We start from the raw sequence: 235,828 nt of genomic DNA, 5'->3' as shown, positions 1-235,828 counted from the left end.
CACACATAAACGAACAATCAAATTCAGTATCAGGGGCGTAGCCTTTGCCGTATCTGCCGCATCAATAGGGCCGGAATACAGGGGCTCTTGTGCCATAGTTTTTGTAATTAGGCTGAGTATCTGCTTAGAGAATTTCTATAAAATTTTGCCATGACTTTTTTTGGATGAAAAGAGCACATTGATATAATAGCTTTTTTAGATGGGACTCCTAACTAATCTTGGTAGAGGAAGGGCTAATCTAAGGTACGCTACGCCACTGGTCAGTAAGTAAATAACTAGCTGACCCGACGAACTTTGTACCGCCTATGTTCATCAGATATACTTACCTAATGTAGGATTTTTAAGGGTGAAATAATTTTTAAAATCGGTCCAGTAGTTTCAAACTTATTAATACTTAGTAGGTAGGTACCTAATACTTTTTAGAATAGCCTCATACATAAACAACAGTGTTTGAATTTATTGATATTGTCTACAATTGATTTTGCATCACATAAGAGCGTTTTCTTTAAAACCATATTAATAAACATTTTACACGTTGGTAACAGTTTAATTTTTTTTTACAAAATTATGTATTTTATACGCACTTGTAAACCAAAAACTTCCAAGTCACTAATTCTCGAACCACTAAACCATGCGTTAATATTTTCAACACAGTAATAATATTTATTTGTAACCTTTCAATAGGTAACCATAAATGTAATACGAGTATACTTCCATTAATTATAAATCTTTCTCCATTCAAAACACGTCACGAAACTCCCCCAAAAATAAATGTCCATTTAATCTAGTAATGAAACCTTCCCCTATATTAAACGCTCGTTTAATCGAAGGAGGTAAGCAATAGCGTTATGAACGCGCCCTCATCCCTCCGCGACCCTCCCTGCAGAATCTAAAATGGAGGCCAGTTCATAACCTCTACAACCTAGACTACGTTTCGCGTCGAGTGAAAATTTATTCCAGAAAATTTTCGCCAACGATGTGCTTAGATTTTCGCGACAAAATCATCGTTGAAACGTTTCTCGTGTTACAAAACGTTTTTCGAAGTGGATAGAGTGTGGTAAAAAGCTATATTTGAACGAATTTGTGAATTATAACCATGGCGAGGGCCCAGTTCAAGCAAACCTACATCCATGGCATCAAAACGGAGCCTTTATGCCCGCAGATTCGCAAGTAGGTGATAGCCTAATGCAAAAAAAGTACCTATTTATAGACTTCAGTGTTTTTGTAGATTCTCCCAACTCACAAACAAAAGGTTTGTGTTTGTTTCCAAATACTGAAATTTTTATTCGCGTGGTTTAGGCCCTTTTTCATGTTAAAATCCAATATCAATTTAATCCTTTTAAATGAATATTATCTCTCTAGAACAATGTCCTAGATTTTAACAAAGGTACCTACTTTTTTTTAAGTTATATTTAAATGTTATTGCCACAATGCTATAGCAGTAAGTAGCATGTTTTCACCATTTCGTTCCAAGAAGTTTAAAATTTTTTGAGGGATTTGAGTGTCTTGCTCAGCAACAGGCAAAATATTGTGTGAACCATTTTGCTAGAGATGGCTTTCAGCTAAAAATGTTCACGATTTATTCATAATTATAGTAGTGAAAGCTACTATGTACCTATTTAGGAAAACAAATCTAAACTAATATGTTATCGCCCAGATTATTTCACAGCAAAAATAATAATATGGACCCCTCCTTTTATTTCTCGTAGTATTAAAGAGACCAAGTTTGTAATTTTGCGTGTTCCTTTTGAAAAGTAATCTCTGAAATTAAAGAACCGATTTTGAAAATTATTTAATCAGTAGAAAACTCCATTATGTGACATAGGCTGTAAAAGAGTTTCCAATAATCCCTTGTCGTCTTAGCATAAAGATATTAGAAATGCTGCATAATTTTTTGTAACAAATTAAATGTTTGTTTTCCAGGCTTCCCCCAACCGCGTCGACGGGCGAGGAACGTGAGCGAGACGAGGACGAGACGCCTGCGAAACGCGCGCGCCAGGTCTCCACACACATAGACCTCACTGACTAGCTAGCTGCCTGTGGGACCTTGGGCCTGGCTAGGACTTAGGACCTGGCTAGGGCTTTGTAGATGGCACAGGACTTAGTAGATGGGACTCAACACATAGACCTCACTGACTAAAAGTAGCTGCCTGACGGGATCTAGCTAGGACTTCGTAGATGGGACAGGACTTCGTAGATGGGACAGAACTTCGTAGATGGGACTCCTCAACACATAGATCTCACTGACTAGAGCTAGCTGACCTTGGACCTGGCTAGGGCTTTGTAGAAGGGACAATACTTAGTAGATAAGACTCAACTGGGACGACTAGTACTAGCTGCTTGATGGGACCTTAGACTTTAGTAGATGGGACTCCACACACATAGACCTCACTGACTAGAGCTAGCTGCCTGTGGGACCTTGGGCCTAGCTAGAACTTAGGACCTGTAGGCTTTGTAGAAGGGACAAGACATAGTGGATGGGACTCCACTGGGATGACTAGAATTATCTGCTTGATAGTAGGACCTTGAACTTTAGCAAATGGGACTTCACACACATAGACTTCAATGGCTAAAGCTAGCTACCTGGGGGACCTTGGACCTGGCTAGGACTTAGGCAAACTAGGACTTTGTAGCTGCCTGATGGGACATGGCTAAGACTTAGGACCTTGCTAGGACTCGGTAGATGGGACAGGACTTAGTAGTTGGGAGTCCACTGGGACCTAGAAATCTGGCTAGGATTTGGTTGGAAACTTAGGTCCTAGCTTGAACTAGTCGGGACCTAGGGATCAGGGTTCAATAGGTTCTGGTTGGGATTTAAATAAGACCTTACTGGGGTGATTTCCTATCATGTGTTTTGTAATCTTCTCGATGCATCGTGCTGTTATGATAAATAAAATTCTTATTAAACTCCCTTGCTTTTAAAGTCGATGTTATAATATAAAATACTGTCTTATTGGACTGCATTTCTTGTTGGAATATTCACATAGCCTGATTGATTAAATCGGTGGTGTTAACTCACATTCTGGCCTCTTGATTTGTGATGCAATAAGAACAAAGTAGTTTAGAACTTTACTGGCCTGTTAAATTGTGATATTAATTCTTGAGAGATTTTAATATTTTAGCAGTTAATTCAAATACTCAATCGGTAGATTACTAAACACATGATAAACATTCACAAATGGGCATATAATTTTACTAACCCGATAATTTAAGCTTAAATAATAATGTTATTAGAATGGAAATTCTAACTAGAAGCAAAAAACCCCATGTAAATAAAATTGGACCTAAAACTGACCCTTGGAGAACCCCAGGGAGTTTTAGTTTATTGTAAATGATGTATTATAAAAAAATATATTAAAATGCATAATTCTAAGGGATATTAACAAGCTAAATGCATGGTCTCATATTATTTTCCTTCTTTTCGGTTGCACCATAGAGGTAAGCATGATCTACTTTATGTAAAGCCTTTTTTAAAACTTTTTAAGTTTATTGTAATTGTAGGTAGAACATTATTTGCTTTGAACTAACAGGAATGAAAACGAGTATTTATTGGTGAGTAGATGCTAATTCTTATTTATTTTTGCATGTGTATAAACTACTGTAAATAAATAAATTTATGTTTCTGTAATGGTTATAAAAACCCAACATCAAATTTTTTTAAAACTATCTTTTCATATTCTTATAATGCTATATTATTTTTCTGGCTTTATTAACTATCAGAATTTACCAATTTTCCGAAACTGGTTGCAAATAAATAGCATCTTACCAAAGATATGCTTAGTTTTGAACTAATGATTGACAACAGTAAATAATTTAAGACCGTTTTATACGACCTTATTAATCTTGTTTAAAATAATGTATGTTCCTATTTTATTAATTTACTCCTAAGATATGACAACAAGGTTTCTAGAACAACAGTTAATGTTGATCAAACAGCTCTTAGTCCTGTTAATATCTTATTGATTGTGAAATCAACTAAAGAAAGTGTAGATATACAATCGATCGAATCAATTGCAAGTTTAATCAAGCGACAAAGGAAGTGAACTAATGAAATAGGACAATCTCCATGTATTTTACTGTATAATGATTGATGATGATACTAACAGTGATACAACTAGTATTAACAGTGATGATGTGTGTTAGGAAGGCGACGAAGCGGCGGGTGCTCGCGTCAGCCCCGACGCCGCGCGAAGCAACTCTAACCATAGGTATATTATCCTTATCCTTACTAATATTTGTTATTATTTGTAAAGTTTGTACATGATTATAGCATTATTGACTGTAGAGGTAGTGTTAAAATTGTGATCATTAATCATCTCTTTTATATTTTTTAAACTTTGCATTGAATCTCTTTCTTGAGATTATCTCTTTAATATTGTTGGTTCTATCAACAGATTTGTTCACAATATTTCATATTGTATCAAAATGAGCAAGTTTTCCTCCTAGATCACTTAATTTTCATTAATTGGGTTTGATTGCTGATGCAGCCAGAAATTCAAAACAGTTAAACTACTTTTAATTAAAAACATAAATAAATCTGTTAAATAATCTTATTGGATTTTCAAACTTATTGCATGTGTCTAAGATTCTAATTAGAATATTTCAAGTTGCAGCTGGTGGGGCGTGAAAGCCGAGAGCGATGATGCAGACTCCAGGTGTTCGTACTCAAGCACCAGCACTCCTCCTCCTGTGAGTATCTAACTACAATTTGTCTCTATTGTTCTATCTACCTATACTCATCAGAGGTACCGGGAATATTCCCATCTCTCGTTCCAACCCCGCACCTCCTGTGTAGCCAGAATCTACAGCTTGACCACCAATAAAAACCCAACCAGTGAAGGTCAAGTTTGTCCCGGGGGAAGTTAAACTGTCGTTGGACCCGCAATGAAATTAAGCAGAAGATCTATGAGGGAGTGGCCTTAAATGAATGGTTGAGAGAGAAGTCTTGACAGCTTGGGGGGAGGCCTACTGATTGGCCTACTGCTGCCTCCATTTTATACTAACATACTAGTGGATGTGGTAGAATAAATAAATATTTCAAAGACAAATTTTCATTAAGAACCAGAGGTTTAGGTTACCACAGCTCTACAGTTGACAAATATGAAGTTTGTTGATTAGGGTTTGAGAGTCTTCTGAACTTGAAGCCTGAAGTTCGGCATCACTTAGCTCTCTGATAGCAACGATACAAGCATGTATTTGGATTCTAGAAGCACTTCTTGTCATTATATTGGTGCTTAAAGGACTTTAAAAAGGCCTGTTTGCAGAAAATAAGACTTTCAACTTTAATTTTCAGGACACCGAGGAGTCTCGGCCGCAGGTGGTGGCTGCGCGTGGAGACAGCATCATTGCCGTCGCCAACCCCGCGCTGCAGCCGCCACACCCCGCGCGCAACCACTCCAACTGACTACCGCCCCCGCCCCGCCGCCCGTCCCCCTCACCTTCCCCATCCCCCTCTCTTACTTCAGTGGACCAGGATATGCCGCTGCAACTCACTACCACTCAAAATCGAATTGACCATCCTTTAGTGCTCCGGGATATGCCGCTCGAACTCACTACCCCTAAAAAACAAAATGACCATCCTTTAGTGTTCCCGAATATGCCGCTAGAACTCACCACCACTGATCGAAGGACTCAACCTGTAGCTGACCGAGACACAAGTTCTTGCCCCGCGGACGAAGATATGCCGCTTCAACTCACTACCACTAACCGAAGTACTAAAGCTCTAACTGAAAACGCTGATAACTGACAGACGCTGCAAAATTCCGAACTTCGCGTGAAACCACTCCAACTGACTGTTGCCCCCGCCCTGCTGCCTCTCCCTTCCCTCTCACCTTCTCCATCCCTCTCTCTTACTTTAGTGGATCAAGATATGCCGCTCCAACTCACCACAACTGATCGAACGACTCGACCTGTAGCTGACCGAGATACAAGCCTCACCTCCGCGGACTAAGATGTGCCGCTCCAGCATTCTTCCACTCCAACTGACTACCGCCAACGCCCCGCTGCCCTTCCCCCTCCTTCTCCCCTTCTCCCTCCCTTTCTTTATTGCACCAGGTATGCCGCTTCAACTCACCATCAGTAACCGAAGTAACTACTCAACCTCTAGACAGACAGACGCTGCAAGAATCCACACCCCGCGTTTATCCACTCCAACTGACTGTTGTCCCCACCCCGTCGCCCCTTCCCTTCCCTCTCTTTTACCCCTGACCATTAGGACATGACAGACATCCAACACCACCATTAATCGAACAGCTCAACCCGTAACTGACCAACGCACCAAAAACTGTTTCATAGAAAAACCCACTAATTTGAAATTGATGCCCTCGTCGAGTGCCGAGTAAAATACGAATGTTTACTACTAACATTTTGTGTGCATATAAATCCTAAGCAATCCACTTCCCTGGCAGTTTTTATGTTAAAATATTTTTAACGCATCATAATAATATTAATCTAAATTTTCTACAAAAACCATTATAATGTTAAAATGGTGAAATTATCATTTATCTCCTAATTATAATTTAAGTAAGGGACAAATTGCAAAGAATAATGTTTTACACAAAGTGTACAAAAACTATGCATTCCACCAAAAAGGACAAAATTATTTTTAAGTGTGTAAATATATTTTATATTCTGTAAATGTTTTATACTTACTTTTAACATTTTAATCTAGGTAGGGGTACAGTCAGAGAGAGATATATTTTATTAATTAGAAAATGATGTAAAAGGAACGTGGCATAACTACAGAATGCAGTTTAGCCTGTATCCAAAAAACGTTATTTTGTCGTAGATTTTGTTGTGGAATAGAAAAGCCATGACGTCACTTTACGCCAACTCTGTTGTATATTTTTTACTGATGGGTCTGGTTGGGTTTTCAGGGCTAGACTTTGAGTCTTTTTAGTCTTTTGGCTAATGGCGTCAACTACAGAATTCCCCACTAAAATTGAAGAAGAATTTCTTTTTGACTGTACCACATTTTAAAAGCCATATCATGCCTTGTAGTCATTATTATTTTGACAACTTTAGACCGCTTTTATGAGTATTTTATTTAAAAGGTTTTTAAATGTAGACTACTTTTTAGTTAATTCTCATAAGTGAAAGGTTGTGTTTCTTATACAATATTTTTAGTCGTTTTAGGATTGTAAATAAAAAAGAGTAACGTTTACGTTTCCTGAAGGTAATCATTCTAAAATATACATCGATTCGATCTACATGTGTGACTTTAGCGAATGGAAATATCTCATTATCTACGTTGTAAACTCTACCATCTTAGTGAATTCCTTCATAGGTGCACAGTAACATTATAGCTGGTATGGTATTCAAAGTTCACAGACAGGGAAACGGAAGTTACAGAAATAATGTATTTATCACAAACATAATATGTAAAGCGGTCTAACTTGTGGGTAGATAGTCACTTTTTTTATTCTGAGTGCATAATATCTACAACGTGTATTTGAAATAACGCAAAATACTTCTAGAAAATATGATACCAACATATCATTTGATACTGTACGGCCCTTGCTGTAGTTGCTGACACTTAAAAAAACTTTTTTGAGCGTCAGCAAGGTTAAACTTTTGATATTTTTTAAAATATTAAAACAACGCATTAAATTTCAGTATTTTCTATCTTTATAAGAGCCCCGTGCTGTATGCTGACGCTTGAAAAGCACTATATTACAACCCGGTAGAGTAAATTGCGCACCTGAGCCCCGATTACGGTAACTTCTAACGTCTACAATCCAGACACGCTCCTCGATTCTGCGATACGATTGGTCAAAACAGCTGACGTACGCTGTTGAACGACCAATCGTATCGCAGAATCGAGAAGCGTGTCTGGATTGTAGACGTTAAAAGTTACCGTAATCGGGGCTCTGGCAGCCATGACGACACATCGACGCTCTGGTACGGAAGGGACAAACAAAGGCGTGTGAGTGCGAGGGAGAGTCGCATTCCAGCTAGGTGCTAGTTAGCTCGATCGGCTTGTAGTATCTAAATTTTTGTTGAAATGGATACTTGTAATATTGTTGAACTGTTTTTTATGTCCATAGTCTTTATAGTCTGGTCGCCGAGCACGTAGAATTTTGTCCAATGACCCCAAGCTACCCATCTTTATCGCTCGCACATAATTATATTGCTGTTGCGACTGTGCGACGGGGGCCTGCTGTGAGTGTGCGAGCGCAACAGCAACATAATTACGCGCGAGCGATAAGGATGGGTAGCTTGGGGTCATTGGACAAAATTCTACGTGCTCAGAGTCCAACTCAAAAAGAATGAGCACGCTAGTTGGTTGCAATGTCAATTATTAACAAACTGATTTTCAGTTTTTGCTGTTCGCAATTACACGTTGTATAGATAAATAAGCACAGAATAATATTTTATAATACATTCTATACACTTACCGTACTGAAACAGTTTTCATACAGGTCTTCGTAGTAATTGGTGTCTATTAATTTATTTATCTTAGCTTAGACTTATCTATCACATTGTAAACTACTTATCCAATAAAGGCTTAGAACTCATGGCGCGATTTTCACCCGCGCCCGCGGCGGTTGCGGGCCCGCAGCTTCTGTAGAATGCAGATGGGCATTTCTACGGGGACGACCGATCGACCTACTGGGGCGAAAAAAGTACCTTTAAAATTGAATTACGGACTTGAAAAAAATCACACGTATTTATAGGACTCTTGACTTGATGGAGAGCATATTTAGAAGACCGCCAGGTTTTACATCTCGCCTTGAAAAAATCCGAAAGTTCAAAAACGGGCGAAATTTGGCCTAAAATGGAGTGTCCGGTTTCCAGAATTTACTCGTTTTTGCTTCATAACTTTTGAAATAATAACTTCCCCATTATGAAACCCACATTCACAGAACAAGGGATAGTTAATAAAGCTATATAAATAAGTTTCTTTATTGCAAGTCCTTGGGTTTTATTACAGTAACACATTTAAATTTTGTCAGAGGTGTGTGCCTCAATTCCGTGATTTTTACTTTTGTGCTCCTATATCACTAACAACGCACAATACGAACACCCACGCCTGATTCCCATAAACTAGCAGTTGCACTCGAGTGGTCGAGCAGTATAAAAGAGGGATCAGTCGCTTTGAGGAGCATTTTTCAGAGGTTTGAAATCACTCAGAATTTTTGGTCACTGGTCATTTCTCAAACCGGTGTGCGACATTAATAATGTTCATGAAGTATTTAATGAGATTACTGCTGAATTAATTAAGTATTTAACTGATATCTGCCATTACGTTTGGTAGAAATCGTTGTAATTTATAATATTTTCGAGTAATTTGATGAAATGTGATTTTTCCTCAATTCCGTGGATCTCAATTCCGCGGAATATGGGGCATCGAATTGAGAAAACACGTACACCGAATTGATATTAAATTAAAATAGATACTTTTATTGTGCTATAAATTGTTTGTGTAACTTAAAATAATAATGAAATCAATAGAGCATAATAATAGGGTGAACTACCAATCATTGGACCGTACCAGTCATTGGACAGAAGACAATAAAACAAATTTTTTGAGGTTTCATTAAAAAAAATACACTGCTATTGCTATCTTATTAAAATAATTCTTCCAGGTTCTTCGCTCGACCTTCACCAGATCGTCGGTCTACCTAGTGGGGGCCTGCTCACTGGTCCGTGGTTTCCACTCGACAACTTTTCAGTCCCAACAGCCATTATCTGTACGAGCTATGTGCCCCGCCCACTGCTACTTGATTTATGCAATTTTACGGGCTGTGCCGGTCACTTTGGTTCTCTTGCCGATTTTCACATTTCTGATTCTTATTAGGCTCATAGTAAGCGACCAAGTTTCACATCCATACACCATCACTGGCAACACACACTGGTAGAAGACTTTTGTCTTAAGGCGCTGCGGTATTTCAGACGTAATAGCGAAGCTTCCCGATCTTAGCTGAGTTGAATGCAGCGATAGACCTCTTTCTCAAAGTTGGACCTAACTATCTGGACTCTTGTCCCAGGTATACACAATTGTCAAAAACTTAGAGTGTAGTCTCCAACCTTCAGAGGAGTGGGTGCAACATGGACATTTGACATGATTTTTGTCTTGTCCATGTTCATTTTAAGACCCACTTGTTGAAAGGCTCTACGGAGGCCATGACTCCGATATCATCCCCGATATCGCGACTCCTTGGTCTTCTGTATAATCTGCCGTAGCGTACCTGTGTGTGTACCATAATACTAAAGCCTTTTTCGGAAACAAGCTTGTTCGGAAGACTGGAAGTCGTCGAGTCTGCGAGCGAGATGATTCGTAAGGACTCTCGAAAACAGCTTGTAAACACGCCTCATAAGTGAGATGAGTCTATAATGCTATCACCACACTTCTGTGATATGCTGGAGGCGTTTTTTCTTCGAGAATGACGGAATTGAACTGCTTCTGTAGAGCCTTTAGTAGCGGCGAAGCTCAGCTATAATGCCGTAACACCTGGTGCCTTGTTGTATTTCAGCTATTTGAGTGCCATTTTAATCGTGTACAAACTGACGTCCTATATAAGGTGTTATTTTTTGTACTGATCATACTTTACCAACGCATCTAATAAAATCATACAAATACAACCCAAGTGTTTTTAAAAAAAAATTCAGGCTAGTTTTCGAGTAAAACGACAAAGAATGTTTCGAAAAAAATAAAAAATAAATCATCCTTTGAGCGCGGTGAGTATTCGTTTGTACGCACTATCGTAGTAGCCGGCCGAGGGCAACGACCACTGCCACGTGCCGCGCCGCGTGAGTCGGCCATATTGATATCGCTCGCTGCCAGTCGCTCCGCGCCCACAGCCCGCGCCGAGCCGCCGATCGGCATGCGGGAGCGCAACAACATAAATAATCGTCCCAGTCCGTCCAATGCGCCCAAACGTATTGCAGTGTATGTGTGATTTATTACAATGCCGCGCTTGATCAATAACAAAACGCAGGTGAAATTATGTTTCGGGCACACTAACTGGCCGACGAGAAACATTGACGAGTCGAAAACCTTCATACCTTGCTTGTTTGGAGCCGCGCAGCGCTTCAGGGAGCGCAGCCGTATCCTGACTTGACGAGATTCCGTGCGCTTCGAGGACGAAGTTCTGGATTTCAATTTCAATCACCGGCACAGTGCTGGCGGTACCCAGATGCGAGCGCCGCAGACGGCGGCTTTTGCGTAAAAATACGGAATGCCTTATCAAGGAGTTGTTGCCAGAGGGCCACGACCGCGACCTAGTTCTATCGATGGTTATTGCGGAAGTCTACCTAGGTACATACCTACAGTGTGATTTGGACAGATGAGTGCTTGTTTACGCGAAAGGGACTTTTTCCGTAAAAAAGTTAGTGCGTGAATTGTGAATACAATATCCGACGTGGTGTCTAGTGAACAGCAAGCAAGTGTGCAGCCCGAAAGCATTACCTCAATTCGATCGTGGCTAGATTAGACAGTGCAAGACAGTGTTTACGTGAACATTCAACAAAGGCTTGACGTTCAAAATGTATTGTGATTAGTGTAATAATAACCTAGGAACTTTAAATAACAACATTCAAAATAGGTAAATGTGTGAATAAGTAAAATCAATGAATCTAAAGTGTGATGGCAAATCATAATTTAGGAATTAAAACCAGGAAAATTGATCAGTGAGTTTTATTTACAACACCTATTCATATTCAATATTAGGGTGCATTTCCACTGAAGCGAAGCGAAGTAGTAATAGGTATGTACCTATCAATTTTTTATTACGTCTCTAAATAAATTGCGTAGGCATTACGAAACCGTAGATATTGAATTCCAATTTCTATCCTTTTTTAAATTTCTAGTTTAACGCGGATGATTCGCCTCGGTTCGTTGGAAAAGTCCCCCGCTATTACACTAATGAAAATACACTTATTTACCTACTTATGTAGCTAGATTTTGTTTCTCCCAGCGCGTAGTACCTATTAACATGACGTAACATCGTACATACTCACGAGTGATAATTTTTGGTAACGTAGGTTTAGTGTAATGTAACCTTTATGTGTGTGAACGTTGAATGAATGCGCGCGGCCATTGTTCGTACTCGTATGAATGAAATGAGTAAAGAAAGAGAGAGAGGCAGTGAGTGAAGACAGGATGGTTGTAAAAATAATATCTTTTTTTTGTTAGGAAAAGTAAAAACAAAAACTAGCCTGAATTTTTTTTTAAAAACACTTGGGTTGTATTTGTATGATTTTATTAGATGCGTTGGTAAAGTATGATCAGTACAAAAAATAACACCTTATATAATATCTTCGGTATAGTGTCAGGTCAATCTAGCTCTTGGGTTTTGCAATATTTGTTTTATGTTTAAGGTTAAGAATAAATAAACAAAGAGACCCTGTGTTATGTATTTTATTTGTTTATTTAAATAAAATTAAAATAATATATAAAAATTAAGAATTTATTATAGTTCCTTATTAAAAAATTAAACATATTGATTAGGATTTTTGTTTCATTCCATTGGTATTTCAGACACATAAACCTAAAATGAACCATCTAACTAATAGACCAGCAATCAGATATCAAAACGTTTTAAGTATTTATAATATTTTAATTATTGAAATACATTAGGATTTCTTCATAATGTCATCAATTCTAAGTTTGCGGAGCGATTTTTATATTTGGAGATTCATTTCTCAATTCCGTGATTCATTTTCTCAATTCGGTGCTCTCTCAATTCGATGCTTAACATTTCTCATAAACCACTTCACAATATTTAGTGACAATGCTATTTTTACATTCAGAATGGAGTAACATTTATTTTTTTGTATTGAAACTACATAAAAAACTAAATATAAATTTTAGCACCGAATTGAGAAAAAATACACCGTACAGTAGAAATGCCCAGATACTTATGTAAAAACTAATGCACAACTCACGACGCGGTTTTCGCCCGCAGCGGGTGCGGTTGTAATCGGGTCCCGCTAGGCGGTTTTCGCCCGCGCGATACCGACCATGAGTTCTTAGAATAACCACGCAAATAACCGCTCCCGTTGTGCGTGAGTTTTGAAATAAAACCGCAATTCCACAACTGCCGCGGCCGCGCGGGCGCGTGTGAAAATCGCGCCATGAGTTCTTAGCCTAAGCGGTTTTGAAGCCTTAGTCAAAATTATTTTTCCTTATCATTGAAGTAAAAAAACAAAGCCTCAACAGTTTTCAGTAAAGAATCGTTTGTCTCTTTTTACCAAATGTTCATTCCGCTGTGATGAAGAGACAAAAATACTTTTCGTAAGAATTATGTAAATTGGACTGTTTTAGATTTCATAAAATGCTTAATCTTTAAGTTATGTAATTTAGATATTATTATGTAAATTGTAAATAGTTATTTTTTATTTTAAAAATTAAAACTAATTGTTTTAATTATTGATTTGTGTTATTTTCAACACCGCTGCCAGCCATCTGTATGTATTTGGTTATGTATAATTTACATAAAATGTTTATATGCTAATTGTTAGTTTCATTTACTTTAATAATACAATAGTACTTATGCTTAATACAAAAATCACAATTTTAACTCTTTGGTCGGTTTCTCAAGAAATCCTCCTTCAGAAATCCTTAATCAGAAACCCAATTATATCAAAAATAGCTAGCAGCTAATTTTCTTATTTGTATTTATTACCGTTTGTCGTGCTCGCACAGTCCCGACGCACTTGGGGTCATTGTACGAATTCTATCTGCTCGACGACCGGACTTTAGGCTTTTTCACGCGACTTCGTCCGCGGGAATTCCAGTCTGGCAGAGGAAAGATCTCATTTACTCCATCGATTGCATCTCACTTGAGTATGGATAAGTTTTGTATTATTATTCCATTTTCTTCCATAAACTTTGTATTTTTAACGAATTTCAATATCTAATTACTACATGTGATATATCTTTGGAAAGAAGAGAAGCTAGAAATATTTTTAAGATCAATGGCAATCAATTATCACCTTTGCTTTTTTTTTAAATCGAATTCTAAGTTGAATTTTTTATCGTGGTTTGTACTTTTGTTAAACTTTGGCGGCTCGTAACTAGCTATCCAATCATTATCTGGATCTGAAATTTATTTTATTTGACTAAAGACATATTCGATATTAATATCAAATAATAAAAGCGGTTGAACACACGCGAGAAAAAAAATGAAGCAGTTTTTAGGTCAAATTTCGGAAAAAAATAAATGAAAACAAAAATTTCAATTAAAGTAATGTAGCCCACATAGGCTAAGTTGCACCACCTTATTTTAACCGTAACAATGACAATAACCGGTGCTTTTTGTATGGAGTTTGACATATTTTTGACGTTTGTCAAAGATGGTGCAACTCAGCCTTAGAGTCAAATGGGCGAACTTTTAATTCTTAAAATGACCTTACTAAGTTTGTCTAACCTTCTGCTAAACACCCTGAATAACTCAAAGGTGACTGACTGACATAGTGACCTATCAACGCACAGCCCAAACCACTGGACGGATCGGGCTGAAATTTGGCATGCAGGTAGATGTTATGACGTAGGCATCCGCAAAGAAAGGATTTTACGAAACTACACCCCTTAGGGGGCAAAACGGGATCTACGCGTACGAGGTCGCGGGCGGCCGCTAGTAAATAATATATTTCTACTTACGTTATACCATAGAATCTGATTTTTATGTATAACTAGCTGACCCGGCGAACTTTGTTCCGCCTTAATGGCAATAAATAAGCAGACTTTTTTTATTTCGAACAGGATAAAAAGTATCCTATGTCCTTCTCCTGGCTCTAAACTACCTCCCTGACAATTTTCAGCTAAATCGGTTCAGCCGTTCTTGAGTTATAAGTGGTGTAACTAACACGACTTTCTTTTATATATATTTTATAGATATTTAGGCAATAACTAGAAGTAGTTTCCCCAACAGCCAGACAGTTTTGACAGTTCCAACTCCTTGCCAGACAGTTTTTTTAGGGTAGCTGCCAAAGCCACGATGACCCAAACCTTATAATTCACCAACATTATATATCCTATATTGGGAGCATACGCTGACAGACTTTCAGCTTTTATAAAATGACGTAGGTCTGGCGGACACTAGCTCTTAGTCTATTAGTATGTATCATCAATATAAAAAATAACTTGTTTCCTTATTAATTCAACCAAGTTGAAGTTTTTATTCCAATTGTTTAGGTATCTAAATTACCTACGTGTAGAACCAGTTTCCTCAATGTTATTATTAGTAATGTTTTGATTATGAACTTAGCAATACCTACATTATGTACTTATTACTCGTAGTATTAAAATGACAGAAGTAACCGTTATAAATAACTTGAAAAATTTTAACTCCTAACTTAGTTTGAAAAGCGACTCTAATCGCTAAAAAATTTTAACAGCTATATCTACATAGAAGTAACAGTTTTTCCCTGGAAGATATTTTTGGGGATTCCGTGGAGCTGTTTTAATGGTTTCAATATTAATATTTAATGGACTTAAGTGTACAAATCTGGTGTTATTTTGTGTTCTAAAGTGCAGTGCAATTTCGTGATGACTGAGTCAGTCAGTGACCTTTGACTCTTTAGGGTTCCGTAGCCAAATGGCAAAAAACGAAACCCTTCTACATAGATTCGTCATGTCTGTCTGTCTGTCCGTCCGTATGTCACAGCCACTTTTTTCCGAAACTACGAGTATATAATAAGAGCTATAATATAATATTGTTGAAACTTGGTATGCAGATGTGAACCACATTAAGATTTTTACATAAAAATAGAAACAAAGCAATAAACTTTGGGGGTCCCCATACTTTTCGAACTGAAACTCAAATTTTTTTTTCAACAAACCGTTGGGGTAATATGGATGGATACGTCTTCAAAAATGATATTGAGGTTTCTAATATATTTTTTTCTAAACTGAATAGTTTGCGCGAGAGACACTTCCAAAGTGGTAAAATGAGTGTAAGGCCCAGAACACACGGTGAAACGCAATTGCAACGAAACTGCAACTTCTTGTTACTTTTGAGTTGCATCTAAGTTTCTGCCATAGATTCCGGTTGTAACTCTATCTTCTAAAATAAGAGAATGATGAAACTAAAAAAAATATATTAATGTCGACTGTACATTACCATGAAAACTACCAACAAAAATTGATTTGAACGAGAAACGTAGTAAGTAGATTTTATAAAATAAATTAAAAAAAAATTAAAGTACTACCTACTCCTTTTCTCATGAACGCGTAGAGGTATTAAATTGAAATTCACGTCAAATATTCAAGTCTATAGTAGGTTACCTACCTTTAAGGTTTGTACGGAACACTCAGTGTGCGAGTCCGACTTGCACTTGGCCGGTTTTTTTAAGATTGATTTAATAATATTAGTGGTCAATACAAAACTGAATACATATTATTATAATAAGCCTGTGAGTTCAGTGGTCGACCTCGTCCAAGGATTCTTTTTAAAAAAACTAACTAAATTCATTTTTGTGTCTGATTTTGTGAACCGTAGACGCGGTCCAACATGGCCGTGTTCTTTTTTGTGTTGCTTGTGGTGTATTTGCAAAGTTCTATAGCCGGTAAGTCAAACATTTCAATACAAGGATCTCGATTTTGTACGATATTTTATAAAAAGTATTTATATACAGGGTGGAATTTTGTAATGCCACCTGGAGAGAAAGTACTCTTAAAACTGTAGATAGAAAATTTTACTATAAGAAAACATTCCTTTATTTTTGAAAAGAAAGAGAACTGCATTCACAGATTTCCGAAAATGTTTCGAAAATTCACCACCATACCGTACAATTTCTTATAAATAACTAAAATAATTTAAGATTTCATGAATTTCCTTTCATTTGATTTATCAAGTTTGTTAGAAAGATTTCATCTTACTTAACCCTAACGATCGATGCAATAAAAATACAGGATGTAATTTATAACAGATTTTAGTTGGTTCGATTCCCGGGTGTCGCAAGAACATTTTTGGAAATATTTGAATGCAATTCTATTTCTTTTCAAAAATAAAGGAATGTTTTCTTTGAGAAAAATTTTCTATCTACAATATTAAGAGTACTTTCCCTCCAGGTGGCATATCAAAATTCCACCCTGTATACGTGGTTTCACATTCTGTTTCGATTTAGGTACGCAAACCTACGCAATATTGCGATAAAAAAATTGAAATGATTTGTTGCTTTTCTATATTATCAAAATAAATAAGTAATTTTTCTCTTAGTTAAAAAACTAAAGAGGCAAGTAACCACGCTTTGAATATGAACCGAAAATTGTTTACTAAAAATATAAAAAATAAAGGCTGTGGTGAGAAATAACGGAGATTTCCATTTCTTCATACTATCAATACTTTACTAATAATGTTTCAATCCAAATGGCATTTCCTAATAAACATCATTTTAAGCCACTGTTGAACGAGTGTTTAATTTTTATTAGTAAGGGGGTTAATACTCGTAGGTAACCTTAGATGGAATTATTTTAGAGCCAGAAAAATGCGAAATCAGAGGTGTGGAGGGGGAGTGCGTGCCACTGCCCGCGTGCGAGCAATACGTGGCCCTGCTGAAGAACACCTCCTCCACGGCCGAGGGCCTGCAGCTCACCGCGGAGAGGCGGTGCGGCTTGGACGAGAAGAATGCTAAGGTATTACCTAAGCCCTACCTAAGGTATTCCATAAGGAGGATCGTAACCGTATCGGCTTTCGCCGCGCGGTCAGCCAGGCGTCCACCCTACGACGGGCCGCGCACGGGCCTTACCCGTACACCCGTAGCAGAGTTGATCCTGAATCCTGATCCGTTTACGTTACGGTGCTTACGTAGGGTGGACTCCTGATTGACCGCGAGGCGAAGAGTTTACGTTACGGTGTGCGTTGTAGTATGGAGTTTCATACAAAGTACCTATCAATTCATCAAACGTACTCTACTAGTGAGCGCGTTAAAAAAATGTATGAAAACGTCATACATTTAACTAGCGGCCGCCCGCGACTTTGTACGCGTGGATCCCGTTTTACCCCCTTCATCTATCTTACGCGGTTTATATTTTTTCATACAAATGTTTTTTTCCGCTAACTCCCGTCCCCGTGGGAATTTTGCAATATCCTGTTGTAACTAAGCTTTAAGTTTACTAAGGTACCTGCATGCCAAATTTCAAGCGTTTAACTCAAGCGGTTTAGATTTTTCATACAAAATGATTTTCCCTAATTCCCGTTCTCGTGGGAATTTCGGGAATTCCTCTCTTAATGCACCTCTACGGTACCTAATACCTAAGCTACATCTCTTCAAAATTTCAAGTGCCTACGTTTAGCCGTTTAGGCTGTGCGTTCATATGTCAGTCAGTCAGTCAGTTTCTCCTTTTATATATTTAGGCTGGGTTGCACCATCTTATTTTGACTTTAACAAACGTCAAAAATCTGTCAAACTCCATGCAAAATACACCGGTTATCGTTATAGTTACGGTCAAAGTTATGTGGTGCCTTAGATGTCACTTTTTAACGCAGTCGGCATCGAGTGCGTTTGACGTAAACTCACACTACGCCCCCCGAAACCTCATATACTCGTACTTGCAGGTGTGCTGCCCTGTGGTCCAAACCAATTTGTTACGCTTCAAACAAAACGAGGAGGACCAGGACTTATACGTGAACGCCTTCCCCGGTCACGACCTCTGTGGGAGGACTGGTAGTACAACAACCATCATTATTTGTAATATTTTATTCACGAAAAGAGGACACACCTATTGTTTGCAGGATTTAGATAACTATTGTAGGTAAATAGCTTTAATCATGATCATAATTATTTATGAGCTTACATGTTTAGTTTTACAAAATGTTTTGTTCGAGGTGGAAATGAATCAGAAGTAAGTCAAGAAAGAAATACCTGTAGATTTCGAAGTCCTCGCTCTTTAGGAATCACAAAAAACATTGTCACGATTTTAATCTCATTTTCCTTCAGATAAAGATCGTAAGGACAAGAATGTTCACATACTGAGTGAATCAGAAATCAAAAGTGGTTGGATGTTTGTAATATCAAACGGTATACCAGTTATCTCGCGAGGTAAGTCTTATTATTTCTACATAATAAATAGAAGACTAGGGAAATCCCTACCAAACTTCAGATCGTTAAATCACTGCGAAGGATTTACACGCCAATATATTATTGCTTCCTATCCTAGATAATCCAGTCAATAAAGCATTAAAGAGGGAAACGCGTGGAACATAATTTCTGATTTCGGGACTTTATTTATTAGACTACACTGGTCATCACAAAAATCGGCCCACCTACGTTTTACAGGAAAACTCGTTTCTACTGACACAATCATGGTGCCCCAACAATATTGGTGTTATTTGAAAGCCCAATAAAAACACATTTAATTTCCTAATAAACGATTAACATAAACAATAAATGTGTCATGAAAAACTTGAAAAAAGACCTCACTTTGGGCTCACCTCTGGGATCAATTAGACCAATTTTTATGGTTATAAAACCAAATAATAATCTCACGTGTCCTCTTTAACAGATGGATAGCAATTAATCCCAACTTAACAGTTTTATAGCCATAAAAGTTGGCTCAAGCGTAACTACCTATTTTTTGAAGAAGTGACTCTGGATTCTTCTACAGACACATTTTTGGGGTAAAAACCTTTCCTTTAATGAAATGAAGTTTAGAACTAGGCTTTTAAATGGTAATATAGTATAGTAATATTGGTGGGAAGTGGGGATGCATACGTTTGAAAGTGTTTGTCGCGGGAGGGTCGATTTTTATGATGACCAGTGTAGTTAGGAGGTGAACATGTAAAAAATCCCCGCCCTGAGCCGTTGAGCCGGCGGGGAGAGGGGGTTTGTGGGTACTATTTTTAGGTTTTTCGCTTAATCCTTGGAAACTATGCGCCCTAGTGACATGACCACTATGAACCAAAAAAAGCTTATTAAATTTGCTACAGGTGAGATGGTCAAGTTTTTCTATTTCTTGTTATAGTTGAATTTGAAATTAGTTCAATTGAAATGTTCACAGATATGTCTCGGTACATGGCGCTGCTGGGCTACAAAGTGAACGCCAACGTGCTGTGGCAGTGCGGAGGATCGGTGATCACAGAGAAGCACGTCCTCACGGCTGCACACTGCATCTCCACTTCTCTGTGAGTTTCTTTGGAGATGTTTGGATTAAACCATAGTATGGTATATCAAATTATATTATGCCTGTGAATGATGACAATAAAAAATAAGGGTGCTAAAATATTATTTCCTTGTCTGCATCAGGCATGTGGTGCGGGTCGGTGAGCTCGACTTGGCTTTAGAGGAGAAAGACGCGCAACCCATAGACTTTTACATCAAGAAGAAAATACCCCATGAGCTGTACTCTAAATTCCAAAATGACATAGCCATAGTTGTGTTGGATGGAAGCATTAAATTCAAGGGTAGGTGATCTAAGAACAATAAAATAGCTTTCAGTCAATATCAATTTCAATCATAAACACATCATAATTTTATTAGAAATAATATAAGGATTCGATCAAGACAATATTGTCAAGTAATGAGCATTTTTTAACTAACTTCAAAAAAATGGAGGACGTTCTCAATTTGAGTGTATATTTTTTTATTACAGAAGAACATCATGTTGGCCCCATATGCCTGCCGTTTGACAATAAAATGAAGGTGTTGCCAAAGTATAATTATTATAATTATAAGGGTACATTTGTGACTGGCTGGGGCGAGGCACCGGAAAGTAAGTTTATTACGTACCTACCTACTTACTTCATCAATACTGTAGCAGTTTATATTGACTGCTTGGCCTGACCCTTGACCTACCTATTTAAAAATATGCCAAAAATAATCTAGATTATTGTAACCTTATTATACGTGCATAAATATTTTTATAACTATGTATACTAAAGTCTGTAAACCTTTGAAAAAGAGGCTGACAAATAGTGACTGAGTTTCTTGCGCTGCTTCTTCTCAGCACTGGCCTATTTATTGTCCTGAAGCAGTGGTAGGGTTAATACTGGGACGTGTAAAGTGCTTCTTAAAAGCCTACTTGCATAAATAAATGAGTTTTATGAGTTTTTATAGATGCCAACTAATTCTTTATTTATTAGTTAGCTCAAGTTACAAAAGTGCAATGACGGGCTCAGTGAGTATAAAGAAATATCTTAGTTAATAAAGACAACTATAATTATTCTTTGCAGAACGTGAGAGACCTACATACCTGGCATATGCACATGTGAATATTTTTCCTACTGCCAAATGCAAGAGACTGTACGAGAGCCCAACAAGGTATACTTTCAACGAAACTTCTAAACACCCAACCTTTCAATATGTAGGTACTAGGTACTATCCGTTTGATCTCGACCTTTCCTGAAAGTTGTACCCGTAGATGGAGCACGTTTACTCTGTAAATACATTTTTGAAAATAGCTAATTGCTGCCTAGCTGGGCTTTTACTATTTCACTCAAGTCTTAAAAGGAATTTTAGGTAGCTTTCGACTTTGTCACGAACCTTTTTTATACCACTACGGAAGAATCGTAACTGATGGAAAAACTACCTATTTGGCAATAATTTTGAAGTAAATATCATCATCAGTCAATCGAATTCATACTGTCAAGAATTTACATGGAATATCATTCATTATAGCTATAAAAAGGCAGATAGCGTCCCCCAAGGACGAGTAGTGGGCCCACTGTCGTTCTCTTCGGGATAGAACCTTACACAGGCCTGGATATTCTGAACAGAGCATTACTACATGATCTGAGATTACTAGAGAAACTAAATTACTGATAAATTATATTTAAATACCTAGCAGGTACCTACTCAAAAATACAATAAACTTATGCTCCTGGTATGTGTAGGAGATTTGGGATAGGATTGGGATGGGATACCTTCGATATAGCAGACTCCGCAGGACGGTCCAAGCTTTGTCGTTTTTTTCTTCTTTCACTTCACAAACACTTGAATTTTTATTGGGTTGGTTTTAGCGCGCGAGAGGAGTTATTCGAGTTTGGTTTATTTTGCACCCAGATAGGTAGGCGCGTTGCAATGCGAGAGCGAGACTGAAGGTGGAAGGGAGAGGATAGGGAAAAGGACTGTCAGAGTGGGTGATAGAGAATAGTGTAACAACATGAGTTTGAATTGTTTGAGGTTTTAATGCTGGCGCGTACAGTATGTATAATATTACTATACAGTGTGAGTCACGTTAAAGTGTACATATGAAAATAGATGAAACTAGACCTATTTTTATCGAAAAAAAAGAGGTCAAAAAATTTTTGAGATTTTTTTTTTAATTTTTTATAGAATTTTTTTTTTTCAATAGCTTATTTTAAAGGAAACTTAATAACTTTTAAACTAAGTGGTATATCCTGATAAAATAAAAACAGTAATAATGCTAAATAACAGGCAATGCTAAAAAAATACATAAAATACACAAAAAAGGCTAACAAATAATAAAAAATGATACTTTTTGAAAAAAATCTGCTTTTAAATTCGTGTTTTTTTGGTTATTTGATAAAATTCTCAAAAAAATGCCCCTATAACCGGTAGTTTTTATTACTTTGTATTATTTTCTATCGTATTACCTTCGTAAAACCAAAAATCGCATGTCTCTATCCCTATCACAACGTTTGCAATGATCGTTTGAACTAAGCCTCTCCGGGCGCGCCATTCAAAGCTTCGCTTCGTTAATAACGAAACTGAAAATGGCTCTAGATTTTTAATTTTGATAAAGACAAGTTAGATTGCAAATAAAAACAAAAGATTTCGAAGTGAAATAAGCATTTTAGTTAAAATTACAATTGTCTCTACCTGTAGCGGAGAATAATGTTGTGGCAGGCCTTTGTTCAAACGATCATAGCAAATGTTGTGATAGGGATAGAGACATGCGATTTTTGGTTTTACAAAGATAATACGATAGGGAACAATACAAAGTAATAAAAACCACCTGTTATAGGGGCATTTTTTTGAGAACTTTATCAAATAACCAAAAACATACGAATTTTTAAGCAGATTTTTTTCAAAAAGTATCATTTTTTATTATTTGTTGGCATTTTTTGTGTATTTTATGTATTTTTTTAGTATCGCCTGTTATTTAGCATTATTACTGTTTTTATTTTATCAGGATATACCGCTTAGTTTAAAAGTTATTACGTTTTCTTTACAATAGGTAATTGGAAGAAAAAAAATTATATAAAAATTTAAAAAAAATCTCAAAATTTTTTCGACCTCTTTTTTGTCGATAAAAATAGGTCTAGTTTCATCTATTTTCATATGTACACTTTAACGTGACTCACACTGTATTGTTTGTACCCGTGACAGCAACTGGTATTGTCCAGTACACTTTATTATTTATTTAATTTTACTTTATAGAACGATAGACGGCCGTGTCTTCTGCGCCGGCGACTCCGAATTAGAACACGACTCGTGTAACGGGGACAGCGGAGGGCCGCTGGTTGCTGAATATGTAAGCTGTTACTTATTATTCCGTATTTACCAAAAGACGCCAGAAAGAACAGCTTAAGTATGTTTTTTGCCATAGTAACTACCCACAGATGTTCAGTTATATTATTATTTATATCATATTGCAGAAGGTGGAAGAATTCAACCGCACGTTCTACTACCAGCTCGGGGTCATCTCCTATGGGTACAGATGTGGCGAGGGACCCTTCGTTGGTGTGCTCACCAATGTCACCCACTTCATGCCCTGGATACGCCAGAAAGTGCTAGGGGAGAACTTGTAGCCGACTGCCGATTTGACATTCGAGGAACGCCAGTTCGCACCCCGGATTAGCGGAAATTTTTAATACCTACTCTTTTTAAAAAAATAAAAAAAATCTACCACCCTTACAGGGTCAATGTATGAATGCATGTATATCTGTATGTGCTGAATATGTTATTGAAAATGAATAAATAAATAAATAAATAAATACCACATCTTACTTTGTTGAACCTTACCAATATATTGTACCTTTTTGTACGGAACATTGTTATGTGTGTGCAATAAAGTCTTTAAATAAATAAATAAATATTTCCATCGAACCCTAGGTAGTTGCCGACTCTAGCTAAGAGTAGGCGCACACCGTTGATTTTTAGTTGGCTGATAGTTGTGCCCGATTTAAAATTGTATGAAGAATCGGCCAAATCGAATCGGCGTAGTGTGCGCACTCCCATACATGCCCATACTGATCAACTGCCCGACTAAACTATCGGCCGACGAAAAATCAACGGTGTGCGCCTACTTTAAAGGTTCATCCGGTCGGGGATGAACCATGAGTCCATGTTTTCCCTGGGAGATACGAGTAAGCACCTACCGATTTTGTAACGGCAGGAATAACAAAAATAACCATGGAGCTACAAAAACACAAGCTATTTAATAAAGCCGACAGCTTATACTAGTGTGAACTCTGCCTAATCTAGTATCTGTGTAAAGGTTCCTTTAAGGATACATTTTGATTACAAAATAAAAAAGCTCAACAATAAACTGTTATGATAATAATCTCGTGAGTTCAGTTGTCGACCTTGTCCAAGTGTGAAGATGTGTTTAATAAATTCATTTTTGTGTCTAATTTTGTGAAATCTAGACGCGGCCAAACAAACATGGCCGAGTTATTGTTTGTGTTGCTTGTGGTGTATTTGCGAAGTTCTTTAGCCGGTGAGTGATTAATATTTTCTGATTAAAATCGAGTTGGAGAATGAAAAAGGAACTTTAAATGCATGGAAACCACTCTTCTTAATATCTTTCATTGTAATTATTTTAGAGCCAGAAAAATGCGAAATAAGAGGTGTGGAGGGGGAGTGCGTGCCACTGCCCGCGTGCGAGCAATACGTGGCCCTGCTGAAGAACACCTCCTCTACGGAGGAGGGCCTGCAGCTCACCGCGGAGAGGCGGTGCGGCTTGGACGTGAGGAATGTTAAGGTATTCCTTACCCTTCCCCTGAACCATAAAAACAGATTTTTATGTATAGTATTTGGACAATGATTACAAGTTGTTTCCTCATCAGCCAGATAGTTTTGACAGTTCAAACTTCTTGCCAGACAATCATTTGAGGGTACTTCCAAACTTCATGATTCACCAACAATCTAACCTATATTGGGAGCATACGCTGACAGACAACCTTTCAGCTTTTATTAAATGACGTAGCTCTGGCGTTCACTAGCTCTTAGTCTATTTTAAACTGCATTGTTGTGTTTCGGCAGTTAAAGCTAAGATAATTATATGATCAAACGAACTTACCAAGTGAAGTTCGATCTGAATTATCCTGTTTTCGCCGAAGAGATTTATTTTACCGTGTAGTACCCCTGTACGACAAGCCAATCCGCACACAATATTCAGCGTAGTAGTAGTAAAAAACAAAAGAGCGGGCAACCCCACCCCTACCACGCTGTGGGCTCGGTGTCCGAGCGGTCTCATTATATTTAGAGAAGAGATGACATTGACGTTTACCTCTAGGGAAGAAGATATAGAAATCTTCGGGTTGGGAGGGACCTTAAATCTCTTCGGCGAAAACAGGATAATTCAGATCGAACTTCACTTGGTAAGTTCGTTTGATCATATAATTATCCTGTTTTCGCCTCCGAGATTTATTTTACCGTGTAGATGTTTAGAGCATGGATCAATGTCCATGTTAAATGGTTAAGAGAGTAAATGTCAATGTACTAAATACATAATAAAGCAATATTTTTGTATTAATAATCGTATTGCATCACTTATTCATAACAATAACAAGTATCACGGTCTCAACAAGATTTTGTTCATTATAGAGTATTATTAGATACATTTATTTGTACTTCTATTAACTGTTAAGTACGACTACTGATTGTAAAAAGTTGCCAAGACAGTTGACAGAGCATCCTGTCTATCCAGCACACTGGCTAATTGTGTCAACGTTGACAGCGGCGCAAATCGCAGGCAATAATGCCGCGTGTCGCGTGCTGTGTGGGCCGAACACCCTCGTGTCGACACTCCTTTCCTATATTTATCCAGTTTCATCTCAGAACTGAGCTTGACGACGGTAGTGGTTAACACCGAATCGATCACAGTGACTGCAAGGCTAACACTCTGATTGTTGTAAAACATAATGTGGTTAATTAAAACTTATTACTTTATTTGGATACAGTTTGACCAGTATTCCAAAACAGTATTAATTTGGATTCCAAGTAACACTGTTGCGAGGAAAAAGTTTGGTTTCTATTTAATAGCACCTTTTAATAGCAATCTTTTGATTCTTGAAACCTGACCCATAAATTATAATATTTATTTAAATAATTATATATTTCAATAAATTATAATTTCACTAACGATATTGATAAGCGGTGGTTATTTAATGTTATTATAGGATGCACCCGACTTTAGATAATGCTAAGAAAATCGAGTAAACTAGGTACAATGATGTAATTGAGCATTGTAAAAATATTTATTTGTCAGTCATTTGGTGTAGTGGTTTCGAAACGGACTACTATGCCGAGAGGTCCCGGGTTCGATCCCCGGCCGGGCAGAAATTGAATTGATACAATTTAATTTCTGTGATGGGTCTAGGTGTTACTATGTATAATATGTACTTATGTATATAAAAACGGTATTTAAGTACGTTTATATCCGTTGTCTAGGACCCATAGCTTTGCTTAGTTTGGGACTAGAAGCGTAGTGTAATGTCCAAGGAAGGATATTTATTTATTATTTGCGGAGTGTATACCGGAGTCTGGTACGTTTTGTTTGATCCACGACTGCCAAATACAAAACTCACTGCCAAGGAAAGGTAAGCTTAAATGGGCAATATGGTACTACTGATGTACCTGTTGCCCCAGCATTCAATTTTTTTTTTTTTTTTTTTTAGTGAAAATCGTATTGACGTCTAAAAAAAAAGGTCGCCATTCTAAGGCGAATTAATTGGAATTAATTCATGTTAATCGTGTAGAAATCTCTACGCCAGACGATAAAATATGAATTATGACTAAATATCAAACAAAGTTCAAGAAACAAAAAATAGGTTTATGTCATGTACTAAAACCAAAGCGTCTAACATTTTCTGAGACAATATTAAACCAAGCTCCTACTCCGTGTCTTTATTCAGACACCTTGATTCAGTCAGCTTCAGTATTGTGATGATTGAATTTTTATGATCATGCAAAGAAGAAATAAAAAAATACTAATAAATTCTCAATTTATACTTCATAGAAAGGGAAGAAAGACTCGTTCATTATTATGAGTTTGTGGCAGCGTCATCGATTCGTAAAATAAAATCGCATTATTTTTTGGTATTATTAAAAAATGTCCTTAACTAAAGGTTACAAGTAGTGGTAGTACTGGTAGGTACCTACATAATACATAGTTTATTTTTTATGGTCGGTTCGTTCTTCGACTGACCAAAGTCCACTAGTCCGGTTGTTATTACAAGCGGCCCGAATTCTTTTTTAATGCATCAATAATTTTCTATTACATTGATTACAGTGTAATTATTATTGTGTTATATTTATAAAGGCATAGTTATTATCGCTTTAACGCATAATAAGATACTTTGCTTGTCTAAAAGATTTAGCAAGATAAGAAATGATTCAATGTATTTCATGATGTCGCATCTCTTCTTATGAGAATTCTAACGTTATACATAAACTAGCTGACCCGGCGAACTTTGTTCCGCCCTAATGGCAATAAATAAGCAGACTTTTTTTATTTCTAACGGGATAAAAAGTATCCTATGTCCTTCTCCTGGCTCTAAACTACCTCCCTGACAATTTTCAGCTAAATCGGTTCAGCCGTTCTTGAGTTATAAGTGGAGTAACTAACACGACTTTCTTTTATATATATAGATAATTTATACGAACCAATTCTAAAACAGAACATGGAGTTAAAATTGACCTTTTTTTTTTTTTTTAGTAATTAGATAATAATGGTGACGATGAAGCCTTACTTTGTAAGACTATCAATAATAGTATTATTAGCATTAATCAAACATTGATTAGTAGGTACAAACCTACATAATAATGTTTTTCCAATACAAGAAAAAATAACGTCATCTTATGTACCGATACCGATACAGTTTAAGGAAGCTCTTAGATTTTATCTATTATTTATAGATACAAGCTGGTGAGACGTCATGAATTAAAAAATAAAATAAAAAACTTTGTAAAAATATTAAGGGCTAAAGAAAGGCCGCAAAGAGACAAACAAAAAATGTTGCCTGTTTGTTCATATACAAAACAAACATGCGTTAAAATAAGACCATAATTCTATTTGCTTTTCAGTGGCTATCGTGTTTATGTAATAAAAATATATTAATAAGTTTCTTTAAACCATAAATAAATCTTTTGTTAAAAGTTTAATTGTGGTTAAAATATCATCCCTTTTGAAGTGATTAAACCACATAAACTTTGTTTGGCATCTTATATAAACGCTATCTAAGTCAACCATCCAGGAACATTTTTTTTTTTTTTTTTTTTTTTTTTTTTTAACAGGTGGGTAATCTCAGAATGTACTCGTGTCGACGGATGCGATTAAGAATATTCTTAATATCAACGTCTCTGCGCCGACGTGTATAATTATTTGTTATGTATAATTAAATATGTTTACTCGCATGGTTATGATGATTATGAAAAAAAACATCTGGGTTCGAATCGGGAATCGAATAGGTATCTCGGTACAATAAATTCTGTAACCGGATATTAGGTACATTGCATTTAACATAAAAATATTTTAAGCGGCCAGCACATACCTGTACATAGATCTCGCGTGTTCTAGGGACGCGGGTTACCTTGGTGTTCTGGTCGGTCTTTAATGGCGCTTCCCGCGTTGCGCTGGCAGCGCTGGGCATGCGGCGGCGGCGGCGCGGCGCTGCGGCGTAAATAAAGGCGCCTGCGCTTGTGGAAGGCGGCGTGGTTGCGCCGCGGGCGGGTGATAGGTCTTACTTAGCCCATAATACCATACAGCAGGGCGTAGCTTGTCGGTACGGCCTCTGTATAAAGCCTCGATTCACACAGTTATGCGAACGGCTAAAGCTTAAATTATATATTCAGTGCAGCAGCCTGGATTAGTTGTCATATCAAATAAATACCTCTTTTCCCGTTTTAGAGGATTATAATGAGTTATAGTTGTCGATCGTCGATGTAATTGGTCGACCGACCGGAAATGTAGAAAGATCTTTGTGGGTTTCCAACAAGAAAATGTGAGACTGATAAGTACTCACAATCACGATGTCAGTTAATACGAGTCGTTGCATAGAAAAAACGACATTGTCATACTTCATAAAGTAGACATTTATTTCCACTTCGACTCGGTTCGGTCAACAAACCGGCCGAAGGTTAATTTAGGAACTTTAATTCTGACCTTATAATAGCAAGTAATGAATCTACATAAATGCACTTTGAATTTTGATCTGATACTTATTTCTTTCTTACTAGCTTTTGCGCAATCACAAGACTTATTCAGAACCTTGTTTCATATTGAAAAAGAATCCTTTTCTATTTAGACCAATATCGATTGGTGTAATGTATAGGTAAAAATACCAAACAACAAAAATTATTCAGTTACCCTTTGTAGCATTGAACAATGTGTACGGCCACAGGGTCATCGGTCGTTATAAGGGCAGGCGGAGGCTCGACTGGGGCGAGTGCGTCCGCGGCGCCATCAGGCTCCAAGACGGTTGATGCTTCATAAGGTGTAAGGCCAAGAAGGCAAGCTCTTGATGTGGGTAGTTTCGTACAAACGCAACATTTTTCTGTATGAGCTCATTATGTTATGTTTTTGCGGCTTTTTTAAAAATGGCCGAAAAAAAAAAAGTTACTTAACTCGTAAAAGTGAATAATATTACAATACCTGGCTATCTCGGTGATTAATATCTCGTTTTAACTCGCAAGAGCAAAAACGGCTACTGGTTAAAAAATAACCGAACATAAAGTGGCTGCCGGTTAATATCTCGTATTAACGCTACTGGTTAAAAAATGACCCGCAAAAAATGACCGATTAAAAAATGGTTGCTGGTTAATATCTCGTATTAACTCGCTAGAGCAAAAAATGGCTACTGGGTAACATCTCGCATTACCTCGGAGCAAAAGAATGGCTACTGGGTAACATCTCGCATTACCTCGGAGCAAAAAAATGGCTACTGGTTAACATCGCGTGTTAACTTGGAGCTAAAAATGGGTCAAAGTCACGCGTCGTGTCACAACGCTTATAATAAAAATGTACGAGCACTTGCACAAAATCGTTGTTACAACCAACCTTGTGTTGGGTCTAATTCTTGTCACTTCACTGTACAACTTAAAATAATTACGTTTTTTTTGTCGGTAAAAACGTCCTGGTGACGTCACTTAAGTATTTTTCTTATACTGCGTGCGGTCGCTGCGCGTGCGCACAAAGGAATGAGACCGCTCGGACACCGAGCCCACAGCGTGGTAGGGGTGGGGTTGCCCGCTCTTTTGTTTTTTACTACTACTACGCTGAATATTGTGTGCGGATTGGCTTGTCGTACAGGGGTACTACACGGTAAAATAAATCTCGGAGGCGAAAACAGGATAATCTGTAAGATAATTCACAATACACAACACTTTATAGTTGTGTCTTACAAGAGTTCCATTTTCAAATTTACGGAACCCTAAAACGATGTTACAATAAAATCAAAAGCTACAGAAATAAACTGAAATCCCATTATGCTTGCAGGTCTGCTGCCCTGTGGACCCTGTGGTCCCACCACCATTGATAGATTTCAAACTAAACGAGGAGGACCAGGACTTATACGTCGACTCCTTCCCCGGCCACGACGTCTGCGGGAGGACTGGTATAGTACAACAACTTTCATACGTGGATTTAATCATTATTTGCTTATTTCGAGAAGAAGGTACTAAATCGTTCTTTGCTCTCCTGCATAGTTTTACAAAAAAAGGCGCCGCCGTCGGCGACGAATGTTTAACCGATTTCAAAAAAGGAGGTTCCATGTTCGACTGTATGTACCTAACTTATTCTGTGTATGTGGACCGAGTTATGTTAGTTTATTTAATTTAAAATAATGTGACATTGATATGTTTTACTTGAATAAAGGTGTTTTACATGGTTTGTATGAAAAAATAATTAGTAAAATTATTGTTGAATTGAAAAAAATGTTTAACACGTTGAGTGCGAAACCAGGTCTATAGACCTTGTGTACGTCTCGCTTACCGTGCGGCTAAGAAAATTATAGTCTTCCTTGTCGTGCGTAAGGCATAACTTCAATTGGGTCCGGTGTAGGAAAGTGATAAATATATATCTATGATGTATTCTTAAAATAGAATCCAATGATGTACCTACCTTAATACCAGGTTTTTAGACCTGGTACCGCACGGAATTAATAAAATGTCTTCACAATGCGAAACCAGGTCGAAGCACCTTGTACCCTGCGCACCTGGTACCGCACCCCACGCTAGCTACGTGCAGCCAGTGTTGCCTCGCATTCGTAAGAAACGCACATGTCGACATGGCGTCAAGAGAAACAAACAAAATCAAAACTGCAAATTGATTATAATTTAATTTGCTACACGATTTATTGCTAATTTAAATAATGTTTTTCGTGACAAACATTTGAAGTTGTAACTAAATGTTCTTAAATAATATGTTTTCTTTAAATATAGCTTATTTAAGTATTTATGCACGTATATCTTATTTGTAAAATATTTAGACTAAATTATTACAACATCTTTGTTTGTTACTTTGTTAAAATTTTATTAAAACTTAATTTAAACTATCGATATTTGTATTTCACATCCCTAGAATACCCACCAGACTTTCCTACTTCAGTGCGGCACAGGGTGCATAAGCCTTGTATTTTGAATATAGCTATAATTTTTATACTAAACAAGTTATTCACGAACGCCTTCAGATGTATGTCAATAAATGCATTATTATTAATTTTCAAAGAAAAAAAACACAATATCTATTAACATGAAGCCAAAAATAAAATTAATATATCTTAAATATTACAAGGTCTTTAAGCCTTGTGCCGCCATAATGTAAGTTTTAATACCAGGTTTAATGACCTTGTACCGAAGAAATGGAAAGTATTAGAAAGTTACTGCCGCAGCAAAGGTGTTAATGGCTTTCGATTCTTTGAAGTGGTCCTAGAGAGGATCACGTTGTATAGTTATATCATGATTGATATTTAGAGTAGGTGACGGTAAATTTTGAACCGTAGATTTCAGTTCTTTCTCTTGTGAGTATGAAAAAGAAGATTTTTATTATTTTGTTACAGATAAAAGCCGTGTTTTGAGTACAATCCGCAAAGTAACCGACAAAGAACAAAAACTTGGATTCATGTATGTGATAGCAAACGGTATACCCGTACTATTGCGTGGTAAGTAGTCTAGTAAGGTTTGGGTCCCTGTCTCGTGTGTCGATGTCCCGGGAATTTTAGTATATTAGTAATTCTGGGACTTTAAATTAATGTTGACAGATATGTCTCGCTACATGGCGCTGCTGGGCTACAAAGTGAACTCCGACGTGCTGTGGCAGTGCGGAGGATCGGTGATTACAGAGAAGCACGTCCTCACTGCTGCACACTGCATCTCAAAATCTCTGTGAGTCTCAGAAAGTATCAAATTAATCCTTACTCATCATCAAAACCTTGTTGAAGAACTATAGACCCATCTCACTTGATCCATGTCTACAAGCTGTTTTCGAGTCATTACGAATCGTCTCGCTCGCAGGCTCCACGACTTTCGAAAAGGCTTTAGTAACCATAGACCAAATACATACGCTACGGCAGATTATACAGAAGACCGAGGAGTATAATCAGCCACTCTGCCTGGACTATGAGAAAGCCTTCAATTCGATTGAGACCTGGGCAGTGCTACAGTCTCCCAACGCGACGGTGCCAAATTGACTATCGATACATTGAAGTGTTGAAAGGCTTGTACTTACGCAAACGTCACGCTATTATTATATCTGTAAAAGATGAAATAAGAAAATAAAATATACTAGGGTGCTTAACTTTTATTCTTATTTCTCCATCAGGCATGTGGTACGGGTGGGTGAGCTCGATTTGGCTTCCGAAGAGAAAGACGCGCAGCCCATAGACTTCTACATCAAGAACAAAATACCCCATGATCTGTATTCTAAATTCCAAAATGACATAGCCATAGTTGTGTTGGATGGAAGCATTAACTTTAAGGGTAAGAATGATCTAATTTAAGTTAAAAATACAGCTTTCGGTCAGGACTTTTTAATAGTTAAAGTATGAAATTGGCGAGTTTTTCTTCAATATTCAGTGTATATTTTTTTTGCTTTTAAAAGACATTTTACACTGCGCTATTATTAATAACTAATTATTTAATATGTTACAATAGCTGTGACCATTATTCTTATTTTATTTTAAACTTCATTTTATGGACTTCATAATTATCTATACTTATAATAAATCTGTAGAGAGGTCAATTCTGTACATGAAATATATTTTCAAAATAACTATCAGGGGGTGATTAGTGATCGATACTAATGCCAAAAATGCAATCAGTAAAATTTTTGTCTGTCTGTCTGTCTGTCTGTCTGTCTGTCTGTCTGTCTGTCTGTCTGTCTGTCTGTCTGTCTGTCTGTATGTTCCTTATAGAAACAAAAACTACTCGACGGATTTTAACGAAACTTGGTACAATTATTCTTCATACTCCTGGGCTGGTTATAGGATACTTAGGAATTCCCACGGGAACGGGCATTAGCGGGAAAATTCTTTTGTATGAAAAATCTAAACCGCTTTAGTTAGACGCTTGAAATTTGGCAAGCAGGTACCTTAGTAAACTTAAAGCTTAGTTATAACAGGATATTGCAAAATTCCTACGGGAACGGGAATTAGCGAGAAAAAACATTTGTATGAAAAAATCTAAGCCACGTAAGATAGACGCTTGAAATTTGGCATGCAGGTACCTTAGTAAATTTAAAGCTTAGTTACAACAGGATATTGCAAAACTCTCACGGGAACGGGAGTTAGCGGGAAAAAACATTTGTATGAAAAAATCTAAACCGCGTAAGATAGATGAAGGGGGTAAAACGGGATCCACGCGTACGAAGTCGCGGGCGGCCGCTAGTTATACCTAAAATGTTATTTTTTACACTAGAAATATTCTTAAAAACAGTACGTCGTAAGTGGTGTCCATTTCCGTCATAAAAAATTACTAGAAAAATTTAATATTTATAGCTGTTGAGTTTCTGAATAAAGTAAAAAAAGTAATGACCATTTTTATTACAGAAGAACATCACATCGGTCCCATATGCTTGCCGTTGGACACTAAAAAGAAGGTTTTGCCTCGTTTTGATTTCTTTACTCATAAGGGTACATTTGTGGCTGGCTGGGGTGAAGCACCGGAAAGTAAGTTTAGGTACAACTTTACGCAGCTTATACAGCAGTACGCAGTTTATATTAGCAATATAACAGAGTACATATCTATTTCAAAAAAGATGCTATAAATAACCTAGATTATTTTAAACTTGTTACAACAGTGCCAAGTTATCACAAGTTACAAAAATGCAATGGCGGACTCCGTATGAAAAATGTTTTTCAATAGGCAAATACATTATTTGTTTGCAGAACGTGATAGACCTACATACTTGGCATATGCACATGTGAATATTGTTTCTACTGACGAATGCAAGAAACTGTACGAGAGCTCAACAAGGTATTTTAACAAAATATCTAAGCCTAACTTTTATGGTGGCTTTTCTGTATATTCAATAGACTGTAATTCTACTTACGTTATACCATAAAAACTGATTCTTATGTATAATATTTGGGCAATGATTAGAAGTTGTTTCCACATCAGCCAGACAGTTTTATCAGTTCCAACTCCTTGCCAGACAGTGTTTTTAGGATAGCTGCCAAAGCCAGGATGACCTAAACTTCATGATTCACCAACAATTTATCCTATATTGGGAGCATATCAGCATAATGCTGACAAACTTTCAGTTTTTATAAAATGAAGGTCTGGCGTTCACCAGCTCTTAGTCTATAATTATGGCAATACTATGGGCAATACAAGCGAGAGACGTCACTATTTTGTCAACTCAATATAACTACTTTTTTTTTAAAATGCAACTAAAAATCTTAATTTACGGATAATTTAAAAATACTTAAGTTTTTAAGACCACAATGAAGTCTTTTTAAAAGAGTTGTGATTTTGAATTATTGGGGAATCGTGTCAAAGTAATATATTTTACTTTTTGTATTTTTTAGAAAGATAGATGAACGTGTCTTCTGCGCTGGTGACCACCATTTGAGACACGACTCGTGTAACGGGGACAGCGGAGGGCCGCTGGTTGCTGAATATGTAAGTTGTTATAGCTATTCCGTATTTCCCCAACGTCGCTAGAAAGAACGACTTTTTTCCCATAGTACCACAGTTGATCAGTTACATTATAATTTATATCATATTGCAGAAGGTACAAGAATTCAACCGCACGTTCTACTACCAGCTCGGGGTCATCTCCTACGGGTACAGATGCGGCGAGGGACCCTTCGTGGGTGTGCTCACCAACGTCACCCACTTCATGCCCTGGATACGCCAGAAAGTGCTAGGGGAGAACCTGTAGTACCTAAATCGCTTTTGGACTGCCGATTCGACATTCGAGGATCGCCAGTTTGCATCCCGAATTAAAGGAAATTACTAATACCTAGTCTTTTTTTGATAAAACAAAACCTGCCACATAATTTTACCTACTTACTTTGTGTTTGAACCTATACAGTGTGAGTCACGTTAAAGTGTACATATGAAAATAGATGAAACTAGACCTATTTTTATCGACAAAAAAGAGGTCAAAAATTTTATGATATTTTTTTTTATTTTTTATAGATTTTTTTTCTTCCTATTACTTATTATAAAGAAAACGTAATAAGTTTTAAATTAAGCGGTATATCCTGATAAAATAAAAACAGTAATAATGCTAAATAACAGGCAATACTAAAAGAATACATAAAATACACAAAAAAGACCAACAAATAATAAAAAATTATACTTTTTGAAAAAAATCTGCTTTTAAATTCGTGTTTTTTTGGTTATTTGATAAATTTCTCCAAAAAATGCCCCCATAACCGGTGGTTTTTATTGCTTTGTATTATTTTCTATCGTATTACCTTTGTAAAACCAAAAATCGCATGTCTCTATCCCTATCACAACGTTTGCAATGATCGTTTGAACTAAGCCTCTCCGGGCGCGCCATTCAAAGCTTCGTTAACAACGAAACTGAAAATGGCTCTAGATTTGTAATTTTGATAAAGACAAGTTAGATTTCAAATAAAAACAAAAGATTTCGAAGTAAAATAAGCATTTTAGTTAAAATTAAAATTGTCTCTACCTGTAGCGGAGAATAATGTTGTGGCAGGCCTTTGTCAAATCAACAAGATTAATGAAAAAATAATAGTTATAAACTCTGCCTAATCCATAGTATCTGTTCTGTGTACAGGTTTTTTAAACGATACATTTTGATTACAAAATAAAAAAGCTCAACAATATACTGTTATAATAATAATCTCGTGAGTTCAGTGGTCGACCTTGTCCAAGGATTATTTTATACCGATGTGTTCAATAAATTCATTTTTGTGTCTAATTTTGTGAAATCTAGACGCGGCCAAACAAACATGGCCGAGTTATTGTTTGTGTTGCTTGTGGTGTGTTTGCAAAGTTCTTTAGCCGGTGAGTGATTAATATTTTCTGATTAAAATCGAGGAGGAGAATGAAAAAGGAACTTTAAATGCATGGTTTTACACTTTTCTTAATATCTTTCATTGTAATTATTTAAGAGCCAGAAAAATGCGTAATAAGAGGTGTGGAGGGGGAGTGCGTGCCACTGCCCGCGTGCGAGCAATACGTGGCCCTGCTGAAGAACACCTCCTCCACGGCGGAGGGTCTGCAGCTCACCGCGGAGAGGCGGTGCGGCTTGGACGTGAGGAATGCTAAGGTATTCGGCAGTTGAAGCTAAGATAGCTTGGCTTCATATATTTTCATTCACAATACATAACACTTTTATAGTTGTTTTACAAGTCTAGAGTTCCGTTCTAAAATTTACGAAACCCTAAAAACTATGCTACAACCTAAAAGCTATACAAATCTCATATACTTGCAGGTCTGCTGCCCTGTGGTCCAAACACAATTGTTAAGTTTCAAACAAATCGAGGAAGACCAGGACCTATATGTCGACTCCTTCCCCGGTCACGACACCTGTGGGAGGACTGGTACAGTACAACTTTCACAAGTATTTGCTTATTTTGAGAAGAATGAATTCATTATTCGCTATAATTTGTAACAATACATTGGAAATACAATTTGCAGGATTTATAACTATTGCATTATCCTTTTCGAATGGGCAAATAAAATCACTTAAGCGTAAGGTAAGTACTCCCCTCACCCGTGGAGCATTTGTTGTAGTGTAAAGTTACAGAATCGAGTATGACAATCAACTTGTTAGGTTCCTTGAGAGAAGTTTACACCCAATTTTGCAACCCTGAATAACCCTGTGCTTCTCCTATTGTGCTCGAAATACTGGCAAATTTTGGCGCTTTAAAATTGTAACAGTTTAATCCTAACTGTAGCCCTATAAACTTTATAGGAGGGACCATTGACAATTTATTATTTATTACCTATGTATTTTTATCGATCATTTTCCGGTTTTGCTGCCGTTTCGAACAAGATATTGTAGAAATCGCTCATTCTATGAGAGAAGTCATCATAAATTAAGACCCAGTTATTCGACCATCATCGGAGTAGCACAGGATTTTTAAGGTTGCAAACTTGGGTGTAAACTTCTCTGAAGGAACCTAACAACATAAAAAAATCTTCGGTACATGCGCATTTGCGATGTTTATATTGACTGGGCTGTTTTATTTTCTTATAGATGAAGACCGTATTTTGAGTAAAATCAGTGAACTGACAGAAGAAGTAATATCAAACGGTATACCAGTAATCTTGCGAGGTAAGTCTACTTCTAATAAGCATCGTAAGTCAAAGCATCGGTCCTGTTTACCTCCATAAAAACATCCGGAGGAGAGAAATTTTGAGCCTCTCGTAGCCGGAAAGGCCCGCTAAAGAGCCAGCCATAACCTGACACGAAGCTCTGCTCATGAAAGTCCAATTTAGGAAAATATTATCGCTCTGTCCATTTCATTTGGCTCCGGTGGATACCGTTGGGTTTTAGTGGGTAGGCCCCGTTCTTCTGGCGGGGAAAGTCCCACATACTACAACCCACTGGTCGTCCCCATTGGCCAGTGGGAATGCGTAAAGCATTTACCGACATTAAAAAATGGTTCAATCAGTTTTACTGTTGACAGATATGGCTCGATACATGGCGCTGCTGGGCTACAAAGTGAACTCCGACGTGCTGTGGCAGTGCGGAGGATCGGTCATCACGGAGAAGCACGTCCTCACGGCTGCACACTGCATCTCCGCTTCTCTGTGAGTTTCTTTGGAGATGTTTTGATTGATCCATTATGATCATCATCAATTCATCATCATCACGTCATTACTTCCCACTGCAGGAGCAGAAACGAGTCACCGTATTGAATCCATTCTTGAAATTCTGTCTACATAAGGTTCGGCCAAACCAACGAGTGCAGTCTGTGTGCGCGATCTCTATGGCGATCAGATGTCAACGCATCCTGTTATCGGTCGCGGCGATCTAGGCGATCCATTGCCAACGCACGCTTTGGTTTGGCCGAAGCCTTAGAGCCTCACCTGATATAAGGTGAAAATGTCATATTCTATGACTGTAAATGAATGAAGGTGATAAAAAAAATTGTGTAGGGGTGCTAAAATATAATTTCCTTGTTTCTGCATCAGGCATGTGGTACGGGTTGGTGAGCTCGATTTAGCTTTCGATGAGAAAGACGCGCAGCCCATAGACTTCTACATCAAGAAGAAAATACCCCATGAGCTGTATTCTAAATTCCAAAATGACATAGCCATAGTTGTGTTGGATGGAAGCATTAACTTTAAGGGTAAGAATGACCTATGATTAAACAAACTACAAATAAATCAATTGATGTGTGTGTGTGTGTGTGTGTGTGTGTGTGTGTGTGTGTGTGTGTGTGTGTGTGTGTGTGTGTGTGTGTGTGTGTGAAAAGTCTCTGTGAAACCTGAGAAAAGCTGAAGCAATTTGACTATTTTGGATTTGAAATTATTGTCGTTGTCCAGGGAAGTTTAAAACGGTGAGAAAACAATATGGGAAAATTACAATTTAACACACATACGAAGTCGCGGGCAAAGCTAGTCGGTAATAATATATGAATAATTATAAGATATAAGAGCCAAACAATGTTTTATTTTTCAGAAGAACATCATGTTGGTCCCATATGCTTGCCGTTTGACACTAAAAAGAAGGTGTTGCCAGAATATGATTTTTATAATTATAAGGGTACATTTGTGGCTGGTTGGGGCGAAGCACCAGAAAGTAAGTTTAGATATTTGTCATCAATATTTTTGTAAATTATCGTCAAAAAATGACAGCTGTCAGAATTCCGTACTATAGGTGTCTACTAATTCTTTATCTATTAAAATATTCTCAGAATTGGTCCGATAGAGTATTTTTCCTACAATCTAATTAGTTAAAATATTATCTTTATTCATTATTTTATTTTTTTACAGAACGTGAAAGGCCTACATACTTGGCATATGCACATGTAATTATCGATTCTACTGACAAATGCAAGGGACTGTACGAGAGCTCAAAAAGGTACCTATTCCCGTAGTTTTTTACAACTTATAAATACATCTGTGAACCTGTGACTGCTGCTACTAATCTATACTAATATTATAAATGCGAAAGTAACTCTGTCTGTCTGTCTGTCTTGCTTTCACGCCTAAACAACTGAACTGATTTTGATGAAATTTGGCATAGATACATATAGTTTGAGTCCCATAAGATAGTTTTTATTCCGGTTTTTGAAACAGGGACGCGCGCGATAAAGTTTTTCTGTGACAGACAAAATTCCACGCGGGCGAAGCCGCGGGCGGGTAGCTAGTTAATAATAAATTGTCCAGTAGGTAAACGTGACTGATTTTGTTTTTACCCGACTGCGCCAGAAGGAGAGTTATGTTTTTTCATTTTTTTTTTAATTTTTTTATTATGTATTTTATAGAATGATAGACGACCGTGTCTTCTGCGCTGGTGACACTGCATTGGGACACGACTCGTGTAACGGGGACAGCGGAGGGCCGCTGGTTGCTGAATATGTAAGTTGTTACTGGCTATTCCGTATTTACCCAACGTCGTCAGAATAAACGACATTTTTCCCATAGTACCACAGTTGATCAGTTATATTATTATTTATATTGCAGTGGGTACAAGATTTCAACCGCACGTTCTACTACCAGCTCGGGGTCATCTCCTACGGGTACAAATGTGGCGAGGGACCCTTCATTGGTGTGCTCACCAATGTCACCCACTTCATGCCCTGGATACGCCAGAAAGTGCTAGGGGAGAACCTGTAGTACCTAAATCGCTGTCGAACTACCGATCCGACATTCGAGGAACACCAGTTCGATCCTCGGATTAACGGAAATTATTAATACCTTTTATGATAAAAAACTAAAACAGGATGTGTTTACTTAATTTTGTACCTTATACACCACCACTTTTCATTCACCGAAAAAATTTACTAATGGTTCATCCGACCCTGGAGGCTCCGTATTATTGATCTGGCTGACTGATACGGTGGTAGCTACACCCCTGGATGATATGCAGCTTCCCTGTAGTGGGTTAAAAAGTTTGTAATTAATATAGTTAATAAATATCTAACCTTACGGTCTCCGGGATTTCTGATTACTACCACATTGTATTATTATTAGGAAGCGGTGGCCACAGCTAGGAGTACCTAAATAGATTCTAATGTCATTTAAAATTCGGGGCAAACTATCTTTTTTCCCTGGGAGAGAAATATCTATTTCGTGACAGCAGGATTGACAACAAAACACACTCGAATTGAGAACCTCCTCTTTTTTAAGTCGGTTAACTTACAAAAACACAAGCTATTTAATAAACTGCCGATAGCTTACGAGTATAATAGATGTAAACTGCTCATCTGTGTACACAGGTTCTTGGATATTGTGATTAAAAAATAAAAAAGCTAAGACAAAACTGTTATAATAATAATCTCGTACGTTCAGTGGTTGACCTTGTTCAAGGATTATTAAAGACTGATGTGTTTAAGTTCATTCATTTTTCTAATTTTGTGACATCTAGACGCGGCCAAACAAACATGGCCGAGTTATTTTTTGTGTTGCTTGTGGTGTGTTTACAAAGTTCTTTAGCCGGTAAGTTTATACAATAATTGGCTCGGTGTTGGTTAGTTGTTTCTTTACGAAATCAAATCAGAAATGAGGAGATCCGTAAACGAACTAAAGTCGCTGACATAGTCCGACGGATTAGCAAGCTGAAGTGGCAATAGGCAGGGCACCATAGTATGCAGAACTGATGGCCGATGGGGCATACAAGTTTTGGAGTGGAGGCCACATACCGAAAAACGCAGCGTGAGACATCCACCCACAAGGGGGACCGACGACCTGATAAAGATAGCAGGAAGGCGCTGGATGCAGGTTACCGTGCGATGTGGAAATCATTGGGAGAGGCCAGTTCAGCAGTGGACGTCCTGTGGCCGTGACAAATAATATAAAATAACTGTTACCTTCCTACAGTAACAGTTATTTTATATTATTTATACTCATTAAAACTATAGAAACTACGTTAGAGACATTCTGTCGTTATAAATAATGCAGATTCTTCTTGATATAATTCGTTGTAATTATTTTAGAGCCAGAAAAATGCGAAATAAGAGGTGTGGAGGGGGAGTGCGTGCCATTGCCCGCTTGCGAGCAATACGTGGCCCTGCTGAAGAACACCTCCTCCACGGCGGAGGGCCTGCAGCTCACCGCGGAGAGGCGGTGCGGCTTGGACGTGAGGAATGTTAAGGTATTCCTTACCCTTCCCCGCCTCTGTCGTCTGGTGGTAAGACCACCTGTCCCGGGTTCGAATCCCAGTGGGGGCAAAATACTCTTCGAAGTGATTGGTCTTACATATTTAAGATTGTCGCCAGATCAACATTGTAAACTGCGTTGTTGTGTTTTGGCAGTTGAAGCTAAGGCTATCGAATATTTCACAACTAGACGGACTCAACAGAACATGAGTTCCGTTTTAAAATTTACAAAACCCTAAAAACTATGCTACAACCAAAAATCAGTACAAATCTCATATACTTGCAGGTCTGCTGCCCTGTGGTCCAAACACAATTGTTAAGTTTCGAACAAATCGAGGAAGACCAGGACCTATATGTCGACTCCTTCCCCGGTCACGACGTCTGCGGGAGGATTCGTTTTCACCAGTATATAGGTACAACAACTTTCACAAGTGTTTGTTTATTTCTAAAAGAAGGAATTACATTAGGCATACACACGTCATGTCTGTGAACAGGCGCTGCCTTTGGGGACTGGTCAAGACGAGATCCACCTACCTTAAAAAATTTAACCTAACAACGAACAATCAAGCTAGACAGTAGGACGGCACTAGGATATACCTAATTTTGTAAAGCCACATGGAGGGAAAGCACTCCTAATACTGTAGATAGACAAAGTTGTACTCAAAGCATTCCTTTATTTGTGAAAATATAGAGAACTACAGTACAGACTCGTGAGAGACGAATTGAGTATGTATAATATTACAGTGTGCTACCTGTAATGTTACAGATTAGGTACATTACGTAGGGAATGGCTGAAATTGGGAACCGATCATTATAGAGCCTAAAAACTGATAAAAAAATTGAAATATTAAAATACTTGTAACAATGGAATCTAAAATGTTACATTTTAAGTGAATGCTCCAGGAGAATTTCAAAGTCTTTACTCTCTATAAGCTCACTCACAAAAAAGATTATGATGATTTAATTTCATTTTCTTACAGATAAATACCGTATTTTGAGCGAAGTCAGAGTCAGAAAGAGAGTCAGAAGATCAGACGTTTTTTCAGTATATAACGGTACACCAGTAATCTTGCGTGGTAAGTCTACTTCTTGCAAGCAACGTAAACCAAAGTATTCTGTTAGTGTTTAATTCTTTCTTTCTTTGATACGGTAGATCGCAGAAATTAATCCATCAATGAAATTAGGAAATAATAGCGCATGCTCCCAATATAGGTAAGAACGAAGGTGCATCATGAACTTTGGGTTATCGTGGCTTTGGCAGCTAGCCTAAAATTATTGCCTGGTAAGGGGTTGCTTGGGGGAGGCCTTTGTCCAGCAGTGGACGTCATTTGGCTGAAACGAACGAACAAAAGGGTTGCTTGGACCGGTCATTCTCTGGCCGAAGAAACTGAATGTGGGACAACAAATCACGGCTCCGTTTCATTTGGCTCCGGTGGATACCGTTTGGCTTTTAATTGTTAGGCCCCGTCTTTCTGGCGAGGAGAGTCCCACATTAACCCACTGGTCGCTCCCTTCGGCCAATGGGAATTTGCAAAGCATTTCTGAAGATTAAAACAATGGTTAATTCAATTTTACTGTTGATAGATAAGTCTTCATACATGGCGCTGCTGGGCTACAAATTGAACACCAACCTGCAGTGGCAGTGCGGAGGATCGGTGATTACAGAGAAGCACGTCCTCACGGCTGCACACTGCATCTCCAGTTCCCTGTGAGTTTCTTTGGAGATGTTTGGATTAACCCATATAATCATCATCAATTCATCATCACGTCAATACTTCCCAAATCCCACTTCAGGAGCAGAAACGAGTCATCGTATTAAATCCATGCTTGAATTTGTGTCTACTCAAGGTTCGGCCAGCCAAACCAACGTCAACGTCGCCAATGGCGATCAGATGTCATGTCAACGCATCCTGTCATCGGTCGCGGCGATCTGGGCGATATCCATTGCCAATGCACGCTTTGGTTTGGCCAAAGTCTTAGAGCCTCACCTGATATACGGTGAAAATGAGATATTCTATGACTGTAAATGAATGATGGTGATAAAATAAACTTGTGCAGAGGCACTAAAATGTATAATTTCTTTGTTTCTGCATCAGGCATGTGGTACGGGTTGGTGAGATCGATTTGGCTTTCGAGGAGGAAGACGCACAGCCCATAGATTTCTACATCAAGAAGAAAATACCCCATGAGCTGTATTCTAAATTCCAAAATGACATAGCCATAGTTGTCTTGGATGGAAGCATTAACTTCAAGGGTAACAATGAAAAACAAACGATAAATAAATATCACATTTTTCGGTCAGGTCTTTTAACGGGACTATTCCCACCTCTCGTTCCCACCACTGCAACTCCTGCCTGTGTAGCCAGGATCTACAGCTTGACCGCCACAAAAACCCAACCAATGAAGGTCAAGTTTGTCCCGGTCTTTTAAGGAAAAGGTTTAAAAGAAATTATGTTAAATTAAATCCTAAGCATCATACGAGTATCAGTAATAATTTATGAATTTAAGAGACTATCAGCAAGAAAAGTAACGAGCATTTTTTCAGAGGAACATCATGTTGGTCCCATATGCCTGCCGTTTGACGCCAAAAAGAAGATGTTGCCAGAATATAAGTTTAATAATTATAAGGGTACGTTTGTGGCTGGTTGGGGCGAAGCACCAGAAAGTAAGTTTATTTTTTCATCAATATTTTTCTGAATTATCGAAATCAAAGATCTATTCAATCAAAGATGTACCTAATGGTTAAATTATGTAATAAATATATAAATAAAATAAATAATAAAATAAAATTAAGTAATTAAATGTGAAGTTTAGACTATTTTAAAAAAAGTTGCTATAAGTTAAAATGGTTAGTACCTACCCTAATTTACTTCGCAATAGATTCCACTAATTCTTTATTTACTAAATAAATATTATTCACAGCTAGTTCAATAGAGGGTTATTTTCTTTTTAGTTTTTACAAACTTTATTTAAATATTTTATTAATGATTTTATTTCTTTGCAGAACCTGAAAGACCTACACAGCTGGCATATGCACATGTGAATATCGTTTCTACTGACGAATGCAAGAGTCTGTACGAGAACTATTCAAGGTAGGTACCTACTCTTTCAACAAAACTTCTAAAACACTGAACAATACGTACCACACACCGTTTGACCTTTCCTGAAAGTTATACCCATAGATGAAGCACGCTTACTCTGTAAATACATTTTTGAACATAGCTAGTCGCGGCCTAGCTGGGCTATTCAGGAGAGCAGAAAGAAAGAGGTTTGAACATAGTTTGATTCACTGCTCAGTTACTTTGGGTAATAGTCCCACTGGACTTTGTTAATATACTACTATGGGAGAATCATAATTGATGAACAATTTACAAGAAGTAGGTACCTTGATAGCTATAAAAAGGCAGTTGGCGTCCCCAGGGTTGCGTAGTGGGCCCACAGTCATTCTCTTCGGGATAAAATACCAACTCAATTAATTTTAACAAAAAAATAAACCGACCCTAGGATCCCATCATTAGATCCTGACTCGTTGATCTAGAGAAAAAAAAACATAGATACAGTCGAACATAGAACCTCCTCCTTTTTTTGAAGTCTGTTAAAAATACGCTCCTGATATATAATATTATGGTAATCACGCTATTTGAACCTGTGACAGTCCAGTACGCTTTATTTATTTATTTCATTTTACTTTATAGGACGATAGACGATCGTGTCTTCTGCGCTGGTGACTCCGATTTTAAACACGACTCGTGTAACGGGGACAGCGGAGGGCCGCTGGTTGCTGAATATGTAAGTTGTTATAGCTATTCCGTTGCCAAAAGGTGCCAGAAAGAAGGGCTTATGTTTTTTGCCATAGTACCCACAATTCTTCAGTTATATTCTTATTTCTCGCAACAGGTGGACGAATTCGGCTACAAGTTTTACTCCCAGCTCGGGGTCATCTCCTACGGGTACAGATGTGGCGAGGGACCCTTCGTTGGTGTGCTCACCAATGTCACCCACTTCATGCCCTGGATACGCCAGAAAGTGCTAGGGGAGAACCTGTAGTGCCTAAATGAACCTACGCGGAGAAAAGGTGATAATTAGTCCAAAGGTGTCGGTGGCGGATACCACATTTCGATATTCAAGGAACGCAAGTTCGCTCCCCGAAATAACTTTTGTTAATGATGAACCCTATTAAATAATTTGAACAAGTTTGGATTTGATTATAATAATATGAGATCGAGGAAAATGTATCATTATTGGTGGTAAGACCAGTTTTTCTGTGTGAGGATAATGCTCGCTTCCACCTTCGACCTTTGATACTAGTGGGGCCTTTTCAATTACAAAAAAGCTCGTCAAGCAGAATAAAAATGTCATACTTATAAAAAACGTTTATACATCTTTTTCATTTTTAAAGCAGGTGGGGCCGCTTATTAAAATCCCTACCACTAGGACTCCTAAGCAGTTGCCAATTCTGCCTAATGATTTATCCAGCTCTAAGGGGCCCCGTAGCTCGGACGCCCCGTATCTTGGATACGGCTGATACAGCGGTAGCTACGCCCCTGGGTGATATGATAAAGCTTCCCCTTTGTAGAAGTCTCCTATCGCGAGCGCAGCCGAATTATGATAAAATTAGGAATTACTTTATTGTTAATTCTTACCTAAGTAGGTATTTCTACTTACGATTATTAACTACTCTTTATCTAAATATGTATAACTCAAAGGTGACTGACTGACTGACTGACAGAGTGATCTATCAACGCACTAAACCACTGGACGGATCAGGCTGAAATTTGGCATGCAGGTAGATGTTATGACGTAGGCATCCGCTAAGAAAGTATTTTACGTAACTCCACCCCTAACGGGGTAAAACGAGATCCACGCGTACGAAGTCGCGGGCGGCCGCTAGTTACTCTATAAAAGTTATGAAAAACGCGAAAGTTTCAAGGTAACTTGTTTTGTTTATCCAAAAAACACTACGAAAACCTCGAGGTTATTGACTTCATTTACTTCCGGTAGAATAACATTACGTAGTAATATAATAACCTTACATTCTCCGGGATTTCCGATTACCTATTCATCCGACTATTACGTCATAATAATATTATAAGTATACCTACTAGGAATTTGCCAATGACTTTTAATTAATAGTGTATTGTCAAAGAAATGCCCAAATTCCAGCGATACCTTTATGCGCAAATTGTCAAATTCGCAAATTTTCAAGCGGTCGCAATCTGCCAAATTCGCAATTTGTCAAATTGCCAAATTCGCAAAAAGTCAAATGCGCAAATTGTCATATTCGCAAAATGTCAAGTTTTAAAAATGTCTTTAAATTACGGTTTTATGGTTTCTTATTTAAAAAACCTTAACATTTTAATGATTAAAAGTTCTGCCAATTAATTACTTGACTTTTTATTAAACCTAAACAACTGGATATTTTTAAAACTTGACATTTTGCAAATTTGACAATTTGCGCATTTGACTTTTTGCGAATTTGGCAGATTGCGACCGCTTGACAATTTGCGCATAAAGGAGTCGCTGGATTGAATTTTTAAATTTTTTTTCTTCCAGCAACTGGGCCCACCTTGAATGTTTTATTAATAAATTAAACACCACAAAATCATCACTTACCAACAGGTGAGATAAGCAAAGATACAAGCCAAGAACTTCTTCGTTGTGGATAAAAAATTCTACTGTAGAATCTTAGAATGGGCCTTTAAATGACCTCTTAAAAAGTTACTGGAAGAAAAATTATTTAAAATACAATCTAGCGACGTGGCCATGGACTAACTGGAAGACTCAGGCAGTGAGTTATTTAATTAAAATAAAAGGTATTTATTTCAGGCATAGCCCATAAAAGTGTTAGTAACAAATTAACCTACCTTTGCATCTTTTTACACTCATTATTGTGAGGTCAATCAGGAAAAACGACTGTAAAACTACAATCTACTCAACTAGGTAGTTTATTGGTGAATCGAATGCTATTTTGATTCATTCGGTGATCGATGTGATCATTATGGAATCAGCAGCTTTACGTGACATGGGTACATTCTTCAATTAGTCATTTTTGCATTTAATACATCAATCATCAATGCACGAAAACATCATTTTTATAAATTCGAGGCAGGATCTAACAGCTTACCACCAATTACTGCCAAATATAACTTTTACAGAGAGTAGGTAACAGGTTACCTTATTTTAAGGCATGGTAAGAAAGTCTTTAAATTAATCGGGGTACCTACGTGTGCTCGGTACAGACTTTCTGATTCTATGACACTGAAATTCACGAGGATGAAGTCACAGGCAGAAGCTGGTTTGCTAATACATAAATATTTTCACCCCTATTACTTTTTGAAAAAATACGAGTGTACGAAAAATAAGTATGAGTTTACACCAAACGTCATCGCTAGCGACTGCGTAAAAAAATTAAATGTATGACAGATTTTTCAGCGTTCCTAGAGGATACTTTCAAGAAAAATCTTCATAGATTTTTTGACACACTCACTAGCGACGTTTAATGTTAACTCGCACTAAGCCCACGGAACATTTCCTTAAGCAACACTACTGGTTAATAACGGCACAGAATAAGTGTTCGTTCGTTCGTTCGTTTCAGCCGAAAGGCCTCCCCCAAGGATTTCCACGAAGACCGATCTTGCGCCGCTCGCATCCAGGCACTTCCCGCGACCTTCACCAGAATAAGTGTAAATATACTTAGTACCATAACGGTTAGGTACTAAAGGAATAACGAAATTATAAAGTATCCTTCTCACCCTTCTGTGTGACACAGCCGGATTCTAGTCGACTCATGAAGACCATGCTCCGAATGCCAATAAAGTCGATTCTTAGAACAGACACAAACAAAAGTATATTTATTAATAGCGACTGAGTAGCCGAGATTTATAGCAGGAAACATAGTGACCTAAGGGCTGCCCTTGCCACAGTTAGGTTTTACTTTCCTATTAATCAGCTAGAACTTAGTTAAGAGCTTGTGCTCCTCAGGATTAATATAGAAACTTTATTTAAAGACTGTTTTAGAAAGTTTCTATTTTAATTGAAACTGACATAACTGTGCCCGCGACTTCATACCCGTGAAAATAATTTGAATAATATTTCCCGTTTTTGCAACATTTATCACATTGCTCCACCCCTGGTTGTAGTTGTAGGGTGATGTTCGATAGCATACTTAGCCTAAAGCCTTCGTCGATAAATAGGCTATCCTCAGATCATTGAAATTCTGTTCGTTCTGTTCTGGGGCACTTCTGTGATCTGAGGGGCTATTTTTTTAAATCAGAGCAGTAGTTCCTGAGATTAGCGCGTTCAAACAAGCAAACTTCTCAGTTTTTTAATATTAGAATAGATTCGGTAATGGTAGAGGGACCTTAAATGAAATCCAGAATTATGTGGGTTTTTCCTGCATAATTCAGGTCGGTGGTCACCAACTAGCAATGACCTAAATTCGTAGCTATCATTGAATAGATGACTCGATTTAATGGCGGTATGTTAGGTACTTATATGCGTCACTAACAATTAGGTAGCAACTTTTTGATATGAGTCAATAAGTAAACTGACATAGAATGAGAGTGGTTGTACTCTATCAACTTAACAAAAGACGAAAAGAAAAGTATTAGGTTCGGGTTTGATTCCAAGCAAAAAACAAGTGGAAGAAAACTGTAAATTAAATAAAATTGTCACGTCAAATTCTCGCGCAGCTTGTAAAAGTTCAGTAGATAAATTAAAGTAAAAATAAAAAGGCTTAAAAATAAATGAGTTTCTTCCGCTACGTCTTCGCTACAGCTAATAAGTTTTTTAGAATAAGCTCTAGGTGCCTACATTACATAGTTGGACGGACACAAGGGGGACCGACGACATTATAAAAGTAGCAGGAAGGCGCAGGACGCAGACCGCTATCAACCGGGCTATATGAAAAGCATTGGGGGAGGCTTAATACGAGTACCTATGTTCAGCAGTGGACGTCCTATGGCTGATATGATGATGATGATGACGTTACATAGACGTACCCTGAAAATGGCTATTCTACTCACGTGACATTATTTGAAAGAACGTTGTATTTTGTAGTTGATTCCAAATATGTATTCCTACAACATTTGGTGACCCTAGTGGTAATTTATATCGGACATTTTCCTGAGTAATGTATTGAAAATGCATCTGAATTACTACTTAATGTTGAGTCAACACACCTACGCGTGTTTTTAGAAAAAACCTCTACTAAATCTGTCACAATCAGGGCCAAGAAATCACAGTCGTCCAGATCAACATTGATAGAGTTGAATAATTCATTACGCGGACGTATTTCGTCACCAAATGGATACCTACTTACAATTCCTTTCTTATTACCGTTGATTTGACTGTACCATACCATAATCAAATTAAAAATTACACAAAAAAAAGATTGTTTGTATTGAATAGGCTCCGCCGAAACTGCTGGACTAAAAATTTCTTTCACCATTAGAATCCTACATACTTCTGATATAGGCGGTACGAAGCTCGCCGGGTCAGCTAGATTAAAAAAAAAATATTTTTCAAGACATCTCTATCTTTCTTTGGTCATTGGGTCACTTGGTTTATTTTATTGTAATGTATCAATTAATGTCTACCTACATTAACTTAAAATGACTTAAAAACTAAAATTTAAAAATTACTAATTATAAAAACTATTTACAAAATAAAAAATACTTCACCCCCAGCGCCGCAGTCAGGAATGGTGCCCAAAAGGCTGGCAGCATTGCCACGTTGAATGGCCAGGCTAATTCTCTGACCAAAATAGCTGCCAGCCTTTTGATCACCGGTCACCTCGGTGAGCCTCTTTGCCAGTTCCTTATAAAAGGAACGAGCGCTTGGACCCCATGGTCCCATAGTCTCAACCCCAAACGGCACAAATATATAACTCTCATTGAGAGCTGCATATTTGCGCCGCTTGGAGCACTCAGCCGAGGCCGCCGCCGTCTACCTGTAATATACATATTTTTGAATATTTTTTTTCTATTCTAATCTTATCTAAAAAGCATCAAGTCAAAACAACTTGCTTATTCACATGAAAGTGACCACACTGACCATCATTAAATGGTCACCCACCAGTAGGTACTTCTGTTGCCAACACTATTCATTTCCCATTCGCGAATATTACCCCAATCCCCATTCCTAAGTACTTTTTAATTTTTCATAATGCTGATTTAACCATTTAATATACTGAAGGTTAGATAAATAAATAAACAAACTTCAATTGATTCCATCACCGATCCGACCCCAATTAGTCCAGCTGTAACAAAACTATTTCGAAACGGATTCATGGAGTTGCGAAAGGCAGATCTATCTGATAAAATAATGGCATTAGCCATGGAATATTATAGTTTAGTTGTGTTCCAAATTCGGTCAACGATACACCAAAGCGATGACGATTAAACAGAGCACGATCTGCACCTTGATCCAAGGGTTCCCGGTTCTGCTGATACTTGCTCAGAAGTACAACAAATGTCTGACTACTCCATTCGAGTACAAACCCCCAAGTCCCACTCATTCCCCAGAATACTACGAGGCTTTGGATGCTCTGTACCACACTTTATTTGGCCACGGATATGAGCATGGTTACGATCACGGACATGATATTTACGGCTACGGAGACCACGGACACGGCTCGGGACATCACGGCTATGGCTCTGGCCAACAAGGGCATGACACTACCTACCACGGTTATGGGATGGGTCATCATGGACACGGCACGTCTTATCACGGCCATGGGACTGATCATCACGGACACGGGACGAGCTATCACGGGAATAAGTACCCTGGCAGCTCGTATGGGTCTAAGCCTTCTTACGGCTCGTCTTACAAGCCGTATCACGGGTACCCTGTACACCATGGACACACGTCTCACGGAGTGTATCACGGAGTTAAGAAGATGTATAATCACACGGGTGTGAAGGGTCATACGACGTACGCTCCCAATCAGACGTATAACGTACATAAGTACAAGGTGGTTGTGAAGAAACCCAAACGGGGCCATAGGGGACACAGAGGACACAAGAGGAGATCGGGGAAAATTGAAGGTAAGTAGGTAATTTAGATTAGTATTATAAGGTATAAAGGATTTCTCTAGAAAATCATAACACAGGTATATGCGTTTTAACTAAAAGCAATTACTGAGCAGTTAATCATTCCATTAATCCGCCTACCTAATATGTCAGAAGCAAATTACCACATAAATAGGTACATTCTTATGGAAAATCCTGACATTGCGTTGTTAAATGTGATTGAATATCTCATAAACAATATTTTTAATCATACAATCACAATCAACAATACTAATGTTTAATTAATTAACTGCGTACTTATTTTTCCAATCACGCTTTTTTCTTGAACTGTACAGGAATGGAATTATCTTTTTGTCACATATTATAATTATAACATTATATGTATGTACTTGTACTTAAATTCCATTATTAAGTTCGGGAAGTTCCCATTTAAACTCAAGTCTTAAAATCTCTAGTAAATAGATTTATTTTGGCTTAGTTTTTATCAGTGTCTATAACCCCTTCAGTCACTGAGAGAGACCTTTATTTACTAGTTTCTGAAACTGAGTCCCATTGGCACCCTTTGCATACGTGACCCTACAAAAGTTCATTATAAAAAAAACTCATTTATTATTGCAAATAGGCTTTTAAAAAGCACTTTTACAGTGTACTGTGTTACATTGTAACGTAAAACGCTGAAGGTAAAAGCTAGACTCGTTATTCTTCTAGTAATAAGCATCTAAAGGACGTCCTCGCGTAACTTCCGGTCTGCGCCTGCGCCTGCGCCTGCGACACTACCTCCCACTTACTCACCGCGAGCTTTCGTCCGGCATGTGACGTCACGGTCGTCACAGCGGAAATTTCGAATACGTCTCGAACGACGTCATAGCTATAAATTATTTTGCTTTATTGTTCAATTTCACGGAATGTTAATGAGTGAATATTATTATATTTTTATCTTATGTATAAAATTGTTAGGGTAAACAAAGTATGAAATAATTTTATTCAGGAATTTTCATTATGTTATGATGTCTAATGCATCGATGGCTGACAATAGTGACTGAGTTTCTTGCGCTGCTTCTTCTCAGCACTGACCCATTTATTGTCCTGAAGCAGTGGTAGGGTTAATACTGGGACGTGTAAAAGTGCTTTTTTAAAGCCTATTTGCAGAAATAAAAGAGTTTTGTGAGTTTTATGAAACCACCCAAACCCATAGGTTTGTGACATGCCTCACATCGGAAATTTACCAAAATAGCTGGGCCGATACGCATGAGTCCACATGCCCTCCAAAACACGGCAACGTCGTTGTTATCTCACAATCAGATTTATTCAAATCTCACTTTAAAGTTATTTTCCACCCATCTGAATGTGTGCATCGAACCCGATAACACAAGCTTCGTACTTTTTAATCACTGGTCCACGAGGACATCACCTAACTTTAAAAAAAAGACAATTAAAATTGGTACCCTGTGGCCTGTGGCATATTAGTGTACCATTTTGATTTGTCTGATACAATATTTCGAACTATAATAAGAAATTAAGTTTAAGATTTTATCTTGTTTTAAAGACTCTTACTACAAATCGCATACTTAATTTGATGTCTGCTCCGTTGACCTAGCAAAATTTTAGAATCCTTTTTTGCCTGTAATTTTACTGCACCAATAAAAATATTGCTTAAATAACGTAATTAAAACGACTTGCACTATTTTAAACTCCATAACTTCATTGCATCCTTCTACTTTTGGTATTTTCTCATGGTCCCAATGAATCATCTTCATGATAGTGTTAACTACCCACCGTATCACATAAAATTGATGATAACCGGGTACCCCTGGGCATGACACATTATAGTGTTAAGTAGCCGGTAACTGTGACGTCTGTGTCGGTCAGCTAATAACTCGATGTCGGTCAAGATCAACGCCATTTGACACCACGTCGCGACGGTCAGTGCGCGTTTTTGTCCTTTCCGCGTGCGAACGCGCGTCTCACAAGCGTTTTTTACACGCCGCGCATCGCGTAGTTTAACTTTTAACTTGAAGAAATCAACACGCACGCATGAAATGGCTTATGTGATCAAATTGTTGTGCGTTTGTTTGTGTGTTAGTGCGGTGACGTGTCAGTTCGGTGAGTGGGTTTTGGAAATTACGAAATAATTATTTTTAAGTGTTTATTTGTGATCTGACCTTGATAGTGCACGTAATACACGATTCATAAATTTTAATATCACCGGTTCAGTCTAATAACAATAAGCATACACACCTATGAAACAAAAACTAAACCTTTAAAAAATTCAGCAATAAACAAAATAATTATGCAAGTAATAACAACGCAAAACCGGTTTTATAATTAATAATAAACGCAGATACCTAATATTCATAATAATACTACAGTTATTATGACGATAAAATTGATGTTATTTCCCTAAACTTTAAATTTACAATGCGCGAAATCAACGAAGTGTAGTTTTTTTGCCAAAACGGGTTTTTAGCGAGAACCGGTGTAGATTATGCACACATTAGATTCGATATCCTTTGCTGTATAGATAGAAAATTTAGCACGCGAGCAAAATAACTGAATTACATTAAATATCATCATCCTTTAGGCTGTCGATGTAGATATTTGGCTTCAACGGACAAAAATATAAAACATCATATTAAAATTGATGGTTATTATTCAAAAAAGAAGTTTAAATACAATTTTTTTTTTAAAATACAATAATAAACATTAAAAACTATGATAAAATAAAATTACCTTGCACTGACTCACTTTTTGGAGTTTGTATTTGCTGCACTTCTTATGGTCTACATGAAAAAAAAAGCATAAAGGCGCCTTAAAGCGTTTGAAAATGAGACCATAGCAACCATAGATAGTTTAATCAAAAACATAACCCTCCTTCTGGCGCAGTCGGGTAAATAATACTTCTAGTTAGACATAACTTCCTAAAAGTAGGTAAAGGCTAAGTCTATCCAAACATATACGAAATTATTTTCTGGCCTTGACTACCAACTCAAGTTTATTAAGATTGTTAAATAAATATTAGGTAAGTAGGTGCGTGATTTTAAAAGACACAAAAAGCTTGGTAGTAAAACCTCTAGTCATTTGAAATACAAAAACTATCAAACAGCGTTTAAAAATATTACGTTTCTAAAAACTTCCTGAATCGAATTATTTCATTTATTTTATTGAAATACATAACTAATAAGTACTTATATCAGTATCAGTAGGTAGTTATTGAGTATTGACGACATTGTCATAACAATCCTTGAAAGTAAATTCATATCAAAATAACCATTTTCATTGACCTATTTAAGTGTAAGATAAATTATGCGAGTGTATATTTACCGTATATAGGTAAATTACTAAATATATTTCTTTCCTTAAACTATGTATTTATTTATGAGCTAGTACAGCCAGTCTAGACAGCCAGTCTAGCCTAAATCGATAAAAAATACCTAATTAGCAATTACTTTAATTTTATCAAAACAAAACATAGGTAACTTTTGTCCAATTCATATTTTTGACGCACAAAAACCGATTAACTTTATGGCTATAGCTTAAAAATTAAAATTTATAAAAACGTGAACTTAACCTGTCAATGAATAATGCGACTTATTTAATAACAGCTGTGAAAGAAAAAAGCTAATAAAAAACAAATGACGTGAGACGTCAAATCCAAGGTCATCATCACATCATGTCAATGACCTGACTTTTGATTGGGCACTGGACAATACTAGAGCCTCAGACGGAACCATGCTTCGGTTACATAACAGTAAAAACCAGTCAATAGAACTTGTGTTAATTTGCTAAAATAAGTTCAGCAAGACGAGGGAAAAACAAAAAGTAACTAACTAAATACAAACAAAACATAACCAAAAGTTAAGGACCTATTAATTAATTGTCATCATTAAATTAATTATTGATTTTTCATACTCGTTAGCTTTAAAAACCACTAAAAATATTATGTTAAGTTACTTTTTAATCATTTATACATTTCATATTTAGGTATTAGTAAGTGCTTACTCTTAGATTTACTTATTAAACTTATGTCCACATACAGAAAACAATCGTTGCACTCACTATTAACATTATCCCTAGCAAAATGAATAATATTGTGCACCATGATAAGTATAGTAATTTCCGCTTAAATTAAAACCAACTATTGTGCTAAATCATTATCGAAATCTACCTACAAACAGGTAAAGTATAGTGATTTATGAAAAACGACGACCATTCATGTTTGTTATTGTTTTTCCGTCGCCATAACGATGTTGTTTTGCAATGATTGTATTTAACCTAAAGTTGTTATAAGATGGCAAACAACAGTAATAAACTACTAATAAAATATACAAAGTAAATCCCCTCAAAATGCAAACAAATATTATCATTCGTGTATCATTAGAGCAATTTGCATCAAAGCAATTTAGTATTTCGGAAAATCTGGCCAATTTTCAGCCAATGCCATCCATCTATTTTAGGAAAAACCTCAGGCAATGACATTTATTTTTCGAGGTATGCTATTTGTTCACAAACGAAGGCTTATTTGTAACGTAAATATGAGCAGTAGTGTATTAAAATATCTAAATATATAAAAGGAGAAACTGACTGACTGACTGACAGATCAACGCACAGCCTAAACGGCTAAACGTAGGCACTTGAAATTTGGAAGGGACGTAGCTTAGGTACCGTAGAGGTGCACTAAGAAAGGAATCCCCGAAATTACCACGGGAACGGGAATTAGCGGGAAAAACGGGATTCACGCGTACGAAGTCGCGGGCGGCCGCTAGTTTATAATAAAACTAACTTAATGGGTCAGCATAGATGCAGCTTTTTAAATGTAGTGTATTATTTATTATTGTAGTTTATGTATTATAATAACTACCTAACTGCACAAATGAAACTAAAACGGTCTAAATGGACATAAAACAAAAAAAAACCTAAAACAATCGAATAAACTTAACTAGCTAGAAATATTACAAATATTGTATTTGTATAACTATTGAATGCTTAAAGATATGCTTACAACGCTGTTAGAGCTTTAGCACAATAATAATAAACACCGCACTAAGATAAAATAAATAGCGAAGCTTGTTAATTGTAGGTAGGAAGAATATTCAAATATTATTATGTATCTAAAACAGCTTATTTTGCAACCAAATAGGTTTCTTCCCTCAAAGGGAAGATCGCCGGTATTCAACCCCCTTCCAATATGGACTCAACCTGCTCAACCCCAGAAGAATCACAAATAGACTCACAGGACTTCTCCAGGTGATGCCCGAGAACGAAAATACCAACCCTGCATACGTATACCCCTTCCGAAGCCCGGGGATCTCCACTGAAAACCAAAACACAAACAGTTATCCATACCAGAATGGCCAAAACTACAACCAAGGAAACTATGGATACCAAAACCAGTACCCAGGCTATGGGTACAATAACCAAGGGTATAACCCAAATTATGGATACAACCAAAATGGTGGAAATCCTGTAGTATTCCCCACATCTCCTCCAGATGGCACTGCTGTTAATTTTGTAAATAATAATGGCGAATACACGGAATCGAATCCTGACATTAACAATTCTGGTACAGCAGTAAACTTTGTGAACAATAATGACGGGCAGTACACTGAATCTAATCCTTCAAACTATTATCCTGGCCAATTTAAAGATCCTACAGGCAATGGCAATTACCAGAACAATAACGGAGATAACGAGCAAGAAGGAAAAGACAACGGGGATATAAACTTGCCAACAGGAGGGGCGGAGAGTAATACACCAAATGCATCACCGGCTGAAATTCCTAATATTCCACCTCCAGGAATTCCAATTGCTTCACCAGCTGAAATTCCCAATGTTCCACCTCCAGGAATCCCAAGTTCCTCACCTGCTGAAATTCCCACTGATCCTCCAGCGGGGATCCCAAATAATTCGCCTGCTGAAATTCCTAATGTCCCTCCACCTGGAATCCCGAATTCACCCGCTGAGATTCCAAGCGTGCCACCTGCTGGAATACCAAATAAACCACCTGCTGAAATTCCAAATGTACCGCCAGCTGGAATCCCGAATGCCCTCTCAACGAAAGCTCCGGCATCATACACAGAACTGCCAGTTCTGACACCAGTTCCTGATTCGGAGAAACGTAATAACTTCAACTTTGGATCGGCGGGATTATTCAGTAAATGTTACTTTTTTATGTTCATGCACTTTTATGTTTCTGTTTAGTCCATTTTTATAAACTTTCGGAATTTTTCAGTAAAGTTCTAAAGCCCGGTCCGTGAGCACGTAGAATTTTGTCCAATGACCCCTAACTACCCATTCTTATCGCTCGCGCGTAATTATGTTGCTATCGCGCTCACACACTCACTGCGGGTGCCAGTCGCACAGTCGCGACAGCAATATAATTACGCGCGAGCGATAAGGATGGGTAGCTAGGGGTCATTGGACAAAATTCTACGTGCTCACGGACCAGACTATAAAATGTGCAACTAACCAATATAAAAATGGACTAAAATAAACCTGTTTGGTTTGTGTTTGGGATGTGACTAACTGCATAGCTTCCAACATAGTTTCTATTGCTTGTCAAATCTGCCATCTAAGGACTTACTATAGCTCGCTTTTGTGACTAAAATACACCGCTACTAATTTTATAACTAGTGACACTATTTTGGGGGCTGATTGTGGTGTTATATGGGACTAACATCGAAAAGTCAATTAAAATAATTAACAGATCAGCTTTTACAATTACGAGTAATGGAATATTTTATTGTTTTGAGTTTTCGATATTGGTCTCTTACCACCACACACCACAGATCAAAGAAAGTTTTTTGAATATTAAAGTATGTAAGATGTTCTGTTGTTTGCTCTGTACAGAAAACTGATTGATTAGTCATCATCCTTATACGCCAAATTATCGATTCCTTGCATGGCCACAGAACGAGCGTAATTACTGTGCTTAGATCATTCAATTAAGCCAATTTTAGGTTTAGCTAATCTCGGTTTAACCCGCGTAGAAGTTTTTAAAATTTTTTCGTTCAATTCTACTATTCTTGCGACTTTGTCCAGAATTCAGAATTTTGGTTTATAATATTTGTTTGTGTAAAAATACTACCAAAACCCCGACTTTTCCTGTCAATCAAAAACAAACTTAATCCTGACTCCACAAAAAAGAAATCAGTCGAGCCGTTCTCAACTTATGAATAGTCAAATAGCAATAAATTTTTATTTTTATAGGCGTCCTCCATGTAGGTAGTTGATGGTTTTATTTATAAAATTTTGCATAAACAGTTTAAACCATGACGTCTGTCGACACAATTTAAAGTTTTAAACGCTAAAATATTGCCATGACGTTATAACCACACCTATGATCAAAGTGTACCTAATAATAGCCACTTAGCTTTTTTTACTATATTTGTAGGGGAGAGGGGGGCAGCTTTGAACAATTTTCATAGTTTATTAAATATCTTCTAAATTTGACGGATTTCATTCATTTTTTCTTCCTAGATAGATGTCATGGTTATCACACAACAAAATAATGATGTTCTTCTTAATTGTTCATGAACGCTTATTAAGATATTTAGATTTTTGCACAGACCTGTAAATGTTCAAAACTGCCCCGTAGTCGGAGCAGCCTTGAACACGCATGGGGCAGTTTTGAATTAGTATTTTTTTCAATGAAATAAAACTGAATATTTATTAATGTGTATTTTTTAAATAATTAATAAACAAAATTCTAAATGATCAGTGTCATTTGGGATCAATTTAACATGTTTATTTTATTTTAAATCACTCTGTACAAAGTAACACAGAACTTAGGGATATTATTAAAAAAAAGTAAATATAAGATATATCAATTAACTAAATACTAATAAACTTTCTGTTTAATGACACATCAAAGACAAAAAACTGCATAATTTAAAAAATATCAATCAACTACTAAAATTAGCTTTTGACCGGACTTCACCCAGCTTGAAATTTTATCTGTTACAGTAAAGCAATCTGCTTATTTTTTATGTAAGAACCTTCTACGAAGTATTAGAAAACTTAAAGTTTCATAATACCACTGAAAAAAGAAAATTGATAAAGTTCAAAGGTGCCCCAACCATTTCGTTCAAAGCTGCCCCAAGGGTATATTTCCAGAAAAAAACATAAATTTCATAACGGAACATGCTTTTATGTTGTAATTTCTTATCAAATCTTCATTGAAACTATTTAAACTTCCATATAGTAAACAAACCACTCACTATTTTATAAAACTACGTCCACAAAAACTTTAGAACCAAAATAAAAAAGTGCGAAACTGGCAGTCAAAAACAAAAAAGCACTTTTACTGGTTAACTTATAGTTAAATATTAAAAATGAGATGTGACAGCTATGCGCATCAGTGCTGGCAATATAAATTATGATTTATACCATTGTAGCCTAAACCAGTGATTTTTAAATTCATTTGTTCTAAGCTGCCCCTGTCCAAAGCTGCCCCCCTCTCCCCTATAATCGAAAAACTTTTTACAAATTAAGAAATTTATTTATATAATAAAATAGCGAAGGCAAAGGCAAAAATAATGCTCGGGAAATAATAATAATATTATGGTTTATGATTATACACATGATAGTTCAGTATTTTTATGATGTTGATATTGCTAAAACTAAGACACTCGAAAATTGGTTCTGAACTGCGATGACCTACTCGTGTCTAGATAATAAGAGCAATTAAGTATTAATTATGTAATTTAGTAACTTAAGATATCTCCATCCTAAAGACTATTTCAAAACTCAGTATAGATACTTAACATTTTATTGACATCATACCAAACGAGTGTCGTGAACATAAAATATTATTAATATATTGGAAAAAGAATATTCCATAGTGTTAGTTTTATATTTTCCTCGTCTTAGAATTCCATTGGTGTCTTGATATTTTCCTAAAAGATTGCCCATCACAGGCGTCGAATCTCAATTAAATCACGTCAGCTGGACAAAGACGCCGTGTCACCGGTGTCAACGCGACCTTGCTTTGGATCTATCGGAAAAAACATCGATCAAGGCACACACTATACATAATGTATAGCTGTGGATCGAACAGCAGGTTCTGCGGCTAAGGTTGCCAGTCCAATTTTCCCCGGATTTTTCCTAGTTTTGATGGCGTTCGAGGAATACATTAAAATTTATCGAAGTAAAGAGCAATAAAGATGCCTTATGGTTGCACTGCAACAAAAAGCCCTAATCGAATGCATATTTTGTCGTCCTTAAATCGAATAGTTAAATATGTCTAAACCTGAAGTACCTACTGTAATTTGTAATTTAACTCAAAAAAAACTTTACATGGTTTACTACATATGTGCAACATAATCTAAAGAAGGCTACCGTACTCTTTATGGCACAAAACTCTTTTTTATAATAGGCACAAGCCAGGATGTAATATTCAGGCAGGGACTATGTCGAGTCATACGAATTACTTACAATATTTTCATAGTTTTTATTATTGTTGATGTCAGTTAGTTATTTCCGCGATATTTTCCTTGTTAAGGTCAATCTATAGCATTATGTTTTCTGTTTCATTTATGTACTTGTCCATTTATTATGTGATAGTTTTTAATTTTGATTCATTATTAAATCAGAACGAAATAAAATTTGACGATATAAAAGTTCAAAAGTTCAATTTCATTAGTCTCCTTGTATATCAATTGCGTAATTTGTATTCAACACCTCATTTACATAAAACCATGCCATCTACATTGTAACTAATGACTTGATCATCTTCATTCCGGTTACAATGCTATGCAAAATGGCCTTATATTACCTACCATCTTTGACATTTACATTTTAAATTATATTATGACGCGGCATAAAGATGATTTTGAGTTATAAGAAACGGGACTTTCCCTTCCTTCGTTCCCACTACTGCCTCTCATGAGTTGCCAGGATCTAAACCTTGACCAATTAAACTCTAACCCTAACCGTAATTAAGTTCTCTGTTTCTGTAGATAATTTCACACGGCATTAAGTTCGCCATTTGTACCAAATAAAGGTTTAACGTGTCAAATAAAGGTTTTTCTTTCTTTCTTCTTTCTACCGCGATTTTTGTGTGAAATAAACCTTTTAAATAACTAAGTAAGTTAGTTCCGGGTTCGAAACTAAAGGAAAGTTAAGTATTTTCGGAACAGCCAGTGCAAACGCCAACGTAATCATTAATTTTAACTATTATATGAAAGTCAAAATATTCAAAACTCATTGAGGAAATTCATCATCTACTTAGTAGTAATTGGTCAGCATCAGCTGCTTATGATTAATCCACACAATAAAACAACTTGCCCTCTAAAATTTTACCTACCCATATATAATTTGAGTAGGTAGGCACTTGCCTCACGATAATAATCTTCAATTCACACAGTAAGAACAACAACAATTTGGAATGATACAAGACGTGGTTTTACCGACAAACAAAAAGCATGGTCAGATTGATGCACTCAATGGCTGTTTTACGACCACGACCAGTTTTCCTTGAGCGGACTGATGGTTGTGAATGCGGTTTTAGATAATAGGCCACATGTGGTCACGTTTACCTGAACTGTAATATGAGCTAGAAGAAAAATTGCAACTTTTGTGAGCAGCATAGGGCAAAAAAAATAAAGCATCAATTCCTTCCAGTCTTAAAATTGAGTTATTATAGTTGTGTCAAAGACTCGCTACCGATGGCCGATGGGGCAATAAAACTTTCGTGCGTTAGCTTTAGTGAGCAATCAGTCGGCAAATGTTATGTTGATAGTGCAAAAAATTTAAAGCATCGATTACAGCTTCCAGTCCTAAAATTGAGTTATGAATATTCATATTCACTATAATTTGCTAATGGACTAAAACCTGTTGTTAGTTAACAGCCCACCTACCAATTATAGCATTCTATATGAACTCAATATTAATATGTACTTATTTGACAAAATATTTAGACCGCGATCGTTCTAACAATGTAACTATTATACTGTAATTTTATATTTATCTAGATTCTAGACTAAGCTGAAAAAGTATTTGAACCAGTTTGACCGCTTGTTGATAAAGTTTCAAATATCATGTTTCGATTTTCATTTACCTGATAAATAAGTAGGCTAACAGCTAACAGGGACGTTTGATATACCTACGTATATTTTCAATCACGATGCATCTTTTACTAACCACTGTATTGGTCATTGAGCAAACAGTTAGTGCCACTACTCGATCTGTCAACAGCTAACTATGCAATTTAAATAGAAGCCTTCTAATAGTATTTGTTAGTAAATACAGGCTAATGAGTCGGTCATGGCTGTGAGTTCTTGGTATACTGTGAAGTCCACTTTCCACCATGAATCTTGAAACTAGCTTACAGCCCTTACATGAAATATAGAGGCAATTTAACGTCGCAAATTATCTATGAGTTGCTATAAATGTAGCTAGTAGAGATGATGGCACATCGAGCTAAGAACGGTGGCATCTTGTGTAATTGTATTAGATGCAATATTGCAACAAAAATCTGTACATGATGTTGAACGTTTCAGTATAAATAAATGTAGGTAGTTATAGCAACTTAAAGGGTGAACTATTTCATGATCGTTATACTAGCCGTAAAAGCTTAAGTGTCTTTTTAGAATAAGATATTAGAAATAAGTATAATACGTACGTAAGGCTGGTTTAAGTGCCACGCGGACGTGCGCGGACCGTCCGGCGCGGACCCGCTCCGCACGGCCAATCTGTATGAACTTCTAGGGAGCGTTTTAGAGTAATGCGGTCCGGAGGAACCGCTCCGTTCCCTAGCAGTTCATACAAATCGGCTGTGCGGAGCGATCCGCACTGTCAGTCCGCGTGACACTAAAACCAGCCTAATGGTAATACCTACAATAACTGTATACTTATTCTCAAATAATCAATTTATTTATTTAAGAAAATTTCCTCTATATTAAAGACATCAACGACATTTGTAACTAACCTTAATTTGATTTTCACTTCATTTGTGATTAATTTTAATTAATTACTTTCATCTGTCAATAACAACGAGTTTTGTTTTGGTCATCCACGTTTCACCATTCATTAGGGTATTTCTTCGGAGGCAAAATTTTCGATGTCTTTGGGTATAGTTCAGTAACCAACTAACAAAATGGCATGCAATATTTTTTTTCGTATAGCTTAGCTATAGCCCTATCTGGCGCAAATTACATTTTTGACATAATTGCTGTCTTTATACAAATTAAAAATATTTGAAGTGTGATTCTCTGATTCATATGGTGTGTCCGTTACCCATTTTCCGGAACAAAATGGTTGATGTAGCATTTTCCTTTTGATATATCAATATAAATTAAAATTATTTCGAAAGCTAATGAGTTGTCCTTCTACAAAAAAAATGTGTCATAATTTTAATTAAGTTAGTTTGTTCGCAAAAAAATAAATAAGCAGTGTCCGGCATAAAATACTGATTCATATGGCGTGAGCTGTTCTTGATCATAACTGGTCAGGTTTTAATCATGAGAGTTTGGTTTCTGGCGTGGAGGCAAGCCCATCTTGCAACGGATGAGCTAGAAGGCAGACGTGAAGCTGGTTGGCTTAGAACCCAGTGTGACGAAGGCAAATACTTGATTCATCTGTGCTTGGTTCAGGTGGCATGCTGATTACAATGCCTACTTTATAAAATTATATTCATCATCAACAGCCCTTTACAGTCCACTGCTGGGGTTAGTCCCAACGGCCCCGGTGGATCTGCCCCGTCAACGGGGCGGATGGGAAAAAGTGTTTCAACGACCCCGGTAGTCATAGTCTTAGCGTTCAACGGGGTGGATGGAACACATCAAGTGTCAACCACCCCGGTATATCGTTTAACGGGGCGGATGGATCAAATCAAGTTTCAACCACCCCGGTATATCACTAAACGTGAAAGATGACACAGATCTAAAAGGTTCCACCTCGGTATTGCATACCGAAAATAAAACCTGTTAATAAAATAAAAAATATGTAAATAATAATCAGTTTTATTTAACAGTCACTGTTTAAAAAATCTACAGCATAAAAGTAAATTTAATTGTCACACAATATTATAATGGTCATAAACCTATAGATTACGTTTAGAATCACAGATGCGCAATTGCATTAATCAGTCAATATTAACCCTTAATTTGGCAGACTCATTATTTATCAAAAAATAAAAATACATCGTCGGATTTATGTTCTTAGGGTTATTTATAGGTCAGAAAAAAATATACAAAAAATCGGAACTTCACCAAATAGAAAAAAAACAATGTTCATCCCGATGAACACTGCCAAATATATGGAGAATTTTAACTGTTCATTGGGGTGAACATTGCCAATTTAGGGTAGCGGCATTAAATTAAAACAATTATTCATATAAAAAGTAAAATTTATATTATTAAACGCTTTTTGGTGCACAAAATAGTAAGAAAGTAACTATTACCATACAATTTTGTGTGATCGTTGAGGTAAAACAATGTTTAATGTTTTTAAAGAAAAAAATCATAATTTTTTGTTCATGTAACTTAAAAGTGGACAAGTCGCACTAAATAATAAAAAAACAGCTCCCACATTTATAAAATATATTCTTCAGGGTTTAAATAAAAAAGTAAAAATGATTTTAATCAAAAATATTCTTTGGAACTACAAACTTTGAATCTACAAACAACCGCTAAATTAAAATATGTAATTATTTTGCATGAAAATTTAGAAAACAATTATGTCCACTTTTACCAGTAACAAAACATTATTCTGATATTACATTTCATGCAATATACAGTATTAAGCTGCCAACATCCCAAACAAAATAAAAAAATTACTCTAAATAAAGAAATTAGTCCACTGAAATAAAATTAAGCAAAAATAAACGTTTCATAGCCTATTGACAACGTTCACTGGGATGAACAATCAAAGATTATTAGTAATTTGGCAATGTTCACTGGGATGAACACTCGACTTTGACCTGGTATAACATGGCTTATTTATTAAATGAGCATTGTAAATCAATCTAGTTATTAAGTATGAACACTATGCAATACGTTAAAACCACTGTCATTACTCAATTATAATAAAAAACATGTAAAGCTTGAAGTAGTAGTTTAAGTACTATTGTTAATCAACACCTGATTAATGTAACTACGTATCTGTGATTCTTAAATAATAATCATATTTTGTAACAATTTTAGATTTCCTTGTTATTATTTGTTAGTGAGGAGTTTTAGATTAACTTTTTATCACTTTAGACTATTAAAGTTCTATTAATATTGACTGATTAATGCAATTGCGCATCTGTGATTCTAAAAGTAATCTTTAAGTTTATGACCTAAATATTTTGTGACAGTTAAACTTACTTTTATTGTTAATCAACAACTGATTAATGTAACTACCTACGTATCTGTGATTCTTAAATAATAATATTTTGTAACAATTTTAGAGTTACTTTTTATCACATTAGACTATTAGAGTGTTATTAATATTGACTGATTAATGCAATTGCGCATCTGTGATTCTAAACGTAATCTATAGGTTTATAACCATTATAATATTGTGTGACAATTAATTTTACTTTTATGCTGTAGATTTTTTAAACAGTGACTGTTTAATAAAATTGATTATTATTTACATATTTTTTTATTTTATTAACAGGTTTTATTTTCGGTATGCAATACCGAGGTGGAACCTTTTAGATCTGTGTCATCTTTCACGTTTAGTGATATACCGGGGTGGTTGAAACTTGATTTGATCCATCCGCCCCGTTAAACGATATACCGGGGTGGTTGACACTTGATGTGTTCCATCCACCCCGTTGAACGCTAAGACTATGACTACCGGGGTCGTTGAAACACTTTTTCCCTTCCGCCCCGTTGACGGGGCAGATCCACCGGGGCCGTTGGGACTAACCCCACTGCTGGACTATGAGCCTCCTCCACTATAGTGGAGGGTTTTGCCATAATCTCCACGCTAGGCAGGCGGGTTGGAGATCGCAGTTTAAAAGATTGATGTTTTTCAGAGAGCGCTGCTGCCCATTCTCTGTTTGATGTGTAGTCCCTAAGTCGCCTCTTACGACACCCGCGGGAAGAGTAGGGGTTGGTGACAAATGTATTCTACTCTGCCGTCACCACACGGCTTTAAAAAAAAATTAAATTATTGCATTAAAAATCTAATCTGTCTTCCATGTGATGCTTTTGGGTTATACATTCATGTAGAAAAATGACAACACTGTAGTTTGTATGTATGACGAGTTTTGTTCGAGTTCAGGCAAAAAACTGATTCATCTGTGCGTGATTCATATGGTCAGGGCCCTATATGAATCATAAAATAAATTAGTTTTTGATCTATCAAGCACCAAAAAGGTATTTATTAGCTGAGAATGATATCCCAGATTGCATCTCACTTAAGACCAGATGTGATTGCGGTTTTGTTATGAATAAAAAAATCATCATCATTTTTATACAATGAATAATGTATGTTTTTACAAAAAAAAAAGTATTTAAGCATGTTTATATCCGTTGTCTAGTACCCATAGTACAAGCTTTGCTTAGTTTGGGACTAGAAGCGCAATGTAAAATGTCCAAGGATATTTATTTATTTATGTTTAAACAGTAAATAAGTAGTATATCCGTTAAGCTAGAAATCATAACACAAGCATATTTGTTGCTTATTTTATGGCTAAATGGCGCTGTATGAAATTCATCATCATCATCATCATCATCATTTCAGCCATAGGACGTCCACTGCTGAACATAGGCCTCCCCCAATGCTTTCCATCTGTATGAAATTGCCCAACGATTATTCATTTTTATTATTATTTCAGCTACACTTACGGCGTCCATAGCACATAATAATACTGCTGAGCATAGGCCTCCAATGATTTCGAGATTAACTGATTGCCATTGCCACAACCTCTATAAGCTCATCTCACCTTCTTCATCTTGTGGGTGGACGTCTTAACAACGATAGCTTGGATAAGTGATACAGCTGGGTAGAGTCATCTAAAATACCTTAGTGCCATAAGATGAAAGTCTACATCCAGTGTGTGTTATCAGTGATGACATATTGTTCTGAAAAGCGGCCTCTCACTATAGGCTTACGAACCACAAAATTGCATACCATACTATGGAGTGGACTATGCTTGGTTTTTTTATGCAATCGAATCTGAAATGAGGAGATCCATAAACGGTCTAAAGTCGCATGGTGGCATAGTCCGATGTTTTAGCAAGCTGAAGTGATAATGGGCAGGACACATAGTATGCAGAACTGATGGCCTAGATGACCATCCAATGGATAGCAAGTTTCTGGAGTGGAAGCCACGTGCCGGAAAGCTCAGTGTAGAACGTTCACTCACAGGAAGGCGCTGGATGCAGTCCGCTACCAACTGGTCATTATTGAAATCATTGGGGTAGGCTTATGTTCAGTAGTGGATCTTATGGTTAAAATGATTATGATGATGACAAAATATTATGGATGTATACTAAAGTTTCAGAAAAATGTTTTTCACGATTTATTGTGGAATTCGTTGCATTTTTTTTCTCGTAATATTTTGATAACTGATATTGTTTTCATAACAACAGATCTTTTTTTGTTGTTATAATATGATTATTTTCTTAATATAGAGCCAATTGTACATAAAGATTTTAAATTTTATTTCTATTTTTGATTAATATGTAACAAATTCTGATTCATATGGGCACAAAATATTTAAACGTCGATATCTTGAAAACTACTTGACAAAAACGAGTCCCTTATCCAAATATATGTTATTGGGTGTACCTATTTTCATATGAGTCTATGTTACAGACCTAAAATTGAATTTGAAATTTGTCCATATGAATCAGCCAAAGAATGCAATTTCGAAGAAGTGCCCATTTAGCATGATATAATATTTCATGGAAAATTATATCCTGTTCCTACCATACATTTTGTGATTTAGTAGTGTCAATTTTCTGAACAGCAAATGGACTCGATGAATGATTAACCGATGATCTTTATCTTTGGTAAAAGAAATTAGTAGAATTTTAGATAGAAGATCCTTATGTCACATGTTTAACTACGACATTATAATTCCTTCCGTAAAATTGAAAAATAATACGTTATACATATATTTATTTTCTATTTGGCAATCACAAAGTCACATCATCACCGTTTGCATGTTTTGTAATGAAAGTCCATGCATCTACGTGGTACCGTACTTAGTTGTTACATGTTCTTTTAATAATTAAATGACAGCCATCCACACCCAATGTTCATTTTTAATTTAATTTCCTAATCAGATTGAACTTTCCAGAGGAGTCCTGCGAGACCGTAGACCAGCAGATCGGCAGCTGCATCTCCATCCTGCAGTGCGCGCCGTACCTCCAGCTGCTTAAGGAGTCCAGGACCAACCCTCAGGCTGTCCAGGTGCTGAGGAAGTCCCAATGCGGGTTCGAAGGCAATTATCCTAAGGTACATATGTTTTTTTTGGGTTTTGTTCCCAAGGGGTCGCCCCAAACAAACTTGGCGGCGCACTGCAGCAGACGAGGCGAAAAAAATCGGCAAGACTTGGAGCGAAATCAACCGCGAACCTCAAGACCGAACCAATTCAAACTTTATCATTTAGAATTATTTAATAACACGTACTCGTAACAAAACCAGTTTCATAAAGTCTCACAGACACATCAACGAAGACACAGCTGTTTGTAGTCTATACTAAAATAAATATTATAAAGAAGAAAGTTTTGTATGCGAACATTGTAGTTATTCAATAGCACAATCAATAGCCTCCTAAACTACTGGACTGATTTGAAAAAAATCTTTCACCATTAACGCCCGTATTCACAAACGATGCTTGAAGTGAAGCAACAATACTCGATTACTCTGTGATTGGTTCGTGTGTCACCCTGGGCGTCCACGCGCACTATGAGACTTCATAGTAATGTTTGTGAATGGGCGTGTGAATCTTACATTATCCCTGATGAACATAAGTGATACGAATATCGTGTGTAGTGGTATTGTGTCGTAATTTGCAAGAAAAAATAACGTCATTTCCCACCAGGTATGCTGCCCCAGGCCTGGGATCCCAGACGCGCCGCCCACTGCTCCACCAACCACCACCACCACCACCACAGCAGCTCCTCCAGTCTCCAACGAGCCCCCCAACGTCAACCCTGAGGACCTACTGGGGTCCTTCCCTGAGCCCCCTGTGTGTGGGTCCAGCAATGCCACCTTCAGCCGAGTGGTGGGAGGAATCCCTGCTAAACTTGGTAAGGTTTTTGATATCATCATCATCATTTCAGCCACAGGATCCACTGCTGAACATAGGCCTCCCCCAATGACTTAAACATCGCACGGTTGGTAGCGGCCTGTATCCAGCCACTCCCTACCCTACTACCTTTATCAGGTCGTCGGTCCACCTTATGGGTGCACGGTACGTGGCATCTACTCCAGAATCTTGCTGCCCCAACGGCCGTCAGTCATAAACGAACTAAAGTCGCTGACATAGCCCGACGGATTAGCCATTGCCACTGCAATGGGCAGGGCACATACTAGTACGCAGAAGGTTTTGATAAGTTATTACCTAGTGTACCTATAGTTTAACTTTCACCCGGGACAAACTGTACCTTCACTTTTAGATTGGGTTTTTATTAGCGGTCAAGCTGTAGACCCTGGCTACACAGGAGTTGCAGCGGTGGGAACGAAAGGTGGAAATAGTCCCATAGTGCATTAAAGGTTGTTGTAACTGGTTTATCTTACTATGACGTAGGCCTTCCGCCACGAAAGGATTGTCCAAAATTCATTTCTAAGGAAATGGGTATAAGTTTAAAGCAAGCGAAGCCGCCGGCCATAGCTATAGCTTTTTACATAGAAATCAACTGGTTCATGAGGAAGAGTAGGTACTTACTCGACAACATCATAATAACACTTTTTTTAAGATCTAAGTGAGGCATTTATAATAAATAATAGTTGCGTCTTTCTCACGAGCTATACGTAGGTATTCTCAAGTATTTTTGGTGGTAAATTAATTGCATCCGGCTTGTAATTCACCTACATCAAACTATACTTACATTTTTGATGCAAAATCGCACCTATTGGAATCTCATATCCACCTCCTACGAGTGGACTTATAAATAAAAGAACGATAACAGTTAGATAAGCATAATAAAAACAAAATTCTTAAAATATACATATTATCTATACTTATAATAAATCTGTAGAGAGGTCAATTCTGTACCTACATGAAATATATTTTCAAAATAACTATCGGGGGGTGATTAGTGATCGATACTGATGCCAAAAATGCAATTAGTAAAATTTTTGTCTGTCTGTCTGTCTGTCCGTCTGTATGTTCCTTATAGAAACAAAAACTACTCGACGGATTTTAACGAAACTTGGTACAATTATTCTTCATACTCCTGGGCAGGTTATAGTATACTTAGGAATTCCCGCGGGCACAGAAATTAGAGGGAAAATCCTTTTGTATGAAAAATCTAAACCGCTTAAGTTAGACGCTTGAAATTTGGCATGCAGGTACCTTAGTAAACTTAAAGCTTAGTTACAACAAGATATCGCAAAATTCCCACGGGAACGGGAGTTAGCGGGAAAAAACATTTGTATGAAAAAATCTAAACCGCGCAAGATAGATGAAGGGGGTAAAACGGGATCCACGCGTACGAAGTCGCGGGCGGCCGCTAGTTACATAATAAAAACCTCATTTAATTTTATGTTTTCTTTGTTGTTTGCAAACCTCATTTGATGATGCTTACTGCGCTGGCCACTTAGAATTCATCTCCACGCCAAATAAAAATAAATTGAAAAAAGAACGATGTTCTTTTGTTTTTGTTCGAGGCCACCGAATGCATTTGTGTAATTTTGCAGTTATAGGTTGTGGTATAGGTAACCAATATAAAATGCATTACTCTAAAAATGATCTATCGTGTTTCAACACAGTGACCTTTGCCAGTATGGGAAGTTAATTGTGCGTTGATAATGAGGATAACATTGACTCGGTGTCTGAACTATCTGAGGTTAAATAAAAGAAATAGGTACAGTATTTCCCATTTACTAGATCTAATTTTACTGCGGAAAGGGGGATTTTGTTATTCCCCTGAGCTACTAGATACTGGTATCTAAACATACTAAGATAATGTTTAGAAATTGAACGCAGATTAATTTAAACTTACTACTTTAATTGATGATTGATGTAAATATTCATGTTCTGTATTTATGTTAAAACTTTAAAGTTTGCATTTTGCAACAAGCATTATTAAAGATTTAGTAAGTTATTTCCTTAATATACTGGCTTATCCGGTATTTTGGGTTTTTTTTTTAAATTAATATTATTTAGATATTTTGGTTATATTATAATTAAATATCTAGTTAGGAGGAAAATTATGAAATTTTAAAGAAACTCAATTGTTCTGCCTCCAGCCAGATATCCCAACTAATATTATAAATGCGAAAGTAACTCTGTCTGTCTGTCTGTCTGTCTGTCTGTTACGCTTTCCCGCTTAAACCTCGCAACCGATTTTGATGAAATTTGGCATAGAGATAGTTTGAGTCCCGGGAAAGAACATAGGATAGTTTTTATCCCGGTTTTTGAAACAGGGACGCGCGCGATAAAGTTTTTCTGTGACAGACAAAATTCCACGCGGGCGAAGCCGCGGGCGGAAAGCTAGTACAAAATAAATAAAACCATATTATTTAATGTTTTTAGGCGACTTCCCCTGGATGGCTCTCCTGGGCTACAAGCGAGGAGTTAACACCCGGTGGCTGTGTGGCGGCTCGCTCATCAGCTCGAAGCACGTCCTGACTGCCGCCCACTGCATCCATGGACACGAAATTGATCTGTAAGTCTACTTATTTAATGGTGATTTTCCACTGTTCGTTTATTATAGATGCAGCTGTGTCTACTTCTTACAATGGTGATTTTCCACTTTCCGTGTAGTTGTCTGTCATCATCATCATCATCATCATCATCATTTCAGCCACAGGACGTCCACTGCTGAACATAGGCCTCCCCCAATGCTTTCCATGTTGATCGATTGGTAGCGGCCTGCGTCCAGCGCTTCCCTGCTACCTTTACGATGTCGTCGGTCCACCTTGTAGGTGGACGTCCCACGCTGCGTTTTCCGGTACGCGGCCTCCATTCCAGAACCTTTCTGCCCCATCGGCCGTCAGTTCTGCGTACTATGTGCCCTGCCCATTGCCACTTCCTCTCACTATAGGCCTTATACAGAAGCTCAAAGTTGCACAGCGTGCTACGGAGAGGGCTATGCTTGGTGTTTCTTTGCGAGATCGAATCAGAAATGAGGAGATCCGTAAACGAACCAAAGTCGCTGACATAGCCCGACGGATTAGCAAGTTGTCTGTGCGACTCTAAAAATTTATGCTTTCCACTTTTTGACTGCTATAGCCCAGCAGTCGCCTGGCAAGCGAAAGGTCGTGGGTTCGATTGTCACCTTAGGCAATTCCATTTTTTCAAGATATTTTTGAGATGCAACTCTGAATAAGATTGGATAAAGTCGCTTGTAGAGTAGGTACCTACTAATGTTTAATTTTTTAATTCGATGTAAAAAATAATAATAAATATTACATAATGTTTCTATTGCGAAGTACAAGTGAAAATAACGAACGGTCTAACGAGCTTGGCTTAGAACTTCTTACCGTACTGGAAACTAATGTAGTTACTTTGGAAAAATAATCTTAGACCTGTGATCGAGTATCAGTCTGGCAATTAATACCTCAATCATTTATGTTTTTGCAACAATTATAGCCCATAAAGAAGACATAAAAATTCCGCACATAGGTACAACACTTTAGCTAATGGCTCGTTCTCGGATATAACAACAAACGTTTAAGTTTATTTACCGCATTAAATATTTATGGGACAATGATAAATGTGCGGAGAATGAGTATTTATTGCAAACAAATTATGTAGAGGCCACCATGACAGGTAGATTGCCACTGAAATTCTTGTAGGTATATAGGGTGTTAGGTAAATGGGTATATGAGCCGACACTAGCCCATGTTAACATAGGCTTATAAATGGTATAGTGAAGTCAGAAATTTGATATCATCATTTTATTTTTTTAAATTTTCATACAAAATAAGTGTATAATAAAATCCGATTTGTATGAAAATTAAAATAATTAAAATGAAGATATCAATTTTCTGACTTCACCATACCATTTATATGGCCATGTTAACATGGGCTAGTGTCGGCTCATATACCCATTTACCTAACACCCTGTATAGGTACGTCAACTCAATTAAACATAATATAAAACATAAGGACCTACCTACTTAGTTCTAGAAATCTATTGAAATTCAAATAATACTCGTAATCTACTTAGTTAAACATTCACCGCTACATGGAGTTTCTTAAAATGTTCCTTAAAACCCGGGGAGGGTCATTAAGAAGAGAAAAATTGGAAAAATATGGGAAAATCATGAAAACCGAAATTCACGTAGAAGCACCGATTAATTACTTATCAAATATTACTAAGTACTTTTTGTATAAATATGTGTAGTTAATTAATATCATGGTGAAAAGTTTCATTCACATATTGAAAAGTAAATACACAAGCCATCTAATTGATGTGTCAGGTAGTCATCATACTTGTCGTCAAACGTTTAGTTGGGCCCGGGCTATACCCGGTGTAGCCGGAATCTAAAGCTTTGTTCGCACTAGTCGAGTAATTTAGTAGAGTAACTCGCCTTTCTAAATTCGTAATTCGTAACTAAAATAATAAATAAAAGTAAAATAAAATAAAATAAACTACTCGCTACTGACCAAAAAACCGAGTCACAATTTGATCGAGTACAGTTTTACAAGTGATAGTGGTTTTTATATGAACTTGACTAAACCGCCCGGTTCGGACTCGTTGAAGGACGCGTGGTGGTGGGGGTAGGGTTGCCAGGTGTCCGACTTTAGCCGGACATGTTTGGCTTTTTACGGTCGGGTCCGGACAAAAATTGTCTTGTCCGGCCTGTCCGACTTTTGTTAGGCTTTTTATGTGGTTGCCGCGCCATCGCGCCAGGCGAAAGTCGAGCGTGGTTGCCGCGACAGGCGAAAGTCGAGCTACAGAATAATATCAAGCGCACGCATCAGGATGTTGGCCAACCGATGATGATAGAATTCACTCGTAGCTATGACACTAATGTGCCTAGGCTAGACGATTTAGGAACCTACTCGACTAATTTTTTGGTGTTCGGACACGTTTAGCAAAATTACTCGCCACTCGACTTAATCACTCGACAGTGTGAATAAGGCTTTACCCACTATAAACTACTTATTTGTTATTACACCATTGTATTTGCACAGTTCCGTCATCTCGCCAGTAATTACCGCGAACAAATTGGAAGGCAACCATCAACCACGTGAGCATACATCCGATTGCTGCTGTACGTATAGAAAAAGGATTTTCCGTTTGCGGAATGAACGGATTTTTCCTAAATAATTTTATTGTAGTGTATTGTATTGACATACTAGCTGACCCGGCGAACTTTGTTCCGCCTAATGGCAATAAATAAGCAGACTTTTTTTTATTTCGAACGGGATAAAAAGTATCCTATGTCCTTCTCCTGGCTCTAAACTACCTCCCTTACAATTTTCAGCTAAATCGGTTCAGCCGTTCTTGAGTTATAAGCGAAGTAACTAACACGACTTTCTTTTATATATATAGATTGCTGGAAAGCTGAATTTTCCAAGTTGGCAAAGTAATAAAAACATGTACAATGTACATACCGGATTTGAATAAATACAGATTTTCCAGTGCATGTTTTTTTCTCTTTATAACGAGTTATTCGAGGATGCCTATTCAATTCACTTAAATTAAGATGATCTACGGGTTGCATGGATTAAAAAAAATAGAATTAAACAGTAAAGTCCAGTCTTCTCCTTGACTAGTCGCATCTTTCTTCTTCTTCTTCTTTGCCCTAGCCCTTTTTCCCATAATTTGCCTACCTTTCTCTTGTGGGCAGGACCCTTGGACGTTATTCGTCCAAGGCAGGACCCAAACTGGTGTGCATTTGTATGTTAATACATAGTACCTAACAATATACGATGTACCTATTTATGTGCAATAAATGAATAAACAAGCCTGTAGGAAGATGGATAACAGACTTGAGTTGATCCACAGAATAAGTAATAGGTTGATCTGACAATTATTTTCATTGCAAAAATAGGTGCATGTGCACTTAAGACACCTTAGGTAGGTTACATATACCTTCTTAAGCTAGCAAATAAATAACGCTATAATTATGTAATTACTAATCTCCATATCTTAATCGCCGATAAAGGATTTATAGCACAAGATCCCACGCGTGGCAAACCGAAGATAAACTGTCGTCATTGTGTAATTAAATTAACAAGCTGTCCAACTAGTTTGTATGCAAATAATAATAAACTCTTGGGCAATGCAGCGAGCGTCCAAAGGTCGGAGCTAAGGTTAAATTACCTTAACACGTAGATGGTCAATGAAATGTTATGATCGATAAATGAGAGTGCTAAATTTTAGAGTAAGTAGGTACATGTGAAATGTAGAGAATCGTACCTACATCTTAATGGAAAAATATCTTATTATAGTATGGTGAAAAACTGTTTATTTTTTCTTCTTCATATGCATAAAAAGTGGTTATTTCTGTGTTGTCCCAGGTTTGTTATCGACAATTTTGTCACGCACTTAATAACTGAAGACAAACCCTAACGTAGTTTCCGTATTTTGGATCTCTCCATTATTCTTCTCACTCGAAACGGATGCTGCCATAAAGCGGCAGTAGGTACATAAGTAGACCGGTAAATACAGAAACGATGTTCTTATCAATTTTTAGGTAGGCCTTTGCCCCAGCAGTGGATGTATTTTGAAAGGTTCAATATATAAATTTTAGGACCATAATTATATCAAACAAAAATGAAGGATCTAAAAGCTTGTTCACACGAAGGCGTATCGTGTTATTACTTATTTTACCAATCGTCCTTTGATGATTATACGGGATACGTCTTTACGTATCCCGTATGAATGCGCCCTAAGAGAAAGAATATCAATTCCTCCAAAAAAATTAACATCAATTGTTTGACCTACTAATGGGTCAGCCTGTTTATATAGAACTTAGAACCGCTGTAACTAGCTTGTAGCGCTGGTAGGGCCCAAAAGATAAGGAGACATGTAAAGTGCCCCATAAGGGCTACCTTTTCTTTTTTTATTATTTTTTGACGTTCATAAGTGCCACTTGGGGTCTAAACTGAATAAATATTTTTGATTTGATTTGTTCCCTAACCTTACCAATGTACCTTATCTCCCATTACAGGTACCTAGTAAGGCTAGGAGAGCTGGACATCGAGAGGGAAGACGACGGCGCGACTCCAGTGGACGTGCTCCTGAAGTACAAGATCAAGCACGAAGACTACAACCCGCAGGCCTTCACCAATGACATAGGGATCTTGGTCATGGACAGAGATGTTGGCTTCACTGGTAAGTTTCAACTATCTGTGTTTTACTAAAGAAACTTTCATTTGGTAGACTTATGCCCGTTTTCACCATCAATTCCTAATGATTAAAAGTGACCCCTATGGTAAAACATAACAGGAATTTTGTTTTCATATGGGTCACTTAAAAATTAGGGATTGATAGTGAAAACGGGCATTAAAATCTGAAAAAAGGTGGTAGGAATAAGCGCCTGGATTCGGACTGTCCAGGTCCTTGAGGGCTTTGACAAGAAGTATTAAAATGATTAATAACTAAACCTTACACTCTTTCATCCACTTCTTGCGTTGCTTCTTCTGAACACGAAGCAGTGCAGTGGTAGGTTAAAAAACATTCATATTGGGACTCTTAGATGTGTATTTCAGCAATTGGAAAAAATTTACGATTTGCATAGTTTAAGGTAGCTTTCCAAGTAAGTAAACGTCACAGACGCAGCGTAATTAGCTTTGGTCTTGTGCCACCAACGCCGCGTCACTAACTCGCTTCGAAAGGTTACCTTTAAGACCAAAGCTAAAGACGCTGCGTCTGTGACGCTTAGTTCGAAAGGCTACCTTGGTAGGGTAAAAAGATTATGAGACATGTAGAGGCTCCTTTAGAGCAAAATGACGATTTGTAAGAACTATTTATTAGACTAAACAAATAAAGAAATTTTGACTTTGACTTTGACTTACCTTTAACTAAAGTATGACGCTTTTTAACAACTTACTAATGAATTCGTTATTTCATGAAAAAAAATAAAAGTTCATTCATCTAAAGTCTATTTAGATGAACTCGGAAGAAAGATTAGATAAGTAAAAGAAAGATTAAAATAAAATAGTACCTACCAACAATTTAATTTTCAGATCTGATCAAGCCCATCTGCATCCCCAAAGACAGCGAGCTGAGAGCGAGAAGCTTCGAGAACTACACCCCCATCATCGCCGGCTGGGGAGACACTGAGTTCCGTAAGTATCCTACTATCCTACTAATATTATAAATGCGAAAGTTTGGATATCTGGATGTTTGTTACTCTTTCACGCAAAAACTTCTGAACGGATTTTGATGAAACTTTATAGTAAACCCAGAATAGCATATAGGCTACAATTTAAGACGAACTGAATTTCACGCGGGTGAAGCACTATGCGGGAAATTGACCGAGACAAAGCGCGAGCCCGCACACCGAAGTATGGGCGATGCATGGTAAAACTAACTGAAGTGCGTGTTTACACTATACGTCTCCATCAATTCCCGCATAGTGTAACTACACCATAAGCCTAGGCACAGAACACCGATTTTAAGTTGGCCGATAGTTGGGCCCGATTCTAATTGGTATGAAGAATCGGCCGATACCAAATCGGTGTAATGTGCGCACTTTCACACATCTCCGTACTGATTAACAGCCCGAAACTATCGGCCAACTAAAAATCGATGGTCTGCGCCTAGGCTAAGACGAACTAAAAACCTCCTCCTTTTAATAAGTTGGTTAAAAATACCAATGCTATCATCACCCTACTGTTTGATTCACTGTCTCGATCTCCATCTACTACGTCAATGATAACATTTTTATGCAATGATGAACATTTACTAATCAAAATCAAAGATTTCCTATCAAATCTTTAATTACATAGATTAAGTACCTAACAATTAGATACAAAAAAGAAGATAGCCTAATCTAAAATATTCTGGAAGAAAAGATATCGTGTTTCTACTGACCAATGTAAGTCACAGATATCAACTCAATAAACTCGCAGAGTTCGAATGTTTCGTATCGTACCTACTAAATTAGACACATTGATCACGAATTTATGATCTTACTTGTTGTCTATGGACAGCATCTAACAACTGGTCTCTCTCAAATCTTTATGAGCCATAACCATGGAAGCCGAATCTGATTGCTCTGGCTTAGTCACAAAAAAACCATCCTCAAAATAACCTAACTGCCTGTGTGGTCTAGTGGTAAGACCACCTGCTTTAGACCCAGGGGTGGTTCGATTCCCAGTGAGGGCAGGTTTTTCTGTTCGGTTTGGTTTATTTGTTTATTTAAAATTCATTTATAAAAAACTCATAAAATTTATCTCATAAAACTAATTTATTTTTGCAAATAGACTTTTAAAAACTCCAGTATTACCATACCACTGCTTCGGGAAGAAGCAGCGCAAGAAAATCAGTTAGTGAGATGCAGGCCAAGAGCTTCCTCGTTGTGTATAAAATAAAAACTCCATATTATTTCCTCCAGGTGGTCCAGCAGCGTCCCACCTCCAAGTATTACAACTGCCGGTGGTCAGCAACGACTTCTGTGCGCAGGCCTACGTCAACTACAAGAACCAGCGCATCGATGAGCGGGTCCTCTGCGCCGGGTACAAGAAGGGAGGCAAGGACGCCTGCCAGGGGGACAGTGGGGGACCGCTGATGCAGCCGATTGTAAGTAGACTAGTGGAAAAGACGAGTCAATAAGTATAGTGAAAGACAAGAACAGCGTATCGAAAGATCTTCTGCCTGGGTGACAGCTGGGGGCCGCTGATGTAGCCTATTGTAAGTAGATGTAGTAGGAAAGACGGAGAACTCAAGAACCAGCGTATTGATGAGAGGGTCCTCTGCGACAACTCCCCAAGGGCTTCCACAACGACCGTTCCTGTGCTGCTCGCATCAAGGATCAGCAAGTAATTAAAAAACAAAAGTTTGTGCCACAACTTAAGAGTATTTATGCAGGACCCAAGAAGGGTGCTAGGATTCCTACTGGGTGACAGTGGCAGACTTCTGAAGCCTATTATAGGTAGCCGAAGTTCTCTGAGGACACTGTCTTATTAAGTAAGTATAGTAGACTACAAGAACCAGCGCATCGATAAGAGGGTCCTCTACGCCGGGTACAAGAAGGGAGGCAAGGACGCCTGCCAGGGGGACAGTGGGGGACCGCTGATGCAGCCGATTGTAAGTAGACTACAATAATACTAGTTCTAATAAATGTAGAGAGAGAACTCAAGAACCAGCGCATCGATGAGAGGGTCCTCTGCGCCGGGTACAAGAAGGGAGGCAAGGACGCCTGCCAGGGGGACAGTGGGGGACCGCTGATGCAGCCGATTGTAAGTAGACTACAATAATACTAGTTATAATAAATGTAGAGAGAGAACTCAAGAACCAGCGCATTGATGAGAGGGTCCTCTACGCCGGGTACAAGAAGGGAGGCAAGGACGCCTGCCAGGGTGACAGTGGGGGACCGCTGATGCAGCCGATTGTAAGTAGTAGAAAGAAATCGTTTCGTTTCATTTCAGCCAAATAACTCCCCAAGAGTTTCCACAACGACCGTTCCTGCGGTGCCCGCATCAAGGATCAGCAAGTAGAGGTAGTAAAAAACAAAAGTTAGTGCCACAACTTAAGAGTATTTATGCAGGACCCAAGAAGGGTGCTAAGATTCCTGCTGGGTGAAAGTAGCAGACTTCTGAAGCCTATTATAGGTAGCCGAAGTTCTCTGACGACACTTATTAAGTAAGTATAGTAGACTACAAGAACCAGCGCATCGACGAGAGGGTCCTCTGCGCCGGGTACAAGAAGGGAGGCAAGGACGCCTGCCAGGGGGACAGTGGGGGACCGCTGATGCAGCCGATTGTAAGTAGACCACAATAATACTAGTTATAATAAATGTAGAGAGAGAACTCAAGAACCAGCGCATCGATGAGAGGGTCCTGTGCGCCGGGTACAAGAAGGGAGGCAAGGACGCCTGCCAAGGGGACAGTGGGGGACCGCTGATGCAGCCGATTGTAAGTAGCAGAAAAAAGTCGTTTCGTTTCATTTCAGCCAAATAAATCCCCAAGAGTTTCCACAACGACCGTTCCTGTGCTGCTCGCATCAAGGATCAGCAAGTAATTAAAAAACAAAAGTTTGTGCCACAACTTAAGAGTATTTATGCAGGACCCAAGAAGGGTGCTAAGATTCCTGCTGGGTGAAAGTAGCAGACTTCTGAAGCCTATTATAGGTAGCCGAAGTTCTCTGACGACACTTATTAAGTAAGTATAGTAGACTACAAGAACCAGCGCATCGACGAGAGGGTCCTCTGCGCCGGGTACAAGAAGGGAGGCAAGGACGCCTGCCAGGGGGACAGTGGGGGACCGCTGATGCAGCCGATTGTAAGTAGACTAGTGGAAAAGACGAGTCAATAAGTATAGTGAAAGACAAGAACAGCGTATCAAAAGATTTTCTGCCTGGGTGGGTGACAACAACTGGGGGCCGCTGATGTATAGTCTAGTCTTAGATTAGACCCTAAATCTAAGTCTTGCAGTTTATTGTAATCAAAAGAATGCTGTTTACAAGCGAACTGCTCAATCGGCTTGCAGTTATTGCTGCCGCAAAAATATCAATCTTTGTACCTGTCTGGTTGTCCGAATAGACCCCGTCTGTAATTACCTTTAAATCCCAAATTATAATAAACCATTATTTTCCAGTGGAACAACCAAGACTACACGACGCACTTCTACCAGATCGGCGTGGTGTCCTTTGGCCGCAAGTGCGCGGAGGCGGGCTTCCCTGGAGTCTACACGCGCGTCACACACTTCGTGCCCTGGCTCGAGCAGAAGATCCTTGGCGCTTGAGGTAGCCGTGGCCTCGGCAGCGATATAGTGGTCTGGTCGTGATGGGTCTGGTTTGGCTGGTTTCTGGTCTAGTCATGACTTGATTGACTGTCTAGTTATGACTTGATTTTCTGGTCGTGACTTGAATGTCTAGTCATGACTTGATTGACTGTCTAGTTATGAGTAGATTGTCTGGTCGTGACTTGACAGTCTAGTTATGACTTGACTGTTTGGGCGTGACTTGACTGTCTGATCGTGACTTGACCGTCTGGTCGTGACTTGACCGTCTAGTTATGAGTAGATTGTCTGGTCATGACTTGACCGTCTAGTAATGACTTGATTTTTTGGTCGTGATTTGACCGTCTATTTATGAGTAGATTGTCTGGTCATGATCAGAAAATAAAGCATAACTAGACAATCAAGTCACGACCAGAAAATCAACTCATAACTAGACAGTCAATCAAGTCATGACTAGACGGTCAAGTGCGCGGAGGCTGGCTTCCCTGGAGTCTACACGCGCGTCACACACTTCGTGCCCTGGCTCGAGCAGAAGATCCTCGGCGCTTGAGGTCGCCGTGGCCTCGGCAGCGATATCGTGGTCTGGTCGTGATGGGTCTGGTTTGGCTGGTTATCTGGTCGTGACTTGACCGTCTAGTCATGACTTGATTGACTGTCTAGTTATGAGTTGATTTTGTGGTCGTGACTTGAATGTCTAGTCATGACTTGATTGACTGTCTAGTTATGAGTTGATTTTGTGGTCGTGACTTGAATGTCTAGTCATGACTTGATTGACTGTCTAGTTATGAGTTGATTTTGTGGTCGTGATTTGACCGTCTAGTTATGAGTAGATTGTCTGGTCATGACCAGAAAATAAAGCATAACTAGACAGTCAAGTCACGACCAGAAAATCAACTCATAACTAGACAGTCAATCAAGTCATGACTAGACGGTCAAGTGCGCGGAGGCCGGCTTCCCTGGAGTCTACACGCGCGTCACACACTTCGTGCCCTGGCTCGAGCAGAAGATCCTCGGCGCTTGAGGTCGCCGTGGCCTCGGCAGCGATATAGTGGTCTGGTCGTGACTTGACTGTCTACTTATGAGTAACTAGATTGACTGGTAGTGACTTGACCATCCGGTCATGACTTGACAATCTAGTAATGACTTTATTATCTGGTCGTGACTTGATTGTCTGGTCATTATTTACTGCCTTGTTATGGTTTTATGGTCTTGTCATGACTTGACAGTCTAGTCATGGCTTGATTGTATGGTCGTGACTTGACCATCTAGTCGTGACTTGACAGTCTAGTTATAGCTTGACTGTCTAATTATGGCTTGATTGTCTGGTCGTGACTTGACCATCTGGTCATGACTTGACAATCTAGTAATGACTTGATTTTCTGGTCGTGACTTGACCGTCTAGTTATGAGTAGATTGTCTGGTCATGACCAGAAAATAAAGCATAACTAGACAGTCAAGTCACGACCAGAAAATCAACTCATAACTAGACAGTCAATCAAGTCATGACTAGACGGTCAAGAGCGCGGAGGCCGGCTTCCCTGGAGTCTACACGCGCGTCACACACTTCGTGCCCTGGCTCGAGCAGAAGATCCTCGGCGCTTGAGGTCGCCGTGGCCTCGGCAGCGATATAGTGGTCTGGTCGTGATGGGTCTGGTTTGGCTGGTTATCTGGTCGTGACTTGACTGTCTAGTTATGTGGCTTTATTGTCTGGTCGTGACTTGACAGTCTAGTTATGACTTGACTGTTTGGTCGTGACTTGACTGTCTGATCGTGACTTGACAGTCTAGTTATAGCTTGACTGTCTAATTATGACTTGATTGTCTGGTCGTGACTTGAAAATAAAGCATAACTAGACAGTCAAGTCACGACCAGAAAATCAACTCATAACTAGACAGTCAATCAAGTCATGACTAGACGGTCAAGTGCGCGGAGGCCGGCTTCCCTGGAGTCTACACGCGCGTCACACACTTCGTGCCCTGGCTCGAGCAGAAGATCCTCGGCGCTTGAGGTCGCCGTGGCCTCGGCAGCGATATAGTGGTCTGGTCGTGACTTGACTGTCTACTTATGAGTAACTAGATTGACTGGTAGTGACTTGACCATCTGGTCATGACTTGACAATCTAGTAATGACTTGATTTTCTGGTAGTGACTTGAATGTCTATAGTCTGGTCTGCGAGCACGTAGAATTTTGTCCAATGACCCCAAACTACCCATCCTTATCGCTCGCGCGTAATTATATTGCTGTCGCGACTGTGCGACTGGCACCCGCAGTGAGTGTGCGAGCGCGATAGCAACATAATTACGCGCGAGCGATAAGGATGGGTAGCTTGGGGTCATTGGACAAAATTCTATGTGCTCACAGACCGGGCTTTAGTCATGACTTGATTCACTGTCTAGTTATGAGTAGATTGTCTGGTCGTGACTTGACAGTCTAGTTATGAGTAGATTGTCTGGTCGCGACTTGACCGTCTAGTAATGGCTTAGTGGTCTGGTCGTGACTTGACAGTCTATTTATAACTTGACAGTCTAGTTATGACTTGACTGTTTGGTCGAGACTTGACTGTCTGGTCGTGACTTAACTGTCTGGTCATGACTTGACTGTCTAGTTATGGCTTTATTGTCTGGTCGTGACTTGACCGTCTAGTTATGGCTTCGATTGTCTAGTCGTGACTGACTTGACCGTCTAGTTATGACTCGACTGTCTGGTTATGGTTTTATTGTATGGTCGTGACTTGACAGTCTAGTTATGACTTGACTGACTGGTCGTGACTTGACAGTCTGGTTATAACTTGACTGTCTGGTTGTGGTTTTATTATAAGGTCGTGACTTGACAGTCTAGTTATGACTTGATTGTCTGGTCGCGACTTGACTATCTGGTCGTGACTTGACAGTCTAGTTATGGCTTTATTGTCTGGTCGTGACTTGACAGTCTACTATTCACTAGATCGTCTAGCAGTAACCAGCCCTTCGAGACAAAGTTACAAACGTGACAGTTATAGGTAATCCCAAAATAATTTTGCTCCGATGTAGTCATCGCTCCATAACTATGTCTAATTGTCTGATCATGACTTGATCTTCTATGCATGCGTGATTAGGGCTAGCATGAAAGACACGATAAAATCTTATCATTATATCGATTCAGATTACAGATACAATACAGGTAGCATAAGACACGATAAAGTCTTATCATTATATCGATTTAAGGATTCTAATGTAGGCTTTATCGACCAAAATCGATTACCGATTTTAGACGTGTCGTTAATGCTTGTATAGTAGGGTTCTCTGGTTGTGACTTAACCGTCTGGTCGTGACCTGATAATCTGGTTGTGACTTAACATGTGACTCTGATTGGTCATTATGACCTTTGTGTCTATAGACAATGTGACATTCGAGTTCTATTCGCTTCGTCCCTACGTGGCTAAGTTAATATCTGCGTACAAAACAAATAGTTATTTTTTATATCTTTAGGATTCGATGTTACATTGTCTAGATGCACTGGATAGAAAAGTTGTAAATAAATAAAATAAGTGAATATTGGAACAAATAGTTACCATAATATAATATTAGTTTTAAGGATCCAAATATGTTTATTGAGACTTAGAAATTAAACATTGGCTCAAATATTTTTCTTTTTAAACAAAAATCTTTAAAACATTTCACTTTTCTACTTGTGTCATTGTGACCCATAAGTTGCCGATAGGGTCACAGTGACCTACCAAGACTGTATGATCTGATCTTGCTATTTCTAATACATACAGGGTGTTATAAAATAAATCAATTTTAAAGTGTAATGCTGTATTTTTTTATCTGTAATAACTTTTATGTTGATTGTATGTTGACAAATTACTCATTATTGCACTTTTTTTTAATTCTATTATTTGCCTAGTGAATAGAACAAAATATGTGATATAAAAACGTGACAAATAGGTAACTTTCTTTAATATTGTGTGTACTTATGTTATACTATAAGCTTTTTACAATTAAAATAATATGAAATACTTTCTTTGTTTCGCAGTAAGTAAGTATTACGTAGTTTATCAGGAAAATGATTAATTGTTGTTCTAATATTATTTTCTAGAATAGACGAAGATAACTCTAAGAATCTCTATTGCATTAAGTGTTTTTAAATTAATGAATAATGATAACATTTTGTAATTTCACAAACGTGAAAATAAAGTAACAATACAAATAACTTGATATAAGATCGTTTTATTAACTTTTACCAATTTTTTCCTACTACGTTTTTAAGGGTTAAGGTAAGCTTTCATTTATTTTTCTTGTTTTTTTTCTTTACTTTTTATTTTAGTACATTTTATGGTAATTAATCTATAAAAACCTTTTTCTATTTTGTGCCTGTGTTATTTTGTTATTGTCGTTGTATATGTTGTAGATAACTGGAAATATTATTATTCCTATTCTTATTGTTTATTCTTTACGTTAGCTTTCCGCCCGCGGCTTCGCCCGGAGTTTTCCCGGAAATTATTCGATTTTTTCTCGCCGTAAAAACCATCCTTGGACTTCAACGAACATTATAAAAAAGAATTGGTAAAATTGGTCCAGGCGATTAAGGAATCTTTAAAATATAGACAGACCGTCAAATCAGTTAATTTGCAAGTTTGACTAATAAAGTTCGGTTGTTAGGGAATTCTTGGGGGAGGCCTTTGTCCAGCAGTGGGCGTCTTTTGGTTGAAACGAACTAATAAAGATAATATATCTTAACTATCTAGCTGATTTTATCACTTATCAAACTGACTCACAACCGTTAAGTAGTGATTAAAATGCGGAAATAGTAGGTACCTACTTCACTAGATTTTCATCCTTAAGCGTGCATGATAAGACCAAAAATGGGGCATCACCTGTGACGTATACCACTTTTCAGGCGCACATGTTAATTTTCAGATAACCCTTATCTTCTATGAAATAAGAGCGATCTTTGCAATGAAATGTACACTTGATTTGCTGCTTTGATAGATAAATGAGTATCGATAAAACATTGATAGCGAGTTTGTGAAAATGCCTTGCAGAGGACAGACGACTGTTGGGTTCCATTAAAACCGGCAAAAATATCGATTAGTATGAGTTACTGTTTTGATAACTTAGCGAACTTTTTATGAGATATATTTAGTTGTGTTTGTGATTTTCGGTGATAATGGGGTTTATAAATCAAGTACCAGGTAAGTACGTTTATATTTTTACTTTCAATTTGATAATATTTGGGAAAATAAATACTTTTAAAAAGTGTGATGATTCTGGCTGGTATCTTAACAGAAATATTTTAAGTAATAGGAGAAAGTTTTTCTTTAGTACATTATGGAAAAGTTTTTAGAGGGCCTTTTAAACACGTTGTTTAGCTAAAAAAATACAAGTCGTGTAAACAAAATTACATTAAAATTAATTCGATTTGAGTTAATACGATTAAAAACTAGGTAGGTATCGTACGTAGGTACGCGTATAAATACGAAAATTTTACCAAAATATAGAAACATAACAGAAAACATAGGTAGGCAAGTAGCGAGATTAATGTGTACGTAATAGGTAAATTAATTATCCTTGAACATTATTTTTATTAATAATTTTATTAATAAACGTATTGATTATTGAGTATTATGCTATTTTTTGCAATCTCTTATTAATTGTACGTTGTATAATTTAAGTCCAAAAGAATGATAAATATGATTAATACATACGTAAATCATTGATTAGGAAAGGATTAAACAAAAACAACTTATTATAGAGCACGTGTTTTCAACGTATTAAATTATTGTATCTTATCGAAGATTAAAATAACTCCAGATTGATTTATGAAAGTTTTAATTAATTTAAAAATACCTAGCGACTTCAGTAGTTACAAACGAATTAAACTAAAATGCAATAAATGATTCGTAAAAAGTTACACGCAAGTCGATGAACATAAAAGAGTAATTCATCTTAGGGAGTGTGTTAGATCAGAATCAGCTTTTAAACTTATAAGTTTAAACTAAAAAGCAGTATAGATGATATTATAAAAGGTGTTAAAATCAAAAAAACGTATCCCGAAGACTGAAACTACGCATTATGTAAGTTAAGTGCAAGTAGGCAATATTACAAAATATTATTGGTGAGAAATCATTTTTTGCAAACCGCGAGAGCCAAGAAAAAAACCTTTATTGTTTTTAAGATTTTGTTTATTGGAGCGTACCTAACCTACGTACCTACGCGCTTTCCCGCTGCCTACTGCGACCGCGGGAGAATTTGATTAATTTTGTACACAAAATTGATTTTATTTAGTAATTTCCTATATTAAAAAACGCATTTATCGTTTATTTAGATTTATAGCTAAGTAAATAACTTACAAAACTAGGTACTTACCGACTATTCAACGTAGTCCGGAGTTTCCTTTATCACATCTAGGATGGCTTGCTCCGCCACAGGGCGTATTTGCCCGAGTAGGTACACCATAATATAACACTCACTCACTATCACACACTAATTACTTAAAACCGCACGAGAAACAATCAAAAATTGCAAAGCAATTTGAAAATTCGATGACCGAAGAAACCGATCAAGAGCGCGGAGGCCGGAGCGCGGAGCGGCGCGAGCGACACTGAGGCGGCAAAGCGCGGCAAAGATGAAGAAAGAGACCACGCGCCGCCGCGCTGGCGCCGACGCGGCTAGACCACCGGGCGACGCGAGAGATGGCGAGAGTGACCAATCCCAATCGAATAAACGTGCCTACCGAAAATCGTGCATAGTGTTTCTTTATTATTTTTCATTTTCAACTATTGATTTTGGTACGTATTTTTTAACATAACAAACAGTAGCAGCGTAAGGGGGGGGCGGTGGGGGCGGTCCACCCCGAGGGCCAAGCATCAGGGGGTGGACACAAGTCGCGCAGATTAGTACTCACTGGCGCATCTGCATGGCAAGTCTACGGTCTATGTCATGATACGGAGGGGTGCGATTGTCTTTCAATCTTCGAATCGATAGGTAACCCCAAAATCCTGGGGGGTACCAGGGGGTACCTTAGGACTTATGAGGAGGGGAAGGGGAGTGATCGCCCCGGGTGCCAACCTATGCTACGCGCCACTGATAACAAAACTTGAATTTCATCATTTTAGTAGAGGCAAATGAGTAAAGATACGTCCTTGGTAAACTTAATGTTCTTTTAGCAAGATTCCATAATAGGAACTCAAATTCGCATGAATTGTATTGATAAGATAAGTAGGTATGCAGTTACACTATGCGGGATTGGAACAAAAGTTTGCCAGTGTGTTATTACTAGGCGTTCAGTGGTTCAAATTTTGGTACGCTATTAAGTTAAGTTTTATTTTATTGATCAGTAAAGACGTAAAAGTTAGAGAGATAGAAATATAAGCAATAACGTATCTTAAAAAAAAACAATAATTTGTCATCTGTTTACAGTACTTTTTTATGAAACACAAGCTTATCACACTTGCATTACGATAACAAAATCAAAATCAAAAAACAAAAATTAAGATTTCAAACCAAAATCATAACTCCTATCAATTAAGTTTTAAAAACAAAATCATAACTCCTATCGAAATTGAAAGAAAATACTCGTACGAGTACGTTAGGAATCAACATTGCCTGTGTGCTTTTCTAGGCGTTACCACACGGAAATAAGAAGACAGTGAAGTAAGTGGGTAAGTAAAAACCGTAAAAACTAAAACGTTCAGATTTCGGTGCGAACTCAATCTATGATCTGAGATTTTGGCTGACCTTCAATATCTCCTAAACCATAAGTTTTCAATCATGTAGACTGCCTTTGGCTTCGTGATGTTTTTTACACGCGTTATTATGTAATAATAGGAATAAGTGAAGTTCTAGAGTAACTTAGCTTCATCTCACGAATCAGACTACTTATCTGCTTCAAACTTTCAGTTCTCCACAAGCCATGGCACTTCCTTCGGACGTACGTGCTCACCATCCCTCGCTTCGACCTGTTCCTGCAGGGCGCCATGCTGATCGTCATCCTGCTGGATCACAACGTCTTCCTGCTACTGCAGAGGGATGCAGACACAGGACTTACCGTACCCTTGACTCAAGGTAGGTACGTAAATAGTACGCGATCATCATCGTAATTTTGACGTCGACGTCTACTGCTGAACATAAGCCCCCCGCAATGATTTACAGAATGGCCGGTTGGCATATTCGAGTAGGTCGATAGGAAGAATTTCTTTTTTATGTGACAAGAATCAAACGTTTTTAGTTCTTAGCACGTGCTGACGTTAAAAAGAAAATTTATAAGTACAGGTTGTTGTAGGTACAGGTTCCTGTAGTGGAGACTAAATGACCTGATGATGATGGCTTCAGGACCATACTATGTCAGTAGTAATATCAGACAATGAGATTGTGTCTCCAGTTAAAATAATCAGCATATTATTAGAAGAACTATATATTTTTATGGGCCACAACAAGCTCATAGTTGACTGTTGAAGAGTCAGTAGAATGAAAGCAATGGCATTTTCTTGGATGATTGAGAAAAATAATCATCAGATAATCAAACATGAATCAAATACTTTGCAGATTTTGTCCTCATGGGAGTGGGCGGTGCGGAGTTCTTCCTTGGAGCAGCCCTGGCATGGTGGGGGCGAGGGAAGAGGAACTTCGCGCTGGCAGGCTGGCTGACGGCGGCTGCGGCATCAGGCCTCGTCGTGCTGGCCTTCCCGTTCGCGGAGCCTAACCCGCCTTCAGTTGGTAATACTGATTATTCTGCTAACCTCGTTGGTTTCAGCCAAATGACGTCCACTGCCAGTGGACCACTGGACTAAGACCTCAACCAAGGAACTAATCTTACTGCAATCTAATGGCTTAAGGTCAGTCTGTCTCATACAGAGTAACAGTAAGAGACAGAGCTTAGTTAGATAAGAATTGGGAAATAAAATAGGTACTGTATGCACATCTGATAACTCAGTGCTTAGATGATGGGTGATGATGATGATGAATGGATGGTTTATTTTTTACTTGAAGACTTCTAATGTTATGAAATGACAATTTAAAGTATGCAAGTTTAGCATCATCATCATCATCATCATCATCATCTATGATCTACTTAAAATATTTCACGAAAAGGCTACAAAACCTTTTCCAAACTCATTTAAAAAGGTACCTTATAGCCTGACCAGGAACATAAAAACCCTCGCCATGTTGCGGAAAACTAATGGTACTAATTTCTTTTAATGGCAACAGTAACTGAAAACTTCATTGACATGTCACCTTGCATGTCAGTCTATTGCTGTCAAAGTGTAAACAAACTTTATTTTAAATGTGCGCAATTGATTTTGTGAATTAAATTGCTAAAATATTTTTATAGTCGTGAAAGAAAAGTGGTTCACAATGTGTTAAAGTATTTGTCGAAAAGAAATACTAAGGGTTCGGACAATATTTTCATTGAATAATGTTTTCGACAAAGGTTGTCAAATTGACTGACATGTTTATCGTATAGTACAGTCCACTATGAAAATTAGCTGTGGTTTGTTTCAACTACCTATTTTAAAGTTTTTTGTCACTTTCTAAGTGTTGAATTTTATGGAATTGGGAAAGAAGTACCGAGTTTGAAGCGTTCATGAGCAGACATTGCAGTTGAATATTCAAGTTCTGAATTTGATTATTGATGAATAATGTTTAACCCTCCCATAGAGGAGGGTGGAATTCCCTCACCCTGCGCACTTACTAGGCGCTATCACTCACTCCTACCTACCACTGACTGGGTACTACTAACTACTAGTGAATGAAACACTGTCTTGAGGTCAACTGAATTCAATGCTTTATTGCGTCCCGGTTATATTTAAAGGCCGGGCAAAAAATCTGGACACCGCGGGCTAATATTTTGCACATAAAATACAAGTGTCATCTATTGGTAAAACTATGTAAACTTAAACACAAACATAACATGTGGTGCCATCTAGTGATAGGACAATGAACGAACTTTACACTAACTCTAACAAATAATAAAATAAATCCTACTAACTCGATTGATGGTTTCATTTAATTTATTTAAACCAGGTTACCTATAATAATATTTTTTCGTTAATTTATGAAAATATCAAATTAGCCCGTAATCCTGAATCCTGATACATAAAGTTAGCCTATTAATTTAACACAGGTACGACTGTACTCAGTGTTGCACTATCAAATGTAATTGACGCGCCTCTGTGCCAGGGTTTTTATGTTCCTGTGGGTCTAGACAAAGTGCAAATTATAATCGCAAACCAGTCGAAAAGTGGTCGAAAAGCCCCTTTTTTGTATGGAGTTTTGACGGATTCGATTTTCGATTCGATCAAAAAGTGCGTTTTGTCTAGGGGGGCTGGTCAGGCTATACTTCAATTAACATTTTACCCATATTTCCACAGATCTCTGCGGAGGAGGGGTAATCTCAGGGTATTCAGGGTATTCCTACGACATACACCAGTTCATCGTTCCTCGAACTGTCTTCCTCGTACTCACAGCGATCCTGTGCGCCTTCGCCAAGATTAGCATCTGGGCGCACGGAATGACGTATCTGGACGATCATCAGCCGGAGAATGGGCCGTACTTTTATGGTGAGTGGAGGTTATTAATATTCTGTACCCAATCAAGTCAAAAGAAGTCATTTAAATAAATTAAAAGAGTTCCAATCCAATGAAGACGCGATAATTTTTAGCAAGCCTAAAAAAGCTCAAGACTCTTACTGGATGGTCCACAAACTCTACACCAAATAACATTCAGGCTATTCTCTATTTTCATCTGCATCCGTAGTAAGTACCTACGTAGGGAGTTTAAAAAACCTTCTTTCACTTTTTTCTCAAATGACGGGCACTTTTTTCTCAAGAAGCACGCAAGTTAAGCACTTTCCCAGCACATATTCTACACATAACATCATCCATTATTTTCCAGGAATCCTCATCTCCATCCGCTTATCCCTCGGACTCAGTGGCAAGGACTGGCTGCGCGGGAGTGCCGTTCGCGACGACTGGTGGGAGGCGCAGCTGTCCCTCTCGATGCTGACGCTTATGTTCGCCGTCCTCTTCACTCTCTTCCCGAAGAGGATGCACAATAGTGAGGGACTGTTGGTGGAAGTTGAACCCGATGATGGCGGTAAGGGTTTAAATATTTTTATTGTGTTCTACTACTAGCAAGCTGATGTGGCAACGGGCAGGGCACATAGTACGCAGAACTGACGGCCGATGGGGCAGCAAGTTTCTGGAATGGAGGCCGCCTACCGGAAAACACAGCGTGAGACGTCCACCTACAAGGTGGACCGACGACATCGTAAAGGTAGCAGGGAAGCGCTGGACGCAGGCCGCTACCAATCGAACAACGTGGAAAGCATTAGGGGAGGCCTATGTTCAGCAGTGGACGTCCTATGGCTGAAATGATGATGATGATGATGATTGTGTTCTACATTCTCATAAAGCTTTGGAAAAAAGATAGTTATCTTTTACAAAGTTTCCGTTTATTTCATCATTCACGTATTTTTTTTTGTTTGTAGGATTCTTTGCAGCAGTCGGCAGAGTACTCAGCAGAAAATACCTAATTCTTCAAATTGGCGCTCTTGGTTTCATCAATGCTGGACTGTTTAGTTTCGTCTACTACGACTGGGACTACATTGAAGTAATATGCCACGATTTTATTATTTTCTTACAAAAGTCATTGGTCTGTTGCTAATAACTTAACGCCATTCATCATTTCAGGCAAGATACCACGTGGAGGCTGCGCGGGCGGACCTACGAAGCCCTACACTGGTCGCCAGAACATTCCGACCTCTCGTCATTATCTTTTTTGTTATGGTAAGAAGCACCTACGAACCACCTTTTTTGAAAAAACATTTGTGTTGAGGATGAGCTGAATCCAGGGCAACTTTAAGGACAGAGCGCTAAAACCCATGATGACTAAGTAAGTTTATTTTGTATGACCTTTCAATGAAAACATTGGTGAAAGAACTATTTCGTAAGCATAAAAACTACCATCTCAGGTAGGTAGGCAGGTATCACTATTTGAAAATCCCATTTTTGAGAAGTTTCTCAATATAGTTTACCAGTAAATTGTTCTGACGCGGACAATACCTTATTATAGTAATAGTTTTGGGAATTTTTGAGAAGTTTTATATCATTTTCTTCTAGATATTCCGCGTGCGCTTCTCAGTGCGCCGCAGCGACGGCGTCAAAGCGAACACAGCTTCGCGCGTCGGCGGCATAGTGGCGATCTTCGTGGCCATCTTCTTTGCTGTCATCGCGGCCATCTCCTGTGACACTGGCGACGTCGCCGGCATGGAGGATGGCACGTTTGAGAGCCCGATCTGCAGTAACCAATGCTTGTGAGTTATTATTTACCTGGGTTTGGACTTTGAATCTCAAAGACTACCTACATAATCGCGATCTATGTCGCCATCTTTGCTGTCATCGTAGTCATCTCCTGCGACACTGGCGACGTCGCCGGCATGGAGGATGGCACGTTTGAGAGCCCGATCTGCAGTAACCAATGCTGGTGAGTTATTATTTACCTGGGTTTGGACTTTGAATCTCAAAGACTGACTACATCGTCGCGATCTTCGTCGCCATCTTTGCTGGCATCGTAGTCATCTCCTGCGACACTGGCGACGTCGCCGGCATGGAGTATGGCACGTTTGAGAGTTCACTCTGTAGTAACCAGTGCGGGTAGGTGTTAATCTTTACTTGAGTTTAGATCCCGAACAAACTACCTAAATAGTCAAGATCTTCGTCGCCATCTTCCTATCGGCTATCTTCAGTGACACTGGTGACGTTGCCGGCATGGAGTTAAGGTTCAGTCAAACCAACGCGATCACATGCAATCAGCCGGCGTGCAACGATGGCGATCAATGCATTTAAATCTGATAGGCACGTTTTTAGAGGCCGATGTGGCGTATCCAGTGCGGGTAGGTAAGTGTTCTTTACTTGGGTTTAATTGTCGAACAAACTACAGTTACCTACTTATAGTCTGGTCCGTGAACACGTAGAATTTTGTCCAATGACCCCAAGCTACCCATCCTTATCACTCGCGCGTAATTATGTTGCTATCGCGCTCGCACACTCACTGCGGGTGCCGGTCGCACAGTCGCGACAGCAATATAATTACGCGTGTTGACGCGACACTACACGCAGCGCCAGCGCCCTCTCGCGTCGCACACCGCGATTCGACCGCAGTCGTCTCGAGCGACGGTTCTAAATTTATATTTTTCTCTTCCGATTCACGGCGCCGCGCCGACCGCACGCGTCCCTACGTTAATCTTGTAATAGTATCAAAGTTATCAGAGTAAATAACTTTAAATTCATAAAATCTTTTATTGCACACTCGTGTAACTACATCGTGTCGCTGTCAAGACCCCTGCCTGAACATTTCTTCGAGCCGGATGAGGAGTGGAATTTACCGCGTGCCTCGTTGTAACCTCCAACTGACCTGTCGCCACAACGTGCAACCACGTCGGGCGGGTTTTGTGCAGCGGCCGGAAGATTACATCGAGACCATAATAATTACAACGAATACTTCAAGCATTAGAAAACACAGAAATCATAAAATAAACCAAGAAGGTCGACATATCTACTTCGGACGGCGCCATACTTACCACGCAGTGAGAGTGAGAACCTCTTGTGAGTTCGTTCCATTTTTTCCATACTATTTCCCCTAATATTTTACCAGTTTTATCCAATATTCTTTCTAATTTTATTGCAAAATCCAATTCATTTGTATTTCCACACAAATTAATCCTTATTTCAGCCACCAAGTGCTCCTACATTGTGGATACCTGTGATACTTTTCACTATTTCATTGCAATAATCACAATAGTTTTCATTCCCCCACAAGTTAATTAATATTTTTTCAGCTACCTAGTGGTCATAGATTGTAGACACCTGCACCAGTATTTGTGATATTTTGAATCTCACATTCAATTTCATTCCAGATCGTTTCGTGCGCATTGGATTGCGCTTTGTATTGCGAACAGCGCGTTCCCGCGTGGCCAAGGTCACGCGCGCCTGCGCCTGCCGTGCCTCGCTCGCTTGCCGCGCCACGCCGCGCTTGCCCCACGCCACGCTTACCTTCACGCGCACCTATTCACACCCTCATTTGCACCGTGATTTTCTGCTTGCAGTTAAAATTTAAGTATTCCTTGCTATTCACAAACTTTCATTGATTGCAAATTGTTTTTTTTTGCATTTTAACTTTAGTGGATTTCAGTTTCAATTACAATGGATCTCAAAACATTGAGAAAAACACGAGGTACATATAAGGCAAAGCTAACTTTGTTTAAACAATTTTTAGATTTAATTCAATCGTGTGAAATTCTTAATAGTTTACAAATTAGAGAATTATCGAACCGCCTCCAAATAATAAAATCGATGTATAATGAGTTTGATACCAACCAAACTCACATAGAAACTTTATGCGAAATTCCAGATGACGAATTGAAGGAAAGAGAAACCTTCGAGACGAGCTTCCACGCAGCAGTCGCCTCAGCGGAGGAGTCGCTGGCCAGAAACACCAAGCAGTCCGGCGGGCTCTCCTCGGCGGGCGATGATGGGTCACAGGTGACAGGTTCTGGTACTGCAATAGCGGCCGGGCCTCCTTCACTTAAACTTCCTACTATTAATTTACCCACCTTTTCTGGTCGTTATCATGATTGGTTAGGGTTTAGAGATTCGTATATTTCGCTCATTCATAATAACAGTTCGATACCTAAAATTCATAAATTTCACTATTTGCGTGCCTCTTTAAAAGACAGTGCCTCATTGATTATACAATCAATAGATTTTTCTGCTGAAAATTACGAAATAGCTTGGGGTTTAATATGTGACAGGTACAATAACAAAAGATTACTTGTCAACAATCATATAAAGGCATTATTTGACTTAGAAATGATAATTCGAGAATCATCCAGATCGTTGCGTAACATGATAGATACCGTTAACAAAAATCTTAGGTCGTTAAAGACGCTCGACTTACCCACAGAGCACTGGGATGTGTTGATTATACACATGGTTTCTAGTAAACTTGATCCAATCACTTCTCGCGAGTGGGAAGAGGAGAGAAATAAAATTAAAGATATGCCATCATTACAACAATTCATTACTTTCGTTAAAAATCGCGCAGATTTACTGGAAACCATGGAAATATCACAGCACAAACCACGTCGACACAGTGACGTCACACACACCCGTCCTAAGACATTCATAGCATCATCTACCTCAAACATGACTCAATCTTCGTGTCCTATGTGCAAGGGTAGTCATTCTATTTATCAATGTTTTCGTTTTAAGTCGCTTCCAATAGAAACTCGAATTACAAAGGTTAAAGAATTTAAATTGTGCATTAATTGTTTGCGCAAGGGACATGAAATTGAAAAATGTACACTGGGTCCGTGCAAAATTTGCTATAAAAAACACAACAGTCTATTGCACCTTGAAGGACGGAACAATTCGAAGAGCCTACCAGAAGTAAAGTCAAGTTCTTCTCCTGGGTGCGTAGTACTATCCACATCCAAGGGTAACTCACAGCCTGAGGCTCACTCTCAAGTAATTAATGATAGCGAGATCACGTTATCATCATGCACCCAACATAGTCAAGTTTTACTTTCGACAGTTCTAATTGGTGTTAAAGATATTGAAGGCAAAACTCACAAGGTGCGAGCATTGTTAGATAACGGTAGTACCTGCAATATCATCACAGAACAATTACAGTGCAAACTCAAACTTCAGAGTCAACAGACTCAGGTCTCCGTACAGGGACTATACAATCAACATTCACAAATTACAAAAAGATGTGATGTTGACATTCATTCATTAATGGACAAGGAATATAAACGAAAAATAAATTGTTTTATTGTACCTTGTGTCACTCAAATACTACCATCACATAAAGTCAACACAAACTCATTCAACATTCCACAGCACATCCACCTCGCAGACCCCACGTTCCATACGCCATCCGAGGTGCAGATGTTGCTAGGAGCCGACCTCTTTTGGGAGGTGCTCCGAAATAACCACATTTCCTTAGGAAAAAACAGGCCAACTCTAAATGAAACAAGGTTAGGTTGGTTAGTGTCAGGTGTCAGTCCGACCCAGTTACGCAATTCAAAAAATAGTAATTTATTTACTAACATTCAGTCATCATCACAATATACTATGCATTCTTATCATTTATCTCATTCAGATTCTGAGTTGCAGAAAAAACTCGACCATTATTTTCAATGCGAATCATTCGCTGATCCACCTCGTCTCACTAAAGACGAAATACAATGTGAAACCATTTTCACAGAAACTACAACTCGTCAACCAGACGGTCAATTTGTAGTTACCATTCCATTAAAGTTGTCACCTAGCCACTTAGGAGACTCATACGAACAGGCACGTGTTAGATTTCTCGCTTTAGAGCGAAAGTTCAATCGAGAGCCATCTTTTAAAGATAAATATTGTGAATTTATGTCAGATTATATTCATTTGGGCCATATGACAGAAAACAAAACATTATCAAGCGATAACAACGCTTACTTTCTGCCGCATCACGGCGTACTAAAAGAAACAAGTTTAACAACCAAACTCAGAACCGTTTTCGATGCATCAGCAACTACCACGTCAGGTTATTCTTTGAACGACATTCAGTTCATCGGCCCCACAGTGCAGGATGATTTAATAAATATTTTGATTCGTTTCAGGCAACACAAATATATAGTAACTGCTGACATAGAGAAAATGTACCGTATGATTCTTGTCAGCCCTCAACAAAGATCATTGCAACAAATATTATGGAGGTCGGATCCCACAGAACAAATAAAGGTTTATAAACTAAACACGGTTACATTTGGGTGTGCCTCATCTCCTTTTCTTGCCACTAGGTGTCTCAAACAATTAGGCCAAGATTGCTTAAATAACATAAACACAAAACCCACACAACATAATCAGATTAACACATTAACTGCCACATCCATTTTACAAGACTTTTACATGGATGATCTAGTGACTGGCAATGATAATTCAGCGTTATTGGTTGACATTTGTAAAGAGATAAATAATAATTTAAAGGGTGCAAATTTTTATCTTCGAAAGTGGAAATCAAATAACAAAGATATTTTGAATGAAATTCACGAGCTTGATAAAACCAATGATGATCCTTTACTTATGTTGAACAATGATAAACTTTCTAAAACTTTAGGTATTTTGTGGGACAATCAAAATGACACTTTATTATTTTCATCATTGCCGATCACTGACACCAACACACCACACCAAACGAAACGGTCTGTTCTGTCTCAAATTGCGCAAATATTCGACCCATTAGGTTTAATTAACCCTTGCTTACTACAAGCCAAAATAATTTTACAAAAACTATGGGCAAACAACCTAGCTTGGGACGACACGATTTCACCTGACTTGCAAAGGCAATGGGATGAATTCCTTAAACATCTACCTTCTCTTGACAATATACAAATACCACGTCATGTTATATGCGATTCTCCAATACAGATTCAACTTCATGTATTCAGTGACGCATCTATGCATGCGTATTCAGCATGTGTTTACATTAGAAGTGTCTCCGCTGATGGTTCTGTTAGTGTACATCTTTTAATTGCAAAATCCAGAGTAGCTCCCTTCAAGAAAAACTTAACAACTCCCAGATTAGAGCTAGAAGGGGCTTTACTTGCTACAAGATTAGCAAAAAAGGTAAAATCCTCACTCAGAATTCAAATAGATGTCGTAAATTATTGGTCGGATTCGACTATTGTTTTGGGTTGGATTAAAATGCCTAAGTCTAAATTAAAACAATATGTGTATAACAGAGTGACTGAAATCACAGATAATACACAATCCACAAGTTGGTATCACGTTCCCACTTCAATGAACCCTGCTGATATTGGTTCTCGGGGTTCGAATCCACAACAACTTAGTAACAAAAACAACACAATTTGGTTTTCAGGTCCAGATTTTCTCCACCAGACTGAAATACTCATGCCACCACAACCACTCAACAACAATGACATTATATTACCGGAAATAAAATCACATTGTCATTTTTTAAACGATCCAATTGATAATAACATTGATAATTTTATTAAACGCTTTTCCAATTTTTCTAAATTATTGCGAATTTTTGCTTATGTTTTGAGATTTATACATAATTGTCGCCATTCGCTTAAGAAAACTAAAGGTTATTTGCAAATAAATGAATTTAATTGCGCCGAAAGGCTTTTGTGTGCTCTTGTACAAAGAGATATGTTTCCTAAACAGTATAGATTGTTACAGAATAATGACAAGTTGCCGCTTAAAGATAAATTACTCAATTTAAACCCAATTATGGATCAAACAAATGTAATGAGAGTGGGTGGAAGATTATCAAATTCAAATAATACATACGACACTAAACATCCAATCATACTACATGCCAATCATCATGTCACACAATTGATAGTTCAACACTACCATAAAATATTGTTACACGCTGGTCCACAACTCATGCTATCCACATTAAGACAAAGGTATTGGATTATCGGTGGACGTAACCTAACTAGGAAAATTGCACGCAATTGCATAACATGTTGTCGATTTTCTAATAAAAGCATTCAGCCTATAATGGGTAATCTGCCCAAAGAAAGATTGCATACTGATTTTCCATTTCAGAACACTGCTGTCGATTATGCTGGTCCAATCATGATAGCGGACAGAAAGGGCCGTGGTTGTAGGTTGCAAAAGGTCTACATATGTGTATTTGTTTGCCTCGCTGTACGAGCAGTTCACATAGAACTTGTCACCGAGCTAAGTACAAACGGTTTCCTTGCCTGTCTCAATCGATTCATCGCCCGTCGGGGTAGGCCGTGTAAGATTTTTTCCGATAATGGAAAAAACTTTGTGGGCGCTTGTAATGAATTATCAAGGTTTTTGAAAATGAAATCCAATGACATTTCGATTTATGCAGCAGAAAATCAAATAGAATTTAAATTTTCTCCCGCTTATAGCCCCCATTTTAATGGTTTAGTAGAGGGTTGTGTAAAGGCAATTAAATTTCATTTAAAACGAGTCATAGGTCTTACTAATTTGACATATGAAGAAATGACAACATTACTGGTGCAGGTGGAGGCAATTTTGAACTCTAGGCCGCTCACTCCTCTTTCTTCAGATCCTTCTGATCTAGTTGCCCTCACTCCTTCACATTTCCTTTTGGGACGAACCATAGGGATGACCACCTCACTCGTGAGTAACGAGCAGGAGGCCAATAACATCTCTACTCTCACTAGATTTAAGAGAGTAGAATATTTGAAATCCCAATTTTGGCGGAGATTTAACACTGAGTACATTTCAGAGCTCCAGTTGAGAAACAAGTGGCGCGGGCACGCAGATGGTCTGCGTCTGCACCAGATGGTGGTGGTCAAGGATGACCGCTTACCACCCAATCGATGGCTGTTGGGGCGCATCTCTCATCTCTACCCTGGGACCGACGGCGTCACCCGCGTTGCTGACGTCACCACCACATCGGGGGTCGTTCGACGAGCGTACAACCGACTGATCCCTCTACCACTGTTGGACCAAGATGCTCCAAGGCCGGCAGCATGTTGACGCGACACTACACGCAGCGCCAGCGCCCTCTCGCGTCGCACACCGCGATTCGACCGCAGTCGTCTCGAGCGACGGTTCTAAATTTATATTTTTCTCTTCCGATTCACGGCGCCGCGCCGACCGCACGCGTCCCTACGTTAATCTTGTAATAGTATCAAAGTTATCAGAGTAAATAACTTTAAATTCATAAAATCTTTTATTGCACACTCGTGTAACTACATCGTGTCGCTGTCAAGACCCCTGCCTGAACAACGCGCGAGCGATAAGGATGGGTAGCTAGGGGTCATTGGACAAAATTCTACGTGCTCACGGACCGGGCTTTAGATGATCTTTCTAGATCTTCAATGTCTATGTAGTGGTTGTAGAAGATGCTGAAGCATTTGCTCTATATAAAATCTTCTTTGTTGTAGGTATTACACATGTAATACAATAGTTACTACTTTTTATTCCAGTTGCGAGTCCCATCGTTACGGCTTCGCCCCAGTGTGCGCGCTGGATACGAGTACCACTTACTTCTCGCCGTGCCAGGCCGGCTGCTCCGACTACGAGGACCTCAATAGCTTCTTGTAAGTCGATAACTTTCCTACACGCCGTTAATAATGCAGTATTACCTGTAGTTGTTTTTTTTTCTATCCATAACGAAGAAGCTTTTGGCCTGTATCTCAACTGATGGTAAGTGATGATCAGGCCGAAGGTGGAAGTGAGCTTCACCCGGAATCCTCAACACGGAGGAACCGGCTATTTTAGCTCTAACTGCCGGAACACAACATATTTTGCCTTTTATTAAGTTAATTTGGGGAACCTGGTTACCAATTAGTCCTTTAGTAGTCCCCTGTGCAGGTTCACGACCCTCTCCAATTTACCAGTAGCAAAAGGAGATTTTGGCTGGTCTACACCATGCTGGCCAAACAGATTGGGGAGGCATGGTGTTCGTATTTTTGTCCCTTAGTCGTCTCTTACGATTTAAGCTTCACCCACACTAACGCGTGCAGATCGCCATCGCTAGCGCGATCAAAGGCCAATGACAGGTCGCGCGAGCCATGACAGTCCGCGCCATGACAGAGCCATGATCGCGCCGTAATAGCACCGGCAATGGCGATCTGCACGCGTCGGTGTGGTTGAAGCATTACACAATAAGGGTAGTAGTGTTGGCTCTGTTCTACTCTGTAGGAACCACGGCTATAATTATGCTTATTCATTTCAGGGTTTTCGGCAATTGCACCTGTTCTGCCAGCCTCGTGGTGAGAGGAGCGTGCGCGCTGCCCTCCTGTCACTTTGTCTACTCGATTTATCAAGTCATCCTCACTGTCATCCTTGCTGTGAGCGGTCAGTACGATTGAATTATTTTAATAAATAAAAATTCCCAAATTTATGACGTCATAGTTCCCATTGCCATGCAAAATAAACATTACTCTTGCAAAGAACAACAAAATGCTTAGTCTGAATATAATATGCTGTCGCGTATCTGTTCTGTCGCTGTAATGAAACTAAGGTCCATAATGTCCAAATTATAAAAAGCGCTCAAAACTCGATGCAATCTTAGTGCGATTGCGGTCAAATACCTGCCTTGTCATGCATAAAAAAAGTATTTTGTCCTGATGGGTCTAAAAATTGAAATTCAACCAATCAGAAGCCTCAATCTATGCTTGAAATTGAATCGAATATTGGACTCAATTCTGTAATTCGGTCGTTTAACAACATTTGTGTGTTAGGTGCGGCCCTGCTGATGCAAGGCATGGTGTTCCTACGCGCGGTGCAGCGTCGTGACAAGCCCGTAGCAATGGGCGTCATGCTGGCTGCCATAGGTCTGCTGGCGCATGTGTTGGGACATCTACTCTACAAGCTTATTAGTCGTGAGTAACCCATAAACCTATCTCTCCAATTGATTTTGAACCTTTTGTTTAAGATATTAAGTTTAAATTGTGTCATTTTGTGACTTCGTTATTTTAATCAATAAGGAATAACATTGGACCTAAAGACGGGCCTTGAAGTACTCTAGATGTTTCTGATCCTTCGTCTTACTAATGCCATTTGACATATTATACCTACTCTGAAAACTTACGTTCTATTTTCACTTCATCTAAAATGTTAATCAGTTTTGTTGACAGTCAAAAGCTTTAGATATAGTAGGTTAAGATGTAAATATGAAAATAATGCATTGAAATTAAAAGGTCTTCAAATTTCACTTTAATTAAGTACAAAAACGTACACTTACTTAATATTTTTTTAAGTTTGATGAGAAAATATGGTACACCTCAGGGGCCAATAATAGGTCCTTTACTTTATGTTATTTTCTTTGGATATTACAACTGAAGTTTTTTCGCAGATTTGACGTGCGCATACTCAGTCGACGGCACTTGTCAATTCCACCGCCCGACTATATTCTCTATGGCGGCTATCAGCGCGGGATTCTGTTTACTCTCCGCCATCGTTAGCATTATTGCGAGCAAAGTCGCGGTTAGTTCTAAAGGAGAAAATGAAAGCAATGGGGGCGTGGATTTATGAGTAAAAGGTGATATTTTTTACGTAAGGTGAAGTCCGTTAAATATAAATATTGCTCTCTTTGCTGTCCATAAAAAGTAATTTAAGCATGGCTACCTTGGTCGGACTAAAAACAAGAATATACAAGGAAGAATAAAATATTTCCATGGAAGAAACTACTAGAATTAGTGAGAAAAGAAACTTGATATTGGTAAATGACAATTTCGTGAATTTATTTTTATAAGTTTGTTGTTTTTAATGTTTTTAGTTTTGCATTTTTTATATTGTAAGTAAGCATCAGTTATTTATTTTATTATAAGGAATAATTAGGTAATAATAAAATAAAAATATTTATTTTCGAAGGTGTTATATTTTTTTAACAATTTTTACAACAATTCGGAACTAAATGGCACGCCTAAAACATTTCTCATATACACCACACAAATCTTCTAAGCTAAGACAAATTGTACTTATTGTTATAATTTATAAAAAATAAAATAAATCCGTACAAAATTGATTTTATTCATTAAATAAGACTTTTATGTCAGCTTTACTTGTATGTAAAGTTCCAAAGATAAGTCTTTTCATGTGGTTAAAAAGCGTAAGATAAGTAAATAAATAATTGACAATCGTAAAATAAAATTATATTAGAAATATCATTAATAACATTTTGGCAATTTGTTAAAAATTAAATAAATTCTACAACATATTACGACTTTACGAGGCTTCAATTAAATAGTAATATTTTTTTCAATTAACTAAAATTATTGTAGTTTAAATTAATAAATTCTGTACTAATAAAAAGAAACATTATTAAAAGATTGAGTATAATATACGTATTTGGCGAAAAATATGCTATACAAATAAAAGTAAGTGTTCCTTACTGTAAAAATACGTCCAAATATCAAATTCTTATTTTCTTATAGAAATTAAGTACTGAATATTATCAGTGTACGTTCATACGTTTGCTTTTAAACATAAGGTTTATTTTCGTTTGACGACATCACAGTGATGGACACAGCATTTGTGCCTGTGACTTTGTATTTTAAGGCTAGAATAATAAAAATCGAAGATTTTAAAATATTAAAGTTACGGCTACGACGACATTGATTTAAGTTATTTTTGTTAAATCTACTAGTTTGGTTTTCTAAACACTATTAATATTTTTTTAAATCCTCTGGCCACAAGACTCCAGCTGAGGGCTTAGTGTGAGTTTACATCAAAAATCAAACGTTTACTGTGAGCGCGTAAAAAATGACATTAAATGTATGACGGATTGTACAACGCCCCTAGCAGATACTTTCAAGAACTAAAATCTTCATAGATTTTAATGTTAACTCACACTCAGCCCTCTGAACTAATTTGACCTTTGACCAAAGTCAATTAGCGTTGTGATGACTTTAAGCAATTTCTATCGGCTCATATTATATTTTCACTCCAGCACGAACTAACATGAATTCATTCGCACTCTCAGTCACACTTGTGCTATAATCTACTCTATGGTATTGTACTAAATTAATGATATACACAAAACATTTATGCCACTGCTCGATCTATGTATTAGATCAGTGGTTCTTAACCTTTAAGTCATGAGGGACCATTTTACCAAATTTCTGTCTTGTCAGGGACCACCTCATAATCGGTCAAAACCAGTTTGACTGCAAAAATCAGTTAAAAGTGGTTTTAACCAAGGTGTGCAAGTGCACTTCGTGGACCACTTGGAATGTCTCCAGGGACCACCAGTGGTCCGCGGACCACCGGTTAAGAACCACTGTATTAGATAGACCGACTGCTACAACAAACAGTATCAATTCTGCTAAGTATGATTTTTAACCAACTTCAACAAAAGGAGGTTCTCAATTCGGTTGGTATTTTTTTAGTTCCGATACTGTTTGTTGTGGCAGTCCGTTAACTGGTAATATTGCCAGCTACGCCGGTGCTTTATAAAAACAATTAGAAATTTGATTTCACTGATGCAGTGCATTGTATCGCGAAGGGAGATAGAAAAGTCTAGGAATAGTTAGGTCTACCATGAAAATGTGTAATTGGATTTAGTTACAAATATCTTATTCAAGACATTTTCAGAAGCAATAAAATTCTGAATGACTTATGAAATTGCATAAATATGCCCCTTGTAGCCAACATATTGAGTACATACTACAAGCAATTCTTATTTAAGTCATGTTTTGCTCTAGATGAAACAGCAATATAACCACTATTTTAAGACAAAATGTATCAAAATACTTGCCAGAAAAAAATACTAAGCATCGACGAAACAACGCTAGCTCACACCTAAAATAATTACGTATTACTTTCGACAGGATACCCAATGTTTTTATAACACAATGGCCTAAACATTCAACCAGTAAGCAAAAGGCCATGGATTCATTTCCCACCTGGGGAATTTGCCATTTTCTACTTTACATCATTAAAAAGATTTTCTCACAAAGACACATTTTCAGAGTAAACCTACAGTATCTACGCTCACCGTATGACAGTAAGTGTAAGTATGCCTCGTAGGATCAGTGGTCCAGGATGCGTAGGTTACCGGAGACTATTTTGTTCTCGAGAACTGCGCCAGAAGGGATGTCAATTCGATCTCCGTGGTTGGCTATGATTATTACGGTGCCCTGGAAGAGAAAAAGGTTGAATTAGAAACGCGGCATATTTTTTTTTTACCTAATTACACAATGTTTTCATTGAAAGGAGGGCCTGAAGTGTTACTAGTTCTTGGCCTGGTATGGATGTTATTTTGAGTCTTATTGCCTTGTCTTAAGAACTAAAAATGATTAGAAGTTTTAAGTTGACATTCTCAAAAAACAACTCTGGGGGATATTCTTACACACCAAAAAGATGCTATGGACTGATTTCCACCAAGGCGGAGCAGAGCGGAGAATTTTTCTATAAAATTTGACACAAAAATGCGAAATAATTTCAACAGACGTGTGTACTGATCGAGCTTTTTGTATGGACTTTGACAGATTTTTGACGTTTGTCAAAGTTAAAGTAAGATGGTGCAACCCAGCCTAAGAGACAGAGAGTAAAACAAAAGAATTCCATGTGATTTTTCACTGTCACAATATCCAAGTAGGTTTTATCACTCGCGACGGCGACGCGGCGTGAAGCGTCGAAATAATGAAATCTGATTGGTTTCCCGCTCCGCTCTGCTCCTCCTTAGTCAATAAACGTAAATCAATAAACGTATAAGTTCTAAAAATTCTAACCCACCTTTAAAGAAACTCCTCTCCCGAACGTGACATCGCCCGAAACGGTCAAGTGGTCCAGCTCAATCAAATCCGGAATAGTCGCGAATCTGTTCAGGAACTCTTTCACTTTCGCGAAATGGTTGTCGCCGAGTTTCACCAGCGGCGTTGAAGGGAACATCCTTTGTGGAGACATTACTAAGGATCCGTGTGACAGACTGTATAAGTTTGACATCACCAGCAGGAGATCTGATGTCTTTTTCACTGGTAAGAATCTGCTCCTAGGCACATTGACTCCAATACCTCCCTCGAAGCACTTCATAGCGGCACCTACAGCCGTTTCCAATTGGATCACGTTGATCCCATCACCCAAATGCTTGTTGTTGACAATAATCTCCATATTCAAGGAACCCTGGTCTACTACTCGTTGGATGGCGTCCAACTTCGCCCAGAGATTGTTGGTGTTGAAGAATTTGAACTGGCTGACCGATTTGAAGTCGTCCACGTGTTCTTTTGGGACTTGAGCTATTTCTAGCAAACGTAGTTTGTCCTCATACTGAATGAGAGTTCCTCCTTTGACGTCAGCTCTGGTCTTGTCAGTGACTTCCATGACGAATTCTGAGATGGTCTTCTGAGGATCTGGGTTGAGGAGTAGATTGAGGATGTTCAGGTCAACAGTAGCGCCAAGGTTATCGATGTTGCTGATGAAGCAGTAGGTACGTCCTTCTTTGATGAACTTCTGGAGGAGACCGGAGTTGTAGAACGACTCGTAGAAGTCGCCGTGACCGGGCGGGTACCAGCTGGAAGAAAAAGAAAAGTTAATTTTGAGATTTAAAAGATCCAAACCATCTAGCCAGGGTCGAGAGTGTAAGTCAAATTCTCCATTTTGCCTCTGGTAAATTAGAGAGGGTCGTCATACTGTAATGGAGACTAAATGACTAAATAATGATGAGCCTGAATACGTTTTATCATCATGAGATCTTGAAACTGTGAACTTCAATGGTCTAGTTTCGCTATTTAGTCATAGGCAAGAAAAACAATAATCAAAAGTCAACATTACAGCCTTTCACAAAAGTTAGCAAGAATTTGTCTTAGAAATTTTAATTTGTATTAGAAAGTATTGTGATTCAGTCTCCCTCTCTCTTTGAAAATTTAAATTTTCCTAAAGTTTCTCTCATCTAAAAAAGTGTTCTACAAATGGCAACACTCACGCGTCAATATCAGCGTGCACGTCTCCAGTTTTCGCGACTGGCAACAAGGACTCGCGGTTGATGCGAGGGTGGCAGGACTGGTTGAAGGTGTGGATGTCCAGCTTCAGGCCCTTGTACTTGCGGATCACTTTCTGTGTGTCGTCGTCCGTGTTGAAAGAGTTCATCAGCACTAGCGGCACGTTGCATTTGTAAGTCTTGTTTAGATGCTGGAAGATTGGAAAGAAACATAAATCATAATGCTCTGCCTACGCTATTTCTGCTTGGCCCGAAAGTTCACTGCAAGAGAACTTATTGCCATATTACATTTACTTCGCCTTTTGTACCCTGTTAAGTGTGCAAATAAGTTTTTAATAAATAAATGGCACAAAGACTTTAAAGTAGGTACCTATACTACCAGAGAAGCTATGTAGGGTAAAAGTGGGTGTGTGCCGGTTCCTAAAATTACTTTAAAATCTAGCACTTCTTTGGCTTTTTTTCCGCTAACATCTCTAAATTTCTACATAATAAGGTCATGCTCAGATAAAAATGACACTACTTCGTACAATCTAACAGTTAGCCTAGCCGAAGACTGCAGACTTTTTGTCGACCGATAGTTTAGTCGGGCAGTTAATAAGTATAGACATATCATTGTGTGGAAGTGCACACATTACACCGATTTGGTATCGGCCGATTCTTCGTACAAATTAGAATAGGGCCCAACTATCGGCCGACTAAGTCTATAGTCTGCGGGGAGTCTAATAATAACTGATACTATCTATACAAGAAGAGTGTATTTTACAAAACATCATATCTTCACTTTTCTTACCTCAATCTGCTGCACAGTCAAGTCCAAGAACGTGAGCTCATTCCTCACTTGTATGACCGACTTGGGTCCCTTACATCCCATGGAGGTCCCCAGGCCACCATTCAGCTTCACCACCACCAGTTTGTCCAGCATATGGTGGATGTGGTCTGTGGTTGGCGTCGGGAGGGTGGTGTAGTCTATGACCGCCCCTTCTGGGAGTTTTTCGATCTTTTCCCATGTTACTGATGGGCCCTCTGGAAAGAGATTATGATATTAAAGAAATAGTTAAAGGTGACTAAGTTTTTCGGCATTTCTTCTCAACACTTGCTGATAATAAGGGCTATCGTTTTAGCGCTCACCAGTTTGCGCCACTGTAGAGTAAGGTCCTGTCACTTGCTAGTAGCGAAGACAGTGGCACCATCTGGTGAGCGCTAAAGTGGTAGGAGGACTATCGCATTTGCACTCATCAAGATGGCGCCACTGTAGAGTAAGGTCCTGTCAATCGCCAGGGGTGCCAACTGTTAAGTATAAAAACGATAGCCCTCATTATGCTTGGCCCTAAGTGATGGTGGCAAGCCAACAGCTAAATTAGGCCGTGTATAAGTGCTATGAAAAGGGCCCACATACTCGTACTGATAAAGATTTTTTATAGTAAGTATTTTATATTATTTTGTTAGAAGTTTATTCTAATGGTTTCCAGCTTTAATTCCACATAAATAATTTATTTACTTATTGAATTACTTTTTAATTAAGTTTTATAAGGCTGACCATTATAAGTTGGTATAACTGAATTGCAATTATCTCCATCTTTACTTATTATCTTTTATAACTACAGTAAACAGAGCATTGTAAATATATTTATTGCATCATACTTTGATACCTTATCTCTTGATATAAATTAATTTCAACTTATTTATACCTTTGTTATTAACGGAGGAATGAACCAAAATAATAATTGCTAAAATACTTTCAAACCCGGTCTAGCTATGAGATTAAAAATTGCGATTATAGCATACTGTTAGACTTTACTTATCATGACCAATTACACGATTATCGCGTAAATAATCGATTATTATAACGATAAAAATGTTTATAGGCTCGTGCGTGCCTAAAACTTGACTATCTAATATCACAATCACAAAAATCGAAGTAATATAAGTGAGATGCCTTTTCGTTGGTCCGTTTTTCGATCTCTGTCGACCGCTGGACTAAATACGTGGTGAATCCACTCCTCACACAAGCATATACTTAGTGCACAATTTGGTACTTGACACCATCAACAAATAATACCTAAGACTTTTTAAAAAAAATACTTCAGCTTAGCCCTGAAAATTGAGTTGACTTTCAGTTTGCTGTTTAATCCCATTTTTAGGTTTGCTAATCATTGGGAAAAAATCCCATCCAGTCACTGCTGTACAAAATACATTAATAAAAATCGAAATACTTAAGCAACCGAAAGCTTACTGTAAGAAAATACAGGTTACAGTGTTACCGACGAGTATAGGTGTGGCTGGATGCATGGGATTTCGTTTCCCAACGAGTAACTGTTACGAGTCACACCGAAACGAGTAACAGTGTTACTCGTTTTAGTGTGACTCGTTGAGAACAAGCGATCTTTAGTGGCTTTAAATCACAAATAATTTTTCAATTGAGTTGTCTGAAACGCGTCCCGTGATATCTCAGATTTGCTATACAAAATATGTGATTGGTAACACGCACCAGTCACAGCTCATAAAAGTTTGTCAATTGACTATCGCCCGTATTCACAAACGATGCTTGCTTAAGTGAAGCAGCAAATCGAATGCACAGCGTTGAATAGAGCTCTGTGATTGGTCCGTGTGTGACCCTGTGCGTCCACGCTAGGGCTTGAATACCGGAATTTCGTAACTCCGGAATTTCGGATACATTTTTTCCGATATTTCAATTCCGGAACTGAAGCCAATATCGTATTCCGATATTGAAATTTTTCATAAATTATTTTAAGTTTTCAAAACGTTTAAGTATCAAAATAGGTTCTTAGATAAGGAATTCCTTGAGATATGTATTCGCAACTTTATTAGTAATAATATTAAAGAGGCAATAGGGCGAAACCAAAGCTCCAAAATGTTCGATAGAGACAACTCTAATGGGCGAGGCCAGCTGAAGAGAGCGGATGATAGAGTAAAACCTGTTAATAGCTCAGCCACAGGACAGTTCCAACAGCTAAGCTACCTCGACACTATAACGAAGATTTAGCCGGACATCAGCCCTTACGTGATTAGGATGGCTCTCAAAAAGCTAAAGAACAACAAGGCAGCGGGTGATGACGGAATAACCTCGGAGCTTCTGAATGCGGCAGGTGATAAGCCGATACTGAAAGTCCTTCAGAGACTGTAACTCCGTCTTACTCCAGGGAATAATGCCAGAGGCACGGAACAAATGCTTGGTGGTGTTTTTCTTTAAGAAAGGGGTAAAAGCCTTATTAAGGAGAAAGGATAATCACAGACCCATCTGGGTTCTGACTCTGAGTCATGTCTACAAGCTGTTTTTGAGAGCCATCACGAATAGTCTCGCGCGTAGGTTCGATGACTTATAGTCTCTCGAGGAAGCCAGTTATCGAAACGTTTACATTACCATATACCGCATCTATACGCTACGGTAGGTTATACAGAAGACCGAAGAGTCTAACTTGCCTATATGCTTGGCGTTCTTAGACTATGAGAAGGTCTTTGAGCCTGGCTGAACACGAGGGCGATTCCTCTGCAGCGAGCTGTGAGGCAGGGAGATGTAATAATACGTCGAATTCAACTCGGCTGGGCAGCGTTCGGGAAACTACATAACATCTTTTCGACCAAAACACTTCAGTGCCTAAAGACAAAAGTCTACAATCAGTGTGTGTTACCAGTAGTGATGACACACGGTTCGGAAACGTGGCCTCTTACTATAAGGCCTTATAATAAGCTCAAAGTTGCACACCATGGTATGGAGAGTGCTATGCTCGGTGTTTCTTTTCGAGATCGAAACAGAAATGAGGAGATTCGTAAACGAACTAAAGTTGCCTGACATATAGCGATCGGATTACCAAGCTAAAGTGGCAATGGGCAGGGCACATAGTACGTAGAACAGACGGCCGATGGGGCAAGGTTCTAAAGTGGAGGCCACATACGTGTACGTGTTTGTCGGGAAGCGCATTCTTTTTTTAACCAACTCCGGAACTAGAACCGGAATTCCGGAGTTGAGTGCCCAATATCGGAAATCAGTTCCGGAGTTGAAAACTATCCGATATTGCAAGCCCTAGTCCACGCGCACTGTGATACCTCATAGTAATGTTTGTGAATACGGGCGTATGATGTCATATCAAGTACCCAATCAGTTATTTACTTACGTTCAGCCAAGAACCTGCTGAACAAGTTCTTGAATCCTCGGAACTCCTTCTCCACCAGGGTCTTCCTGTTGTCAGGGAGAGTGCTGACCAGCCTCTCCAGTTCCACCTCCACCCTGGCGAGGGCATCCCGCTTGGTCGCCTCCTTGAAGTCGCGCGAGCCGGACGGCGTCCGCTGGTGACTGCGGATCTGGTGGAAAAAACACCTTAGTGAATGAGGGTTTTTATGAATAAGTGAATCAAAGCTTGTTCTGAAAACTGCTGAGTTCGTGGATAAAGAACCAGAAATAGGGGTTACTTCATAACATCTACTCATGTAGAGGAATCAAATTTGCTCGCTCTGAAACCTGCGGATTTGATGGTGGGAAGGGTACGTAAAATGAATAGAAGGTAATAGTAGTAGTGACTGCGTATCTGATGGTAAAAAAAACTTAATGAAAGACTACAAAGTAGAAGATCCTAAGGGCTTTAGTTTAAAAACAATTTGTGCGTTGAAATGTAAACCTAACCTAAACCTGAAGTCGATCGCGATCGCAACCATGTTAGGTTATTTCTTTTGGCTATTTATGAATAATGCCTTACAGTACCTAAGTGCACATTTGAACTACTCCCAGCAAAACCCTTCTCTAACAGGCCTATTTGCAGAAAAAAATCGCTCGGTCAAATGCTCAACCTACCTGTAGCAAACCCGCAGTTCGTGGTTCGAAATGATATTGTCATTTATAATTGTTAGATCAAATAATTCGTAGAGCACAAACACTGGTTCCTTATCTAAGAATTTTAATTGATAAGCTAATCGTTAATCTCAGGAACTATTGGTCTGATTTTCTATAACATCACTCTAAAGCCAATAAAGGCGGAGCAGTAAAGAAAAGTGTTGCAAAAACGAGAAATATTATTCAAACCATTTTCACGCGTACAAAGTCGCAGGAAGATCTAAGGCTACTGAATTACCTACCAATTGTTTCCTCCAACTCATTAAGCAAGGTCGAGGGCGCCACTGTTTGTTTGGCTCGGACGAACATACGAGTAACTTATGAAGGTTAGGGGCCATCCATAAAGTACGTCACACGAATTTCATGATTTTTTGACCCCCCCTCCGTCCTTGTCACAGGTGGTCACATTTCTGAGACCCCCCCCTCCCTAGTGTTACGTCACATGTTTTGCAATTTCACATCGAAAAATTATAAAATTTACAGCAGTTCCGAAATTAGTTTTATTTCCATTTCAATTAAGTATTTTTTTTTTATGAAATCAACATTATATCAAATATTTGAAACAATTGAAATGTGATGTCACGAAACTTAGGACCCCTCCCACCCCTCGTCACACCATGTCACACTTTGTCAACCCCCTCCCCCCCTCTTTATGTGTGACGTACTTTATGGATGACCCCTTAACGCTTAACGCGTTTTCCTATGACTGGACCATCTTCATGATCAATTTCACCTTGTTCAGTTTAATTACCCAGGTTAATTGGGAATTAATTTTAATAAACTAATCGTGTCTGTCAGAAAACTACCTTATGTAAATAAAAAAAGCATTTATAAAAGGATAAAGATGTGTGTTTTGTACACACATCAGACTAACATTTTAGTTACAAAATTATACTTTTTCGGATTATTTACATAATATTAAGAGACAGTATTTCTGAAAACCTACGTATATTATACCTAGTTTCAGTTATAATTTTAACAAATTCAGCTTTATTTAAGGTTTTAAGGCAGTGATCTTATATTTTATCTAAGCAGTAGGTAAACTTCTTGCACTCCAGAGTATTTTAAATAAAAACACATTCTAATTTAAAAATTTAAACAGCATAAGCAGGGCAAAATCTTTCTAAATTGTGTTCCAAACCTATGGAGTCGATCACCATGAAAAAGGTTGAAAAACACAGGTCTAAAGCAATTTAAAGTGACACACACAATAGCGTTTAATTACATGCTATAATGAACGATTGTAGAACGCAATTTGCATTAAAATTACTTATCATATGCCATTCGTTTTACATCGACTGTTTGATTTGTCTCGTTCTTCGCAAAACTTATAAATCTGATTTTATTTTTGCAAGCAGACTTTATCTTTAGCGTTCAAAACTAAAAAAGGAGGTAAGATTGCCAGTTCTTCTGTCGTTGAGGATTCCGGGAGAAGCTCGCTTCCATCTTCGGCCTGATCATCACTCTCCATTAAGTGAGATGCAAGCCAAGAGCCAAGAGCTTCCTCTTAGTGGATTTAAATAAATCACAACCAATAAAAATATCCTTCCTTTTAGTACAGTCGGGTAAAAAGACGGTTTTCTAAAGGTTTGAAAGTGTTGTACACTTCTTTCGTTCTCTACTTTACTACGGACGACGGCTTATCAAGCTAAACTTTGTGGTATTTAATATCGTTGTAATAGGTACTAGTTTGCCACAAAATTATATAGGCTTTTATGCTAATAGTAATACATAAAACTAACCATAAAGGAATAACGACGTCAAATTCTTTGAACGTAAAGAATTCAAAGTCCATAAACTAGTAATTATTGCGTTACAAATAAACAAACATACCCAAGACTTCAAAATGTCGTTTTCACGTGCCATAGTTAATCACATGCACAGAATCACTACACAAAGATTAACTAATTACAAACACTATGAAGAAAAAGAACCTAATTCACAAGGTAAATGGTTTATATCGATTTGTGCGATTTATTCGTTAAAAATATGATAGGTGCGCGTGCGCATATCCCCGTGCGATGTCTCTGACTGACGAATAAACGGTGAGTTCCGCTGATAAAGTAATTGCCGGCGCGTTATCTGGCACGCTGTCACACCGAAATCCGATAAAAACTTTGGAAATGATGTACTTATTCGTCATGAATAAACTGTTGCCATATTGCTGTTAACCACTGTCCAGCAGTGGACGTCACTTGGCTGAAACGAAGGAACATAGTTACTAGGTAGCCAGTTCGTTTGTGGTTGAGAATTTCGGGTGAAGCTCGCTTCCACCTTCAGTCTGATCATCTCTTTCCACCAGGTGAGATGCAGACCAAGAGCTTCTTCATTGCGGATACAAAAAAATAGACTTGGAACTAGAATGATATGTTTCTTGTAATAGGATATCCCATCAAAAACAATACTTGTCAAAAAAACCAAGTCTCGCAACTCAGTTGTTCTACGGTAAAAAGTTGTGAGATCCATGTAATACCAAGTCCAGGCCAGGAAATCTTTAACGTTTTACATAAATATATTGACTTGGCCATCGCACTAAATAATTTAATTTACACGTGTTTTCATGCGATGGCCAAGTCAATATATTTATGTAAAACGTTAAAGATTTCCTGGCCTGGACTTGGTATTACATGGATCTCACAACTTTTTACCGTAGAACAACTGAGTTGCGAGACTTGTTTTTTTTGACAAGTATTGTTTTTGATGGGATCTCATTTCTTTTTGTATTTTGTAGACAGCAGTTATGTATCTAGAAAACTGGACCGAAATTGAAAAATTTTACTCGACTTGGCGGTTGCACTACCGTGCCCCCAAATCTCATTTCTTTTTGTATTTTGTAGACAGCAGTTATGTATCTAGAAAACTGGACCGAAATTGAAAAATTTTACTCGACTTGGCGGTTGCACTATCGTGCCCCCAAATATTTTAGTTTTTCCTTGATTCATACACCAAACACTACTTATATTCCAAATTTGAAGCTTCTAGGTCTGCTAGAAGTGCCTTAGAATTTTGATGATCGGTGAGTCAGTGAGTCAGTCAGTGAGTGACAAAATTAAGTAACTTTGACCCGTTATAATTCCTAAACTACTGGTTCAAATTGAATGAAATTTTAAATATACCGTGTCTTTACAATGCCTGCATAGCTAATGAAAATTCAGCCTTCTAGTTTTATCCACAACGAAGTTACAGGCAGTCGAAAATGGCCTGAATTGCTTCGAGAAAAGGATGGTACGGCCGTGCCGCTTTTTTGCTCGACTTGGTGGGGGCACTGCCGTGCCCCCAGATTGGGCATTACTGAATCGAAAGAACTGAATGTAAGGTACAAACATACATATATGACCCTCCATTACGCAGTTGGGTAAAAAACAAAAAGCGTCTGTGTGAATACCGCCAATTTAACCAATTTAAGAAGAACAGATTGGCTCGTATGTAACTAAAGAACACAAATTGAACTTTGCGCGGAAAGTCTGGCCAGCTGCGTATTCAGATATGCGTAATAAAAGGTTTTTGTTTTGATTCTACCACAGATAATATAATACTAGTACAGATGCATCATCCCTTAGTCGAAATGTGACCGACCTAAGTCTTGAAACTGCTCGGGCCCGCTTGGTTTCCTAGTGGTGATAACAGATCGCGCTAGTGTGCCGCAGCGGACTTGACCGTCCCGCGGTTTGCGACCCGCTAATGCTTTCTATTCTAGCAACTTGAGCGGAGTATTTATTTGGCGTGCTATGTCAAAAGATGGCGCTAAAGCCAATAAGTTTACTGCTTTGTTTATGAAGACATGTAACTAAGCAAAAAACAGATTAGAGACGCTATTGAAAATTTCGTCACGGTATAATAATGTCCAAGTAGCACAATGATCACAGCCGACGTTCAATATCCAGAACCGTGGGTTCGTATCCCGCTACAAATTATCATCATAAAACTCTAATTTGTTTTATTTTATTAGGTATATAAAACAGGACAATATCGAAACATGCAGTAATAAAGGTAGATATCAATAAAAAACTTATTTTTTCCATAAAAATATTCAGAAATAATTATTATGTAAAAAAAACATAACCCTCCTTCTGGAGCAGTCAAGTAAATATCAAATGAACTGTTCGTAAAAAACACAAAATCTAGTTTTAGTTTTTCGTACTCGTATCGTAGTTTATTCAAAAATATGCCTACATTTTAATCGACTTGCACATACAGGTTTAAGATTTAGGATTGTCTGTGATTTAGGTTTAGGTTTTTTGTTGCATTCGTTTGCGCGTCACTCGGGATAATAATAGCACCTACCTATATACCTATTTATTTACGAGTAATAATACCGTGCTGGCACAAAATATACCTAGGTGGCAAAATATTATTTACTTATTTAATTAATATTTTACTGATGTTTTATTCCTTCTCTCTCTCTATTTATCGTCGCCGAACACGTAGAATTTCGTCCAATGACACCATGCTACCCATCCTTATCACTCGCGCGTAATTGTATTGCTGTCGCGCTCGCTCACTCACTGTGACGGCCCGTCCCCGTCGTACGGGCTCGGCGACCGGACTATAGCATCATTTTCGATTCACTTACACGTGCTGCGTGAATGGCTGGCATGCATACCTACTAAGTATATTGACGTTACTGGGATCGGGAGTAGCCCCAATGGATGGGTACCTGCCTACCAAGCTTGTTTTCATTTAGCGCGCGACACTGGTCTTTTTAAATAAGTAGGTAGATAAGATTAATAATTCATAAATTAATCGTGTGCGTTACATCAGCGACATGGTGACGCTGGTCGGGATGTGCTTATGTGGAGGTGTTGGTGCCTTGTATCCTGTAAATGTGTCGAGAGTCTACCATTTGTACCGGTAAGATTGCGTAGTACTTAATTGGTGAAAATGGGATTCCGCTGCGGTGATGCTTGAAAACGTTACTGCAGCAGCGACATGATTATTGCCTATTAGCCTTGGCCAGATTTAAGGTGTTTCAATAGGTGGCTTGTATTTGTGCCTTTCCATGGTCAAGCAGCGACGTTTGAGCTAGGGCTTGCAATATCGGATAGTTTTCAACTCCGGAACTGATTTCCGATATTGGGCACTCAACTCCGGAATTCCGGTTCTAGTTCCGGAGTTGGTTAAAAAAAGAAAGCGCCTCCCGACAAACACGTACACGTATGTGGCCTCCACTTTAGAACCTTGCCCCATCGGCCGTCTGTTCTACGTACTATGTGCCCTGCCCATTGCCACTTTAGCTTGTTAATCCGATCGCTATATGTCAAGCAACTTTAGTTCGTTTACGAATCTCCTCATTTCTGGTTCGATCTCGAAAAGAAACACCGAGCATAGCACTCTCCATACCATGGTGTGCAACTTTGAGCTTATTATAAGGCCTTATAGTAAGAGGCCACGTTTCCGAACCGTGTGTCATCACTACTGGTAACACACACTGATTGTAGACTTTCGTCTTTAGGCACTGAAGTGTTTTGGTCGAAAAGATGTTATGTAGTTTCCCGAACGTTGCCCAGCCGAGTTGAATTCGACGCATTATTACATCTTCCTGCCTCACAGTTCGCTGCAGAGGAATCGCAGAGGAATCGCCTTTGTGCTCAGCCAGGCTCAAAGACCTTCTCATAGTCTAAGAACGCCAAGCATATAGGAAAGTTAGACTCTTCGGTCTTCTGTATAACCTGCCGTAGCGTAAAGATGCGGTATATGGTAGTGTAAACGTTTCGATAACTGACTTCCTCGAGAGACTATAAGTCATCGAACCTACGCGCGAGACTATTCGTGATGGCTCTCAAAAACAGCTTGTAGACATGACTCAGAGTCAGAACCCAGATGGGTCTGTAATTCTTTAATAAGGCTTTTACCCCTTTCTTAAAGAAAAACACCACCAAGCATATGTTCCGTGCCTCTGGCATTATTCCCTGGAGTAAGACGGAGTTACAGTCTATGAAGGACTTTCAGTATCGGCTTATCACCTGCCGCGTTCAGAAGCTCCGAGGTTATTCCGTCATCACCCGGTGCCTTGTTGTTCTTTAGCTGTTTGAGAGCCATCCTAATCACGTCAGGGCTGATGTCCGGCTAATCTTCGGTATAGTGTCGAGTTAGCTTAGCTGTTGGAACTGTCCTGTGGCTGAGCTATTAACAGGTTTTACCCTATCATCCGCTCTCTTCAGCTGGCTTCGCCCATTAGAGTTGTCTCTAGCGAACATTTTGGAGCTTTGATTTATTATTATTATTATAAAACTTTATTGCACAATAAAATAGTACAAAAGGTGGACTTAATGCTATTTGAGCATTCTCAGCCAGTCGACCCCAGGGTTATGCAGAAAGCTGTGAGTGCGAATTTCACCCTATTGCCTCTTTAATATTATTACTAATAAAGTTGCGAATACATATCTCAAGGACTTAAACGTTTTGAAAACTTAAAATAATTTAAGAAAAATTTCAATATCGGAATACGATATTGGCTTCAGTTCCGGAATTGAAATATCGGAAAAAATGTATCCGAAATTCCGGAGTTACGAAATTCCGGAATTCCGGTATTCAAGCCCTAGTTTGAGCCCCCCGTGGTTTTGAAAGGTTGCGGGTGCCGCTGCGGTAACGTTTTGGGGATTTCCATTTCTTCGAACGACTTTATTTATTTATTTACTTATTTAAGGCTCACAAAACAAGTTACAGTCATATTTAGGCACAGATAATAATCCATAGATTAATCTAAACCGCAACTCTTAACTCTTTCTTAACATGATGTCGTGTGCATAGAATGAATTGAAAATTATGAAATAAAGAGGGTAAATAGTGTTCGTTTAACTCATTTTATGCTTAGTATTTAATGTTATTTAGTGTTATAAAAGTTTACAAAGGACAACTTGACTTTATATTCAGGATATATCTCCTGAATTTGTATAACTTAGAACAGAATATAACCAAAGAAGAGTGTTCAGTGACAGTGTCATTAAAAGTCTGCACATTCTGGTTATTGGGTTGTAAAAAGAGGTATTATTTTTATAGATTTGGAGCGAAAATATTTTTTTGGTAGGGTTTCGGGATTTGTAGCGAGTGTTAAAATTAAGAAGGGAAAGAAGATTAGGTGAATCAAGTTCAGAAGGCAAAATCTTATGCAGACAGACAAGTTCAAGACATTCACGTCTGGAGGCCAGAGACGTCATTTTGAAGCGGTCTTGCCCTGTATGACTTATATTCGCGACCCAAACCCAATCTGAAGCAAAGAATATTCAGAAAATTTCTTTGGTCTCCCTCAATTCGATCTGAGTGTACCTACATTGTAGAATGGCGACCAGATGACAGAACCATAATCTAAGATGCTTCTGATCAGTGAGTAGTATAGGCATATAAGGGTAGATTGGTTCTTGAAGACCCTTGTAAAACGTGTGACAATATGGTCGTAATGACAACTAAATGAAAGACCATCGTCAAAGTACACCCCCAGGTCTCCGACGATGACACTTGAATGAAACTTGATGGACAGATGCGATTTTTTGTTGGTAGGTGGCATGTGATTGGTGCCATTGGGTGCCATAGTAATTATTCCAAAAAAAATAACGCATGGCATATGAATTAGATGAGTTACTGTGAAAATCGAAAATACCTTCTAGCTCTTAAACCGGATAAAAAGGGCGCTCTGTGATTGCAGTGTCAGATGTCAGAAAATTTTGAATACCTATGCCTAATTTTCGATGAAATAAATCATTTTACAACTGAAAATGGCTTACTTATTTCGACCCTCAAATAAGGCAATATTTAAGAAGATAACTGCTTTTTATGGTAATCAATCTGCAGTGCTTTTATATTCAAATAAATGCATACTGAATTTTTACTTTCTACGCCTTGTAATTAACCGATTACAACCGTCTACAGTATTTTTGCGCACGGGTTACGCATAGTTTATTTTTAGAAAGAAAGAAAGAAAGAAAAAATATTTTTTCATTGCTTTAATAGGTAGAAATAAGAATAACAATAAAAAAAATTCTGAATTTGCTTTTATGTGTAAAAATATTAAAAATTATATAAATGAATGTAAATGATGGACAGATTTTTGCAGTCAAAAGTGGTTTTGATTTCTTTCAAACAAAAAATATTTTTTTTAAATCGGTTTTTGTTTGACAGAGAAATTGGTAAACATTCATAAAAAAATTGATCAGACAAATATAGAATATTATCACTTTCTATTGAAGACGCTAAATAACCTTATTAACTGAAGTATAAGTTGGTCCTTAATTTCACACTAAAACTTTTCTTCGTAAGTACCTACCTTAACGTTAAACATGGTAAGGCTTACGATTTGGCTTTTTATAATATGTCTTCGCTATTGACAAATTAACATTGGAAACTTTTTTGGCTTATGAATAAACTAAAGTTTTCCTGTACCTATATGTAATACATATAAAAGCTGTATGTTTCTTTCATTAAATAAATAAATTTAAAGAGATTGGCTTGGTTGGTTGGGCACAAATGTCGCTGCTTGACCATGGAAAGGCACAAATATAAGCTACTTATTGAAAAAAATTAATCTGGCTAAGGCTAATGGGTAAAAATCATGTGGCTGCAGTAACGTTTTCAAGCATTACTGCAACGGAATCTTATTTTCTTCAATTACTCCGAAATCTTATTGGGCAAAAATGCTAGATTCTCGGCACATTTACAGGATTTAAGGCTCTACCTTTTCCGTGAAATAAGCACATCTTGATCAGCGTCACCATATCGTCGCTTGCCTCTCTAACTGACGTAACTGACATTTTGCTCAGGCGATTAGATAGATCGATTCGTCTTGCGAAATTAATTAAGATGGTGTAGATAACTCAGTTTCGAAAAAAATGTCAGATACGTTACTTAGAGAGGCAAGCGACGATATCTCTGAGGTAACGCACACGAATGAATCTGCATTTAGATTTTAAATAAGTGAAATACAACTTGATGCAGACTGACATGTATTTGGGAGAGAACTTGCTTAAGGATAATTACCTACTGTCTACCGTAACATTCGCTGCCTGCCGCTCGCGCACCCTGCTTCTACTTTCAATGACGCCAATCCAATGGGCCGCGCGGTCGCGTCTCGGCGTGGCCAGCTAGTAGGTAGGTAAATTATGATGCGTCGCCGCAGAGTAGCATAGCGTAGCCGGCTATGGAGCGTGCGAGTGAGACAGCAATGCTCTCACTTTGTTTATGTTTTGGCCGAATTTAATAATTAACAATGGAATTAAACAGGGGATTAACAATGGGTTCACTTTAATAGGTACTAGGTTAAGATTTTTTTTATTTGCTATACATATTATCTTAAAATAAATTAAATGAGTAAAAAAAACATTAACTGCCCCTCTGCACCGCACTTACCTACTAACAGCTCTCTGCGTGGCTGAAAGGTTAACTGGCGGATAATGCTCTTAACATTATGAACAAAAGGTGGACCTTAAACATTATTATGGGCAGTACAGTTTATAACCGACTACACCAGAAAAAGGGTTATGTTTTTCCAGTGTATGTAGGTCTTTAGGTTAAGATTCGTCTTAATTATTATTGTGAGTGACACTGGGTAGGTTATCATAATTGGAAGGAAAACAATCGAACTTTTTATAGCCACGATAGCCGAACGGTGAAGGGGTCGGAGTGGCCGACTCGAGATCCGGGGAACGCGGGTTCGAATCCCACCGCCGCTCGACTATTGTGGTGAGCCCACTCGTAACACAAGCTCATTTAGTTTAACACGAGGGGCTAATGGGACTATTAGTAATATTTGGAATACAAATTGCTAATAATCTTAAAAAAAAATCAAAATTGTCGATTTTAGGCGCCACAATGTTAGACAAATTATAGCCAAACTTTTGTAATGCTAATTTGTGTTTCTTTCATTTTTATTTGAATGTAGATGTTTTTTTTTGCATTTTACAAGAAATATGACAATTAATAAAAATAATAATTTGTTGCAAAACCAAACCTATTTTAGTATTTTTATAAGTGACGAAATAAAACAGCAGCGATGAGCGCCATCTATTACATCATTTGTAACTAAATGCTACTTCTACAGCGCTGCAAAAACGATTGTTTAAGACTTCAGTTTTTACTAGGGCTTGAATACCGGAATTCCGGAATTTCGTAACTCCGGAATTTCGGATAGATTTTTTCCGATATTTCAATTCCGGAGCTGAAGCCAATATCGTATTCCGATATTGAAATTTTTCATAAATTATTTTAAGTTTTCAAAACGTTTAAATATCAAAATAGGACTTTAGATAAGGAAGTCCTTGAGATTATGGTATTGGCAACTTTATTACTAATAATATTAAAGAGGCAATAGAGCGAAACCAAAGCTCCAAAATGTTCGCTAGATACAACTCTAATGAGCGAAGCCAGCTGAAGACAGCGGATGATAGTTTTTGTTTTTGTTTTAAAAATGCGTCGTGTTGTAATGTCCGGTGTCCCTTCTTTGCTCACCCCTTTTGAGAAATATCGAACTTGAGTCAATGTCTCTCCGAAGGGATGCGCGAAGCCACAACAAGGGCTCTCGCGGAAGACCAGTTTCTTGACATGCCCTTACGAGCATGTCAGGATAAATGCTGAGCGGGAGTCTATTGACACAGTGGCCCACTATTTAACTATATTCGTTTTGTGTTGTTATTGTATATAATTTGTGCTTACTGTAAGTCTATTTCTTTATCTTTCTTTCTATATTGTAAATTCAACAAAAGCTGAGGGTTCTGGGTGATATCGAAAAGTTTTTATGGACAGCTATACCTCGGTCACCAAACCTGTTAATAGCTCAGCCACAGGACAGTTCCAAGAGCTAAGCTAACTAGACACTATACCGAAGATATCCCGGACATCAGCCTATACGAGATTAGGATGGCTCTCAAACAGCTAAAGAACAACCGGGCACCAGGCACCGGGTGATGACGGAATAACCTCGGAGCTTCTGAACGCGGCGGGTGAGAAGCCGATACTGAAAGTCCTTCAGAGACTGTAACTCCGTCTTACTCCAGGGAATAATGCCAGAGGCACGGAACAAGGCTTAGTGGTGTTTTTCTTCAAGAAAGGGGTAAAAGCCTTATTAAGGAATCACAAACCCATCTGGGTTCTGGCTCTGAGTCATGTCTACAAGCTGTTTTTGAGAGTCATCACGAATAGTCTCGCGCGTAGGTTCGATGACTTATAGCCTCTCGAGGAAGCTGGTTATCGAAAAGTTTCACTTGCCTATATGCCTGGCGTTCTTAGACTATGAGAAGGTCTGGCTGAGCACGAGGGCGATTCCTCTGCAGTGAGCTGTGAGGCAGGGAGATATAATAATACGTGGAATTCAACTCGGCTGGGCAGCATTCGGGAAACTACATAACATCTTTTTGACCAAAACACCTCAGTGCCTAAAGACGAAAGTCATAGTGATTACATACGGTTCGGAAACGTGGCCTCTTACTATAGGCTTTATAATAAGCTGCAAAGTTGCACACCATGGTATGGAGAGTGCTGTGCTCGGTGTTTCTTTTCGAGATCGAACCAGAAATTAGGAGATTCGTAAACGAACTAAAGTCACCTGACATATTATTATAGCGATCGGATTAGCAAGCTAAAGTGGCAATGGAAAGGGCACATAGTACGTAGAACAGCAAGGTTCTGAAGTAAAGGCCACATACGTGTACGTCTTTGTCTGGAGGCGCTTTCTTTTTTTTCCCAATTCCGGAACTAGAACCGGAATTCCGGAGTTGAGTGCCCAATATCGGAAATCAGTTCCGGAGTTGAAAACTATCCGATATTGCAAGCCCTAGTTTTTACTAAAGATAAAATTTTATTATATGAAGAAATATTGTTTATTTGAATCATTCACTGTGTTTAAATGAACAAATTAATGTGTAAAACATTTTTTCATTACAGTTTACTGAGCATTAGTGACTTTTTACAAACGTCTTCAGAAATTCGATACTTATGTCGCCATCTAGTGAGATTGATTTGGAATGATTCAAGATTTATAGGCATCGGGTTCCCGTGATTCTACTTTAGACCTGTCTCACTATGATGAGGTGTAAAAATATTCGTAAATATGCAGAAGTTTTTGTTAACTGTATCAGAAAAACCTTACGTTAAACTAATTGTTAAGTTCTGCTAATTTGTTCGCTGGTATTTTACTCGCGATATGAAAATCAGTTTTCATAAGTATAAATCTAATACACTAATAACATGAATAACTAAGAACATTTTCCATGTTTGAAAAGTATGTTTGTGTTGTAATCTCTATATCTAGAATTCTAGTGTTATAAGGATTATTATATTCTAAAACTTGTATATAAAATAGGCTTCAGCTTTGAAAACAACATAAAAGAAAGGATTTCTTATCACATTTAATTGCTATAGAGATCCACACTACAATATAATAAATAACATGACAATCACTATGTTATGTACTACTTACTATGTTACTACAAATAACACTAGTGCTGTTACAATAGAACTGAATTCAGTGCACCTCGTGGTCTACTTCCAAAATAAGAAGTTTTTTTTACCCGAGCTTACAACCCGATAACTTTTTCATGCAATACAAAAAGTTATAAAAGCGTATGTTCAAAATTATTTAATAGAGCGAAGTATTGGATAAAGTCAGAAAATGTAGCAAGATCCTATGAATGTAGATTTGATTGAATTAATTTTAAAAGATTGCTCGTAATGGCTGGGTGAAAAAAGCTAGAAATGGTTCTTTTTAGCACATTTTGGGAATGCTTACGTCCTGCAGTGGACTGCCATTGGCAACTATGAAGTGCCTACCACTTGAATTAATTTGACCTATTAAGATTTATGACATAAATATTGAGCGTGCTTGAAGCATTGATAAAATGAGTCTACATGTGCAAGATTAAGTATGACTTAGGTACTTAAGTACCTACTGTATCTTATTCAACTATGACAGAACTACTCGTGTTTACTCTGTCCAAGGCTGCCGCCACTATTCATTGCATCAATTGTACAGATCTACATAGTATACCAAGATGTCACAAAGCTGAAGCAAGTTTACATTGAATTTTATTCTAATTCAAATTCTTAATTAGTATGTAGGCTCTTTTCAGGGCACTTCCTAAATAGGCATAGCTTGCCAGCTCTTTGGGACTTTTTATAATAAAGCAATTAAAAATCCTCCTAATAAACTAAGAATCAGGTGGATTCATGAGATAAACTTGAAGAATATCTTAAACTGAAAATTACTCAAAAAAGTTAATTTCAGCGTTAAGGAATGGCCTACAACAGCACATTTATAAGAATTTTAGAGCCAAAAAGTTAGCTGAGGAGTTATTATGAATGCACAATCATTTGGAGACACGGAAGGTTTCACGCAAAAATTATGACATAAGATGACAAAACAAAAATTGGAAAACACTTTATCCTTCCTTCTGAATGAATATGAATACTGGATTAATTATTATATTTGTGTACGTAAAACGTTGCCTTAAGTACCGATTTATTTAAACCATTTATCGTCAAAATCTGATGATAATCAGAAGGATGTTGATTGTTGATATATCAAGACACCTCCTAATGACTAGCTAAAAGCTAATAAGTGCAAGTAATCGTTATGCGATCATATGCGATGACAAAATGGACTACCAAGGCGGTGCAAATATAAATATTATGGTGGAATATTATATTGGATGACCACGCAAAATAGAGCTATGCAAAATAAATAACTAACTAAGTACACGTCTTGCACAAACAAGAATGATAGACCAATAGGTACCTTGGAAGAATCTATAATCTCAGTCTCGTGGCTAGTACTCGTAATATGTTAAAGCCTGGTCCGTGAGCACGTAGAATCCCCTCCAATGACCCCAAGCTGCCCATCCTTGTCGCTCGCACGTAATTATGTTGCTGTCGCGCTCGCACACTCACTGCGGGCGCGCGTCGCACAGTCGCGACAGCAATATAATTACGCGCGAGCGATAAGGATGGGTAGCTTGGGGTCATTGGACGGGATTCTACGTGCTCACGGACCAGGCTTTAGAAGCACATATTTATTTACGATTTACTTTACAAGATCGAATCAGAAATGAGGATATCCGTAAGCGAACTAAAATCACTGACATAGCCCGACGGATTAGCAAGCTGAAGTGGCAATAGGTAGAGCACATAGTACGCAGAACTGACGGCCGATAGGGCAGCAAGGTGGAGGTTGAAGTGGAGGCCGCGTAACGGAAAATTCAGCGTAGGACGTCCACCCACAAGGTGGACCGACGACCTCATAAAGGTAGCAGGAAGGCGCTGGACGCAGCAGGCTGCTAACAAACGATCAACATGGAAATCATTGGGGGAGGCCTATGTTCAGCAGTGGACGTCCTATAGCTGAAACTATGATGATAATATGAGACTTCACTGTTGCTTTAGGTTTTTTAAGTAAGTAATCAAATTGCGTGTATCCCAAGTAAATAAATAAATATTATTAAAATATGTTGAAAGAAGACCATCCACATACTGAAGTGGGTAGGAGATAACCCTGTGTATTTAACATTTCGCCATTAATAACTATACCTAATTATAAACTAAAGATAACGTCTGTGAAGTGTCAACGAAAAGGGTGATAATAAGATAATTTTATTATATTATTATTTATTATCTTCTCATAGTAGCGTAAGTTTCCATTTATTAATTTAGGCCTAGGCGTAACTAAAAAGTTATGAATTAATTATTGAATAATTAATTATTTATTTATTAAAGTTAATAATGTACACATCTATACTAATATTATAAAGCTGAAGAGTTTGTTTGCATGAACGTGATCTCAGGAACTACTGGTCCGATTTGAAAAAATATTTTTGTGTTGGATAGCCCAGTTATCGAGGACGGCTTTAGGCTATATTATAACGCCACCCTACAGCCAATAGGGGCGGAGCAGTAAAGAAAAATAATAGGAAATATTATTTATAACTATTTTCACGCGTACGAAGTCGCGGGCACAGCTAGTACAATATAATATAGGCAAAAAATGCATCAATATGCAATTATCTCCGACGAATGCTAGGCTGATGTAAACAGATAAGTTATGGATATTTTAAAATTATGTTTATAGTTTGTGTATTATTATTACGACATAACCGTAGATGTACCAAGGACGCTTTAAAGTCAATAATTATATGCCAGTCCATAAAAAATCAAGTGCTATCGTCATTCCATTTAATACAATACTCGTAGCTAATTTGTTTGTTTGCAATTTTTCATGAGTTATTAACGAATATTTAGAGAAGACATCGCATTTAAATGAAAATTATTTGTAAGTCAATTTTTCTTAGATATATTAATTTTCTTACACGCCACAAGCATTTGTACAGTTACATACAGTAATGTCTAAAGTATCTGACGAAATAATTAATACATAGTGATAACATAAATAATTATATCAAGCAAAGTATGGCCATATTTTCAGAATATGGCATGATTTTCAGTTTTCAGATAATCTGTTTACTTAAACGCATTTCTCAAGTGTCATAAACTATTATGCACTTTATAAGGCTAGAAAATAATAAAAATATACGTACTTTGCTCAGCATAAGGACAGGCATTTAAATAAATCCTTAAATATTACACTACTGTTTGCACTAATAATAAAATTATAAACGCACGAGTGAATATTGGTTGATGAGTCGATAATGCCAGTATTTTAAATAAATATTACGGCAGTTAAGCGTAACTAATTTAACTTTATAACCCTACACACTCACGTCATTTGGTATAGTAAAAATTTTAACGTTGAATTTCAAACTACCCGCATAAAGTTTCGCTAAGTTTTGATATAACGAGTTATTTCAGTAGATTGTCGAGTTATTTTTGAAATAAAATTTATGTGTGAATGTATAATACTATAACTACATGTTACTGTCACACATAGTGAAGTTACTTTAGTCAAATTTAGTAGGGCTTGAGAAAATGTAAGTAGACGAATATCAAAGTACCTATCTAATGGCCATCAACAAAAGCAAAAGGAAGGTTAAATAGTATTGCAAATCTTTGTATATTTATCGCATTTGCTTGAAAAACCACACGTGTAATTTGATGACCACTAATGTCCGTTTTGTATTTAAAAAATATCAAACATCCAACCTTGCTGAGTAAATCCATTGAACAATCCACAGATCACAATGCTTTTATTATGCGCACGCGCCGCTCGTTCCGCGGATACTGGCTGAGGAGACCGCCGGGACGACATATAAACTGGTGATAACTTATCGTTAGGGCCTTTGAACTGTTTAGATCGCGGTCAGACGTTTTGTTCTTCACATAGTCATCCGATTAAATAATAGATTAAGAACGGAAATCTTTAAGTGCCTTTGGACTGTTAAACTACGTGATGGACAACTTCGTGACTTCTTTATGGTTAACAAGGCAGGTATTTCACAATCGCACCTGGTGTTAAGTGGGATGCAGTCTAGGATGGTACCTACGTATCTGCCCTGTAAGTGCCTATTCACTCGCGCCTTGAATAGGTCCGGATTATAGTCTTCGGGAAAGACAGCAGGCATCGAATTCCAGCTCTTCGCATTATAAAAGATCGTTGAATTGCTTAGTGCGAGCTGGTGGAATGTCTCCCTATGCCTAAAGACTATTGGGCAATATAACTTTTCAGTTCTTTTTGTATTATTTCAGACTACTGAAACTTGTCGTCATTCAATCCATAGACTAATACGATCACTATTCTGAAAAACGACCCTTAAGGCCCGATTCGACCAAACTTTTATTCGAGAATAACTCCTGAGTCCTGATCCCCGATTACGGTAATTTTTAACGTCTACAATCCAGACACGCTTCTCGATTCTGCGATACGATTGGTCGTTCAACAGCGTACGTCAGCTGTTTTGACCAATCGTATCGCAGAATCAGAAGCGCGTCTGGATTGGAAACGTTAAAAGTTACCGTAATCGGGGCTCTGGTATAACTGGCACATTGACAGTTTCAGTATGGGAAATATGTCAAACCTGACGATTTATTCTGAGATTAGGTAATATTTACTCGTTTCGAATCCACCCTAAATGGCACATTCAAAAACTTTATTATCAGAATCAATTTGAATCAAACTTAGATTGTTCATCCTCATATTCTGTAATTTCCGACTTAAATCTAATTTAAGAGTAGGTATTTAAATCATTTAATACTCAATATCTATCTATGCATAAAATTACTTTGAAAACGAGTAGCTAGGTAAGTTACACTCAGCGTTGCCAGACGTCCCGATTTTGGCGGGACGTCCCGATTTTTAAATAAAATTTATATGTCCCGCGCGGGACAGGCTCGGTCCCGCTTTTCGGAGAGAGACATTCACTTCACCAGATTATTGTTTGAAACGCCATATTATTCTAAAGAATATTTTTTTATTTCAATTTTGGTTTATTTTTTCTTTTTTTATTCTAAAGACGAATTTAATGATAGAGTTAATCTGATTTAAAATATTATTTTTTTGTTAAAATACATTTTCTATGGCTACTTTTGCTATCTATTGTCACGTAAACGTAATTTTAAGTCAAATATAAAGATAAATATTTGAAAACCTTTGATTGTATACGTTTTTTTACTATGTCCCGCTTTTGACGGAAGAATCCCGCTATTTGCACTCAAAAAGTACCAAAGTCCCGACTTGGCGAAAAAAAAAACTGGCAACGCTGGTTACACTGTCAAACTTAGACACTGTGAATGGAATTAAAATAACAAAGATCAAAATCAACTGATTTAAAACAAAGGAATTATTAAAATTATAAGTTTTCGGTAGATTTAAAAATACATTTAATTTTAAATTAAGGTAATACGAGTGTATTCATTTTTCGTATACGTAAGAATGACGGTTAAAATTTATCAATGATTGGGTGTATCACAGTGAGTAAGCATATTACGTAGTAAGCAAAAACTACCTTAGTATCTGAATAGTCAGCAGTAGCAGGTAAATAACAATTTGTCTTTATGATTTCACTAGTATAAAATTCACAAGCTCACTAATGACCTGAACCCAAATTAAGCAGGTACCTACGACCTACAGGGTCAATTAGATAACGGACATTTGTCAGTAACATCTACTCCCAGTGAGATTCGAACCCAGAACTGAACAAGGTGACCATCAGTACCAAAGTAAGTAGTAATATACTGAAAGCCTACAGTCTTAATTAAGTTAAATAATTAGGTACTTATGTACGTACTCTACTCTAGTTATTATCTGTTATTACGTATTAGGTACTTATTATTATTCTGTGTTATGACGTTTAAAAACAAAATGCCTATCGCGATGTAAAATTGTTACAACGCCATCTATTTACACCAGTGCAAAACCGCCCCAGCTATTAATAAAAAACATGCTTTTGTTGTAAAGGATAAAAAATAAAAACTACTAATCTAACAAATTTTAAAAATCATGCATATTAGTAGACTATTTTTAAAATCATAATAAGTCAGCTGATTTTGTTATCAGAGCATAAGCTATTATTTAGTATGGTATGATCTAGATACTTTAATCTGTCTGTATAATAAACAAATGTTTTGTTTTTATGTATGAACATTTTTGCTCTCAATAGGTACTTAAAAGGAGGCTAAATTGTGTAAATTATACATGAATAAAAAGGAACTTAAAGTATTTTTTCCTGAAACTTTCTCTTTAGTTTCAAAGCTAGTACTTCATGGTACAACATGGAATCTTCTAGCCTCTATAAGATTCCATTTCCCACAATCTAGACAAGCTAGCTCAATCTCAATTCACATTTGCATATTTTTAATGAGATTTTGAATAGCAAAAAAAATTATAATCATTATATCTCATTAATGAACGTAAAATAAGTAAATCACATCAACACCTCATGGGTGAGATGTGAACACCCAAGCCAATTTAATATGTATTTTAAAAATTTCTCAAAGTATGTATTATATCTTACAGCCTCATTACTGAAAATTAAATAAAAAAAAGAGAAATATATATCTAATGTAATTGTTATGTACATTTAACATGTCTTACCGCTGGCCTGAGTCTGTCGCTGTTTTCCTGGAAGTTAGTAATTTGTGTCGGTTAGTAGGTACATACAGAAGAAACATTTCAGCTTTAAAAGCAGAAGCTTTTTAAAACTCATGTGACAGTCATACTAAACTATAGAAGTCATTTATTAGAGTAATAAAAACTACAGCTCCACTTTACTTTCAAAGAAAGGAGGCAGCATGGCAATAAAGAAGGATTAGAATAGAATTCGGTGCAAGTGTAGACAAGTCTTTTTTCTTTTGTTTTATTAAGCTATTATCTCTAACAACACTGGCTTTGGCTCCTCAGAAGGTCAGCACTGAACTAATTACTAGTTTTTTTTAACTATTCAATATTTAGCTGAAATAAACCTAATTTGAATTCCTCAGTGATGAGGGTGTTAATGATTGTTTTTGCTTGTTTTTTAAGGAATGACAAAAACTAATTAGACATTTAAAAATGTGACATTTAAATATATTGCACGCCATCTGCTTGGCAAATTGTAGCTGAACAATTTCACGTTTATATAATTTAAGACACATCAATGTATGATATGTACCTACAATTGCAATAAACTAATTTGATTTGATTTGATTTGCTTTGTTTCTATGAACCACTTGAGTGAGCAGTTACATCATAACATTTTCCTTATCAAATCTATGAAAAGACTAATTTAGGCTTTGTAGGACCCAAAATGTGCATAAAATCACTGTTAAGATAGGAATTTATGACAAGATTCTTTGTTACTAGGTTATGAAACATTTCCAAAGCAATGCTTTGATAACCCCATTGGACCTACTTTATAGCAAGTTTTTGGGATACTCTATCTAAACTTTTAGCCAGTGATTCGCCTGTAAAGTCAAGTGCGCAGACCTCTGCCCACGCATGACCTCTAGCACCAGGCAAGGTCGCCGTAGATAAATAAATAAGACGCACGCATCGAGTTGTTTTATCACGTCTACATTACTAGTATCGGTGGCCGAACGTAAACTATGTGAAGATAATAATGTTTGTTACCTTCTTATCGGCTTCTCTGTTATCAGCCATGGTCACTTTCAGTAATAAACGTAAGTTTTTTACTGTTTCAGAGTTTGTAACACGACGTAAGACGTTCCGGCAGCAGCGATTGACAATCAGGTGATTGTCAAAATTATCAAAATGTCAAAAATCTTTGGCATGTGCGTTCCGATACTTCCGTTGCATAATGAAATTTGTACTTATTCAATGAAATTAATAAAAAGCTGCAACGTCCTAAAAACCTAACTTACTGGTAAAACAATCAAAAACGCTATAAAAATGAAAAATACTCTTTCTACAATTTATTAACAAAATTATGCATAACGAAACGTATTTAGTTTTAACGGGTTTGCGAGTCATTTCTCAGTCCCGAATGGTCCCGGGTTCGATTAAAGTCAAGGAATCAATATTGATCGATAAGATTGGTCAACTTGAGTATGCATATGCGTGTTGATTTGATATTTACGAAAAGTGAATACGTACTACTAAGGGCTAAAACCTTAGATAAAACTTATTTTAATTTTATATGACAGTTATATTCACTCATATTTTGAGATTATTCTGCGGCTGAACTGTTTCGGATGGAAATCTTATACTTTTATGTCAACATGTAGATAGGTATATTTAATGCAATAAAATAAAATCCCTCGTCATTTTTAATTTTTTTATTAGACATTTATTATAATATTTATACATCCATTTCATATAATACTTCATTAAAACACTTATAATACATTTACGTAATCCTCTTTACCAATATAATTATAAAATTCTGATGAAACAACATTAATGTAGACATCTACAATACATCAATTTATAATTAACTCATTAATTTTATCGATAAAGAGAATATACTTTAGTTGTGTTATGGATACATTTATTTCTTCAATTTACAATCAATCAAAATAACAGCCAGTTATACTAGCTTATCTTTCTTTGAGATATAAATATATCCATCACTATCAACTCTAATACGAGTATACACATCAATATAGTACATAAAACACGTATAGTATAGGTACAAAAATATTACTTACTTAACATTTAATCGTGTAGAAACACCGTCGAAAAATGACAACATGGCTCAGACTAAAAAACAATACTAGTGTTGTAGCGGACTTGTCCATATCTTTGCAGGACTCAATTAATACCATTTTTTCTTGAGCAAGGATATAGGACAAAAACAGGACAATTTCCACCTCTTCTTCTCACACGTTACCCTGTGTATCTAGTTTGGTACACCCCAGGAAAAACTTTACATAATGTCACCAACAAATAAATTAACCTTGTGGTTATTTATTTTTGTCTAAAAATAGATGAAGATCGAATCAAAGTATCAACTTCTTTTTAGTACAGAGCAGATGACAAAATATTGACTGTTTTACTATTAAATAATATGATACGCCGTATTTTGTTATACATAAGAAAATAAATTAATTTGGACCTGAAGAAAACTAACGATCAATCTTTGCTCAAGGAAATACAACACTAATATCACTACCGAAGGTCCACAATACACATACAGACTGATCTATTTTGGACTTTACGACTTTCAAAAGAGACTCTTAATGAAGCCCTCTTACTTCCAAATGCGGTAACTCAACACCTATCACGATAGCTCTCAATATGACAAATAAAAGTGGCATTGATGTTTGACTTTGAACCTTATTTGCAAAGCAATAAGGAATATCAAAAACACTAAGGCCCAGAACAGACTAGACGGTGAAACGCAACTGCAACGAAACTGCAACTGCTAGTTACTTTTGAGTTGCATCTAAGTTTCTGCCATAGCGTCCGTTGAGACCACACATGACGCGAATGACGTTTGAAAATTTCAACAGTTGCAACTCAAAAGTAACTAGCAGTTGCAGTTTCGTTGCAGTTGCGTTTCACCGTCTGTTCTGGGCCAAAGACTAATCCAAATCCAGAAAATTCTGAATTAATGATTCACAACGTCTGTATGTGTAGTTTGCGCCTCACGGTAATGCGACAAGCGTCGCTTCATATCACTGCTACACCTATCTCAATTGGGTGGCACATTTCGTTAATGTACAGCCAACGAGATAATACTTTTCATGAACATTCTGTAGCTGACTGTACCTCTTCGTTTCCCAACAATTTATAGATTAACCCCTTTACTCATAAAAATATCACTTTAATTTAATGCCATTTTAGCTAAGAGAGCTGTGTCACTTTCTTTCTTTCTACAGTGAAAAGGGACAAAACTTTTACATAACTCTGTTATTTTTAGGAATAAAGGGGTCAAATACAGTTACAAAATCAGTATAGAAATATAGACTACATATTGACAATTACTAACAACAAGTGTAGGAATAATAAATGTAACATTTAAATAGAACACACTCAACTAACACTAGCTGGAAATGTTTGTCTGATTCTAGGACTAGGATACGCGCCAATATAAACGTTTATCGCGCCATTTTATCGGTTTTTCGCGATATGCCCATACGTTTGTCGTCTAAATCCCACGATAAGATTTTATCACGGCGCGCATCCTAGCCTGTAGGCCTATGATGCGCGCCGTGATAACTTTTAACGACCTCAAAATGTATGGGCAAAATCGATAAAATGGCGTGATAACCGCTTATCGCGGCGCACATCTTAGACCTACTGGCTGGTGGAGGTAACGGTATAAAAGTCTACATTGTGCTTTTAATTGTAAACTGTGCTGTGTATAATAGTGTACTATTTATGTATAATAATAGAAAGATATATATTTTTCTCAGCTGTAAACAAATATTACAGTCATAAAGACATCAGACTATAACATTTTGTTGCAATATCGCAACTATTACAACTACATAGATGCCATAGTATATTAGCTTGAGGTTTACATAGAAATAGCACCTACTCTAACATTTATAGTATAAATCTAATATGAATTCTAACATGTATAGGGTTTTTCTTTCAATAAGTGCTGAATACCTTTACTTTTGAACGGTAAAAATGCTAAAAACGTTGGTCCAAAGGTAGAAGTCTCCAAACTTTTTTAAAAGGTCTAATTTACTCTACGTGTTAAAGAAGATCCATCGAAGGAAGTATATATAATAACTGCTTGGAAAATTTGTAGACATCATAAGATTATTACACACCTTATACCTAAAACATAGGGCTTAATTTTGAATGTCTGTGAATAACCCATGGGAGAGTGCGAATGTGTTAAGTAATTTTAGTCTTAAAATATAACAACAATAGAGGTGCATGTTAAATAACAACTATTCTAGTGCACGTATTACAGAATACAGACAACCAGACGAAATAAACCTGTCTTTTGTTCGATTTTATCGATAGGAATATAAACTTTTTCCAGACTGTAGATGTATATCGATAGTATGTCGCGGCCGAAGGAACTAAAATTGTTGAAGAGAAAATGTGAATCTCAAATGGCAATGCCAGATTTTGTATGGAAAGTGGCGTCTTTTTTTTTTCGCGCGGCCATCGATCAAACTTTGTTTTTTGATTACAAAATAGTGTAATAAACCAAACTTACTATGGCATGTATACCTCTAAACTCAGTCTGAACTGAGTTACGAGCATTAGAAGTTTGATGATTTTCATACTAGATTTGCTTTTTGTGCGCAAGTTTTGTAAGAAATTGCAACAAAATATTGCGCTATTTTTTTATTGCGCTGATTCTGCTCTATACTGATGTCTGGAGCCTATAATAGATATTTTTGTTTGTTTACACATACAATCTCACTAGTTTGTTGCAATTTCTTACAAAACTTTGCGCGCAAAAAGCAAATCTAGTATGAAAATCATCAAACTTCTAATGCTCGTAACTCAGTTCAGACTGAGTTTAGAGGTATACATGTCATAGTAAGTTTGATTTATTACACTATTTTGTAATCAAAAAACAAAGTTTGGTCGATGGCCGCGCGAAAAAAAAAAGACGCCAATTTCCGGCATTGTCTTTTGTATGCTTCTAAAATAAGAGTAATACTTAGATATTTGCAAGGTACATTTTAAAGTTAGCTCAGATAATACCACAAAATATAAAACTGCCTCAACTGATTAAAAACCTTTGATCTACTGGTAACTATACAAAAATGGACAATAACTTAAACGAATTCAATAAATTAGGCCATAGACATAATTTTGATGATCTGACCTCTAAAACAAGGGCAATAGAGGTTAGTGATCATCGAGCTCTATTAGTGTTGCCACCTCGCGTGTGGGTTGCCGGTGTTGCCATCAGTTCTTGTATTTATATCTTTCTACCGCCTGGGATGGACCAGGGCGGGCCTCATCTCAGTTGGACGTCCACTGGAAACAAGAAACAATACATAAAATTAGCCTATGTTGTTAAAAAAGCAGATCCAATACCAATTTACTTAATTTGTAATAATCTTCAGTCAAAAAATGGTCGAAAAAAATCGCCTTTAAGGCGGTTATCACACTGCGCCGCGCTCCGCCGTGGATCGCGTGATTTCATATAAAAAATCCCGCGCGCAGACGCGTTGTCAGTGTGTTGTGCCGCGCGTGTTTTCTATACAAACTGAGGTACTTGCATACAATGATTAAATCTGTCGTCCCGCGTACCGCGGCGGAGCGCGGCGCAGTGTGATAACCGCCTAAGACGATATTAGACAAGAAAATCAACTAAAGCGCCTTCCCGCAAACTTCGCCGGATTGTCTGTCCACTTAATGGGAGGCCTGCCCACACTGCGTCTTACGGCTCGTGCAACTTTTCTGCCCCAATGATTCTATCAGTTGTACAAGCTATGTGCACCACCCTCTGGCACTTAAGTCTCAAATACCAGTTCTTACTAGGTCACTGGTTGGACCGACGATCTGGTAAAGGTCGCGGGAGGTGCCTGGATGCGAGCGGCGCAGGACAGGCCTTTGTGGAAATCCTTGGGGGAGGCCTTTGTCCAGCAGTGGACGTCTTTCGGCTGAAACGAACGAACAGTTCTTACCCTTAAATTAGCGCCGCCCTCCTTTTGCAACTCCTGCTCCCGTTTCTCCATCTCCTCAGCTCGCTGCTGCATGCGCTGCAGCTTAGCGAGATCCAGCAATGGAAGGTTAAAACGAAACAAAACAAAAACGTTCTTACCCTTAAATTAGCCCCGCCCTCCTTTTGAAACTCCTGCGGGGGCCTACTCCGAAACACTGTTTACGTAGATTCGGGTCTATCTGTCACCGTCCCTCGCGCTGACATCTCGCTTTGCGTGAGAGGGATAGCAACATTATTAACTTCGGATAACGTTTTTCAGAGTAACCCCGTTGCTCCCATTTTTTCATCTCCTCAGCACGTCACGTTGCACCATCCGCTCACAACTTCGTCCAGCAATAGAAAGCTAAAACGAAACAAAACAAAAACGTTCTTACCCTCAAATTAGCCCCGCCCTCCTTTTTCAACTCCTGCTCCCGTTTCTCCATTTCCTCGGCTCGCTGCTGCATTCGCTGCAGCTTGGCGAGATCCAGCAATGGAAGGTTAAAACGAAACAAAACAAAAACGTTCTTACCCTTAAATTAGCCCCGCCCTCCTTTTGAAACTCCTGCGGGGGCCTACTCCGAAACACTGTTTACGTAGTTTCGGATCTATCTGTCACCGCCCTCGCGCTGACATCTCGCTTTGCGTGAGAGGGATAGCAACATTCGAAACTTCGGATAACATTTTTCAGAGTAACCCCGTTGCTCCCATTTTCTCATCTCCTCAGCACGTCACGTTGCACCATCCGCTCACAACTTCGTCCAGCAATAGAAGGCTAAAACGAAACAAAACAAAAACGTTCTTACCCTCAAATTAGCCCCGCCCTCCTTTTGCAACTCCTGCTCCCGTTTCTCCATTTCCTCGGCTCGCTGCTGCATTCGCTGCAGCTTGGCCGGGTCCTTTACGCCTCGGGCTACCGACTCAGCTTGCCTGCGCTCGGCTGCTTCGGCCTGCTGGCGACGTCTGGTCTCCTGGTGAGCGGAGAATGGCTTAGGTCAAAGAAAAATGTTGGCAAAACCCTTCAAAAGGTCACACTGGCGTCTTTCAAGCGAGCGGGACAAACTTAGCCTTCATTGGTTGGGTTTTTTATGGCGGTCAAGCTGTAGATCCTGGATACACAGGAGTTGCAGTGGGAACGAGAGGTGGGAATAGTCCCGTTAGCGTCTTTCGAAGACGTCGTCTTGCTAGCGCCTGCGTAGCGTGCGTAGCCGCAACGCCTGCTGAGCGCCGGATCTACGCAGCGCTGGCATGACATCGCGTCGCATTATTTAGTTTAAAGAGAGTTGGTGCGCGCGTCGACACTACGCAATCGACGACGATCTAAGCGCGGGGGTAGCTTTATGATGGAAACAGAGTATTTAAGATGGGTTGTAAGTGTAGTAACCAGAGCCCCGATTACGGTAACTTTTAACGTTTCCAATCCAGACGCGCTTCATCGATTCTGCGATACGATTGGTCAAAACAGCTGACGTACGCTGTTGAACGACCAATCGTATCGCAGAATCGAGAAGCGTGTCTGGATTGGAGACGTTAAAAATTACCGTAATCGGGGAACAGGTATTATACCATAAGTTTAGAAAGAATGCAACTTTTTACTACCAAAATTACAAAAGTTAGTATTGAGGAATCAATGATAGAAACCTTCCTTGCATTAATAGCATGTATTGATGAAAAATTACACTAAAAATCGACGGGAATTTAATTAGGCAGGATGTGGTTACAGAGGTATTATTTACAATGGCATTTGTAAAGTATGCAAGAAAAATATAAAATGCAGTATAGGAGAAATGGAAATACATGAGATATTTAAAAAATATTATTAAGGTAAATATTTACATTACCTAATGAATACAAGTTAATTGTGAATCCTATGTTGTTGGACTCTGGAGATATGCAATCATAAGAATATAATTTGTTGCAACGTAGCTACATTGTGATGTCACAGAGTTTATCTTAAGTACTGTGGTCTGTACATTATGTAAAGTATATTATTTCTGTGCAATGTATGTGAAAGTTAAGTGATTGTGCCATTTTTATTAAGTTAAAAGAATTGTTTTAGACTAATTTGAATAAACCACATTTTCATATCAGCAGAAACGATAATTAAAAAATTAAATTAATTATGAATTAAGATATAAGTACAAAACAATTCTTAAAATATTAATCCTATAATCATATTAGATTTTTTGCCTAATTCAAGATACTAAGTAATTTATGATTTTCATAAAAATTAATTATTTATGAAAAAACATGATTAAAAAGTAGGTAAGTAACATATTGCAAAGTAGCATCTTTTAGATCCTATTAGGATCTAAAATAGGTTATATGACTAAACAAATAAAGTAAAGTAAAAAGTAAAAAAGTATTTAGGTAGGTTACTTAAAGATGTCACATTGTACAATTTATTCTGGTGGTCTCTGCACTAAGTTATAGTATATTGTGTAAATAGTTATAAAAGAAAATATAAAAATAAAAGTATTGTGCTGTTGTGGCGAAAAATTATCAAGCAATCAATACCGAGAAGGGATAGAAATTAAAAGAAAGGAACCAGAAACTCACAGCATCAGGCGTTAGCACGTCGGAAGCAGAAGGCCTACAACAGGATGTAAAAATCCCCATTTCTCAAAAATATCACGGGTTTTCATGAAATTCAAATAAAACTCCTGTTTTTGTGTTTCTGCAATCAGCTGCTGTGTCTTATCATAAATGTCAACAATGTCAATTTGACAAAATAGTGTTGTGTAGAAAAGACGATTTCAATCCCCTTGACACTGGGTCGAGCAACGCTGTCTAATCTGTGGAGTGATAATCGATATTTCACTTCAATTAATAACATGATTTTTTATTTAAATAAAAGAAAAATCAAGAAAGTTTTAATTAACAAACCTACATTAGTATGAATATAATAACCCATGAGACTTAACACTTAACAGATTGATTAAAACAGTCGACAAAATTAAGGGGCCATGACCACGTAAATAAATTATAAAATCAAGACTAAATTAAATTATACAATAATTTAAGAATTATTTAGCTAAGCAGTCTCTGACAGTGTTTAGCTTGATGTCCTATCGTCTCTCCGTATATCAACAGGTGTGTTGTGTTTTTGTTTCAAACATCCATTTTGTGTAAAGTGTAGGTAGAAAAGAAGGACTAATGACGTTAGAATAATTCATTTCTAGTTGAAAAAGGCTGAAAGAAATAATAAAATTATTGCTTAACCATTAATAATTTCTATTTTATTATTATTAAAATAATTTATGCTTGTTTTTCAATATAAGAATTACTAAATTCTCCAATGTCGGTACAGTACAGATGACTGCAGAACGTTATACGTACAATATTTAAGTTTTTAATGAATTTAATAAATTCTATGTTAATGAAATAATTCACAAATTTTATTACTCATTTTAACCAAATATATTATATATAGCCTGACCAGGAACATAAAAACCCTCGCCATGTTGCGGAAAATTAATGGTACTAATTTCTTTTAATGGCAACAGTAACTGAAAACTTCATTGACATGTCAACTTGCATGTCAGTCTATTGCTGTCAAAGTGTAAACAAACTTTATTTTAAATGTGCGCAATTGATTTTGTGAATTAAATTGCTAAAATCTTTTTATAGTCGTGAAAGAAAAGTGGTTCACAATGTGTTAAAGAATTTGTCGAAGAGAAATACTAAGGGTTCGGACAATATTTTCATTGAATAATGTTTCCGACAAAGGTTGTCAAATTGACTGACATGTTTATCGTATAGTACAGTCAACTATGAAAATTAGCTGTGGTTTGTTTCAACTACCTATTTTAAAGTTTTTTGTCACTTTGTAAGTATTGAATTTTATGGAATTGGGAAAGAAGTACCGAGTTTGAAGAGTTCATGAGCAGACATTGTAGTTGAATATTCAAGTTCAGAATTTAATTATTGATGAATAATAATAAAATCCTACTTGCTCGATTGATGGTTTCATTTAATTTATTTAAACCAGTTTACCTATAATATAATATTTTTTTGTTAATTTATGAAAATATAAAATTAGCCTATAATCCTGAATCCTGATACATAAAGTTAACCTATTAATTTAATACAGGTACGACTGTACCCAGTGTTGCACTATCAAATGCAATTGACGCGCCTCTATGCCAGGGTTTTTATGTTCCTGGTCAGGCTATACTTTATCTTTTTGTTTTGTAAAATTAGGTTTTATTTAAACCCTTTGCAAATTAAAAAAAAAACGTGACTTTATTGACACAGTCATGTTTATAATTCATTTGATTTCAGCTCAGATTTCAGTAAAAAATTCAATTCAGATTTCTTACTCAGATTTTCAGACTAAGTGGACTTTCTAATGATAAAGGTGTGTAACATAATATTAATAAAAGTAACAAACCATTCGCCTCCAAATCGCAAATATGTTGGCCATATCGGGAAATTATTAGGTTTAATTATTAATTTTAGAACTTATACGCGGTAGATGCACTCACGAGAAATGAAACTGTTGCTACTGCTACGGCCTGTCTGCGTCGATCAATAAAAGCAAGCAATTTTTGCAAGTTCAAGGTTATTGGTGAGGCAATCAGCGAAAATAGCAATTTATTCGATTACCAAATTATAACTATGTTCAAAAAATTCTAATGGTAAGTTTCTTTCATAGGTCATCAATATTTTTACATAATTTAAAGTTATTTATTTGATTATACAAATAATTCGCTTCTAACTCGATTCAAGTCGGTTTCGTTTGGTTATCGATTCGATTATGATACTACAACACTAACGCAAAAGTACATTTTCGTGGGGACTGTCGCCTAATTTTTAATAAATAGAAAAATACGTGAAAATGCTATCGCGGGTAGCTTTGCGTTCAAGTAAGTGTAATTAAAAATTATTAAATTGATTAATATTACATTTAAGTTGGGAAAAACATAAGTAAGTAACCATAACCTCTACGTTTATACGAGTTTATGTAATCACTGGTTGTCAAATCCTCCGCCAGTCTTGTAAATTTCCTATTTTGATAGAAATGTAAATATCCTGAACCTTTAACTGCAAGGTCTATGAATGTAATGTACTGTAACATGTTTTATGAAAATATGTAGGTGTTCACAAGTTATTTCTTTAAGTACTTGTACATAACTATAACTACATAACCTATCAACAGTCAATAGAAGTTAGGGCTGCCAGATTATTAAATAAATTTTATGTAGTAAGACTGACACTGCTATGTGGTGTACATGTCGCAGTCCGATTGTATAATCCGCCGTTTTACATTACCACTAGGCATTTTACATTACAGCTCTGTTTTGTAATACGGCGGTTCAACGTTTAGGCGGATTGTCATTGTGATACGTTCTTCAATACGGCGGCCCACGTTTAGCCGCATCGTACTACTGTTTAGATTGTAGGGTGACCATACTTACAAAATAAAACAATGTTTAATGAAAATAAATTTTAATAAGACAGATTTCTTCTCACGGAATTCCTTCGTAATTAAGTAAGAATTATTATCTTTTTTACTGTAAGTTATACTAAATTATACATTTGGATTCAGTCATTTTTTGTATGTATAATAATATTTATAAATCACAGGGGATCTCAAAACAAATAAACTTTTTTTGAAAGTTAATAATAAATAATAAAATATTTGGCTTTAGTCATTTTTAAACATAATGAGTAATCACAAGGTACAAACATCTTAAAACGACCACTGTCATAATATCATACTTTTTGCACCAATAATATTGAGTAGGATTCCGCCGAAAACCAGAATCTATAGCCACTTTAGCGGTTTTGATGTGGGCTATAACCTCCAAAACTCGGTCCCTTGTCCGCGGTTTTTTGACTGTTCCACATTGTGAAGAATAGAAATTCTTCAATTGCAAGTTAAAATTGTTCTTAAACTCACTGTCGACACACATATTTATAACGTTTTCTTTATTAGATTCAGAAATAACTCCGTAATTTAGCAACACATTTTCTGCATCCGACGCCATTGTTGTTGTTATGTCAGGCAGCGCCACGGTATTGAAAATGGGAACTAAAAACTGTCAAAGCGGCGGGTAATGACACGCTGTTTTACATTGCGGCTAGCCGTATTGAAGAACGTTTGGCGCCGAATACATTCCGGCGGATTTTCATTCAGCCGTATTCAATCCGCCTAAACGTTGAACCGCCGTATTACAAAACAGAGCTGTAATGTAAAATGCCTAGTGGTAATGTAAAACGGCGGATTATACAATCCGACTGCGACATACATAGCAATAGCACAGAATCAAATGTGTATGTAAGTTAATAATGGTCAGAGGGTAGAGTATGATGGTCTAATTGAGGTTCTTTAAATTCTTATTAGATATCTGTACTTATACTATTTTATTTCAGGACTGCAATTTATGCCTGACTGTACCAAGACTTCCTAAAAATTGTTTATTATATTACGCCTAGAAGATTTCTCTATCCTGTGGTTTAATATTTGTTAAACGAAAGGTCTGCGGTATCCATTTGTTCCTTGTCATTAGATTTACTTATAGTTCACCTTCATACAAGATAGATGTAGTTACTTAGCCCAAAAATGTAATATTTACCTAGATAAAGTAAATATCTCGAAGTATGTATAGTTGTACGGTGATAAAAAGCTAAATCCTGCATTAACTCTTTTCCTCCATGTCCAGAAAGTGCCATTGTTTTAATCGTTGATATATCTTCAATCTTCTGGGATCGTGAGTTGTGCAGTATGGTGGTCGGGTAGTTTCAATTTTAATCATATATCAGTTGCACACAAAGTGGTTAGATGGTCTCTATTTTAATTGTAATATATCACTCAATACCTGGATGTACCTGGTACGATAGGAAGTACCTGGATGCGGGCAGCGCAGGACTGGTTGTTGTAGAAATCCTTTGGGGAAGGCCTTTGTTCCATAGTTGACGTCATTTGGCTGAAACGAATATCATTAACACTTTCTTGGACAGTAACCTAGACACAATAGAAGTTTAATTGTTATGACTGCTAATGATGTCATCATCATCTCAGCCATAGGACGTCCACTGCTGAATAAGCCTCCAAATGCTTTCCATGTTGCTAATGATGTGTGTGTGTATTTCCAGTTGCGGCCCGACAGTCCGCCTGCACGGCGTCGGCGGCTCGCGGCTCGGCCTCCGAGGCCGGCGGCGTTCGTGACGAAAAGAACTTCCCTCGGCCAGTGCGAGGAGAGCCCGGCAAAGTCCGCCTCGGATTCGTGCCTGAAGAATGGTATCTATTTGCATGTTTACTTATGTTACACAAAATGAAAAATCTAAATAATTTTATTTCATTTCAAAGCATAACCTTGCTTTACACCATTGGTTCCCAAACTTATTTGAGACGCGCCCCCCTCCTCCAGTCAAGATTATTGATTGGTCGTATCGAGCAGTCTGAAATGCATTCTCTCAGCGGTCGCAGGTTTTTTATACTTATGTACACTTTAAAGGTGGTAAGAGAGATAGACAAGAACACAGACAGTTTATAGGTTCCCTGAGATTCCAAAGCTGCTATCTTAAACTTAAGGATTTGACTAGTGAGATAAAATGCCAGATTGAAATCTGACAGTTTTCTAGCTGAGCCTCAGTGACTTGAGAGCCCTCAGCGCTTGAGGATGGAGCTCTTTGCACTCATCTATTGTCCAATGAAGCTGGAAAACCCTCTCGTCCACCCGAAAAAAAAATACATTTTCTCTCTGGGACTACAAAATGTAGCTATTTTAGATGAGAACAGGACTACAAAATGTAGCTATTTTAGATGAGAACAAACAGGCTAATTTTGTGTCTTAGAAAATTCCTCTCAAAAATTTAATCATTGATGAAAGGATCACTTGATAGTTTGAAGGCTTTATCGTACTAGCGGCCGCCCGCGACTTCTTACGCGTGAACCCCGTTTTACCCCCTTAGGGGTTGAACTTTACAAAATCCCGTATTAGTGAGCACTTACGTTCTAAAAGGAACCCCCATGCAAAATTTGAGACCCCTAGCACTTGTAGTTTCTGAGATTTCGTGATGAGTGAGTCAGTAACCTTTTGCTTATAATATGACCAAGTAACTAACCTTCCAGGTTCCAATTCTTCCACTCCAAGACCGGAGTGACTGGCCCATACACATTCGGCGTGGGTCTGGCTACCTACCTGTGCAGCAAGGAGATCTACGTCATGGAGCACGAGTACTACTCCGGTCTGTCCATCGCCCTCATGGTGTACATCGCTGCCAAGAAGCTCGGACCCAGCATTGCGGCTTGGCTCGACAAGGAAGTTGATGTAAGTTTTATTACTGTTGTTATAATAATAATAGTATAAGATCCCGCTATACAACGACCTTCACCGAGATGCTTATTTGATGAAACATATTTTATATTCAATTTAACATGTCAATAATTATATTGCTTAAGGGTTGCCTAATAAATTTCAGTCCAGGATATGATTAATTAATCATTAAAAAAAGTTTTATTTTTAAATATTTCATCGGTTTGATTATTAAACAAACTCCATACCAATCGAAAGTATGAAGCCCATAGAATATGCAAACGTTAGGTTGCCTATTCTTTTCCAGTCATAACTCTCGGGTTGCCAGGTATAAACAGGTAAATTGATAGAGCATTTTGCATCGGTCTGATAATTTAATCAAATATAAATGAAAATAAAGATTATTTCATTATGAACACGGTGGTATAGGGTTGCCTGCGAAAAATCAGTCCTGAATGACGGTTGTCGAATTTTGTAAAGTGAAATTAAAACTGAAAGGTGACATTTTTCGAGTAGTTGGCAACATTTGGGAAAGACGAGTTGTATGAGGCGTTTGTGTGTCTTGTCAAGAGGTGTCGCTTGGGTGAAGAAATTTCTCCAGTGTTGCCATGCTTTCGGAGATTTGGTCCAAAAATGTCGAAAGTGGAAATAACGACTTCCGGTCAAAAATTTGGATGACGCCTCCTGCAAAAGGGTCGTACAAATGACATTTGACCATTTTCATCTCGATCACCTGGCAACACTTGCAGCTATGGGGAAAAGTATTTTTTTTCGACATGGGTGTCTTTAAAGTTAAGGACGGACAGAAGGAGATATGGCAGAAAAAATCCAAAAATGGGGTTTGGTCGGTTATACGACCCAAATTATGGGAAAAATCCGAAAATTCAGAAAATCAAGATGGCGACCGAGTGAGCGGCCATTTTGTAAAAAGTTTCAGATTTCTGATTTTTCAAATGCATTTTTTGGGCAGTTGGCAACATTTGGGAAACTCGAGTTGTATAGAGCGATTACGTAGTTTGCTAAGGAGTATCGTTTGGAAAAACAACATTTTCCAGTGTTGCCATACTTATTGCATTTTTCGCTTAATCTAGACCATTTTCCGCGCCGAAACCCATTTTTACTTTTTTTCTAACTTAAACCAATCCCGTGAAACAATTCCTTAAAACCACCCAAGTCCCAAAATTTTGTGGCCCCGTAACTGCCAGTGTTGCCAGGTAATCGAGATAAAAATAGTCAAATGTCATTAGTTTGACCTATTTGCAGGAGGCGTCATCCAAATTTTGGACCAAAAGTCGTTATTTCCATTTTTTACATGTTTTGACCAAATCTTTCAAAGTATGGCAACACTGGAAAATGTTGTTTTTCCAAACGATACTCCTTAGCAAACTACGTAATCGCTCTATACAACTCGAGTTTCCCAAATGTTGCCAACTGCCCAAAAAATGCATTTGAAAAATCAGAAATCTGAAACTTTTTACAAAATGACCGCTCACTCGGTCGCCATCTTGATTTTCTGAATTTTCGGATTTTTCCCATAATCTGGGTCGTATAACCGACCAAACCCCATTTTTGGATTTTTTCTGCCATATCTCCTTCTGTCCGTCCTTAACTTTAAAGACACCCATGTCGAAAAAAAAAAACTTTTCCCCGTAGCTGCCAGTGTTGCCAGGTGATCGAGATGAAAATGATCAAATGTCATTTGTACGACTCTTTTGCAGGAGGCGTCATCCAAATTTTTGACCGGAAGTCGTTATTTCCACTTTCGACATTTTTGGACCAAATCTCCGAAAGCATGGCAACACTGGAGAAATTTCTTCACCCAAGCGACACCTCTTGACAAGACACACAAACGCCTCATACAACTCGTCTTTCCCAAATGTTGCCAACTACTCGAAAAATGTCACCTTTCAGTTTTAATTTCACTTTACAAAATTCGACAACCGTCATTCAGGACTGATTTTTCGCAGGCAACCCTATACCACCGTGTTCATAATGAAATAATCTTTATTTTCATTTATATTTGATTAAATTATCAGACCGATGCAAAATGCTCTATTAATTTACCTGTTTATACCTGGCAACCCGAGAGTTATGACTGGAAAAGAATAGGCAACCTAACGTTTGCATATTCTATGGGCTTCATACTTTCGATTGGTATGGAGTTTGTTTAATAATCAAACCGATGAAATATTTAAAAATAAAACTTTTTTTAATGATTAATTAATCATATCCTGGACTGAAATTTATTAGGCAACCCTTAAGCAATATAATTATTGACATGTTAAATTGAATATAAAATATGTTTCATCAAATAAGCATCTCGGTGAAGGTCCTTGTATAGCGGGATCTTAGACTATAATAAAATGCTGAGTAAGCCTACGCGCAGGCCACCGATTTTTAGTTGGCCGATAGTTGAGTCGAGCTGTTAATCAGTGTGGAGATGTATGAGAGTGCGCACATTACACTGATTTGCTATCGACCGATTCTTCATACAAATTAAAATCGGGCCCAACTATCGGCCTACTAAAAATCGGTGGTCGACGCCTAGGCTAAGAGAATTTTATGGATGTTATTGGGAAGCCTTGAGCTAATAGTCAAATGGGAATTTACACCAAAATAGCCATTCAAAGTGAAATCAAAATCAAACTCAGCAAATTTCTGTCTTGAATTCAGTAACTCTTGGGATGTGTGCTGGCTCATTAAAATACCTTTAAATTGCGCCATGGTAACTGCGCACCACACAAACTGTTCACTTTATAAATGTCAGTACTTTCTCAATTCTGTTTTCATTCCTTCCACAAAAAGTGATATGAGCGGTCGTAATTGCGGCGAAGCTTAGTAGACGTGTTATCCATTTCGAAAATATTCTGTAGCATAGCAGTACAATGGCCATGACATGGTACCAAAATTGGTACCCCAATTTGCAATCCCATGGCCCTTCAAAGTCTTGGACTACAGGTTTTACTGCTAACCTTCAGTTTGTCATAGTTACCTAAATAAGTGGTTAATTTCAACTTTAGAACAACTATCTACACCTTACTTAAGGCTTGGTATTTCTGCTAAAGTAGGTATTTCGCGCTGTCAAAATCTGCGCGCGCAATACTTCGCCGAAGACAGCGCGCCAAAGAGCTCTCGCGGCTACACAGTATAGAAATACGCAGTTTGGAAATACGCAGTTGGTTAGGTTAGGTTGACTTCCTTCCGTTCAAGCATCACACTCACAGCACTTTCTAATACAAATCATATCCAAGTGATACAAATTAAAACAACTTTCAAAATTTTTGGGAATTTATTTTAGAATTGAATAAACATAGAATATAACTGCCAAAGTAAACACGGTTCAAAGAGGCGTGGCGTCACCCGACCCTCCGGCAGGCCTGGCTCACTCCGCGCGGTACATCCGATAATTACCTACAGCGAAGCGCCCCGCGCCGGCGGGTATTATAATTATTATATCAGTCGAGTGTCACGCGCGCGCCCCTCAGGACGCTGGCGTGCGTTGTAGTATGATTATAATTCTATGATCGAAGTATTATTTAAAAATGGACATAAAGAGAAAGAAATATTGTGCGGCGTTCGGGTGTTAAAATTCGAAAAGAAATCTACCGGATTTATCTTTTTTTTTCGCTTCCTAAAGATGCTGAAAGGTATGTTGGCCATGTAGGTAATCAATAATTCTTAGGATAGTATAGGAACCTAACCTACCATGACTACTGCTCAGAATTCGTTCGTTCGTTTCAGCCAAATGACGTCCACTGCTGGACAAAGGCCTCTCCCAAGGTTTTCCATAATAAATGCATACTTACCTACATACGTACCTCATTACAAATAAGTACCTAGATTAATTATTTTTTCACTAGACAGCAACCTCAACAGCGTAAGAAGAGTTCAGAGGCACGCGATAGAAAGAGACAAAACTTGTAGGTGAATAAAAGCGAGCTGAATTCCACTGTATCGCGTCGTAGCAAGACTCGCATTTATTTAAATCGTCTTGCGGAGTAATCCTTCTGTACCTGTACTATTACTTATTCTGTGCCTCCGGAAGTTCCGCGCCGGCTAAAAGAATTTCAAGAATACGTCACCCGACCTATCGGTAGATCCTCGGGAGCTTGAGCGATTGGAAAAACATTTTATGATCAGTTACTCGTAGTAGCGATTATTTAGAGCTTGGATAATAAATTATAGTTGTTGCAATTCACAAAGCTTTGCATGTGGTTAATTACATTAATCAGTACACGCATCAATTTTGTTCAGTCTTTATGTTTATTAATAAATAAAAATATCATACTAAAATTGCATACATATTTGTTTGTATTGGTCTGGGTGTTTTCTTTCCATAATTTATGTATAACGTATGTACGGGGCTCTGTATCGAAAATCACTATGAGCAATAAGCATCACACACGGTTACCTGGAGTGCATTACCGCAGCAAAAAGCTTGCCATCTTAAATGAACGGTATAATATCGAGGTTTCGTCAGTACAGTTGCGAACAAAGGTGTTTGTGTAGTGTAGTTGAGTTGAGAGGTCAGATTATTGAAATAATAAAACGAACATTTTATTTTTTAAATACATTTTAAAAATAATTTACATTACAGATAACAATGAGAGGATGACATTGCAAGGTGATGCCAGTCCAGTCTTAAATCCGTTGATATATGCTGCATCTGCCATGTTTTTGGCTAAAAGATTCTTCTATCTTGCAGTTTAGACTTTTATTACAGACCTCAGACAGTATTTTTGGAAAACTTTTACGCATGGTGGAGGAAGGGACGCACTAGAGCAGTGGTTCTTAACCGGTGGTCCGCGGACCACTGGTGGTCCCTGGAGGCATTCCAAGTGGTCCACGATGTGCACTTGCACACCTTGGTCAAAACCACTTTTAACTGATTTTTGCAGTCAAACTGGTTTTGACCGATTATGAGGTGGTCCCTGACAAGACAGAAATTTGGTAAAATGGTCCCTCATGACTTAAAGGTTAAGAACCACTGCTCTAGAGAGTCAAAACTACAAGGATACACATGAACTCCAGTTTTAAATCCGTTGATATCTGCTGCATCTGCCATGTTTTTGGCTATAAGATTCTTCTATCTTACGGCTTAGACCTTTAGCTACAGACCTTAGACAGTATTTTTGTGAAAATTCTTACGCATGGTGGAGGAAGGGACGCTCTAGTCACTCAAGTCTACAAGGAGTCACATCAACTCCAGTTTTAAATCCGTTGACATCTGCTGCATCTGCCATCTTTTTGGTTAGAAGATTCTTCCATCTTGCAGCGTAGACCTTTAGCTACAGACCTTAGACAGTATTTTTGTGAAAATTCTTACGCATGGTGGAGGAAGGGACGCTCTAGTCACTCAAGTCTACAAGGAGTCACATGAACTCCAGTTTTAAATCCGTTGACATCTGCTGCATCTGCCATCTTTTTGGCTAGAAGATTCTTCTATCTTACAGCTTAGACCTTTAGCTACAGACCTTAGACAGTATTTTTTATTATTTATTTGTGTCAGTGTGCTCTTCTAAAGAGTGTAAGACGATTGTATGTAGGTACTATTAAAATGTAATTTTAACTCATTGGTTTTGTCTCATATTTGAGGAATGTACTATGTATCATGAGTAGAGTCTTCGTTTAAAAGGATGGGAACGATTTAAATTTCAATAGGTAGACAAAATTGTATTGAATTTAAGCTTTCTCCAGTAACACTGATATTATTATACTGTGACTCATCAAAGTCATCATTGTCAAAAATATTGACAAATCGCGAACTGTCACGACCAAAAAACTGACACGCGTCCGTCCTCCGTAAGCGCCACCGCGCGACTGATTGAGATTGTCAAAGCCGTCATGGACGATTTTTTCCACATTTTTTAACATAGTAACTAAATAAGACGCAATATAAAAATTTCATCCGTTAAAAGCCCTCAAGTTATTTCTGAACTTTAGTTTAGTAAAAGATTTAGAACCTAAAATCTCTTATTATAAAAATAAAACCATAAATAGAAAACGAATAGAGGTAACTTTGGGAATTTATTCTATCGAGTCAACTTCATCAAATCGTGTTTCCATCCGTTAATAGCCCTAGAAAATATCCTCAACTATGCCCAATAAAAATCTTAGGCTTTAATTTTACTGTTTAGTACCTCAAAAATGAAAAATGAAAACCTCATTTTCGCCATTTTCTCTGCTACCCGGCCTTAAGGCTTCGGCAGACCAAACGCGGGGTAGTAGCAGCGCAGTTTGAATGCGGGCACGCGCAAGTTGTAATTCTGACCCGCGTTTGGTCTGTGGAAGCCTTTAGTTTGGGACTAGAGATGCGTCTCTATGTGTGCACTGTGGTGTAAAATGTCCAAGGATATTTATCATTATTGCTAATTCTTTCTTCCCAACCTCCAGAACATTGAAAACACATGGAACGAGGGTCGCCAGGCCACCATCAAGGGTCTGGAGGACGCCATCAAGGAGGAGAAGACCTCCCAGTGGCGCGCTGAAGGACAGGAACTGCTCATGGAGGCCAAGAAGGAGAATGTACTGCTGCAGCTGGAAGCCGCCTACAGGGAGCGCCTCATGACGGCCTACACAGAGGTAAGGCTCCAATTATACACCTTTAATACAGTCTCTTTGGCAAATAGGTCTAGTTCTATGTCTCCATTCATATAGCCTCATTGCCAGAAGTCTGCAGTAACCTGGAAAGCCTGCAGTAGGCTTGAAAGACTGCTCTGCTCTTGGAGGTAAAGGTGAATGTGCTGCTTCAGCTGGAAGCCGCGTATAGGGAGCAGAGGTAGGTGTAATTCTACATCTCCATCCATTCAGCATCATTGCCAGAAACTTGCAGCAGCCTCGAAAGACTGCTAAAGCTGTTAAAACCGGGAGTTGGAGCGAAGAAGACGTGGTGAAGATTTAAAGTGATGCTGCAGCTGGAGGCTGCGTACAGGGAGCGCCTCATGACGGCTTACACAGAGGTAGGGCTAGTTCTTTATTTCCATTTAGGCCCAGGAAGCCCGCAGTAGCTTGGAAAGGTTGCTATACTAAATAGAACAAAGAGTTAATGAAGAGAATCGAGCGCGAGTTAACCAATCTTCCATCGTCGGTATCTCATATGATTGATATGATACGCCAGGCCACGAGCCAGGCGACCAAGGGTCGAGGACGCGATCAAGGCGTGGCGGAGTTTAGATGTCGGGCTTGCGATCGACAGGCGCTCGAGCTTTCGCACGTCTCGCACACCCGAAAGCGTCATTGTTAGCTCTCACAACTCACATTTCCGCTCCGCTGCTATCGTCTCCGCTTTGGTAGAAATAACCTTTCAGCTTCGTCGCACATCTCTCGTCTCCTCTTTTTCTTACTAAGAAAAGTGACGTCCACTCATTTAACACGAGACATAAGAATAAACTTGCTGTTCCATCATTTAGGTTGCATAAAATAGGTAATTCATTCTTGGGGAAATGTATTACCATATTTAACAAAATACCACACAACCTTGTCGAATTGCCAATAAACAAATTTAAGATAATAAAAAATACCCTTATGTCCAAAGGGTACTACAAGGTTCGAGACTATATTGATGACAAGGATGCGTGGTCAGTTCAGTCTGCACATACCTATTTGATGTACTTAAATTTGACTATTCTTACCGTTAGATAATTCCTGGCAATAAGTGGTGACTGAGTTTGTTCCGGCGTTTCTTCTCAGCACTTGCCATATGTTTGTCTCGAAGCGCTGGTAGGGCCCAAAAGATAAGGAGACATGTAAAGTGCCCCATAAGGGCTACCTTTTCTTTTTTTATTATTTTCTATTGACGTTCATAAGTGCCACTTGGTCTAAACTGAATAAATATTTTTGATTTTGATTGATTTTGATTTTTTTTCACTTTGATGAAAACCAGACCTAAAACTGGGAACCGGAGCACAAACGCGGACGTGCCGCTGGCTGCTCACTGCAGCTCTCGCTAGTCACGTAATATGATTGCAATCTAGCTCCTCTATGGAAAAACAGTGCGCAACTCCGCTCCGCATACTTTCCCGAAAGGCCCTAAAGTGGGCCAGTGCTGAGAAGAAGCAACACAAGATAGAAATACTCAAATCCCACAAAATTGCTTTACTAAATTCGTGTATATCTTATCTTACCTAACGTTTCCCAGACTTAACTTAAAATCTGATAACACCATTATTAACTTATTACTCATTTACTTCCAGGTCAAACGCCGTCTAGACTACCAGCTGGAGAAGACCAACGTGGAACGCAGAATGGCCCAGAAGAACATGGTCGACTGGATAGTCCTCAACGTGACCAAGGCCATCACGCCTGACCAGGAGAAGCAGACCCTGGACCGCTGCATCTCAGACCTGGCCGCTCTCGCTGCCAAGCACTGAGCTAATGGATTGTAGTTATTTATGTAATATATGTATGAATAAATGAGATCGTGATCAGTTTTTGAGGGTTTTATTGGGTTAGGATGTGTGTGGTGTAGTGGTTGAGGGTTGATGAGTGATCGTTGAGTATTATTTCTTGCAAAACGCCAGTTTGTCAGTAATAACTAGGTACAGAGAAATGCAAATAAATCTCCATAAGCCTATCCGCAGACCATTTTACTCTAGCAACTAGACTTCTTGTCTATGTGTGCAACGAACGTGAAAGTCACCAAATTCATCAACGCCTATAATTTTATGATAAATAAGCCCTGCTCTTTACAATGGTCCTTCGAGCCGGATGTGAACCAGCGACCTATGGAGTGTACCTTAGTAAATACACATTGGTTCAATACAGTACGCACTTCCATACATACCCATACTGATTGACTGCCCGACTAAACTATCGGCCGAACAATCTGTGGTCTGCGCCTAGGGAAATGTCCTTTTTTGCAAAGTATGACAACTTTTACCTACTTAGGACAACTTTGTTTCAATAGATTTTTCATACTCTGTTGTGGCCCCAGCACAACTTTTTGATCATTTGATTCACTATTTGATGCTAATTTGGGACACTGTAAGTTGTTGTGGATTGTGATACCCGTTGATTAAAAATACTAATCAGTAAATAAAACAACGACTTGTTACAATGCGTTTAATATACAAATACAATAAAATAAGCCGGAGAACAGTACGTTTAGTCAGTTACGGGCTCCCGCCCAGGTTAAAGCTTCCCTTAACTTATTGCACCGATAGAGGGCGTATCCCAACGTTGGACCAATCAGTGGCTTTCATATGCGCATGAGTCAAGTTATTTTAATGTTGGCAACATTCCTTTGGCTTGCCAGGCGACTGCTATTCAAAAAGCAATTTTGTACTCATCACAGTTCAATTATATTTGTTTTTTGATTGCCGGTCCTTTGCAAAAGATGTACATTTTTATGAGCATTGGTAAAGGCCAAGGATTGGACCTCTTTAGTAGCAATACGCCCGCAGGTTTGGACGGCATGTATGGGTATATTGTCTGTGGCACCGTAGCATAGACAAGACCATAGTCAAACGGTGTTTATTGTATAAAATAGTTACGTTTCAGTTTAATTTTATTACATTTTATTGACCATCAAAGTATTACATTTTATTAACCAGATTTTAATCTGTGCTACGGTTTTTACCGGTAAATCAATTATGTAAATTAAAAAGCAATTTACAACAGCATCTAGACATTATTTACAACATTACGTTAAACGGTGACACTATACAGTAACATTTACTTACCTATACTTTACCAATGTATACCATACATGTCCGTCCAAAAGGTACTACAGTATACCTAAGTAACAGTTTGATTCCCTATCTACATCAAATAATATACATGTACAATGCGTTTGACCCTTTTTTTTTTCATTTAATACTGTTGATAGACAAAAAGGCATTTTTGAACGACCGAATCCTCGCAATTTAACCCTTAACCAGGCCTTGGTTAAATAGAGCCCACATCAATTTGAACTTTATGCTATGAAGATACGGTTGAAAACCATTATTTAATTTTGACATTATCTCTGTTGTTTTTAAGGTTACCAAATTTAATATTCACTCGCTGGATTTAAAATTAAAATTGGTGATGAATTTATAAACATAAGTATAAATGATAGGTTTTAGGGTCAAACCATACTGCACATGATCTACAATGTTACAAAGTTATGTATAAACTTACAAGTATAGAAGGTACTGAATGTAACTCACAACACAGAATACTGTTACCAACTGAACTTAGAAACGAATGTTACAAATGTGAATGTACACTCGCGAGCAAAAGTATGGAATCAGCCTACTTGTACCGAGCGATCGTAAGAACTAAATGACTAATAGAAGATAAATAAAAATGGTACCATTTTAAAGGTTATACTTTAAATTGATACTATAGATCAGGGTTTCCCAATTTTTTTTTTTGCCAAGGAACCCTAACTGATTATACTTTTCCTAGCGGAACCCCCGTACTACTCCGCCCGCACGCCCTGCCCCTCCCTTGTGCGTAAACAAGTCGGTGCGAGCGAACAACGTCGGTCACGAAACGTGGGATAATATTTTTTACGGAACCCTTGCGGCCTTTCCACGGAACCCCAGGGTTCCGCGGACCACCTTTCGGGAACCGCTGCTATAGGTACATACATAGTCATTCAGTTCTTAAGATGGCTTAGAACACAACGAGGTGATTCCATACTTACATCATAGGTTAGGTCTAGCGTTAACTAAATCAGTGCCTGAGGCATGGAAGCGCCACGGGAGGGTGACGTCAATCGTCAGCGAGACGTATTTTTGCTTCAGACACAGAATAGTAATAAGTACTACGTACAGGTTTACTTCGCGAAGGTATTTAAAAAAATGTATGCTCAATGTCATTAACAATATGGTGTAATTTAGCCTGTCTCAAGAGTCAAGCACCATTTTGTTGACAAACGTCAGTGATCGGCACTGCGCCGGCTGACTTCGGTAAAATGATGTGACGTGAGGTGCCAAACTGCGGAAAATGGCGGAAGAAATACATGATTTAGCATGAATTATCATGAATAATATTAACTACATATTTACCTCTCAGTGTCTTGAGGCAACTTAAAAAAGTACATTCTGCGTTTTTATTATTATTTAGGCAGTTAAATACTGCACAGTATTTAGAACACCATTTTCTTTATTTTCTTCCATCATACACAAGAATACGCGTGCGTGAGTCAATGTTCGCTCGTATGTGAGGCCTTGTCGAATAGTATCCTGTAGGTGGGCCATCGTGCGTGTTTTGTTTTCGATGTAAACTCGCTGAGATGAACAGGCCTGCTTCAGATTTATATGCTCTGTCACGTCATAATATGTCAATGTCAACCCTCCCGTGCTGCTCTCATACCTCATACACTGAATCAGATATACAAGTTTAATTTTCAATGTACGGATGACAGCACATCAAGCTAGTCTAAACACAGTGGTGTGTTTGGTACTTTGGAAGGCGGAAGCATCAAGCTACCACGAAATAACAATGTCTCCAATCGATTCTAACCCCTATATTAATAAATATAAACTCGCTAATTCATGAATACGTACCTGGTGATCGTACGTTTATTAAAAAAACAGTATGTACATATGAAATATCTAAAGCTGTTAAAACTATAATCTTCTCTCTTACTTTAAAAGCTAATTTATCAAATAATTGTAAACATGTATCAAAAAGGGTGCACCAACGAATGTTTCTGCTTAGCAAAAAATGCGTACAAACCAATACTACGATATAAAAATATAATATAGTATATCTCTTTCTAAAAAATAACATGTAAAGTTGCCCGTCCATTTTTCACTATGATATAGTTTTAGCAATATGTTAAATACAGTATGTACTCCTAAATGACAAAAAAAGATATATTAATAAAATAAATTATGATTATTGGTTTAAATATGCTAAAATTACCACCTTCCTACTTATAGCATATTAATCATGCGAAATCAAGCTTATGTGGAATCCATAAGATTCATTTTGCATTGGTCGTTGGGGCTGATTTGAATGTACTATTTTAACATCTACAATATTCAGTATTATAATATTTATAACTGTGTAAACATGATAATATTCAATGAAAAGTTGAAACGTAATTTTCAGCACCATAATAAAAACATTTCCTACCATGTTATTACAATATTGTATAGTCCATGCCAATAGACAAAATCAATCTCTCCCGAACATTGATACTGAATTGTCTATGCCCCTAGTGACGCGCTCAAACTTGTCTTTGATTGCACAGTGAAATAATCTACATACCACTGACTGAGACAGTATAATTCATCTGCTTATTGATGATGATGAGTCTATTGACACAGGCTATAAAATATCCAATATTATGCGTATTAACACATGTAAATTCCACAAACTGTACTGTACCGTATAGGGTACACTGCACTGGTATTTTTAAGTTAAATCTCGTAGTCTATGGTAGACTAAACACTGTTTATCCATTTCGAAGTTACAGTATTATTACGCTTAACTAATTTTAGAAAATATCAAACAAAAATACAAATTAGTATTTGGTTTTTACACTTCTTATTCTTTACACATCTTAGTTAGACTTTTAATAAATCAAGATATTTTTTTAAGAAAGAAGAGAAATGTGATATTAAAGTTATAGGTTTTCTTGATGATTCTCCGATATTATTTCAATTTCTTAAAAATCAAACCACTTTTATTTTTACCGTCAGAACTTTGAAAAAATTGACAGCTCACCCGATAAATTTACGAAGAGCTGCCTATGGATCCTGCTACCAGGCTTTTATGACGTTCACTAATTTTAGTACCTGGGCGACCGAGAACTTTAAGACTTAAAAAAACTGTTTAAACGTATTTCGGGGTTAACTACTGGGTTTAAATAAATTAAATTAAATAATTATCCATTCATAGAATTCCTTAGATTTGATCGAGAACGCGCCGTTACTTATTATAATATTGTTCTTGTACAGTTAATAACATACATTTATGTAAATTGTACATACTTTTACATTTTAGTACATTCAAATTTTTTAATTATTTTTTTTGTAACTTATTCAAACGTATTTTCAAATAAAATGATCTTGTACTTCACATTGCAATGAGGCAAACATCAAAATGTATTTTATGCTTTAGACTAATTAATTTAATCAACAAAAACGGAATAGTTTTTAATATGACCAAACTCTATGTACTCGGAAGTTGAAGAAATAACAATAAGATTATAAAATCATGCCTATTTGGTGTTAATTACAGTTTGAATATGGCACCACTTATAAGTGCTAGAAACGAAAACATAGCAACAATCGCTTTATAAAATAAAATAATGTATAATCTATTTTACACGACCTATTTGCGCAGCTTGTCATCAACAAGAAATAAGAAGAACTAAACTTAGGATAACTTAGGAAAAAGAAAATAAAAATAAATACCTTATCACATAATATTAAGACGAAAAAAAAGATAGAAAAATACGAACTCTGATAATATCTTTGCAGAACGAACAGTGATCGAAAAAAAAACAAGAATTTATTTGTTTTTTTGGAGCCTTGTTCATTTCAAAGATTTAAAACAAAACTTAAAAAACTAAAATAAATATTGTGATAAATATTACGATCGGGAATATGATACTGACTGAATAACCTTGGTACCTATCTTATTCCCGAATTAGAGCGGAATTCATTCATTCAACCTTTGAAAGGTTGCCTTGATTCAAAAACGTAATCATTTACAATACATTCAGTTTTACAAAGAAGTTAGGAATGTTTAATTCCTTAATTTCCAAAAATTATTGCTAAAAACGGTTACTTATGTCAACTGTAGTTACAGATTATTGAAACATTATAAAAAAACATCCTCAGGCAAACATAACCCTGTCGTATTGCAGTAATTTGTGATGGTTCTAATATCAAATTCAGTCAAAACTCGACTCAACATTGTTTATTCACTTCACAATTTTTATTTATGCATAACAAGGCAGGTATTTGACCACAATCGCACCTGACGTTAAGTGGGATGCAGTCCAGGATGGTACATATCTGCCCTGTAAGTGCCTATTCACTCTCGCCTTGAAAAGGCCCGGATTATAGTCTTCGGGAAAGACAGCAGCAGGCAGCGAATTCCAGTCCCTAGCTGTTTTAGATTTCATAGTTTTGTCCGTAACTTGATATTAGCATACAAAGTCGAATTTTACATTTTCTTGAGACAATAAACTGAATTATCTTCAAAATGTTGTACGCCCATATTCACAAACGATGCTGCTTAAGTGAAGCAGCAAATCGAACGCACAGCGTTAATTAGAGTTCTGTTATTGGTTCGTGTGTCACTCTGTGCGTCCACGCGCACTGTGAGACCTCATGGTAATGTTTGTGAATACGGGCGTTAGTCTACAAATCAAGGCAGCCTCACCAACAGTTCTGCTTCCTCCTGTTACAAAATCGTGCAGTTTTTCTTCTTGTGACTCCTCTCCGCTTTGATGTTTATCCTCTCCGCTTCCTGGAACCGTCTCACGAGGCGGACCAGCTCATGGAAAGCCTGGGAAAGTGATAAATATATTTTTTACTAATTTATTTATTGATAATTTCTTGACGAAATAATAAGTGCAATAAAGTGCCAGATTGTGCTATTGGGAGAAGCTTACGATTAGTAGTGGACTATAATATAATGTATTGACTGAAATGATGATGATTATTATCCATAGATACCTACTAATGTTATAATTCAGATAAAGTTACTTTCGCAATTAATTCGCAAGTATTAATTATGCAGTATGGATTATTTATACAGCATTATTGGTGGGTATCGAAAAATATTATTTAATTTTTCTCAAAAGAAGAACATTTCGATCTTCCCAAAAATTCACCTTTTCGTACAAATTCAACGAAATAAAGACGAAACCTTGTAGAAATCACAAATATTGAGCTGTTCCCACTTACTTGGTCGACGTTCATGCGTGCTTTCGCACTGCACTCTATGTACGGAACTTTGAGCTGTCGCGACAGCGCCTGCGCCTCTTCTAGCGACACCTGTCGGACGAAAAGGAAAACTAATTAGTATAAATATTTTGCTGAAGGTCACCTATACTGTGGCAAAATGGTGCAACATTTTACTTTAACTTTAACAAACGTCAAAAATCTGTCAAACTCCATAAAAAAACTATTACTATTATTTACAGTTTAAGTAAGTTGAGCCTTAGATACTATTGAAAACGAAAGTCAAAGAATATCGCAGACATGCACAAAATGAGGGTTTTCGCGTTTGAAAAATCCGCCAGATGGCAATACGTAGACTACCAGGTCCAATTGCTGCATGATTGGTTATTTTTGACATGACATTGACAGATATGTCAAAATCCACCAATCACTCAGCAGTCAGACCCCACATCCACGTCCCGCCATCTAGCGGATCTTTCATACGCGAAAACCCTCATTACGACACAGGACAAATTTAGTCATAATAAAATTATTATGAATCGTAAACAAGTGATTCAACTTATTACGTATTTTGCTGGTCAAAACATTATAAATACACTTTTTCCTTCCCCACAAATACGTCATTGCCAATCAACAGACTATGGACTTAATGTAATTGACGATGATAATGGTTTATAGTAAACAGATAATGAGTAATTCCCATTCATAAATTAGTAAAAGCCTTTTTTGGTTTCACAACTTGAATTGAAATGAAGTTTAATAACATCCTGTTTACTTCGCTTTAAAATACCTACAAATTTGATACAATCATTAATTAATTATAAGAAAAATAAAGTAGTTTTCTTCAGCACCATGAATATTGTAAACACCATACAATGTAGGTACTGATTAGAGATGAAACGGATATCCGGTAACTATCCGGTAGGCCGGATATCCGGCCTAAATTTACTATCCGGCCGGATACCGGATAGTAACTCACTATCCAGCCGGATACCGGATAGTAACTCACTATCCGGCCGGATACCGGATATTAAAAAAACTACGACAATTCCCTATTAATAAAATGAAATACATTAATCTTTGAGGTAAACATCAATAAAATCCCAACTAATATTATAAATGCGAAAGTAACTCTGTCTGTCTGTCTGTCTGTCTGTCTGTCTGTTACGCTTTCCCGCTTAAACCTCGCAACCGATTTTGATGAAATTTGGCATAGAGATAGTTTGAGTCCCGGGAAAGAACATAGGATAGTTTTTATCCCGGTTTTTGAAACAGGGACGCGCGCGATAAAGTTTTTCTGTGACAGACAAAATTCCACGCGGGCGAAGCCGCGGGCGGAAAGCTAGTGGATTATAATAATGACCACAGCCCATCAGCCCACAAGATGTAAAACATATCGCCCCCCAAAAGATACTGCACTTCCTAATGGATGCAGGACTCGGAGGCGAACTGTAAGGAAAACAGCGGCGATCACAATAGATCGATAACGGTCGCAGTGATACTAGGACTTTATTGAACTAGAATAGCCGCTCAACACAAATAAAATAAAAATAATAATAATGACGGCTTTTATTTAAAGTTCAAAAAAGCCATATTATGGCCTTTAATAAAATAATTTATTTTTCTGGGCTATTCACTCTAATGACGAATACATAAATCTATACTTATAATAAATCTATAGAAACAAAACTACACGACGGATTTTAACGAAACTTGGTACAATTATCCTTCATACTCCTGGGCAGGTTATAGTATACTTAGGAATTCCCACGGGACGGGATTTAGCGGGAAAATCCTTTTGTATGAAAAATCTAAACCGCTTAAGTTAGACGCTTGAAATTTGGCATGCAGGTATCTTAGTAAACTTAAAGCTTAGTTACAACAGGATATTGCAAAATTCTTACAGGAATGGGAATTAGCGGGAAAAAACATTTATATGAAAAATCTAAACCGCTTAAGTTAGACGCTTGAAATTTGGCATGCAGGTACCTTAGTAAACTTAAAGCTTAGTTACAACAGGATATTGCAAAATTCCCACGGGAACGGGAGTTAGCGGGAAAAAACATTTGTATAAAAAAATCTATACCGTGGATTACCGCGTAAGATAGATGAAGGACGTAAAACGGGATCCACGCGTACGAAGTCGCGGGCGGCCGCTAGTAGTAAATATATGTTAAGTCGAAATATTGCCAAATAAAATAGGCGATCTTTTTTCACTGATGGTCTGATGGTCATGATGATGCAGTTCAGTCATATTACGCAGCAAGTAAACTAATTTAATTTTCGCTATTCAATTACATAGTCACGATGGCAACCGAAATCGCCCGAATTGATCTGCCCCGTAGACAAGTGGCAAAATCTGTCATTCTATTCGGACTGATTCGATTTTCGAAAAGTGTGACTAGTTTAGACCCACTGATCGCGTTCGAAGCACCTGTGCGGCGCTAAACTCGTCACGACATGCAACGAGACAATGGGCCAACTATCCGGCCGCCGGATATTCGGCTATCCGGCCTAGCAGCTGGCCGGATATCCGGTATCCGGTATCCGGCCAAACAACTATCCGTTTCATCTCTAGTACTGATCTAATTTAAAAATAAATAAATTTCAACAACTTAATCTACGTACCACTCGTTGCATTTCCAAATCAGCTTTATTCCCGACCATCAGCATGGGGAATTCATCTCGATCCTTAACACGTAGGATCTGTTTGTGGAACTTGTACAACTCGTCGAAGCTGGCGTGGTCGGCCACTGAGAAGACGAGCAAGAAACCTTCGCCCGACCTCATGTACTGTTCACGCATCGCACTAAACTCTTCTTGGCCCGCTGTGTCCAGAACTGAAAAAGTTTTCAAGGCATACTTTTATATTATCAATGGTTGTAAGGGAGAATAGATGGATATTTGTTACTCCATAATGCAAAAACTACTGTACAGATTTCACATACATTAGGATATCACATTATGCTATAAATTAAGTCGGCTATTTTTTTTTAACCAGAATACACAAAGAAAAGTTACAGCACAAGCTAATATTTTAGTATTTGAGAAAAGTTATATCCAATTACACCATATTTTAAGCTTAAAGATTTAGGTGTAATTTTGTAGATAGGTAAAATTTTGATTTTCCTTGAAACTTAGATTTGACTTTAGATGGGTATAATTTTTTTTTTTTTTTTTTTTTTTTTTTTAAAAAGATTATTACCAATTTGTATTGCCCAAATTACTAATAGTCCCATTAGCCCCTCGTGGTAAGCTAAATAAGCTTGTGTTACGAGTGGGCTCACCACAATAGTCGAGCGGCGGTGGGATTCGAACCCGCGTTCCTCGTATCTCGAGTCGGCCACACCGACCCCTTCACCGTTCGGCTATCGTGGTTATAATACTAGGTAGGTACCTAGTATGCAACTGATGACTAAACATTAAAGACTTATGAAGGCCAGTAATTGAAGAAACAGAAGGTTTGCTTGATTAAATCAACAAACTGCAGTTTCAAGAGTGCAGAGCAGATTTAAAATGACTAGTTTAACAACAGAATAGTTAACAGGATGCCCCGACCTTGACACATTTAAGACCTATTTTGCAAAGACCTTGCATATACTAGGTAAATCATTGACGACCTTAAGCATTCATGTGGGCTTAGAAGTATGAAGCTACTCACTGTCCAGTTTTGCTGGTATATCATCAATGACACACTGCTTTGTATAGCTGTCTTCAATAGTAGGGTCATAGTCAGTCACAAAATAACTCTGAAACAGAATTTCAGGCATTAGAACACCAGGTGCTGATCACGGTGGGCGGCGGCGCCTCCGTACCCACAGACCTTGACATTAAAACATCTTAGAACACTATTTTTAAATATGAACAAACACTTCTTTACTAAACTGCATTCTCTAGTAATCTACAACAATCAAATCATGTCAACCAATGGAAATGGACTAGAAATCCTTAATTTAATCTAACATATGATCCGTAGGCGTATCTTTACTAGAATAAAGAGATAAATACCTGAATAAATTGTATTGTAATTGCACTTTTTCCAACACCACCACCGCCTACTACCACAAGTTTGTACGTTTGTGCTTGGTTCGGTCTGTCTCCCGGTCGCGACATTTTCGTATTATGCAAAAATAATTAGGAGAACTAATTTAGGTACAAAAATAGTCCAATTTCTTTCAATTTTACGATCAGTCAACACTTCGATGATTCAATCATCAAGTAGAAAGTGGGACAGAAATATTTGAAATCGTGGGTGCGAAAGAGAAATCCTATTTCCGTTCCATTTCATATAACTACTTGACGTTTATGAACAATGTTTTATGTTTATTTAGTTAATAATTTTTTAATTAAATATATTCAATTAATGTTAAATAAAAATATGATGTTTTAATTTTTAAAAGTAATTTTTACTATCAAAATTTTTGGGTAGATCTTTATCAAGAGATTTTTGAGATTTTAATTTATACTTCTTTTAAACAGCGTGAATAGGATCGTATTTGTCAGGATAATATGTTAGAGTCCGAAACTTATAGTATTATGAAAGAAAAATAACCGACTAGACTACGAGCTCCTTAGTGACCTTAATAAGTAAATAAAGCCAATAAACGAAAAAAACATTAAATTTATTTAATAAATATACTTAAGTTTGGATTCAATGACATTCATCTGCCAATATATGTAGGTATAAAGCTGAAAATGATTTTGTGTAAAATTTTCAAAACTTTTCAAAGCTGTTTTCGGACTAGGATGCAGACGCTGTCACTTGTTTGTCACTGTCAAAGTTGTCAAAAAATAAACGGACTCGAAGACCGCGGCACGGTTTTGTTTTCGATAAAAAAGTACAGTTTTAGCCGTTGTAATATCATAGTATTGATTATAAAACTTATGGTGCTAACTCATATATAAGGGAAATGTTTTCTACGAGCTCCCAGAGAAAATTTTGGACATTTGGTGACGAAAATGAGTTGGTGTGTCTTCGTGAGAAACACAATCTACAGTACATTTTAAAACATGGGGCTCACATAGATGAATATCAGCGGTACAATTTCTTCCTCACTCCAGACGAAGAGAGGTGGCTCTTGAAGCAATACGAGCTCCATCTCAGGGATTTCTGTAAAAGGTTCACCCCTCCAATGCCAAAAGGCGTAGTTGGTACAGCTTTTCATTACTTCAAGCGCTTTTACCTGTACAACTCTTCCATGGACTATCACCCTAAAGAAATTCTAGCGACATGTGTTTATTTAGCCTGCAAAGTGGAAGAATTTAATGTGTCTATTGGGCAGTTCGTAGCAAACATAAAGGGTGACAGAGAGAAGGCTTCAGACATTATTTTGAACAATGAGTTACTGCTAATGCAACAACTGAACTATCATTTGACAATACATAACCCATTCAGGCCCGTGGAAGGCTTCCTCATTGACATCAAGACACGCTGCACCTTATCAAACCCTGAACGCTTACGAGGCGGTATTGACGAGTTTCTCGAAAAGGTATTTCTGACTGATGCATGCCTGTTGTATGCGCCATCTCAAATTGCATTGGCGGCTGTGCTCCATGCAGCGAGTAAAGAGCAAGAAAACTTGGACAGTTACGTCACAGAGATGTTATTTAGAGATGCTGGATCAGATAAATTAGCAATTTTAATCGAAGCTGTACGTAAAATACGTTCCATGGTGAAGATGGTGGAGAGTCCAGCGAGGGAGCGTGTTAGAATAATCGAGAAGAAGTTAGATAGATGTCGCAACCAGGAGAACAATCCGGACAGTGAAATATACAAAAGGAGAATGAAGGAAGCCTTGGACGAAGATGACCTCCCATACACTTCGTCAAACAACAGAATGTCGTTGGACACTAGTGGGATATCTCAAGTATCGTCTTAAAATTAGTGTAAGGAACTTGTAACATTTATATGACATAATAAATAGACTATATTTTCATACTATGTGTTTATTTATTTTAACTTTCTTAGTATCTATTAATTAACAACTTCTTTTAATTATCTTCTTCTTAGTACTAGCCCAGAATAATAGTACCAGTTCAAATGTGTAATCATAGGTCCATAGCACTCTCTAAAATGTCGGCACTGAGATATGATGGTATTAAAATAATCATCAGTGTACTCAATTATGTTAAAGTAGGTCTCCCAATATTTTGTCCCTTTCCCCTTAAAATATTAATAGCTGGTTACCAGAATAACTGATGTAGTTAGAGGAATGAGATAGGTTTTAACAATATCTTTCTGCCTTTCCTAGATGATCAAACTCCTGGTTTTCGTCTGGACATGGAAGAGCTTGGTGGTTGCCTAATCTACTCCATGTAAGTTTATTGTCATTTAATCTCAAAAATGCTAGAATCAGATACCTACACCACCAATTCCTTGATTAAGTAGGTACTTTTCTATACATCACAGACTAGGTATACATTTTTGTAGCACGTACAGGACGTGTGGGTGCAAATACCTTACGACACTACAACTATCATCTTCGTATCGGTAGCCCAATATTTCATGCCCATCCCATGACGTGTGCTTGATATTATTATGTGGCTTGAGACTTTCGACTGGCTCGGAAGCCACATAAAAAGCCTAACAAAGGCCGGACAAGCGAATATTTGCCCGGACAAGTCCGTAAAAACCGTATACCTTCTCTGTCCTTAACTAAGTGATGTTCATCCTAATAAACGTTTCTTTCTTTCTTTTCTTTCTAAAAAGCCAAACATGTCCGGCTAAAGTCGGACACCTGGCAACCCTAGTCGTGGTTCCGACGTCGTAATCTTTGAGCAATTTAGGTATTTATCTAAAGCTAAGCGTCCACTTGTCGGTATCGTACGCAAAGGACGCATCGTACGAAACACATCGTATCGGATGTGCGATGCATACGATGCGGACAGGTGGACGCACTTATATGAGTTTCCATATAAATAATACTACGATCCGTTGCGTGCGATACATCCGATGCGTACGATACCGACATGTGGACGCTTAGCTTAAAGCTCGTCTTCGGAGCTGGGAGTGTAGGCTAAATCCTTCAACACACAGACGAAAAAACTTAATGACCTGCCCCCTAGACAAAATGTGACAGTTTTTGTGTCGAAATATGGTCGAAAAGCCTTTTTTTTGTATGGAGTTTCAAAAAGTACCACTTGTCTAGCTAGACCCATCATGAAGATCAAAAACTTTCGATGTTTTAAGATGCACGACAACGACATAATGAAGCGACAATAGCCGAATCGTGGAGGTCCCGCACTGGCCGACTCGTGATCCGAGGAACGCGACGTTTCGATTCCCGCCACCGCTGGAGGTAACCCACTCGTAACACAAACATATTTAGCTTATCACGAGAGGTTAACGAGTTTATTAGTACATAATAATCTATATTATTTAAGTTTAAAATATGTTAGTATAAAATCCTAGTCGGGAATCGAACCCACACGATCCACAGATGAAAAGTCGCATATTTTATTCTAGGCTTCCGCCCACTTACCAATCGTTTAGGCAACACATATTTTAAGACTATTTTTCGTCGGTTACCAGTTATTGCAACTATTTCTGTATGAATGAACTAGGAATCGAACCCACTGCATCTACACTAATACTATCGAATAGGCTCCGAAACTAGTGGACCGATTTGAAAAATCGTTTAGAATCTAGGTATGTTCTTTAGAATGAAACGCCGGGGTTAAATATTATTATGATTCCTAACGGTCGTTTTCGGTTTCAACATCTTTTTAAAATCTTCTGAGAAAGTTTTAATTTAATAGGGTTCCGTTGTTAGTGATTATTAAATCTTCCTACCTAATAGAGGTCTTCTCTCGTCTGGTAGCTACCTACTTATTCACGAAAAGGCAGGGAAATAACGAAAATAAAAGCAGTAGAGTTGAAAACAAATTACATATTTACTTACTGCAGAATAAGCAACAATCCTTCAATAATATGAACACATTTGTATCTGATCAATCATACATGTTTTACTATAATAATGTATTAAGTTATACGAAATTACAAAACATTATAAATTGTAAAGATCCCAGTGGCGGCCATGTCTGTGTATGTTGTGCATTGTCTGGTCCATTTCTTCAAGGCTTCTGGCATAAAATAAATCTTTCAGCTTCGTTCTGAAAAAAGAAAAATAGGGTATTAGTAATAGACAGGAACGAAGCCACTAACTTTGCTCTTTTAATTTTAATAAAGATGCATCTTTCACACGAGTACCTAAGTAGGGGAGAGGGGGGCATAGTGGAAGGGGTGGGCAAAGCGAAAAATTTGATTTTACCAACACTCTTTCACCCAACGGCACTCGTGCTTCACGTAAGCCAAGCACAGGGCCGACCAAGGTCATTGACCAAAATCAGTCTGGCTAGCGCCACCGAGCAGGCTACATGACTGCGTGATGTAGATCGAGTGATTTTCTTACGAAATTCAAGGGTTTTGGAGGCTGGATATTATTGTGAAAAGTGAGTAGTGATGGTATTTTTATTATTTAAATCTAATATCTGTTTATCATAGATTCCTTTGACATTTTGTAGATTAAACAAATTTTAATACTTTCTTAGTTATCAATTGAAAACTGTAATTATTATCAAAAAGTCAAAGTGGAAAAAATTACAAGGGGGCAAAGTGGAATGATTTCCACATAGAAATATTTAATTTGTTTTTTCAGATGGTTCATAATTATTACAAAAGAAAAACGAACCAAGGCTCATGGACAGAAGATCAAATGAGAAGAGCGATGGAGGAAGCGAGTCTTACTACGATTAGTTCGGCATCAAAAAATATGGTATCCTATTTGGAACTCTTTATCGTCATTTGAAATATGGTGATGCATCGAAGAAGATTGATAGGTTTCGTCCGGTATTTTTCAAAAAAAACTGAAGCAAAAAATATACGATCTTGCAGTAGTAAGGGACAAGGTTTTTTATGACCTAAAACAGTTCCTAATTACCAAATAAGTTGTTTATGTTATTTCATTTAATTGACCTCATTAGCAAAATGCTCAAATAGAGTAGATAAACGCTTAATAAGTGCCTTTTTCACTTTGCCCAAAGTGCAATTCCACTTTACCCTTGTGATAAGGGCAAAGCGGAAAATTATAGACTATAAAAAAAAGTTATTTTATGCCAAAATAGTTAATAATTCGTTAATTTTTTTTAGAGTTATCTATAATACAATATTTGTAGTATCATTTCGATTAAAACTAGTCTTCATAACTTATCTGGTTCTTTTTATTTTTTCGATTGAAGTTAAGTACTCCACTATGCCCCCCCTTCCCCTAATCCCTTTTTACCCGACTGCGTCAGAAGGAGGGTTATGTTTTTTAAGTTCTAAAGAAAAGAAATAGCATTGTTATTTATTTCGTTAGTAGGTACACTGCAGTTCATAAGGTGACCAATCAATGTCCCTTGTTTGCTCTAGCGCTATTTCAGCTCTACCTAGTTTGTTTCGACTCGCTGGTAAAGCTAAAAGCCAGGGTCTTAGGCTGAAAAGCCTGTTCTTTATTTTAAGTTTGAAGGTTACTTTTGTGGACCGATATCTTTGACTACAAACAAAAGAAGAAGAAAAGTGGAGTCCTCACCTGAATCATCTTATAAATGGCTGCAATAGCTTCGTCGTTCCTACAGGACACAGTTCCAGCGATGGCTGCTCTCTTTCCTCCCCAGCTGGACGTGAAGGTCAGCTGTGCTTCAGCCACCAGACACATGCAGGCGATCAGGACAAATACTGCCAGAATCTTGTACATGGTGAAGATTTGGATTGCAACTAAAGTTCTTAATACGCAAGTGGCAGGCACACTAAGGCAGGCAAGCTGTGTGATGATTGGGAGGAGCAGAGCCGAGTTTTTATAGGGCAAACTGGACGAAGCCGTACAAATTTTAATTTGTTTGTGATTAGTTTTCCGACCTACGAGCATAACAATTGGTTCACTAGCTTTGTGTTGTGGTTCTGTCTGAAAAAAATTCTCGTCTGAAATTAATTGTATTGTTTCCTACTTATATTGTAAGTTTGTGAGGATGGATAGATGGACGTTAGTAACTCTTTCACACAAGTAGGTAGTATCCTAAATGGATTCTGTCCTGCTAAAACCTTTATGTAACAGCGATGATGATAGTTATTAGACTCTATAACTCTATCATCATTAAATATTGAAGTGCTTACTTATAGCTGTCTAGCCTGTCTACCAAGTTAATGCCATAGGCCCCAGCTACTGCCATATTTTGTTTATTTTTATCTAAACTTAGAATAACAAGAAAGAAAATCATGTAGGTAAGTATTGTTATTGAATACTTACGTACCCGTTGATTCCCGTTTCTCAAAACGGTTAATACAAAATCTGTTTTCATTTTTCGCTTCAAAAACTTTTCCTACCCATTGTATTATTATCATTTCCAAGAACAACCCACTGCATCTAATTTATCTAAAACAATCAAATCACCGACCACGTTCCGTAACTCTACGGTCTTCTTTTGATTAAGACCAGACGCAATTACTTCGAAGTTTCGAATATCTTTGAGGCTATAAAAGTCGAGGGTGGCTTCTTCGACGGTCATTCGAAAGGTTCTCTCCACAACGATGGGTCGTATCGTGGTGTTCCTGGCTTTCCTGGCGGTGTTCTTGGTGGTGTCTGACGCCCAGCTGACCTTCAGCACAGGATGGGGGCAAGGGAAGAGGTCTGGGCCTGGAAGTGTGGAGCCGGAGCCGTGCTCGCCGGAGGAAGGGTTATACATGCTGTATAAGTTGATACAGGTAAGATATTCATTGTTTCTCAAAGCTTACAATAATTTACCCTGTGTAATATCGCCTTTGTCCTAGGAAATAACTTTCAGCAACTTAAGTAATTAATTATAAAAACAACATATTTCATTATTCCTACTAATCACTTGCTCTTTAGATAAAGATAATTATCTTTATCTAGAAATCAAGTTTTTGAAAGCACATCACCTACTTTACAATTTGTATTATTATTATGCAAGTTAGATTCTTCTACCGGTTTCTGGTGAAGAATTATGCTACGTACCCATTTTTCAGCTTTTTGTCATGGCTAGAAATACTTATCCCATTCTCATTACTTTTTGAACACCCCTCGTACTTAGTCTTGTTGAATTGTGAACTATTTTAAGAGTAGATTCTTATAGTTTCCTTCTAGAGCTATTGTAAGCTTTACCATCAATAAGTCCAAACAGTGAAGATGAGTTAGTAGACTGAGAGGAGTCACGATTTTCAATTAGTTACTATTGTGTTTTTATTTTCAGGCCGAGGCTGAAAAGATAGTTGCATGTCGAGACGATGGCAAAAGCTAAATGGAAGGATAGAAACAGCTATGAAGATAAATTATAAACACTAGATCTGGCTTTGTAATAATAAGAGTGACGAAATTATATTTATGCTAACAAATCTCATACATTTAGTAGGTTACATCTCTTTTGTCTTACTTAATACTTAACTGGTTACCTTTTGTTGTATTTTATTAAAAATTGTTATCTACTATTTTTGATACTTTCAAAGAATATTGTATTTTGCATATCAGTTTGTTATTTTAGAATTATTAGGCGATCGGTCCGAGTTTTAGAAATAAGTATGTTTTCTTCACACAAACGAAAACTTGGCTGGACATGTTTGTGTGAAGAATTTAAGTATGTTTAAAATAAAACAGTTAACTTGTGGGTATACTTTATTTATTAAAATCCTTTCCACCTCCATCTTTACAATCGTTCCTTTAACTTAAATGAGAGTGGGGATGAAGTACTCCACATTATGGTATTATGACCCTTGAAATGTTAAAATTACAGGTAATTTTAATTACATAGCATGTGCCATTGATAGTGCGCTTTTGGCAGATATTTATACAAATATTAATTAACCAAAGTGACTGTTGATTAAAAGTTTGTTAATATCATTTTACTCATTAAGTATTTTGTTTAGACTTAAACATAAGACAACCGTTGCTTGTAATTTTTTGTTAGCACCATAATAAATAATAACAATTATCAGTAGGTAATCACGATTAAGTTTTACATTTTTGGAATTTTGCCTTCCTTTTCCAAAAGCGCACTTAACATTTTGATAAACTTTAAATTATTCCAAGAAATATCTTGAAGTAACGTTACATTAAACTCTGGTCGAAATGTTATGAGATATGTCGACGATGTTTTTCAGGATGATATAATTGACTTCTATTCAAGGTACTTCACGAAGAGCTTTGATTATGTTAGTAATCTAGTGACGTTTTATAAAAATTTATTCGATTTATCTTTCCTTAAAATATTGATGTGTCTTTTAAACATTGTTGTGAGAGTGGAATGAACTCTTCGGTCAGCATACCCTACAATTTCAGTCGCCGCATACTTTGTAGGTATTACCCGCATCTTGCAATTCGCAAGGTAAATGTACGCGGCAATTTCTTTAAAAATTGCATCCTGACTTTCAACGGGTCCTAACAAGTTAATGTAGAATATTTAAAAGGTTAAACTACATGCTTCATCACAGCCCAAGAATATCTAATAAGGATATATCTAAATGAATTCCATAAGGTTTATACGCCGAGTGCTATACCAATGTCAAGCTATTCATCCAACAACCTAAGACCACCGAAAAAAGGGACGGAAATAGAAAAATGAGCAAGAATCGTAAAACAAACCAGACGAGATACAGAGTAGCCATTTGAAACGCTCTACCTTGGGCAAGGTGTTTGTCACCCTGATACCCGAACACTGAGATAATGACATAGACACGTTGTACACATATTTCATATAGAGACATCGATTTAATAGTACGCTTCTTAAGCAACTGACCTCGAAACCCATTACTTCTTTGGTAGCTTTTCATTAAATATCCAATTGAGTGTACCATTTCCTTAAATCCCGATACCGATTTGCCACACCTATCTTAGTCATCTAACAAGCGTACTACTTTCTTGAGTATAATATTGAATAATATTTACAGTGGTGACATATAGACATAGAGTCGACCAAATAAACATTGATAAAATCTTAACAGATTTTTATAATAGTAGTAATATTTAATATAGTCAACTGTACAATGAGCGACACAGGTGTAGAAAGTTGTAGGCCCAACTATATACACATTAAACACGTACCTATTTCTTATTTAAAATCTCGAGATGATCTCCAAATATACCTTTATACATTACGATGTCATCCAGATAGAAGATTCGTTAACTTTTTTAACGGTGTTTTACAGTAATTCTTTAGAAATAATTTGCATTAAGAGCAAGTTATAGCCCGTTTAGGAATTAAATTTGTTGTCACAATTAGCATAATTTATTCGTGGCCGATTTTTCCAAAGTAAAATAATTTAAGTTAGGTCTGATAATAATCAATGCTTCTCTCCAGATTTTAAATAGAAATTACAAATCCTTATCTTTATACCTAATTTCTATAAAATGTATGATTAACGTGTTATAAATTCCGTTTGTCTTATAGACGAATTTTCTTACATAGATCGTAATAAATAAAACCTAGTCGATATAGGTCTAGGCCATCATACATAAAATGTTACCATATCCTGACTAGGTGTTCTATGCACTAATAGTTTGATTAATGAATTCTATTGGCTAATAGAAATTTTTTTGTGGTTTTCGGCTTGCACGGTTTGTGCTTTCGCCATAATAGTTCACATTCACTGACTATGCTCATGACTAACGTTATCATGTCATTGAATCATATACACACCATACACATTTATTCCTTCTCTTACGCAAAATCCACATTAGAAAAGGATCCATGTATAAATCATTGTTTGCTTATGAAATCTATCCCAATAATACAGTCTACAAGTCCACAAGAGACTTTAGATGTTATGCTTTACTCTAGGTAGTTACACATATAAATTTTCCTATTATCTACTTACATAAATAAGTGGTGTATGTACATTATAGTACATACATGCATAAGTTAACTAAATTGACCTAAACTGAGTAAAATTAACGAAATATAAATCCATATCATTAAAATGATCTGGGTATTTGTCTATTTTATTCTTTAAAAATTACGTATCATTAACATGGGCCTGTTATCTGCCTTTTATGTCATTAATTGCTCATTAATACTAATGTCGACTTGATGTTTATTTTGTAACATTTTTGTTATAAAACTTTTCATAATTATTATTATGACCTAACTAAAAATATTGTACTGATAACTGGCGCCTTCTGCATCTGTAACTAGTTTAATACCTTTAACAAATATTGAATAAAATATTAAGACAAGTGTACATTCAGAAACATAATTAATAAATATTTTAACACTAACATTCATTATTTCACTTTATTCGTAATCCTATGGTTAATGCCATTGAGTCCATTATTCTTCCATCCCTTGTTGTGTACACAGCAACTTAATGAACAGCCAACTTAAAAATAAGGTATATCACATTTTAGATTTCATTTAGTAACTGCAAATCAATATAAAACTTGTATGTCAGTTGTTGGATCAACTATTCTATGATTTTTAGGATTGGTTTGTGTTTGAGGGTAGTTTTTCTGCTGGAACTAAGTGAAGGCGTGCGTGATGGGTATGGTCGCGAATCAGCGCTAGCTCCTGCATCTGCTTGATCATCTCATAGAGTAGCCTCACATAATTGATGGTTTTAAATCTTTTGTTCTCACTATTTGATCCTTCAACAGATCGTATTCATTGTATTGTTGATGCTGGTTTATGCCTATTGACTTAATTTGAGAAGTCTCTGTATTCCCTTAATATTCAATGTGGTGAAATCTCCCAATATTGGTTATAACTTTTCATGAAGATTCATAGACAAAGTAGGCACGGTACTGTCTTCTGTCACCAAAAAGTGAGCTCTGGTATATGACTTCTGTTGGGATCCCATTATGGATGTCCGGGCAGTTCAGTACCTCGTTGTAACTCGCATTCTCAATTTTATTACTGTCTGGATACTATATCTTGATACTGTCTTTCTATGCACCGGGAAAACTTTCAGAACGATGTCCCAGTCCTAGTGATGTATCGTCTTTGCATTTCCAAGTTGGCATTCCATTCTGGATGTCCGGACAGTTCAGTAGTACCTCGTTGTATTAAGGATTCTCATTTACTGGCTGATATTATATCTTGGTACTGTCTTTCTATGCACCGGGAACATCTCCCCAACCCGTCTGGCCAGCGTGGGGAATGTAGGCCAAATCCTCCATTTGCCTCTGGTAAATTAGAGGGTCGTGCTCCTGCAGTGGAGACTAAATGACCTGATGATGATGATGCACCGGGAAAACTTCTCGGAACGTTCATAAATGCTGCTGAGTGGGGTCCCGTTGCAGTGGGCATCTTTTTTTTCTTTTATGCATAAAAGGCAGTTATTTGACCACAATCGCACCTGATGTTAAGTGGGATGCAGTCTAGGATGGTACATATCTGCCCTGTAAGTGCCTATTCACTCTCGCCTTGAAAATGCCCGGATTATAGTCTTCGGGAAAGACAGCATCTTGTTTGTGAATGGGTGGCACTGCTCAGTTTACTCTTGTTTTTTTTTCATGTGCCAATGCCATATCTATGTCATTGCCTGTATTTGTGTGATATCCATTGTAATAAATGTATCTTTCTTTCTTTCTAATATCAGATGAATCTTAGCAAGATCTGTGTGAAGGATCGCCTCGAGTTTTGGTTGCATAATTTGTGAGATACTCGTAATTTAGTGAGGGCTAGCTCATGAGGGACATTTCGGCAGATTCCGGCTATATCCTGGCGCTGACGGAGCGGCGGGCCCGGGCTCGCGAGAGGGAGAGGGCACGGGGATCGTCGGAGTCATCCGGCCGCAGGAACAGGGCGTAGGCGAGCGCGAACAGAGCGTACGGTGCCAGCACGGCCACCACCAGTGGTGCCACCTGCGCGGCGCCGCCGACCTTCCCGGAGAATCACTTCTCCTCGTCCTCTTCGCGGAACAGGTAGGTCGACCTGCGAGAATACAATTAGTTAATCTCTAGGAACTCTAGGAACTAGAAACACTAGTAGAAGTGCAGAGTGCTGATAGAATTAAGATTTAAAGAAAAAGAAGAGAGTGATGAGAGATAAACCGTGTATTTCCAGAGAGAGAAGGTGAAGTGACAGATATAAATAAACAGTATAAAAGTCATATTCAAATATAGCTATCACAATATAGAATGTATGATGTACAGCCAGTTCTGGTTACTCAGAAAGCAGGTTTTTACATAATCCACCCATTTGTTTTTTACGCTACTTATTTCAAAGTTAAGATTTTTTTTGGTCTGTAATCGCGAATCGTTAAAGAAGTTAACTAAGGTTATCAAAGTTTACGTTTCATCCAATTTAAGAAAGGCAGAAATTCCACAGTGAAATTACTGGTCAATTAAATTTTCTTGAAATTTTGAGGTGGATGAATATGATAGTGGATGACAATAATTTACTATCATCACATTATAGGTAATTCTAAAAATATGTAATATTAAAGTTATAGTGTGTTCAAATAATAAACCTGCAAAACTGAACATCAATTTGTGGTTCGTAATTCTTGTGATTTTTGATTGATCCATGCCACATGTCAATGAAATTATTTCACAAAGTTAAACTCTTCGTCATACGAAGAAAATCAACCTAAAAGAACTTACCAGTAGGCCAAGTTGAAAAGCGCGAACACCAGCGGGAAGGTGATCCTGGAGATGACGTCGATCCGCTTCGAGCGCGTTGGGAACTTGGACATCCACAGCCGGCAGCAGTTCTTGCGGGGCGCCTTCAGATGGATCTCGCACTGCCTCATCTTGTCGCCACCGCGCACCAGCGGCTTCTGCAGTTGCAGACCAGTCAGGGTGGACGGAATAGGCGCATTCGGAAAGGGTGGGAGGCCGGCTGCGCTAACCGTGGCTATAGCATTGGCATCTTTAAACCTGACTGACAACTCTCCGAAATTAAGGAAGGCAACCTAAGTTTGTAGGAGGACCACTAGCCTCACCACAACAACTGTCAGCTAAATCTAGGTACTCGATGGTGTCGTGAGCAGTTTCTTTTTGACTCTCTTTACACCCACCCAGAGAATTTAAAGAAAGTTGAGAAGGTATTTTTGCAGATGACCACGAAGATGTTTATTTTCACCAAACCAATGCCATAACCGCTCCATAGTGTTATGTGAATGCTGTGATAGAATATAGAAAGAGGTGTGCAGTGAAGGTTGGAATTTATGCGTGTAAGTGCAGACAATAAATTACTGCTCAAGGGTAAAGTCGTGTCGCAGCGAAGTATGGGACAACGCATCATGATTTTCCATCGTTGATTTACTGCTAGCAGGAATGATGAGAGATGGTGTTAGCTGTCCCATACCCCTCGCAGCAACGAAACAAACACCTCCCAAACAAAGCACATAGAACACCCTTCAAGCATAGTGTGCAACAGTGGAAGGAGCTGTAGACTTCAGTATTGTGAATGTGTGTGTGAATTTCAATTAACGCAACCGGCCGTTCTAAATCTTATTATACCTAACTAATGAAAAAGTACAGCGAATATGGTGATTGATTGATCCATTACAGCAAATGTGCAGGATAAGAAAACATGAAGCATGAATGAAATCAGCTTGAAACAAGATAAATGCTTGCCAGTAAAGCATCCAAAAGCAATAGATAAACTTGATGCATAACACTAAAAACTAAAAAAGCAAACACAAGCAAAAATGCATTAGACAAGCTGCAACAGTCTGAATAACTAAACTATATGTACTTAAATATTTGGAATCTAGAGAAATGAGTCTAGCTTATGAATTGAAACGGGCTCCTGGCCTAGTCAATACTTTTTCAAGACCAATAAAAATAATAGATACCAAGGATCTACAAATAGGCCTAACTCAAATATCAACTGGCTCTCAACCTGGCCATAAAGAAGGCAATACTCTTTTAATGCCAATAAAAAAGAATACCCAACGTTCTAAAAAAAGGCCTAACTTTAAATCAGCGCCGAGCTCACCATAGCAAAAGTGGCGTTGCTGTCTGTGTCCAGCATATCAGAGGCTGCATCCATACTGGCTGCAGCTTCCATCTCCCGCCTGGTCTTCTTCATGTTCTCCCGGTGCATGTCAGACCGGGACGCGTAGTTGACCAGGGCGAACTCCAGGAGTGCCCCGAAGACAAACGTCAGGCACACCCCGGTCCACACGTCGATGGCTTTGGTGTATGACACCGGGGGGAGGGAGGCGTTGATGCCTGATGATTGAGTCGCCATCGTGAGGAGGGTGGTCACTCCTGAAAGGGTTCATGTTTGAGTCAGATGGTTCTATGAGGGAAATTATTACATACTCGTAGTTCCTAAACTAAGTGACTATAAACTATGACACCAAAACCTTATAGAAACAACCCATAATTTAAGATCTGAAAACTCAAATCAAATCATTTTTATTTGCGCACATGGGTTTACATACTGGGTGTTACAAGATTTTTAGTATCTCCATCTTTCACTTTTTGGCATGCAAAATTATATTAACTGTCAGTATCTTTGAAATCAATAAATAATAATATGCATCAATTGGGTTGGCAATAAAGTCGTCGTAAAGGGGTAATAGCTTGTCTTTGCATACAAAATATGTATATTAAATAACTTTTTCGTTCACCCTGTATAGCAATGATATTATGATTTAGTGACTAGACGTGAGACCTATTTTGCACTCGAGCGATTTTTATGATTCCTTGTCGACGAATTATTCAATTTATTCGCACAACTTGAGAGGAAGTGCTCGTTAGGCCGACTGCAGTTATCGAACAGCACAATAGACGAATCTGGGACATCGTATTTGCATGTTGACCGTTTTATTTTTAGGAGAAATTATTGGAACTTCGTTATAATGGATTTCTTGGATGTCAAAGAGGGGTACCTATGAATTGAACCCCTGCAAAATTGATGAGCATGGCCATTTTCCATTAGTTATTCAAATGAACTAATGCCTAGTTGCGTGTGTTATTGATATAGGTATCATAAGTAGAATAAACTGGCCTTTATTTTCTGTCCCAAACTCAATATGATTCGTTTTTAGGGTTCCGTACCTCATAAGGAAAAAACGGAACCCTTATAGGATCACTTTGTTGTCCGTCCGTCCGTCTGTCAAGACCCTTTATCTCAAGAACGCGTGAACGTATCAAGCTGAAATTCACATGAAATACTCAGGTCTATTGTCCCTTTTAAGCTGTGAAAATATCAAACTTCTAAGCCAAGCCAATCAAAAGATACAGCCGATTATGTCGATATTTTCAACAAATTTTCGACACTCGCAAAGGAATCAAAACCTACAGGATACTTCCCGTAAACTCAGAATCTTGAAATTTGGCATAAAGCATTGTCATATAATTCAAATATAGGAAAAATTGCGAAAATTACATTTTTTTAGTTATTATAATATAATAAAAATATTTTAATAAAATGAAACTTACTACCTTATTTCTCACGAACGAATAAAGGTATCAAATTGAAATTTATACCAAATACCTAGATCTATTGTCCCTTTAAGAAGTAAAAAAATCAAACTTCTGAGTTAACGCGATCAAAAGATACAGCAGTTTATACCGACACCTTAGACGAATTTCCGTCACACGCTAGGGAATCAAAACCTACAAGGTACTTCCTGTGAACTCAGAATCTTGAAATTCGGCACGAAGCAACGTTATATAGTACAGATAAAGGAAAAATTGCGTAAATGATAAATTTGAAGTTATATAAAATTTAAAATATTATTTTTGCTTACATGACATAAAATATTTTTTTAATAATTATAAACTTACTACCTACCCTTTTTCACATTAACGCGTAGAGATATTAAAGTTGAAATTCATATCAAACACTTCTTAAATCTAATTGCCTCTAAACTGTGAGAAATTCTAAATCAACGCAAAAATTCAAAACGCTGAGGTAGGTACCTACCTATAATGCAAATATAGGAAAAATAAATAAATAAAAAATAATCATACCGCATATTTTGAAATTCGCCACTACTCGCAACGGAATCAAGTAAGTAATTTGATTTAATACGTCATAAATTGTAAACCGCTACGTTTGTACGGCGGAACCCTCGGTGTGCGAGCCCGACTCGCACTTGGCCGGTTTTTTTATAAAATGTTTAACTAGTATTGTGCTGCACGACTTATTTTCATAGACTAAATAATAATAAGATCGTAGTATGAGTTGTTTCCGCGAAAACGAACAGTTAGGAACTGCTTTTTGTTATTTTCTTCCAATCCAAGACGTGGTCCTCTTCAAACAAGAATGAATAAAAATTTACTAAGTAATTGTAGACTCCAACGACTTTAACCCTAAGGCTTTCAAAGCACGAGCAAACAAGCATCTTCTGGCTCTCTCCACCATAAATTACATCTGGACCCCTCTTGTGAGGATTACGGGACTCGTTTCCATAATCTACTACTTGACCGCCAATAAAAACCAAACCAGTGAAGGTCAATTTGTCCTGGGGGAAAGTTAAACTGTCCTTGGACCCGCAAAAAAATTAATCAGAACAACAAAAGAGAATTATCACTTCACGGGATTTATTGCAACAATATCTATTTTAACGGTAAATAATATTTACCCTCCCGACGTTTCGGCTCGGTTGCACGAGTCATGGTCGCGGGCAGACTGAAGAGATGCGGCGTCGTCTGCTCCGGCGCGATGAGTTTTCTTCACCCACCCGCCTTTGCACAATATTTTCGTCAGTGGTACAGTCAGTCCGACAAACCACACTAACAGTGTCCGGGTTTCTCTGAGACGGCCTAGAACGCGATTTGTACTTCGTTATCACCGGATTCCACGCTGATGATAGGTTAAATCCATCTTCTCGATTGAAATTCTTATGCTTTTTAATTTCAATGGCTTCACGTATCAACCTAACATGGTAATGCCTATCAGTTGAGAGGATTTTCGGGTCATGAAGTTCCATCCAGTGATTAACGTCCGAAGTTAACAGATGTTCAGCTATCGCAGATTTGCACGTCTGTCGGTTCTTTACAGCCGCTATGTGTTCTTTGACTCTTTCAGCTATAGACCGCTTAGTTTGTCCTATATAAGAACTACCACAGCTGCAATCGATCTTATAGACACCCGGCGTCTGAAGAGGTATAATATCCTTTGGCGAGCGAATTTCCTTCGTTACTTTTGACAACGGGCTATATACAGTCTTAATGGAGTATTTGTTGAGTATTTGTTGTTATTTGTTAACTTCGGACGTTAATCACTGGATGGAACTTCATGACCCGAAAATCCTCTCAACTGATAGGCATTACCATGTTAGGTTGATACGTGAAGCCATTGAAATTAAAAAGCATAAGAATTTCAATCGAGAAGATGGATTTAACCTATCATCAGCGTGGAATCCGGTGATAACGAAGTACAAATCGCGTTCTAGGCCGTCTCAGAGAAACCCGGACACTGTTAGTGTGGTTTGTCGGACTGACTGTACCACTGACGAAAATATTGTGCAAAGGCGGGTGGGTGAAGAAAACTCATCGCGCCGGAGCAGACGACGCCGCATCTCTTCAGTCTGCCCGCGACCATGACTCGTGCAACCGAGCCGAAACGTCGGGAGGGTAAATATTATTTACCGTTAAAATAGATATTGTTGCAATAAATCCCGTGAAGTGATAATTTTATAGTAAAACAATGCAACATAATAGTTTAAAATATAACAAAAGAGAAGTTCAGTGAGATTCTTACCAAAATCAATATTATCTTTATTTGTGTAGAATCAAGCTCATCTTCTAAATATGTGCCTACATAGTGATCTATCAACGCACAGCCCAAACCACTGGACGGATTGGGCTGAAATTTGGCATGCAGGTAGATGTTATGACGTAAGCATCCGCTAAGAAAGTATTTTCCGAAACTCCATCCCTAAGGGGGTAAATGGGATCCACGCGTACGAAGTCGCGGGCGGCCGCTAGTTACTACATAAAAGTAAAGGTCAAATTCGCTCACCCAGCGACACGCGAGCCGGCACCGCTCCCTGGTCCAGCCAGAAGGACACCCAGGACACGATGACCAGCATGCAGCACGGGATGTAGATCTGGATCAGGTAGTAGCTGAACTCGCGCTTGAAGAGCAGGTCTACCTTCAGGCAGCTGTATTCGCCTGGTGGGGAGAAAGAAAAGTTGCTTTAAAAGAGCCAGGTACACTTCCTAGTTAAGTAGAGGCATTTTTAACAAGATATTGTTTTTATTCCTAAAACATAAATATTTAAGTTGTATTTCCATTGAAATCTAAGTCTGTAAAATGGCATATCTGGTATTTAATCACGAACCATGTTCACCCAATGACTATAAATATGATTTTACTTAAATTAATTGCTGTCCACTGATTTACTAGCGTCTTCTCTTATCTTATAGAATATTTCTAAAACATTGTTGACAACATGTCCTCCACTTTGTAGAGCACCTTTGTCTCACCTGTATTGGTTACTGCGTCTGCTGCAATAGTAACTTTTGCAGTGTTAAAAGCGCTGCAGGAGTACTCTTTGAATCAGCGTCATTATTTCCTAAAACTTGGATTCTGACAACTACTCGTACTTCTCCAATTTGTAGCTTCTTCTCACCTGTATTGGTTTTACTGTTGCAATAGTCCGTTAAGAACTTCTCCAGAGTGAACCGCGGCAGGTGTAAGTTCTTCACCACCTGCACAGGATCGCCTTCCTTCCAGAGGAACACCAGGTCGTCCGTCGTCCAACCGTCTGGAATACAAGGTGGTTTCAATAAGCTGTCAATTTTAAAATTTCTAAGTTATAGATCACCAATTTTTAGTTGAGTTCAGCGCGGGGTGCGCTAAACTCAACCAAAAACGACCAAAACGATCGATTCACCCCGCGCTGAATCGATCTATCCGAGCAATCCGAGCGTCATTATTGTAGTGTGCGTGTGCACTCGTGGATAATTTGGCGTGTACCGATAACACTCAAACATTAACGGAAGAATGGTGGGGCGCGTCTTCATGGATGAAACGATCTGTACCAACTGTAGAGTCACTACAATAAAGCAAGGATACGTGATGGAACATACGTATTTCATACCCATTAGCTATTATCTGCATTTAAATAAAACATCCCTAAAGTACTGAAGTAAAATAATCACAGAAACTAAGCACGTTTATGTTCTAATCCCAGACATTTCATTTATTTGGTCATCGTCAATTTCATTACGGATTTTTGTGAAGACAACGAACTCAAACATTACATGTGCCAATTCGTAAGCGAATTATTTTTGTTCCTACTACAGACTAATCCTAAAACCACGTTTCTGACATAATATAATTCGATTCAGATGGCTTACACGTGTGGTCTAAGATTTAAGGAAGCATAGATACTGACGGACAGGTCTGATTTCTTTGCGATTGAAAAGGTGGAAGTAAGGTAGGTATGTTGTATTCTAAGCATAGAGTATTAGGGCTTTTTCCCCTGCTTTTTTGTAGGATCCCATTTCCATTCCATATACGTGGTTTAATACCAAGATTTGCAGACATCCCGTTTGCAGTATCCCGCAATTTGCAAATGTACCACAATAAAGATTCGAATTTCAAATACACACGTGTGTTCACACGACAGTCCCGTTTCCGGAAATCCAGTTTTGCGGGATCCAGTACTTTCTTCATTCCACGGCGCGCGCGCTTGTGATTTGTTGAGCAGTTAATACCATCTGCTCGAGCAATTATCACTGGCAGCTTCAAGCTGTTGACTCTTGACTGCAAGAGCGGCCCGTGTATGTTGATCACTGACTAACTGCTCGAGCTGTCCGTGTATTGGCGGCCTTAATGTATGACGGATTGTACAGCGCCCCTAGCGGAAACTTGCAAGAACTAAAATCTTCATATTTTTTTAACGCGCTCGCTAGTGACGAGGTTTGATGTAAACTCACACTAAGCCCTCAGGATTGCCCTTACGTCATAGAAAGCAGACACTGATGTTGTATCAAATTGGCCTTCTGTACCTAATTTTATTACGTAATTTTAGTACAAATATTTCACCTGTCAGATGCAAGCCAGCCAAGAATGTCACGGGAAATTGCCCTGAACGAAAAAAGTTACACACGCTGAAAGAAAATTGCTAGATACGATCTTGGATATACTGACAAGTTTAAAACGTAAAACTAAAAACAGCGTTTGTAAAACAGAAGGAAAGGCGTAAGAAAAAGTGTAGCTACATGAAAATTTTATCTAAAAATTTCTTTGATTTGTTATACTAGTTTTCTCGTAGTCATGTTTATTTAGGACGTGACATTTTAATCATATACTTTGTGATGAATATCTACCGTCCGCAATCGAGGTAGCAAATGGAAATCACCAGTACCTCTAGCATGAACGACTTTCGTCTTCGAATCGTTTGCGTAATTGATAAAATTCGATATTCAGCCTTCGAATTCAACGATAACGTGACAATTTTTACTGTCAAAATTAGTTTCGTTCTACTATTTCTCATACTGAGTTCACTTTACATCACTTTCAGAGGGGCTCTGTTTAATTTTTCATACTAAATCTTTTGATGGCGATTCGAATACGCAAACAATTCGAAGTCGAAAGTTTTTTGTGCTAGAGGTACAGATTTTCTGTAAAGAAATAATGTCTGACTCCATTGTGTTACTTCAGTTGTTACAAGTTTACAACCTACACCCAAACATATTAATAAAACTGAGATTTCAACTCTCGTTTAAATCAGTATCTACGCCCACTAATATTTCCTCAAACCAAACATTCACGTGCGAAAATATTTGACATTTTACACGACCATTACTTCATTTTGAAATACCGCCTCATTTTTCAGTTTTCCAAATATTCTTTCATGTCAAAAACATAATCTACTGATTGATATCGGGCGGGTTACGCGCCGGAGGCAGTGCCAACTCTAAACACTGTCTTTATTGTTTCGCAAATATTTTCTCAAACTAATCCACCGTTTTAAGGCTGAGTGGTGAACGAAAAAAGCATAAAACACGACTTTACATTCAATATTTTTCCTAAATATTATCTGTCACCCAAAGAATGCAGATGCGATGCGATTTAATGCGAGAACGACCAAAAGATGCTTGTCACTCATCAGATAAAGGCCTCAAGCGGAGTTTTTTTGAGATCCGTGAGTGACATGTGAGTGAAAACTCGTTGTTGACACTTTTTAATAGAATAGAATAGAATAGAATAGAATAATCTTTATTGCCAAAACTGTGTACAATTTGTGCTGGTCACAATGCAAAAAAAATAGTTACAACAGTGTTACCCATATCGGGCATGCAATAGTTAAAATACAGTAATAAAGTTAGAGTTTAATTATTTTTGGTACCAAAATATTCATTTAGGCTATAAAAAACATTAATTGTTAACCATTTTTTAAGGTCAGATTTAAATTTAGGTTGCTTCAATGCTTTAATATGTGAAGGTAGATGGTTAAATATTTTAGTACCTGTATATAGCACACTTTTAGAGAAAATATAACTATTAACTGAAGGAATACAAATATCGTTTATATATTTACTACGTAAGTTAGAACGAATGGAAGATTTACATTGAAACCACTCGGTATTCTGTTTTATGAAAACTGTAATTTCTAGAATATAGATATTCGTCAGCGTTAAGTATCCTTTATCCTTAAATACACTTCTAAGTGTTTCATCAGAATACATGTTATAAATAATACGCAAGCATCTCTTTTGTAGGATAAATGTTGACTGAATATTAGTCGAGTTTCCCCAAAAAATAACACCATAAGTCAGCAGTGGGTACACATGACCAAAATAAGCTGCTCTAGTAACATTAGTGGAAGTAGTTTCAGCTAGGATCGATAAAGCGTAACAATAACTGGATATTTTTTTATTTATTTTATCGATATGTGCTTTCCAATTTAAGTTACAATCAATTTCTACACCTAGAAAATTTATGTTGTTTACTTCTTCTACTTTAGTGTTATTTGCTGTTATATTTAAATTAAGTGATTTTGTTTTATAGTTTTTGAATTGAATTATTTTAGTAATAAGTGTGGGACATCGGGTTGACTCGGTTTATTACCGACCATTTAGTGTCAACTGACAATGAGTAATTTCAATACGGGTCGCTGTGGAAATCCTTGGAAGAGGTCTTTGTCACTGGACGTCATTTGGTTGAAAAACGAACGAGTATTTATAGTATTTAATTTAGGAATACGTTACGTGCTCAGATCATAGAAGGGAATAGATGTGAAACGGGGGCGTGGCGCGTGTCTCCGCGATATGCCCAGAAACGAACATCGCCCGCGACGCCAGGTTAGTCGCGATTCAGTCGTACTGAGGAAATGTTCTCCGATATTGTTGGATAATGCGTCGTTACGTGCAATAACACAAGTGAAACGAAGAACTACAGGAACTATGGAGTAATTTACCACATGTAAGTATTGCAAATCCATTGGTATTTTGCTTATAAATAAAAAAAACTAATCATTTTTACGAACGAATTCAGTGCCGTGACAGTTACTGCGATATCGAAATTAGTGGTGATAAAAATTCAAACACGTTGTACATTGACGATTTAGTTAGCAACCACTTTATGTCATGCTTAACTACTGCGCAATGTATTTTATATCTTCCGATATCCACTGACGCGTGAAAATACACAGTACGGCCGCATGTGCCGGTCGTAACATAGTGCAGGGCTAGTGTTCTAATGCTGTTTCCTATTTATCGATAAATAGAAGTAAATTATTATTTTCTATTTTCTAATTTTGAATGAAAAAATCATGAGTTGCTTGCGATTTTTAAGTTTTTACAAAAACAATAATAGTAGTAGTAAATAGTAGAAGGGATTAGTACCTAACTGTCAACTATGTAATTACTATAAGAGCTAGTTGAAAGCCTAATATAGGCATTATTTTTGATAAACATAGGCGGTACGAATTTCGCCATAATTAAAAAGTTAATGCGCGATAGTAGTAAATAATAATTATGGTGATCCTATTATTATTATTAAAGTAAATAATAATATATTACCAATATTGTAAATACTGGTAAAAATCACAAGTACCTACTTAACCCATGACCTTTCATACAAACTTTGTCAGTCTATAACTTCTATACTCCATTGATCCAACGACATTGAGCTTTGGTTAGGGTAAAATGTGAAATATAAGGTATAGCCTGACCAGGAACATAAAAACCCTGGCATAGAGGCGCGTCAATTGCATTTGATAGTGCAACACTGAGTACAGTCGTACCTGTGTTAAATTAATAGGCTAACTTTATGTATCAGGATTTAGGATTACGAGCTAATTTGATATTTTCATAAATTAACGAAAAAATATTATTATAGGTAACCTGGTTTAAATAAATTAAATGAAACCATCAATCGAGCTAGTAGGATTTATTTTATTATTCATAAATAATCCAATTCAGAACTTGAATATTCAACTGCAATGTCTGCTCATGAACGCTTCAAACTCGGTACTTCTTTCCCAATTCCTTAAAATTCAACACTTAGAAAGTGACAAAAAAAATTAAAATAGGTAGTTGAAACAAACCACAGCTAATTTTCATAGTGGACTGTACTATACGATAAACATGTCAGTCAATTTGACAACCTTTGTCGGAAACATTATTCAATGAAAATATTGTCCGAACCCTTAGTATTTCTCTTCGACAAATACTTTAACACATTGTGAACCACTTTTCTTTGACGACTATAAAAAGATTTTAGCAATTTCATTCACGAAATCAATTGCGCACATTTAAAATAAAGTTTGTTTACACTTTGACAGCAATAGACTGACATGCAAGGTGACATGTCAATGAAGTTTTCAGTTACTGTTGCCATTAAAAGAAATTAGTACCATTAGTTTTCCGCAACATGGCGAGGGTTTTTATGTTCCTGGTCAGGCTATAACTACATTTAGTCCCAATAATTGATTCTGAGTTTTTGTCCATACAAAATGGAACTGACTCCTTTATGCAAAAATCGTTAAAGAACATAATAATAACGTATAATAATAAAAAGGTTTTCATACATTTAATTCAAACCAATTTCGAGCCTTGCCCCCAGGATTTAAAGTATCGATATCTTATCGACTCCATTTCATCTTTCTTCTCTCTAATTGCTTTTTTTCAAAGTGTGCGTGACGTGCCTTATGGCCAATCACAGCACTTTTAAGCCTCTTGCACATGTTGTCGTAGACTCTCAGTCGCTTTGTTTTTACACAGTTGAATGTGTGTGTGGGAGCTGTGGTGGGGGAAATGTGGGGACACTGGTTCTCGTTGTAGTTACGCGCGAGTTCATATCTATTCCCTTTCTATGATCTGAGGTTACGTGTTTCATGTCTTAGAGACGTTTCTGTGCTTCTATCGTGCACCAAGTGCGATACAGTAGCGTAAACATTGGCGTATTTTTACTAGGGCGGCGCAAACGTGCGGTAATGACTGAACTGTTTACGCAGTGATAAAATATTTTTGTTGGTTCAACGTAATGTTTTCGTCTCGTAACTAAAGTTCACTTTGTTTGACAGGTAAGCTATTTCTTCTTTGTCTGTATATAACGGTTTTAGAGAGAGTTTTTGCAAAGAGCACAAGTTGGCCAAATCTTAGACTTGTGTTCTAGTTCTAAAAGTGGCTTTTTAGCCCTTTACCAGTTCGATCTTTTACTAGTCTGATCAATTTATAAGGTACCACCATAATTTTATATTATCATATCATCACTGTCCTAAACACAAATATACTTAGTTAGTCTGTTGCAACATTTTTCAGCGCTATGCTTCATAGTGAATAGGCATTTTCTGCACAAGCTCACTCTATCATAGATCACATCGAAACTAGTGAGATTACAATCAAAAGTCATCCTATTTTACCTTCTCTTCAATGTATGCTCGTATTTCATAGCGAAAAACTTGACTGTTGGTATTTGTAAGTGCATATAAAAACTTGTGTTTGTCTGAGACTCAGGAACAATAATTCATCTAGAAGTAAAAAGCTCATTTTAATAAAAAGGGGTACTCACAGCTAGCCATCCTCAGCGAGCAGGTCTGCTTATCCAGCGGGTAAAGCTTCAGATTCATGGGGCAAGACAGAGTCAGCGAGATACGGATGCTGTACAGCACAGTCCCGTTGGGGAAGATACGGATGTACACGTTCGGCATGATGATGTTGTGGAAGTGACCCTCCTTCTCGTTGGAGAAGAACAGATCGGGCATCCAGACGCGGTTGGCTTCGGTCAGGGTTAGGTATTTGAGGCGACCTGTTGGAAAGAAGGTTTATAAGTTCGTGAACACTTCACGAAGTGCTTGATATTTTTAAGTTTGTGAAAAGGTATTTTAAATGAAGTAATAAATCTCTCCTCTTTTGTTTAGTTTCCAAAAAGTTCAATAACTATCGGTAAGACTTATCATGTTATCATTAGGGAAATACTTAGAATTCTATTAGTTAACGAATTCAGACCCAATAGAACTTTTCTCAAAAACATCAATCAGAATATTCATTACGGAATTATTACAAAAAACAGAACTTTTCTTCAGTTACCATTATAATTTTCGGCTGAAACGAACGAACGAACGAACCATTATAATTAGTACGGGACATTCTATCATCTATTAAATATTATTAAATAAGCCATTTTCTGTAGAAGATTTACAGATTTGGACGAAAGTAAGTCTAAGCCTAGGCGCAGACCATCGATTTTTCGTCGGCCGATAGTTTAGTCGGGCAATTGATCAGTATGGACAATGTATGAAAGTGCGTACCTATTTGATTTGGCCGATTCTTCATACAATTTAAAATCGGGCACAACTATCGGCCAACTAAAAATCGGTGATCTGTGCCTAGTCTAAGTTATACTGGCTCTAAAATATCATTTGCTGCTGCCCAAAAATCTTACCTCCCAAATTGTTGAACTTCAGCCGCTCATCTAACCACTGTTCCCTGAACGTCAACTGGACTGAATATTCCTGAAAGCACACCATCACTTGTAGACTTTGACAAAGTTGCAGTCGAATGCGTTGCAACATTGTCAAACGCTACGGGTAAAAAACATTTGGAAAACGGCTATAAATAGTTAGTACAGATTTGAATCCCATTTTGGGATCAGCTAGAATCATAATAGAGCTAGAAGAAAATATCAATCGTAATTAGTCGTAATTACTTCTTCAATAGTGTACTAAAGTTTGACAATATTCCAACGTTGAAATGATTCTACACCTAATGAGTCTTATCCATTGATTCTTTTTGTGAACTCTACATTTTGAAAATCTATTACTTTAAAATTTATTCACAAAAACATCCAGATGTGCAACACTTTCCTAAAAGCTTTTATCTTTGTTTGGACTTTGAAAATCTATTTATTATATGATTCACATCTTTTATATTAATGCATGAAGCTAACACTACTGTATGATATGAATATTATTCGCCTCAAGCTTTAAATTCATTGTGATTATTATTTGTGCCAATATTTCGCCTATTTGTGCTTCAACAAGAATGCCAATGTTCAGTGCTGTTGATGATAATTTTGAATATTCATTTGATATCACAGGAGTTATTGACACAAATCAGTTTTTAGTCTACGGGGGTGGTGTCGGAGGTTCCTCGAATAATTAATTTGACATCAAGCAAAGGAACGAACCCTCAACATCACGGGAGCAAGTCAAATGAATTATCGTTACAGAAAATGCGAATGCAGAAAACTAATCGATGCATGCGGTCCCGATGTTAGCTTTTGGAGACGGCGGTGTTAGAGGGGTGAGGTGGCTCGGATGATGGATGAGACTCGCGATGGCTAGGCAGCGGGCCAGGCCCTTCCCTGGCACTCGCAGGACGCATCCAAAAGATAACCCCGAGCTAATTCGTCAGGCGAATAAAATCATGCGTTCCGACAATCTAGCGGTTGTAGCCAAGCGTTACCGACTCACCGTCTCGCATTCGTCGATGGAATGCTTTAACTTTTACCTTCATGCACATCGGCCATTAACTAGAGCTACGGTACGTCTAGCGGACGTCGGGGTCAGGTGTCACATTATGGTGGACAGCCACCGAGAAGCACGAAGCCGAGTGCGGGCGCGACGATCCCCGTACGATTTACACAACACAAATTCACATAAACAAGACAATATCAACAATAAGTACTGTCGAAGTACACGACCAAAATAGTTTTTAGTATTCCTCATCAAATATTGCATGACAGTTAAAAGAAGCATGATTGGACAAAACAAAAGAACGGAAAGTAAAATGGTAATATGAGGTGAGTGTTTGGTGCGGGCCGCGGTACCCCGTGCCCTGCTACAAGCGTGGCCTCAGGCCGTGAGCCGTCTTGGTCTGCAGACGTCGGACGTGCCGGACGGACGACCGCCGGCGTCGTGTCGCTCGTTACTTGTGCTACTACGTTGTGCCAATAATCCATCAGGTCTGTGTTTTTACAGAACTCCTACTCTTTGTACAGATGTAAACTTCTCAAAATCTCCAAACAAAATAATATAACGGGAACATAAATGTGTAAAAAAATGAAATAAAAAGAGCATGTAAATTAAAATCAAGTAAAAATAAAAAATAAACTTTTTTAGAATCTACGTTAGTCTTTTTCTTTTATTTATAAAGTTTTAGAAAATTAGGAGTGCGCGGCTCCGCACCACAAAACTTGCTAGTATTTTATATATATTTTTTTATTAACGGGAGGGGGTCAAATCAAAATTACATAAACCAAAAATACAGTGCGAAAATCAGGGTAAAAATAGATAATAAAAACGATAATAAATATACAAAAAAAAAAAGGAAACCAATACAAACAAACACGTATCCAAATACAATAGCTGATAATTTAGCAAAGTGCAAGTATTGCCAAATATTCATTTATTTGTACGAGTATGATCACTTTTATCATAAACTAAGTTTTAGTCAGCACTGAACTCTGCTAGCCATCATTGGTTATCCAAAACCTTCGTTTATGATAAAGGCGCCATCTGTATTGAGATCAAGTGCAGCACTCACCATTTTATAATCATCTATTTTGCTGATCGATCGTAGATACATGTTCACGTGTACTAGAGTGGCACCGTCGCCTTAATGACAAAAAAAAATCAATTATTAAACCCCAGAATTGAACAGACAACTTTACATAAGTAACACGTGATATTTTATAACCAAGGCTCAGAAATTAGTTGATGGTTTTGATGTCAGATGCTAAAGCGTAATGACATGGCGCCGCCCAAAGCCGGCAGCCCATCTCATCACAGGAAGCTACTGCCCTTTCAGATGAAATCTAAGGACAACCAGCCAGTCTAAATAAAAAGAAAACTCAAATTGTCGATACTAAGGGGACAGTCCAGTCGAAGGCGAGAGTGGAGAGATTGCGTTGAAACCGCGCGGCTCGACTTAAAAACGATTTTGGTCGTCGACACCAAACGGGAATTAATGAAATAAAAGAAAATAGAAAAAAACATTACACATAGTGGGTAAACCTAGCCTCCTCACAATCCGGATAGGTTTACCCATTCATTTGACTTGAACGCGAGGATGACGACTTAAAACTGTGACTTAATCTAAACGCGGTCCAGTCTGTCCTTATAGACTTACCATTGTGACGTCATCGATCTTTGATATACTTCTGACAAATATATTGACGCTCACTACCGCTGGCCCATCTAAGTACCAAGCAAAATATACGGTTTAAGTTATATGGTAGAATCTATTGGATCTAACCCTATCGTCTAATGGGGGAGTGAAAAATTTTGCGCCGTGTGTCGTCAATTCTGAAACAAGTCGTTTATTCTGACCGACTCACCTTGTAGGTACCTGCAAAAGTTGTTATGTGTCATGTCGATGGATGTCTTAATCGATGAGTACACACCAAAAAAACATTAATACAAACAAACAACAGAAAGTCGACTTCGGGAACGAACTAAAGCGTGACGATGTCTTTGTTGACGGGAATTTGTGTTAGTGTAAAGAGACAGCAAGATTTTAATCACAGGCAAGGAGAGTTTCAATAAGACATTGCTACAAAAAGTTGATTGAAAGCTCAGTTTCTCGGTTGTTTATTTGAATCTGAGGTTGCGGTCTTCCATTGTTTTTAGTTAAAATTTGAATGCTTTTGTTGCAAAAGTGAGTTGCAGTTTTGGGGGAATGCGTCAGTTTTGGTCGTCCAATTATGGTCGGATTGGGGAAGTCGCTTTAGTGCCGCAGAGGTCGCAGCGGAGCGCTTAGCGGAGGATTAGAGGCATGAGGAAAATTTCTTTCATTTGCAAATTCATGGTGGAGGGAGGCCGGCGAGGGCTGGAGGCCGGAAATTAACATTTGTTCTAGAAACGAAAACGCGGCAGCACACGACGGGCTCGTTGTTAACCCAAAGTTGTGTTACAACTTTATAAGTGGGCAGGATGCCACGGAACACGAAACTTTGAAACGTAACCCATTGCCACGTACTGATTTATTTAAGGGGAATTATAAAACGAGCGACAAAAAAAAACTTTGCGACTGATGATGGCATACTGTTTTAATACCTTGAGCGGTATGAATTTGAGTAAGCGAAAAATTTACCAAACTAACGACGAATATTGATCAATAATAAAATCCAGAACGAGCTTACAAAATGTGGGTTTTGATTATTACATTTCAGACATAAAAATACTATCCGGGCGACTAAATTACTAAGTGAGCGACTAGAAATACAGAGAGGGCAACTTTAATATGAAGATACATTAGATTTTTCTAATTGAGGTTTTACTGAACGAACTACAAAAAAGTTAATACTAAGCAAAGTTTTGTGAGCTGCTTTATTAATGATTATTGGTTACTGATATTATATTTGAGGTCTCATGTTTTTTATTTTGATACGCTTTATTAATGAAAACTACAGATTGTTACAGCGCGCGAATTCGAATGGGGGCGGGGCGACTGTCCCGAATTTTTAACAAAATATGTATGCAAACACGTTTTGGGTCTAGCAATTCAGCTCAAACTAACAACACCGCCACACTGGAAGCAAAACTGATACCTATTGGAAGAAAGAAAATGAGGCCGGCCCGCTAAGTCCAAGCCAGCACTTATCATACAGTGACGATGAGTAGGTAGAGCTCCTCAATCCTCATAGGTACCAATCAATGAACCTTATTAATAAGATTACGTTTTTTTGGGTTGACAGAAGCGACTTATTTTATTTTGTTTTTTTTTTGTTGATTCGATTAAGAAAATACAAATTTATTTCATTTTTCGTAATATATTGTTTCATTTGATTACCTACCCTTAAATTTTAATGATTTATTTTTTTCGCTACTAGAATAGTGTTCCGTCAAATATTTATTTCATAAGATCATTTATTATTTAAATTTGGGCTCATAATACGCTGATCATAACAGTATTTTTCAAAGTAGTTTTTGCATTCGAAACACTTCATTAAAGTTAAAAATACCGCTCAGTATAAAAAAAGCATTTGCCAAATATTGAAAAAAATGCAGGACCTAACGTTGACACTCAATCAAATATTAGGTCGCTCAAATATTATGAAGCTTCTCATTTTGTATTTTAAGGAACTCAATTTTTTATTGTAAGATGCTGTTATTTTGATTTTTCGTTACTCGCACTCAGTCGCTCACTTAGTAATTCTTTAGCCCACATTAATTATTTTTGACACTTACAACATAAATTTACAGTCACTCGTTTAAATACTACCCTTTATTTAATAGGGATCGTTCCAATCGCGTGCCACGTAGTCCTTCCATCGATTTTTTAAATCGCCCTGCAATATTGTGCTGAGTAACTGTCAGGGGATAGTGACAGAACGTTTAAGTTCCACAACGACGTTGATGACAAATTTTATTAATGGTGGCTCGAAATTGTTCAGCAAGACTAATTGTGGTGGCGGAGTCAAAACTTTTCAATCTTTATGCTCAACTTCGCGACGCCCGTACTCGGTATTTCAGTTAGTCCGATGCCTTTACAGAAGCATTCTTATCCCTATTATTAAGATTGGGGCTTGTTGTAATGACTTAAAATTTAATACAAAAACTTAAAAATATGATGACAAAATATTCATTATTGGTTTAAAATATTTGATTTGTTTCATCATAATGAAGAATCATTTCAATAGATCAGTTTGTATTAATGCAGGTGGCTATCCATGTAAGACCTTTAATCTTGAAAGACATATTTGGCCGTTTACAAGTTTAGGACAACACCAAGAATTAAGAATATAACGCAATGCTTTAGTTACTGACATTTTGAAACTCTTACAACAAAATCAAATCAACAAAAATGTAGTCAATAACTAAAACGAATGCTCGACATAGATAACGAAAATATAAAAATAAGACGAGTTAAAATCTGGCCTTAGAATCCACATTTAGACACTTTTACAGTTGGGTGAGTGACAGAAACACATCGGGAGCGTTGCAAGCTCTACCACAGCCTTAAAGACCTTTCGATTTACCGGATCCTAAATCTAAAACACACAAAAAATGTATCTGAAATACCACAGCTCAAACCTACACATTATTTTCTGAAGTCCACTTTTAGTGACTCCCATTTTTGACACAAATGGCGCATTGTGAAATGAAAACTAATTAAGAAATATTTACGAGATTTCTACACCTATTTGTTGTAACTGTTTGTTCTTTAGCATGGTTTTAGTTTAACTTAAACCCAAAAAGGTTAGATACCATTAAAAAATTAACACTCATCGTCGAAAAACCTTAGACCTCACATACTTAACACGTTAAAGCCCGGATCCGCTACATCGTAAGGTCTTTAAAACTACGCTACATCGACGACTGCGGCTGCATACTAACCATCTTAATGTCGCTTATGGTTGTAATGCTCCTGACGAACAGGTTAATGCTAACAACAGCTGGACCATCTGTTGAATGTCATTGTGGTGAAGATGAGAAATTTCGAAGAAGTGCGATAAGACTTGGCATGTGAACCCTTACTTAAGGACTAAGTGGTATTAAAAGATACCTAAGTCATGGAGCTGTCGGCTGCCGACAAGATTGCTAACATAACTGTCGGCGGCAGACAGTGTTGGAAGAATTTGGTGTTTGACAGCTGCCACTAATTCCTAGTCACAACTCCTCCAAAATAACACTTAATTCTAGCCTTCATTAAGTTTTCAATCAACTGGACATTTTAATATTTAGATTACTTAAAACTTGGTGAAAATTCAATTGAGTTGGCGAAGTAGTGACGTCATTTCCTTGTCAAAATCTATGGCAGGATCTCGTTCAGCTCATGAAATATGGGATGATCAGTAAGAGTACTTTCCCTCCAGGTGGCATTACAAAATTCCACCCTGTATAATCTTAACATTCAAAGACATCAAATAACATTCAATCAGAAATCAAATCAAAAATGATCTCATCTTAGGTGTAGATAACTAGTGTTATTTATTATCTATTTTATTCAAGGTTCTACCTTTATCTATGCCATAATATACTAGTTCCTGACTACTACCAGTTGCCTTGCTACAAAGGCCAAGCTTCAACCCCTATAGCCAGGGTGGGAAGTGTAGGCCATTTCCTCCATTTTCTTCTGAAAAGAGGGCTTGCTATTGCAGTAGATACTAAATGACCTGCTGATGATGAAAGGCCAAACTCTTTAGTGCCTTAGCCCTTATTGAATGAACAAAACATTGACAGGTATTGAAAACACCCTAATAGATAGTTTGCGATGATAAATACAGAAATAACGATCGTACCATTAATGGGCGTTCGTGATAAATTACTGTGTGCTTTGCGTTTCAATTTACTACGTTTTTGTATGACGTGTTGTAAATGGAGTTGCTGTAAACGTTTTAAATATTGAAGCTTCAGTGTTATTGTGATCGAATTTGTCAAAATACAATAAAATACCTATGTATATTTGTTTTACTCGTACCTATTAAATATTGTCTAAGTTTATTAAAATTTTCCCGAATGACTGTGTGCTCAATGCAAATGCATTGGACGTCATTTCTAGAGAGTTCTTCAAAAGTTTCCTCATGAAAAATGAAAATTGTTTCTCCACCCACATTACTGTCGATCTATTCTTTATCTTTATCATTAATTTAAAAGAAAAATATCGTTCAAATGACCATGACTGGCGTTCTGCGTACTCCTTCGACCAATCTTTTATGGGCGGGAACTAGGGTTGCCATTAAAAATATCCAATACAGTAGGTATTTTCGAAATTGCCATTTCTAAAAATAGTCGATGGTTCAAATTCACCACCTTAATTTTATTTCAGGTCAGCGCAAAAATTACCCTTCGGAAAATAAGAGCGCACTTGAGAAGTGAGATCTTTTGTTGTAATAAATTTCTTTTAATCAATTGCATCAATTTATTGTAATACTAGCTGACCCGGCGAACTTCGTACCGCCTTAGCGTAGAGATTTTCTTAATATTTTTTTCCGTAAGAACCATCCTTGGACTTCCACAAACATTTAAAAAAAAGAATTATCGAAATCGGTTCAGCCGTTCACACGTGATGCCGTGACAACGCGAAACGGGTTTCATTTTTATATATATAGATTTCAAAGTCTGTAAAATTCCCATGCCCGCTAACTGTGAGTTGGCGTTGATAAATCAAAACTAACTTCTCAATTGCGCTGTTATTTCCTGAGACGTATTTTTTGTTCTGACCCGATATTTAATTGGTATTGTTGATCGAAGATTTAAACGAAACTCTTTTACTGAAACAAAATGTAGTAGTTGTTGGAATTAAATTTTAAAAGTAGGCTGTATGACTAGATGTCCTTGCCATGGTTTGTTTTTTTTATTTGACATTTGGTGTCATTTTGTCATTGATTCAATCCCGCCTTTTTCGGTTGTCGTTGCATGTTTTTGTTTTGCTGAAATATAAGTTTGAAGCTGAAGAAATCTTGTGTTATCATTTCAAAAGTTAATAGGTTATGGGCCCAGACCCACGCGAGTGATAAACAAAGAGCAGAAAGTAGTGAAATAGTTTCATATGCTGGACAACAAAAGCGTCACTGCACGCGTGTTGTTCACAACCTCAAAATGGAATTTGGAAAAGCAATCAATCTTGAAAAATTCGATGGCTCCAACTTTAAGCAATGGAAATTCCAGATAAAATGCGCCCTGCGTGCCAAAGGGCTAGACATCAACACGCCAAAATCAGAAACAAATGCCACTCAGTGGAATAAAGATGACGGGATGGCAATGTTTATAATGACGTCTGCAATGGATCTGAAACAAGTAGCACTCATTGAGAACTGTGAAACGGCGCTTGAGGTGATGACCAAACTCGAATCCATCTATGAACAAAAATCGGAAATGACCAAAATGATGTTGCATGAACGCTTTTACCAATACAAAATGTCGCCGGCAGATAGCATTGCTCAACATATAGCAAAAGTTGAAAGTTTGGCTAAACAGCTAAAAGAAAATGGAGAAGATATCAGTGATACTGCAATTATAACCAAGATACTGAGTACACTACCTCCTAAATACAGATCTCTCCGTCAGGCCTGGATGTCACTTGATTCAAGTAAACAAACAATAATCAACTTGACTGCTCGATTATTGGACGAGGAGGCCAGCTTGAATGTTGAAGATGAGAATGAAACAGCTTTATTAGTGGCAAAACAGAGTGCAAAAAGAAAACCTGTCCCATCTTCTAAGGCAAATAAAGAATCAGAAGAGAAATCACACCGTTTTATATGTTACAATTGTGGAAAGCGAGGTCACTTCGCAAGAGATTGCCGAGCTCCCAAACAAAAACAAAATGAAGGGGAGAGAAACATGTTAGCTTTCAATGTAGCAAGTGCTAACTGGAAAGATGATGATGAGAGCAGCAAATGGATATTGGACAGCGGTGCCTCTGCTCACATGTGTTACAAACGAGAAAGTTTTGTGGAACTGTATGAATATACTGGATCTCCACTGAAATTAGGAAATCAAGAAGCAATAGAAGTGATAGGAGAAGGAAATGTTCTGATTAGTAGGTGTGTCAATGGACAGTGGGAGACAAGTATCTTGAAAAAGGTGCTTTATGTACCAAACCTGAGAAGAAACCTTTTGTCTGAAGGAGCTGTGACAAGGCAAGGCTATATTATTGTGAAGAAAGAAGCTGATGCTTTGATTTACAAAGACAATAAAATAGTGATGTGTGCATCTTTACAAAGTAACAATCTATATGAGTTAAAAGTGAAAACAGTTCAAAATCCTGTGTGTAATGTTGTGCAAAAATTGGACTTAAAAACATGGCATGAACGTTTAGGACACTTGAATGTCAAAGAAATTGAGAAAATGTGTAAAAATAATGTGATAACTGGTGTGGACTTATCAGACAGTGACAAGTTTGTATGTGAGGGCTGTGCTTTTGGCAAGCATGCTCGTCAACCATTCCAGAAATCCAACAGGGGACCACTGCAACCAGGTGATGTTGTTTACAGTGATGTTTGTGGACCATTCAATGTGCCGTCTGTACAAGGTATGAAATATTTTGTCATTTTTAAAGATGCTGCAACAAGTTTTAGATATGTGTACTTTCTAAAAAACAAGTGTGATGTGTTGAACTGCTTTAAAAAATATAATGCAAAAATCAAAAACTTTTTTTTACATGGTGTGCGCACATTTCATACTGATAATGGTGGAGAATACATAAGCAAAGACTTTAAAGAATATTTAGACAGTGAAGGTATCTCTCATGAACTCACAGCCCCTTACACTCCTGAACAAAACGGTCGGGCTGAAAGAGAAATCAGGACAATTGTAGAAAGTGCTAGGTCCATGCTGTATGCCCGTAGTCTACCACTCAATCTGTGGGCAGAAGCAGTCAACTGTGCTGTTTACTTATTGAATCGCACATCCTCTAGCCAAACTCCTAATATGACACCTATAGAACTGTGGAGTGGTGTAAAACCTGCCTTGGATCATATCAGAGTTTTTGGGTGTGAAGGATATGTCCATGTACCTGATCAGTTGAGAACAAAGCTGGATTGTAAAAGCCACAAAATGATGTTAGTTGGCTATGATAATAACAATTACAAAATGTATGACCCGAACACTAAAAGAATTACAGTTTCAAGAAATGTAATTTTTAATGAACAGAAAAGTCCTGAGATTATAAGGAATGAATCACGGATTTTCATTTGTGATGATAATGAATGCCAAGAAAATGAAGAGATAACAGATCACTCAGAGAGGAATTTGATTGATCAGAGCAGTGAAAGTGATAATAGTACATACTCTGCTGTTGATGAACAAGATGAGACATATGAACCTTCACAAGAAATAGATTATTCTAACATATGCGATTCAAATGTTACTCTACGACCACGAAGGAATCAAATTTTTGAGGCCAACTTATTAGAGCTAAATGTACCTGTTACTTATGATGAAGCAGTTAATAGTAAGGAATATAAACTATGGCTAGAAGCAATTAATGAAGAACTAGAGGCTCATCACACCAATAATACATGGAGTTATGTTGATAAGGCAGATCAGAGAACTATAACATCGAAATGGGTTTTTGATATCAAAAGAAACCAAAATGGTGAAGTTGACAGATATAAAGCTAGACTTTGTGCCCGTGGTTTCACACAAGTTGAGGGAATAGATTACAAGGAAATATTTTCCCCCACCACGAGGTATGAGTCAATAAGGATACTTTTGTCTATGTCTACTGAATATAACTGGAAAATAAGACAGTTAGATGTTAAAACAGCTTTTTTGTATGGGGATTTAGAGGAGGACATTTTTATGGAAATCCCTGATGGGGTAAAGGCACCTTCAAATAAAATTTGTAAGCTGAACAAATCCTTATATGGCTTAAAACAGGCGTCCCGTTGTTGGAACAAAAAGTTTACAGATTTTTTATTAAAGTTTGGGTTTGTTCAGTCACAGGCAGATAATTGTGTGTTTGTAGGAAACTTTAATGATGTTAAAGCCTTGCTAATTTTATATGTTGATGATGCTTTGATAATGTCTCAGTCAAATACAGTATTAGATCAAATTGTAAACTACTTAAAGCAAGGATTTAATATCAAAGAATTGAGTTTAAGCCGCTTTGTTGGTCTGGAAATTTTAAAATCTGATAATTCTGTATGTATCTATCAAAAACAATATATTGAGCAAATAATAGACAAATTTAATATGAGTACAGCACACCCCTGTAATACACCTGTTGATGTAAATGTTCAAATAACTAAAGGTGATGATGATAATGAGAAGATTGATTTTCCTTATAGAGAGGCCATAGGGTCATTATTGTTTTTGTCCACAGCAACTAGGCCAGATATTTCATTTGGTGTTAATCTATTAAGTAGATATATTAATAGACCGAGTTTAGAACATGTTACACAGCTTAAAAGAATAATTCGTTATCTTATTAAAACTAAAGATTTATGTATCAAGTATCAAGGTCATGAAAATTTAATGGGATATTCAGATTCTGATTATGCTGGGGATCTAGACACCAGAAAGTCTACTACTGGCTATATTTTTATGTTAAATGGTGGTCCTGTATCTTGGGCTAGTCAGAAGCAGTCTTGTATTGCATTATCAACCACTGAGGCCGAGTTTATGGCTGGATGTGAGGCCGCCAAAAATCTTTTATGGTTGAAACAATTCTTTAAAGAAATTGATATTAATGTAAATTGCACAACTTTATGTATTGATAACCAGAGTACAATTAAATTAATAAATAATCCAGTATATCATAAAAAAACAAAACATATTGATGTTAAATTTAACTTTATTAGAGAGAAGGTACAGCATAACTTGATCAGTATTAAGTATGTGCCAAGTTCTGAACAATTGGCTGATATTTTGACAAAGGCTCTCCCTACTTCTAGATTTCAACACATAAGAGATGTAATATTGTCTGATAATTGATGGGTATCTTTTGTTATATATTTTTAGAATATACTGTTATGTTGTATAGAATACACTGTTAAGTTGAACACATAGTAGGTATGTGTAGTTTTTTTTTGTTGTGTACTTATTATGTATACCTTTGAATATTTCTATTAGTTTAAGAGATGTTAATAGGTTAACTTTAAGCTTATGTATATCATAAGATGTTATAAAATTTAGTGGGAGTGTTGGAATTAAATTTTAAAAGTAGGCTGTATGACTAGATGTCCTTGCCATGGTTTGTTTTTTTTATTTGACATTTGGTGTCATTTTGTCATTGATTCAATCCCGCCTTTTTCGGTTGTCGTTGCATGTTTTTGTTTTGCTGAAATATAAGTTTGAAGCTGAAGAAATCTTGTGTTATCATTTCAAAAGTTAATAGTAGTAACGCTTTTATTTCGCAAATATTTAGAATAATGATACTAATAATTGCAGCTGACAACCCTAGAGTGAATCCACTTTAGTAAATTGCTTTTTAGGAACATCTTAGCAGATTTTCTTTGCTGGTCTAATGATAAATCGCCGGTAGAGGATGATACTTCAAAAGGTTAAGTGCGAGTAATGATTAATGAAGGTAATGACATCTTTTTTCGAGGAGGACATAAAGAGCGCCATTGTGTGTCATTTTAATTTATAATTATAGGTGAGGATTAACGAAGAACTGCCTAAGGAAGATAATAAATTATGTACAGCCTGCTCATCAGACTACGCAAGCTTATCGCAAAATAGCATCTATTACAATTACCTAATAAAACTCATTTATTTTTCCAAATAGGCTTTTAAAAAGCACTTTTACAATCCCAGTATTAACCCTACCACTGCTTCGGGACAATAAATGGGCCAGTGCTGAGAAGAAGCAGCGCAAGAAACTCAGTCACTATTGTCAGCCTCCTTTTCAAGGGTTTACAGTCTTTAAAATATACATAGCCATAAATATCGATGCGATCTGGGCAGGTAAATATTCCAATCATTTTTATCTTTAACTTTATTGTAGCCCTTTTTCGTTAAGGTGTTTTATTATGGTGTACTTAGTGATTTACTATCCCGAGTACATTTTATTACTAAATATTTGTGCCGTTTAATTAGATCCCATCTGCTGTTTGATGTAATTAACCATATCAATTATAGCTACTCCTGGCATTCAAGAATTCGGATTTTGTCGATTTTTTTATTGTATTTTGATCCTCCTCCTGTCCTTCTGATTAATTTAGTTGCGGGTCCAATGACAGTTGAACTTTCCCCCGGGACAAACTTGACCTTCACTGGTTGGGTTTTTATTGGCGGTCAAGCTGTAGATCCTGGCTACACAGGAGTTGCAGCGGTGGGAACTAGATGTGGGAATAGTCCCGAGAATCTTGAAATATTTTCTATTGACGTTCTACATTTTGTACTGCGCTCTAAAAGGTAGGTACTTTATTTAAAACTAAGATTTTTTCTTTATAATAGAGCTGCAAGAAATCCAGCTTCATTTAATGGACAGAACCTAATAAAAAAGCTTTTTCCAGGAAATAGTATTTGTGCTTTAAAATAGAAATTCATTTTCGAATAAAATTGGTACAGCAAGCTTTTCACTCTCTGAAATATATTTTCCCTCCTCTGTGCCTTGACGCCCGTATTCACAAACGATGCTTGCTTAATTGAAGCAGCAAATCGAACGCACAGCATTGAATAGAGCTCTGTGATTGGTTCGTGTGTGACCCTGTGCGTCCACGCGCACTGTGAGACATCATAGTAATGTTTTTGTTTTGAAATACGGGCGTTAGGCAAAATCGAATGTCCAATGTTTAAATGGTCACTGAGGCTCTTAGCTATGTATGCTACAGATAAAATTAATCGAGCCCTTCAGTCCTCATTCAGCATCAATCAATCGGCTCTTACAATCACAAAGAGCCAGCAATCCTCATTTGTCAAAGTGAATATAAATGCAGAAGTTGAATATATCAACTGAACAGCCTTGGACACAATGTGGACAAACGACTTGAGGAAATTGTACATTAGGCTTTTTGGACGTTTGGAAGGAGTTTCAGAATGGCTTATCCATCTTGTGACAAAATATTTTTATAGAGTGGACAAGTTGTATCGTTAGTTTGTAATTTGTTATTTTGATTGATTTTTATCAATATTTACTATAAACATTTGGCTATATTTAGTAGAGTCGTTTGTCTTTTGTAAAGAAGTAGAGTCTCTGATACATAAAATCAGACAGTAAGTACAGTCAGCATACCCAAAGTGGCCAAAAGTTGTCAATTCTTAAAATTGTAACAAAAACGTGTTGCGAACTTTTTGGCTATACTACGTTAGGTGTCATAAAGTATTTGACACTGACTGTACCTACAATTTCCTTTCCTTTTAGGTAAGATTGCAATTTCTCAATCGAACTGGGAAAATACACAAGCTGATTTTCACTATTGAAATACGAAATTATATCTCGAGAAGTTGCTTTAGTTTTTTCCTGACATAATTACTCGTTCTTACATATAACGACATAAAATAAATAAATATTGGTGTTTATGTACTAATTAGATTTCTATTTTCTACTCGTATGAGTAAAGGCCCAGTGGCTACTATTTGAGATGATTATAACATTTAATTAATTAAAATTAATATAGACGTAGATAAGCAGTGAAATCATAATTATAATACATACTGATATATACTTAATAACTACGCACTTAAGTTAAACATAGAGAAAACCGAGAACATGCAGTTTTCTAGTTGATACAAGCTATTTTCTTTATTCTGCTGTTATTGCGTTGATAATCTTGACGTTCGTAATATGTAACCTATTTCATCAATTAAAATTCTAAGGTTTAACTTGTAACTAAAAATGCCCATCCTACTAATCCTACTAATATTATAAATGCGAAAGTTTGGACGTGGTTTGGATGTCAGAATGTCTGGATGTTTGTTACTCTTTCACGCAAAAACTACTGAACGGATTTTGTTGAAACTTTACAGCATTATTGCTTGTAACCCAGATTAACATATAGGCTATAATTTATGCCGATCTGTGACACTAAATTTCACGCGGGTGAAACCGCGGGCAAAAGCTAGTACGGCATAAAAACCGATGACTGGAAATTTTTTTTTTCGTGGTTTAGCTTAGGTCCATTTACCCAGGTTTTAAACAAAAAAAGTCCCAAAACATGGGACATGTGTAAACAAAAAAGCAATAACCTACCTCAAAATTACTGTCGTATGTCAGTAGATATTTACTACAAAGATAGCACAAACTATTGATTCGAAAGCATTTGTTCATGAACTAAATATTCACCGTAATCCAGGTTTTTTAGTCCGTGTCAGTAAATAGCAGTGGCATGTTGATTGTCAGACTACAGTGACATAGATTGCTGGCAATAAAGCTTTGAAAAACATTGTTTTACGATTGTCATTTCACATTAGTACCTACGTGATAATCTTGATTCATTTTGAGTGGAGTGTAATGAAAAGTTTACAACTATCTAAGCTGTAAATCATCATTAATCACATTTTACACCTCTAGATTTTTGATTAAAATATAACAAACTATCTTTGATATGAAAAGTATAGGTATACGGCACTATTCCCACCTCTCGTTCTCACCGCTGCAACTCCTGTGCATCCAGGATCTACAGCTTGACCGCCAATAAAACCCAACCAATGAAGGACCCTTTTGTCACGGGGGCAAAAATGAAATCAATTAGAAAATAGGGTCTCCCATCAATGGAGGAGACGTCATCTACAAAGTTTTCATTTGTCACAGGGAAAATTATCCTATGGACTAGCTATTGAATTAATTAGAAGAAAATAGGGTTCCCATCGACTCTCATCAGTCTAGAGACTGTTCCCATCAGTGCAAAAGTTATTCTTCATAATCTACATGTAATAAAAGAATTGGCCTCCCACTAGGTGGACCGACGATCTGGTGAAGGTCGCGGGAGGTGCCTGGATGCGAGCGGCGCAGGACCGGTATTTGTGGAAATCCTTGGGGGAGGCCTTTGTCCAGCAGTGGACGTCTTTCGGCTGAAACGAACGAACGAATAAAAGAACTACGATTACAACTCCCCGTCCATTACAGTAAAAATATTTTCCAAAACACACAACGTCCATCTAAAATAACGTGAACAAAACTAAAAGCGGGGAACCTCATAACTTTTGTTGACATTGTCAAATTATTATATTTCATTGTAAATCGCCTTCATAATTCAGAAGGGCGTGTTAGGAGCAGATGGCGTTTTCACGTACAAAAGAGCCTTAAGATTGTAGCTTATGTAGTTGGAGTAAGAGCTATTTTGCGACAAAATGTATAGCCTGATGTGCTGCTGTACGAGTATATGTTAACCTAGAGCCTTACTTTACTGCTCATAAAATAAGAGCTATATTACAGTACAACTGTTACACTAGATTTGCTGTAGCTTACACTGAAACACGACTCTACCTTTTAATCAAGAAGGTACTTACGATATTATGTAGGTATGTACAGACGACGGCACGGCAACGTAACCACTATGGGTTCTTGTGCAGTTGTAATAGGGGCGAGTTTGCAACAAAAATGGGTAACCTGATGTGCTGTCGTGTGTACATAAAATTACCTACGTTTTTGGTAGCGCTTTGGTACTTCTGAATCGTACAGAAAATAGAGTTCCTAAGTAAAAAAGTGTAACCTATTAATTTTGTGTCTATTGGTCTAACTAAATGGGTCATTGTCATGTAGTGTCATCACCTAATGTATTAAGTCTGTTGTCACATAAGGAAAAGTCTCTACTAAATCTCTCAGATCACAGAAAAAGCAATATCTCTCTATGATCTGAAATATTATTTCATCAATGCTGAAAATATTGGTTTTTTATTCTATTCGATTTTCTTAAATAACACAATTGAAAGTTAAATTGACGCTGTACTTAATGTTTTATGAAAAACTAACGTAACCGAAATAGATTCCGAGTACACTAGCGGACGTCCGCCACGACGCGTTTTACATGCGGCGCAATCTATTCTCAAACTTAGCAAAACTTGAACTGTGGCTATCACATGACTGACATTAAGATACGGAAATAATTATTATACATAGAAATTATAATACATAACAAACAAGCATAAATGTTGATGCACACAATTCTGTTATGCGTGCAACCTCTGGCGCAACCTCCATTAGTTACCTACTTAGTACCTACCCAAATAGTCATGAGGTTAATTATTAACTTAATAATTTATGGGATTTTATCGAATCGTCATCTATAAAGAACGTTATATTGTCTAGAGCCACTGATTGAAGAGATGTCAATTTAATAAAATATGAGATTAAATCCTACGTTTAATTTACACAAGAATGTATCATCGATAGTTTAAATAAAATGAAAAATATTGCCCAGTTTGTCATTAAGGCTAAATCTGAAATCTGAAAATAGCACATAAAATATGAAACCAAATAATATTAGATACTAAAATTAAATTCATTCTCTGTCGGCATTTGCCTTGCGAATTGAATTTAGTCAAAAAACTTTACGTTAAAGGAAATGGCGCAATCTACGGGACTATTCCCACCTCTTGTTCCCACCGCTGCAACTCCTGTTCAGGATCTACAGCTTGACCGCCAATAAAAACCCAACCAGTGAAGGTCAAGTTCATCCCGGGGGAAAGTTAAACTGTCATTGGACCCGCAACGAAATTAATCAGAAGAAAAAAGGCGCAATCTGACAAGGCAAGAAGATGTTAGACTTAGCAAACTTAGGGGAGGAACAGAGAGGGAACTCACCAGTGCCGTTGATGCCCGAGGGTCGGATGCGGGCGTCATACCGCCCCGGACCGAGGATCTGGTCCAGGATCTGTTTCTCCTTCTCCCTGAAGTTGATGATCTTGCCGACGTTCATGGACCTGGAATAAATTATGGTCTAAATAACAGGATCTAAATTGAAGAAAAATGGCGAATTGAGGATTAGTGACTGATCCGAATTCCGAAATAATTCTTTGGAGTATCTAAGGTTGGGTTGCACCATTTAAATAAACGTCAAAGTCTGTCAAACTCCATACAAAAAACACCGGTTATGGTTACAGTTACGGTTAAGATAAGGTGATGCAACTTAGCCTAACACTATCAATGGAGAAACATTATTTTGCTAGCTTATTAAATCATCTTAATTGATGGTGTTCGATCCCCTATTGGGACATTGATTAATGTATTAGTTAATTAACAACAACAACAAAAAATAACAACATATACATATCTTAAATGGATTACATAGCACCTATATGATTAACTGTTAGATAATATCTCTCTTAATGTCTCAATTTACGAATAGCTAAATGTATAACCACATCTTCGATGTTTCGAATGATTCATGAAACAGTTATTATGTTTGCATGGTACTCATACCAACATAATTTTCATCCAAAGATCACAAGAGTTTATGTGAATGCTTCGGACGTTAACAACCGCTAAATTGTCAGAAATTATATTATGTACCTTTTAATAACAACTGTAACAACATTACACGCGTGACAGCCCGCCAGATCTTCAGTAGTGTTGTGCCAGTTGTATAAAGTGGGACAGGCTAGTTCAAAATGTATTTCTTCAGAGTGAATAATTGACTAAAAAGCTCTTTTACACGTCTCTATATCGTAACTTTTATCCCATCTCTACATTTTGCTTTGGGACAGATATTTGTGGTCAGCGTTAGAGTGAAAGAAACTTTTTCTAGTCCTAAATTTAAAAAAAATTGTTGCAGTTTAGTTTATTGTTTCAAACATTTTGTTCTTTTTTAGACCGTTATTCATTATTTCTCCAATTGGAAACTACACGATAGTAATTCAAACAGTATTTTTAAATAAGTTATAGCTTTTTGATTAGGCTTTACAAAGTATTTTTAAATTCTTGGATACTCTACCAGCCGTATGTCAATCAATCTTCGACAGGGCATTTCACAACCGCCAAACTACCGCCGGCACTCTTGGCACGGGCTAGACGCCACCACGCTATTTTCTAACTAACTTTTAAATATAACGCTAAAGTTTTTGGTGGAAATAAATGGCTTAATTATAACAGATTTTTATGTATCACTTTTAGAACTCTTGCTTCAATTAGGCAAACTTTTTAAGAAAACAAACTTGACATGCAAATGTCTGAAAATCAAGATAATACGCAGTTTTTTCAGTACATTGTTGGCATTATGTCAATCAATCGTTCGACAGGGACACTGCAAATGCGGGACACTAACCGCCACTAATCTTAGCACACGTCATTAGTAAAACGCTATATAGCACGCTAGTTTGTAACTCTGAATGATATTTCAGTACAGTTTTACAGAGTTGTTAATTAGGTTTATTTCTAACAATCTGTTTAAACTTGACACATGAAAATGTTTCAAAATCAAGATTTCTACGCAGTTCTTTTTTCAGTTTTATTGGCAGCCTGTCAATCAATATTTCGACAGGGACACTGTAATCGCGGGACACCCACCGTCACTAATCTTGGCACGCGTTAAACGCCACCTCGCCAGTCCAGCTTTAAAACGTTACGTTACGGTTGACATTAATATTGTCGGGTCGAGTTACTAGCTTTTACAGATCAGTCGTGGGAAATGACTCACATATAGGCTGGGTTGCACCATCTTACATACTGCGATCTTACTTTGCTTTTAAAATCTGTCAAACTTCATACAAAAACACCGGTTATCGTTATAGTCACGGTCAAAGTTAGGTGGTGCAACTCACTTTTAGAATTTATTCCACTACGTTGGTGGGCAGGTGATGAACTTCTAATTGATTTGTCGATGGACAACGTGATATCGAAGTTTTTCCCTTATTTTCAAAGGCAACACCGAATTCTCTCACTCATCCTATCAACATAAGATCTACTGATTGCCCAGCAGTAAGTAGATCTTATGTTGATAGGATGAGTTAAAGAGTAGAGCTCTTTCGCAGTGTGACGATTAGAACTGAGAAAATAAATAATATTTCATCACAATTTTAGCTATAGAGACGTTTCTTAGTGAAGAGTAGGTACGATGTATGTAGAATATAGATACGACTATCACATAATTATAGTAGAGAGAAATAGTATAACATCAAAGCCCAATATACCTATGTAAATATGTATATGCTTGTTTTCCTTCGCCAACAGGGGTAGTGTAAATACAATGTGATATCGACACCCAGTTTGTTCTCCAAACAAACTGGCCAGGGAAACACGGCAAATACCGAATTTTATATGCTAGCCTTCACACAAAGCTATTTCTCCATTAGTCCTTGGATCAACAAACAGTTCTGCTTCCATTTCCCGGACGTTTGTAGGTTAATAGTGATGGTACAAAATGTTTTGATGGTATTTTTTAACATTCTTTTGTTATTTATCTTTGCTATGTATGAGTATTATCGGGAGACAGATGGTCTTACTTCGCAGTATTCTTTTCAAACAATAGACAATATTTCAATGTTACCTATCCGCGTATCGCGTTAAAACCTGTTTAAATTAATTGAATTATGCAACGCGAAAGTTTAAAATTAATTATTAACAATTGGACAAAGGCCTCTTCCGAGGATTTCCAAAACGAACAAACGACCAACGCATAACAGCTTATTTTTATATAGGTATAATATTTGGGCAATAATTAAATGACGTTTTTTCATCAGTCAGATAGTTTTGACTGTTCCAACCTCTTGCCCAGACAAGCATTTTAGGGTAGCTGCCAAAGCCACGATGGGCCTTTCATGATGTTCCAACGTTCTTACCTATGTTGTGCTGAAACACTTTTAGCTTTTATAAAATAACAAAGGTCTGGCATTCACTGATTCTTGCGTAGGAGTACACTAGGTCTTCCAGTCCGTGGTCGCGCCTCTCGAGAACTTTTCTACCCCAGCACCATCAGTTCTACGAGTTATCTTGTAAATAGTTAAACAAGTGCACTTACTGCGTGATGTGGGTCAGGCAAAGCGTGAGCAGTAGGAAAAAGAGGGCGCATGATGGCCGCATGATGTCCATCCTCCTTCTGCAACAAACAGTTTCATTTATCAATCAGAACATTACTTGGGTCATAGACCTGACATTTATGTTGCAGTCACCTGTGGGCTGGCTATAGAATATTACATTACCTATTAGTAGGATATAAACGTTTAAACCACGAAAAAGTCATAATCAATAGCAATGGTAAAGCTTGAGGAGTTTTTTGTGTTCTGAAAATCGTGTCTCATTGAATTAAATCCCCTAAAATTCGTAGACTTTAATTTGTACGCATGATGTGTATTTGTAGTTTGTAATTTGTCTGTTGTATACAAAGACTTCTATAATATAATCTACAAGACAGGCTGTTCTAAATTGAGATATTGCTCGCTAAGTTAGAGACACTTATCAAATACATTTAGTCGAATATCAGCGAGCGTGAGGAGCAGATGTGCTACGAAGGCTACGAAAATTGTAGCCGACAAAATAACTCATTTAATTTGACCGATAAAACGTTGTAGTTATTTACGTGCGCATTTTGTTGACGCGATTATGTTATGTTTAGCAAGACCACGTTATGACACAATTTTTATTCAGGAAACAGCTGTCTAGTAGCATAATAGTCTGGTGGTAAATGGTCAATAATACAAAATGGCGGCCAGCCAAGTGGGTGAACCTGCGAACGGAATGACTTCTGATGCACTTTATTTATAATGCATACGGAGAAAGGTCACTCCTGAGTTCCTGACCCGGTTACGTGTGCATGTATTGTTTCCCAACACGATAGCAAATAGGTACACCTATACATTTTCAATTTTACAACTATTCAGATAACAAACGCAAATATGGTGCGCCCCTGAAAACGACTTTACATGGAAATTGCATGACAAAACATTCTAGTTTATTGAAACAATATAAAACCATAGTATAATAATGAGTACTATAAAACGAACGTAAAAGAGCTTTCTAAAAGCCTACTTGCAAATATAAAATGAGTTTTTATGAGAACAAGAGATATTTTGACGTTTATAAGTGCCACTTGTGGTCTAAAGTGAATAAATAATTTCGATTATGATTATGATTGATTGTAAGAATCTGACAAAAGTGACTGCGTTCCTTTTGCCACTTCCTCTCAGCACCAATTGATATGTTGTCCTAAAGTGGTGGTAGGGCAAGCTATATTGGGACGTGTATAGGTGCCCTGAAAAAGGTCTACATACTAATAATTTGAATAACCTTTAAAATTATTTATACCTATAGAAAATGATCATCTAGGTCCATGACTCTCAAATCTTGACTCTGACGACCACTGAAACTCCTGTATAGCCAGGATCTACAGCTTGACCGCCATTAAAAACCGACTAGTGAAGGCTAACTAGTCCCTGGGAGAATTTAACTGTCATTAAACCCGCTACAAAAAGCTTGATCTCCTGATAACATTCTTATCTACAAAAATCAACCCATGGGGTCTCTTAGCCTAGCTTTTTTTGAACTAGAAATTAACATGGCCTTAACAAGAATAATTAAGCCCTATCTAGATCTTGTTACTACCCGCGTAACTTACAAGTTATTATGATAATACCCAGATTAAGATCTTAAAAAATAAGTCCATTTTGTAGTTACAAGCAGACTGATCTGGGGTTAAAGTTGTTGTTCCAGTGCGAATGTAGAGTTTTAATTGTAACAGAACTTATACGTACTCGTAGCTTTAAATTACGACGTCTTCGATGAATTCTTTTGTATCAGTACCTACTGAACAAAAGAACTAAGTTTATCAAATAAACTTCCGCTTCCACCTACCTCCAGCTTGATCATCTCTTTCCACCAAGTGAGCGACTTTCCTTCTCTGTTTTATTTAAAAAAAAAGTATGTAACAATCTAAAGTCAATGCTCCCAACGTCCCAACATTCTAAAATAAAATACCTACGTTAAGAATTTCCAATAATAAAATGTGATTTCCAAAAAGCAACGTCTTACGACTGACAAGATAAAATCGAAGTGACATTTGCCAGTGCACGTACTCAATATCCTGTATCATGGAAGCAATTTAATTACATCGCTGCCGATACACCACAGTCCTAAACATATTCAAATAAGTACATAGCTCACGCGAAAATTTAATCACGGCGGCCATGTTGGAGGAAATGGCGGCGGAAGTAAACACATCGGCGCCGCCTGGCGGGAGCTTGGAGAAACTGGCTGATGTAAACAGTGGATGGATGGGGTAACGAAGTTTGCCGCGAAATAGGTCGGGTGTGTAATAATGTCATTTGGATGTGTTTCGGATTTCCAACGGTTTTGGCGGGTTAATATTAGTTTAAAAACGGAACTCGACGTTTAGTTTAAGTAGGTACTTCGAGGTTTACTTCGTTCGTTTCAGCCAAAAGACCACTGCTAGACAAAGATCTCCCCAAAGATTTGCATACCGCGGTTTACTTAGTACTGGTTACTTAATTGAAAACAATACACGAACTAAAATTTTTCTCACACTCGTCTAGGAATCGAATCTAAACCCTACTGCTAGAGCACTGGCGCTTCATCACGGAATTTCATTCATAACTTAGTAAATTACACTAGTTTAATATAATATGTCCATATCTTATTGATAATTAATTACCTCTCGCGATCAGATCTGACTCTCAATCACCTTAAAACATATAACTATTACCGAAATATTTGCGTAAGTTCAGTAAAGTGTCATTAATACTTCAAATCGCTATAATTTATTATATCAAGAGGGGCGTTAACCAGTCCTAAACTAATCAGATCCTCAATATGCAACATAATAATTATGAGTAAACAACATTTTTTTTAATCGAGTCTAAAATATTGAATTTTTACACTTTTTGCACTAACCAACTCTATGACGTCAATAATATTTTGGTTTAGAAAATTGTCTTATGAAACTAGAGTATTAGGCCATTTGAAAATTTATACAGAGCCTTAAATATTTTGAGGAATTCTTGAGTGGCTAAGTTATAACACCTACGTAGTTTTAATATCTTCGTTTCAAATCGTTTTTTGCCGCGTGGAAGCAGCTTTCACTATTTTGAATGTAATTTTTTTTTATGCATAACAAGGCAGGTATTTGACCACAATCGCACCTGATGTTAAGTGGGATGCAGTCTAGGATGGTACATATCTGCCCTGTAAGTGCTTATTCACTCTCGCCTTGAAGAGGCCCGGATTATAGTTTTCGGGAAAGACAGAAGCAGACAACGAATTCCAGTCCCTAGCTGTTCGCATTTAAAAAAAAACAGACGAAATATGTACTGTCTTTATACATTAAAATAATTGTAAAGCTCTAGGTAAACTTTAAAATTTTAGTACTTGATAGCATTTGTTGTATTTTGGTACGATGCGTTGAATCTTATAATAACTTGTAAATTCCTAAGACACAGGCCACTAAAATCGATAATACCGTTTCCCAAGAGATTTACGTTAAAATAAACTTCTGGCACAGATTGAAACCCGCGGGAATAGTTCAAAAGCACACTGTTCTCGTGATTTTAAAAAAATAATCTGGTCCACTAAATATAAAATTAAATAACTCTATCATAAATTAAGAAACGCTGTACGTTAGAATATTGTAAAACCCCAAAATACTTTAAAAATATCCACAAAACAGCTTCCCTAAATATTTATGTTAAAATAAATTGAGATCCACAGAAATATATCAAAGGCGCTCTATCCTCATGATTATTTGAAGAAATAACTGACCTACTATCACGTATAAATACAAAATTCTTCAGCATGTTTTACAAAATTCTTGTATTTATGTATTTTTTTTTATTAATAAAGTTATTTATACTTCTTCCTATTTCTACAATACAATAACTCAATGTAACAGTGACCGATTAGTCTGTCCACCCAGCTCATTATTTTGCACACGTTGGCAGCTTTAAGCTCGTTTGAAAGCTCCGATGATAGCAGACACCATATTTCATCGCGACAGAGATGTCTGATACTGTTTGGCAATTGTTTTGAGATAATATGAGGTAAATAATAAGTTTAATTTGCAATTTCTGACATGATAATATTATGGTAGAGTCCATAATAATTATCGTCGATTGGTTTGATAGACTTTTTTTTTTATCAGAGACAGGTTTAGTTGGCATTAAAAACTTTTTGTGTGTACTTCTAATTGTCTCGTTAATTGTACTATTTCCAAAATCTGTAAGAGCTGTTCAAGATAATAGCAAAATCGTAAATTTTACGAGAAATGATCTGGTAATTTTCAGAATTGATGCATATTCTGGACTAATTAATATTGCCAACGCGCTGTAGAAAAAAACATAATAAAATAATCAATTAAAACTAAACTATGTCCAGCAAAGACACATGGCTTGAAATATTTTTTTCGACGTAACTAATTTATAGAATTAGTGAAATGTCTGTTACTTGGAACCGAGCCAGGTTCGCCAAGTAACTGATAAATACTGTAGACACTAGGCTGTCTACTTATCAGTCCGTCAGCTACTTGTTGAATGCGAGAAAGTCTGAAAATACTAAAATCAACGTTGCAACTCTGTATGACATTTGAATGGAACTATTTTTCGTAGTAGTAGAACGTGTGCACCGTTTTTCATTCATGAATCTTCATTAAAAGTTCAGAAAGAAGTTTCAGTACGTCAGTAATTAACTTTTGAAATTAATTTAATTTATTGGTTGCTTTTAATTTAACTGAGCTGGTTTAAAAGTTATAAAAAGTTTCAAATGCCTACCTTTTTGAAAATCTTCAAGTCAAAATAGCATTCGTGTTTTCAAAACCGCTCGCGCACTTTAAAAATAACCGTAGCGGTTGCCAATGCACTAATAATAACCCGGCCGAATTAAATTGCACACCGGAACTGCATTCCTGGATAGTGTTTGTGGTACTTTCGCACTGGACAGGTAATTGGGTAATTGGGTGCTAGGCACCGGGACACGTCTGACCTCCAGGGCAGCCAAGCGGTAACTGACTGAGCGGTATGCGTTCGCTCCTATGACATATCGGAAAAGGTCAAGTGCTGAACTTGTCGTTAGTACCTTTTTCTATGTTGCTCCTGTGCGAGATGGTTTTCCAGCTTTTGAGGTCGATAAATAGCTCAAATATTAAATATTAATTAAAATCTGCGATTGGCTGCAAAATGTATGAGTCGAAATAGTGTTTTGAACGACGTTTTAAAACGAACTTTACACTTGTTTTTAACATAGGTATCCACAAACATAACTGTAGAATAATTATTAAAATTTTTGTAATTACAAGCTTTCAGTAAAATTTTAATCTAATTAGCCTGTCTTTTGTTTGGTAATTTATAACTTTACAAAACCACGAGCCAAAAAATAATTGTAGAGCAATTGAACTTCACTAAAAGTTTCACTATAGCTTTCGAGCGAACTTTCTTGCCATTATTGCCCAATTTTTGTGGAAAAGCTGGAAAAACAAAGTTACTAATTGCACCTTATTTTGAAAACTAGATCTAATCGAATTATAGGCACTTATTAATACTTGTTTCTCTCTAAGTTTGCATAGATTTTCCACTGGACAAAGAGATCTCAAGTCATGGTGTCTTATAAAGCACCAAAAGCCATGGAAACTAGAGATGAAACGGATATCCGGCAACTATCCGGTAGGCCGGATATCCGGCCTAAATTTACTATCCGGCCGGATGCCGGATAGTAACTCACTATCCGGCCAGATACCGGATATTAAAAAACTACGACAATTTCCTATTAATAAAATGAAATACATTAATCTTTGAGATAAATATCAATAATAATAATAATAATAATAAAATCGTTTATTGCAAGAAAAACAATTACATTTTTCATATTAATCTTGGACTCCACACTAGGCAAGCCTGTCTCGTGGAGGCCAGGAGATAACTTTACAATATTTTGGGTACTTAAAACTATTAAAACTATTATTAGAACATAAAAACAATAAAAAAATCAATAATTGTGCTGTATGTTTTATAAGTATGGGTTATGTATGTGTCGTGTATTAAGTAATTAGTGATTGATGATAAAATATTATGAAGTGTAGGTATGTCGTAGGTTTCACATTTTGTTTATTGTACTATTCTTATGAAATGCTCTAATAAAATGGCTTATAATAATGACGGCTTTTATTTAAAGTCCAAAAAGTTACAAAAAAGCTATTCTTCAAAAAGCCTTTCAAAAAACTAGTTTCTTTTTCTGGGCTATTCAATCTAATGACGAATACATAAATACAGGGTGGCCCAGAAGAAAATTCACTTTTGAAAATTGAAGGAAACGAAAACTGTACATTTTAATAGAACTTTAACTATTGCAATTTGAAGGAAATTTAAAGCAATTTATTTTTAAATTTACCTTTATTAAACTACATCGCCCAGGAGATTTCCTTGACGCTTACAACATTCGATCAACATACATCAAAATCTTGAAATGCGTTCGTTAGAATTACCTCGAAACCTATTTTAAATTTTTTGCTGAATGCTCAGTTGCTGCATGTTTGTTGGATTATAAAAGTATACTCTATTCTTAATGTAACACCACAAAAAAGAATTTTCTGGAGTGAGATCAGGGCTTCCTGGTGGCCAGGAGATGTCACCCCTGCCTGAAATTATTTTTTGTGGGAACATGTCTTTTACCTTCTAAATGCTCTAATTTGAAGTGTGACACGTAGCCTCATCGTCTTGGTGAAACCAAGTGCTCCGGTCATAGCCTAGCGAATCTTGCAGCTTTAAAAATCAAAAAGCTTTTCAGCCTACCAGTATAGCATTCTCAAAAATTAATCATCCCTTCAATGCAACAAACCAATTAAGCAGGGATGAAATCTCACTGCCTCTAAAAAGCGCTAATCTCATTCCAGCAGACTTCTTTTTGCGGGGTTACCTTATGAGCAGAGTATACTCTAATAATCCAAAAACTCTGCAGCATTCATCCATCCTGAATCCATTTCGAGGTAACTCTAACTAAAGTTTTCCAAAATTTTGATGTAGCTATAAATTTATTTAAAGGAAGTAAATTTTAAAATTAATTGCACTAAATTTCCTTTAAATTGCAATAGTTAAAGTTCTACAAAAATGTACAGTTTTCGTTTCATTAAATTTTCAAAAGTGAATTTTCTTCTGGGCCACCCTGTAGTAAATAATATCTGTTACTGTCGAAATATTGCCAAATAAAAAAGGCGATCTTTTTTTCACTGATGGTTTGATGACATGATGCATATAGTTCAGTCAGATTACGCAGCAAGTAAACTAATTTAATTTTCGCTATTCAATCACACACTCACGATAGCAAACGAAATCGCTCGAATTGATCTGCCCCCTAGACAAGTGGCAAAATCTGACATTCTATTCGGACAGATTCGATTTTCGAAAAGTGTGACTAGTCTAGTCTACTAATAGACCCACTGATCGCTTTCGAAGCACCTGTGCGGCGCTAAACTCGTCACGACATGAAACGAGACAATGGGCCAACTATCCGGCCGCCGGATATCCGGCTATCCGGCCTAACAGCTGGCCGGATAAACTACTATCCGTTTCATCTCTAATGGAAACCTTTCAAATTGACCTACAAGCGCCCATCAATATGGAAGCCTTTATGGCAAAGTAATATCCCTCTTCGACTCCCACGGAGTTCGGTTATGCTGTACAAACTTTTCTCAAAGGAATCTATCGCATTCTGGGTCAACCGCCCTCAGTACAAATTAGCCTTTAGCTTTGAAAGCCATGAGATCGAATATTTTGGCAGAAAGTGGACAACTGCTTGGTGGTCCATGAAGGCTGCGGTTCGAATTATGGGGAAATTATATTGAATTTTTAATTGGGATATAATAAGACAACGGATAAGTATAATAAACATACTAAAGTTGTCCTACCAAATTAAACCGAAAGTATAACTATACCCGTTGTTTTTTGTGTGGAGTTTGATAAATTTTCGACGTTTGTCAAGGTGGTGTAAGTTTAACCCAGCGTTAAATACTTTTTAAATAAATTCATCCAAAATAATAACAACAATACTTTATTAGTGGAACCTGTTGGGGCACTTAGACTATAGCATATCTCCCACGTAAGTGACGGATAACATAACAGCTGGTGTTGAGGTGCCAGAAGAAACTTTCTTACAGGAAACACAATTTGTAAGGCATAAGTGCGAGCTGCTCTAAATGATTCTTTTAAACCCACCACCTTTAGCGTAGTAGAACCTAGTTTTCAATCACCATACGAAATATTTCTGTCGTGTACATAATCTGATCACAAAGGCTTTCTTTATTCCTATTTACGATTATACAGAAAAGATTCCAATGATTATTACCTGTGTGATCGTTATAGACCACTATTAATATAGTGATTCGTCGAACAATGCATTATTCTGTCAATGCTACACAATGGCCGTCAACGCGTCATTATGACACAAATAGGTGTTAATGGAAGCTTTGTTTGACGCACCGACGTAAATATTTATTTAGATGGAGCTTTTGTCTTAGAAAGAATTGTTTATGAGGTCCCAATATAGACTTAACTGTTAATAAGAAATATGATAAGGTTATGGGTGAGCTATATATATTTTTTTTTATGCAAGACAAGGCAGGTATTTGACCACAATCGCACCTGATGTTAAGCTATATGTGACTTTGGTGTCTTTCCATGCAGTAAAGTCTCCTTTCACCTTTGGATATTTATTTTAAGACATGATACGATTCTTTGGTAATCTTTGTCCAGCAATGGACGTCATTTGGCTGAAACGAATGGACGAACTAACATGATACGATGGCATAACTAGTCGTGCATACATAGGTAGTACTTGGTACACGATGAAAACGTCTATTTTGCAGTTCTAATAAATTTTAAATAACATGTCGATTTGATAACCTAATTTTTAAGTCAAAAAGAAATTGTCAGGGAAGACAACACAATGTTGTTTAAAAAGTCCTGAGGCTCTGGTCTAGGGGAGTCATAGGACTTTAAAAATCCTATGTCTTTTTTACGGGAGGATCAGATTTAATTATGATAGCAATTTAAACAGTTGTCCCATTTTTACTATCGCCACTGAAGTTTTTCATCATGAAAAACTTCCTGAAAAGGCAAGTGTTTTAAACATAACCCTGTATACGTGCATCCAGAACAATAATAATTCTTTATTAATGGGATTTTTTGGGGAACAGACGTTATAGCAGGCTCTCCCACCACTTATGGGTAGTAGGACACATGATCTGGTGTTGAGGTGCCAGAAGATACCTAGTCACTTTTCAGCTTCAGGAAATACAATTTGCAAGATATAAGTGCTACACATAATGATCTATCAACGCACAGCCCAAACCACTGGACGGATCGGGCTGAAATTTGGCATGCAGGTAGATGTTATGACGTAGGCATCCGCTAAGAAAGGATTTTACGAAACTCCACCCCTAAGGGGGTAAAACGGGATCCACGCGTACGAAGTCGCGGGCGGCCGCTAGTACGACATAGACCTGTATAATGTCTTGGCTGCTTGTATACCTTTCTTGCAAATATAAAAGTTTTCTATTCTATTCTATTCTGTATAATGTATGCTATACGTATTTAGGTTATTCTAGCAAAATTAAACTGTTCCTCATACAATTGACATCGTCTACTATGTGGGAATACAAATTAGTTGTCTATCCAACACAAGGGACCCGGGGGAAATTCGACTTGCTTGAATTTAATTGAGTTGCGACAGCCACGTGAGCTGACAATGGCGGGAGTGTCGGGACACGGGCGAAGCGATAACAGGGGAGTGTCGGGGAATAAAGAGCAAACATAATAACACTGCACAACAAAATTGCAACTTTTGGCTGATGATTGACTTTCATTACATGATGTTTACTAATTTGACGTCGCTGATTCTGAATCTGCCGTCCGTTTTTACGTAGCAGCTCTTGTTTACGTGTTATAGCTTTCACTCAAAAATTGCTAAATTTCAGTCTTAATTCGCCGACAGTTCAAAAAATACTATGTTTTCTTTGTATAATTTAATATGGTAGCATTAAGAAGTGTTTGTGTGAATGATCTAAATCAATTTTGTTTCATTTGCGGAGAGGATATGTTTAAATAATCCGTTTAAATGTGACAAAGTTCGTAAAATTGGCTTACAAAAATTAGTTTGGGGACCCAGTGGAAATGAAAGATAAGCCTTGAATTCCGCAAAAGGCGTGGAAAAGATGCGATGAGTTTTTACGTTTATAAACAAATAAGAATATGTGTAGATTTAGGTACGAAACCGCTATGATCTGAAAGGAACCCTTGAACCATCGCGACGACTGTTTTTATTTTTGAACAAAAATGGTATTAACCAAAAAATATTGAACTAAATGGTAATTCCTTGCATACGTTTGGCATGTGGACGTCTTTTCAACCCTAAGAAGTCACCTGAACCTCATGTTGATACTTCACATGAGGATTTTGAGGCGAAAACTTTTAGTGTGGTAGAGACTTTGAATGTGACCCGAAATTTTCAAAACCATGTAGCCAAGATGGTTTAAACGTTCGTTTTAGAGATTTAGGATCTTCAAGTCTTCCGAAAAGACATGGAATGAGTTATTTTGGCATTTTAATTTTTTTTTTTTGGAAAATCCGAAAAAATCTTACTATTCTTACACATCGAACAACGTACGAGTCACTTACAAACATGTTTTTTTGGTTGGATGTAATATGAACATCGAATTACACTCTCTTCGCAATCACCTGAACAATTTTATCACAACTCTTAAGGATCTAAGTGAAGAACATGGCGAGCAAATCCACCAGGGCCTTCGTACGATAGAGGAACGCTATCAGGGCCACTGGAATGCACACATGATGGCTGACTGCTGTTGAATCATTCAGAAGAGCTGTCTGCCTTCAGCATCAGCAAGGAAGTCAAATAAAAGAAAGTTTTTTCAACTTAACAACTTCATAAAATAGGATCATCTCTAAAAAAAGAGTGTTTTTTTACAAAAAGACCCAAGTGTCATATTTTTTTAACCAGAGCTGATACAGATATTTTAATCACAGATTTGAAATCGTCATTGAAAATTGGACTAATATCATGTAACATAACCCAATCATCAGAAATGCTGTTGTGCAGTGTAATAATAAATAATAATAAATCTTTGGACAATTTCACACAGCGCCAGCTAGCCCCAAAGTAAGCAACTTAATGCTTGTGTTATGGGTGCTAGCTTAACGGATATACTACTTGTATACTTTTTTTTTTTAAATACATACATATTATACATAGTAACACCCAGACCCGTCACAGAAATTAAAATTCATCATTTCAATTTCTGCCCGGCCGGGAATCGAACCCGGGACCTCTCGGCATAGTAGTCCGCTCTGAACCACTACACCAAACGGCCGACTTAGACGAATAGCAATAAACTGTCTTTCCCGAAGACTATAATCCGGGCCTTTTCAAGGCGAGAGTGAATAGGCACTTGCAGGGCAGATACGAGTATGTACCATCCTAGACTGCATCCCACTTAACATCAGGTGCGATTCTGGTCAAATGCCTGCATTGTTATGCATAAAAAAATTCTATGATTTAGAAAAGATAAATTGGCCCAAGTACATGAGATGTAAGTCGGTTGTCCAAGTGGAGATCCGCCACACAGTCAAAACAATAGCCTGAGAGGTGGGACGACTGATAATCAACTTACGAATAGGTATGGTAGATATTGTTATGCTACACAACAATGATTGACTAGTACCTATAAATTCTGGTGCTCTCACAACACACTACCCCTTACGGGACTTTTACCTATAATATCAGCATTGTAATCCGGGATACAAAGCACTGGACCAGAAGGCCCATCATTGCCCATCAATTCTAATTTCATTCGGTTTTTTTCCCACCGTATAAGAATTGAGAATTTCCTCTCTTATAAAGTCGGTTCTAAATAAAAATGCTAAAAATTAACAAACAAGCGTAAAAAGTTACTTCAAAGGTTTCACCCTTTAAATGTAAGTACGTAGCTCTACATTTCTCTAAAATTAGCGCCGCGCCGTGGTTTTTCTTCGTAAAAAATTTTCTCTTTCTTCTTGCGGATTTTCCTGGTTTTTCCTTTTTCGTTTTTAAAGTGCATTCATCCTTTCAAACAGTCTACATGCTATACATTTTTTGTTGAAAAATAGCAAAACATCTTTTTGTTTTAGTGATTTTGTCTGTTAACTACGAGTATTCTTAAAAATAAATTAAAAACTGCACTTACCTCCTACTGCACTGCATTTTCGTGATCATGGCTGCGCCTACGGGTGCCATGTCCTGAAACAAAACAGAAGTATTTGAATAAAGAACCGCCTTGTAAATAGTTTTCTATTTAAAAGTTGGATACTGGCAGCTTAAAACTATGCTAATTTTGAATGAAGTTTAAAAAGAAATTGTTTTTTATTCATTTGTTTTGATTATAAGTTGTGTCTCATTTTAATTCGTTTACTTTACAAACTCTTACTTCGATATTTTGTTTTTAACTATACTTTCATCAGTCTAGTCTAGTATATTAATAATAGGTGGAAAACTAGTTGTTGAGCTGAGATAATGTAAATTATGTTTGATTGTTGCTTTCAAAAATATTTTTTCTGAATTTTTGAAGAAAAAAATTTGTCTTTCATTTTTTCAGGAGTTTTAAATCGTTACGCTGAAGATTCTGACTCTAGTTTTTTGATAGCACTTCATCATTAACACTTAAAAAGACTACAGCCTGCTATTCACTTCTATTTAGCGACTGTGTCTCGTTTTATTTGCCTTAAATATTTACAAATCACTTCAAGCACATTCAATAAGCTCAAGTACCTAATATTTGCATTCACTTGTAACACTCGTTCCCCCAACATTGTGAAGTTTTGCTGATTCTGTTATTTATGTATTGTTTTGTAAACACTATCAACGCGAATTTGGCAGGCGCCATTATGCGACGGTGGCGCCACCTACAACTCGTGCGAATATACGAATGTCCTGTAATATCGATTTATTAATGGCTACTGTTAAGGCCTGTTTTCATGGAGACATCCCGTTTTTTGCAGGATTCCGTTTAGTGTATAGTGTTTTAATTTGACGTTCACACGAACATCCCGTTTGCAGTGTCCCGCATAAAACCGATCCCTTCGAATTTTTATTTAGAATTTCAAACACACATAATTATGTGTGTTCACCGACACTGTACAGTTTTGCGGGGTCCTGCATTATCCCGTAAACCTGAATACAATAAATATTTATAAAAGCGAAAGGTCACTGATTGACTGACTCACTTATCACGAAATCTCAGAAACTACAAGTGCTAGGAGTCTCAAATTTTGCATGGGGGTTCCTTTTAGAACGTAGGTGCTCACTAAGACGGGATTTTGCAAGACTCAACCCCTAAGGCGGCAAAACGGGATATAAGTAGGCAATCGATATGAAGTAGGTAGTTTAGTTGAAGCTATAAAAGCACTATAGTTGTTTTATATCAACGACTGAAGACAACTACTTAGGTAAGGTAATTATAGTTTTATTACTACTCCATTACTACTTATGTCATTGCGATGATGGCTAGTTAATTAGTGTTTGTATTTGCATATTAATATTTGTAAGTATTTCCGTATTATTGCAGTAAGATCTTATCTATTGTTAATGGTTCTAAATATGTGTCCATTATTTGTTTAATCTGACGAAAATATGGATATTTCAGGCCTGTAACATTTTCTTTGGAAACTGAATTATTTCAGTATACTAATATAATATATGAATAGTGATATAAGAGTTTGGTTTCAGCGAAACTCAAGCTGCTAGCTATTAAAGATACCATGTTGTAAATATTTCGGTGGAATATACTGAAATCATATTTTTATGATTAATAAATAATAATAATAAACATCCCTGGACATTTTACATTTACTTAATTTAAGGTCAAGTTACTCAAATCCTTATCCGTTGTGCACAAAAAATGGGTGTCGTTAAAAATACATTAGATGATAATTGATTTGATTTACCAATTTATAACATAGAAAACATAGGATTTTCGAATAAATTCAAGTTAAATTCATTCATTTTTATGTCTTTGTTATACTATGTTAAGTTTTGGCTCAGGACCAACGATATTGAGTATCAAGGACAATAAGAACATTAATTAAGTTGAGCTTTTCACTGCCAATCATAGAGCATGGACCTATCTATATTATATACTAGCGGCCGCCCGCGACTTCGTACGCGTGGATCCCATTTTACCCCCTTCATCTATCTTACGCGGTTTAGATTTTTTCATACAAATGTTTTTTCCCGCTAACTCCCGTTCCCGTTGGAATTTCGCAATATCCTGTTGTAACTAAGCTTTAAGTTTACTAAGAGACCTTCATGCCAAATTTCAAGAGTCTAACTTAAGCGGTTTAGATTTTTCATACAAAAGGATTTTCCCGGTAATTCCTGTTCCTGTGGGAATTTCGGGAATTCTTTTTTTAGTGCACCTCTACGGTAACTAAGCTACGTCCCTTATAAATTTCAAGTGCCTACGTTTAGCCGTTTAGGCTGTGCGTGGGTATGTCAGTGAGTCAGTCATACAAAAGGAATTTCCCGCTAATTCCAGTTCCCGTGGGAATTTTGCAATATCCTGTTGTAACTAAGCTTTAAGTTTACTAAGGTACCTGCATGCCAAATTTCAAGCGTCTAACTTACGCGGTTTAGATATTTTCATACAAATGTTTTTTCCCGCTAACTCCCGTTCCCGTGAGAATTTTGCAATATCCTGTTGTAACCACAGATATAGAAATACCTAGATAACGCGAATGCACCTACTTCGCGTGTCCCGATCCCGATAAATCATCGGAATGAGCTGCCGCTGCTTACAGTCCACGCGCGTCTGTTGTTGCATGCGGACGGCCGCGAAAACTAGAAAAATGCCTCAATGTGTGATAATTAATTGCAATAAGCCAAAAATTTCGAGCTCCCAAAGGCAAGGACATATTTCCTATCACGGGTAAGTTATTTTAATATTATATTAAGTGTTAATTCATTTTAAAACATTTTTTTTAGTATTCCAAGCTGTGGTTTCAAGAATGTACCTAAAAACCTATAACTTACCATTCAAAATTTTTTTACGATACATTGCCGGGTTTGTTTAGAGCGTTTGATCTGACGTTATGTGTTAAGAGGCGATGTATAACGGACAAGCGCCACTGTCGCGCATCGCTTCGACTTCGTGGTACACGCAACTTCTCATTCGTCTGTCAAATTTTGCTACTAGTGTTGTTCGTTCTACTACTTTAATCAATAATCGATTCTTATCGATATCGGACAGACGAATGATACTAATTATTATTAAAAAATATAACTCTCATATATAAATAAATATTCTAATTAATGTGTATTTGTAGTATTTATATGTCTTTTTTTTCCTAGTTTCCCACAAGATGCAATATTAAAAGAAAAATGGATCGCGGCTACGGGACGGAAAGACTGGTTTCCGACTAAACATAGTACCATTTGTTCAATTCATTTTGAAAGTACCTGTTTTATTGACCCTTCAAAAAAGAAGAGATTGTTAAAAAAAACGGCATGCCCCACTATACATATATTAAAACGGATTAACAATGATGATGAGGTTAGTGAATAGGTTTAATGAGTAACAATATTTTTATTAATAACGTATAAAATACTAGCTGTTACTCGCGACTTCGTCCGCGTGGAATTTTCGCAATAAAAAGTAGCTTATGTCCTTTCTCAAGGTCTAGACCATCAGTATATCAAATTTCATACAAATCCGTTCAGTAGTTTTGGCGTGAAAGAGTAACAGACAGACAGTTGCTTTCGCATTTATAATATTATTATGTGACTTTGTCTCAAAATAAACTTAAACAGGATGAAATTAATGATACAAAAAAATTTATTATGTGTGACAACACTGGCGGCTCGAAAAATGCCCGCGCAGCAACGATGCATTATAAATATACATTTTTATTTAAAAGTCAATGAAAATATTATCTATTTAAACATTCCGTTTAATATCATTCGTCTGTATATCTCATTCGTCTGTGTACCTATCTCATTCGTCTGTCAGATAATCGATGCCATTTCTGTGATCGTAGCGGTGCGTTGGGGCAACGGCGGCATCGGCATCTTTGAATCGATTACGATTTCCCGTCACTAAATGTTGGCTGTGACGTCACAGTAGGTATTAAAAAGTCGGCACGCTTGGTTTTAATACAGATCGTGTTACTTGCGTTATCTATGTTTTTCTATATCTGTGGTTGTAACTAAGCTTTAAATTTACTAAGGTACCTGCATGCCAAATTTCAAGCGTCTATGTTACGTGGCTTAGATTTTTTCATACAAATGTTTTTTCTCGCTAATTCCCGTTCCCGTAGGAATTTTGCAATATCCTGTCATAACTAAGCTTTAAGTTTACTAAGGTACCTGCTTGCCAAATTTCAAGCGTCTAACTTAAGCGGTTTAGATTTTTCATACAAAAGGATTTTCCCGCTAATGCCCGTTCCCGTGGGAATTCCTAAGTATCCTATAACCTGCCCAGGAGTATGAAGAATAATTGTACCAAGTTTCGTTAAAATCCGTCGAGTAGTTTTTGTTTCTATAAGGAACATACAGACAGACAGACAGACAGACAGACAGACAAAAATTTTACTGATTGCATTTTTGGCATCAGTATCGATCACTAATCACCCCCTGATAGTTATTTTGATAATTAACTTTTAAAAAAAATAAAACCGACTTCAAATGCGTGAACACAAAAAAAACTAAAAATTGCGTAAAAAAGTTCATCCCCAATTTTCCACCCTTGGGGGTGAAATATTTTCTTCAAATTCGCATGAAACCACCCTTTTGATAATACCTATTCAACAAAAAAATAATCGTTCAAATTGATTTATAATCGGCGGAGATATTGCGTATAAAAAAGTTCATCCCCAATTTTCCACCCATGGGGGTTGTTTTTTCTATTATTAAATTTAAATGGGACCACCCTTGAGGTATTACCTATACGCCGAAAAAAGATTTGTTCAAATCGGTTCATAATTGGCGGAGTTATCGCGTAACAAACATAGAAAAAAAAAAAAAAAACATACGGGTCGAATTGAGAACCTCCTCCTTTTTTTTGAAGTCGGTTGAAAATATATTTCATGTACAGAATTGACCTCTGTACAGATTTATTATAAGTATAGATATTTTATAATATATTTTTCCAACTTCAAATAAGTTTATTAAAAGTATAGAATTAAGAGATTAAGAATGGTTATTTGGTTATGTTACTTCAAATTGGTTATTAACATTAAAAATATTATTTATATGTAAATTATGATTTTTCGCATCTATTTCTCTCAATAATTTAGTTTTCAATTGGTCTGTCTAGACTCTAGGTTGACCGCGCCTTTTCTTTGTTTAACTTTACCGATTTCTATAAATAGATTAATATTTTTTTCCAATTAATAAAGAAAACAATAACATATTCATCCGATTCTACATTATTAATGTCGAATAGTTAGAAACAAAAACGAATACCTCTACCACAAAAAAAAACACTACAGTTACACGACAAAAATATTCAAATGGCTACCTGAAGACTCATGGCAACAACACAACCATCAATCACAGATACTCACCTCAACATAGATCCATATCTCCGGGTCTCTAACTACTAATATTAGTAACAAAATGGAAAAAGACTATTAAAAGATAGTCTTTTTAAAAAAAAGTCTCAAAAAGAGGTGCTGGTGAGGCAGCGAGCGCGATACTGCGGGGAGGGCAGCCCTGGAGGGGCGCGCGGGCGGGTATCGATCCGCGCAGCCTCCCGGAGGATCGTGGGCAGACGGGGACCCGGTGGATGAGGTACATCGACGGGTGAGGGAATGTACAGTGATCGAAGTCGTGAATTTAGTTATTATTGAGATGATGTAAGATATAAAGGACTGAGTACCTGTGTAAGAAATACTTGACTTCAGATAGGAAAAACTATTACATTATTTTTGAAAGGTTTTGAAAATGAAAATTATTTTTTTTTATTAAATTTAGCCAATATTTGGCACTGAAGAACGTCAAAATAGCCTTTAAGGAGCTCTTCTACATATTCCCAAATATTTTTATCTCTTTTTTAATTGAAATGTTGAATTAATTTGTTGACAAAGCATTGGTAGGTAAAATGACACAAACGTAAGGCATACATCCTTGACCTATTTTATATTTAAAATTGTTTAAGGTGTTCTTTAATGTTTTGTTGCTAAGCTTTCTTTCTATGGATCTCATCAAGCATTATCTCTGTGCATACATTTTTGCTGCTTTACATAGCACCGTCTCAACATCAAATAGCTGCGATAGTACTAAAACTTGATAGAGACAATTACATTTTACCCATTATTCAGGCTAAATAGATTGAACATTGATTTATCACCCAATACACAAGTCCATCAACATTACCAGCAATGTATCAGCACCCAGAGTTTTCTGTCGCAGCGCCAAGCCCCCGCCCTAAGCACACCTGGAGATTTTAATAACTGCTACTTACGCTGTTATTGTCGTTGGCCCACTGTGCATTATTTCGAGCACAGACAAAATATTAAAAACTCATTAAAACTCATTAAAACTCATTTATTTCTGTAAATAGGCTTAAAAAAAGCACTTTTACACGTCCCAGTATTAACCCTACCACTGCTTCAGGACAATAAATGGGCCAGTGCTGAGAAGAAGCAGCGCAAGAAACTCAGTCACTATTGTCAGCCTCTTTTTCAAAGGTTTACATGCTTTAAAATGTACAAAGTTATAAATATTTATGCGAGCTAGGCAGTAACGTATCCCAAACATTTTTATCTTTTAAATAATCATCGACTTTATAGTAGCCCTTTTTCATTAAGGTACTTTTAATATGTGCTTTGAATTTATGAATGGGTAGTTCTACAACAGTTTGTGGTAATTTATTAAAGAATTTAATACATTTTCCCATAAATGAATTACCAATCTTATGCAATCTGAAATTTGGAACGGCAAGTTTATTTTTGTTTCTTGTATTAAAGTTATGCAAATCGCTCTTTTTCGTGAATTGCTCTATATTTTTGCGGACATATAAAAGGTTTTCATAAATGAACTGTGAAGCTACTGTCAGTATGTTTATTTCCTTAAAAAAATCTTTCAAGGAAAATTGGGGTCCAAGGTTATAAATGGCCCGCACTGCTCTCTTCTGCAGAACAAACACAGTTTCAATGTCCGCGGCTGAGCCCCACAACAATATGCCGTATGACATTATACTATGAAAATAGCTAAAATATACTAGCCTTGCCGTTTCAATGTCAGTTAATTGCCTTATCTTTCTCACTGCAAAAGCAGCCGAACTGAGCCTTTTTGACAAAGTTTCAATATGAGGACCCCATTGAAGTTTAGCATCTAAAGTGATTCCCAGGAATGTTGTGGAATTTATGCTATTTAATGGTTCATTCTTCACCATTAATTGCGTGGAAACCTGCCTCACATTAGGTAAGGTAAATTTAATGCACTTAGTACGGGTACTATACACAGATTATATTTAGCTGACCGAGAGTTTCAATGGATGCTCTATAACCACAGATTATATAGACCGAGTTTCAGTATAGGCTTTTACCGGTATTGTAGATAAAGGTCGGAGTGGCGGTTTGGTTAGTCTATTTTTAGATGTTATTAATGGAATAATTATGTATGTAAATAATAACGCTTTAGTATTTGTTAAATGCATCCGTGGCTATTTAAAAGTTTGTCCCGACTAAAATGACTTGGTATTGGCTGTTGAGTCTAATCAGAGACCTTTAATATTGTGAAAGAAGGTAGCTTATTTTCTTCTAGATCCCAAATATAAGCAACAAATTTTAAATAAATAAACGACTTGAAAAAATCGGCTAAGCGACTATTCACTAAGAAATTTTAATAACGATTATAAGTACCAAAATTCATCAATGCTTTAATAACTTAACGCCCGTATTCACAAACGATGCTTCTATAAGTGAAGCAGCAAATCGAACGCAGAGCTTTGAATAGAGCTCTGTGATTGATTCGTATGTGACATTGTGCGTCCACGCGCACTGTGAGACCTCATAGTAATGTTTGTGAATACGGGCGTAAGGCATGAAAACTTTATTGATAAACAGGCAGATTTACATTAAATAAATAAATAAATATCCAATTAATCGCCAACTGCCACTGTACACTGAAATGCTGTCAATATGTCAGGGCATGTTAAAGGTAGCTTATCCTACTTATTGAGGGATCTGTCCAAGGACCAAGAGAATTACATTCGAACCTTTTTATGACAAACCAAAACCCTGCGGATCAACGACTCACCCTCATACAACTTTTATCGTTTATCCTCCAAACAAATAATACTTTCTCTCTATCTATCTAAAATAAATCATTAGTTCCCAAACTTATTTGAGACGCTCCCCCTTCGACCATACAGAAATTCCGCGCCCCCCTCCTCCAGTCAAGATTATTTATTGGTCGTATTGAGCAGTCTGGAATGCATTCTCCCAGCGGTCGCAGGTTTTTTATACTTAAGTACACAGATGGCCCGCGTCCCCCTTTAAAGGTCTTTGCGCCTCAGACTTTGGGAACCAATGATCTAAGTGCTCATGTGGCCGTACAAGGACTCGAAACAATTTGACACAAAATGGCTTAAAAGTTACAAATTGAAACCTTAAACACATGTCTACATCCCAAACTCCGAACACAATCCCATCGGCGATGGAAAACTTTAACGACTGGGCCTATTCGCTTTATTTGATAGGAACTGGTTGCTATCGGTCTTCTACTCGCATCTTACATCAAACAGTAAAAGTATCATAATAATATCTTGTTCCAAACAGACAGAAAAACGCTGAATTAGTTACGGCTCCAGTAAATTGCTAGGACTGACATTTCTTTACATAAATAAAGGACTGACGATCAATTCAGTATAAAGAAAGCAACTAAGATTAAAAAATTACAATACTATAGTATCCAATGTTAAACATTTGCTAATCTTCTTCTTATCATGTCGACAACAAACCTACATAAGTGTCAGCCCAAAACTCCGCTACAAGAGTGGCGTTGTCAGCAGCATTCATTAAATCCTGCGTGCAGTTGCTCGGGCACTCAGGGCACGACATCATGTGTTTCATCGACTGGAACAATTTGCTAATTACCTACTCTAGGTCTTTAATAACTATTGATTTTCATTAGAAAACACTACTCGCTTTAGGGCTGATTTTTCAATCGTCAGATATCTTTTAACTGAAGAATAAACTTGTCATTTTGACATGTTTCCCATACTGAAACTGTCAATATGTCAAACTTAATCCTCAGTAAAGTTATCCAACGATGGAAAAATCAGCCCTTAGTCTGATGCACCTCCCAACATTCTCTACATTTAACTAAGCAATATAGAGACTATCAAAGAGGGAAATTGATAAAATTCTCTTGATAACAATTTTTCCACGAGTCGCCTTCCTTTTGTGTGCCTAATAAAGGCTTTTCATCCCTAACATTTGCATTTATCAAATTGAATATTGTTCCATTTTGCGGTCGTAGATATGCCAACGTATAAGCCAGGCTCACGTGTGTCGAATATTATTCCATTTTATCCGAATACGTTCGCAATATTAGGGTTGCGCGAGTATCTAATATGATTTTAAAGTCAGATTCACGTTTGGCCCACTTCGAATTTGAATTCTTTATTCGTAAATCCCTTTTCAATACATTTAGATAGCTCACAATACAGTATTTGTTTTTGTGCTTGCTCTACCAAAACTTCTGATTGATGTGGAGTAGACTGAGTAGAGCATGCACTTTCGTTATAAAAAATATTATTTGATGTGTTAAAAATGCAAAAGATTTTAAATTTTTCTATGATAGCTTTTCTAAAGGTAAAGTGCAAAAGATTTAGGTAATCAAAAATGTGTTTCTTGTAAAGTAAGTCCGTATTACCAATTACTATAATATTTTCATATTATGATATTTTCGTGGTTAACTTCAATTTGTATGAAACGTAGCATTAGACGTATACTGAGAAGTAATAAAGTATTTCTTAGTATGTATATCCATCAAACCTACGTGTACATGAATATTATTTTCCATGCAACACCTATCAAGGTGTCCGTTTTGTGTGTCAGTCAATATAGCTATCGAAGGAGGAGTTTTAAATAATGAACAAAAATGTTGAGAAATAAACAACATGTAGAATTTTAGATATTCAGGCATATCTACGTATTTCAGGCGGCCCTGTCACTGAAAATAAAGATGAAGTAATTTTCATAACTTATTCTTATTCCGTCGAATTCATTTTCATTTTCTACATTTTCAGGTGGATTCACGTAAAATTTTATTTCAGCAGTTTCTGAATGTTATGAATCTCGTTATAAAACAGATTTTTTCGAATTTTTTTTCTTCTCCAAACTCTGGCTTGACTGTTTTTATGGAATTTCTGTTTCTGTTTTCGATGAAAGCACGCTGAATAATTGAATGAAAACCAAAATCCAATAGAATTGAAAGCCTGTACATTTTACATGGCACCCGGCACAGGCTGCGGTCTGAATTAATGAAGCGGTTTGCGGTGGTTTGACACGAATTGACAATATATCTACCTATCTATACTATAATATTGGGAATTATACTGTTTTTACGTGAGACAACTTTAATATAGCAAGAGCCCGTGAACATCATACCTTCGTTATTTTATAAAAGCTGAAAGTTTTTCAGCGCCTGCTCCCAATATAACACAGGGAAGAACAATGGACCGTCATGTAAGGGTGATCGTGGCTTTGCTTTGCTTAGGCAGTACCTATATAAAATATTTGGGCAATAATTAGATGTTGTTTCCTCATCCCGCGGACGAGGAAGACCCCGAATTACATGGATGTCCGTAATCAATAACGACCTTAAAGAAGCCCAAGTTAACAGTAAGAATAGGGCCTAAGTACTAAATAAAAGCTTTGACTTTCACTAACTAATAATGTTAAGTAAAATTAGTATCATCATCAAAACTTTGGCTTCCTTTTACTCTCTACGGAATTTAAGCCATTTTTGCTGAGTTGTTATAATCCTGCTCCCAGTTCGGGACTTTAGAGTTTAAATAACATTCTTTTGCATTTTAACTTGAAATTGAGACAACAAAAGCAAACTGATTCGCTAAGGATTTGCTTCTAAAGAAGTCTGTCTACATTAGTTAACTCATGGAAAAAGAACATACAAACGGACGACAATATTTTTGATGCTGGTATGTACTTACATATTATGAGCTTACCTATACCTGCATATAAGAAGTAATCTTAGAAAATCTTGTTCTTAGCAACACTATTCCCCTTCGTTGTATTGGTTAATAATCTTAGATGGGTTTTAAAATGTGATGTAAGAAAACCAAGAAAAATCTATCTATATAAATAAAAATGAATTGATGTTCGTTAGTCTGATTAAAACTCGAGAACGGCTGTGCCGATTGAGCTGATTTTGGTTTTAAAATGTTTGTCGTAGTCCAGGGTAGGTCTAAACGATGAGCAAATACGCGCGCGATATTATTTTTCTGTGACAGACAAAATTTCACGCGGGCGATGCCGCGGGCGGAAAGCTAGTAGGGAATAAAAACAAGCAAAGTTGAAACACCCTGTCGGGCGCCATTATACCAAAAGCGCTTATCGCCACACATGCACATAATCTTTTACAGCACCCCCGCCGATAGTTAGCGATCGTAAAAACAGAGTAGAAACGTCACGCCATCTCGCGGGGGCCTGCTCAGATTCCACGACGCGACTGACAGCTTCCATCGCGATACAGCCATCATTTTCCGTTAATTGAAAAAGTTTCCGTGGCGGGTAACCACGCCGTGCTCCTATAAAAATATAGCCCCAACTTTTCTCGTTAGGACACGCCGATAAAATTATATGTGATCCTTGGAGAATAAAGCTTTTTCGGGCTCTAGATAGTTTTAGGACAAGTTTTTTTATTTTTGTTTTGTTTGGATATTGCAATGTCATCTAATATTAAAAGTTCCTACACAAGCAGTCGAAGATGGTACCTGCCTAGTAAGTGTTCACTCTTGCATTGAAAAAGCCA

General features: G+C 37.4%; 13 protein-coding genes and 1 long non-coding RNA gene across 27 annotated transcripts; 10 read left to right on the top strand and 4 right to left on the bottom strand.

The window, feature by feature from the left end:
* Positions 1 to 16,253: 16,253 nt before the first annotated feature.
* LOC135081680 (venom protease-like) lies at positions 16,254 to 35,536 on the top strand. Of its 2 annotated transcripts, none has more exons than XM_063976465.1 (10): positions 16,254 to 16,512; positions 24,675 to 24,832; positions 30,569 to 30,686; positions 32,130 to 32,231; positions 32,331 to 32,454; positions 32,891 to 33,048; positions 34,116 to 34,235; positions 34,455 to 34,542; positions 35,097 to 35,190; positions 35,300 to 35,536. In XM_063976465.1, the coding sequence occupies exons 1-10, from the start codon at positions 16,458 to 16,460 to the stop codon at positions 35,450 to 35,452; spliced, it is 1,170 nt and encodes a 389-aa protein (XP_063832535.1). In that variant the 5' UTR covers positions 16,254 to 16,457; the 3' UTR covers positions 35,453 to 35,536. The 2 variants fall into 2 exon arrangements, with proteins under 2 accessions (XP_063832535.1, XP_063832536.1); XM_063976466.1 differs by lacking the exon at positions 16,254 to 16,512 and adding an exon at positions 24,183 to 24,568.
* On the top strand, positions 18,868 to 23,843 carry LOC135081685 (venom protease-like). Its single transcript, XM_063976473.1, has 7 exons — positions 18,868 to 18,987; positions 19,946 to 20,069; positions 20,191 to 20,348; positions 20,537 to 20,656; positions 21,117 to 21,204; positions 23,287 to 23,380; positions 23,505 to 23,843. The coding sequence occupies exons 1-7, from the start codon at positions 18,948 to 18,950 to the stop codon at positions 23,655 to 23,657; spliced, it is 777 nt and encodes a 258-aa protein (XP_063832543.1). The 5' UTR covers positions 18,868 to 18,947; the 3' UTR covers positions 23,658 to 23,843.
* Positions 35,537 to 36,276: 740 nt separating the features above from the next.
* Positions 36,277 to 40,823, top strand: LOC135081682 (venom protease-like). Its single transcript, XM_063976469.1, has 10 exons — positions 36,277 to 36,552; positions 36,660 to 36,817; positions 36,983 to 37,091; positions 37,751 to 37,828; positions 38,184 to 38,307; positions 38,692 to 38,849; positions 39,182 to 39,301; positions 39,496 to 39,583; positions 39,990 to 40,083; positions 40,189 to 40,823. The coding sequence occupies exons 1-10, from the start codon at positions 36,498 to 36,500 to the stop codon at positions 40,339 to 40,341; spliced, it is 1,137 nt and encodes a 378-aa protein (XP_063832539.1). The 5' UTR covers positions 36,277 to 36,497; the 3' UTR covers positions 40,342 to 40,823.
* Positions 40,824 to 40,867: 44 nt separating this feature from the next.
* Positions 40,868 to 46,016, top strand: LOC135081681 (venom protease-like). Its single transcript, XM_063976468.1, has 10 exons — positions 40,868 to 41,163; positions 41,661 to 41,818; positions 42,109 to 42,235; positions 42,803 to 42,898; positions 43,407 to 43,530; positions 43,919 to 44,076; positions 44,368 to 44,487; positions 44,827 to 44,914; positions 45,518 to 45,611; positions 45,720 to 46,016. The coding sequence occupies exons 1-10, from the start codon at positions 41,109 to 41,111 to the stop codon at positions 45,867 to 45,869; spliced, it is 1,170 nt and encodes a 389-aa protein (XP_063832538.1). The 5' UTR covers positions 40,868 to 41,108; the 3' UTR covers positions 45,870 to 46,016.
* Positions 46,017 to 51,213: 5,197 nt separating this feature from the next.
* LOC135081911 (uncharacterized) lies at positions 51,214 to 51,876 on the top strand. Its single transcript, XM_063976693.1, has one exon. It carries the CDS (start codon positions 51,214 to 51,216, stop codon positions 51,874 to 51,876), a length of 663 nt encoding a protein of 220 aa, XP_063832763.1.
* A 1,888-nt stretch (positions 51,877 to 53,764) lies between these two features.
* LOC135081672 (uncharacterized) lies at positions 53,765 to 84,185 on the top strand. 2 transcript variants are annotated; one of them, XM_063976444.1, is made up of 9 exons: positions 53,765 to 53,956; positions 56,991 to 58,004; positions 69,093 to 69,250; positions 69,840 to 70,047; positions 72,498 to 72,630; positions 77,093 to 77,256; positions 78,111 to 78,212; positions 79,484 to 79,668; positions 81,684 to 84,185. In XM_063976444.1, exons 1-9 carry the CDS (start codon positions 53,893 to 53,895, stop codon positions 81,828 to 81,830), a joined length of 2,175 nt encoding a protein of 724 aa, XP_063832514.1. In that variant the 5' UTR covers positions 53,765 to 53,892; the 3' UTR covers positions 81,831 to 84,185. The 2 variants fall into 2 exon arrangements, with proteins under 2 accessions (XP_063832514.1, XP_063832512.1); XM_063976442.1 differs by lacking the exon at positions 81,684 to 84,185 and having other exon boundaries at positions 56,991 to 57,968; positions 79,484 to 79,730.
* Positions 84,186 to 86,816: 2,631 nt separating this feature from the next.
* LOC135081673 (solute carrier organic anion transporter family member 2A1-like) lies at positions 86,817 to 104,943 on the top strand. 2 transcript variants are annotated; one of them, XM_063976445.1, is made up of 12 exons: positions 86,818 to 87,000; positions 89,708 to 89,872; positions 90,353 to 90,523; positions 92,179 to 92,367; positions 92,702 to 92,902; positions 93,297 to 93,418; positions 93,499 to 93,594; positions 93,928 to 94,121; positions 101,817 to 101,930; positions 102,569 to 102,690; positions 103,077 to 103,217; positions 103,691 to 104,943. In XM_063976445.1, the coding sequence occupies exons 1-12, from the start codon at positions 86,976 to 86,978 to the stop codon at positions 103,867 to 103,869; spliced, it is 1,719 nt and encodes a 572-aa protein (XP_063832515.1). In that variant the 5' UTR covers positions 86,818 to 86,975; the 3' UTR covers positions 103,870 to 104,943. The 2 variants fall into 2 exon arrangements, with proteins under 2 accessions (XP_063832516.1, XP_063832515.1); XM_063976446.1 differs by lacking the exon at positions 103,077 to 103,217 and having other exon boundaries at positions 86,817 to 87,000.
* Positions 104,944 to 105,267: 324 nt separating this feature from the next.
* Positions 105,268 to 133,207, bottom strand: LOC135081692 (UTP--glucose-1-phosphate uridylyltransferase). Its single transcript, XM_063976481.1, has 7 exons — positions 133,093 to 133,207; positions 132,079 to 132,105; positions 112,408 to 112,594; positions 109,065 to 109,297; positions 108,260 to 108,465; positions 107,074 to 107,848; positions 105,268 to 106,475 (listed from the first exon to the last, which is right to left on the bottom strand). Exons 1-7 carry the CDS (start codon positions 133,120 to 133,122, stop codon positions 106,368 to 106,370), a joined length of 1,566 nt encoding a protein of 521 aa, XP_063832551.1. The 5' UTR covers positions 133,123 to 133,207; the 3' UTR covers positions 105,268 to 106,367.
* Positions 133,208 to 137,033: 3,826 nt separating this feature from the next.
* LOC135081691 (uncharacterized) lies at positions 137,034 to 142,566 on the bottom strand. Of its 2 annotated transcripts, none has more exons than XM_063976480.1 (3): positions 142,443 to 142,566; positions 138,856 to 139,020; positions 137,034 to 137,379 (listed from the first exon to the last, which is right to left on the bottom strand). In XM_063976480.1, the coding sequence occupies exons 1-3, from the start codon at positions 142,473 to 142,475 to the stop codon at positions 137,365 to 137,367; spliced, it is 213 nt and encodes a 70-aa protein (XP_063832550.1). In that variant the 5' UTR covers positions 142,476 to 142,566; the 3' UTR covers positions 137,034 to 137,364. The 2 variants fall into 2 exon arrangements, with proteins under 2 accessions (XP_063832550.1, XP_063832549.1); XM_063976479.1 differs by lacking the exon at positions 142,443 to 142,566 and adding an exon at positions 140,609 to 140,844.
* A 237-nt stretch (positions 142,567 to 142,803) lies between these two features.
* Positions 142,804 to 154,742, top strand: LOC135081686 (ATP synthase subunit b, mitochondrial). Its single transcript, XM_063976474.1, has 5 exons — positions 142,804 to 142,917; positions 145,151 to 145,295; positions 146,130 to 146,328; positions 152,707 to 152,895; positions 154,506 to 154,742. The coding sequence occupies exons 1-5, from the start codon at positions 142,890 to 142,892 to the stop codon at positions 154,680 to 154,682; spliced, it is 738 nt and encodes a 245-aa protein (XP_063832544.1). The 5' UTR covers positions 142,804 to 142,889; the 3' UTR covers positions 154,683 to 154,742.
* Positions 154,743 to 156,503: 1,761 nt separating this feature from the next.
* On the bottom strand, positions 156,504 to 165,399 carry LOC135081669 (ras-like protein 2). The gene is made up of 5 exons (XM_063976436.1): positions 165,177 to 165,399; positions 164,830 to 164,917; positions 163,797 to 164,008; positions 161,172 to 161,261; positions 156,504 to 160,770 (listed from the first exon to the last, which is right to left on the bottom strand). The coding sequence occupies exons 1-5, from the start codon at positions 165,279 to 165,281 to the stop codon at positions 160,666 to 160,668; spliced, it is 600 nt and encodes a 199-aa protein (XP_063832506.1). The 5' UTR covers positions 165,282 to 165,399; the 3' UTR covers positions 156,504 to 160,665.
* A 533-nt stretch (positions 165,400 to 165,932) lies between these two features.
* On the top strand, positions 165,933 to 167,106 carry LOC135081684 (cyclin-H). Its single transcript, XM_063976472.1, has one exon. The coding sequence runs from the start codon at positions 166,079 to 166,081 to the stop codon at positions 167,045 to 167,047; it is 969 nt and encodes a 322-aa protein (XP_063832542.1). The 5' UTR covers positions 165,933 to 166,078; the 3' UTR covers positions 167,048 to 167,106.
* Positions 167,107 to 169,388: 2,282 nt separating this feature from the next.
* Positions 169,389 to 170,376, top strand: LOC135081668 (uncharacterized). Its single transcript, XR_010259238.1, has 2 exons — positions 169,389 to 169,619; positions 169,826 to 170,376. It is a non-coding gene; the product is annotated as an uncharacterized LOC135081668 (long non-coding RNA).
* A 6,337-nt stretch (positions 170,377 to 176,713) lies between these two features.
* On the bottom strand, positions 176,714 to 229,502 carry LOC135081675 (glutamate-gated chloride channel). Of its 10 annotated transcripts, none has more exons than XM_063976450.1 (12): positions 229,390 to 229,502; positions 224,019 to 224,071; positions 211,809 to 211,886; positions 208,658 to 208,776; positions 196,858 to 196,925; positions 190,962 to 191,031; positions 190,089 to 190,325; positions 183,694 to 183,828; positions 183,081 to 183,233; positions 179,097 to 179,371; positions 177,755 to 177,930; positions 176,714 to 177,083 (listed from the first exon to the last, which is right to left on the bottom strand). In XM_063976450.1, the coding sequence occupies exons 2-12, from the start codon at positions 224,066 to 224,068 to the stop codon at positions 177,044 to 177,046; spliced, it is 1,401 nt and encodes a 466-aa protein (XP_063832520.1). In that variant the 5' UTR covers positions 224,069 to 224,071; positions 229,390 to 229,502; the 3' UTR covers positions 176,714 to 177,043. The 10 variants fall into 10 exon arrangements, with proteins under 10 accessions (XP_063832520.1, XP_063832523.1, XP_063832519.1 ...); XM_063976453.1 differs by having other exon boundaries at positions 177,755 to 177,903; XM_063976449.1 differs by lacking the exon at positions 196,858 to 196,925 and adding an exon at positions 193,649 to 193,716.
* Between the last annotated feature and the right edge of the window lie 6,326 nt (positions 229,503 to 235,828).

This window comes from Ostrinia nubilalis, chromosome 20 (assembly GCF_963855985.1).
Source record: "Ostrinia nubilalis chromosome 20, ilOstNubi1.1, whole genome shotgun sequence".
NCBI classification, from domain to species: domain Eukaryota; kingdom Metazoa; phylum Arthropoda; class Insecta; order Lepidoptera; family Crambidae; genus Ostrinia; species Ostrinia nubilalis.
This window is presented reverse-complemented; position numbering and strand designations above follow the sequence as displayed.

Bases quoted from the DNA above. Each gene is read 5' to 3' on its own strand.
- LOC135081684 (XM_063976472.1), top strand. From the start codon at position 166,079: ATGTTTTCTACGAGCTCCCAGAGAAAATTTTGGACATTTGGTGACGAA.
- LOC135081673 (XM_063976445.1), top strand. From the start codon at position 86,976: ATGGGGTTTATAAATCAAGTACCAG. The intron at 90,524-92,178 runs GTAATACTGATT...ATATTTCCACAG, and splicing joins GCCTAACCCGCCTTCAGTTG to ATCTCTGCGGAGGAGGGGTA. The intron at 92,368-92,701 runs GTGAGTGGAGGT...ATTATTTTCCAG, and splicing joins GAATGGGCCGTACTTTTATG to GAATCCTCATCTCCATCCGC.
- LOC135081675 (XM_063976448.1), bottom strand. From the start codon at position 224,068: ATGGCACCCGTAGGCGCAGCCATGATCACGAAAATGCAGTGCAGTAGG. The intron at 193,135-208,657 runs GTGAGTTCCCTC...TTTGTCATTAAG, and splicing joins CTCGGGCATCAACGGCACTG to GCGACGGTGCCACTCTAGTA. The intron at 177,931-179,096 runs GTGAGCTCGGCG...CTGCAACTGCAG, and splicing joins GCAACGCCACTTTTGCTATG to AAGCCGCTGGTGCGCGGTGG.
- LOC135081685 (XM_063976473.1), top strand. From the start codon at position 18,948: ATGTTTGTAATATCAAACGGTATACCAGTTATCTCGCGAG. The intron at 20,070-20,190 runs GTGAGTTTCTTT...TGTCTGCATCAG, and splicing joins CACTGCATCTCCACTTCTCT to GCATGTGGTGCGGGTCGGTG. The intron at 21,205-23,286 runs GTATACTTTCAA...TTTACTTTATAG, and splicing joins CTGTACGAGAGCCCAACAAG to AACGATAGACGGCCGTGTCT.
- LOC135081692 (XM_063976481.1), bottom strand. From the start codon at position 133,122: ATGGCTGATAACAGAGAAGCCGATAAGAAG. The intron at 108,466-109,064 runs GTAAGAAAAGTG...CCAATCTTCCAG, and splicing joins TGACTGTGCAGCAGATTGAG to CATCTAAACAAGACTTACAA. The intron at 107,849-108,259 runs GTGAGTGTTGCC...TTTTTCTTCCAG, and splicing joins GTGCACGCTGATATTGACGC to CTGGTACCCGCCCGGTCACG.
- LOC135081691 (XM_063976479.1), bottom strand. From the start codon at position 140,668: ATGGGGATTTTTACATCCTGTTGTAGGCCTTCTGCTTCCGACGTGCTA. The intron at 139,021-140,608 runs GTGAGTTTCTGG...TCCGCTCACCAG, and splicing joins ACGTGCTAACGCCTGATGCT to GAGACCAGACGTCGCCAGCA.
- LOC135081680 (XM_063976465.1), top strand. From the start codon at position 16,458: ATGGCCGTGTTCTTTTTTGTGTTGCTTGTGGTGTATTTGCAAAGTTCT. The intron at 32,232-32,330 runs GTAAGTAGTCTA...TAATGTTGACAG, and splicing joins TATACCCGTACTATTGCGTG to ATATGTCTCGCTACATGGCG. The intron at 34,543-35,096 runs GTATTTTAACAA...TGTATTTTTTAG, and splicing joins CTGTACGAGAGCTCAACAAG to AAAGATAGATGAACGTGTCT.
- LOC135081682 (XM_063976469.1), top strand. From the start codon at position 36,498: ATGGCCGAGTTATTGTTTGTGTTGCTTGTGGTGTGTTTGCAAAGTTCT. The intron at 38,308-38,691 runs GTGAGTTTCTTT...TTTCTGCATCAG, and splicing joins CACTGCATCTCCGCTTCTCT to GCATGTGGTACGGGTTGGTG. The intron at 40,084-40,188 runs GTAAGTTGTTAC...TTTATATTGCAG, and splicing joins GGCCGCTGGTTGCTGAATAT to TGGGTACAAGATTTCAACCG.
- LOC135081672 (XM_063976444.1), top strand. From the start codon at position 53,893: ATGGCTTATGTGATCAAATTGTTGTGCGTTTGTTTGTGTGTTAGTGCG. The intron at 53,957-56,990 runs GTGAGTGGGTTT...GCAACCAAATAG, and splicing joins TGCGGTGACGTGTCAGTTCG to GTTTCTTCCCTCAAAGGGAA. The intron at 78,213-79,483 runs GTAAGTATCCTA...TATTTCCTCCAG, and splicing joins CTGGGGAGACACTGAGTTCC to GTGGTCCAGCAGCGTCCCAC.
- LOC135081686 (XM_063976474.1), top strand. From the start codon at position 142,890: ATGCTATCGCGGGTAGCTTTGCGTTCAA. The intron at 142,918-145,150 runs GTAAGTGTAATT...GTGTATTTCCAG, and splicing joins GCGGGTAGCTTTGCGTTCAA to TTGCGGCCCGACAGTCCGCC. The intron at 145,296-146,129 runs GTATCTATTTGC...CTAACCTTCCAG, and splicing joins GGATTCGTGCCTGAAGAATG to GTTCCAATTCTTCCACTCCA.
- LOC135081911 (XM_063976693.1), top strand. From the start codon at position 51,214: ATGACGATTAAACAGAGCACGATCTGCACCTTGATCCAAGGGTTCCCG.
- LOC135081681 (XM_063976468.1), top strand. From the start codon at position 41,109: ATGGCCGAGTTATTTTTTGTGTTGCTTGTGGTGTGTTTACAAAGTTCT. The intron at 41,164-41,660 runs GTAAGTTTATAC...TAATTATTTTAG, and splicing joins TTTACAAAGTTCTTTAGCCG to AGCCAGAAAAATGCGAAATA. The intron at 44,077-44,367 runs GTAACAATGAAA...GCATTTTTTCAG, and splicing joins TGGAAGCATTAACTTCAAGG to AGGAACATCATGTTGGTCCC.
- LOC135081669 (XM_063976436.1), bottom strand. From the start codon at position 165,281: ATGTCGCGACCGGGAGACAGACCGAACCAAGCACAAACGTACAAACTT. The intron at 164,918-165,176 runs GTATTTATCTCT...ATTCTGTTTCAG, and splicing joins TTACAATACAATTTATTCAG to AGTTATTTTGTGACTGACTA. The intron at 161,262-163,796 runs GTACGTAGATTA...TTCGTCCGACAG, and splicing joins ATTTGGAAATGCAACGAGTG to GTGTCGCTAGAAGAGGCGCA.